A 243,793-nucleotide genomic window follows, 5' to 3' on the forward strand; every position below is an offset into this window, starting at 1 on the left:
GACCAGGTGGTCTGGGAGGTCAAAACTGTTTTCATAAGATAGATTTTTTTGTCTTTTTCACTGTGTTGACTTTGCAGTGATGCTACAAAAGTAATGGTGGGTGAAACTGCTAATGCCTAAGCATAAATTTCAGGTAATGGCACAAAACTGAACTATTATATTCTTCATTGCCATGCATTCATAGTTTTTTTAAAAATCCAGTTTCATTTAAGAATGTCCTTGATGAAGCAGTAAAAGCATTGATTTCATTTTAAAAATAATAAGCCTTATCAGAGGTCCATAGAAGGAAGGGTACTGGTGGCCGTATGTGGGTCTCATGTCAGACTGTAGCCGTTTTCAGACAAGGATATGAGGACCTGGGGGAGGGGGCATAGGGAAGGGGGAGGGTGGAGAACACACAAATCTTCCCAAAGAGTGTGAGGACACAGCCAGTTCTGAAAGAATCAATTCCCAGATCCTTCTTTCTTTTTTTTTTTTAAGTTGTTTCAAACTAGTTTATTTAGGGGTTCCATTTTCACTCCTCAATAGATTTCATGTATTTCTCATATGCTTCTTCACTCATTAGGTCATCTAGTTCTGAAGGGTTACTGAATGTCATCTTGATCAGCCAACCATCTTCATAACAAGATTTGTTGACAAGTCCTGGATTTTCTGCTAGAGCTTCATTCATTTCTGTTACATCTCCTGATAGAGGAGAGTGGAGTTCACTAGCAGCTTTCACACTTTCCAAAGCACCAAATTCCTCGTTTGTTCAATTTTGTCCCAACTTCAGGCAGACTACAGTAAACAACATCTCCCAAAGCTTCCTGTGCAAAATTCCTGATTCCCTCGGTTCCCACATCGTTTTCTGTTGTTACCCATTCATGTTTGTGAATTTACGACCCGACAGCAGAGCCAGGCCAGTGTGCCACGGCGACAGAGACGGTGCACAGGCTGCAGACCTCGGCCCTGCACAGTTCCCACAGCTTTCAGTGCCATGTTTGCCCCAGATCCTCATTTTCTATCTGTTCACGTTTACAACTGCTCTCCTGGAAAGCATCCCAGTGGCCAGAGCACCCTCTTTCTCGGTCACCTTCCCCACCTGGCAGAAGATAGGCTTCTCGCCCCCAAATCTTGCAATGGTGCATTGCCCTCAGGGTGTCAAAACTTCTGGGGTACCAAACAAAAGGATTCTTTGGGAATCTTGCGGCCAATATAGATATATTTTATTATTGGAATAAAATTGCTTTACAATGTTGAGTTAGTTTCTGCTGTACAATGAAGTGAATCAGCTATATGTATACCTACATCCCCTCCCTCCTACCCCCCCACCCATCCCACCCATCTAGGTGGTCACAGAGCACCAAGCTGAGCCCCCTGTGCTATACGGCAGTTTCCCACTAGCTATTTTACACATGGTAGTGTATATATGTCAATCCTAATCTCCCAATTTATCCCACCCTCTCCTTCCCCCACTGTGTCCACACACCCATTCTCTACGTCTGCGTCTGTATTCCTGCCCTACACATAGGTTCACCTGTACCATTTTTCTAGATTCCATATATATGCGTTAATATGTGATACTTGTTTTTCTTTTTCTGGCTTACTTCACTCTGTATGACAGACTCTAAGTCCATCCACATCTCTACAAATGACCCAATTTCGTTCCTTTTTATGGCTGAGTAATATTCCATTGTATATATGTACCACATCTTCTTTATCCATCCATTTGTACTTGGACATTTAGGTTGCTTCCATGTCCTGGCTATTGTAAATAGTGCTGCAATGAACATTGGGGTACATGTGTGCTTTTGAATTATGGTTTTCTCAGGGTATATGCCCAGTAGGGGGATTGCTGGTTCATACGGTAGTTCTATTTTTAGTTTTTTAAGGAACCTCCATACTGTTCTCCATAGTGGCTGTATCAATTTACATTCCCACCAACAGTGCGAAAGGGTTCCCTTTTCTCCACACCCTCTCCAGCATATATTGTTTGTAGATTTTTGATGATGGCCATTCTGACCGGTGTGAGGTGATACCTCGCTGTAGTTTTGATTTGCATTTCTCTAATAACTAGTGATGTTGAGCATCTTTTCATATGCCTCTTGGCCATCTGTATGTCTTCCTTGGTGAAATGTCTATTTAGGTCTTCCACCCATTTTTTAATTGGACTGTTTGTTTTTTTGATATTGAGTTCCATGAGCTGTCTGTATATTTTGGAGATTAATCCTTTGTCCTTTGCTTCATTGGCAAATATTTTCTCCCATTCTGAGGGTTGTCTTTTCATCTTGTTTATGGTTTCCTTTGCTGTGCAAAAGCTTTTAAGTTTCATTAGGTCCCATTTGTTTGTTTTTATTTTCATTACTCTAGGAGGTGGGTCAAAAAAGATCTTGCTGTGGTTTATGTCAAAGAGCATTTTTCCTATTTTCCTCTAAGAGTTTTATAGTGTCTGGCCTTACATTTAGGTCTTTAATTCATTTGGAATTTATTTTTTGTGTATGGTGTTAGGTAGTGTTCTAATTTCATTCTTTTACATATAGCTGTCCAGTTTTCCCAGCACCACTTATTGAAGAGGCTATCTTTTCTCCATTGTATGTTCTTGCCTTTGTCATAAATTAGGTGACCATATGTGTGTGGGTTTACCTCTGGGCTTTCTATCTTGTACCATTGGTCTATATTTCTGTTTTTGTGCCAGTACCATACTGTCTTGATTACTGTAGCTTTGTAGTATAGTTTGAAGTCGGGGAGCCTGAGTCCCCCAGCTCTGTTTTTCTTTCTCAGGATTGCTTTGGCTATTTGGGGTCTTTTGTGTTTCTATACAAATTGTTAAATATTTTGTTCTAATTCTGTGAAGAATGCCATTGGTAGTTTGATAGGGATTGCGTTGAATCTGTAGATTGCTTTGGGTAGTATAGTCATTTTCACAATATTGATTCTTCCAATCCAAGAACATGGTGTATTTCTCCATCCGTTTATGTCATCTTTGATTTCTTTCATCAATGTTTTATAGTTTTCTGAATACAAGTCTTTTGCCTCCTTAGGTAGGTTTATTCTTAGGTATTTTATTCTTTTTCTTGGTACCCCAAAACTTCTGGGGTACCAAACAAAAGGATTCATTGGGAACCTTGCTGCCAATATCAAGTAGGTGAATAAGTCTTTTGTGATTCAAGTGATTTCCTATTATTTCCCTCCAAAAAAAATGAGAGGAGGCCAAGGCCATCGCTGGTGATAGATCACAATATGATTTTGGCAGATAAAATTGACATTGTTATAACTATATTCCTTTCACCACTCATCTCACTTAAGTAGGGAATTCCCTGGCGGTCCAGTGGTTAGGACTCGGCGGTTTCACTGCTGGGGCCCAGGTTCCATCCCTGGTCGGGGAACTAAGATCCCACAAGCTGTGCGGGGCACGGCCTAAATTAATTAATTAATTAAAAACCAAAAGTAGCAGGGCGATCAGCTCCGTACTTTGCGATGACCTAGAGGGTGGGATAGGGAGGATGGGAGGGAGGCTCAAGAGGGAGGGGATATGGGGACATATGTATGCATATGGCTGATTCACTTTGGTGTAGAACAAAAACTAACACAGTATTGTGAAGCAGTTATAACCAAATAAAGATCTATTTAAAAAAAAAAAACCCCAAAGTAGTAATAGACATAATATTTCATTCCAGTAATAAGTAATGCCCATCTATTGAGAAAAACAAGACAGTTCCCTCCATCTCACTGAGATAAATTCTAATAAAAATAACTTTTTGTTACTCATAGATCAGATTTGTTATACATTTCTTTTTTTTTTTAATATTTAAGTTTTGGCTGCATCGGGTCTTAGTTGCGGCATACAGGATCTTTTGTTGCGGTGCACGGGCTTCTCTCTAGTTGTGACACACAGGGTCATTAGTTGCAGCAGGTGCGTAGGCTCCAGAGCAAGGGGGCTCAGTAGTTGTGGCACTCGGGCTGTAGGGCGCAAGGGCTTAGTTGCTCTGTGGCATGTGGGATCTTAGTTCCCCAACCAGGGATAGAACCCAAGTCGTCTGCATTGCAAGGTGGATTCTTAACTACTGGACCGCCAGGGAAGTCCCTATTGTACATTTCTATTTTGATCAATTGTAAAGTCCTACTTATCATGATAACCCAATCCAGGAGAAATTTTTTAAAATACTTAAAGCCTTATATTCACGGAAAACTTTAATTAAATTTCAGTTTATATACAATTTTTTTGCAGAGAATTATGGTAAGTCGATCAGTTATCAGTACGTACCAATCTTGTTTCATCTGCAGTCCCACTCGTCCTCCTCCTGATTATTTTGAAGCAAATCCCAGATATAACACCATTTTTTGTGTAAATATTATTTTTCACACTTAAAAAAAATTGAAGTAGAGTTACAATATTATATGAGTTTCAGGTGTACATTATAGTAATTCAGTATTTTTATGTAAATATTTATTTTACAGAATAATTACAGTATAATTGCCCATATGATAAGGACTCATGAAACATAGAACTATGAAACCAAACCTCTGAAGGACAGAATCGCCCCCAGCTGAGAACCACTGGGTTAGGGTGAAAAGGTCTCTCCCTGAGATTAGTTAGGATGGCTGCCTTCCTTCAGAGAACTGGTGAGGCTGGGGAAGGGCACCTTGGCTCTGGAAGTAGCAGCTGGAGCCGAGTACCAGATTCCATGACCACACTCCAAACGTGGCTTTGGGAATAGCGTTGTTTCTCATGTAGTTTGTCTCCTTTGAGAGAGATTCAACCAAGTTCCTCAGCTGACTGAGCTCAAGCTGCAGTCCCATCCCTGAGGGACAATTGACAAGGAAGCTGCCCCATCTTTTCTGCTCCAGGGCAACCTGGCTCCCAGGATGTAGAAAAAAGGTTTTAGCCTATTTGTCTGCGAGCTGCCTTCATCCAGTGACACACTGTGGAAAGAGCTGGCCTGCAAAAGCTGCTGCCCTCAGGGTAAGACCCTGTGCCAGGCCCCAAGGCCAGCCTGGGAGCAAGGACTTCCACTCCACCCTTGTGCTCAGGAACCACCATCACCAGGCCAGTTTCTCCCCATCACCTGGCCCCTCCTGTCCAACATCTCAATATAGGACCCAAGAGGACTCAAGACAGGTGTCTAGGGAATTACCTGGTGGTCCAGTGGTTAGGACTCCACACTTCCATTGCAGGGGGCACAGGTTCGATCCCTCAGGGAACTAAGATCCTGCATGCCCCGGTGGCTTGGCCAAAAAGAAAAAAAAATTAAATTAAAATAAAAATAAATAAATAAAAATAAAATGCTGCTTCTTTAAAAAAAAAAAAATACAGGGTCTAAGTACTCGGGCATCCGGGACAGTGGAAGGGAGCAGGCTTGAAGCTCTGGAGAGGGACAGACAGGACATCTGGATGTCCTTCTATTCCAGCTCTGTGCGTGTGAGCATTCTTAGGGGATCCACCTGGACCCCAAACTGAATTAGAGGGGCATTCTAGTTAGTTTTTAGTGGTTATTGGAAACAGATGCATGATTCTATAGTTCTCTTTCACCTTTACATCCAGTGTCCTAAGATTCTGTACGGGGATGGCATTTTTTCTTCACATCCCTGGACTAAGAGAGCCCCCTTAATCCTGTCTTTTGGAAAGAACTGCTGTGCTAATCCCGTTGGATCACCACTTTACACCGCACAGCCCAGGGCAACAGCGGCTCTGGGGCATCCAGCTGTAAGCGTTTCCTGCTCAGTAACTGGAAGTTCCTGACCTCAGGGAGGTGTTAGCGCTGCAATCCGGTGCTTCATCGCGCGTGTAATTTAGCCTCTCCAGGGTAACTCGTGCAAAGAAGGGGAAGGAGGGTGATGAAGGGCCCCGGACAGCACGCAGAATCCGAAGGCAGGATCCTTTTCAGAGTTGGGAACTCAAGGAACTTTAAGGGAAGCAGGCGCTCCCTAAGCGATCTGACCCAGCTTCCTCCTCTGTGGGTCGATTCCATTCTCCTCTCTACGAGCCCACTCCGCTTACTCATGCGCATGCGCACAGGACCCCAGGATTAGTTAGGCGTCTCAGCCACCGTTTCTTGTCCGTACTGAAGGCTTCTCTGAGGCCAGAGGAAGGGAGATAATGTGCTTTTACATCCAGGAGTGAGTCCCATTGGTGGCCACAGGACAGGAAGGCCTCTGTTGGGAGGTCAGCTCACTTGTCAGTTATTTTCAGCGGTGGCAAAAATTCATATGGGTTTTTTGCAAATGAAGTTTTCAATTTTGGATAAGTAGCCAGGTTCCCTGGATGGCACATGCTATGAACGGCTATGGCTGGGCTGGAGCCCAGAGTCTGTCTGCTTCCCGAGGGTGGAGGGCGGGTGTCCTGCACCCGCGCCCGGCAGGTCATCTCCCAGGGGCCGCCGCACTTGACTGCGGCCCTTCCGTTTATCTCCACGGCCGCTGCTTGTTCCAGTAAGGCCTGCCTGTAGCCCTCGAGTCGTGACTGGCTCCCGCAAGATGTTCCGATGAAACTCCAGGTAAGATTCATCCTCTGAAACTACAGGTGAGGAGATGGAGAGAGATGTATATACCCGCTAGGATTGTTAGAGATCAGGAAGTCGACGTAAGTTGTACCAAAGAACCTGTATTTCCTGGTAAGCAGGAGGCAGGGTGAGAGTGGAGGGGTCAGGGTTGAGGAAAAAGGGGCTTCCGACCAGGTGCCCAGCCTGGGTGCCTGGGACGAGTTACAGGTGATCAGAGACTCCTCGGCACTTGGATGGCCAGCAGGCTGCGTGGTTTTAGGGTGGCGTCGTCGGAAACGGGGAGTAGGAGGTTGGTATATGGGAGATTTCACAGAGGTAAAACCAAGAGCGCTTGGCAAAGGATTAAAACGCCCAGAACGAGGGACCCAGAGGACTAGAAGAGATGATAATTTTTTGACCTTCACTGCGTTGGGATCCACTCAGAGTCTTCTAGTTCCCTGCAACATTTGAATACTAGTCACTCTCTTTTTCTGGATTGTAACTCCCAGGGGAGAGACATGTGGGCAAATTTATCTTAGCTACCCCCGCAGAGCCTTAATCAATTAGAAAATTAATGCTGCTTTATTTCTAGATTAAACTCTTCTGGCCACCTCCAGGCCTGCATGAAGGGTGAATGTGTATCCTCTCTTGGCTTATCTTCCTGGATAAAGAGCTCAGTGGTGTGTGTGTGTGTGTGTGTGTGTGTGTGTGTGTGTGTGTGTGTGGCGTTCCGGGGGGTGGGGGGTAGGAAGTGCCCAGGAGATGTGGCCTGCCCACAGCTGACTAGCCTGTTGTGTGTTCCAGGAGCGTACTCGAGGCCGGAACCATAGGATTCTATGAACTGAAACTGGCCAGCTCGTCCTCTCTTCCCGCCACATGGGGGGCTGCCACAAGTGACCCAGGGGGCCTGTGCAGCCCCAGCCCAATAACAAGGCCACTTGTTTTCATCAATGTGGGTTTGGAGGGGGCAGTCATGGTGGCCTTGTGGGTCATCACCCCTCTGTGCAAGGCAAGGGTGTCCGGACAGGTCACCTTTCAGGCCACTGGCTTATGCCATTGCTGCCTAAGCCAGTGGCCTGAGTATCTGCTGGGCTGGGCTCACAACCCAGCCGCAGTACCTGGCTCCTGGTAGTCAGGTCAGGGTGCTCGGCACAGGGGTGGGCAAGGTCCTAAGGACTGCAGGGTGAAATGCAACAACATGCATGGGTGCAGAAAGAAAGGGGCCACCTGGGCTGGGGCATTTACAGGAGGCCGGGAGGTACCAACCCTCCATGCAAGGGAAGGGACAGCAGTGAATCGTGGGTGCTGACCCTGGAGTGCGAGGCCCAAGAAGGAGAAGCCTGACGGTTCAGTTTCCCCTCTGCCGCCTCCACCATGCCCTGCAGGTTAGCTTTCCCCGCTGCCCTGCAGCTCAGCTGGAGGATTAGTGGGGTCTCCTGCTGGTGGTTATTGTTGCCCCTGGCAAATGTGTTAGATTTCTTGGTCCTTGTTCCTGTAGGGGAAGAGGTGTCTGAATTCAACTGATGCTTCTGCACCTGTATACGTAGCAGGAATTGATGGCTTCTATGCCTGCACTTTTCCAGTCCCTTAAGTGTTAGAGGGGATTTTCCCATTCAGGGACTGCTGTATGTAGAGGGTGACAGTGGAACACGGAGATCACGCCTCAACCCTCCTTCCTTCCACCTCCGATGGTCCAACAGAAACAATAAAGACTGTGAAGCAAGAAAGGGAAATCACAGCTTTTCTTAAAAACGGGATTGCTGCCTGTGCTCTCAGAGAGGCCCCTCTCGCTGCAACAGCGCCACCTGCTGACACAGCCACAAGGTACCTCTGCCACTGAAGAACTCCAGACCCAGGAGGCTTTGTAGCTCTCCAGCTTGATACCCCATTTTCGGATGAGTCAAGTCGAACCTGACAGTTAACAAGATGGGAAGAGCCTAAGAGGCCTCGCTAAGTCAAATAGAAATGGTATATTTAAAAGCGCAATCAGCCTGGCCCTTGAGGGATTTTACATGAAAAAGTGGCAGCTACTTACCTTGGGAGAAACCACCTGAAACAAGGTCCTGATTCTAGGGCGCTCAAGTGTCACAGTTTCCCCTAAATGCCCGGCCTTGGTTCACTGATGACTTAGCCAAGGTGAAACCTGATGGGTGCGTTGGGTGGCCACTGCCATCCAGCCTCCTGGCCAGCTACGTAAAACCGAAAGTGGATGTCACGATGGGCAGAAGTCAAGGCCATTCTCATCCTGAGTCTGGCCAGCACTCCCCTTGATGAACCTTGTTATATTTTACTGACTTGGGCTACTAGCCAATGGCCTGGCTGCTTGGTTCACTTGGAAGAGGACAGATATGGAGAATTAAAGACATACCTTTGGGGCGGTAAACTATGGAATCACACCTTGGTCCTATCTGACAGATGGGTCATTCATGTGGATGCCCAGAGTGGGGACCTGGTCTCTAAGACTCCCTGGCTGTTGATCAAGCCTGCACCGCCCAGAAGCTCCCTCCTGTTCCTGGTAAACTGACTCCATCGAACCTTTAACACCTGCTATGGGCTCTCTTGATGCTGGTGTCCCTGTTCCAGGCCAGTCGGCTGACTCAGGCCACGTCATTATAGCCCTTGAAACTGTGTTATGTTTTAGGCTTTGCAGATCCTCTACAGTCTGATATTGATGCACCTTCTGTTACAAAAGCCACTCACCGGGGGCCAATAGTCAAGGTGTTGGATGGACATTCCACACTCCCTACCACCCACAGCATCTGGGTACCACGCACTGGAATGACCTCTTTCAAGTCAGCTCTACTACCCTCACTTCCTTCTGGTCCACACACTGTAGTAAGGCAGCCTGGTCACTGAATGTGGCTGTCCCTTCTTGGTTGGCCATCTCTTGGGTAATGATCAGGATGAAAGGGATGGGGGGCTTTCTAGACTTATTTTGAAAATCCAAGAGTCTGCCCTGACCACTTGTTGGTATGGCATTTCTTTTCTTTCCCCTAATAGCTACCCTAGGCCAGCCTGGCTGGTAGACTCTCTTGAGTACAGCCCAGCCAAAAGGGAGCCTAGAGAATTCCAGCTTAATTCTGGCCCAGCCATCAGGATTCTCTTGTTGGATTGATGTGGTTCTAGATCATGTGACTGAGGACACTGCTCTCTCCAGCTCCCCTATAGTGGCTCACACTTGCTGTGGCAGGCTAGACAGTGGCCCCAAGATTTCTGGGTCCTAATCCTTGGAACCTGTGAAGGGGATTTTGCAGATATGATTAAGTTAAGAATCTTCAGATAGGGAGATTATCCTGGATTATCCCAGTGGGCACTAAATGTAATCCCAAGTGTCCTTATAAGAGGGAGGTAGAGACAGATTTTACAACAGAGGGCAATACGATAATGGGAATAGAAGGACAAAGAGAGAGATTTGAAGACGCTGCTAAAATACTGGATTTGAAGACGAGGAAGAAGCCATGAACTAAGAAATGTAAGGAATGCAGTTCTAGAAACTGGAAAAGACATCAAAAGGGATTCTCCCCTAGAAGGAATGTGGCCCTGCAGACACTTTGGTTTCAGATCAGTGGAAACTATTTCAGACCTCTGACCCCCAGAACTGTAAGACAATAAATGTGTGATGTTTTAAGCCACGAAGTCTGTGGTAATTTATTTCAGCAACGATGGGAAACAAATACATGTGCCACGGTGGCCAGAGTAATGGGTCTTTGTAAATTTTGTAAAAATGCCTCGTCACTCACACCTGACCCTTCTGAACAAAAGGTCTGGAAATAGGGGATAATTGGAGAAAAGGAGAAGCCATAGTTACTGGGATGTGACATCCACCACCATCCATAGTTACTTTTTCTTGTGATGAGAACTTTTAAGATGTACTCTCGGGAATTCCCTGGTGGTCGAGTGGTTAGGACTCTGCGCGTTCACTGCCGGGGGCCCGGGTTCAATCCCCAGTCAGGGAACTAAGATCCCACAAGCTGCTTAGTGTGGCAAAAAAAAAAAAAAAAAAAAAAAAAAAATTAAAAAATAAAGGTGTACTCTCTTAGCAGCTTTCACATATGTGCCTTCTTTGCAGGCTCTCTGAGCAGACCCTCTGCTCTATTCCCCACCAGCCCAGTCACCTCCACTCTGTCTGTGGAAGGAAAAGTTAACAAAACAACAAAGTGATACAGTATGTTTAGTTTTGTTGGAAGGGAAAAAAAGAACAGTGGGATAGCTGCTTTAACACCATCATTTCAACCTGAGGTTTTGATGGTAGTTTTTTGTGTTTTTTTTTTAATTTATAGTTTTGGCTGTGTTGGGTCTTCGTTGCTGCGCGCGGGCTTTCTCTAGTTGGGGCTACTCTTCGTCGTGGTGCGCGGGCTTCTCATGGCGGTGGCTTCGCTTGTTGCAGAGCACGGGCTCTCGAGGCGCACCAGCTCAGTAGTTGTGGTGCAGGGGCTTAGTTGCTCCGCGGCATGTGGGATCTTCCTGGATCAGGGATCAAATCCGTGTCCCCTGCATTCGCAGGTGGATTCTTAACCACTGCGCCACCAGGGAAGTCCCTGATGGTAGTTTTTTAAAATACAATGCACTTTAAGGAAATGCTCAGTTGAGCTTACTTCCAAAGCATGTATAAACAACTGATTCAATTTCCAAGTCATCTTTAAATTTCACAATAACAACTGTTTTATGTGTTGTATAGTTATCTGAACAATGTTTCAAAAGCATTTGAAACAACAAAAAGACAAAGGAATTCTCTAATGATTGAAACAGCAATGCAAACTAGCAATTTCAACACCAGAATAATTTTTTTTTTTGAGTCTTCAATCTAGCTGAGAAGCATTACAGTCCTCAGAAGCTGCCTATTATTTAAGAGATACATGTTTCTGACCTCACTTTTCCTAAGAGAAGTGAGGCATATATAGAGAAGTGAGGTTTTCCCATAACCCTCTCAGTTGACGGGGAGGTTTTTCACTCGTTGGGGATTAAAACGAGAGAAACTCTTAACTTCCCTTTGGCCAGAAGACGTCTCTCCCTGCAGGATTTCTCAGGCCCCTTCCTTTGAGGGCTGCTTGCCCTTTAACTTCCCTTCACTCAGGCTCCATTTAGGAAAGATTGCTTAATTCACAGAAGGCACCATTATCACCAGAAAACATCTCCTGGGACCTGCTGGTTCTGGGCATGAGTAGCCTCCATAGAGTCAAGATACAGGTCTCTACCTGCTCTCTAAGTGCTAACACTTTGGGTTCAGTGTAGACACACACTAAAAGAGCCAGCGAAATTGTAGGGGCAACAAGATGGAGTAAACGCAGTGTACACAACTTGCTTGGGTGCAGGGTTGGGGAGAGGGCTGGAGTAGGCCCGGTTTGCCAGAGGTGAGTTTGGAAAGAATGATGGAGATGGAGGGTAGAGGGAGGTTGGAAGAGGTTAGAAAACACTAGGGGGTGTTCCTAGTGCCCTAGGTAATACAGAAGGAGGAAAGATAGGACGTGTGGATGGAGCCTCTCAAGACCAGGCTCCACCGCCAAAGCATTCACTCAAAAATCATTTAGGTGCCCATGTTTCAGGTACAGTTTTGGTCACAGGGGTTACAGTGATGAAGGCGACAGAAGGCCCTTAGGTGGGGGTGAGTGAGGGGTGTGAAAGGAACAGACGTGAGGACCAGTGTGGCTGAAGCACGGGGACCGAGAAGCAGAAAAGCAGAGGCCAGGGCCACCGGCAGGCAGTGGCCGGATCTTGCAGGGCATGGCAGGCCATGGTTAGAGGTTTGGGTTTTATTCTGAAGGCAGCAACGGGACGTTTCATTCATTCTGCAACAGCCTTAGGAACTAGGTAGTCTGATCCCACTTTTACTGACGAGGACGAGCAGGGTGGGGTTAGGTAATTTGTTCAAGGTCAGCTGAAGGCTAGAGGGGCTACGAAAACCTGCCGGCTCTCCCCACCCCAGGGCCGCCTGTGCCACCCCACCGAGACTAGGTAAATACAGCCGGTGCACCCCAGGTTTCGGGGCGTGCGCGCGCCACGGCGACACTGCGCATGCGCCTCTGCCTACGGAAGCCGGGAGGTAGGGGAGGAGGGGAGGGAAGGGGAGGAGAGAGGGAGGGAGGGGGCGGGGCCGACGCTGGCGGGCGCGGGGGAAATGGCGGCGGCGGCGGCGGCGGCGGCGGCCCCTACGGCGAACGGGACCGGAGGGAGCAGCGGGATGGAGGTGGATGCAGCAGGTAATGGGCCGCGCGGGAGCGGCTTCTGGAGACTTCCTTGGGGGCGCGTCAAGGCCGCCCTGGACTCCCGGGAGAAGTCGGGAGGGCGGGTCAAAAGCGAGCTCCCTGGGTTAACTTGCGGGAGGGATGTATGGCCCGACTCTGCCGTCTCTCACTCCCGTCTCCCGGGAGGACTCTCACCCCCTCTTCCTCCTCCCTTAGTCGTGCCCAGCGTGATGGCCTCCGGAGTGACTGGCAGCGTTTCAGTCGCTCTTCATCCCCTCGTCATTCTCAACATCTCAGATCATTGGATTCGCATGCGCTCGCAGGAGGGGCGGCCTATGCAGGGTGAGTGTTCGGCGTAATTCTCCAGCCTCCTCTCCTTGGTCACCTCCCCCAAATGGTGGTCTTTCCCCTTCCTTTACTGAAGCCAGTTCCTCCTCCGCAGATCACCGTTTCCCTAATATTTGGTTCACACTGACCTCAGACCCTCAAGCTATAATGATTAGGGAAGTTTGGGGTTTCCTTACCCTCACCTCTTATGTGTCCTTCTCTCATCCAGTGATTGGGGCTCTGATCGGGAAGCAGGAGGGCCGAAATATCGAGGTGATGAACTCCTTTGAGCTGCTGTCCCACACCGTGGAAGAGAAGATTATCATTGACAAGGAATATTATTACACCAAGGAGGAGCAGTGTGAGAGGGGAATAGACGTGGGGGAGAGGAGTGGGAGTGGGGAAAAAAAGCAGAGTGGGGAAGATGGAGAGGGTCGGGAAAAAAAGTAAACAGGATAGGACGAGAACGGAGGAAAAGTGAAGCTAGAGTAGCTGAAGAGACCTTAGAAAAAGGACACATTCAGTTATTCCCTGCAAAGAAAGTGAGAAGACTGAGGAGATTAATTATTCTAAATAGAACCAACATGGGAAGGGGAGAAGCTGGTAAAAATACACCAGGAATTTCAAATTAAGGAAGGATGGTTTCAAGAAATATTCTGGCCCCTTCCTCTCCAGTTAAACAGGTATTCAAGGAGCTGGAGTTCCTCGGTTGGTATACCACAGGGGGGCCGCCTGACCCCTCCGACATCCACGTCCATAAGCAGGTATACACACTCACACTTGTGCATACTGGGGCAGAGACTAGAGGATGAGGGGAAGATGGGCCCTGACACTTGTGTGTATTCTCCCCCTCTTCCAGGTGTGCGAGATAATTGAGAGTCCTCTGTTTCTTAAGTTGAACCCTATGACCAAGCACACAGATGTGAGTAAAACTGACCCCGTGCCCACTTTGTCCTGCTTGTCCATCTCTATGGCCATCTTTCATTCTCATCCTGCTATCTTTAACTGTATGACATTTTTATTGAACTGAATCTCTTTTGCAGTTTACCAGCTGTGAGACTTTGGGTTAGTCACTTAACCTCTAAAGTGCATTTTCCCCGTGTGTAAAATGGGGTAATTCCTACTTCACTAGGTCCTTTGGAAGATTAGATGAGAAAATGTAATGTGAAAGGGCCAAGCCCAAGTTTTTGGCACTTAACATATAGGTTCAGGTGTGTTTGATGTCAGTAAGAGCTATTCTCCCATCTCTTCTTTACAGCTTCCCGTCAGCGTTTTTGAGTCTGTCATAGATATAATCAATGGAGAGGTAGGTAATGCCCTGCCCTTCAACCCTCAGATTCTGCTCCTGGCATTTCCTCCTTTTGACTGTGTGTGCCCTGTAGGCCACAATGCTGTTTGCTGAGCTGACCTACACTCTGGCCACAGAGGAAGCTGAACGCATTGGTGTGGACCACGTGGCACGAATGACAGCAACAGGCAGTGGAGAGAACTCCACTGGTAGGGGAGGCTGGAGGGGCTTCCTAAGTGGGGGTGGAAGGTGTGGCCCCACTCCTTCTCCACCTTGGCCTGTCCCTGTCCCCCTGCAGTGGCTGAACACCTGATCGCACAGCACAGTGCCATCAAGATGCTGCACAGCCGCGTCAAGCTCATCTTGGAGTACGTCAAGGCCTCCGAAGCAGGTAGGACAGGTGTCTCCCCGGCACTTGAACCCCTTTTCCTCTCCCTCCTGGGGAAGCGACAGCATCCACGTTAACGCAGCCTCTGTTGTGCCTTTAGGCGAGGTCCCCTTTAACCATGAGATCCTGCGTGAGGCCTATGCTCTGTGTCACTGCCTCCCAGTGCTCAGCACAGACAAGTTCAAGACAGACTTCTACGATGTGAGTGTAAAGCCCAGGACAGGGAGGTGGGGCTCGCACCGTCATTTCTGCACGCAGGACCTGGGACCTGGCTGTTCCCTGGGCATGCAGCGGGGGACCCAGAGCTCCTGGGGAACTGGCTCTTTCTGTTCCCTCGCAGCAATGCAATGACGTGGGGCTCATGGCCTACCTTGGCACCATCACCAAGACGTGCAACACCATGAACCAGTTTGTGAACAAGTTCAATGTCCTCTATGACCGACAAGGCATTGGCAGGCGGATGCGGGGGCTCTTCTTCTGATGAGAGGATACTTGAAAGGATGCAGCACAGGGGTCGGACAGCTGTCGAGAGGAGGGTGCTACACTCCATTTAGAGAAACCTGTTGCTAATAAAAGGGGAGCAGCCCCTCCGCACCCCTTCTAGTGGCTCTGTCCTCTCTGTTAGGTGCCACGCTCTTTTGGATCTTAAAGCCTTGATCCTACAGGCTCAGTGGATGGCCAAGAAGTGTTTCTCAGTTACTGCAGCACTGAGTGTTTACCACAGGGAGGTATGTGCCTGAACCCCAGGAGGCAGAGGTACTCGTGTCCATACTTTGAGACTATGAACTGGAGCGGGGGAGGGAGTGGAGACCCCGTGCAGTCTCTTATCAGTGCCTGGCAGGCAGAGCAAGAACTCCCCTGAGTAGACTATGAGTGGCTGGAATAAGACAAGCATAAAGGGAAAAGACAGGAATCTAGAAAACTCAAAATACCCTGTTTTAACAGAAGGCAGCAAATCTACACACACTTTATTAGCAAAATGAGTAAGTAAAACAAGTGCAGCTTGGGAAAAAGAAGGGATCCTCCTTTCCCCTCAAGGGCATCTCTAGGTCTTTAAAGTAAGGGGGATTAGGACCATATGCAGAGTAGATACCAGTGTCTCAAGCGACTCGAATCACACAAAAGTGACCCGTGTCCGGGCGGCATTGACCTGCCAGACGTTCAGCTCCTCGTACTCGTCTAGGGCCGCCTGGAACTGAGCAGGTGTGAAGCCGCGAGACACGCAGCGCTGCTCTGCCTCGGAATACCGGACACTGCGGCCCTCCGAGGCCAACTCACGGACAGTGGCAAATATCACATCCGCTGGTCTCTGGGTCCTGGAGGAAACAAGCATGGGTGTGCAAGGTCAGGGACAACAAGAACACCCAGTACCAACAGAACAGCAGTGGTCAGGGTTAGAATTCTGAGGCCAACATCACAGACACAGGGATGCAGAAGCCACAGGATAAATTTTCTGCTCAAGAAGGTCAAGGTAACTCCTGACATCCTTCACTAAGCCGCTCACCTGGCTGCTTGCCCCTTGTCACCCAGAAGGGAGTCCTTGGACATCTCCATTAGCCGTATGGCTTCATTCACATCCTCCTTCTCCACTGTGTCCACCATTCGCAGACGTGCCTAAGGGGAAGGTAGGGAGAGATGGGAACGGGAGGAGGGGGGGTGGAACAAAGTCAGGGACCCCCCCCACAGCTCCAGCTTTAAGGTTGGGCAACCCACGTGTTCCTACTCACAAAGGAGTAGAGGCCCCTCCCCTCCCGCCAAGCATCCGCAGTGTGGGGCCGGCACTGTCAGACCGAGACAAGTGCAATGCCCAGGGCAGCGTCCAGCAATTGCCCAAGTCTCCGCCTCTCAACACTGGCCAGTCCCGGTGTTCAGCTGTCCTGTGAGGGAGACCAGACCCTTCTGAACTCCACTGGGCTCCCCACCACGACAGATGGAGCTTGGGGAGCTCAGCCAAGAAAGCAACTGGCAGAGAGGTAGTGTCTCTGGGGCTCGGGAAGTGCTAGCTCAGCAGTAGGTCAGGTAATCACACTACCTGCACGAACAGCACTTTGGAGCCCCCAGGACTAAGGTCCAAGATGTGAGGACAGAAATGAACGTTCCTAGCACAGGATCTGGGACACAGGGAGTGAAGTTAACTCATCCACCCCCTCGGTGAGGTCGGAGAAGCAGGGAGAAGGCCTTTCCCTCCACGGACGCTGGCCGTGCCCTGCTGGAGCAGCAAGTACCCACAGTGCGGTAGCACGGAGAGGACCGCTATCTGCACTGTCAGCACTTTAGCCCCGGCAGGGCCTGCGCGGAGGGAGGCCGCGAGAGGGGCCACGTTAAGGCAGGCTGCCCAGTACAGCCCAAATGGACCATCCTCCAGCAGGACAGACTGGCACTCACCAGAGCAGTGGACAGTCGCAGGATAGCCAGTAGAGTCCGGGCGGAAGTGTAGGTGGCATCCTTACTGGCCCAGGCCTCGCGCCTCATCTCCACATACGCTGCTGTGATGTAGTCGGCCAGAGACTCTGGCACCGTGGGCTGCTTCTCCTGGCACATAGCTATGTAACGTCTGTGGGAAAGCAGGAGAGAGGGGTGCAAAGAGTATGTTTTTTCTGCATTAAGAGTTTTACTTTGGGGGGGGGTATTTTTAAGTAGAAAAAAAATCAGCAGATGAGTATTTGCTTGCTTAAGTATCACTGATGGATTTCTCCAAATGCTGCATTTCAAATTATTCCCCAATTTTTAGGAAAATGGCCTTTACATGAATATGACAAATCCACCTGTCTTAAGAGGCGGTTTTGTTAACTTCAAGTGAATAGGTAAAAAGAAGAAAAACTTGAGGAATCCCTGGGAGTCCCTGGACAGACTCCATGGAGAGAATAGTGCTATCAAGTATCTGTACAGCAGGATGCAGCTTTGCCAAAAATCTGAACCTGTCTCAACCCTGAGATGGGCAGGTGGTGGAGGTAGCATGAAAGGCAGGTTCTGTGTCATGGTCTCCCGTGGCCAGGCTGGGGGGACCTAGACTCACTGTTCTTAGACTCAGGACATGTGGTGGAGGAGGAGTGAAAGCTTTTCAAGAGACGCACACACAGGCCAAGACACTGCCACCCATGGCACTTGGGCAAGTACACCAGTCCTCGCCCAGCTCTCCTACCTCATAAGCTTCATGTCCAAAGGTTCAAACTGGGCGGGGGGCTGCCGGCTGTGCTGGTGCACATAGGTGATGTGCTGGGCCAACCTGGGAAGAGGGGAGACAAGTAGGAACCCTGTCTCTTTGGTGCTACACGTCACACCCAAACTCTACATCTTGGCCCCTCACCTCTCCACCTCACAGCCTGGCAGGGACAAACTTTCAACCCTGACCCACTCTAACAACTGCCGACCAGCCCCTGCTGTATGAGGGAAAGGTTGTGGAGTTTCCATGAGCAGACAATGCGTTTTCCAATTTCTCCTCCAACTCCAGAGACTGTTACTAAGGGGTGTCTCCTTGAGTGCTGAGCTGCATTCACCTCAGGTCGTTGTCTCGGTCAGGCCGGTCCTGGATCAGCCAGAGAAGGTCAAACCGGGAGAGCAGCGCAGCAGGAAGCTGTATGTTCTGCTCCAGGCTGCGGCGAGGGTTGTAGCGCCCATAGGCAGGGTTGGCGGCAGCCAGGATGGAGCAGCGGGCATTGAGCGTTGTGAGGATGCCCGCCTTGGCAATGGAGATGGTTTGCTGCTCCATGACCTCGTGGATGGCCGTGCGGTCAGCCTCCGCCATCTTGTCAAATTCATCAATGCAGCACACACCCTGGTCAGCCAGCACGAGGGCGCCACCCTCCAAGGTCAGCTCTCCACTCATGGAGTCTCTCAGCACAGCTGCTGTGAGCCCCACTCCGGAGGAGCCACGGCCTGTTGTGTACTGGCCTGAACAAAAGGGCCAGGGAGAAAGAAAATAGACATGTTTAGGAAAAGCAGAGAACAAGGGAGCAACAACGGGGCAAAGGACAGAAGAAACAGGGCTAGTGAGGCAAGGCCTGTACTGAACTGCTCTGACCCAGCCAGGCCTTCCCAAGGCAGCTGCAGGTCTGTGGGTGGTGGCACTGAATCTCCATTCCCCAACGCTCCCAGAAGAGAACAAACACGGACGCGTGGTGGTCCTACTCCTGCCCTCAGTTTGCCTTTCCCAGGATCTGACTACTCACTGCGGGGGGCCAGGCGGTCAATGTAAGACAGGAGCTGAGACTTGGCCACACCAGGATCCCCCATCAGGCAGATGTTGATGTTGCCTGGAGGAAGGGAAGGAAGCCCCTGAATGACTATTCCTTCAATGCAAGTCGTCCAAACACAGAGAAAAGTGCTTTCGAGATCTGCCCCCATCATGCCCAGCACCATTTCTTTTAATCCCACCCCGTGCCCTGGAAGCCAAGACGCCTGCTCTTTTATTGTGGCCTATGGGACACGGGCCCTGGTCACCCATCCTTTCTTCCTGAACGCTGCACTCACCCCTGATCTTCATGCCTCGAGGAGACTGGTCCACCCCTCCCACCAGCAGGAGCAGCAGTGCCTTCTTCACATCCTCGTGCCCATAGATCTCTGGGGCGATGGAGGCTGCCAACTTTTCATAGAAATCCTCCTCTGTGGGAAAGGGAAAAGTAAAAGCGTTTTCTGGGGGATAAAAAGTGCTCGGATGAAACTCACATTCCCAGTCTTTCCCCCGACCCCTCACCTGCAATTTGCCTCAGTTCCTCCCTGCTCAGTTCTCCTGCCCCAGACTCATCATCCTCACTCTTACTCATCTTCACAATCCGATGGGCTTCCAGGTAAGTTTCCGAGAGTAAACCCTTGGGCAGGAAGATGCCAGGGTATGGATGAAGTTCTTTAACTTGCCCATCCACGTGATTCCCTCAGGAGTTCCTAACAAAACCTTTCGTTCTGCTTTGGTGTCCTGCTATTGACACTTTTCTCTGTGGGGCTGGATAAGAATAAGGGGATAAGAAGAAAAAGGAAAAACCACCTCCTCATTTTAAACTCCCTTTCTCACCTGGACCATCTGTCGGAACCCAGCGCGCAGGACTGGCAAGAAGATACCGGTGACGCTGACATGGTCCCCGGGCTGGGCAATCCTTGTGTTCTCTCCTTCTACCAGCACCGTGATGCTGCGAGGGATATTTCCCACGGGCACTTGGTCGCTCTGGGGGAGAAGGGTACGTGAGGCCTCCGAAGACTAACCTCCCCTCCCCAGGCACACTGCTCTTCCGCTTCCTGGCCTGCTCGGCCTCACAGAAGCCCACAGGAGGGAAGCTGAGCTCTCCTTTACCTCTTACCAACTTAATCAGAAAGTTCCAGTTAAACTTCCCTGCTGCTCTTGATGACTTCTCTGCCTCAGCTCCTCTCTCGCTTGTTCTAATTTCTTCCTCCTACTCCAGTGGACTCCCAAGCTCCACCTTCCCTGGGTCCTGGACCACACACCCCAAACTCACATGTTCTTGCATCTTCATATCCTGGAATTTGATGAACTTGGAGCCACGTGTCTGTAGGTACAGCCGCCCTCCTGAGCGGTTGGTCTGGCACTCCTGGCTCGGGCACATGATCAGAGGCATGAAAGTGGGAGACTGGATCTAAGATACAAAAAAGGAAACACCAAAGGAAATCATAAGAAAAGGAGCCCTTTAGAGTCAGTTACTTGAATCACATTCCTCTTTGTCACAAAAGCCAGGGAACTTTCGAATGTCTTACGTTATCCCTAGTAGATGTCAACAAACACAAAAAACATAGAATGTACAAAAAGACCACTCCACGCTAAAAAGAAAATGAAAGGTGAACACACCAGCATGCTTTACAATAATCAGAGAATATAACAAGTGAACGTCAGCAGACAAAACTAGTTCTTACAAAATGCACTGTTCGTTGCTCCATACATACCGGCTGATAGGTCTCTGCCCCACACTGGTCACACGTGTAAGTGGCCACCACCATCCTGGGTTTGACTTCAGAGACACGAGTGACAATTCCACGCACTGTTACCAATTTCCCCACAGAGTCAGCCCGTACTTCCCGGATCACGCGAGGCTTGTTACTACTGGGACCTTGAAAATACAGCTCACTAAGGGAAAAAACTGTCGTTAGCAAGGCTCTGGGGATCAAACCCCACACCCTTCCCAACCGAGACCACTCACAATCTGCGCATAAGTTCAGGAGGATACTGGTTCTGGGGGCTCCGGGCTGCCCCAGGGTCCCGGGTCCGCTGCTCCATCATCAACCGGTGCTCAATGTAAACGTCCAGAACATCTTTATTTACCACCTAAAGGAAAAGGCAAAAACCAGGATGGTGAAAGGACAGCACGTAAAGGGGACCAGCAGAAATCACTGCCCCCTTTCTGCCAGCTTGGAAAGCCAGCTTTCTGCCCCCCCAAGAACCTTCTCGAAAAATACCTAAGTTCCATGCCCTGCATTTTTCTCACCTCCCTCTCCTTGTACTGAGGCAGCAGCTCTTGTATAGCATCAGCGAAGAGCTTAGCATAGCGCTTGGTGTTCTCACAAATTGAATCCACCAGCTCAGGGTCATCCTCAGCTACATCATCTAGGTCTATGTACACTGCCACTTGCTCCCGATGAGCCAATCGAACCTGGGGTGGAGAGGAGATAGCCACGGGGCCAAATTTACCTTACCAGTGTTGACAAGCAAAAATCTGTCACCACAAGCTCAGCACACAGGTCCCAGGCCCCACATGGGAGAAACAGCAGTGTGAGACAGAACAAGACTCACTTCTCAGCCCCCCAACCCCTGAAAATACCTTAATTATTGTGAATCTAGTGATACACTGGTATCAGGTATAGTGTTAAGCTTGTAACTTACACAAAAATGCATTTGCTAATAGCTCTTATAGCTTAAGTCACTGCCCCATTCCCTCTACCCAACCTTAGACTTACCAACTGGTTGCCATACTTGAACTGCTTCTTGCCAAATTCATCATCCTGGTAAAACTCTTGTAGAAACTTCTTCACCTTTTCTATAAGAAAAGCGTAAAACCGTAAAAGTCAACCTTTCTTCAGATACCTTACTGCAAAACCCGTCTGAGAGAAATCTAAGAAACTCACCTCCATTTAAAATCAGATCGATGAACTCATCAATCGAAACAACATTCAAATAAGCCTACCTAATTCTCCCCAAACAGGGCAGAACTCTTTTTCACAAGCCTGTTTTGGCCTAGGGAAGAAAAAGCGGCCCCGGGCAGTTTAGAGTATTAACCGATACCCTCCCCGCAGGGGAATTCCACTCTCTGCCTTAGTTAGAAATCTCAGTACCGTTTCCTAAGGGCCTCCCACAGCCGGCAACACACTCAGGTCTCAAGGTTCTCAGCGTTTCTTCTACGCGTTTTATTCTCCTTTTCTTTCGGTCCCCTAAACCGCTGCCCTCACTGGGATCTCCGCCACCAGGCCCGTCCTCCGCCCCACCCCCTCTCCCGCCACGGCTTCCGCTCTTAGTAAACAAAGAAGCACATGGGCCCAGATGCCGCCGCCTCACAGCCCGGGATTCCTCCGCCCAAGGCGGGAGCCCGTCCGGCGATTGGCCGGCTCGTCAAGGGCCACATCGTCCCATCCCACCACTTCCTCCCTCTGCCTCTGATAAGCACCCCAATTCCAGGCAGGCCCCCACCCTCAGCAGCTCTCTCCGAGGCCACCGCGCGGAAGGACACTGTTTACACACGACACTCCTTCCAGCGGCGTCGCGCAACTTCCGCCCGCCTCCACTTCCGCTTGGAGGTGGGCCTAACGCGGCCAATCCCGGAGCGCAGCGGCCGGCCTGCCCGCCCCCCGAGCTTCGGCGCGTCTCTGGCGCTCGGAGCACCTAAGAGCGCGGAGGGAAGTGGGACTACGGGTGGCCGACCCTGAACCTTTTGACAGGGTTCCCTGAGATCCTGGTCTCCCCTTGGCGCGACCCTTCCTTCTGGAACTTACAGCCAGGGTGTCCGCCCACCCACCACGACCCCTACTTCTTTTCCCGTACGCGGTTACCAGCTTTCCCCCGACCTCGGCGCCCCGTGCGCATCCCGGGCACCGCGTGCCTCCAACCCGCCACCTCCCGACCCTGCCTCGGGCCTCGCGCGCCGAACCCGGCCCCCCGGGACCCCCGCTCACCCAAACAGGTGTTGACCAGGAAACTTCCCGCGCAGGACGCCCCTCCCACACTTGCAGACCCTCACCTTTCTCGAGCGCGTAGTCCTTAAGTGCCATTGCTGCTGAGGGCTGTGCGGCAGCAGTTCGCGGGCTCTGAGCTCTCACTCCCCGGACAGCTAAAAACGTCCGCGCGGCGGACTGCGGGCGACCAACCGAAATTGGCGCGAAACGTCGCTCCCCACGTGACCAGCGCCGCTGAGTGCGGGCCAATCGGAGAAGATGCCCTCCGCCCCTCCCGCTCGCCACGGGCCCCTGCCACGACCAATCAGCGGGCGAATCTGGGCTGAGTGACGGGGGAGCGGCGCGGGTGTCAGAAGGGAAAGGCTGGGCGAGGCTTGGGCGGGCGCCGGGTTTCCCGCGGTCGAAGGAGAATCGCTCTTAAAGGGCCAGCCCACTCGCGTCCTTTTGTTCCGGGGCCGCAGGGCGGGGCAGGCCCAACTTTCGCTGTATCCTGGTCTACTCTCCAGAACGGCCATGATTTCCCAGTTCTTCATTCTGTCCTCCAAGGGGGACCCGCTCATCTACAAGGACTGTATCCTTGGCCAGCGGGGCCGGGGGGAGGGGCTGGGTGGGACTAGTGCCCCCGAGCCAGCCCGTGTCGCCAGCTCCTTAGCTGTCCTTCCACCCGGTCAGTCCGCGGAGACAGCGGAGGCCGGGATGTGGCCGAGCTCTTCTACCGGAAGCTGACGGGACTGCCTGGAGACGAGTCTCCGGTTGTCATGGTAACCACTGGCGGGGGTGGGGTGGAGGGGATGCGCTTGGTGGGTCTGGGTGGGGGGCGCCTCCTCCCAGGGCTGTTTCCTTGAGAGCTTCCAGTTGGGGGGTACATTCCTCTAAATAATATTAATAGAAGTTTATTGAGCGCTCACAATGCACCAGGCACAGCTCCCCGCACGTCTCAATCCTCAGCCACTCTGGAATAGGTACTATTATTAACTCCATTTACACATTAGGAAGCTGGGCCCTGGGGAGGTTTCGTATGTGGCACAAGCACGTTGCTAGTAAGTAGGGGAATCAGGATACCAGCCCAGGTCTCATGGGCCAGGAATCACTACAACTCTTTCTTGCTAATGCTTTTTCCCCCTGCCTCTGCCTCAGCACCACGATGACCGTCATTTTATTCACATCAGACACAGCGGCCTCTATTTGGTGGCCACGACTTCAGAAAACATTTCTCCCTTCAGCCTCCTAGAGCTGCTCTCCCGGTGAGGAGGGCGGGGCTGGGCACACGGGCGTGGGGGTCAGAGAGGAGGAGGGTATGCACACTCCGTCCTGTTCTGCAGGCTAGCCACGCTCCTGGGTGATTACTGTGGCTCCCTGGGTGAGGGGACCATCTCCCGCAACGTGGCTCTGGTCTACGAACTTCTGGATGAAGTGCTGGTGAGGTCCAAGGATGTCCCTCCCTGTCCCCCGTTCCCTGAAGATGCATCCCATGGTTGGGAGGCTGAGTCCATTCATTTTCACCCCTTCCCCCCCGACCACCCAAAGACTGCCCTTCGTTTACCTATAGGACTATGGCTATGTACAGACCACATCCACGGAGATGCTGAGGAACTTCATCCAGACGGAGGCTGTGGTCAGCAAACCCTTCAGCCTCTTTGACCTCAGCAGCGTTGGCTTGGTCAGTCCAGGGACAGATGAGGCCAGGATTGAGGAGGGTTAGTGGGAAGTGTCATACGTGAGGATTGATTGCTTTGGATGATTTCCAGTTTGGGGCTGAGACACAACAGAGCAAGGTGGCCCCCAGCAGTGCAGCCAGCCGCCCGGTGCTGTCCAGCCGCTCTGACCAGGTGAGGGAGGGATTGATGGGTTCAGATCCTCTGGTTTTTCTCTCAGCCCCCAGAGTCCAAGATCCCAGCATATCTTTCCACTTTCTCTAGACGTGGATGATCCCTTTCCTTACCCGCATCCCCAACCCAGGGCTCCAGCCTCCACTGTCCTGTCCTTTCTGCCTGTCCGCGTTAGAACACAGGCTGATCAACCCCCAAATCCCTCTTTCCTTAGAGCCAAAAGAATGAAGTGTTTCTGGATGTGGTCGAGAGATTGTCCGTCCTGATAGCCTCTAACGTAAGTTTGGGCCCCCAGCCCTGCGGCTGAGGACAGGCGACCTTTGGGAAGTGTGTCGGGGAGGTCACGTCTGGGCATTGACCTCCTGTCACTCTCAGGGCTCGCTGCTGAAGGTGGACGTGCAGGGAGAGATACGACTCAAGAGCTTTCTGCCCAGCGGCTCTGGTGAGCAGCCTGCAGGCTGGACCAGGGTGGGGTTTGGGACAGGCTCCTTGGTGGCATGTATGGGGTATTTGGCTGCTTCTTCTGTTCTTTCCTCTGACAGAGATGCGCATCGGCTTGACGGAAGAGTTTTGTGTGGGGAAGTCAGAACTGAGAGGTGAGAGAGTGGGTCTTTCTCTCCTAGGTCGAGGTCACCGTCAAAGTTTTCATGGAGGGAAGTTAGAGACAGCTCCCCACCCCCTCCCAAAATATGGGTTAGGAGAGGGGTCTTTCTCTCTTTCCAGGTTATGGGCCAGGAATTCGGGTGGATGAGGTCTCATTTCACAGCTCGGTGCAGCTGGATGAGTTTGAATCTCATCGAATCCTCCGCCTGCAGCCACCTCAGGGTGAGGTCAGGATCGGGCTGGCCTAGCATATTCCACCTACCGAGGGGAAGGGAGGCAGTTCAGGTGCGAGGAGACCAAACTCACCTCCATTCCTCTCTGGTCTCAGCTGACGGTGATGAGGTATCAACTCTCAGATGACCTCCCCTCCCCGCTCCCCTTCCGGCTCTTTCCTTCCGTGCATTGGGACCGAGGCTCAGGCAGGTGAGACCGTTTCCCCGTTCTAGAAGTTCTCTGGAGCCCAAGCCAACATGTGTACGCATGTACGTGTGTGTGTGCACATGTATACACGTATCTGTTTACCCCTCGGACTGGCTGTGAAGGAGTGGTGGTGGTGGTGATATTGGCTCCGAGTTAGTAAAAGCACCCTCCCCCACAAGTGGACCCAGCTCCGTGAACGTAATGGCTCGTGGAGTTGGGTGGATTTCAGCCCTTCTCTGTCTGTCTTGGGGCAAAATCCACGCAGCCACACGTGGGGGCCCTGTGTGAGGGATGGTGAGATGCCGGTAGGATAGGGCCTGAGTAATGGTGTTGTGCCCTCCCACCCAGGCTCCAGGTTTATCTGAAGTTACGATGTGACCTGCCCCCAAAGAGGTAAGTGGGGGTAGCCAAGCTTAGTCCAGCTACGTAGGGTAGGAGACAAGGCCAAGATACCTGCTGTTTCCACCTTCAGGTGCGGCCAACCAGCCTCAGAATCCAGCTTAGAGGCACTAGAGTTTGGGAAGGGGGTGGGGCGGCACTTGTGCAGAACTCCAGTCATGACAGTAATGAAGATGGGACACGTCACGACCTTCCTGGGGCTGACTCTGGTCCTTTTTTCCTTGCAGCCAGGCTCTCAACGTCAGGCTGCACCTTCCCCTGCCACGGGGGGTGGTCAGGTGAGCGTGTGTGCACCGTGGGCCCACGGGTGGGTTTACCAGCTTCTCCGGACAACAGGACAGCACTGGGGGAGGAAAGTGGGAGCTGTGGGATGGCAGGGGCTAACCCAGCACCTTTCCTCTCCCAACTCCAGCCTGTCTCAGGAGCTGAGCAGCCCAGAGCAGAAGGCAGAGCTGGGGGAGGGAGCCCTTCGCTGGGACCTTCCTCGGGTGCAGGGAGGCTCTCAGCTCTCAGGCCTTTTCCAGGTATCAGCCGCTGAGTCTCAAAGGCCCTCTCCTCCCACCTCCACTTTCAGCCCTGACCCATAGCCTCCTAATGCGGTCGGTCTGCGTGGTCAGCTTCCTGGCCCCTCGGCTCCCCTGCCCTCCTTCCTGTTGATGCCTTCAGCACCCTCCTCCTGCCTCTGCCCCTCACAGATGGACGTCCCGGGCCTCCCTGGGCCTCCCGGCCAAGGCCCCTCCACCTCGGCTCCTCCTCTGGGGCTGGGCCCCGCCAGTCTCTCGTTTGAACTTCCCCGGCACACATGCTCTGGCCTCCAGGTTCGCTTCCTCAGGCTGGCGTTCAGACCATGCGGCAACGCCAATCCCCACAAGTGGGTGCGACACCTAAGCCACAGCGACGCCTATGTCATTCGGATCTGAGCCTCCCAAACGAGGACACGGGTGGCAAAGGAGGTGATCTGTGCATCAGGACAAGGACAACGTTTCCTCTCCCAGCATCCTGGCCTGTGGCTGTGGCTCTGGCTGGAAGGGTCCTGAGTCCTAGAGAGCAGGGGGGCTCCACGGGTTCAACCGCCCGTCCGTGGGATCTGACCCAGGAAGGACTGAGGTGGATCACAATTTAAAAATCAAACTTTTATTCTGAGGAACTGACTGTACAATACTGAAAGAGAAAGTCACGTGGGGGAAGCTGACTACTATTTCCTTTCACCCAGCGCGCGCGCACGTGTGTGTGTGTGTGTGTGTGTGTGTGTGTGTGTGTGTGTGTGTGTGAGAGAGAGAGAGAGAGAGAGAGAGAGAGAGAGAGAGAGGGAGAGAGGGAGAGAGGGAGAGAGAGAGAGGGAGAGTGAGTACAGGGGAGAGAAGAAGGTCAGCAGACGTGTGACAGCATCAAGGCGCAGGCGGAGGGGAGCCACATCCGGGGGGCTGAGAGCCATTAGCCTTCGGAGTCCCTGGAGCGGGAGGGGGGCTCTCCCCAGCTTCCGGTTTCCCCCCACATAGGGCGCTGACCCCAAGCGGGGAGGGGGCTGAGGTCGGGGGAGGGGCTGGAGAAGGATGGGAGGTGGGGCCTCCTTTGCCCTCCCCTGTGGGGGGAAGAGAGACCACGATGTACTTCTGGACACTCCCGGGACCAGAGGGGGCAGTGCTGGGGGGCGCGCTTGTGGCGGTGGAGACCAGCTTGACGATGGGCTGCACGCTGGGGACGGTGGTGGTGACAGGAGAGGTAGTGGTGGAGCCTGAGCCAGGGGCCGAGGTGCTGAGGGACAGGACCTGGGCGGGGAGAAAGGCAGTGCCGCTTGCCTTGCACTCTTCCCACACCCGAGGCCGGGGGATACTTCCCTTGCTCCAACCAAATAATCGGTGACATGGTGACACAGTCCCCACCACCCCTGGTCCCACACGGCTCCACATACCTGTTGGGTGGATGAGGCGCTGGAGGATGATGACATGACAATGAACTTGGTTGGGGGAGGGGAAGGCTGAGGCGGGGCAGCAGCTCGAGCAGACACCAGTGTCTGGACAGGCAGCGCAATGGAGCCAGGGACCTTCAGCAAGCCAGGGGTCCGAGGGCCAGGCTGGGGGGCCTGTGAGAGGGTCAGCGTGGGCCGGGGCTGTAGGAAGAAGCAGCAGGAAGAAAACGTCACCATCTATGAAAGATACCAGCTATGAAAAGAAGGGCTCCTCTTGCTCCTCGTGGGTCTCACTGGGTTTGGGACATCATCACAATGGGGGCCTGGACACCCCCAAAGACGGCTGACTCAGGGGGCCTGTGTTTTACAAAAGTCAGTGTGTGTGCCCGAGTTCGTGGTGTGAGTCCCGCCTGGATGGGAACCACTGCCGTGTTTTTCTTCATTTTCACCTTACCACTTGCTCACCTGTCCTCCCCGGACCCTGTACTGACCTGAGTGATGGTCAGAGTGGTCCTGTTGACCTGCTGAGCCTGCAGAGCAGCCTGGGCCCGGGCCTTGACAACGTGGGAGCAGAGGAGGGGCCCGAGGGACCCAAATTCTGCCCGATAGGCATCCTGATTGTCAGGCGGTGGGCGCAGCTTTGCCAGAACAGGGGCACAGTGTTTCTGCAGAGAGAAGGCAAAGAGCAGCCAGGTAGAGGGAGGGCAGTGACTCTGAGAATCATGATGGGGGAAGGGGTGAGAAAGGAGGTCACCCACTATTTCAGTGTTCCTGCTGGAAGCCAGGCTGTGCTGGGTTATCAGTGTGTAAGGAATGCTGTGGTTTTTCTTCATAGAGAACTTGGGCACTAGCTGGTGGGAGTGGAGAACTTGCTGAGTAATTACGCTGGTGATATCTAAGGTCCACAGGGCATGTGCCTTGCACAGAATGGGCCAGAGTGGTGCAGAAGCATCAGGGGCAGTGCAGGCTTGAAGGCACAGGCTGAGAGTTAAGACTCTTATTTCTTACTTAACCCCTTAGTGCCTCAGTTTTTCCAGCTGCGAAACAATATGGGACTCTGAGGTGTGCCCTGAACGTAAGAGGCGAAGATGGGATAGATGAATGAAAGATGCTGTATGTTTGCTAAACATTATCCTTGCGTGTGTGTGGTGGGGGGTGGAGAGGGGGATCAGCGGGAAGAAATGGGGGAGGGTGGGGGTGGGGCTTTGTCACCAGGAGGAGGCTCTGCACGTGGTCAGCCCCTATGCGGTCGATGTTGCTCAGCACAGGGCCATCCAGGACCCCGCGGATCCGCTCCCCCTCCTGCTGTAGCCGCGGCAGAATCAGAGTCTTAATCACCTGTTGGAAGAGAAGTGGAGAAGCCGGGGCCCTGGGGTCACCACAGTGTCTCCCAGGTCAGGGGGCTGTTGCCCACTCTGACCTCACGATCCCTCCCCTCCCCCAGGGCTCCCCCCCCCGCTGGGGCCTAACATCATGTCCCAGCTCTGCCAGGCCTGCGATGGAGCCGTAGCGCGTTGTCCACGGGGTCTTCTCATCCACCCAGCTCTGTAAGGGGATGGAAAATAAACCCAAATAAAGGGGTGTGAAAAGCTAACTACTAAGGACCAAAGTCTCTCATACACAAATTTTCCTAGTAAACCATTAAGACATGACAGCTCCTTCCCAGCCACCCTCTCCTCCCCAAAGTAGCCGCTATTCTGACCTCTACCACCAGAGATTAGTTTTTCTGGTTTTTGAACTTTAAGTTAATGGAATCACACAATTAGGAAAAAAAAAAAAAAAAAAGACACCAGAGATGCAGCTCAAGTCCCAGTCCCTGTCCCCCTGCCCCCTTGCCCCTGGGTTTCAGCATCATTTCCTGCAGCCACAATGGTTTGAGTGAAGCTCTCATTGTTCTGGTGACAACCCCAGGTAGTGATGGGAAACGGCTCACCTTGGTGAAGGTCTTGGTGATCCGGGACTGGATGTTGTTAGTGGTTGTGCTGAAATGCTTGCAGATCTGGGCCACCAGGCGGGCGGCGAAGTCCCGGAGCGCCCAGTGATTGTCCACATCTGGCCGCAGGCACAGCTGTCTGCTCACGATGCAGGTCATCACAGCCGGGATCAACTCATGCACCTAAGGGAGAAGCCTCGAGTCAGCTGATTCTGACAAATGGTCTCCTGTGGGTGGTGGCAGGGTCCCCAGAGCCTGGGATGAGAGGTGGGCGGGCAGGTCCACTCACGTATTTCTCTAGATACAGAGTAGGGTTGTCCATCAGCGCCTTCACCATGCGCATCAGGTAGATGAGCAGGGCCAGGTTGTTCTGCACCACGTTCACGCGCACCTGGTTGCGGGGAGAGAAGCGATGGGGCAGCGGGACCCTTCCGGTGAGCTTCCTCTCCCTCCTCCTCACCCCGGAACCTTGTCCTAAGTCCCCCCCTCCCGCGTCCTCTCACCCCCTCTGAGATGAAGGTGCTGAAGCGCGGCAGCATCTGGTAGAGCCCCGGATCCGTGGCGATGCTCTGCAGAGCCTCCTGTGGGGGGAGGGGAGCGAGTGAAGAGGGGCCGACACTGCGGGGGGCGCGGGTGGCCTCGAAGGGGTAAAGCCAGGGCCGGGTGGCGGGGCCTCACCGCTCTCTTGGCCTCACATGAGCCCACACAGGCTTCTGTGATCTCCTTGTAGTACAGCTGCTGCTCCACAGACAACTCGTGGATGCTTCGGGGCTTCAGTCGCAGAGGCGCCCCCTCCAGCAGGGGTGGCGCCTTCTTCTCTTTCCCTGTGTGAAGTGGGAAGACAGGTTTAGAAAAGAAAGCTCCAGAGGAGGCCTCAGCGCCAGACACACCTCAACCCTCACCTCCCCCACCCAGGGAGACCCGGCTTCCCTTGGGCTTCTTGATCCTCTCTGGGGCTCCTGGCCTGAGGTCTTGCCCTCTGCCCTGACCTCACCCACTTCACAAATGACCATCTGGCTTTGGGGCAAGAGGCCTGGCCCAGCAGTACTGACCTTTGCCGTCAGCTGGAGTGGCCCCCTGACCTTTGCCTTTCAAGGGGCCGTCTTCCTCCTGGCCCGGCTTGGCTGACTTCAGGGGTTCTGTGGCCTCAGCCTTCTGCTGCTCTTTGGGAGCTGGTGGGAAAGCAGTCAAGGCAGGAGATGTAAAGGGAGGAGGAGGGAGAGGGGTGGGTGCTGGGCGCTGGGCACGGAGGTTACCTGGGGGTGGGTTCTCTGGAATGGCTGGCTGGCAGCCTTCAATGCTCAGCCAGTGAGCTGCGAGGAAGGAAGGTGTCAAGGTGAACCGCTGAGCGCAGACATCAGGAAGTCACTCCACACCAAGGGATGCGTGCTTTCCTTCCTGTTCCTCACCAGGGATCTCACACTGAGGGCTCCTTCACCGCGTGCTTCCTCACACCCATACACATTGCTCCTTCCCCTCCCTGCTCCCCATCCCCTGCTCTCCCTTCCCCTCCCCCAACCTTTGAGGCAGACATCCAGGGGCACTCGGGGCAGAGGGGTATTGATGATGTCGCTCAGATCAACCTCCTTCTCCTCGTAGAAGTAAAGCTCCCGGCCGCCACCAGAGGCGAAACGGAAAGGAATGAACTCCTGAGCGTGGAAGCCATACAGTGGCTACAACAGGACGGAGAGACACTGGGATGAGAAGGGAGCCCAAGCAGGCAGGTCTGGCTGAGGCAAATGTACCGTATGGGAGGTCTCAGTACCCTGCCCCCTCAGTCCTGTGCATTCCCATCACCTCGACGTTCTTTAGCTTCAGTGCGTAGTCAATGTCACTGGTGGTGAGCTTCTGCCGCTTCCCCATGTGCATAAACTTCAAGGCATCCTAGGGATGGGAGGACAGATGTCAGCCCGAGACCCTGGGGAAGAAGGCGGCCTGGGCAGCACCCTCCATACAGTGCAGTGAGGCCAGGGTACCTGTGCAATCTCCTTGATGCGGTAGCTGACCTCATCTGTCAGCAGCTGGCAGGTCTCCTCCTGAATCTGAGCGATGCCCATGGACTCGGCCACCACCTTCATGGACTCCGAGGGCAGCACGGTGTTGCTCAGCTTCAGCTTCTTCTCCTCAGCCATTCTGGAGCCCCTCCTCCCCTCCCCTGAAGGAAGATGCCCCAGGGCGGAGAGATGGAGACCCTGGCAGGGGGGTGAGAGGAAACGTGAGAGGGACATCCCAAGAAGAGGGGCTGTCCGTTCAGGAGGGGCCGCAACAAAGGGAAAACAGTGGAGATGTGAGGGGGGAAGGGGCTCGGGGGGTGCCCGTTGTCCATCCCCATGTGAACAGCACAGGCTGAACAGGAGGAGGTAGCACTTGGACCCAGTTCGACACAATTTATGGAGCTGATTCTACGCCAGGCACAGTACAAGTGAGGTATAGTGGAATGATCTCAGCTCTCAGTTTAAATCCCACCCCCGGCACTACCTAGCTATGTTACCTGGGCAAGTTACTTAAATTCTCCCAGCTTTGGGTTTCTTCTCTGTAAAATGTGGAAAGCATCTTTTTTCCCTAAGGTTGTTAATGTGCCTGCTTTCATGTGTCTTGCTCCGTCATGCATCATTATTCACACTTGACAAAAATACAACATTGGTTAAAAACAACTCTCCCTGTCTGAGCCTATGTGCCCTTACAATTGAATGTGATGAGAAAATGCACAACCATCCTGACCAATGTGCACTTTTTTCATGGCCACGAACTTCAAACGGGCCCTTAATGCTGCCTGATGGTCCTACATTTCAGTGCACCCAGGTTCCTTCTGTCTCATCTGACACCTCTTCTCCTCCCTGATTTTTGGCCATCAGAAGAGACCTCCCCAGGCTCCCACGACCACGTGCACCCGCTGAGCAGCAAGGGCGCCCTCATGCTCTGCCTTCCCTTTCACTGTAGAGATTCTGGTCATGCCCCTCCCAACTCAAGCATCCCTCCAGCATCCCCCCCCCATCCCTGCATCATCGTCAATTCCTCGACCTACCAGATCACTCCCATTAGCCCTACAAAATGCAGTTATTTCTCCCATCTTCAAAAAACAAAACAGTGGTCCACCCATACCATGGAATATTCTTCAGCCTTAAAAAGGAAGGAAATTCTAACACACGCCACAACACAAATAAACCTTGAGAACGTTGTGCTAAGTGAAATAAGTCAGTTACAAAAGGATAAATACTGTATGATTCCAATTATATGAGGTTCTTCGAGTAGTCAAATTCATAGAGACAGAAAGCAGAGTGGTGGGTGCCAGAAGCTGGGAAGGGGAGAAGGGGGAGTTATTGTTTAATAGGTACAGTTTCTGTTTTACAACATGAAAAGCGTTCTGGAGGTGGATGGTGGTGATGGGTGTGAATGTACTTAATGCCCCTAACGTGTACACTTAAAAATGGTTAAGATGGTACGTTTTATGTTATGTGTATTTCACAGTTAAAATTTTTTTAAAAATCTTGGACTTCCCTGGTGGCGCAGTGGTTAAGAATCTGCCTGCCAATGCAGGGGACACAGGTTTGAGCCCTGGTCTGGGAAGATCCCACAGGCCGCAGAGCAACTAAGCCCGTGCACCACAACTACTGAGCCTGTGCTCTAGGGCCCGCGAGCCACAACTACTGAGCGTGCGTGCCACAACTACTGAGCGCACGTGCCACAACTACTGAAGCCCGCGTGCCTAGAGCCAGTGCTCCGCAACAATAGAAGCCACCGCAATGAGAAGCCCGCGCACCGCAATGGAGACCCAACACAGCCAAAAATAAATAAATAATTTTAAAAAGAGAAAAACATCTTTTCTTCATCCCACTTTCTCTACTAGCGATACTCTGGGGGTTTTTGGCTCCTCTTTGCAACAAAACTCCCTGAAAGAGCTGTCTTATCTCTAATTCCTCTTGAACCTACTCTAGTCAGGCTTTTGACTCCATTAGGTGCCTGAAACCACTCATCAAGTTGTGACTCTACATTGTCAAATCCAAAGTCCCATCTCCTTCCCCATCTTCCTCGACCTCTCAGCAGCACAGGGCATAGTTGCCTACTACCTTCTGGAGACACTGTCTTGACACCACTGCTACTCCACCTTCTCTTGGTTTTCCTCCTCCTTCACTGGCCACTTTCTCTACGTTTCCTCTGCTGCTGCTTCCTCTTCTCCTCGTCTGCTTGATGTTGCAGTGCCCTGGGCTTGGTCCTTGTACAGCTATGAGCTATACTTATTCCCTTGGTGACCTCAACCATTCTCACAGCTTTCAGTATCGCTTATAGGCTGATGATGGCAAATTTATATCCCCAGCCCAGAGCTTTCTTCCTAGCTCCAGACCTGTATATCAAACAGGCTACTTAGAATCCCTTCTAAACTGAACTCCTGATGACCCCACTCCACCAGCTCCAGCCTCGGCTTTTCTCATCTTCATAGCAACACCATTCATCCAGGCGGGCATTCATTATGTGAGCCCTCAAAGCTAATCCACCAGGTGATCCAATCTGATCCTCCACTCCCACTGTGTGACCAGCTCCCAGCATCTATCCCCTGGGGAACTTCAACAGCCTCCTGATAAGGTCTTCCTGCTTCCATCCTTGCTCCCTACATCTATTCCCAACATAGCAACCAGAGTGATTCTGTCAAAAAATAAACCACATTTCTCTGCTCAAAACCCTGTACTGGCTCCCAATGTGCCACAGTGTAAATTTGAAATCCTTATTATGGTCTACAAGCTCCTTCGTGATTTACTCTCTCCCCATCACATCTCTGACCTCCTTTCCTTCCTTCTTCCACGTTGATCCAGCCTCACTGTCCTCCTTGCTGTTCAAACCTTTGCTCTATTCCCTCTGCCTGGAATGCTCTTCCCCAGATGTTCCCTGGCTGCCTATTCCCATCACCCTCTTTAATACTGCACCCCACCCCCACTCTGCTTTTTTAAAAAAATTCCCATGGAATTTAACATCTGCTGATACATATTGTATTATTTCTTATTGTTTATCACCACCACATCTCCGCTTCCCGCACTGTGTGGACAGGGATCTTTGTTACGTTCACTGATGTATTCTGAGACCCCGGACTGCTGCCTGAGACACACTAGATACTCAATAAATACCTGCTGAATAAAGGAATGAACTGTAAGGCTTAGGAATTAGGTGCTCACTAAACCCTCAAGTACCACTGTTATCAAGTGAACAAGATATAAGCCCAAGCTTGGAATCTACTTTGTGTCCAAAAGGAAAGTGGCTCGCTTCAAGCTGGCATTAGGAAGACTAATGTCAAAGGTGTTTTGGACTGACTGCGAGGTGTACGTGGAGGGCGGGTGTGGGCCTGTTGGAGGGGCGGGAAGATGGGAGCGAAATACAAGTTAGTTCTTCTCAAACCATCCCAGGTCTCCTCCCCCGCTTTTATAAGTCTTATCTGCAGGGAACACATTTATTCAACATACTCTGTGCCTGGAGCCGGGTATACAGGAGGCGGTCATGTCCCAGTTCCCTGGCGAACTCCTACTACTCCTTCAATACCCCGCGGTACCCTCTGCCAGTACAGGCTCAAATAACACGCCACGGCCTCAGGAAATCTCAGGTCAGTGGAGTCGGCAGGAAGGCTTCCCAGAAGAATAACTTGACCTAGATCCGTGTAGCAGTTTCCCCAGCAGGGAAGCAGGTCTAAGGTCCCCAGGCAATGGGTACAGCGAGAAAGAAGGCGTAGAGAGCCCACCTCATCCCCCCAACATCCCTCCAATGCAAACACACAGAGTCCCCACGCGCACGGACACACAACCAACCGTCCTCCTCCGGGTCCCCACACGGGCCCTTCAAAGGGTCTAGTCCCGGGTACCACTCAGACCCGCCCCCGCCAGTCGAGCGCCCAGCGCAGGAAGAGCCTCTCACCACCGCCAAAGCGCCGCTCACCCGGCGCTCGGCGCCATGTTGGCCCCGCCCCCTCCAGGAGCAGCTCCTGGCAGAGACCGAGAGCAGGTCACTGCCCCTTCCACGAGACGGAATAAGCGCCCTAGGCTCACGGCCTGAAATTATATAAAAATGCTGTCTCTGTGCCTACGTGTAAGGAGCACACCCTCTTGCTGTAATTACTTCAGTTTATTCCTTTACTATCCGGCAGCCAGGACCTTTGGGAGGCGCCACAAAACCAGGCGGGGAAGCCCGCAGCGCCGCGAAGCCCCGCCCCCTTCGAGCCGGCACTGCGCTTGCGCTTCCCATGCCAGGCTGGGTTAAAGTTGCAGCCGACAGCCTTGGGATTTAAAGGGCCCGCTGCCTGACCGAAGTTGGTTTGAAGGCAGGAGGTGGTTGGCTGTGGACGGCACTTGGTCATGGGACCTGTGCGGTTGGGAATGTTGCTTTTCATTTTGACTGTGTCTGGGACGCCGAAGGAGGAGGACGATGACACAGAACGCTTGCCCAGCAAATGCGAAGGTATCTAAAGGGAGTAGCCCCTATTCGCATCCCTCTGCCCCACCTCCGTCTGGGCCAGACCAAATGGACCGTGATGGGTGGGTCATCTGACCTCCTTCAGGACCTGAGGGAGGTTCTGATGGAGCCTGGTGGAATTCGAATGGGGTCAACGGAGGGAACGCATAGCGCTACCCCAAAACTATGGCACTACAATTCCCATGAGACATCCAGAGGGAGCCCGCTTTTTCTTGCTGGTTTGGGCCCCCCAATGGTTTGTGGGAATTGTAGTGCAGAGACTATCGGCTCAGGACCGACCACTTTACTGAGCATCGTGTGTGTGTGTGTGTGTGTGTGTGTGTGTGTGTGTGTGTGTCTGTGTGTGTGTGTGTGTGTGTGTGTGTGTGTGTGTGTGTGTCCTCCATGCCACCAGACCTAAATCTGAAGAGACTGCAGGAGTGAGGTGTCAGGCTCATTACCTGTGGACATCCTCTGCTCCACCCCAGCGGAGACGCTCCCAAATTATAGGCCCCACGCCCTCCTGAGGGGTTTGGGAGTGAGTACGTCAGCCTTTGAAGCTCATAAAAGAAAGAGGAGGCCACACAACTGGGAGAGGTTCCCCATAATTGTGAGGTTTTGCAGAGGGTGTGCACTGTATGGATTTTACCGTGAGCAGCATCTTCTGTGACTCTATCACCTATGGGGCCCATCTGGGAGGGGGCACTTCAGAGTGCCCTGGTCCCCTGGTTTGTTGCCTCCCTGGCTTTAATTTCTTCCTGGATTCTTTTCCCCTTCGGCTCACTCCACGCTGCATTTCAGTAGCAATGTTCCTCCTGACTTGGTCCTCATCTCTCCTCTCCTTTCATTTGTGTCCCTACTCTTAATCCCCTACACCTGTCAGTTCTTCTAAACACAGACTCAATTGTGTACGTCCTCGCTTTAACACCTCTTCAGGCCTCCTGCTGTGATTAGACTACAGCCAACGTTTTTGGCAGAGCATCCAAGTGTTTGTGGTCTGGCCTCCATCTTTCTTACATTTCCATACCCCACCTCCCATCCCCGAAGTGCCCATGCTTCAGCCATATTGAACCTCTCAGTGGTCACTGAGCCTGCCTCATCCTCTCACACCTCTCTGCCTCTGCACATTGTTTTTTTTCTTTGCCTGGAATGATCCTTGCCCTTCTGTATTTGGTTCTTCAAGACCCAGTTTAAATGTCACCTCCTTTGGAAGCCTCCTTCCTTATCTGTCACCTCCCACTGCATTGGAGGGAAGGAGAGTACCTGTGTCTCCCTGTGTATCCTTAGCACAGTGCCATAGGCACATTTGGGACACTTTTGCTCCTTGCCCCTGTGTTTAGTTTGCTTGGCACTTCTGTATAGGCCTGTCCTTTTCTTGGGACCCACTGGCGCTGGGAAGACAGTGGTGGAAGAGACACAATGCTCATCCTTGAGGAAATCGTAGGCTAGTAGGAAGTCCGTGAACGACCATTGAATGAATTTTGTATTTCCTAGTGAGATTAAGTCTCTTGATAGAGTCCATTACACAATATTGTCACCACCTTTTTATCTATCCCCAGAGACATTGGCAATGTCCTGTGGATAGATCATGGGTCTTATTACTCTCTGTATTGCTATTGTGCATCCAGAAGGGGCTCAACAAATAACTGCAGAAAACAGCAAACACTTAGGCAGTGCTCACCACGTGCCAGGCACTATTCTCGGGGCTTTACATAGATTGATTGATTTAATCCTCACCACACCCCTGTGAGGGAGGTACTATTATTATCTTCATTTTAGAGGTGAAGAAACCAAGGCACAGCAGGATTGTCACCCAGCTACTAAGTGGCTGAGTCAGGATTCCAGCCTTGCCAGGCTGGCTCCAGAGCCTGCACCCATAACCATTGTGCTCTGCTGCCTTTGCTTATCTGCCGAATGAGTTGCTGCTTTGTCTGTTTATCTTTCACGTCCCCTTGGATATCTAGTATGTAAACTGCTGAGCCTGGAGCTACAGGACGAGCTGAGTCGCACTGGCCGATCTCGAGAGGTGTTGGAGCTGGGGCAGGTGCTGGACACAGGCAAGAGGAAGAGACACATCCCTTACAGTGTTTCGTGAGTTCTTCTTGGTGTTCTTCCACCTTCCAATCCCCGAAGGAGCCCTGGGAGCGCCCACAGCATCCAGGGAGTCTTTGTTTCCCCTCTTCCCACAGAGAGACAAGGCTGGAAGAGGCCTTGGAGAATTTATGTGAGCGGATCCTGGACTACAGTGTTCATGCCGAGCGCAAGGGCTCACTGAGATATGCCAAGGTCAGACTCTTCTCCAGGGCAGGATCCCATCTCTCAGAAACTACAACCTGTACCCCCTGAGGTCCTCACGATGTCTGCCCAGCTCCCCACAGCTCTGGAGTGTCCCCTCCCCATCGTAGACTCCCTCGTCTCATCTCTATGGAACTCACCGGGGTCTCCAGTAGTTGACAAAGCTGATATGGCAAAAAGGGGAGGAGGCAGGGCAGTGGCCTGGGCTGATCTCAAATTCCCATCTCTCAGGGGCAGAGTCAGACCATGGCAACGCTGAAAGGCCTGGTGCAGAAGGGGGTGAAGGTGGATCTGGGGATCCCTTTGGAGCTGTGGGATGAGCCCAGCGTGGAAGTCACGTTCCTCAAGAAGCAGGTAGGATAGGATACTGCACTGCCCAGGAAGGTGAGAAGGGAACCTGAGACGGGAGCTAGATCCTAAGGAGGTCCATCTTTGAGCAGAGCAGGGACTCTGCCATTGACTGAAGTGGGCCCAGGAGCATATCAAGAAGTAATAATGGAGGCTAATGATATATACTGCCACTTACTGAGCACCTACTGTGTGCCTGCTTTGGGGCCACAAACTTTCCAGCTGCTGCCTCATTTAACCCTCACAACAACCTGATGTGGTAGGTACTATTACCACTTCCCATTTTACAGGCAAGGAACTGAGACTCAGAGTATAATACTTACTTGGCAGCGTAGGTGCTGGTAAATGTCTGTTGAATGAATGAGGATCACACATCTAATAGGCCAAGTTTAACCTCCTGGTTCCCTGCCTTTCCGAAGTGGGGTGGGGAGACAGGGAGTGAAGAGCAGAGAGGAGGGTCTGCAGAGGCCAGCAGAGCAGATACCCTTCTGACCTTTCCACCTGATCAGTGTGAGACGATGCTGGAGGAGTTTGAAGACGTCGTGGGAGACTGGTATTTCCACCATCAGGAGCAGCCCCTACAGCATTTTCTCTGTGAAGGTCATGTGCTCCGAGCTACTGAAACTGGTAAGCCTGGCGGCTGGCCCCTTTCTTGCCAGGTCACAACCTTCCCTCTCCCCAGGACCAATATCTAAATTGTTTTCTATCACCCAACCTAGCATGTCTACAGGAAACTTGGACTGGAAAGGAGAAGATCACAGATGGGCAAGAGAAGACAGAAGAGGAGGAGGAGGAGGTGACTAACACACCAGGCCACCCCAAGCATGACCCAGAGGAACTCTGAACTTTGCCTTTGAGCCCCCAGGAGGGACAGGGGTCTTGGAGAAGAACCCTCTGAAGTCTGAGCGCTCCCTGCCCCACAGCTTTCAGAGTGTGTGTATGTGCGAGTGACTCCACCCTAGAGCTTGTAGCTCTTCTCTCCCGTGTAGTCTCAGGCAGGATCCTGGTGGTGCAGCATGGCATGGCTATGGGGAGAAAGGTGGGAGCAGTAGGTGGAAGCCCGGCACCGACAGATGAGTCCTCCACCTGCCATTTATCCCCTTGTCAGGTGTGTGTGGTGACAGTATTGAGATGTTTAAATATGTCTGCTACTCCCCACCGGACCCAGAGGTCAACATGGCTTAGAAGCGGTGGACCTTGGCAAAGTCACTTTGCCCCTCGAGGGTCTGTTTTTAGACTCATAACAAAGAAGCTGAATGGACAGTCTACGACCTATACACGCTGCCGGCGTCTAGGAGGCTACATGCCAACAGTCTGTGAACGGGAAGGGGACACTGGATGGGGACGGGGTAATATTGATAAGTTAGGTGGGGTAGACACTTGGTCTACATATTAATTTCACTGCAGGGCCACTACGTAATATCAAAGGTGCCAAATTTTCTATAACGCTAGTAAACTTTTTTTAAAATATCAGCTGGGCCCCAAATTTCAAACAACTGCCGTGCACACATCTTAGCTGGCCGGTACGGCAGCGCCCAGTGAATAGGGCCGTTGGTCGCCGTCCTGTTAAAAGCTAACGGTGCTTTGTAGTTTTGCAGCCCAAGGAGGGTGGCATGGATCAGGGCGTTGAGCCAGGTTTCGGGCTTGGGACTGCGCAGCCGCGATCCGCGCATGCCTGAAAACGCGACGGAATTAAGTTACGTGCGCGGCGACGCCTGGGCCGCCATACTTGGGTGACGGGAGCTCGCAGAGGACAAACTCCCACGCGCTTTTCCCGTGTCTCTTCTTTCCTCAGAGTGAGGCAAGACTTAAGAGGAGCTAAAACTAGGTCCAAGGTAGAGAGCGGCTCCGGTTAGAATGAAGAAAATAACAAGGTTATCTCCGGAGGGTGGCGGTTGAGGACCTCACACGCGAGCTGGGTGGTGGCCGAAGACGCTGAGGGACGAGTGCATTCTCGCCGAAGTTCAGTTGGGCGATGCCAACTTAAGGGTCTGAGAGGGGTGGCAAGGAACTGAGATTCACTCCGCGGAGGCTGGGCGAGTGTGGAAACCCGAAGGGAGCGGACAGTCACCGAAGGCCCCACTTCCTTTCCCCAGCCCGTCCCTCTCCGGCCATGAGCGGTGTAGTGCGCACCGAGCCGCTGCGCGGGGAGCCTCCTCTGCGGGTGCCCGGCGACGCCTTTTCTGTGGTGGTTCTGCTGCAGGGCTACGCGGAGCCCGAGGGGGTCGGCGACGCCGTGCGCGCCGACGGCTCCGTGACCCTTGTTCTGCCCCAGGCCTGGGGCCCGGCCTCCGGCCACCGAGAGCCCCCGCCCGAGGGCTACGAGGCGAAGACCGCCCTGGAGGAGGCGGCCCGCGGCCCCATCCTCGTGGACACCGCGGGGCCCTGGGCTCGAGAGGCACTCTTGGGGGCCCTGGCGGGGCAGGGCGTGGCCCCAGGAGATGTGACTCTGGTGGTGGGGACCCACGGACACTCGGACCACATCGGGAACCTGGGGCTGTTTCCCGCGGCGGCCCTGCTGGTCTCGCACGACTTTTGCCTCCCCGGGGGCCGCTACCTCCCCCACGGGCTGGCTGAGGAGCAGCCTCTGCGGTTGGGGCCGGGACTCGAGGTGTGGGCCACGCCCGGCCATGGTGGCCAGCGGGACGTGAGCGTGGTGGTGGCTGGCACGGCCCTGGGTACCGTCATGGTAGTGGGCGATGTGTTTGAACGTGATGGGGACGAGGACTCGTGGCAGGCGCTGAGTGAAGACCCGGTGTCCCAGGAGCACAGCCGGAAGAGGGTCCTAGCCACTGCCGACGTGGTCGTGCCTGGTCACGGAGCCCCCTTTAGGGTGATCAGGGAAGCCTCGGCTCCAGAGACAGAGGGTCTGGGGAACAGCCGGCCAGATCTCGTGATCGGAGACAAGGAGCCCACGGTGCACCGATAAACCCCAGTCTTGACTGAATGCCTTTCAGGGACCCCAGCCCCCCACCCCCAGACAAGAAACTGACGTCCAGGACACGAGAGGATGTGTCAGAGAGGAGTCATGGGTTGTCACTTCCAGCCCTCGCAGGAGGCCAGTTTTCCAGCGAGGACAGAGTACTTTTGCCACAGCTGTCACCAGTATCACTAGGACCATGGACTGGCACAGCTGTGTGCTACCTCTCGGGCTTCATTAGTAAAATGGCAGAATAAAAGTAGAACCTGCATTGAAAATCATACTGCCCTTCAACTATTCTCCAATAAAAAATAAAAAAAGGTCATACTGCCCTAAATGTAAATGTGAAGCGTTCATAGTGATAATCATGCAGATATAATCCAGCAAGTGCCACAAGGAGACACTCTGGCGATACATCGCCTGCTTCTCAGAGGAAGCAGCTTGCGGAGAGAAGGTGCAGGGCAGACAGGTATTCTAGTCATCTGACTTTAAGTTATTAATTCGTTCAATGAATGCTGCTTAACACACCTGCAATGTCTCAAGCACGGCTCGAGGTCACGGGGATACAGCAGTGAGCAAGCCAGACAAACTCAAGGAGACAGGTAAATAATAATAGTAGTAAACCAAATAATTACGGGTTCTGGTTACTGATATGCAGAAAAAGCAGGGTGAGAAGGGTATAGAGTGCTGGGGTGGGAGAGTGGTCAGGAAAAGCCTCCGAGGTGATGTTTGATGAGAGAACTGAACGAGAAAAAGCTGGCCACATGGAGGTCTGGGAGAGGGGCATTCCAGGCACTGGAACAGCAGGTATAAAGGCCCCGAGGCAGGCTTGACCTACTTGAGCAGCAAGAGGACCTTGGGGTTGGGTTGCAGGGCGCTGGGGAAGAGTGGCAATAAATGAGCCTACAGAGTTGGGCAGCGACATCTTGCAAGGCCTTGGTAACCATGGTTAGGGGTTTGGATTTGTCCTGCGATAGAAGGCTTTGGCTTTATACTGATACAAAAGGCCAGGCCGTTGACCTGGTTTCATTTATGTTTTAAAATAACCACTCTTGTTCTGAGTGGAGAAGGGGTTGGAGTGGGGCAACAATAGAATGGGCTGGACTAGATCAAAAGCCATTACGGTGTTCCAGGTGAGAGAGCTTGATGGCACCTGCCCTTATCCCAGAAGTCCTGTTGTGGCTGTGGTCCTCTTCACAGCTGGGTTCCTGAGCTTGGGCCTTCCGTTCACACAGCCTCAGGGTGGACAGAAGCACTCAGGTTGGGAAGAGGAAAGAAAGGAGGAAGTCCACCTTGTTGTGGACGATGAGCCTCTCCGGGTGGACGATGTCACGCAAGGGCAGGCTGGAGGTCATTTCCCAGGCGTCCACAAAGGCCACATGGTCAGCAAAGGCAGCTCAGAGGAGCGCGTTCACCTGGAGGGTGAACCAGTTGCTACTGTACATAGACTTGTAGCCGGTGTTGGCCAGTTCGATGATCACCAGGGTTCAGGGCTCCCAGGCCAGCAGTGCAGCCACGGCTGCCCAGATCTCTGCCAGTCGTTGCATAAAGATGGACAGAAGAAAGGTGGTGAAGTGGGTGCCCAGGCACCACCATGGTGTGGGGGCCCCCAGCCAGGCCCCCCCCACTTCATGGGCCACCAATTGTAATGAGGCCACTGGTGTGTGGAGGGAGCGCAGGGGCCAGCTGTGCGTTCCAGTGCCGCACTATGCCCCGAGCAGTGTCCACGGCCATCAGAGAACCCAACTGATACGTGGTGTGTAGATCCACTGGCTTCAGGGCTGCACGGAGGACGAGAGAGGAGGGGATGGGTTATTTAGAGCTGTACACTCTCAAGTTATACAGATAAAAGTTCCAGTCTTGACTTATTCTAGAACATGGATATCCTGCCCTTGACTCAGGGCTGGTCACCCAGAGCAACACATCCCTTTGGCCACACTGATTGTCTCCAGGATGGATGGGTCACCTACGCTAGTCCATTCTTAGTAATCTTAGGGGTTTTGCTGGAGCTAAGGGAAAAAGTCTCGTTCTTTCCTGCAAGACTGACATGGGAGGATGGGTCATCTTGCCCCCTTGTTGGAAGAGCCCGCTGGTGCTGGGGCCACCAAAGAGGGACTGAGAATGAGAGAATGAAGCTGAACGGTAGGGGGCAGAAGTGGGCAGTGAAGAGAAACAGACCAGATGACAGGTGTGAGCACGGGAAGCCAGATCTGTGCTAACTCATCAGTTACCTGGGCTAATCAACTCCTTTCGTGCCTAAGCTGTTCTGACTGTGTTTTCAGCTGTTTTCAAGATGAGTTGTGAATGGATACAAACACTGATGGAAATGATCCCTTAGAGGCAGGGAGTGAGGACAACAGCATGAGGAGAGGGCTGACAACAGAGGGAAAAAGTGCTTAAGATATTAGGAGGTTGGGCCCAGAGTGATTGTTTCTTTCAAACTTCTTTTTTGTGAAAACTCTTAGGAAAACTGGACCTATATGATCAGCTTCCTCTACTCACAAGTCATTGGCAGACATTGGCTGCAGAATAACCCAGGCTTTCCTGCCCAGTGCTCTCCAAGAACAGCTCTCTGCTCCAGTTTGGGTGACTGCCCAGTGCCTTTCAGACACCCACACCCTCCTCTCCTGCGGGCCTTTGAGCCCGCTCCCCCTCCACTCCCCATCATCTCGCTTTTCTCCACCATCTCAAACACCCAGGCTCAGCTCTCTCACCTCCTACAGAAAACCTCCCCTGAATTTGCCAACCTTATTTTAAACTCTAGCTATGCCTTCTCTATATTGTTCACTTAGCATTAGGTGATACCTGGTGTTGGTCATTATTTCTGGAAATGTCCTCTCCCCACTGTGCCGCTTGAGAGCAGAAGCTGCAAGGCCACTTGAGGTCTAGGCTCAGAAATTGCAGAATATCACTTACATCACATTCTGTTGACCAAAGCAGGCCAGCCCAGATTCAGGGATGAGGAAATAACATCTCCATCTTGATAGAAGGAGCTGCAAAGAATTTGTGGCCATTTTTTTCTGTTGCAACGTACCACAATGGGTTAGTGCACAACTTGGTGATGCTAAAAGTTCCCCTTTTTTGGGAGGTGGGGTGGTTATCCTAGGTTCTATTTTTATTTTTTGATTTTTTAAATTGAAGTATAGTTGATTTATAATATTATATTAGTTTCAGGTATACAACATAGTGATTCAATATTTTTATAGATTGTACTCCATTTAAAGTTATTACAAGTGGCTGTATTTCTCTGTGCTGTACAATACATCCTTGTTGCTTATTTATTTTATACATAGCAGTTTGGATCTCTTAATCCCATACCCCTATTTTGCCCCTTCCCCCTTCCCTTCCCTCACTGATAACCACTACTTTGTTCTCTATATCTGTGAGTCTGTTTCTGTTTTGTTATATACATTCCTTTTCTTTTCCCCCCTTTGGCTGCGCTATGTGTCTTGTGGGATCTTAGTTCCCAGACCAGGGATCAAACCCAGGCCCCGACAGTGAAATTGCCAAGTCCTAACCACTGATCTGCCAGGGAATTCCCGTGTTTTGTTATATACATTCTTAAATGCAATTTTTATGCCTTCTCCCATTGCCCAAAGCACCTGTCAATCACATCACATCATTCCCTCTTCACTTCCGGAAGGGGGCAGCACTTACTTCACAGAGAAAGCAAAGACCATTGTCCCAGCTATCTCTGCTTCAAGCCACCTTACCAGAAAACTCTGCATCTGCACCCAGGCTCACCTCCAGAAGAGGGGTGATTTACCCATTTATTGTGGGTAGCTGTAATTCATTCATTTTCACATACGTAGTAGTCAATTTTGTGAATTACCATGTAGTGTTGGGAAAACTAGTTATCCACATGCGAAAGAATGAAATTAGACCCTTATGCCATACACAAAAATTAACTTAGAACAGATTGAAGACTTAAATGTAAGACCTGAAGCAATAGACTCCTAGAGGAAAACATAGGGGAAAAGCTCTTTGACATTGGTCTTGGTTGTGATTTTTTTGGATATGACACCAAAAGCAAAGGCAGCAAATGCAAAAACAAGTGGGACTACCTCAAACTAAAAAGCTTCTTCATAGCAAAGGAAACAAAATGAAAAGGTAACCTACAGAATGGGAGAAAATATTTGCAAACTGTATACTTGGTTAATCTCTAAAATATATAAGGAATTCATACAACTCAATTGCAAAGAAGCAACCCAATTTAAATATTGTCAAAGGACATGAATAGACATTTTTCCAAAGAAGACATACAAATGGCCAACAGGTATATAAAAATGTGCTCAGCATCACTAATCATCAGGGAAATGCAAATTCGAACCACAATGAGATACCACTTCACACCTGTTTAGGATGGCTATTATCAAAAAGATAAGAGATAACAGGTAAGGGGATTGAGGAGAAAAGGGAACCTGTGTGTACTGACTGTTAGTGGGAATGTAAATTGGTATAACCATTATAGAAAACAGTATGGAGTTTCCTCAAAAAATTAAAAATAGAATTACCATGGTAATTACCATTACCATATGATCCCAATCCCACTTCTGGGTATCCAAATGAAATGAACTCAGTATGTTAAAGAGATATCTGTACTCCCATGTTCACTGTAGCGTTATCCACAATAGCCAAGATATGGAAACACCATAAGTGTTCATTAATGGATGAATGGATAAAGAAGATGTGAGATACACATATGTATACACACACACAGGGGAATATTATTCAGCCTTAAAAAAGAAAATCCTGCCATTTTTTGGCAGCATGGGTGAACCTGGAGGACATTTTGTAAGGGAAATAAGTCAGACACAGAAAGGCAAATGCTGTATGATCTCACTTGTATGTGGAATCTAAAAAGTTGAACTCATAGAACCAGAGGATAAAATGGTTGCCAAGGGCTGGGGAGTGGGGGAAATGAGATATTGATCAAAGGGTACAAACTTTCAGTTATAAGTTCTGGGGATCTAATGTACAGCATGGTGATTATACTCAGCACTGTATTGTATACCTGAAATTTGCTAAGTGAGTAGATCGTAGGTGTTCTTGCCACATACACAAGAAAAGGTAACTATGTGAGGTGATGAATGTGTTAATTAGCTTGATCATGGTAATCATTTCACGATGTATACATATATTAAACCATCATGCTGTACACCTTAAAAAAATCACGCTATACAACCTAAATATATACAATTTTTGTTAGTTTTACCTCACTAAAGCTGGGGGAAAATAATTTTAAAAGCAGTTAATTTAATATTAGATATTGGAATGACAAATTCAAGTCAAAGCTGCTAACAAGAGCAAAAAACTAAAAGAAGAAATTGGAAAGATGGCCAAAAAGTAACAAATGGGAAAGCTGGTTTGAAGGCCACAGAGACTGTAAGGAACAGTAAATGGATCTAAATCATAAGCATGTTTGGCTCTGGGTTAGTTACCCCTATTAACAGCAACGCCTTATGGTTAATTTAAATGTGACCCAAATAAGATCCCTTGCTCATTAATCTGGTATTGAATTTTCTATTAATTTGGTACTGAATTCAGAGGTTACCAAATAGGCATAGAAGAATGCCATCTGATAGTGGGCTTCTCCAAAGAAAATTTTTGCTTCTGCCAAAAATTTAGGCTAATAACTTCCTAGAGTGTGTTAAATTAACACAGGTTGAGATTTTTCAGATCAACGGTTCTGTGAATTTGGACTGCACATCTACCTAAGGGCTGGCTTGTGGGTATAAATTCTCCAGAAAGAGTTTTCTCTGTCTGTTCTGGACCAAGGTCCAAGACAGTCAAATTCTTCAAAATCCTCTGCTTGAGTGTGGCGTGGTGGTCTCCAGGTCACACAATATGAGGGTGTAGAACTTTGAGACCCTGACTTTATGCCAAGCGGGCAATTTCCTATTAGACTCACCACATTGTCAAAGACTTTGGGGTCTGTATCCTGCTCTTGGCTTCCTGAACACCAAATCGCAAGTTTCTTGAGCTTGGCAAATGCCCTCAAGGGGAAAGCAGTCTTTAGTGTATTACTCTCTGAGTTCCCAGTTTCATTTAGATTTTGCCCTCTGATAATTCCTTTAAAATTTGACAGATTATCAATGCATTTATTTATTTAAAGTAGATAGAATGTGTTTTTTTTTTAAATTTATTTATTTTTGGCTGCATTGGGTCTTTATTGCTGCACGCGGGCTTTCTCTAGTTGTGGCGAGCGGGGGCTACTCTTTGTTGTGGTGCGCCGGCTTCTCATTATGGTGGCTTCTGTTGTTGCAGAGCACGGGCTCTAGGCGTGCGGGCTTCAGTAGTTGTGGCACGTGGGCTCAGTAGTTGTGGCGCACGGGCTTAGTTGCTCCACAGCATGTGGGATCTTCCTGGACCAGGGCTCGTACCTGTGTCCCCTGCATTGGCAGGCGGATTCTTTTTTTTTTTCTTCATTTTAATGTATTTTATTTAACCCATGTATCCAAAATAATGTGTCCATGTGTAATCAATATTTTTAAATTGAGAATTTTAAGATTCTTTTTATTGTACTAAGTCTTCAAGATCCTGTGTATTTTACACTTAACAGGGCATCTCAATTCATATCCTACATTTTCTTTTTTTTTTTTTTTTTTTTTTGCGGTACGCGGGCCTCTCACTGTTGTGGCCTCTCCCGTTGCGGAGCACAGGCTCTGGACGCGCAGGCTCAGTGGCCATGGCTCACGGGCCCAGCTGCTCCGCGGCATGTGGGATCTTCCCGGACCGCGGCACGAACCCGCGTCCCCTGCATCGGCAGGCGGACTCTCAACCACTGCGCCACCAGGGAAGCCCCATATTGCTACATTTTCATCAGAAATACTTGATTTGTATTTAGATTTCATAAAACTTACAGTTGCAATTAGATTCCCATACTCAAGTTGTTCCAAACATACTTAGAAGTTGTCCGATAACTGAATTGAACGTCAGGTTTTTCTAAATTGATTTTTAAATTTTCTTTAATTTTAATTAATTTAAAGTATGGCATTTTAATTAAGGTGTGATTGGGGAACTGAATTTTAAGTTTCTTTTAATTGGATTCAGTTCCTCAGTTGCACTGAGTTCAATTCAGGTGGTCTACAGCCACATGTGGCTAATGGCTGCCATACTGGACAGCACAGGTCTCTTGGCATTAAGAAATGAGACAGCTTCATCCTCTCCCAGCTCTCACTTCGTGAGGGTTACTTCCCGTTTCTGTCAGTGAGATTCCTTTTGTGCTGCCATGAACCCAAGGTGATCCTCAGAGCCTCAGATTTGACCAGATCTCGAGACCTGCCATGAAGTTTGTCAGGTAGAAAGGGGTGCAAAACTAGCCCAACTTTCCCTTAAAGTCTTAAGAATGAGACTAACTGACCTTAGAAACAACTGATTCTTACGTTCTGCCTCTCAGTAGCCACTTGTCTGCTAGAAACATTTTAGGCAAAGATCTTTCCCTTCCACCCTGCTCCCCCAACCTACATGCATCCTCTCTGTAGGTTCACCCAGAATCTGTCAGCATTCCGTCGAGAAGTCAACGACTCGATGAAGAATTCCACTTACGGCGTGAATAGCAATGATATGAGCTGACACCTCCTTGGACTCTACCTGTACAAAGCAGCGTCCCTTTGGTCTGGCCCAGAGTGGCGAACAATTACAATGGAGAGGGCCTGGCTGATCCTGGCCCCGTCCTCCAGGGGTGTGGGGAAAATGGCAAAGGTCAACTAGCTTCTTCCCCAGGGAATAGGGGTGTGAGTGCACTCACTAGGGGGGCAGGGCGCTGCTGGTTCCTGGGGGATTGGGTGGGAAGGGTGGTGGGAAGAGACAGAGACACAAATGTGTGAGACTCCAGCCCTCTCCTCCTGGGGCCGCCCACGGGGAAAGAACCCCAGTGTCCTGTCACAACCTGCCTTGTATAAATATGTACATTTTTTCATAACATTTTGAACAAGGTTTATATTGACTCAAGTTTAAAAACAAAGTGTGACTGAAAATTTTTACAGAGTCTAGTGCACCAATGCTGATGTGAGGGGTTATGTATGCGAGTGAGGAAAACATGTGTATTCTGGTGGCCTGAAGCTTTACTGGACGAGGATGTGTGAACGTGCAGAGATATATTTAGTGACACAGTGTAGAGAGGCAAAAAAAAAAAAGAAAAAAGTAAAAAATCCAAATGTATATTTTTTCTTATACCCTTTCCTTGCCCCCCAAATTATCACTTCCTGTTACTGTATCACCCTTGTTATTAGGAACTCTAAGCCATGCGGAGCACCATCCCTCCCCCTTCAACCCAGATGCTGCCCTAGGTCCCTTGGCCTCTTGTGGTGACAAACAACTCCAGCTAAAAGTGTTTGGTGTTCTTAGCTTCATCCTCTTTCCCACTTTGCTTATCCCCATCCTCAGACCCATGGCCTTGCCCTCCTCCCGGGATGAGAAGACAAGCAGAGCCTTCAAGGCCAGAGGGGAGGCCTGTGGAGGGGCCGCCTGCGGGGAGTCTCAGCACCAGGAGAGCGAGGACCAGGCTCCTTCCGAGGACTGAGGAGGGTAGGGGCCTTCCCCAAACCCGCCCACCCCTGCCATGACTGACACTTCCTTTATCAATCTGGCTTCTTTTCCTATATTGCAAAAGGGCCTCTCTGTGGTCAGTGCAAAGGGAACCATGACCTAGGGCTCCCTGCCCTGCTCTGCACACTGAGGGGCTGGTCCTGACCTGGGCCAGCTGGGGCCTCTCCTCTCTCCCTCAGCTCCCTGCCTCTGCCACCCGCTTGGCATCTCCTTAGGAGTCAGTCTCTGTGTCTCTGTGTGTCTCTCTCTCCTTTTCTCTGCTTCTCTGAGTGTCTCTCTCCTCCCAGGGAAAGGGGTGACAGCAGGACCAGTTCAGGCTCCTTCAGGGAGAGGTCCACGGCCCTGAGTCCCTGCCCAGCTAACAGCCCCTTAGAGAGGAGGAGGAGGGAGCTGCTGGTGGTCAAGCCTCAGCCCCCAGCCCAGGCACCAGGGGCACCCAGCATGCTGGTGGTCTCTCTCTCTGCAGGTAGGGGACACTGCAGTGTCCCCCTTCATCCCCAGGCAGAACCAAGGCCCACCAGGCCCCTCCCGCCCTGCTCTGCTCCCTGTGTGCAGTCTCACACCCTCCCTGAGGTGAGGTGAGGGTGGGCGCAGATTCCCACCTACCCAGAGGGTGGGCCTTCTGGAGGCCACGCCTCCACCCAGAGATGCAGGACTGGATCTGCAGGACCCTCTGTCCTCACACTCTACAAGGAGGACACCGGGGCTCAGACACGCCCTGCCCCACGTCCAGGACTCTGAGGTGGCGGGTCTAGGACTTGAACTCCAGTCTTGCTGAGCCCACAGAGCCTTCTGCTCCTTCTTGGATGCTTCCTCCTGGCTGCACCACAGAATCTCTGGGCCTCACCCTGTGACTGCAGAGCTCTGGGGGGTGAGCCCAGAGGCTGTATTTAATAACGCTTCTCAGGGGGTTCCATCTGCAGCTGTGCGACCCTGGCTCATCCAGAGCCTTCCCTGGACAGAGGGGATGAAGGTCAGAGCAGTCATGAGCCATCCAGCTGACAGTCCCTGGGACCCCCTCTGATGGACGCCCTGCCCACCTGTGACTGGTGGTGGGCGGGGTGAGAGATTGGGGGCTGGGAACTTTGGTGGCCCCCCAGGGCTGGCTGGGATGGAGGCTCTGCTCACCCGCTCTCCAGGATGACGTTGGCATTGGTTCACAGAATGGACCATGGGGGTGGGAGGACATGATTTGAACTTCCTTTTTCCTTTTCTCAGTTTCTTTCCCAATCCTAATAGATGTTTCCCACAGTTCTCTCGTGGCCAGCCAGGTAGTCCTGGCTTTCTCTATGTGCCTGCACTTACAGGCCTCAGAGGACAGATTCTGCACTTTCATGGAACCCTCTTATCTGAGTCAAGCCCTAAACCTGCGTTTTCTCATTTTCAGCTTTACAACATTCTGTGGTGATGTATCCTTATGTTCATTTTACCCAGGGAGAAACTGAGGCCCAGAGCCTTAATGGCATGGAGAGTCTCAAACTCTCCCATTCCTGTTGGGGGAAGGGAGGATGATCTCCTGTCACCAATTCAGCCCAAGCATCTTTCAAAGTCCACAGGGAGGTGACCTCACTTACTCTGGTTCCCTCCAGGTCTGGATTTGGACCGCACTCAGGTCTGTCTGCCTCGTGAGCTTGGTGCTTACCCAAGATTGCCCCTCCCCCACCAGCCACCCCGTTAACCTCCCTCACTTCCCCTTCCTTCCACAGCCCATCCTGGGGGGTCATTCATTGTGCTTCATTCAGCCGGCCCCTTCTCAGGGTCTGGGGAAACAAAGGCAGGAGGGATGTGAGTGTGGCCCCTGAGGTGAGGCAGGACACATGAGGCAAAGAAAGAGCACAGGGAAGGGGGAGGTACGAAGGGCAAGGTCTTGGTCTCTGCTCTTTCCCGTGGGCTGTCCACGGGCCTCTGCTGACATCAGCACTCTGTGTACTTCCTCTTGTTTTGCAGGCAGGGAGGGGCCCAGAGAAGGCTTCTCCTGCCCTGGTTGGGTGCAGGCATGCAGTGAGCCCTCCAGGAACTAGAGTCCAGCTGGGAAGGGAAGATTCTCAGCTTGCTTCACTATGTGAGGCAAGTAGAGGGAGACCCAGGCCCCACAAAGTTGCAACAGGCAGGGATGACATCTCCCACTTCCTGTGTGTCGGGTGCTTTGCACTCGTGTTGGCCATGTTTTCTTATTTGCTGTATTCTTGATGCTCTGACATCTGGGGCCTCACTGACCAGGGAGAGACTGTCCCTCCCAGGGCTGCCAGTTCTTAGAAGAGCAATGGACGTGCCCAGGAGCTCACCTGTCATATGCAAACCAACCAGTCCAGAGCCCACACTCCCCACCACCTCCTCCATCTGGCTCTTATGCTCCAGGAGGCCCATGTTCTTCTGCCGTATTCATCCCAGGGCCAGGTGCCAGGCAACTAGGGACAGCCCGTAATCCCCAGAGCCCACAGACATTATTCATACCAGCTGATCCTAAACCTGCCTGCTCTCCCTTGCCTTGTCTTTCTCACAGAACCTACAACAAAGGCTCCTGCCCATGTTTCCCCCTCCCTCCCTCCGCCTCCTGACTGACCCTAGTGCCTCCCTGCATGGCCCTGCGTGGAGTGCTGGGCATCTTGTTTTTATGGTTTTGTGAATATAAACTGCTTCCTTCATAACAGTCATTTGCATGTGTGTCTTACCATACCTGATTAAAACACATCCAGGTTATGTTTTAAAATAGCTCTTAACTCTCCCAGCAGCCCCAGGAGGTAAGCAGGGTCTATTTTGATCCTCATTTTTTTTTTTTTTTTTTTGTGGTATGCGGTCCTCTCACTGCTGCGGCCTTTCCCGTTGCAGAGCGCAGGCTCAGCGGCCATGGCTCACGGGCCTAGCCGCTCCGCAGCATGTGGGATCTTCCCGGACCGGGGCACGAACCATCGGCAGGCGGACTCTCAACCACTGCGCCAGCAGGGAAGCCCTGTAGATGATCTTTTTTATTCGAGGATGTGAATACTAGATTTCTATGACGCTCAGATCTCTTATATAAAATGGCATAGGTATTTGCATATAACCTACACAATCCTCCTGTACTTATTTATTTTTATAGAAATATAGATGATATACAATATTACATTGGTTTCAGATGTACCACATAGTGTTTTGACATTTGCATACATTATGAAATGATCACCATGATAAGTCTAGTAACCATCTGTCTTCATACAAAATTCTTACATTACTGAACATATTCCTTATGCTGTGTATTACATCCCCATGACTTATTTTATAAATGTAGATTTGTACTTCTTAATCCCCTGTACCTCTTTTGCCCTCATCCCCAAACTTCTCCCCTCTGATAACCACCCATTTCTTCTCTGTTTCTGTGAGTCTGTTTTCATTTGTTTTGTTTGTTTTATTTTTTATATTCCACATATAAGTGAGTTCATATGGTGTTAGTTTCTCTCTGGCTTATTTCACTTAGCATAATATGCTCTACATGCACCCACGTTGCCACAAATGGCAAGATTTCATTTTTTTTTATGCCTGAGTAATATTCCATTGTTTATATATACCACATCTTCTTTATTCATCTACTGATGGGCACTTAGGTTGCTTCCATATCTCGGGTAAATAATGCTGCAGGAACATAGGGGTGCATATACCTTTTCATATTAGTGTTTTTGTTTTCTTCAGATAAATACCCAGGAGTTAAGTTGCTGTATCATATGGCAGTTCTATTTTTAATTTTTTGAGTACTCTCCATACTGTTTTCCATAGTGGCTGCACCAATTTACATTCCCAACAGCAGTGCACTGTGGGTTTCCTTTTCTCTACATCCTCCAACACTTGTTATTGGCGGTAGTTCATTATGGTTTCAATTTGCATTTCCCTGATGGTTAGCGATGTTGAGCGTCTTTTCATGTGTCTGTTGGCCTTCTCTATGTCTTCTTTGGAAAAATGTCTATTCAGGTCTTCTGCCTGTTTTTTAATTGGGTTATTTGTCTTATGGATGTTGAGTTGTATGAGTTTTTTGTATATTTTGGATATTAACTATTTATCAGATATATTATTTGCAAATATGAGCAATTTCATTTGGGCAGGGCGGCCGCGGTGCCCAGGGCCCAGCGCTTCATCTGTTCCCTGGGTTCTTCCCACCCGGTCCCCGGAGGAGCCTGCAGGCCCCTGAAGGGAGCTGCCTGGAGCCTCCACCCGGGGTCTGGGGGTCACTACAGGGCGGTTGTGTTAAAATGTCGGAAGCCGAGAGAGGCCGGATGGGCGGTGGGCTACCCGGAGGGTTGGGAGTGGGCGCTGGGCTGTGGCGGGCGGGGAGCTTCAGGCCACGGGGACAGGCGGCGGGACCTCCGGGTGGGGAAGAGGGCTCCGGCGGGCTGGGGACAAGGGACTGTGTCAGGGTCGGGCCAGGGGGCGAGCCCGAGGGTGGGTGGGGCTGGACTGGGGAAGGAGGGCTCTGGGGTCGCCGAGGGGCAGAAGGACGGAGTGAGCGCCTTCTCGTGACCCGCTGCTGGATTGCAGTGGCGTGGGGAGGGATAGTCACGGGGGAGGGAGGGTCCTAAGGACGGTCGGGGGAGGGTTGAGCTCGGGTCCCGGCTGCTGTCCGGGCTGCTGGGCCAGCTGCAGTGGGCGGGGTCGGGGCTTAGGGACCCAGCACGAAGGGGTTGGGGGTCTTGGACGTGGGTTGGGTCACAACTCTGTCCTCCTCCCGCGACCCCGACAGCGTCTCCCAGGACGCTCTTCTCTCCGGCGGGGCTGGCGTCCTCTGCAGAGGGACCCCTTGGGGGCCGCCCGCCATTGGGCCCCTTCGCGGCGGGTGTCAGTGGCGCCACCTAGTGGCGAGCCCACGGCCGGCTCCTGGCTCCGGGCGCCCGGTTCAAGATTCTTTTCTACAACACTTTACTTCATTGTCACTGTTGTAATAACAATCTGAATCTTGTTCCTTTGTACACGACTTGCTCTTACTTGGAAAGTTCTTAGAATTTTCTTTGTATTTGATGTTCTTATCTTTCATTATAATGCATCTACATGTTTCTCTTATTTCTTTGGTACACAATGGGCCCATGCAGTCAGGCCATTTCTTTTTAAATTAAATAATTGAGTAACTTTAGTAAATTCTGGGAGATTAGTTTCTATTTGTATCAGTCAGGGCAGGAGACAGATGACATTCTCAAATTGAGGGAATGGAGGAGAGTTTAATAAAGGAACCATTTCTAAAGGAATGGGGAGGATTATGGGACACCGACAAGGGAGGTGGAGCATCTTGGGCTAGCAAGAGTGGAGTCCTTGTTGCCAATATGCTTGAAGGAGCAAAGAGAGGGAACAATTGCCAGAAACTGGAATAAGTAGCCCTAGTTGTAGGGGGAAGGTCTTTGGTGGAGGAAAACAGCAGCCCAAGGTGATTCAGCAAGGAGGGGATCCCCTCCCCTTGATCAGCGGGTGTCTCCCATTGGCAGGTCCCAATAGGAAACCAGAGGGCAAAGGCACCTGGGTGACGTGGTCCAAAGGAATCAGCCTCCTGGGGCTGAGTAATATTCCATTGTATATACACACCACGTCTTCTTTATCCATTCATCTGTCAATGGACATTTATTTTATTTATTTATTTATTATTTTAAAAGGTGAAGAGGACACTTTTTTTAAAAAAAGTTATTTACTTTCTTGACTTTTTTTTTTTTTTTGGCTGCGTCAGGTCTTCATTGTGGCTTGCGGGCTTCTGTCTAGTTGTGGCATGCGGGTGTTCTTTCTCTAGTTGTGGCTCGCGGGCTCCAGAGAGCATGGACTCTGTAGTTTGCAGCACGTGGGCTCTCTTGTTGAGGCGCGCGAGCTCGATAGTTGTGGTGCCCTGGCTTAGTTGCCCCACGGCATGTGGGATCTTAGTTTCTCCACCAGGGATCAAACCCTTGTTCCCTGCATTGGAAGGTGGATTCTTTACCACTGGACCACCAGGGAAGTCCCCTGTTGATGGACATTTACATTGCTTCCATGTCTTGACTATTGTAAATAGTGCTGCTATGAACATTGGGGTGCATGTATCTTTTTGAATTATAGTTTTCTCCGGATATATGCCCAGGAGTGGGATTGCTGATCATATGGTAACTCTATTTTTTGTTCTTTGAGGAACCTCCATACTGTTTTCCACAGTGGCTGCACCAATTTACATTCCCACCAACAGTGTAGGAGGGTTTCCTTTTTTCCACACCCTCTTCAGCATTTATTATTGTAGACTTTGTGATGATGGTCATTCTGATAGGTGTGAGGTGATACCTCATTGTAGTTTTGATTTGCATTTCTCTAATAGTTAGTGATGTTGAGCATTTTTTCATGTGCTTCTTGGCCATCTGTATGTCTTCTTTGGAGAAATGTCTGTTTAGGTCTTCTGCCCATTTTTTGATTGAGTTGTTTGTTTTTTTTGTTATTGAGTTATATGAGCTGTTTGTATATTTTGGAAATTAAGCCCTTGTCAGTTGCATTGTTTACAAATATTTTCAACCGTTCTGTAAGTTGTCTTTTCATTCTGTTTATGGTTTCCTTTGCTGTGCAAAAAACCAAAAGCGTCTAAGTTTGATGAGGTCTCATTTGTTTATTTTTGCTTTTATTTCTATTGCCTTGGGAGACTGACCTAAGAAAACATTGCTACGATTTATATCAGAGAATGTTTTGCCTATGTTCTCTTCTAGGAGTTTTATGGTATCATGTAAGTTTATGTGGTATCATTTAAGTCTTTAAGCCATTTTGAGTTTATTTTTGTGTATGGTGTGAGGGTGTGTTCTAACTTCATTGATTTCCATGTGGCTGTCCAGCTTCCCCAACACACACCACTTGCTGAAGAGACTGTCTTTTCTCCATTATGTATTCTTGGCTCCTTTGTTGAAGATTAATTGACTGCAGGTGTGTGGGTTTATTTCCGTGCTCTCTAGTCTGTTCCATTGATCCATATGTCTGTTTTGAATATGTAGCTTTGCACTGTTGTCTGAAGTCTGGGAGGGTATGTTTATTTGATTGAATCCTCTCTCCCGACTATACATGAGAGCAGAGGCTGTGCTTGCTCTTGCTCTCTGTGGCATCCCCTGCACATTGCGCAGAGCCTGGCACATAGTAGGTTCTCAGTCAGTATTTTTGAATAAATGAATAGAAACCAGAGAAAGCCAGAAGAATGGAAGTCCATTCCACAGGACTCTGTGTCTGAGCAGTTGAGTATTGGGAGCTTTGCTTTACAAGTTTCAAAAAAATATATGCATTTTTGCCTTTTGAGTTGAAAGGCAAAAACTGTGAATAAATTTTTTAAAGTGTCTTTTGTTCTTATCAAAGAAATCTGGAAGAACCTGAAGCTGACAGAGGCATCATTTAAGACCCAAGATGTGAAGGTGTGGGTGTGACTGTGCCAGGTTGTACCTTATTAAGGGAAAAGAACTCTCTCGCATAAGGATGGAGAGTGGGGTTCCGCATATATGTGAGACCATACGATACTTGTCTTCCTCTGTCTGACTTATTTCACTTAGCATAATGCTGTCAAAGTCTATCCAGGTTGTTGCAAATAGCAAGATTTCCTTCTGTTATATGGATTAATATTCCATTGTGTATATACACCACATTTTCTTTATTCACCCATTGATGGACACTTAGGTTGTTTCCATATCTTGGCTATTGTAAATAGTACTGTATGGGGCTTCCCTGGTGGTGCAGTGGTTGAGAGTCTGCCTGCCGATGCAGGGGACACGGGTTCGTGCCCCGGTCTGGGAAGATCCCACATGCCGCGGAGCGGCTGGGCCCGTGAGCCATGGCCGCTGAGCCTGCGCGTCCGGAGCCTGTGCTCCGCAACGGAAGAGGCCACAACAGTGAGAGGCCCGCGTACCGAAAAAGAAAAAAAATAGTACTGTATGAACATGGAGGGGAGATCTTTTTGAGTTAGTGTTTTCCTTTCCTTCAGATAAATACCCAGGAGTAGAATTGCTGAATCTTATCAGTAATCTCTTATCTGACTGAAGTTTGACTTTTGTTGTTCTTTTAGAAAGTCAGCTGTATTTCCTGGATTATCACATATTTGAAATGTTGGTCTGTTGCCTTCACAGTTGTGTAATACTTTAGCTGAGTGTAAAATTCTTTTTTTTTTCAGGACACCTTTCTCTTTAATGAAATTGTTCAGATGTGCAAGGGATTACAGGCATTTGTGATCACAGTAAGTGTCCTGAGGTTGGAACCACACAACAGACCAGAAAAAAAAGATGCTATAGTCTGTGCCCATTCATGCTCTTCGTCCTCCTTCAATATTAATAAAATGTAATGGAGAGTCCCTACCTTTTGTTGAACTCATAATTGAGTTTTAGCATTTTAATGATTATTCTTTATGATTTGTAGGGGCCACATGGCCCATAATGCACAATTAGAGGTAAGATGCCCTTTCCAAGGTCATTGGCTCTATACAACTTTTGTAAATATGACTGGTACATTACTTTTATTCAGTTAGCTTTGGCAATCAGGAACTTAAGACATAATTGGATCACGTCAAGTACAGTTACATTGCACATGAATCCAAGAAAAGAATGTGATGAGTACACCACAAGTTTAATTCAGGGTTATCTAATTGTTTAATCCTAAAATACAGTTCCTCTCATCTCACTGGAACCCACACACTAAATTAAGGACTTCTGGCTGCCAGAATTCATTTGTGTTCTTGGATTTTCACTTTGAAAACTTCCAAAGGAGCCAAGGAATCCTGCTGATAGCAGAGTAAGCCTCAGCTATGGAAGTCAAACTGGTGATAAATATGAAGAAAACCGTAATCAGTTTTAATGAATACAAATAGCATAATGCCTGGACCAGGGGAGTCCAGGGAAATGTTCAACGTAGTTCATGGGTGGAATTCAACAATTTTTTTTTCATACACACACACTGTATTTTATTTTTACAAGAGATAAATAGACTGACACCGAGCATTGTAAATGGATGACCACAACAGAAGCAACAATGACTGCAGTTACCAAACACGAAACACACTCACACTATGTCGTAATATTGACATTCAGTCCAGGAATCCTCCACTGTAACAGCTCCTTTACTTTGCAGTGAAAATTGATTTGTACATTTTTTGCCTCTGAGTCCTTGTGGGATTTTTTTTTAAATTCAAACAGAAAGTCACAAAACTTATAATCATCCTCATCAGTTCACTCAGTCCCGTGTAATTAATTTTTTTTTCATCTTGATCTTTTGTTAGCACTTTTATGAGTTCATCAGTTTTCCATTAGAGTTCTGAAAATGCTTATTCATTCAGTTCAGCAGTATAGTCAGTTACCAGAAACCTGTACTTGTCAGAGTCTTTTCCATGAATTCCTTGAAGATGTGAGTGTAAAATTCTTGGGTGTTTTTGTTTTGTTTTCTTATAGTTTGTGGTCTTTGCAAGCATTGTTCCACTGTCTTCTAGTGTTCAATGTTGTTGTTTATTAATGTAAGTCAATCTTAAATTTTCTCTTATAGGTGACTTAAACCTATTTTGCTTAAATGCCCAAAGGATTCTTTCTTTAATTTTTAATGTCAGTGATTTTACAAGTGATGCCCTGATGTTGGCTCTTTTGTGTCAGTTTTTTTTTGGTATGCATGTAATAATACAGATTTCAATCATGTGAAAGAAAAATGGTTTGAATTAGAATAAGCTGAAAAATCCACAATTGTGTGAAATATGGCATGGATTCAGCTCTGAAGTACAGAAACAAATAAACAAAACCCAGGAGCTTAAACAAATTAGAGAAAAATTGTGTGTCTCACATAAGGAGAAATCTGGAAGAAGGCAGCCTGGGTGCGGGGGCACAGCAGACCTGTGATCCCAGTAGGAACCCTGGCTCCCTGTAACTTTCCTTTCAACCAAACTTAGCATTTGCTTGTTTCCTATGGTCACAAGATGTCTGCTCCCTCCCAGCACCAGAGCTGCATCTTAGGAGGTCAGGAAAAGAAAGAGAAAAGGGCAAAAGACATTCACCAGCCAAGTCTCTCTGCCCGTTAAAGAACCTTCCTGAAGCCAAACTCAGAAATGTCATTGGCTTGAAGTATGTCACATGGCAATCCCTAGTTGCAAGAAAGTCTGAGAAATGTGGCTTTTTCACCAGCCACTTTTGGTGGGGGCGGTTCACATGCAAACTCTATTTATTTTATTTATTTATGTTTTTAACATCTTTATTGGAGTATAATTGCTTTACAATGGTGTGTTAGTTTCTGCTTTATAACAAAGTGAATCAGCTCTACGTATACATATATCCCCATATCTCTTCCCTCTTGCATCTCCCTCCCTCCCACCCTCCCTATCCCACCCCTCTAGGTGGTCACAAAGCACTGAGCTGATCTCCCTGTGCTATGCGGCTGCTTCCCACTAGCTATCGGTTTTATATTTGGTAGTGTATATATGTCCATGCCACTCTCTCACTTTGTCCCAGGTTACCCTTCCCCCTCCCCGTATCCTCAAGTCCATTCTCTAGTAGGTCTGCATTTTTATTCCTGTCCTGCCCCTAGGTTCTTCATGACCCCTTTTTTTTTTTTTTTAGATTCCATATATATGTGTTAGCATACGGTATTTGTTTTTCTCTTTCTGACTTACTTCACTCTGTATGACAGACTCTAGGTCCATCCACCTCACTAAAAATATCTCAATTTCATTTCTTTTTATGGCTGAGTAATATTCCATTGTATATATGTGCCACATCTTCTTTATCCATTCACTTGTTGATGGACACTTAGGTTGCTTCCATGTCCTGGCTATTGTAAATAGAGCTGCAATGAACATTGTGGTACATGACTCTTTTTGAATTATGGTTTTCTCAGGGTATATGCCCAGTAGTGGGATTGCTGGGTCGTATGGTAGTTCTATTTTTAGTTTTTTAAGGAACCTCCATACTGTTCTCCATAGTGGCTGTATCAATTTACATTCCCACCAACAGTGCAAGAGGGTTCCCTTTTCTCCACACCCTCTCCAGCATTTATTGTTTGTAGATCGAATATCCAAAGTAATCTTGAGAAAGAAAAACGGAGCTGGAGGAATCAGGCTCCCTGACTTCAGACTATACTACAGTAATCAAGGCAGTATGGTACTGGCACAAAAACAGAAATATAGATCAATGGAACAGGATAGAAACCCCAGAGATATACCCACGCACAAATGGTCACCTTATTTTTGATAAAGGAGGCAAGAATATACAATGGAGAAAAGACAGTCTCTTCAATAAGTGGTGCTGGGAAAACTGGGCAGCTACATGTAAAAGAATGAAAGTAGAACACTCCCTAACACCGGACACAAAAATAAACTCAAAATGGATTAAAGACCTAAGTGTAAGGCCAGACACTATAAAACTCTTAGAGTAAACATAGGCAGAACACTCTATGACATAAACACAGCAAGATCCTTTTTGACCCACCTCCTAGAGAAATGGAAATAAAAACAAAAATAAACAAATGGGACCTAATGAAACTTAAATGCTTTTGCACAGCAAAGGAAACCATAAACAAGACAAAAAGACAACCCTCAGAATGGGAGAAAATATTTGCAAATGAAGCAACTGACAAAGGATTAATTTCCAAAATTTACAAGCAGCTCATGCAGCTCAATATCAAAAAAACAAACAACCCAATCCAAAAATGGGCAGAAGACCTCAACAGACATTTCTCCAAAGAAGATATACAGACTGCCAACAAACACATGAAAGAATGCTCAACATGATTAATCATTAGAGAAATGCAAATCAAAACTACAATGAGATGTCATCTCACACCAGTCAGAATGGCCATCATCAAAAAATCTACAAGCAAACTCTATTTAGTATCTAACCTCCATAACACACTAAGTTCATCTTACAGAAAATAAAAATATATGTATTTAAAAATTGATCTGAAAGAAGAACATAATAACTGGAACAGAAATAAACAAGTCCCAAAAGAAACAACCATAACAATACTTAATTTTGGAAATGTAATTTTCCCTAATATAATTAATTTATGTTTATGATTCATGAACTGTTCCTTAATTTTCTGCTATAATTCTGTACCATTTGTGTAACAAGCAGAAAAGTTCCAGTTTATGGGAATTACAAGAAATAGAGGACAAACTAAATGCCACCATAAGGAAGCAATCAGAAATATCCAAAGGTGGAACATTTGACAGGACAAATGGCCCTGGCTTTTCCATACAGCAGGGCCAAGAAAAGAAAGGACTGGCCTGTATTTCAAAAAAAATCAAGGGGCAGAACACCAGATCCTGGAATGGATGTGGATTTGCAAAAACAATTGTATAAACTCTTGAAGGACAATTGAGCAAATTTGATTATGAACTGAGTATTAGATGCAAAGAATCTACTTTTGGTTATGTTTAAAGATATTCTGGTTTTTTTTAAAGGTATATACTGAAATATTTGGGGGTGGAACATCATGATGTCTGTAATTCATTTGAAAATACTTAAGCATGTGAAAATAAAGTAAAAAGTAACATGTCTATATGCTAATGGGAATGTGATGGAAATAAGGCTATTGAGAAGGAAGATGATTTAGGAGGGAGAGGGGAAAATTGGTCGAGTGATGTTCTTTTTTTTTTTTCTTTTTTTTTTTGAGTGATGTTCTTGAATAGGCAAGAGGGAATGAGGTTTAGAGCTGAAGTGGAAAGACCAATTGTATTTGGGAGCACGGAAAGTTTTTTCTTCATTTTGCCCAAGAAAATAGGTTAAGTCATCAGCTGAGTGTGAAGATGAGGAAGATTTCAGGAGAGAGAAGTACGGTGGGATGAGTGCAGTGGCTCTAAAACTTCAGTGTGCATGAGTCGTCTGGAGAGCTTGTTGAAACACAGACTGAGCTCCTCCCCAGGATTTCTGATTCAGTAGGTCTGGGGTGGGGCCTGAGAAGTTGTATGTCTAACAAGCTCCCAGGTGATACTGATGCTGCCGGTCTGGGGATCACATTTTGAGAACCACCATGATTATTGTGCAGCATTAGGCCTCCTTGAGGTTTTAAAGTGAGAACATTCAGTGTGGTTGAACTTTTTCTTCATGCATGTTCAGCTGCAGAGCTGTAGTTGAAAAAGAGGCAGAGGGTTGCATGAGACAGAGATGATCACCAAGATCGTCACAGAGCTGGCTCCTTATTGCTCTGGACTCAGCCCAAATGAAACGGCCTCAGAAGCATCTTCCTCCCTCCTCATCATCTTGAACTTTCACATTACTTTTTCTCACAAATTTTTTCATTCTTCGGAGTCGTATGTATATTTATTTTGTTACTTGTTTCTGAGTCTTTTCACCAGAGTTTATGCACCACAAAACAGGAATCTTTTTTTCTTGTTGGTCACTGCTGTTTTCCTAGAACCTAGAACACTGCCTGGACATCACAGGTGCCTAATAAGTATTTATTGATGAAAAGTAGAAAGAAAGAAAAGAAAAAGAGAGAGAGAGAGAGAAAGAAAGAGAAAGAAAGAAAAGGAAGAAAGAAAAAGAAAGGAAGGAAGGAAGGAAAGAGAGAGGAAGGAAGAAAGAGAGAGACAAGGAAATATGAATCACTATACAAGAAACTAAATCACAGTATTAGTTTTGACTATGAAGAGAAAAATATACAATTATAAAAATATATAATTATAAAATATATTAGACACAGATTACTATGTCTAAAATTAATGTAAATACATTAGAAAGATGGGAAGCAGGGGCTAGCTAGTTGCATTTTCTTTTCCTGAAGACAGTGTTTCCCAAATTCCCTGTTTGGACCGTGAATAGGTTGTGGTCATTGGAACTTGGGCAGTGAAGATGCATACCATTTCCATGCCTGGACATCAAACATCTCATGCAATCCTTTGTTCTCTGTCTCTCTGTCTCTGTCTCTCTGTCTCTGTCTCTCTTTCTCAGCTCATCAGTGGGCTGGGTGCAGAGGACAAGTAGTGACCTCTGGGGAGGCCCTAGGGGACAGTAGAGACATAGAATGAAAGGGACCTGGGTTCTCGAGTAGCAGCTTGGAGGACAGCAGTGTGGAAGGCTGCTCCCAGACACTGGCTGGACTTCAGATGAGTTCAAAATAAACTTTTGTGTCAAACAGCCACTGAAATTCCAGGGCTCTTTTTATTACTGCAAAAAAGAGAAATGTCAAAAAAGGGATTCAGGGCTTCCCTGGTGGCACAGTGGTTAAGAATCCACCTGCCAATGCAGGAGACATGGGTTCGAGCCCTGGTCTGGGAAGATCCCACATGCCACGGAGCAACTAAGCCCGTGCGCCACAACTACTGAGCCTGCGCTCCAGAGCCCTTGAGCCACAACTACTGAGCCCACGTGCCACAACAACTGAAGCCTGCGCGCCTAGAGCCTGTGCTCCATAACGAGAGAAGCCACTGCAATGAGAAGCCCGCGCACCGCAACGAGGAGTAGCCCACGCTAGCTGCAACTAGAGAAAGCCCGCACACAGCAACGAAGACCCAATGCAGCCAAAAATAAATTAAATAAATAAATAATAATAATTTTTTTAAAAAAGGGATTCATTAGGAACTACTAGTGTATCAGTCTGTGTCCAGTCAGGATAAAGAAATCTCACATTAATTGGAACAGGGAAAGTTAACATAAAGAATTATTAACTGTAGAAGAGTAAAGAGAATTCTAAAGAATACTGTAGCGATGAGGAAGAGAACCTGAATTCTGAAATAAATCTTTAGCTGATTTGCTCTAAAGTGGTATTCATTCCACTCTTTATTCCATCTGCTGAATATTCTTAAAGAATATTTCCATTTGCAAGATATCTACTGGGTTCTTTGTAGGGTATAAAGAATTCAAAGTAAGATATACACTAATCAAAATAAAATTGACTCCAGGAGGGATCTGAGCTTCTGTTCCCACCTGGCAGTGAAACAGCAGGAAAAAATGGAGTGAAGCAATGCTGGTTGGCACTGCACTCCCCCACCCTGATGTCAGTAGTGCGAAGTGTGGACCTGAACTTCCCCCTTCATCTGGAGGCAACAAGGCCATGGGAATTGGTGCTCCACTTACACCAGGGTGGCATCAGCAGGGCCCAAAGGGAGCTGAACATCCCTCCCCAACCTGGACCTACATGCTACACCTAAACAGGGTGACTGCCTGCTAAATAGACCTGGGGTCTCACAATATACTACCTAAAATGTCCAGTATACAAGAGAAAATCACTCATCATACCAAGACCCAGGACAATCACAACTTGAATGAGAAAAGACAATCACCCGGTGCCAACACCAAGATTACTCAGATGTTGGAATTATCTGATGAGGATTTTTAAAGCAGCCATCATGAGTGTCCATCCACAGACGAATGGATAAAGAAGGTGTGGTATATATATGTAATGGAGTATTACTCAGCCATAAAAAAGAATGATATGATGCCATTTGCAGTAACATGGGTGGACCCAGAGATTATCATACTAAGTGAAGTGTCAGACAGAGAAAGACAAATGCTGTATGATATCACTTATATGTGGAATCAAAAAAATACAAATGCACTTATTTACAAAACAGAAATAGACTCACAGGCATAGAAAACAAACTTATGGTTACTAAAGGGGAAAGGGGGAGAGGGATAAATTAGCTGAACTTTTCTCAAAAGCATGGTAAGCAAGTGCTACAATTAGTCTGATGCCAACTTTACAGTTGAGTTCACAGAGATCATGGTCACTGAACAACTGGCTATAGCTTTTCTATTTTACCTTCCTACTCTTCAGGTACCTTCAAGACTTGTACTTATTCTGGCTGCTTGGGATATACTTTTGTTTAAAGTAATCGCTATAGATATTGTGTCTGTTTTTCTTTTCTAAATGGGAGATAAGTCACAAGTCCTGTGATAGTTTTCTCTTTTCCGTTAGTCTTTTTTTTTTTTTGGCTGTGCTGTGTCTTTGTTGCTGCTCATGGGCTTTCTCTAGTTGCGGCGAGCCGGGGCTACTCTTTGTTGCGGTGCGCAGGCTTCTCATTGTGGTGGCTTCTCATTGCGGTGGCTTCTCTTGTTGCGGAGCATGGGCTCTAGGCGCGCAGGCTTCAGTAGTTGTGGCATGCGGGCTCAGTCGTTGTGGCTCGCAGGCTCTAGAGCGCAGGCTCAGTAATTGTGGTGCACGGGCTTAGTTACTCCGCGGCATGAGGGATGTTCCCGGACCAGGGCTCGAACCAGTGTCCCCTGCATTGGCAGGCGGATTCTTAACCACTACACCACCAGGGAAGCCCTGATTGTGGGTAACTTTTATTTTCACCTTTTTGCTTATGCATGTTTCCTAATGTTGCTACAATTCTTCTGTATTGTTTGGTTTTTAAAATAGGTTTTAAAATGTTAACTGCCTTCATCAACAAACCTCTCCATCTCTTTGCCCTAGGGATGCAGTTTCATTTAGGGACCCTACACAAAACCCATCATGCTTTCTTTTCCTTCCCATTTTTGCACGTTTTGGGCTCCAGTCTCCACTGTCCTAAGCTGCATCTAGTCCTAATGACAAAAGAATTAGATGTCACTATTTTCCTTAACCCCAAGACTCAACTTGTTTCCTTTCCCCCTTACCTCCTCTGCCTTCATTTCTCCAAGACAAATAACCTCAAATCCATCCTCTAGAGTTGTATGGTTGAGGAGCTAAATGTGACTATTGACTTAAGAGAAAAACAGAAATGAAACCCACCCCATCCCTTCCTAATTCCTGAATATTTTACTTCTTCCTTTTTTGGGGAGAGGTGGATGGGTGGGGGTGGTCTTCTCCTTTCACAATCTTTTTTTTTCCTTTTCTCTGCAAAGAAATACATAACACACCTCCACCACTCCCCTCAAAAATCCTGGATTCAGGTCATACCCACTGTTAATATCTAGCTACTTACTGCATATCTTGCATAACTTGCTTAACTTGTTTATTCTGTAATGAAATTAATCATACCTACCTTATTTACATTACAAAGTGGTTGAGTTGGTAAATATAACCTGAAAAAGCTCTGAAGACATAAAATGCACATTACAAATTCTGAACGAGGCATGATTGTTTGTTCTTTTTCTCCTCCTCTTATTCTTCTACTTCCGGCCTCCTTTGATTACTAGTTAGGTTTTCTTCCTTTTCTGCTCTTTCTCCTTTCCTCTTTCTCCCTCCTCATCAATCTCTTTTCTTATTTATTTATTTATAAAACTTGAAGTATAGTTGATTTACAATATTGTGTTAGTTTCCAGTGTAGAGCAAAGTGATTCAGTTACACATATATATGTATATATCTATATTCTTTTTTTTCAATTCTTTTCCATTATAGTTTACTACAAGATATTGAATATAGTTCCCTGTGCTATACAGTAAATCCTTGTTGTTTATTTTATATATGGTAGTGTTTCTCTGTTAATCCCATACTCCCAATTTATCCCTCCCCGCCCCCTTCCCCTTTGGTAACCATAGTTTGTTTTCTATGTCTGTGAGTCTGTTTCTGTTTTGTAAATAAGTTAATTTGTACTATTTTTTTGATTCCACATATGAGTGGTGTCATATAATATTTGTCTTTCTCTGACTTACTTCACTTAGTACAATAATCTCTAGGTCCATCCGTGTTGCTGCAAATGGCATTATTTCATTTTTTTTATGGCTGAGTAGTATTGCATGTATGTATGTATATATACATATGTAAATTATATATATCTTCTTTATCCGTTCATCTGTTGATGGACAGCTAGGTTGCTTCCACGTCTTGGCTATTGTGAATAGTGCTGCTATGAACGTTGGGGTGTATGTATCTTTCTTTTTTTTTTCCATGTTTAAAAATACATTTTAATATGAGAAATAAACGACATCAAAATAACAATAGTGGGGCTTCCCTGGTGGCGCAGTGGTTAAGAATCCACCTGCCAATGCAGGGGACACTGGTTCGAGCCCTGGTCCGGGAAGATCCCACATGCTGCGGAGCAACTAAGCCCATGTGCCACAACTACTGAGCCTGTGTACCACAACTATTGAAGCCCGCACACCTAGAGCCCGTGCTCCACCACAAGAGAAGGCACCACAATGAGAAGCCTGCGCACCACAACATAGAGTAGCCCCCGCTCGCTGCAATTAGAGAAAGCCCATACACAGCAACAAAGACCCAACACGGCCAAAAATAAATAAATAAAAAATAAATTAATTAACAAAAATAATAATAGTGATTGTAGTTGAGGTCTTGGGACTGTTGGTGCCTTTTCTCCTAATTTCTAAGTCTTTTATAATATGAACAGATTTATTTTTTTCACATGTATAAGAATTTTATTGTTGCATTGTTTTTTTAAATTTTTATTGGAGTATAGTTTCTATTGGAGTATAGATTTACAATGTTGTGTTAGTTTCTGCTGTACAGCAAAATGAATCAGTTATACATATACATATATCCACTCTTTTTTAGATTCTTTTTCCATATAGGTCATTACAGAGTATTGAGGAGAGTTCCCTGTGTTATAAAGTAGGTCCTTATCAGTTATCTATTTTATATATGGTAGTGTGTATATGTCAATCCCAATCTCCCAATTTATCCCTCCCCCGCTTTCCCTCCTGGTAACCATAAGTTTTTTTTCTACATCTGTGACTATTTCTGTAGATAAGTTCATTTGTATCATTTTTTTAGAATCCACATATAAGCAATAGTGCATGGTATTTGTCTTTGTCTGACTTATTTCACTTAGTATGATAATCTCTAGGTCCATCCATATTGCTGCAAATGGCATTATTTCATACTTTTTATGGCTGAGTAATATTCCATTGTATATATCTATCACATCTTCTTTATCCATTCATCTGTCGATGGACATTTAGGTTACTTCCATGTCTTGGCTACTGTAAATAGTGCAGCTATGAACATTAGGGTGTGTGTATATTTTCAAACTATGGTTTTCTCCAGATATATGCCCGGGAGTGGGATTGCTGGATCATACAGTAGTTCTATTTTTATTTTTTTAAGGAACCTCCATACTGTTCTTCCAGTGGCTGCACCAATTTACATTGCCACCAACAGTTTACTGAGGGTTCCCTTTTCTCTACATCCTCGTCAGTATTTGTTATTTGTGTTCCCATTCTGACAGGTGTGAGTTGGTATCTCACTGTGGTTTTGATTTGCATTTCCCTGATGATTAGTAATGTTTAGCATTTTTTCATGTGCCTGTTGGCCATCTGTATTTCCTCTCTGAAAATGTCTATTCTGTTCTGCCCATTATTTAATCAGGTTGTTTGGGTTTTTTTTTTGGATATTGAGCCCTATGTGCTGTTTGAAAATTAAGCCCTCGTCAGTCACGTTGTTTGCAAATATTTTCTCGCATTCTATAGGTTGTCTTTTCATTTTGCTTATGGTTTCCTTTGCTGTGCAAAAGCATTTAAGTTTCATTAGGTCCCATTTGTTTATTTTTGCTTTTATTTCCATTACTCTAGGCAACGGAGCCAAAACGTACTGCTGCTATTTATGTCCGAGAATGTTTTGCGAACATTCTCTTCTACGAGTTTTATGGTGTCCTGTCTTATATTTAAGTCTTTAAGCCATTTTGAGTTTATTTTTGTGTATGATGTGAGGGAGTGTTCTAACTACCCACCTCTTTTCATTTACTCCTTCTGCAAACATAGATCAACGGCTGGGTCAGGCACGCTGCTAGAATGCTTTGAAGAACTCAACGCTAAAGCGGGAACCCAGCTTACAGACTAGTAGCTGCAGTATGATGCTGTAATTTCTAGAATAGCACAGAGGACCCTGCGATTAATTCTGGGCACAGGAGAGTCTTCCCAGAGGAAGTGGTGGTTTGAAGAGGGCTTTAAAGAATGAAATAGTTCACAGATAGGCAGAGGAGGGAGGGAAGAGCATCCCAGACAGAAGAGCCACCTGCAGAGAGAGAAAAACGGATAATCCCAGGAAGACAGAGGCAGAAGATGCAGCCAGAATGGAAGATTACAGCCAGATCATGATGTATTTTTTTAAACCTGACTAGAGAGTTCAGACTTATAACCGAATTCAGAGTTTGCTAGCTTTGTTTTCGTTGTGGTCTTGGGAGAGAGCTTACAGGATCACTGAGAGGTCTCCCTATCAGGCGAGAGGGGGTTGAAGGGCACCAGCTGTGTGGGAATAATTAGCATCTTCTCATCCCAAACACTTCCCAACCCTGACCTACTCACCCTTTACTTCTCTCTTGCTTTGTTTTTCTCCCTCCTCTCTACCCTACTCCCTCTCCTTTCCCTACTGCCCTTCACCAATCTGGGCTCTCAGTGCATTTGGGGCAGGAAAGCATGATCAATAGCATTAGGAATTCTGTGCAAGTGCACTGGTGCCCACGTGGTGGGTGTGAAGGGGAGGAGGTAAAACGGGTCCCCCACCGAGGATCACAATTACTCACTTGGTCATGGGGGGAAGTGAAATAAAGCACAAGGAAACAAAAAATGAGAGCAACGGGCATGGGATTTGTGGGAGGGGTTTTCCTACCAAAGAGGCAAGAGGTAAATTCATGTCCACGTTCGAATTTTTTTTAATGTATGAAAAAAAAGTGGGTCTGAATTATGGGTTTTGAGAAAGTAAAGTTTCCTTTGCTCCTGCCAGGGTCCTGAGCAGCTTCTCAGAGTGATTCAGGGCCATCACCCACCACCCCAGGATGTCCCCCAATTGTGACAGGCAGGACCAACTATAAAATTTCACTCAGAACATGTATTCTCAACAGGAGCAGTATCATCTCCAAGGAGATAAAAGTGGTTTGGGGCGGGGGGCAGGGAGTGAAAAGAACCTTGGATATTATTGTACATCAGTTAGTGGCCCTCCAAAGGGCCACTGTACATAAACAAATATATGTTATATCTGTGGTATTAAGATTTTATGAAAGGATAGCCATTAGGAAAATAAAATTGTCTAGAAAGTTTCCTAAGGGGCATGATAATTTTTAAAAAGTTGACAACCACTAATTCAGAGGAAAACATCAAATTCCTACATATGCCCCTATGAGATCGGGCCCATTACCTCCCTGAACACAGAAAGTTCCACACTGGCCTCTCTGCCGATTCTCCAGTACATCAGGCACACACATCCGTGCGCACACTGAGCCTTGGCATTATGTTACCTCTGCCGCGGATACTCTGTCCCGGGTTTCCTCCAGGCGAACTTCACCTCCTTCCAATCTTCGCTCGACTCTTCTCAATGTCTCCTCAGAGAGACCCACCATGACCACCCTATTTAATACTGCAGCACACTCTGGATCCCATTTGCCCTGATCTACTTTTGCTTTTTTTTCCCCATAGCACTTGTCATCTTCTTTTCATACATTTAATTCATATATGCCATGTCCACGTATAAATTAGTAAGATTTTACTAGACATTGCATGTTAACTTTTTTGCATCATTACTGCCTATATATTTTAACTTTACCAACAACAACAGACAACAGCAACAAAACCTTCTCTAAAGACTACGGACAGTGATAAGACAGAGCAGTCGTCACTTTGCTATGCTCAAGTATATGGAAGTCTTCTGTTGGTGATGAAATACACAACCCTCTCCCCTCACTGAAGAGTATAGCCTGAAACAGAAATGGAGCAAGTTAAAAGATAATGCAAAATGACATGCAGTTTTAAGACAACTAAAACTAGATGTAGGTCCAAAGTCGTTAAACTTTCCACCAACTGGTGATGACTGGCTGTGTCAGAATCATCTCGGGGAACTTTTGAAAAGAGTGTCCTGAAACACATTTCCCAGTTTTCAATTTTAGTATTGTTCAGGGTGGGAGCAGAGCTAGTCTCAGGTATTTCTAGCACACAACAGATTCAAGAACTACAAACTCCATTTTATTAAAGCATTTCTTAAAATATTTATTTATTTGTTGTGCCGGGTCTTAGTTGTGGCAGGCGGGCTTCTTAGTTGTGGCATGCATGTGGGATCTAGTTCCCTGGCCAGGGATTGAACCCGGGCCCCCTGAATTGAGAGCACAGAGCCTTAAACACTGCACCACCAGGGACATCCTACAAGCTCCATTTTAGAATTAATCAGAAGCACCACAGCACAAGCCAATTTAAAAATTTACATGAGATAAGGACCCAGTTTAGTAGCTTTTCACCGAGTCACTGAAGCAGACATAAACATTTTCTTTACACAGGACTACATAGATAGGTGGAACAAGATGAAAAGGAGGCCACTTGCTACAGCAACTGATGGCAGTGTTCTACCGTCTCATTTCCCTGGTCCACCAAGTAGGTTCTAAAGCGATGCATTATCGACTTTTCAAACAATTAGACTGAGTGGAACCATAGCAGCGAGGATGCATGCTGCTTCTACCAAATCCACAGGGCCCCGAACACTGGTGACACCAGTGCACCTATATATTACTGAAACAAAAGTACCAAGAAATAATTACATAAGACGCACCGATAGCTTCTGTGTGGGGCAGGGCTGGGGCCATGGGGGGAGGTGTCAGTGATTAATGTTGATCCTGAACCACTGAAGGGCTGCAATCCAGAAAAACAGACCCATTTCAATACTTCACTTCATAGGTAGGAAAACACGAGTCTGTAGATACGCCATTTCACTATCTCAGTTAAATCTTCCGTGTGACCTTTCGTTTACCAAACTCCCACCATGAAATCTCTCTACAACATAACCTCAAATGATGTCCATCTCCAAGCTCTGCATTCTCTTCCTGCAGAGGCTGGCTTCCACCAAAGGACCTAGAACAAGGCCACCAAACCTCTCACCTTACAAGCCCTGTTGCCAAAGAAAGTGACCCATACTTTCTCCTCGAGGGCAAAAATTCTAAGACAACATAAGCTAGGTAGATCATCCATTACATATGCAATCAACTGGAGCAGTTGCACAGGAATGTCCATTCTAGCCATAAGTAACCAGGAGGAAAAATAGAGCATGGGGCAGACAATGGATAGATGTACACTAAAAATGATAAAACTGTTTTTAGAGACATTTCTCTTGGCTATAACAAATAATTTAAAGTAGGCTGCTTACAGGTAAAAATCACAATGAACAGCATTATCAATTAAACAATTCCCAAAGCTAGTGATTTTAGCTAAATAATTATACATTGGAACCTTCTAAGAAGGCTGCTAATAAACTAAACTATGTCAAAATTTGCAGTTTTACAGTCAGACTTGAAAGCCAAGGTAAGCAACTACTTTGTATAGCTATTACCTCTGATCAAGGCATAAGAATTCACTCAGATAACATTCATAACCTACCTAAAAATAGGATAGCTCATAATTTTTCTGAACTGTTCTTCCCTGCTGTGGACAGCCCTTGATCTCTGACTATAAAGCTTGGCAAACTTTGTCAAACGCTGTTAGTTTTATAAGTTACTAAAAACCTCTATAAATAAAGCCTCATTTCTCAAATCTGGACAGTTCTCTCATTCTGAATGTCTAAACATTTAGGTCACAAATTGAAATACCAGTAGAAAAATATTCATCTTTAGGCAGGTTGTATAGTTACCACATGGCAAGAAACTGACAAGAAAATGTAAACATTCAGAGCATAAAAATACTTCAAAGCATTATGAACTTTGAACTTAGTACACTTTCCTAAATTTTAGTATTTCCAAATACAGGAAAAGCAGACTGCTGTAGGATCTTAGATGATTTAAGCTAACTTAATAAATGAATGAATCTTTTCCAGTCCTGGGAAGCGTATAGTCCTAGAAGGAACTGTAAATTCAGTTGAGTGTGGAAAAAAAGTATGTGGCCAGGGCTGAGGATGTGACTCATGACCACATTACTAATTCTGTCTGGGACCCCTTCCTTAGGGTCATAAGAATAACTAGAAATTGAGGCATGTTAAAGCTGTATCTGGAGCCTAGCCAAAGCGAGAGGGATTCTTTTCTTGGGCCTCATTCATGAAGAGCCTCAAATGTAGGTTTTGAACAGTCCCCGAAAGGGGGTTGGTCATATCTTCAGCCAGAGACATGCCCACTATAAAGGAAGGAGACTTTCAGCCTACAGTTTAACCGGTGTCTCATTACAGCATCCTGCCTCAAGGATTAACTTTGTAAACCCTGCAATTATTGCATGACTGTCAAAATTATAAAGGTTTGTAATGTCTCCCTGTTAAAAGCATTCATTTGTTAAATGTATCTAGTTCAATCGTGCCACAATTTTGGAACCCTGCTTTTGCTTCTCTTTGGTTTTCACATACTACTAAATTTGAGAAATGGAGGTGGCTTGAGCTTTAAGAGAGCCTGCATAGGTCACATAGTCTTGGCCCCTCTTGGCCACAGAGAACCAAGGAAGTGGACTCTGCAACATTACATGGCGCTTGCAGGCTGCCAGGTCCTAGTCCCCACATGCCTCCTACCCTTCTGGTTCCCCAAGCTTCCTCCAAGATATGTTCTTACAAAGCACATTCCTTCCCTTTTGCTCAGTTATCCCATAATACTCCTGAGTAGGGGCAGGGGTAAAAAAGGGAAAGTGGGAAGGATCACTCAGGAGTGCTACCTGTGATACTGTGATTTATGATAAAAAATATATATTTGGTCTTTGTCCCATTTCTGGCACAGAGCTCCTAAAACCCTTAGAGTTTCCTTAAGTGAGGAGAGCAACAAAGGTGTCTTTCGTTATGTTGATGAGGTGACTCTGAGGTTCTGGACTGGTTGTCATTGGAGCCAACCAAGGGATTAGGGGGTTGGAACTTTCAGTCTCACCATCCCCACCTCCTACACCAATGGTCAATGATTCAATCAATCATGACTATAAGGAAGTCTCCATAAAAACTCAAAAGGACGGGATTTGGAGAACTTCTGGGTTGGAGATTCAGGAAGAATTGTTCACTCGGAGAGAGGATGGAAGCTCCGCTGCCCTTTCCCCATACCTTGCCCTGTGCCTCTCTTCCATCTGGCTCTTCCTGAGTTCCATCCTTCTATGATAAACCAGTGATCTAGCAAGCAAAATCTTTCTCAGAGTTTTGTGAGCCACTCCAGCAAATTAATCAAACCCGAGGAGGGGGTTGTTGGAACCTCCAATCTAGAGCCAGTTGATCAAAAACACAGGTGTTAACCTGGGCTTTGACTGGTCTCTGAAGTGGGGGATGGGGCAGTCTTGTAGACAGAGCCCTTAAACTGTGTAATTTGATGCTATCTCTAGGTAGATAGTGTTAGAATTGAGTGGAATTTTGTTGAATTCTCAGACTCCCAGCTGGTGCCCCAAGAATTCTTTGTTAGTGTGGGGACCACCCTGCAACACACACACATAGCAGTGAAGTCCAAGAACGCTTTTACAGGCCCAGGTATGAATGCTGCCATGAAAACCATCACAGCAAATGGGCACCTGCCCTCTTGGGGTTTTGTGGCTGTGATGGTTCATTTTATATGCCAGTTTGGCTAGGTTGTGTGCCCAGTTGTCTGGTCAAACACCAGTCTAGATGTTGCTGTTGAAGGAAACCAGAATACGTTGCTCCAAAATCTGCCTCTTTGACATAAAAATTACTTTGCGCTAAAGGTATTTTTACCAGTAGGTGCAAGAAGGATGCTCTGACTCTCCCCTTTTTCTTCCTGAAAGCAGGAGATAAGACCTTCATATGGAAGATGTGTCCATCTCCTACCAGAAGGAAAGTAACATTCTTATCATCAAGGATGGGAAGTTAAGACTTGGAAAATTCTGTAAAACAGACCTTATTAAAATAATTCCTGTCTTTCCACAGTTTAGTTGCTTTTCCACAATCACCTCTTTGCTCAACCTGGTATAAAAGCATGTAGGTTTTACCACTTCTTTGGCAGAAACATGAAAAACAAAGCTATGTATTATTTAGAAATCTATCTCAAAATGATAAAGAAGATCAAGGAAGTGACAAAAAAAATTTGAAATTATGGTTACTTCTGGGGTAGAGAGGGGGATGGGATAGAGAGACACACAAAGGATTTCAAAGAGTTGATAGTTGCTATAGACTGAATGTTTGTGTCTCTCTGCATCCCCAACCTGCCAGATTCATATTAATCCTTAATTTGATGGTATTTGGAGATGGGGACTTTGGGAAGTGCTTAGGTCATGAGGGTGGAGCCCTCATGAATGGCTTGAACACCCTTGAAAATAGACCCGAGCGAAAGACTTGTACTCAGAAAACTATAAAACACTGATGAAAGAAATCAAAGATGACATAAACAGATGGAGAAATATACCATGTTCTTGGATTGCAAGAATCAATATTGTGAAAATGACTATACTACCCAAAGAAATCTAATGATTCAATGCAATTCCTATCAAACTACCAATGGCATTCTTCACAGAATTAGAATAAAAAATTTTACAATTCATATGGAAAAACAAAAGACCCCAAATAGCCAAAGCAATCTTGAGAAAGAAAAATGGAGCTGGAGGAATCCGGCTCCCCGACTTAAGCTATACTACAAAGCTACAGTAATCAAGACAGTATGGAACTGGCACAAAAACAGAAATATAGATCAGTGGTACAGGATAGAAAGCCCAGAGGTAAACCCATGCACATATGGTCACCTAATTTATGACAAAGGAGGCAAGAACACACAATGGAGAAAAGACAGCCTCTTCAATAAGTGGTGCTGGGAAAACAGGACAGCTACATGTAAAAGAATGAAATTAGAACACTCCCTAACACTATACACAAAAATAAACTCAAAATGGATTAAAGACCTAAATGTAAGACCAGACACTATAAAACTCTTAGAGGAAAAAATAGGAAAAACACTCTTTGACATAAACCACAGCAAGATCTTTTTTGACCCACCTCCTAGAGTAATGAAAATAAAAACAAAAATAAACAAATGGGACCTAATGAAACTTAAAAGCTTTTGCACAGCAAAGGAAACCATAAACAAAATAAAAAGACAACCCTCAGAATGGGAGAAAATATTTGCAAATGAAACAATGGACAAAGGATTAATCTCCAAAACATACAAACAGCTCATGGAGCTCAAAATCAAAAAAACAAACAGTCCAATCAAAAAATGGGTAGAAGACCTAAATAGACATTTCTCCAAAGAAGATATACAGATTACCAACAGACACATGAAAGAATGCTCAACATCACTAATCATTAGAGAAATGCAAATCAAAACTACAATGAGGTATCACCTCACACCAGTTAGAATGGGCATCATCAGAAAATCTACAAACAGCAAATGCTGGAGAGGGTGTGGAGAGAAGGGAACCCGCTTGCACTGTTGGTGGGAATGTAATTTGATACAGCCACTATGGAGAACAGTATGGAGGTTCCTTAAAGAACTAAAAATAGAACTACCATATGACCCAGCAATCCCACTACTGGGCATATACCTTGAGAAAACCATAATTCAAAAAGAGACATGTACCACAGTGTTCATTGCAGCACTATTTACAATAGCCAGGACATGGAAGGAACCTAAGTATCCATCGACAGATGAATGGATAAAGAAGATGTGGCACATATATACAATGGAATATGACTCAGCCATAAAAAGAAACGAAATTGAGTTATTTGTAGTGAGGTGGATGGACCTGGAGTCATACAGAGTGAAGTAAGTCAGAAAGAGAAAAACCAATACCGTATGCTAATGCATGTATACAGAATTAAAAAAAAAAAATAAGGTACTGATGAACCTAGTGGCAGGGCAGGAATAAAGACGTACACAGAGAATGGTCTTGAGGACACGGCGGGGAGGGGGAAGCTGGGGCAAAGTGAGAGTAGCATGGACATATATAAACTACCAAATGTAAAATAGTCAGCTAGTGGGAAGCAGCAGCATAGCACAGGGAGATCAGCTCGGTGCTTTGCAACAACCTACAGGGGTGGAATAGGGTGGGTGGGAGGGAGGCTCAAGAGGGAGGGGATATGGGGATATATGTATGCATATGGCTGATCCACTTTGTTGTACAACAGAAACTAACACAGTATTGTGAAGCAATTATACACCAATAAAGATCTATTAAAAAAGAAAATAGACCCCAGAGACCTCTCACACCTTCCACCATGTGAGGACACAGCACAGATGTCATCTGTGAAACGGGAAGTGGGCATTCGCCAGACACCAAATCTGCTAGCGCCTTGATCTTGGACTTCCCAGCCTCCAGAACTGTGAGAAATAAATGTTTGTTGTTTATAAACCACCCAGTCTATTCTTTTATAGCCGCCTGAATGGTCTATGGCAGTAATATTCTATTTCTTAAGATCTAAGTGTCTCTCTCTCTCTCTCTCTCTCTGTCTCATTCTCTGTGTGTGTGCATACATACACACTGTTATTGATACATAAAAGATTCAATAATTTAAAAAATCTTAAAAAAATAAAGTAGGTCTTGTGACCCAGCAATTTCACCCCAAGGTATTTACCCAACGGAAATGTATACGTATGTTCACCAAAAGACATGAACTGGATCATTCATGGAAGCTTTAGTCCTAATAACTCACAATTGGAAACTACCCAAGTGCCCATCAATGGTTGGATGGATAAATAAATTGTGTCACATGCACACAATGAAACACTATAGAGCAATGAGAATGAACGAACGAAACCCCCACATGGCAACATGAATGAATCACACAACCTTGATGGTAAATGAGAGGAGTCAATCACACAGGAGTACATTCTGTGTGATTCCATTTACGTCAAGTACAGAAACAGGCAAAACTACTCAATGCTGTTAGAAGTCCCTTTCTCCATGGGAGAAAGGTTGAGACTGGACAAGAAGGGCGCTTCGGGAGCTGTAATGCTGTTTTTTCATCTGGATGCTGGTGCATGTGCGTTCAGTTTGTGAAGAGGTACTGTGCTGTACATTATGATGTGTGAACTTTTCCTGTATGTATATTATGCTTGAATAAAGGTTTTTTTAACATCTTTATTGGAGTATAATTGCTTTACCATGGTGTGTTAGTTTCTGCTTTTGAATAAAGTTTAATAACAAAGTCGGGTGAGAGGATGTAGAAGGTCAGGGTGGTGGTGGGTGTGCTGTTTTCTATCAAGGGGACAGGATCAGGTTCTCGGATAAGGTGAAAACTGGACGGAAACCCTGAGGGAGTTCGCTGTGCAAGTATCTGTAAACCTTGAGGAAGAATATTAAGAATATTGTGATGAAGATAATGGGCATGATTAGATCAGTTGTGATACCTGAATCCTGGAATGCTAAGTAGCCTTAGAGACTGGGAGATGTGACACTGACATGGGAGAAAACTGATGACTATGAACAGTGCAAACGGGATGACACATAGCATTTGTAATAGCCACAATTTAATTTTTCGATTATGTAAATACACATAAAATGAAAAGAAAGAAAGAAAGAAAAAGAATACGCTGGTGAGTGCTCACTGAGCTTATTTTAGACAATGAGTTCTTGAAGATGAGGACCTGGTCCACCTTGAAATTCCAGTGTCTACCTCAGTACCTAGCACGTTGCTAACCTACAAATTGAATAATTTTTTTCTATATTATTCCAGCTGCTCCCAGGATTTCCTTCTGGTTTTTAGAGACTTTTTGTTTCGGCCTCGTGGTCTCTAACTTTGCTCTTTGCCCTTCCTTCTTTTGAAAAGGAGGGAACAAATCGTGAGGCGTGAAATAACATGTTTTCGTCCATCCCAGTGGCAGAGCTGGCCTCCTCCTTTCTGTCTAAGCCGTTTCCAAATGATCCCAACACCCCGTCTCTCAGCCTAGCAGAGCCTCCTGACTGGAAACCACACATTTTAAAATTTACCCCCAACTCGACCCCTCCCAATGCACACACCTTGTCCCATGGGTCCTAAGGGGCTCATTTCTAGTGTAGCACTTACTACACGTCACTGTGACACTTTGTTTGCCTGCCTCGCTCACTTACAAGCTGAGCAGTTATGGGGTCAAAGTACATGACTCTGACTCTTACCCTATAGTCTTTTTAAAAATTAATTTTTAAAAATTTAATTGCACTGTAGTCTTTGAAAAGTGTTGGTTGAAGGGGTGGGTCAAGGTTAAGAGAATCAAGAAAGGCAGACTTGGGGTTGGGAAGTTTGTTGATGGCTGTTTGATAGGGTAAGAATTGGTACTAGGAAAATAAGAGGCAAGGACGTCTAGTTTCAAAGCAAACAACAACCACCCCAAAAAAATCAGAATCGAAAAGAAAAAGAATGCTAACCGAGGCAGCAAAGATGCCAAGCCCACAGAAACCAGCCATAAGTTAACCACTGTATTAGTCAGGGTTCTCCAGAGAATAAGGCGAAGGGGGGTGGAGGGAGAGAGAGAGTATTTATTTTAAGGAATTAGCTCACAAAGTGTGGGGACTGGCAAGTCTCGAATCTGTAGGGTAGGTCAGCAGCCTGGAAATTCAGGCAAGAGCTGATATTGCAGTTTTGAGTGTGAAATCCACAGGGCAACAGGCCAGACTCGGGAGGGTTTCTATGTTATTCAAGTCTTGATGAGAATTCCTTCTTTTCCGGAGACCTCAGTCTTTTTCCTTAAGATCTTCAACCAGTTGGATGAAGCCCATCCACATCATGGAGGCTAATGTGCTTTGTTCAAAATTAAATACTCACCCTACCTTAGAAGTACCTTCAAAGTGTAGGGCAGGCAAATTTTTTTACCTCTACCCCCTTAGGGTTTTCAGCTGGGCCTGCGAATTGACATAAAACAGAGTAGCAGGAGAAAAGCATACAGGCTTACTTAGTACAAGTTTTATGTGACCTGGGAGCCCTCACAAGAAAATGAAGACCCAAAGAAATGGCCAGATCTATGTGCTTTTATACCAGATAGAACAAAAAGAGGTGATTGTAGAAAAGTAACTGAACTGTGGGGAGGCTAAGGAAAGAAAGGAATTATTTTAATAAGGTCTGTTTTACAGAATTCACTAGGTCTGGGTCTTGTGAGTGGAAACTTTGCTTCATTTTTCTTCATAGCACTTTTCACCACTTAATATATTTATCTATTATCTGACTCACCCTCTTCCTCACAACTTGAAACCAATAAAAAATGTGTCTTATTTCTATTCACTGCTGTATCTCCAATTCCAAGAAGAGCGTCTGGTACATAGAAGGTGCTCAATAACACCAGTTGAATGAAAGGATGAAAACCTTTGCTCCCTACATGAGTAGTATGATTCAAGCTGTTTGTGAAAATGAAACAATTCTAACGATGGCTGATGAGCAATGTCCTGTAAAAGTTTCCTCTGTGTTAAGTAAAATGAGAACAGGGAATTTCTGAGGTAAAATTAAATGTAGCTTAAAAAAAAAAAAAGTAGTTGGCCAATGGAGCAATGGAAAAAGCATCAGCCTCAGCGCCAGCCGACTTAGACTGGAATCTGGCTCTGCCAGTCGCCAGCTGTGTGCCGTGAGCAAGGCTCAATCTCTCTTGTTTCCACTTCCTCATCTGTATAGTATCTGGGATGAGTGGGTTAGGCTGGTATACAGATGAAAACGCTCAGAACCAGTATGTGCAAAAAAAAAAAAAATTGGTACCACAAACTGTCATCAATATCTAAGGCCAAGGAAGGCTTTGCAGATCAAGCATCCCCACAGAACTTTCTCTACATCCTCCTCCAATTTAAATTTTATATTATAATCATACCTCATCTTTAAAAAAGGCATCCATCTTCTCTAATTAGTTTTCTCCTCAAGCAACAACACTTTGTTTTATGTTGTTGAAATATGATTCACATACTGTAAAATTCACCCTTTTAAGCTTCACCATGCAGTGGTTTTCATTACATTCACAAGGTTGTGCAACCATCATCACTCTATAATTCCAGAACGTTTTCATCACCCAAAAAGAATCTTCACACCCATTAGTCACTCCCCATTTCTCCCTCCACTCAGCTCCTGGCAACCACTAATCTGCTTTCTGTCTCTTTGGATTTGCCCAGTGTAGACATCTCACATAAATACAACCAGACAATATGTGGCCTTGTGTGTCTGATTTCTTTCACTTAGCATAATGTTTTCAAGGTTTATCCATGTTGTAGCACAGATCCGTACTTGATTCCTTTTTATAGCTGGATAATATTCCACTGTATGGACATGCCACATTTCATTTATCCAGTCTTCAGTTTATGGGTATTTAGGTTGCTTCCATTTCGGGGCTATTGTCAATAATGCTGTTATAAACATTTGTGTACAAGTTTTGTGTGAATGTATGTTTTCAATCCTCTTAGGTATGTATTTAGGAGTGGAATTTTTAGGTCATATTTAACTTTTCTACATCTAATTCTCATTTATAAATATAGTAACTCTATATTTAACTTTTAGAGGAAACTTGTCAATCTGTTTCCCACAGCAACTGCACTATTTTACGTTCTTGCCAGCAATGTATGAGGGCTCCAATTTCTCCACATCCTCATCAAGTATTTACTGTTTTATTACTACTTATCATTTTCCCTCACCCACATTAACATTGCAGCAGCCCTAAAAACTATTTAAATTAAAACAAAAAATTTCTATGACACTCATATATTTAAAAATGACTCCAAGGTCATTTTCTAATTATTCCTGGCAGAGAATATTCAGTATTGCAGCTGCCTTGGCTAGCGAGGGATCAATGCACCATCACACCGTTTCTTACAGAATCCCGGGACAAAAACCCACTTTGGGAACAAATTTCTGTCTTAGAGAGCTGCCCGGAGTAGGCCCAAGAGTAGCACTTGAATAGCTCTTCATCTGCATTTCACGTTTTTTTACTCTATTCTCTTACTGTCCCACTGCGGGTGGTCTAGCCCTAGGTGGAACCCGGGCCGCCTCTGTTGCGCAGGCACAAACCCTTAGCCCAACCTCCTCCCTCCGGCTCCGCCCCCCCAGGCCCGCCCCTCCGCCGACATGCCCCCCTATCTCGGCGCTTTGGGGCTGAGGGAAGAGGAGATGAATGTTAAAGAGGGTCTGCGGCCAATCCGCGTGCGCCTCCGGGAAGCGGCGCTCCACACTGGCAGAGTAAGTCTGATGACGTAGCCACTCTCCAATCCGCATTCTGGGGGCGGGACTCAAGTCGGGCGGTGCAAGGCAGGAGGAGGAGACCGCCGGGTGGAATCACGTCACCTGGGACTGGAGCCGGAAGCTACGTCTGGCAGTGAGCGCCCCCCAGCACCTAAGGCTGCGATGGTGAGTGAGGACGCATGCGCGGGACTACGCGCCGGGGGTTCGGTGTCCCTGCCCCCCCATCTCCTTGGTCGCCCAGTCCTGAGCCTGCACTCCGCCCTCACCTCCTGTCCGCCCCGGGACCGAGAGGGAATGGAGATGGAGGGGTGGCGACGTAGAGGGCTGAGCAGGGGACGGTGGGAGGGTGTACAGAGGCTGGGGAGTAATCTGAGGGGGAGCGGCGGGCCACAGGTGGAATTGGAGACCGGACTGAGGGGAGTTGTCTGTGGGGTAGCAAAGGTGGGGTGTGGAAGGCCGGTGGAGCCCAGGGGCAGAGAGTGAGGACTGACGGAGGCTCAGGAAGATAAGTGTTGAAGGCCATGTAGAGGGAAGAGGGTCTGGAAGGGCCCTGGCTGGGGAAAGAGGCCTGGGGGGCCATTGTCAAGAGAGAGTCTTGGGTTTGCCAAGGGCTGTTCTCTTAGCCTGCTGCTCACTGATTGCATCTTTACCCACTAGACTTCTGCACTGACCCAGGGGCTGGAGCGAATCCCAGACCAGCTCGGCTACCTGGTGCTGAGTGAAGGCGCAGTGCTGGCGGTGCGTTTTGGAAAAGGGAGGGGGGGCTCCTCCAATACACATCGCCCGATGATGCCTTCTAACGTTGCCCAGTTTAACCTGATTTGTCTCTGTTCTTGATTTTTACCTGGTATCATGCCTGGCATATAGGAATTAAATTCAGGAATTAAATCAATTAATCTATCTCTGGAATCTTAGTCCTGTAACTGTTTTGAGGTAAAAGAGGTTTACTGACTTTACCAAAGCCAAAGTAGTTACAGGTTTGTTGATAACTGACATTACCTGAGTTATTCTTGAGTATGTCTTTATTTGGTATTTATTGAAGAGGCTTGGTATTTTGTTCTGCAGTACAATATAGTGTCAGTGCTCTAGAAGTTTTCAATCTAGCTGGAGAGACAAGGCTTAAGGTTAAAAGTTCAGCTAAAGTATTGCACGTGGTAAAGATAACTGAAGGAGTCCAGAGAGTGAAGGATTCAGCCCTTTGTGTTATAACTTGTGTTTTGGCAAGGAAACTTTCTTGGAAGAGACAAGAATTCAGCTGGCCTTAAAAGATGGATGGTTGTGAACAGGCAGAAAAGAAAGAGCATATTCAGGGCTGGGAGGTGGACATATTTGCAGGAGTGTGACATCAGCCTGTCTGAATTGCTGGTGGGTTTATGTTGAAAAGATTTGGAAACGTTTGGGGGAAGAAGAGGATATGTTAAGGAAAGATCTGATTGGGGAGGACTTTCAAGGCTGGGTTAACACCTGTGGATTAATCTTGGGGGGTAATAGGAGCTTTGAAGGGTTTTTGAACAGAAACAGCTGATGAAGTGATTGAGCGGAATTGTTCTATTAGGTGTAAAGATGAGCCGGAAGGAGAGGGATTCAGAAGCAGGGATGCTGTTGCCAAAATCTAGGTATGAAACAGCTGGTGGCAGTGAGAAGGAGCAAGGAGAGAAGAGATTTTTTAAAGGAAGAATCGATATGTCTTCGTAATGACTAGAGATAGGTAATAGAGGAGATAACTTTTCCATGCTGTAAGACTTTGAACTCAAGCCTAGAATTATGGTGCCTTAACAAACAGGGACTTAAGAAAGGAAGTTGATTGGGGAGGGGGAGAGGTAAGGGGAGTTTTGGTGGCTCAACTTTAAACACTGAGTTTGATATAGAATAATAGCAATTAAATATATAATGCTAGGAGTTATTCTAAGCATCTTACTAATATGCTCTTGTAACCCTCACAACAAGCCCATAAGATAGGTATTGTTGTCCCCAATTTACAGATGAGGTAACTGAGGTACAGAATGTCCAAGAGAGCAAAGCGTGCTGAATTTGACTCACTGGGAGGCCCATATTGAGGAGGTAGGAAGAGGAAGTTGAGATCATCACGAGAAAAGAGGAAGCCCAGGCCACTGTGACATCATTACCCAAGGGCTAGGTAGTAGGAAGGGGTTCAGGGACAAAGGGGATGTTATGTTTCAGATTCTGCAGACAGGGCAACAAACAGGAAGACTGAGGAAAAGACGGCGCCTGGGACAAGTCTGTGGTGGGTGGGCACTGATGTTTGAGAATGTGATTTTATCAAGTAAGTGGGAACAGGGAGAGAAATCAAGATTCAGGGATTAGGAAAACAGCGTCAGTAAAGAAATGGATGAGAGTCACTGCTTCCCAGGAGGAAGCCCGGTATTTTAAGGTTGACAAACAGGATGGCATCAAGAGGGGCAACAACGTCACAGGGCAGTTTTCAGGTGGGTCTTTCCAAAACCGGGGGTGACCTTGGGGTATTGGAAAGTGGAGGCAGGTTACAAGTGCTAGAGCCAAAGTGTCCTCGGAATTTTCTCCCAATTCTGTTCCCTAATTCCTGCCATCTTCCCTCCTCTGTCTGCATGCAGTCATCTGGGGATCTAGAGAATGACGAGCAGGCAGCCAGCGCCATCTCTGAGCTGGTCAGCACGGCCTGCGGTTTCCGGCTGCACCACAGCATGAACGTACCCTTCAAGCGCCTGTCGGGTGAGCCCCTGGCCCTGGTGACGGTGTTGGGGGGTGCTGCTCCCCGAGGCTTCTCTTCTCAGGGAAAAGCACCTGTCTCCTACCAGCCGCCCACCACCTCCCTGGAGTCCCTGGTTCTGGCCACTCTGTTCCCCTTGGTATTCACCCCTGCATCAGAATTATGAGAAAGCAAGAGAAGGGGATTTAATGGAGACCTCCCATCTTCAAATCTCTGAGCTTGCAACTGTCAAATTTCTTTGGCTTTGGAGCCCAGCCAGTTTATGGTGACCCCCAGGGAGGCCTTCGCACCCCACTAACTCTCTGCTCCCTTCCCTCTCCCGGGGCGGGGGAAGGTGTGTCTCCCCTCCAGTGGTCTTTGGAGAACACACGCTGCTGGTGACCGTGTCGGGACAGAGGGTGTTTGTGGTGAAGAGGCAGAACCGAGGCCGGGAGCCCCTTGACGTGTGAGCCTGCCAGAGGGCGAGGGGCAGAGGTGGACGGGGCCGTGAGCCTCTGTGATGAGGAAGACGCAAACCTCCCCCCGCCTCTCTTGATTGCCATTAGAACTAAGGCTGTCTGCTCACCCACTTCCCCACCCCTACTGGGAAGGGCAGAGGCTTGGGGACTCTGTACTATGTTAAGGAGAGTGAGGGCGAGGGGACCTCCCTCTCCTCACCTTCCCTCCTAATAAACGTGAGTCTGATGTTCCCAGGCCCAGGGATGTGTCGTGTGTATTGGGGGAGGAGGGTCACACCCCATGTGTCTTCCAGCTTCTAGGGCCTCAGCCCAGAGGAGTGGAGCAAGGCCACCTCTAGACATCTAAAACTGGGACTCAGAAGAAAAAGAAAATGGGTGGGAAGGGAACTGAGGGGAGCTATTTGGTGTACATGCTAAAGGAAATCTTTCTGAGCCCCTGGCTCTCTGCTCCTGCCACCAACACACAAGGAACAGTCATTCTTCTCCCTCCTGAACAGGTATTTAATAGTCTTATTTCAGTTGGAAGCAGTAGTTGGAGAATAAGTTACAGGAACAGACAAACCAAAAAAAAAAAACCCAAAAAACCAAAAAACCCCACATAAAGTGCTTCAGACTGCAAACGTAAACATGAGGACGAGGGGAGGCCACCAAGCGCTCTCCCCTGACCTGAGACAGGAGGGTCATGTCATTGTCGGGTCCCTTTACCATCACCACCCTCTGATCTCAGCCCTGCGGGTGGGAGGGAGGGAGGGAATGTCAGAGGCAGGGAAGACAACTTAAAGGAACGAGGGAAACACTTTGTAAACTTAGAACCAGGGTGCAAGGCAGGGGGCAAGGGAGCTCCTGGAGCCCTTGCCTTGGCCGAGGGGTGGGGCCAGCCCCCCCAGGAGGTCCGGGAAATACTGCTGGCTTCACGCCGCAGCCATCCCTGTCCATTTCACAGCTTCTTCCCTCGTCCCTCATCAGCAGACACAGACAGGCGGCCCTGAGGGCCTCCTCACCCTCGGTGGGAGGCATCCCAGGGGAGGCACAGCCTGGAGGGAGCACCGCTCCGGGGCTGTTGATTTCCAGGAGTGTGAGAGGGAGGAGAGCTGGATGGCGCTACTTGACGGGCTCCACCACCAGGACCTTGCACTCGCGCTTGGCGATCTTGTCCAGAGAGAGCACAGCCTTGTCCGGGGGCAGGTAGAGGGGGCGGCTGACAGGCGAGGCCACGGGGGGCGTGATGGCCCTGCGCTCCATCACGCTGCCCGACCTGGGGGAAGGCAGAGGCTATGAGCTCTGGTTGGACCCAGGGCCCCTCCCTGCTCCCTCTCCAACTCCAGCCTCTACCAAGTCCACTGGCACCCCTCCCGCGGTTCCGTACCTCATGAGGTGGCTGCGGGAGGGCTGTTGGTGGGAGAAGGACTGAGAGCGGCCCAGGCTCGCCTGGTGCCTCTCGACCAAGTCCCGGACGGCAGGGCTGCTGGGGCTGCTCTTGCGAGAGAGAGGCCGGGCCTCTGGCGGAGGGTGGGACACGCTGGCGGTGAACTGCAGCTTCAGTTTCATGTGCTGGCTCAGCTGGGGTAGGGAGACATGCATCAGCCACCCAGCTCGGCTTCCAGGCCCCGGACCTCCTTTCAGGTCATCTTCCCCACTTGACAGGCCGAAGTCGGATCTAAATTCCACCTTCCCTCCGCGCGGCTTTGTAGCACCACCCATTATGCTTCAGCCACAGAAACCAGCGGCCCTGACTCCTTCCACCTGACGCTCTGCCTCACCCAGCACACAGCCTGGCCCCCACCAGCCCACCTCGAAGAGTCCCGTCCTCAGAGCCTGGAAGGCCACACTGAAGGTGAGCGCGCTGCCCTTCCGGGAAAAGCCGAGGTTGTTGAGGGGTGTATGGCAGACGATGGAGTCCAGGGCTGCCTGCATGGCCCGGCGCTCCTCCTCACACAGCTGCTTTCCTGCGGGGGACAGAAACGGGGGCTGGGAAACACATCTGTATGGTGTTCCTCAGTTTGCAGAGGGCGTTCACGAGCACAGTCTTGTTTTGATCCTCAGAGCCACTCTGTGGAGTAAACTGAGTATATGCTATTGTTTGCTGAATTTTATAAATAACAGTAGCTAATACTTACTGTGTATTGAGATCTATTCTAACCACTTCACATAATATTAACTCACTAAGTCGCTGTAACAGCCCCACGAGGTATTATTTTCTCTGTTTGAGAGATGAGAAATCTGAGGCTCAGAGAGATTAAGTAACCTACCAAAGGTCACACAGCTAAGAAGTGGAAGAGGTACAAGTCAAACATACCAGGGAGCCCAGCTCCAGTGTCAAGGCCCTTAAAATCACTCTGCCCCGCGGCCTCTCTAAACTCTCCATTGTGACACCATGGAGACCACCCTGGTTCAGAGCCGAAGCAGCCGGCCACAGTCACCCATCTCTGTGACTGCTTCCCTTCCCCTCCCCTCCTTCGGGACAAGGTTAGGCCTGGCAGCCACCTACCAGCCTGGGCGTGCTCCGGGGTCCACACGAGCCTCACAGCAAGGAAGTCTTGGAGATTGTTGAGCAGCGTATAGGTGACAGTGAAACGCTCGTAGGTCCGAACAGGGGACTCACAAGAAGCAGTCATCACAAAGCACGGGCGGTCCAGGCGGATGCTGGGCAGGCTAGAAGCAATGAGAGAGGGAAGCAGGATGTGTGTGTTTTGAAACAAAGATGAACAGGATGGTACCCAGGCGGGGCCAGGGTGGGGTGTCCCACAAACTCACCGGTAGTGGGTATAGATGCTCTGGGTAAAGGGCAGCTTCGGCGTGGACCACTGAACCACAGCGATCAGGGGAACTTCTAGGCCCTGCCAGAGGGACAAAGGGAAACATCACATGTATCAGAGGTTCCCTCTCCCCTTAGTCAACCCCCTGGCCTCTTCCTCCCACTGCATTTTCTCACCCTTTCTCCTGAACACACCAGTCTCTTATACTCACCTCCTTGGCCCCTGGAGGGGGCTGCTCACCCCCTCTGAGCTGGAACAGGAAGTTGTGTTCCTCCAGAGCACTAAGCAAGCAGGGGAAGCAGCCAGAGGTACCAGGGAGCCGGCAGAAGGAGCCCATAGAGACTTCCCCAGATTGGTGACTAGTTCAGAAGAAAGGGACCAGAGCTGGATCTTTCCACACCAGAGCTCTCGGCCCTGCCCCCATCCCCACCACTATGCGGCCCTGCCCCTCCCCAGGACCTCACCAGACATTGTCCACCAGCAGCACAGAGCCATCGGGCATGACAGGCAGATAACTGGCATTGAAGTTTGGGAGAATGCGGATATCCCAGATGGAAATTTCCTCCTGGGAGGAGCTGTTCAGCACTGTCGGAGGTAACCAGCTCAGCTCAGAGTATCTGGACCCCTTGGACCCCACCTTTTCCCCCCTAAAATGGATCTATCCCCACCAGAGTAACTGACACCCAGTCAGTGCCCTTGCTGCTGCCCAAGAACTGAGCCGCCAATCTGCTCACCCTTGAGCACGGTCAAGTGTTTTCCAGCCACAGTGAACTGGCGACATTTCAGAACTGGAGGAGGCAGCAGAGTCAGCAGGGTGCTCACTGCAGGAGAGGGCGGAGGCAAGAGATGATGGGCTGGGTGAGCCTCATTCCAACCCACAGTTCTAATCTTGCTCTTCTCTCCAGCTTGGGCACTTGCCAGTATCACCCCTCCACTGTCCCCCAAATTCCAGACTCCAGCATTTCCTCTCTGCATTCTCCTCCCCACCTTGGGCCTTGAAAGCGCTCTGCTCGCCCCGGAAGGTCTCCCCAGGAGATCGGGTTTGCAGCAAGCGCAGGTAGCCTTGATCTCTGACCTCTGGTGCCTCAACCTCCCGCTTCCACACGGTCACTACAATCTGAACACAGGGGACACAGGACCACAGTCGAGAGAAAAGACACACAGCCAGCCTCAGAAAGGGCGTCTGAATTAGGACAACAGCTCCACCCCGTGCCAGCCTTACCTTGGCCTTAGGTGTCCCTGGGGGCAGTCTATCCAGTGAAACGGTGAGTGGGAAGATGACCTCATCTGTGGACACAATTGGTTCCTCCACAGGCAGCTGGGTTGTGAAAAGGGTGAAGAGGTCAGAAGAGTCAAGGCCGCCCGCAGCGCCAGCGTTCCCTTTAAGATCCGCGGTACGTGGTTCTCGCCCTCCCCTCTCCTCACCCGTCATCGGCCTCCCGCTTCCCTCCAGCGTCCCTCTCCCCTCCGGTCTTTGGAGCCCAGCAGACCGCCCCTCCGCCCTGTGCCGTGTCGCCCCGAGCTCCTCACCGTGGTCGCTCCCCCTGAGGTAGCAGGGCCCGGGCCGTGGGTGAGGAGGGGGCTGCAGCCTCGAAACAACCCCCCACCACCAGGGTCCCCGCCCCCCGGGGGTTCGGAATCCTGGTCGCCGGAGCCACCGCCCACGGGCGCCCCTCCGGCGCTGACCGAGGCCAGGGCGGCCAGGGCGGTCGCCAGTTCTGCCCAGGCCCCTCGGGAGCCCAAGCCCGGGCCGCCTCCGGCGCCGGACCCCACGCCGCCCCGGCAGCGCAGCACCAGCAGGAAGCGGACAGTCTCCCCCAGGTAGAGGTGGTTGCGCCGGGGCAGCGCCCGGTACCGGCCTGGGTCCCCAGCCAGCTCCGCGCGTGGTGGCAGCGGCACGGCGGGGAAGTACATCGAGTAGTCGCACTGGGACTCCATGGGCGGTGAAGGCGGCGCGGGCCGGGGAGCGAGGTGGGCCGTGGCCGGCGGAGGGCGAGGGGGCCGCTGGGGTGGGCCCGGGGAGCCCCGAGCCCCGACCGGTGCTGCGCGCGGCCGGACCGGCCCGACAGACCAGCCGGGGCCGGGAACCGGGGCAACGAGCCCGGAACCGAGACCCCGTGGGGCCGGAACCCGGGTGCTGGGCCGAATGACTGGAGAGACACCGGAACCGGAAGGGAAGGGGCGTGGCCTCGGAGGCGCCGGAATTTGTGGGCGACCGGATTTTGGACAAGAAGAGCGGCGTGTTCCTGTGGTTAGCCCGCTGCGTGAAGGGTTTAGGTGAGACTGCAGACAGACCCCTTCTTAGAGAAGAACTATGAAGAGAACCCCCTCCAACCCCGTTTCTCCCAGGAAGATGCTCCATCCCCTTCCCTTCCGCCCTATATAGAGCAGGTCAAAGTTTCAAATTATTTATTCATTCAACAAACATTTCATAGTGAAATGAGTATAGCCCAGTAACAAATATTTCATAGAGAGATGGACGCGTTATTCCTATCCCTTGTGTCCCAAACAATTTCTGCCGTACTCCATGGTTTGCTCCTCCAGGGGGGCTTTGAGAGTGCTGTTTGGACCTGGGGGGGGGCACGAGGTGCTGGGAAGGGAAAGGGGCAAGATGGGGGGAGGATGCTTCTAGGACTAGGATTCCTCGGCACAGGCTGGGGCCTGTGGGGCCCACATCCGTGCTAAGTTCCACTGGTCCTTTGGGGAGCAGACATGGTCTCTGGGGGAAGCAGAAAGGGCATGTGGCTGCCTCACGTTCATCACTGTGCCCCTGTGGCTCAGCTGCTTTTCAGCCTAAGACTTAGTGGCCTGCTGCCTAGGGGGAGGGTAGCCTTGAAGTCTTGAGGGGCACAGAGACTGTTGGGGGGAACTGCTTGGCATCTAGTTTGTCCTTGTACTGTAGCTCAGGGGTAGCCAGGCGCTCACACTCCTCCTGGTCTTGGAGGCTCAGGCCACTCTGAAGCACGTAACCCAAAACCTTACCTGATCCAAACTGGAAAGGGCGGAACCGCCGGTCAGTGATGTACTTGGGGTCTAAAGCCTCACCCCCCACCAGACAGTGTTTAGCCAGGGCCTCTCGGCGAGCCCGGAGCTCCGCCACAGCACTGTCCAGCCGGCTCTGGCCGTATTGCTTTATCCGGGCCCACAGGCTGCGGTTGAAGTGAACATAGAGAGCCCAGTCCAGGTTGTTCCAGGCTCGGGCCCTTGCAGACAGCTGCCTGTCCTCAGCAGTCAGTCCACCATCGCCGACAGCACTTCCGCCCTGCCCACCTCCAGCCTGAGCGTTGTGCATGAAGCCCACCACATCATCTAGACTCCAGCACAGGGCATCTGCCAGCAGGACCAATGACTCGTCAAAGTACTCGGCCACCAAGACCAGGTCAAAGACAGAGTCCAGCCAGGCCAGATTCCACTGGATGAAGGATGAAGACCTCAAATCTAAAGAGGCAGAGCTGGACGTCTGGCTGTGACCATCAGCAACAGTGGGAACGGGATGGAAGAGAGCATTGGGATCCAAGGTGTGGGCTCGCAGGCCAACACCAGAAGGCAGCTGTGGCGGGTTGGGATCTCTGGGGGGATGAGGATTCCCTCTCTTGGTCCTCATCTCTGGGGGAAAGGGGAGGCCAAAGTCAAACCATAACAAGTTGCGTGCATAGTGGTCCCCACGGGCCCCGGGCTGGTAGAAGGCTCGGGGATTGTCCAGGAAGGCAGCCAAGGACGGTGATTTGCGGAAAGCCGATGATGTGGATTTATAGTAGGAGAAGGCAGAGCGGGCCAGAGCCGCTGGGTCTCGGACAATGGAAAAGAAGAAGCTGTCAGAAGGCATGACCTGAAGTACCTGCAGAGAAGAGGAAACAGACATAAGGAGAGAGAACTAAGCCAGGAAGAAACTAAGAGCAAACCCAGTGCCCACGGATCCCCCAGCCTCCTCCAACCTCCTTCTGACAGCTCTGCTGGGAACCCCCAGCTTCCTTCACCAGCTACATAGATCTTGGGTAAGGCACTTAACATCTCTGAGACTCAATTTGCTTATCTGCAAAACGGGGATCCATCATACCTTCCTTCCCAAGTGATGATGGAGGTTACATGAGATAAGGATAGGAAGGAACCTGGAACATGGGAAGCTCCTGGAGAACATTAACTTCCTTGGGCCTTTCTGTCTGCCTTGGTCAGTAACACTTCTAGGAAGCAAGCTTTGTGTTCACTTCTCCAACAAAAACCTAAGTGCCTACTCTGGGACTCTGTCACAACTCCAAGAAAGGAGCTGGCCTCAGGCCTTCTCAGGAGGATCACTGGCAGCAAATAGGGAGGAGACAGAGCAGTCGCAACGCTGTCTCAGGTATAGGCGTCAGGGGCAGGCCAAGCCCAGGATGGCCGAAGGACAGGGCACTCCTGGGCCTCCTTGGCATCTTGCAGAGCAAGAGACACCCCTGGAATGGGCACTGGGGAGCCATGGCCACTCGGTAGGGTGCTGCTCTGAGGCCTAGGATGTGTGGTCCCACTTCTGGGCAAGAAGGAAGGTGGGGATTGGGCTGAGCCACACCCTAGCGTGGTCCTTCAGGCAGATCCATGCCAGAACTCAGCTCTGGGGCTCCTTGAAGGGTTTCTGCCTCTGAACGCGACCTCTGTCATTGAACCTGACTCCCTGACAAGTCTTCCAGTCTGCTCTGCCGATGTGGGCATGCCTGCAGGGCGAGCCTGTGAGCTGTATGTCTCTTTGAAGGCATAGGGAAACAGTGCAGAGAACGGTCTGTGGCATCAGATGGACCTGGAATAAAATCCCAATTCAGCCATTTACCAACCCTGTAACTTTGGGCAGGTTATCGAACTTCTCAGAGCCTTCTCAGAGCCTCCATCAGTAAATCTGGGTTAACACTTACCTTGAAGGATGTGGAAGTGTGGGGAACATGGGGGGTAGTGAGGGGTGGTGACAATCATCCTAAACTCCAGAGGAACCTGCCTCAGTGACCGCTGTCCTCGCCTCACTCCCAGCAGTGCCCCCTCGCTTCCCATTAGATCACATTCATGCTGCTCAGCTGCTTTCTCCTGCTCCAGCTCCAAGAGGACTGCCTTTGCAGCCACCACTGAAGTTCTACCACCTACACACGCACACACACCACTGCCACCATGTCTTTAAGATGTTTTGCTCTAAGAACACTTGATATTTTCCTTACTACAAAGTCATGTCCACCCTTTCCTATAAAACCCACCTCTCCAGAAAGCCCCACCTCTTTTGATGACTATTCTCCCCACAGTTCCGAATACAAACACACACACACACGCACACAGCCCACAGAAGGCACTTTGACTTTGGAGCAGCTGGGCCTGGGTTCAAATGCTAGCTCTGTGGCTTTCCGTTAACAGAGGCCTGTCACTTAGCCTCTCTGAGATTCAACCTCCTCATCTGTGTAGTGGAGACACTTATAATGCCTTCCTGGCAGGATGACGGTAAGATGACTATCCAGCACCCAAGAAGTATTCAGTGAAAGTTCGCTCTTTCCCTGTATGTGTTCATTTGCCCATTGATTTTCTTCCTCCAAGAGGTTCGCGCGCGCGCGTGTGTGTACGGATGACCTGTGAGTGCGTGCACTCATCTCCCCCTTTAGAACTGAGGCTCCAGGGGTTGGGGGTGGGGCTGGGACTGGGGCTTGGCATGTAGCTGATCTTCAAAATCTGGCAGACGTGGTGAGGGGAGTGAGATGCAGCCGGGTCAGAAGGCAGTGACTGCACAGGGCCCTGGTAGTGCCAGCGGAAGGGGCCAGGAAGGGCCAGGTACCTGGAGGGAGGGTTGGCGGGGTGGGGTCAGAGTTGGCGGGACACTGATGCCAGCAGGATAAATTGGTCAAGGAGAGAGACTGCAGTAAACTCTAGATGGAGAGGGCAGAACTTCGGCTGCCAGAAAATTCTGAGGAAGGGACAGCTGAGGAGGGGGCAGCAGGACTCACCTTTGTGGCCCCCATGCCCAACTCTTGGGTGAGGGGATGCCTGGGGAGCCTCCAGGCCTGGGGTCTCCTCCCCTGGTGGTCTTGGCTACAGGCATGAGCCCATCTCTCGCCAGTCCTGTCCACCCCCTCGACACTCCTCACCTCTTTCAGGTTGAACCTCATGTGATGACAGAGGATGTGGAAGGGGGACTGGGTGCCTCCACCCTGAGGGCGGTAGCCTTTGACCCGAGAGGCCTGGAAAAGCTTTGGGTAGCCGAACTGATAGCGGGCGGGGAGGGCGAAGCGCAGCCCGTGTCGGTCCCCGTAGCGGTGAAGTAGACTGAGCACAGAGCTGCTCCCGGATTTATGCGTCTTCAGGAACACGAGTCGCTGCCGTGGCAGGCAGGATGGAACAGCTGGTCCCGGGGTTGAGGCCCAGGACTGTCGGAGCTGCAGCCCAGGTAGCCTGGGGAGAGACGGGAGGGGAAGTGTCGTGTCCCTCACCAGCAGGTGGATGAGTGTCTTGAGGAGAAAGGACGAGGGCGTGGAGCGTCCTCTGAGTCCCCAAGAGTCACAGCCCCAGGTGGGACGGGGAGGAGCAAGTGGGGGGGCATCTGTGGGGCGTTGGGACAAGATGGGAACTCACCTCCTCTGGAAGGGACCCCCCCAGAGCTGGAGGGCAAATCCGATGGTCATGAAGACTCCCAGAGCCACCCCCAGGCTCCGAGGCCCCCAGAGGCGCATGGTCCTGGTAGGAGACAGAGGGCCCATGTGGCACAGGGAAGGGGGTTGCTAGAGCGGGGCAGGGCAAGGGCCAGGCACAGAGGCAGAGACAGCTTGAGACAGCCGTGCAGCCGCGGAAGGCGCCGGTTCGAGTTTGGGGGTTCATTCCCCAGGTCTGCTCGCAGCCCCGGTTGAGTCTGCCCCCTGAGTTAGCAGATTTTTGCCTCTGTCAGCGTCTAGAAGGGAAATGAGGGGGAAGGAGGAGAGTCTAAGGAGGGGGTAGAGCCTTCTCTCCTGCTGCTGCTGCAGCTGAGACCTCATTCCGGGCAGGGGGGCAGCGGAGGGGGGAGCCCTCTCTACACCCAGATCTTCTAGGTGCCCCACGACTGCTTCTCTGCTGTCAACCTGCAGCTCCTTCCAACCTCCACTGACAGCTCCTCACTGAGCCCCAGGGATTTGGAAGGCAAGGGGAGAAAGATCAGACCGGTCCGCTCATACCAGTGAAACAGACATCACGGGGCCCCTGACCACCTCCTCTGCCCCTCTGTCTGTGACATGTCGGGCTGAAGAGCCCCATTCTGAGGCTGAGAGGAGAAGCCATAAGGAGCGAATGAGGGCCAGACAGGGCACCAGCTTAGGAACCCAGGGAGGTGAAACCACAGGAGCAACTTTGTAAAGAATAAGAGCCGCCCAGCTCATCTAAGCTCAGGTATGCTTTCCCTCTTGGCGCCAGGCAGAGCCCAGTGTGTGAGAGGGCCTGGGGGGGTATAGGGTTGTTTAGGAAGCCCAGATCCCACACACCCCCATTCCCACTTTCCAACCCCAGCAGTGCACCCAGAGGGGATTGAGAGGGTGGGGCTGGAGAGAGACTGCGACACAAAGAGACAAAACCCGAACGCCGAGCTTCAGAATTCCTTCCCAGGCCCCAGCTTCCCAATCTACTGAGAGTCCAGACCTGCCCCTTCAATTCCAACCCGCAGCCCCTCCACCAAGCCCCGACGGCCCCCTTCCAGGACGAGCCCGGAGCGACCCCAGGCAGAGAACCCACACTGGCCACCTAGAGACCCGCCCCCTCTGGCATCATCCCCCAATTTCCTCCCCCAACCCAGCCTCCAGGATCCAGCCCCGCACTGGACTCCTTCCTGTGTCCAGATTTCTTCTATTCCTTCCATCCATCCCTGTCTCCTCCCATTACCCCGGATTCCAGCCTGCAGTTCCCTCCAGCTTTGGTGACTGCTCAGTCTGTTGCCAGCCCTGAGTCGGCTCCCTCTGGGGTTCTCTCTATGAAACCCCCCCAAGTCTCCTCCCATAAACTCTAGAGTCCCTCCACTGGCCGAGGCCTCGGCTTCACATGCCCACTCACCAGGCCACCTGAGGAGCAGCAGGGAAATCGGGGTCTGGCCCTCCCGCCTGCTCCAGCCACCGCCCGGTTTCTCGCTCGGCTCAACTTTCCCCCTAAACTTTCTCAGCGCCCAGGCTCCTCCCCCTCCCTCCCTTTGTCCCGCCAGTCTCTGCAGCTGATTCGGCTTTGATCGCGTCTCTGGGTCTCTCCCTCCCTGCACCTTTCCCTCTCCTTCAGGGCACCCAGCCTGCCATTGGAAGACACCAGTCCTACCCTCCTTTGGCACTTAAGAATCAATTATACTTTTTCTTTCAGCTTTCTGCAGAACAAAAGCCTCATTCAGGCGACCAAAGGAAAGAAGGAAAGAAGAAAGGAGAATGACAGACAAGAGTTGAAAGCAGACATTGTCAAGGACATGACAAGGTAGCCAGAGGCTGACACAGAGAACTGGGGCCCCGACTCTGACGGCAGGGTCAGTGGTGTGGTAATATTAACGGTGGCTTGGGTCCAAAAGAGTTTTGCAGTCCCCTCCCCGCAACTCTCCCCATTTTGCAGATGAAGGTGCTCAGACCCAGAGGGTGGACAGCTTGCCCAAACTCAATCCCAGGGGACAGGTTCCAAGATAAGCAGGCAGAAATGAACTGCTGGTCACAGAGGCTCTGGGCTAAAGGTACAGAAAGTCACACATAGGGTCCAATAAATTAGCTATTTATTTATAAATAAAATCGAGCCGAACACTGAAACATGAAACGGGGAAGCTTGTGAAGGATGTGGCGGATGGCAGAGGCCATGAGATATGCTTTTATTTCTTCTTTCTTTTTTCTAGTTTAAGAAAGTGATACTGAAAAAACTGGATAGAACCCGACCCATAGATCCTGACATCCTAGTCCCCTGCCCTGCACCCCGCAAACACCAGCTTTGTCTGTTTCTGAGACCGGGTGCCCCCACCCATTCCCCACCTTCAACTTCCTTCAAACCCCTCCCCCCGCAACTCTAAAACTCCTCCCTTTTTCTCTGTTGGGGCTCACCACCAGCCCAACCATAGAGGCTGGGTTAGAGAGACCACACCTCCTTCCTAAATAAATACCCCCAGCCCCTCCTCCCCAGATACCAAATGAAAAAATAAATATAGTGAACACCCATCCCCAACCCAACCCACCAATGGAAATCTGGATTTGGGGCCCCAGCCATTCACCCAAAAAGTCCCTTCTCTACCCTCTCTGCAGCCCCCTCCGACTCCTCCCCAGACCCAGCAGACGGGGGAGGAGGGGATGGGCCACGAACCCTTCTGATGCCAGGGCACCCCTCCCCAGTTATCGAGGTCCGAGCAGGGCCAGGGCTGAGAGGAAGAGAATGAGGAGGGGTTGGGTGTGAAAACTGACAGACGTCCCTCCAGTCCTGCTCCTGTCTTGGCTGTGGCGGATAATGACACCTCCTCCTTTGCCCCCAGCACCATCCCTTCGAGGAGGGCGAGGAGGCCGGGCCGGGGGGGCCACAGCTGCTGCCCCAGCCATCCAGTCATCTGCATAGTGCTGTCCCTCTCCAGAGCCGCTAGCGTCCTCTGCAGGGAGGAGGAGGATCGGAAACAGACAGGGATGGAAAAGAGAGGTAGCGGGAGACAGAGAGAGAGAAGGAGCCACAGGCAGCGAGGGAGAGAACTCGAGATAAAAACAGTGATAGGTGGAGGGGTGGAGGAGCAGGCAGGGTGAGAAGAGGGAGAAAGCGAATGACAGGAAGGTGAGCAGAGAGATCAGACACATGAGAATGAGGGAAGGCAACGAGAGACAGGAAGAGACAACGAGGCAGACAAAAAGGAGAGACAGATAGAGAGGATAAACAGGAAAAGAGAGAAAACAGACGTACACAGAAGCAGCGAGCAGACGGGAAGGGGGGGAGAGACAGAGACAGACAGTGGGAGAGAGGAAAAAAATAGAGGTCAGTGCCTTGTTTCCCTGGCAAATTCTACTTTGGGGAGCCAGCCCCATGGCGCCCGCACCCCACTTCCCCACCTCCCGGGATTGCCCACTCTTAGGAGCTTCCCACCGTTCTGTAAGAGTGTTTTGGTGTCTCCCCCAGGGAACTATGAACTCAAGGATAGAGACCCTGTCATTGGTACTCTACCCCCTACCTTTGAGTAAAGCGCTCAATACGTGCGTGTAAAATGTGTGAGTCAATGAATGGATGGTAACGGAGAGACGCCAGGGGAGGGACTACAGAAAGCAGGGGGCGGGGCTGCGGGTTGGCCCGGGTCCAATCGCGGAAAGCCGGGCGGAGCGAGGCCCTCGCGGCGGCCCGGGGCCTCACCCCAGTCCTCCAGCTCCAGGTCGCGTCCCAGGGCGGCCGCCTTCATCCTGGTCGTGGCCGCCCGGAGCTGCAGCCGCCGCCTCCGCGTCTGGAGGTCGGGGCTCGAGGCTTCCGCATCCAGCTCTGGGTTGTCGATCTGCCCGGCCTGGGGACCCCCGACCACGGGCGACAGGTACCTGCGAGCAGAGCAGCCCCGGAGGCTCCCGCCCCGCCCCCGGAGTCCGCCTCGCCCTCCCGCCCGCCGCCGCCGCCGCCGCCGCCGCCGCCGCCCGGCTCTCACCGGCCCCGCCCAGCTCCGGTCCAGCAGGGCGCCGCTTCCTGGGAGACGTCCGCAGCCACGCGGGGGTCCCCGCACACTGTCAGGGGCAGCCCGGCCCAGAAGCCCCTCACCCGGCCCAGCCGCTCGCGGAGCTCCCACACCTGGACGCAAAGAGAGCCCGGGAGGAGCTGGTGCGCGCGCCCCCCGCCCACCGCCGCGCCTGCGCCCCCGCCTGCCGCCCGCCACTCACCAGCCGGGGCAGGCTGGCGCCCGCAGCCGTCGTGGGCCGCTCCTCCTCCGCCGCCGCCGCCGACCAGAGCCGGCCCACCTCCTCCCGGGGGGCTGGGGCACGGCGGGCGCGGGCCGGCGCCGGTTGGGGGCTCCCGCATTCCTGGAACACCTGCGGCACCGGAAAGAGACCCCACAGACAGTCGTCCCGCGGTAAAAACTACACTCCAATACTCCAATCGCCCCCGACACCCCAGTTTATCCAGAGGCCCTACAGTGTCTCACTGACACCCTGCACTGTACCCCCAGCCTGGGGCCTCCCCCTCCACCCTTCTCTCTCCGGTCCTCCCGCCAACTCCCACTCTTCTCGTGGCCCCTGTACCTGGGCTGACAGCCCCACGCTGTTTTCCTGCAGATGCATCAAACCCTCCGCGATCTTCACCCCGATGGACTGTGCTGCTAGCTCAAAGGAAAAGGGGCCCTGGATCTTCTCGGCCAGGAACAGGAGACCATCTTGAAGGAGGGAAAGAAAGAGAAAGGGTGAAATGAGGGGACATCCAGGGAGATACTCACTGAAGTAGGATGTTCACGCAAATCCTGACCCTGGCCTTGGAGGGAAGCAGCAGGTCTTAGATGGGGGAAACTGATATGAGAAGAGCCGCTCCTCATCCTCTCCCCTCAGTACCGCTTAACACTCCCTCCCTGGTCCACCCTGCCCACCCCCACACAGACAGCCCTCCCGGGCTTTCCTGAATCCCCTCACCCAGATAGGCCCCCCAGTCAGGATCCAGTCCCTGGCTGCTGATACAGCCGTGGGCCACGTTGAGGCAGAAGCCCCGGCAGGGTGGCAGCGAGGGGACCCCCCGACAAAGGGGGCAGCCTGTCAGACGCATCACAGCCCGCTTGCAGCCTTCGGACAGCGGCATCTGGGAGCAGAGAGCAGGCCTGTGTCATCCACGGTTGGCTGCCCTCAGCCAAGCCTGGTGCTGGGCACAGAGAGAAGTCAAATGCCCCACCCCACCTTTCCCAGGCTCTCAGTGTAGAGCTGGATGTGAACATCTAGGACTGATGACCCCGTGTGGTAGCAGGAGTGACCCCAGGACTGCCACAGATCAGAGGAGGGAGGCTCCTAGGGGCCAGGCTGCAGATGCTGCTTCTTGGGAGAGATGGGGCGGTGAGGGATCTGAGAAAAGGTTCAAAGACAAGACTGAGCCCATCATGGTTGGGGAGAGAGGAGGATGAGGATGCAGGAAGTAAGGCTGGGAGGTCAGGGAGAGAATGAGCAGTAGAGAGAGGGCCTTGAAGGCCAGGCCAGGAACCTGGCCTCCAGTAGCAGGGAAGAGGGAGCCACTGAGTGGTCCTGGAGAAAACCAGGAGGGCCAGTACTCCAATCTCAGAGATGCTATGGAGATGAGCAGGCCCGTAGAGGCTGGCAGGGGGTAAGAGTCATCAGAGGGTCAGAGGTGGGAGGAGATCATGGGTCATGACACAAGGGAGACTCCAGCCTTTCTGATTTACCCTGGGATGCCAGGGCTTCAAGGCTGATATGGGAAGGCCCCAGGCCTCTCCTGCCAGCTGGCACCGGACTCTTCTTCATGGGACCTTTCCTGCTTCTTGTCTCCCTCCCTGGGCCCTGCCCATACTCAGGCTCCCTCTAACCTTAAGCGTTTCGCTGACCACATCTCTTCCGGTCTCCAGGCCCTGGATAAAGGCCCGGGCAGCCACCAGGGCCCGGGTTATCTGGGGGAGGGGAAAGAAGGTGAGAAAAACCACAGGACTGTTGAGGGTCAGTCAACACTGGGACCAAGAGACTGCACCAAGGGGATGAGCAGGGGGGTGAGGTTTGTAGGGTTATCTTGGGGTGGTTAGGAGTGTCAGGTGGTCCCGGGAGGCAGGTTCAAGAGGATCAAAGGAATCACAGTCTAGAAGGACCCAGGGGAACTGGGCTTGGGAAGAGGTCGAGGGATTACATTTTACAGGGCTTGGAGATAGAGGGGCTTGTATCAGAACAAACACTGAACCCGAAGCCAGGAGACCTGGGTGTGAAACATAGCTCTACCACGTATTGGCTGTGAGACCTTAACCTCTGGGAAGTTCAGTTTCCTCATCTGTAAAATAGGAATGCTAATATCTACCTCCTAGAGTTATGATGATAATTAAATGAGAGACTATAAATGAAAATTCTTCTTAAATATTAAGTGTCTAATTCACAGTTAGTTGAACCAGAGGAAGCCAAGGTATTGGGATTAGGGAGGAGTTGGCAGAAAGGTGGGGTGAGGGGAGGCAAGAGCAGGTGAGTGGGTCAGCAACTTGTGTAAACTAGGACACAGAAAGGGGGCCATCCAATTAAAGGAGACCAAGGAGCACTGGGTCAGGCAGAGGTGACTGAGGCTCAAGATAGGGGTCACCAGGTCAGACATGGCTGCCATGCAGGATAGAGGGATCACCAGGTCAGGGGTGACTGGGGCATGGAAAGGGGGTCATTGGGCTGGAGGTGAGTAGTACATACTTCAGAGGTCACTAGGTCAAAGGTGGCTGAAACTCAGGCCTTGGGGCCCCTCACCTGCAGGCGGAGGCGGCGGGGTGAGTCCCCAAAAGGCTTCAGAGAGTCATCAGCAGAAGAGGCCAGGCGCGTGAGGCAGAACAGGTAGTCAGGGGAGAAGATGTACTGTGGGTGCAGCAGGGGGAACATTTTCTCCAGGAGCTGAGCCCAGAAATCCACCAAGGCATCATCTAACCCCTCACCGGACCTCTCATAGTAGTCCCGTAGCCGAGAGAACAGGCCACTGAACAAGGGGGTGTGCTGGGCATACAGGCGGCCGAAGGAGCGCTGGAAGAGCAGGGACAGGGAGTGCTCGGCTGATGAGAGCATCTCCCGAAAAACCTCTGTGGCAAGTGTAGAGAAAGGGGTGTGAGGTGGGGTAAGGCCAGAGAAGGATGGACAAGTGAAAGGGCAGAGGCAGGAAGAGATGGGCATGGGGAGAGAAAAGAAAAGTGAGTCAGAAATTAAGCAACTCTTAGAGGTCTGGGCAAATTGGGGCTGGGGGTGGAGGGCAGGACCTTGAGAGAGCCTAGGGTGGGGATGCGGGGGCTAAGCCAGGGCCGGAGTGCCTTAGGGATAGAGTCAGGAGCAGGGACGGGATGCTTGCTCGGGTCATGAGCACAGAGAGGAGGTGCGAGGCCAGGTTTGGGGACGCCAGGTCCTCACCATCAAATCTTCTGTGCCGGGCAGCCAGTGTGTGAACCAAGAAGGAGCCGCTCTCTTCCACCAGGCCTCGGAAGGTGGCCTCAGTCTCCCAGGTCAGCTTCTGCTCTATCTCACTGGAACAGCAAGTGTACTCCTGGGGACAGATCCGGAGGTGCTCACCTGGACAGAGAAGACACGAAGGAATGGTGGGAAGTCGTGTCGTGAAACTGCTTCCTTCTCCTGCTGATCTCTGGGGGCCATCCTTTCTCTTTGAACTGTCTGGTTTCTTTTCTATTGTCTGCCACCACATTCCCACCTGGCTCTACCCCCTTCTTATTGTCCCCTCACCCATCCCAGGTCCACTGGCACTAGCGATAGGATCAAATAAAGATGGGCCCATTTAGTGATCAGAGGGTCCTAGGTAGCCTGCCTAACATCGCACACCCCAGGCCTCTAAGGACTTACAGGATGGCTTCAATGGGAAGAATGGGGTTTGGAGGGGTGGGATTACCTGGTAAGAAAGAAAGTATTGTCATAGAAGGGGCTCATGGAAATAGCGAGGGGAACAAATTGGGCTGTGAATAAAGAAACACAGAGGCGGGTGCTAATTACTAGAAAGGGATTCCTGGGGTGGGGGTGGAGTAGAGAGCTATTATCTGAACAGGAGTGTTATTGTGATCCTGGTAAAGAAGTTCCGGAGGAGAAGAGACATTATTACTATGAGACGAAAAGATTATTATAACGGCCACTCTGAAAGGGAAGAGAGTTATTGTGAGATGGGGGGACCGGCCCCCGCCCCCTCCCTCGCCCCCAATTCTCTAGTCTTCCTTTTTCTCCTCACCTGAGATCAGGGCGGGAGGGAGTAGGCTTAAGCTATATCCCCGGGCCCCCAGGATCTGCCGGGTCTCAGTGCAACTCCGGGTGACCTTTGCCTCGATACCGGGTCCAGGACCAGGACCGGGACACAGAGGCAACAGCAGAAGCAGAAGAGATCGCAGCGCGTACATAGCTGCTGCCACCTTGGGACGGCAAAGTGGGTCCTAAGAAGGAAAGAAGAGCCGCCCGAACTCAGGAAGCCGGTTCTCTGCCGCGGGATCGCCCCGCCGGCCAGAGAAAGAGCGCGACCTCCGAAAACTGAACACGGAGCACGATCGCTGGACTAGGCGGCATCTGCCGAGACAATGGGAGCGGGAGCCGGACAGGAGGCGGGGCCCGGGGCGGGGCCCGGCCAATGATGGTAAGGAGCCGGACTCAGGGGCGGGGTCAAGGGAGAAATTAAGCCAATGTACTGGGGAAGCTCGGCAGTGGGGCGGGACTCGGCAGGACTAAGGAGGCTGGGGGAAGGGCGTGGCCTTCCTCGGGGGCGTGGCTACTTGGTTCGCAAGGCGGGGCCCGGGTGGAACCCAGCGTGTGGTAGTTGATGAAGCCAGATTAAAGGAGCTCTTACTAGTGCAGTGTGAAACCCGGCCAATGGGGGGGGAACTTGGGGGCAGAGGAGCGGGGCTGGGGCGGGGCCGGGAGGAGCCGAGTTAAAGCAGGTGGCCAGCGCGCGGGAGCCCACGTGACACGGCGGCACGCTGAAGAGCTCGTGGCCGCACGAGGCTGCCGGAGCGCCGTGACTGGAACGTGGTGAGCACGAGCTCGCACGCGCCCAAGCCTCGCGACAGTTTGCCCGCCCTGAGACGAGCCGTTGGGCTCGCGCCTGCGCACCGCACACCCCGCGCCTTCCCGCGTTTTTCTGGAGTCTTCTGCCACCCAGAAGGGAAGCGGCGGGCGCCCGTGCCGGACTGTGGGGCTGGTGGGGAAGGGTGACCACAGAGACCCAAGGGACCCGCGGTGGTGACTTTTCCTCAACGCAGCTCGGCCAGAAGTCGCTGTTCCGGGTTCAGACAGTGAGGCTCCCCTTTGACCCAGGCGGTCGCCCTCCCCCACACTCTGGCCCTGAGAGAGGACTTTCCCTTTTCCATACCCTCCTCCACAGTGGCCAGGAATCCCAGACCCAAAGGCTGATAGTCGCTCTCCTGAGCGGTTAGACGGCTCCTCCGCCCAAATAGCGTAGCCCCGCGTTGAGTAGAGATCCCCTCTTCTGGAAAAATGGAGAATGCGAGCTTTCCGTGACTCCTTCAGCGTTTCCGGCCTGGTTCTGATGGCGCCTCTAGCCCCAAATCGTTAAGTGCGTCGCAGCCGGGTCCTTGAGGAGTCCCGTTCTAGCCTTTTAGAAATGGAAGTCTAGGTGCTTCTGTGGGGGTGGGGGGGGTTGGGGGGGCGGTTCTTGTTTCTCGTTTGCACCCTGTGAGCTGGTTTTCTTTCACTGGCAGTTAACTCCGAATCCTGGGGAGAGGGGTGTGTTTTAAGCTGCCGTGGTGTGTGCCTTCCTCGGTGCTTGGGGAGTGACCCCAAACCGGAGGTCGGCGTTGGGGCCGTGGTGTCTTTAACGCCCTGATGCCTCAGGTCGGGACTGTCTCCGTCTTTTTTTTTTTTTTAATTTATTTAGCGGTACGCGGGCCTCTCACTGTTGTGGCCTCTCCCGTTGCGGAGCACAGGCTCCGGACGCGCAGGCTCAGCGGCCATGGCTCACGGGCCCAGCCGCTCCGCGGCATGTGGGATCCTCCCAGACCGGGGCACGAACCCGCGTCCCCTGCATCGGCAGGCAGACTCTCAACCACTGCACCACCAGGGAAGCCCACCGTCTCTTTTTTTTTTTTTCTCAGTTGAAGTAATAGAAGATTTACAGTGTTGTGCTAGTCTCTGCTGTACAGCAGAGTGACTCAGTTATATACACACATACGTTTTTTAAAATATTCTTTTCTATTATGGTTTATCCCAGGAGAAACCATAGAAGCTGTGCTGTTCTTTTTTAATTTGACCTGTAGTTGATCTACAGTGTGTGCTCCGTCTTATTTTTTTGTGGGTCCCCCACTCCCCGAGTTCCAAAGCAGTTCCCTTGGAAACAAGGGGGGTCGTCAGGGCTGCGGATGGAGACGTGGTGGGACAGGAAGCCTTACCCCTTCTCTCTCTCTCCCGCAGTTGGACCACCATGGCCACCCTGCGGTCGTCGTCCTCCCAGTCCCATAGCTCCTCCTCCCCGAGCAGTGGGTCCTCCCCGCTGCGCAGAGCTGTGGGGACTGGGCCGAGGAGCATGTCTGCGTCTTCTAGTTCGTCTGTCGCTGTGCCCTGTGATGACAGGGATTCGGACCAGACATCGGAGGGGTGAGTGGGGTTGGTTGCGTTGTCCGCAGCTTTTCTCATTTTCATGTAACAGACGGGTAAAGTGGCAACACGTGTGTGACTATGAAAAGCCAGGAGATGCTATACTGGTTCAGAACAGGCTGGGTTTCAGCTGCCCTACGTGTTGGAGGCGTCAGGAATAATCCATCCTGTTCTGAATCCATCATCCAACTTGTCTGAACCTTTCTTGAACACTTTTGTGTGTTCACGGACAGCCTCCGGTGGGGGCCCACAGATGGGGGAAAGGGAAAAGAGTTCTTTATTTGGTACCTGAAAACTAGTGTATACTTTTTAGTTGGTGTCCTGTAGTTCTTTTGTTTGGGGTTTTATAAAGAGGTCCGTAGCTGTTGGCATTTATGAGCTTATTCTGGAAGATTGTATGAGTATGTCTTGGGTTTTAAAAAAATCTTTCCAGGAAAAAATTAATCAAGGTCTGATTTATCCCCTGGTAATTTTTTTTTGCGGTATAGTTGATATACAATATTGTATAAGTTTCAGGTGTACCACATAATGATTCACAATTTTTAAAGGTTATACTTCAGTTATAAGAGTATCCCATGGTAATTTTAATTGGTCTCTTCTGAATCATTTCTATTTGTCAGTGCAGCTGTTTGGCACCAGGTTATATCTATTTTGTAAATTTAACCCTAATCAACAAGACGTGAATTTGTTTTCAAGAGGTAAAATTTAACACCAGGCACGTATTAATCTCTGGTTTGTGTATTAGTAATACATGACTTACTGAGCCATTTTTCTCTACTCAGCAGTGATCCCCTCACTGCTTATGTGAATATCTTTTTTTAAATGTGAATATCTTTTGATTTTCTTATTCAGAGAGGATATTAAGAAAGGGTTGTCCTTTACCTACCTCAGTTCTTCATCTCCAATGCTTTATTCAAGTGAAAGTTTTCCCTTAAGACGTTGTCCCTACTTCCTGGCAACAGTAAGCTCATCTCTTCTTAAAATCTGAATATATTTTTCTCATGGAGAGGGATGTAAAGTTAGAGACAAAAAGAAACTATAATTCATTTACCCTTTTATATATAGGGACTAGGGTGTTGTATCTAAGCAGAGCCACACTCCCTCACAGGGATAGTGAATCTTTGTCAGCTGGTGAAGGCAGTGACTTCGAAGACAACTTGAGACGAAATGTAAAGAAGAGAGCAGCAAAACGACCACTCAAAACAACCCCAGTGAGTCAGTTTTGTTCTGTTTTTGAACCTGGTCTGGGAAGCAGCAAAAGAAAACCTAGAAGAGGTCAGCTGATATGCTTGATGAAAAGACAAGGCTTAAAAAGTGTTAAGGGACAGAAGTAGGAAGAAGGCAGATTTTGAAGAGCAAAGAATAAGAGAAGAGGGTATTAGGGTATAGAGGAACAGGAATGGGGCTTAGGGACTTTTAAAAGGACAAGAGGCTAGAAATAATAACGTTTACAATATAAAAATCAGTTATTTCTAATCTGAGTCAGTAACTCAAACTCTGCTGTGGAATTGGCAGCTTAAGCCTACCTGTGTGATGAGACCGAGCGTTAATGTCACTTTCACTTTTTAAAGATATTCGTGATCTCTTTATGCTTACTAGGTGGCAAAACGTCCAAAGAAGGGGTCCCAAATGGTACGTGCTCATGGTCAGAAAGAGTCAGAGCCACCAGCCAGTGATCTCTTTGAGGCTGTGAAAGCTGCCAAAAGTGACATGCAGGTAAAACAGAGTGTCTCATCTCTGTTTCTTGATACCATCTTACCCCTCGCTGGGTGGAAAGATAAGTACAAGTGCTTACAAACTTGATTTAATGTAGACATTTTAGTGAACATAACCTGTATCAGGAAAGGCAGATAAGACCACAGAGTGAATCCTTGGAGGGATTGATGTAAGGGGAATCTTACATGAGAGGGAATGTTCCTTTCCTAATAGTATCACAGAACAGAATAGATTTTGCCTTGATTGATTGATGGAGGAGACAAGGAAAGGCATTGGATAATGTAGAGAAGAAGCTTGGATTTGGGTGGCAACTTGTTCACCCTTGTCACTTTTTAGCTCCATTTCGACAGTTATACCTAATTTTTTTCCCTCCCCACATACCTTTTTTCTCTTCTTACATTTCTTTTTCAATAATTTTATTGTAATTACCATCTAAAAACATGAAAGGCATATATGTGCTTAAAAATTTTTTTTCAGTGATCACCCAGGCCTCTAGCCCCAGCTCAAGAAATGAAACCTTAATGGTGCTGTAGAGACCCTTGTGTATCCTCCCTCCACCTTACTCCCCCAGTTCCCTCACCACCCAGAGATAACTACTAGAATGAATTTTCTGTTAACCATTCCCTTGTCTCTCATTATAATTTTCTCACCAATGAATGTGTTTTCCTTAATTTAAGTGAATGAGTCGTTCATTAGTTTTCTATGACTTAAATTATTTCAGTTGTTTGAGATTGACCCTTATTGATGTATAGTGTGGATTTTTCTAGTTTTTAGAAAAACTAAAAATTTTCAAACATACGGAGTTTTTCTGTTTTTGTTACTGGTTTCTGTGTGTTGGAATTCTTTGGGGCCTGGGTTGAAGATGGGTTGTTAAGAGAGGAAACCTACGTTTGCTTTTGGTGGTTGAGTGAGGATGCTCCAGAGTCACTTTTTTTTTTTTTTTTTGCGATACGCGGGCCTCTCACTGCTGTGGCCTCTCCCGTTGTGGAGCACAGGCTCCGGACGTGCAGGCTCAGCAGCCATGGCTCACGGGCCCAGCCTCTCCGCAGCACGTGAGATCTTCCCGGGCTGGGGCACGAACCCGTGTCCCCTGCATTGGCAGGCGGATTCTCAACCACTGCGCCACCGGGGAAGCCCCCAGAGTCACTTTTAATTAAATTGTCTGATTGAGGTTATTTTGACTGTAGAGGTAATGTGGATCTTGACTGCAAATCCAGATATGGGAACTGGCTTATGGTTTTGAATTCTCAAGGGACAATTTGTTTTTCCCTCTACCCCACACTAAGGTCATAACAAGCTAGTTTTCTTGCTGTCCCCATCTTACCTATAGGTTTATTTCTCATTCTTGCTTTCATGAGGGTGTGACTCTTTGCAGGAGCCTCCTTTTGGACTACTGTTTTTGGAAGCCCCTTAGGCTCTATCTCCTATGCTCTACATTCCATGCAGCCATCTGGACAGAAAGTTAGTTTCCTAACTGTCTGTAGTTAAGAGACCCCTCAGAGCAAAAGTCAGCTTGCTTATCTCTCAGAACCGCTACCTTCACTTCATTTTTGGCTTTTATGGAATTTTACCTTTTATTCTGGTTTAGCAATACATTTTAAAAGATGTTTTAATATTTTAATCAGAAGTTTAGATGCTTCAGTTAGAAAGCTTATACAGAATTTCTAGTCTGTCATGTTGCCAGAAATAGAAATCATCCACATTGTTTTCCTAGTCTTTGGTAGATGAGTGGCTGGATAGCTACAAGCAAGACCAGGATGCAGGATTCCTGGAGCTCATTAACTTTTTCATCCGATCATGTGGATGTAAAGGTGAGGAAACTCCTACCCTTTTCTAATCCCCAGCCTTTGCTCCTATATTGTAAAACTTTTCCTCCTTTTAGATGTGTAGGATTAGGCATTTCCTAAATAAATGGAGAGGGAAAAGCGTAAGAAAAATTTCACTTATTTAACTAGTGCCGACTACATTGTTGATTGGTAAGTAGGGAAGAGATCCAGTAAGGAAATGTGTTGGTTTGGAGACAAGACACTTTGGAGAAAAATAAATAATCATGCTATTGTGATGGTATGATGTTTACAAATTTGGAAATGGACCATCAGACTTTTACTCTTCCTTTCTCTAAATGAAATAATCTTTTATTTTCTTATTCCTTATTTCTCAGCCACTTCATCGCATATTTCTCCACTGAAGCTGTGGGGCCCCAGGTCCCCAGAGGCCATGACCTAACTTTAGTCTTATACGTCTGCAGATTGTATTATAAGAATCTGGCATAGTTTTCTTTGTTTTTTGATTGTTTGGAATATTTTTTTAACCATAGTTTTCCACTGTTTGATTCCCTTGGGTTTTCTAGAGAGGTTGCCTTATAGCAGGTACTCAGTTAGATGGCAGCAGATTTATGACTAGGATTCAGGTCTTCTGATTCCCCACCTAAGCTCTTTTCAGTATATTTCCTAGCTCATCTTCAAATGTGTATGTTAAATGGTCATGGTGTCCTGTTATTTGCCTTCTAAGTACCTCATCTCCTCCATTTCTCAGGCACTGTGACCCCTGAGATGTTCAAGAAGATGTCCAACTCGGAGATCATCCAGCAGCTAACAGAACAGTTTAATGAGGTGGAGGAAGACAGTCCAGGATCCTCTTGCCACTCTTTTTGCAAAATACAAGGCCCATTGTCCTCCTCTTTCTGATTCTGGGAAATAGGATAGCTTTTAGAAAGAGGAGTTTAATCTCTTGGGAGCAAAAGGGACCTATACACGTTATCTGAATAGGCCTGTAGAGTTGAAAATGAGGTATAAGAGATACATTTTTACTATACTATTGGGTTTTGACATCCAGTCCCTGTGACTTCATAGACCTGGTAATAACTTTTCCATCCTTTTCATAACCTCTTTTATAGGACTCAGGAGACTATCCTCTGATAGCTCCAGGCCCATCCTGGAAGAAGTTCCAGGGCAGCTTCTGTGAATTTGTGAGGACGTTGGTCTATCGGTGCCAGTATAGCCTCCTCTATGATGGCTTCCCTATGGACAACCTCATCTCTCTGCTCACTGGCCTCTCAGACTCCCAAGTCCGTGCCTTCCGTCACACTAGCACCCTGGCTGGTAAGCAGTCACTTTTATTCTGTCAGTGTTCTCTTGGGGGTTGGTAGAACTTTCCTCTGTTCTCCAGTCCTGGATCTTCTTTCCTACCTGCATTCTAGCTCTTTACTTCAGGGTCATGCTTCTTTTATCCCAAACCTCCATCCAGTTTCTCATTAGTGGAATTGTAAAAAGGAGTGGATTACAGTGATAGTTTCCAGCCTTAACGTGTTTCTTATAGCTCACCACTGGGAATATGCTAAGCATTAAAGGAAGCCCAAAAGAGTTAGGGAGAGAAAAAATCCACTCCAGAACAGTGAGTCTTAGGATTTTAGGGTCACCCTGTTCTAGCTTTTCTTTTTCACTGCCCTTTTTTTCCTTCTTTTTTGAACCTACCCTCCCTCTCTCTGACTTAATTAATGATCTCGTTATCTTATTTTTACTGACTCAAAGCCATGAAGCTGATGACCTCCTTGGTAAGAGTTGCCTTCCAACTGAGTCTGCACAAGGACAACAATCAACGTCAGTACGAGACTGAACGAAACAAGGGGCCAGGACAGAGAGCACCTGAGCGACTGGAGAGCCTGTTGGAGAAACGCAAAGAGGTGAGAAGTGTTCCCTGCCTCTTCCCTCCTCTGCTGCTTCCATCACAGCTGCTGCAGCCCACCTTATCAGTCCCCAAGCTTCTCTCTGCTAAGGCACAGTCCCCCAGGCAAGCTTTGAGATCATGAATGATGGAGTCTGGCAATAGTTTAATAGACTACTCCGGTCAGAGGTTATTGCATGCTCACTTTGTTTCTGGGATGTGGGCTCAGTAGAGCATTTCTAGTTTAGAGTAAATTTTAGAGTTCTCTATGATTCCACTTTTGCTCAGTTTCCATTGTCTGCATTCATTATCACAGGTGTTTAAATGTTGTGCCTGCATCTTGTGCAGGGGGTTAAGCATTGACTTTCTTGTCAAGTGTGCAGTATGCAGGTTACCACAGGAGTACTGAAGGCCAACCACTGATGCGGGAGGCCAAGTGTTCAAGAAATGGATAGGACACAGGCCTTTCAATCTCTCCTGCGTTTAAATTCTGTTCCAGTTAGCTACTAGCTCCATGGCCTTATGTAATCTCTAAGCTTCAGTTTCCTTTCCTTTAAAAAGGGAATAATTCTTTTTGTGAAGATTAAATGAGATGAATAAATTGCCTAGCTGGGCACATAGTAGGTACTTGCTTTGTTGCCTGTTAAAACTTGAAGAAGACCACTGGAGGACATAAACCCCAACAAAATCTTTTACACTGATTAAACCTTCAAACAGCTGTGTCTATCGTGAGACTAACACTGACTTTCCCCTCATTCCCCCTAAGTATCTGAGACCTCCCCCACCATGAGGTTGGCAGGACTTATCATGTGTAACTATGCCAGTTGACTGTTTTCCAGCCCTCACCAAACATATCTTCCATGCTAAATCATTAGAGAAAAATCTATACTTTCCTGATTCTCTTTTGCTATTTTCACTGTCAGTATGTCTTAAATCTTATGTGTACTGGGTCTGTGTCAAATCTTAAATTATATACACTAGGGTGACTCCTATTATTTGGACTTCTCTGGCCTCTTGCTTCATCAGTTATCGTTTTGCTTTCTGTCTTTAATCTCTCCCTCACCACTGTTTTCCTCTCTCCACTTATAAATGTATATAAGCCCTTGAATCTTCTTTCATTCTCCTCTATGAGCTACTCCATTTCTATCCTTCCTTTTAGAATTTCCTTACTTCCTTAATATCCAACTGAATCCTTTCACTACCTAGCTTCTATCCCCATTTTTTTTCTTTCAAGTTATTTTCAACAAACCAGTGACTTTTTTTTTTTTGCGGTATGGGGGCCTCTCACTGTTGTGGCCTCTCCCGTTGCGGAGCACAGGCTCTGGACACGCAGGCTCAACGGCCATGGCTTACGGGCCCAGCCACTCCGTGGCATTTGGGATCTTCCCAGACCGAGGCACGAACCTGTGTCCCCTGCATCGGCAGGCGGACTCTCAACCAGTGCGCCACCAGGGAAGCCCAAACCAGTGACTTCTTAATCCCTATAGCCAATGACCTTTTTTCAGTATCCCTTTTCGATTTACATAGAATTTGGTACTGATGACACACTTTTCCTCCTTCCCTCCCTCTCTCCTTTTCCTTTAAGTATGAAAATTTTCAAACGTTCAGAAAAATAGATAACACTGGTAGAATGAACACCACATACAAATCTAGATTTAACTAGATTATTTAAATCTAGATTTAACTAGATTTAAATTTAGTTTTAACTAATATTTCACTATATTTGCTTCATCTATTTTTTTTTTACTATTTTGTATTAAATTATGGGCATATTGGTATTTCAACCTAAAGACTTAAGTATGTCATCTCAAAAACATGTTACTACATAATCCTAATACCATTTTCATATCCAAAAATATTAACAGTGATTCCCTAATATTTTTAATCCCAATTCATATTTAAAATACTCCACTTGTCCCCAAAATACCTTTTATATCTGGTTAATTCCAACCAGGATTTAATTAAGAACTATGCATTACATTGGGTTGTTGTGTTTCTTAAGTCTCTTTTATACAGAACCTCTGCTCCCCCCCCCCGCATTTTCCCCCAATATATTGATTTATTGAAGAGTTGGGGCAGTTGTCTTAAAGAATGTTCCCTTGTAATTCTGCTTCTTTGTTATCTGTTATTCATCTAATCTAGGGTTTCTCAACAATGACATTTAGGGAGCTGTCCTGGCATTACAGGATGTTTAGCAGCATCTCTGTCCTCTATCCACTAGATGGCAGTAGTACCTTCCCAGGTTATGACAACCAAAAATGTCTACAGACATTGCTGAATGTCCCCTGGGAGCCACCAGTTGAGAACCACTGATACAATCTCTTCCTTCTCTTTTTTTGTTGCGCTTCTTTTGTCAAACTGCATTTATTAAAATTTTTTTCCCCATTGTTGTTAGTCAAAAACATGTATAACTACCAGCTAGGGCCTCTGAATAGCCAAAGATAGTCAAAATAATGAGACACAGAAGGGATATTATTTTTTCCAAACACAAATCTCTGAGGCATTAGTTGACTATACGGCTTCCTCCAGAATTAGAAGGTTTAACCTTTTTCTATTCTGATAACTTATTGGCTACATTTTCTTTTTCGCTGCTTTTGACTGATTAGTTTAATTACTTTTGTTTGCAAACTCCACCCTTCTCATCAACTTTGTATTTTAGATGTATCTACTGACTGCCTGATTTCACCGGCCTGTCCACTGTCACAAGTGGATGAGTAGGTGATACTCTTTTCCAAGTTATCTAATCCATAGAAAGAGAGAGAAAGTTAGAGGCCTGTAACTTTCATACCTTACTATAGATGTATATTTCTCATGTGGGGGAAAAATGATTTGGGGAGATAGAAGTATTATGAACGTGTGGGAAGTAAAGCCAAATGTCCTGAAAATTTAAAAAAAAAATTAGAAGGTTTAAAAGGGAACAAAGGATACCAGAGGTTCAGACTGTGTCCTCCTATTAATAGGAAGTAGGTGGATGTCATGCTTTTCTTATATTTTTGTGGCCTTATATTATTGGGGGACATGAGAGATTGACCTGTTACTCCCTGTCCTCTAGCTCAGAGAGCATCAGGAGGAGATTGAGGGAATGATGAATGCCCTCTTCAGGGGTGTCTTTGTACATCGGTACAGGTGAGTTACTGGGCTCCTCTCATTGAAGTGGCTGGTCCTCAGTTATGGAGTCTGTAGAAGTGACAAGGTCTCCTCCTAACCCTGAGTTATCTGGTTAGTCCCACAGCTAGCGCAGCTGGGGCAACAAATGTTCCAAATTAGGTTTAGTTTATCCCCACCTACAAAGGATCGTGTAAATTCTTCTGGGAGAGACGATAAGAGGGTAAGGCATTGCTGAGTATTCTTCTGCTCCAGCTTTGCCTGAGACCTCCCCTGCCCCATCTTTCTGGGGCTTGAGCCTTGAGAGAACAAGAGCAGAGAGCCAAAAGGCAGGACCTTTCTGAGGGTGTACAGCTCGGCAAGCCTTTTCCTAGCCCACTTCACTGTGCCTTACACTGTGCTAAAGGCAGGGGAGTTTTTTTTTTCTGTTTTTTTGGTTTTTTTGGTACGCGGGCCTCTCACTGTTGTGGCCTTTCCCTTTGCGGAGCACAGGCTCCGTTCGCGCAGGCTCAGCAGCCATGGTTCACGGGCCCAGCCGCTCCGCGGCATGTGGGATCTTCCTGGGCCGGGGCATGAACCCATGTCCCCTGCATTGGCAGGCAGACTCTCAACCACTGCGCCACCAGGGAAGCCCGGCAGGGGAGTTTTATACTGGGTAAAGAACTTCTTCCTCAGTATTTGTGTCTCACTCTTACCTAGATTTCAACCTCTGCCTTTCCAGAACCCTTTAGCTGATGTAATCTTTTCTTGAAGTGGAAGCAAAACAGACAGGTGGATATATTGTACAACACAGGGAATATAGCTTATATTTTATAGTAACTATGAATATAACCTTTAAAAATTGTGAATCACTATGTTGTACCTGAAACTTATATTGTATATCAACTGTACCTCAATTAGACACACACACACACGCAGTTTGGGCAACAGCTAAATTAAATTCCAAAATCGGTTTTTAAAAGGGGCATGGAGGATAAGTTCAACTATTTTATAGGTTGGTTACAGAAAGAAAGTGTTCACTTTTTAAAATATTCACATTGGGAGGAGGAAATGAAAGGCCTAGTACCTGGTGTTTAGGCAAGAAAATAGATTCTCCTGTGACAGAGATATCTGCTGGGATGGAAAGTGAGTTTGGAGAGAAGGTAATAAGGGTCAGTTTCTCTCTGTGCCTAGGGATGTCCTTCCTGAGATCCGTGCTATCTGCATTGAGGAGATTGGGTCTTGGATACAAAGCTACAGTACCTCTTTCCTCACTGACAGCTATTTAAAATATATTGGCTGGACCCTGCATGATAAGGTGAGAGTTGAGTCAGTCCTCTTCCCTGCCCTAGGATGCTTCAGCTTTTCCTGGTACTGCCACTTAGGTGTTTCACTAGTGGTCAGTGATCAACTCATCAAGACACTGAACCTCGAAATTCCCCCAGTATTTGGGAGAGTAGGATAAGTTAGGAGAGAGAAAGATATATCTAGGAGATTAAATGCCTCAAAACCACAGTCGAGTGGAGAAAGACTTTCCCTATGGAAAGGCGAGAAAGTTGACAGGGTGGTAATGCAAGTGCTAGGGTGGTAGCCAAAAGATCCTTTTAATCATGATTGCTAAATTCTGCTGTGATCCTGTTGGATTTTAAGTGAGAAGACAGCTGTTCATTGTCTCTGAGACATCTCAGAGTCCTCGATACAGAGGACACCCAGGCCCAGAATGAGTAATCTGAGAGGGAGGTATGGAGGCCCAGTGAGGGTGAGTAGAGGAGGAGTCAGCCACATTTCCCTTCTCCTCAGTAGCATCGAGAAGTCCGTCTGAAGTGCTTGAAGGCTCTAAAAGGGCTGTATGGCAACCGAGACTGGACTGCACGCCTGGAGCTCTTTACCAGCCGCTTTAAGGTAAAATCGGGACAGTGCTCCTGTGCTTGGCTCTGTCTGTGGTTCCCATTTCCCCACCTCATTTATCCATGTCTATTACTTTTATATATCCATAGATATCCCAGTGTCTGCTTCTACACCCTGTCTTTAGGAATCCCTCAGATTCTAAGAAAGCGGTGTTTTGGGATGGATATAATGAGCTATTGAGCAATGTTCTCCTTTTTACAGGACCGGTTGGTTTCCATGGTCATGGACCGAGAGTATGACGTGGCAGTGGAGGCCGTCAGGTTACTAACACTTATTCTTAAGTGAGTCCTGGGAAGTGGAGAGGCAAGCATCTCAGACTTACCTTTCAGCATCAGACAGGCCCTTCCAGAGTCCTATCCCTCCGCGGATCATAGGTTGACTCTTGTTTATATACAGGTTGAAAGACAGAGGTCACTCCCGAGTTGCAGGATCTTCAGGGGGCAAATTTTCTATCTTCTCTAACTCTTCATATCCCTCTGTTTTCCACTCTTCCATTTGGAAGTTCTTTGTGAGTTAATCCTTGTTGGTTTTCCCTTTTTGTTTCTAGCCTTAGTTAGAGGCTAGAGGACGACATTCATATCCACCTGCTTGTTCTGCGTTTCTCCTGGCAGGAACATGGAAGGGATGCTGACAGAGGCAGACTGTGAGAGCATCTACCCTGTCGTGTATGCCTCTAACAGAGCCCTGGCCTCTGCTGTGGGGGAGTTTCTGTACTGGAAGTGAGTGGGCCTCTTTTCGTTTGTTCCTTTAACACCATCATCTGTTGTTTTCTCTCCATCATCAGCTGGTGCTCTTTCTAAGGGCTCCCCATACCTATAAAGTCTCCCTTGGTGTCTCCTTCCCTTCTCAACACCTTGGGGCTTTCCTTAGCTCTGTGCCTCTTTTTTCTTTAATCCTCTCCTTGAACTGTTTCTTCCTTCCATGGTAACTGTTGCACTGCTTACTTCCTTCCGTGCTATGCCCTTTCCCTGTGTCCCCTCTACCAGGCTTTTCTGCCCTGAGTGTGAGACAAGAACGGTGGGTGAGAGAGAGCGACGCCGAAGTCCACGCTCCCAGAGGACTTTCTTCCACCTTCTGCTGTCCTTTTTTGTGGAGAGTGAGGTGACGTATGAAAAGGAGCTGTTGGGCTCTCAGGCGTAAGACCTTCAGGTAGAGAAGGATGGGAGCTGGCACTGCAGGAAGGAGAGAAATGGTTCATTAGTAGCCAATTTCTAGAGTTTTAACATGTGGCGTCAGTAACTTAACATCTGTCTTCTTCCACAGCTCCATTACCACGCTGCATACTTAGTAGACAGCCTGTGGGACTGTGCGGGGCCTCAGCTGAAGGACTGGGAGAGTCTGACAAGCCTGCTGCTGGAGAAGGACCAGAGTGTGTGCCACCTGGTAGCCAGGGGAGGGGACCTCTCATCTCCTAGTAGGAAACCAGGAGAGATTTCTCTCCTGACTTGTGAAAAACATAGGTGTCATGGGCGGTGGGGCGGTGGGGTCCTTGGAGATGGAGGGTGGCCACCCTGTGATTCTGTTTTCCATCCTCCTGCCACCTCAGACCTGGGCGACGTACAGGAGAGCACACTGACAGAAATCCTTGTGTCCAGTGTCCGGCAAGCTTCCGAGGGTCACCCGCCTGTGGGGCGGGTCACGGGGAGGAAGGTATGGCAAGAGGGGCAGGGTAGGTTGCTTAGCAATATTAAATCCAGGCAGGTATTGTCTGTCCTAATTCTCAAGTCTTAGGTTCAGGTGCTCCTTCCTCTGCCCCTCAAAGAATTCCATTTCCAGAGAAAGAAATTGAAGGGAGCTGCTGAGTTTTCCTTCCTGGGAAGATAAAATTGTTGGGCAGAGGAATACATGTACACACACTTTTACCCCACCCCCAAATGATTGTAATTCCAGGGCTTAACACCCAAAGAACGTAAGATCCAAGCCGACGACAAGGTGAAGCTGACTGAGCACCTCATCCCCCTGCTTCCCCAGCTCCTGGCCAAGGTAGAGGGTCCCCACTGCTCAGCCTCTGGGAATGAGTGGGTGGAAGGAACTGGCCTCCAGATTAGCAGTATAGCAGGTAATAAGTAGGCTTCCCTCTCAATCACCACAGTTCTCAGCTGATGCAGAGAAGGTTGCTCCCCTGCTGCAGCTTCTCAACTACTTTGACCTCAACATCTACTGCACCAGGCGCTTGGAGAAAGTGAGGAGAGAGGAGGACACATTCCCTATACTTTGCTACTTTCATCCTAGGGCCAAAGGTTCTACTGCCAGTATCCAGTTTTTCTCAAGAACCTGGATTCTAGAAAAACCAATAAGCCCTCCCTTTCTGAGGCATCTTATGCTTGAAGTTTAAAGCTTTCGACCCTGTTTCTTTCCTCCCCACCTCTAGACCCTCCCGGAGGAGTTGTCCTCCCTGCCCCCCCCACAGCACGGTCTTCTCCCACCGTTTTCTCTCTCAGCACCTGGAGCTGCTCCTGCAGCAGCTCCAGGAGGTGGTGGTGAAGCACGCAGAACCAGCGGTGCTTGAGGCTGGTGCTCATGCCCTCTATCTGCTCTGTAATCCGGAGTTCACGTTCTTCAGCCGGGTGGACTTTGCCCGCAGCCAACTTGTGGATCTGCTGACTGACCGCTTCCAGCAGGAGCTTGAAGAGCTGCTGCAGGTTGGAAGTGGGGCTGCGTGATGGGACACCCCAGACTTGTGTGGGAGAGGCCCCAAGATGGGGGTGTGGATCTGTGAGTTCTTGGGGAAATCCCACTGTGGACCTTCTTTCTTCCTCAGTCTTCCTTCCTAGATGAGGATGAGGTGTACAGTCTGGCAGCCACCCTGAAGCGCCTCTCTGCCTTCTACAAGTGAGCAGCTCCCCTCCTGCTCCTTCTTCTGTTTCTACCACTGTCTGTGGGGTTGATTCCTCTCATTCTCTTCCAGTGTAACGTTTTTCTCTCCCCGCCCCCCAAAGTGCCCATGACCTAACTCGCTGGGAGCTCTATGAGCCCTGCTACCGACTCCTCCGGAAGGCTGTGGACACAGGAGAGGTTCCTCACCAGGCAAGTAGACAAGTTGGAGGCAGGAGAGGAGTTTCAAGGGCTGTGTCCTAGGTGGCCACCACATATGCAGTTCGAGTCCCGGGGCTGTGGAGCAGATGAGAGAGAGAGAGATCTTGATCATGTGTGTCGTTCCTTCCATCCCAATCTTGGAAGGTGACTGTACTTTCCAGCACCTGAAAACAGCTATTCTCTCTGGTTTCTGGGGAGTCAAGGATAATATTGAGGGGGTCTAGGAGACTTTAAATAAATTAGGGAGAGGTGGCATTCCTACTCAGGATAGAATCCTCTGAAGACTTCCAGAATCAGTTTTTTTCTACCGGAAAAGGAATTGGGTCTCTCCTAATCTCATTTTCTCTCTTCTGTCTGCTTTTTTCTTTTTTCCCTCCTTTGTGTGTATCTGCCTGTCTGTCTCTCTCTCCCCACCTGCCCCTTACTCCTGACCCTCATTTTGTCACATTTGCTTGTTACAGGTGATCTTACCAGCCTTGACTCTTGTCTATTTTTCCATTCTCTGGACACTAACCCACGTATCTGGATCAGATGCTTCCCAGGTGAATATGGGTCTGAGTAGGGGGAACGGGAATGGAGGAGTCCGTGTCTTCCTTCATTTCTCCCTGCTGAAGCCATTGTCTCCACAGAAGCAGCTGTTGAATTTGAAGGGCAGGATGGTGGCCTTCTGTGAACTCTGCCAGAACTGCCTCTCAGATGTGGATCCTGAGATTCAGGAGCAGGTGAGCGTTTTCTCAAGTGAGCGTATGTCAGGATGTGAGTCATCCCCCCGACCCCGACCCTGTGGTCTGAGGAAACCCCGTTCTGAGGGGAAATTGGCAATGTAATTTCTGTCTTGGTCAATATTCTGTCCTTTTTAAGCATTCTTTTTTTCCCTGACAGGCTTTTGTATTGTTAAGTGATCTGCTGCTCATCTTCGGCCCTCAGATGATTGTCGGGGGACGAGAGTTCCTTAGGCCCCTTGTCTTTATTCCTGAAGCCACTCTCCAGTCTGAGCTGGCCAGCTTCCTCATGGACCACGTCTTCATCCAGCCTGGAGGACTGGGCAGTGGTACAGGGGCTGTATACCTGGGGCTCAGGCATATAGGGCAGGAGGTCTGAATCTGTGATTCTGATGTTTCCCATTCTGCACTTGGTGTGAACCAGGTCATTCCCAGGAGGATCATTTACAGATAGAGCAGCTGCACCAGCGGCGCCGCCTCCTGGCTGGGTTCTGCAAGCTGTTGCTTTATGGGGTGCTGGAGATGGACGCAGCCTCGGATGTTTTCAAACACTACAACAAGGTACAGCAGGGTGCCAAGCTGAGCATGGCCATGGCTGCAGACTCTGTAGCACTACAGAAAGGAGGGTTGGAGAGATGATGGTATCAGGCTTAAAAGGAGAAGCAGGGGGGAAGGCCAATAGTTTAGAATAAAAGGACAAAGAAAAGAGACTTTAGTAGTAAATAGTTAGTGGAGAAAAAACTGTTAGGAGGAAGAAATTCATTGGAGGGAAAGTATCTTCTTCTTGTCCAGATTTTTTTGTGTGTGTGAATCTAGTCTATGGAATGGGGTAATGTAAGAAAGGGAAATAAGAATGGAAGAGGGATCAGTCCTCACAAGATACCTAGATATATACCTCATTTCCTCAATCCAGCATTGTGTTGATTTCTCTTTATTGAGTACGTACTATCCCAGGCACTAAGGACACCTCAGTGAACAAAATAGTCAACGGTTCCTTCTTCCTGGAGCTTCTGTTCTAGTGGGGAGAGACAAATAGCAAAGGCTTCGGTGCTGGATGACACTGGGCTCTGGCAGGCTTAATATCCTTCTTCTCCAAGAAATGGGCTCAGGGCAGAGTTTCTTCCCTTACTTGCCTAAACTGATTTCTTTGGGGCTTTGTACCTGTTGGTTAGAAGTATGGTCTAGTATGAGTTGTTTTATGCTTAGGTTCTCATTTCCCTACCTAAGGCTGTTTCGGAAAGAGATACGGTTAGGGCTGTGAAGAAACAAAACAAAACAAGTAGTTTTTTCCTGTGGTCAAACAGTATCTTCTCCACTTCTTTTCCCTCAGTTCTACAATGACTATGGTGACATTATCAAGGAAACGTTAACTAGAGCAAGGCAGATTGACCGAAGTCACTGTTCCCGAATACTGCTGCTGAGCCTCAAGCAGGTATGCCCTTCTGCCTACAGTGCCTCAGACCTGACGTGCCCTCCTTGCAGCCCACCCACAGCTGTCTAGAACATGAGATCCTTCAGAGCAGGAAGTTTCTGATTTACTTTGGCTTTTATTCCACATGACAGTCACCTTCACAGTTAACGGAGCCATAAAAAGTATTTTTTTTAACTGTGGGCTGTTTCCACCCCAACCCCATAGAAACTCCACGTCAGTTAGGACATGGGAGCACCAACAATAAAGTGATAGGGAATTCCTAATTCTTTTTCTAGTCTGTTCTCTCTCAACCCCTTCAGTTACTACAGACATTTTTATTGTTACAGAGCAGGGTGAAGCCTCTCTCTGTTGCAAGGGGGTCAGGAATAGGGTCAGTGTCCTAGGAGGAAAGAAAGAGTAAAAATAGCAGATGGTGTCCCAAGCCCTTTCGGATTTCTGGGCAGAGAAGGGAATGCTATACTTCCTCGTTTCTATCTTGTTCCTCCCTTTCCCAAATGTGCCATGTCTCCTGGACACAGTTATACACAGAACTGCTGCAGGAACAGGGGCCCCAGGGCCTGAATGAGCTTCCAGCCTTCATCGAGATGAGGGACCTGGCCAGGAGGTTTGCCTTGAGCTTTGGACCCCAGCAGCTACAGAACCGTGACCTTGTGGTCATGCTACACAAGTAAGGAAGTATTGGTTGGAAAGCAAGGTACTTGAATCTTCCTAAGAGGGCTGAGCCAGAGGCTGGGTACAGGGAGGGCTGGGAGTGAGGTCTCAGAGGGGGAGGGTAAGCATGTCGAGGAGTCGCAGTAGAGTTGGTGAGCGGGTATCCTTTGGAGACAGGCTGGGTCCAGGGGAAGAAGCACTTGGACAGGATGCCTCAGCCCTGGGAGGGAAGTGGGAAGGGACTCTCTTCCTAAAATGATTTTGCTCAACCAAGGGAAGGCATCAGGTTCTCCTTGTCTGAGCTTCCTCCAGCTGGCTCCTCCAGTCAGCCCCCAAATCTGGCATTCCTGGAGCTCCTTTCAGAGTTCTCCCCCCGACTCTTCCATCAGGACAAGCAGCTGCTGTAAGTTAGGGCGTGGGTGGATAAAGATGGGAGTTAGAGAAGAAGGGTGTGGCGAGGGCCTGTGACCACTTCAGCCTCTCCATCCCACCCCTTTCTTAGACTGTCCTACCTGGAAAAGTGTCTGCAACGTGTCTCCCAGGCACCTGGCCGTCCCTGGGGTCCAGTCACCACCTACTGCCAGTCCCTCAGCCCTGTAGAGAGTACAGCAGAGGCCAATCCTCAGGGCTACCCCCGCTCCAAGAAGAGGCGCATTGAAGGTAAAGTGCTGTGAATGCAGGTATCAGGGTGCTCAGTGCTACTTCCTTGATCGCCACTACCTAGATACGCAGCATATTGGCTTTTGCGTCCTTCAAACTCTTGTGTCTGGTCAAATAATTATTTCATTAATCACCTACTATCATTAAGGGTACTCATTTTCTTCAAGGTTTATCTAGCCAACTAAAAACAGCGAACTTCTGTGAAAAATTAAATAGAAACTAATCATAAAACCAGAGATTGAACTCAGAAATCTGTACATTTAGGATGCCTCTCTGTGACATCTTGTTATTTTCCAATTTTTAAAGATTTTTATATAACCTTTGTGATTTTTTAATCTTCAGATCACTACCTGTCTTATAATTTACCTGTTGTTTTCTTTAAACTGATTTTCTTTTTTTTAAAAAATATAGTCTCATCTTAAGTGGTAATATCCTAGAAATCACAAGTTTGAGGTGTATGTTTGTGCTTTTTAGGGTACATTTTATTTTTATTAAAAAAATTTTTTTTTGTGGTATGCAGGCCTCTCACTGTTGTGGCCTTTCCCATTGCGGAGCACAGGCTCCGGATGTGCAGGCTCGGCCCAGCCGCTCTGCGGCATGTGGGATCTTCCTGGACCGGGCCACGAACCCATGTCCCCTGCATCAGCAGGCGGACTCTAAACCACTGCGCCACCAGGGAAGCCCTAGGGTACACTTTAAAATGTTAGTAGTCATTCGCCATTCTCCCCATTCCCCCAGCCTAGGCAGCATAACTAATCTACTTCCTGTCTCTGGGTTTGCCTATTCTTAGACATTTTGTATAAATGGAATCATATGGTATGTGGCCTTGTGTGTCTTTTACTAAGCATCATGTTTTCAAGGTTCATCCATGCTTAGCATTTATCAGTACCTCATAACTTTTCATGACCAAAAAGCATTCCATTGAGTGGATATGCCATATTTTATTTATCCATTCATCAGTTAATTGACATTTAGGTTGTTTCCACTTTCTGTTAGGCATAATGGTGCCGTGAACATTCATGTGTAGGTTTTTGTGTGGATGTAGGTTTTCACTTCTCTTGAGATATACCTAAGAACTGAAATTGCTGGATCATATGGTAACTCTATGTGTAACTTTATGAGGAACTACCAAATTGTTTTCCAAAGTGCCTACATCATTTTACAATCCCAACAGCAATGTACAAGGGCCCCAGTTTCTCTACATTCATGCAAACACTTGTTATTGTCTTTTTTATTTTATCCATCTCCTAGTGGCTGTGGATTGGTATCTCATTCATTGTAGTTTAAATTTGCATTTCTCTAAGGACTAATGCTGTTGAGCATCTTTTCACATGCTTATTGGCTATTTGTATATCTTCTTCAGAGAAATGTCTGTTCAAATCCTTTGCTCATTTAAAAATTGGGTTGTCCTTTTCTTGTTGAGTTCTTTACATATTCTAGACAAAAGTCTCTTACCGGATGTATGGTACAGAAAAATTTTCTTCCATTCTGTGGGTTGTCTTAATTTTCTTGATGGTGTCCTTTGAAAATACAGAAGTTCTTAATTTTGGTGAAATTCAACTTATCTATTTTTTTTGTTGCATGTGCTTTTGATGTCTTAAGAAGCTATTGCCTAAAGTCACAAAGATTTATTCCTGTGTTTTCTTCTAAGAGTTTTCTAGTTACAGCTAATACATTTAGGTCTGTGACCCATTTTTTTTTTTTTTTTTTTTTTTTTCGGTACGCGGGCCTTTCACTGTTGTGGCCTCTCCCGTTGTGGAGCACAGGCTCCGGACGCGCAGCCTCAGCGGCCATGGCTCATGGGCCTAGCCGCTCTGCGGCATGTGGGATCTTCCCGGACCAGGGCACAAACCCGTGTCCCCTGCATCGGCAGGCGGACTCTCAACCACTGCGCCACCAGGGAAGCCCTGTGATCCATTTTGAGTTAATTTTTGTGTGTGTTGTGAGGTAGGGTATGAATTCCTTTTAATGTCTTTTGTATACCATCTAAGGACATACTATATGCGAGATAGTGTGTTAGGTGTTTTAGAGGCCATGAAGGATTCTCAAGCAGCTTACCATCTAATAGAAAAGAAAGCAAATACATTTATAGAAAATCTGAGTTATGAAGTCACCACTAAGTAATAAATTCCCAGGGATTTGACAGAGGAATGCTATAGAATTCAGGGAAGGAAGGTATCATTTTAAGTTTAGTTGATCTGTGAAGGCTTTATCAAGAAGATGGGATTTAAGCCGGATCTTGAAAAATGGGTAAGATTTATATAAGTTGAACAGAGGAGTGAGTATCATGGGCTAGCAGAAGAGCACAAGCAGAACATAGAAAGGTAAGATTTTGCCAAAGCACATAGATGTATAGATTGGTTTGCCTAAAACAGAGTTTGTAAAGGTAGGAGAAAACTGAAAAGATCGGTTCCATTGTTCATTCAGCAGACACTTACTGAGCACCTTGTGCTCAGTTGTGCTGAGAATACTGCAGTGAACTGGGGATGGGGAAATACTGATGAGGTGGGGATTGCAGTCTTACAAAGAGTGATTGGGGAAGGCCTTGGAGAGAACATGAATGCAGGGGAGAAAACTGAAGGAAGTGAAAGAGGGGGTGCCTTGTGTATATCAGAATAGCAGACTAGAGGGTGCAGCCGGTCCAGAGGCCATGGTGGGAATGTCTCTGACACATTCAAGGAACAGCAGAGAAGGCCGGTATTGCTGAATGGAGACTGTGTAGGATATGAGACCAAAGAGGTCGTAGGAGTCCAGAGCATACGAGCCAGAATAAAGACTCCAGCTTTTACTGACAGTGAGATGGGTAAACATTGGAGGATTTGAGCACAGGATTGACAGGATTTGCCTTAAATTTTAAGGGGTTCCTTCTGGCTGCTGTGTTGAGAACCGACCGAAGGAGAGGCAGGGGTTGAAGCCAAGGAGCTGGTGAGGAGGCTGCTGTGGGGGCCCAGACAGGAGATGAGAGTGTGTGAGCCAGGGGAGCAGCGGATATGGTGAGAAGTGGCCAGATTCTGGACATACTTCCAAGATATCACTAATAGGACCTCATAATAAGAAAGAATGTAAGATGTAAGAAAGAAAGGAGTTGAGGATGACTCCAAGGATTTTGGCCTAATAACTGGAAGGATGGAGTTGATAGCACCTGAGATGGGGAAGGCTGTGAGTGAGAAATGAAACCAGGGCTTTAGTATGAGCCATGTTACTACAGGTGGAGATGCTGGACAGACAGGAATTTGGAGGAGGGGGGCAGGCAGACTTGAGATAGATGTGGGAGTTGGTACTTAAAGTCATGAACCTGAATGGCTAAGGAAGCCAGTGAAGATGGAGATAGGGAGAGGTCCCAGGGCTAAATCTGTGGACATTACACCAGTGATAATAGGTTGGAGAGATTAGGAGTCACGTGGGGGCCCAAGGTTTATTCTCTGGGAACACAGCTCACGGACGTGGCTCTTCCCTGTTTCGATAGCCCTCTGCTTAAACCAGAAGCAGCTCACTCTCCGGTTGCCGGTTTCAGTGTACAAACAAGGCTGTGGGGAGGGAGGATAATGGGGGTATGAACGTTTACAGTTGACAAATTCTAATATGGATTTGACTTATGTTTTAAAAATAGCATTACCTAGGTTTTCTAAGACATTTTGGGTTTTTTTCTCCTCCTCTGCCTTCCTAGAGCTCTGCAGGAGAGAGTCCTTAATATTTTGAGCCCCAGGTCTTCCATTTACCCTTCATATTAGAACTGTGCTGACATTGCCGTTATCTCATTTTTTCTGGCTTCTAAAAATCCAGTCTCCCGTTTTTCTGTTTCTCCTTAACCCTCATGTTTCCTCCCTCATTTCAGGCCATTCTAAGCTTTTTCTCACTACAGAAATCTTGAATGAATAGGATTTCAGATGTCTTCATTGATTAACTGAGACCCCTCAATCTTAGGGACTCCAACCCTCTCTCACATTCGTGTTTGTATGTTACTGTTTATCTGTGGAATGTATGTCTCTTTCCTTCTCGTTTTCTAAGCTGTGTAATGAGCTTTTCTTGGACAAGTCCTTGGTACAATTCTGTAAACCCTACTTTTTATAGTACATAGGGCTGTACTCGTTTTTAGTCGTGTCATAATGAGACCATCTAGATTTTCCATTCCCTTCTTTTATAACTTTTCCTTACCAAATTCTGAGCAGGTCTTGAAAAACTAAAAGTGTCTGTGGTGGTACCTGGTTTACAGTTAACATGTGCCTCTGCTGCTTTGCAGGCCCCTCCAGGCGGCACAGAGAGGACATCTCTGCATCACAGGAGGAAAGCCTACAGCTGAACAGTATCCCACCCACACCCACCCTCACCTCAACGGCTGTGAAAAGTAGGCAGCCCTTGGGGGGATTGGAAGAGATGGAAGAAGGCGGCGGCTCAGAATTGGCATTTACCCAAGGGTGCGGCCCCAGGAGAGCCCGGCTATGATGTCCCAGTTTGGTGTCTCGTCATTTCTGTTGCGTTGTTCCCTCCCACAGCACCCCCTCATTCTCGGGTTCTTCTCTGGTCCTTTTCCCTTTCTTTAGCTTTACATTTTCTCTTTTTCCCTCCACTCTGAGCTTTTCACTGGCTTTCATGCTGGCCACTTTACCTCCTCTTTTTACCTTTGTTTTTAACCCTTGTCACTGATCCACCTTCATTCCCAACAGCCAGCCCCTTTTAGGTGCCCAGAGGTTAAGGTCCTCGAGTCCACAGCATTTCCAGACTCCACTCAACTCTTTGGGTCCTGGTCTGGGCAGCCGGCTGACCCGGTGAGCTTTTCTCATCATCTTCTGTCTTCACTTCAGATGTCACCCATTGTGAGGGGATTCTTTCCTTCTCATTGCTTCTATGCTGGTGCTTTGTGGACTTGTTTTAACCACAGAACACTTCCTTCCAGTGTAACATGGAACCCTAGTATGTAAAACAGATATAAGTAGAGCTGCTTTGATTGAAGCTGGAGTGGGACTCTGGAGCCCTGGTCTGCTTACTGCCCACCCTGTTCCCCTGGGATGCCTCTGAGAAACTCTCCGGGGTCCTTGAAAACCTCTACTCTTTGCCACTGTTTCCAGGCTCAGCCTGATGGAAGAGGATGAAGAAGAATTAGAAATTCAGAATGACTCAAGTGAAGAGTGGCAAGGTACAGGCAAGGTGAGTGGATCCAACAGTCCCTTCTCCCTCTAGAACTGGAAGCAGATGTGAGGGAGAGAAACTATTGTGATTCTCCTCTGTCCTGATGATGCCTTGTCCTTGGAAGCTGCCCAAGATGTTTTGAAAGAATCATAGAGTAAAGGAGGAAGGGTTTGTAAGTTGCTGTTGACTTTGCTTGGACTTTAAGGAAATAGGGGGGGAAAATTTTAAATACCATTGGACTGGAATAGCACTCCCACACTCTCAATCCCCTTATAGGTATTTTGCCTCTTAATCTACTAAGAATTAAAGGGAGTCCTAGAGCTAGACAGAGATGGAAGGTCACCCAGTCTCCAACCTTGCAGCCCATTCAGCAAGTCTCTTCATAACACATGCACACAGGCACAGCCGACCTTCCTTCCTCTCTCCTTAGAGGGCTGCCCCAGTCCCTCTTCCTCCAGTCACTCCATTTTCTACCCTTGCCTGCCTGCTTCCTCAGGAGGATATGCTGCCAGTTCAGTAGGAGAAGCATGCAATTCGAGTGAGGAGACCTAAAAGTCTTCCCGTTTTACCACTTTATCAAGTTAGCTCCTTAACCCCTCTCAATCCCCTCATCTTTAAAATGGACCTTTTACACAAAATACGAAGTGAAGGCGCCTTATAAACAGAAAAGGATTGTGTGTCTGCTGCTGTTCTGCTCCCTTCTCTTCTCTTTGAAGGTGGAGAAAGGACACAGTAGAAGAGGGGAGTGGAGGTCTTGTGCTCAAAGGGAAAACCAGATAACATGTTCAACCCAGAGACTAGACAGCAAGGCCTCTATTAGTCTTTCCTAAAGTCCCCTCAGGAAAAACCCCATTCTCTCGTTCCAAAGCTGAACAAATTTAAGGGTCTCAGTTGGCAGGCCAGGAGAGGAAGCACTTCTCTGATGACTCTGACGCTGCTGCCCACTCTGACTTTGCTCCTCTTCCCTCCCTGGCTGCTTCAGGGACCTACCCCAGCCTTCAAGCTTGTCACGAGAGACTGGAAAGGGACCTTTTGTTGTTGTTTGCAGGTGATGGGAGTGGGGAGGGACCTTTCTGATTTTTGATCCCATTCTCTCTAGCAGTCTTCCCCCAGTGAGCACGGGCTGGACGTCTTAGATTTTACAGAGCTGAACACTGAGGTGAGCGTCCCCAAAACAGACTGTGGAAGGCAGGTTAAGAGGAGTTGTGCATCCTTGGGAGACGCTGGCAGGTAGCACATGTGCCTGTCAAGTAGGTGGAAAGAAAGGCCACAGCCCCTGGCCTGCTGTCTCAGCTGCCTTGGGGCTTTAGGGGTATGCTGGGGGAGGGGTGGTACAGGAAGAGAATGAGAGTTGTCCTCTGGAGGACCTTGCAGTCATCTCTTTGCCCTTTGGTCTGTTGTTAGGTCTCTGTATCTTACTTTCATCTTTCTCATTGTAGGATTTCTGACATGACCCTATGTCCCTCCCCATCTCCACTCCCCATCTCCACTCCGCACCTCTACGACATGACCACTTGGAAAAGGCCAATGGGAAACGGAGCAAAAGGAATCATCACTTCCCCTTCCCCTTCCCCAGGGGAAGGAGAGGTGGGCTGTGCCTTTCTAACCTGACCTTTCTCTGACTGACCTTTCTCTGATGCTGCTAGGATAGAGCAGTCATAAGCCCCCTGTCCTTCCTGGTGCACCATGGCTCTGTCCCTCTGTTTGAGCAGAGTGCCTATTTTCTGCTGTTTGGAGGGGTGGGAGCTTCGCCTCAGTATTGGAGAGGGGTACTGCCTGTGTTGAATGGAAGGAGCCCATTAGTTTTTCTGTATTTTGGGAATGTCTTTCCTAGCCTCTTTTGTGCCTTGCTGATTTAGCTCAATAAACATGTTTGAGTCAATTCCAGGTTGTGGCTTGAGCGATTGTTAAACTGATGGAGGTCAGGTTCTTTCCTGGAGTCTTACGCAGCTCTGCCTAGCCCTGTGGTCCCATGTACCAGGTGCATTGCACACACACACACACACACACACACACAGACGCACACACACACACACACAGGCGCGCGCGCACACACACACACACAGACACACACACACACACACACACACACACAGACACACACACACACACACACACAGACACACACACACACACACACACACACACACACACACACACACCACCCCCCCACCCCCACCCCCCCGGTACGCTGGCTTTTAGGGATGGATTGCTTAGTAAGTGGGAGACTGGCTGCCTTTGAGTAGTTTATCTAGTGGAGACAGTTTAGGCTGAAGAGGGAAGGTAAGAATAGCATCCTGATTGGCTGAAGGGTGCACCTACCCGTCTCACCTCCACTGAGGCCAGGCCAGTCCACATATCTTGGCAGCCTTCACTCAAAGGTTCTTTCCAGGGATAATTTCATGCCCTCATCCCAGAGACACCTGTCATAGTTTGAACTTTTATAGAATCTCAGTATCTGAGAGTTGGGAAGAAACTTAGAAGGTATTCTGAATGACCAGCCCCAAATCCTCAACACCATTGTCTCCTTCATCCTTTCCTTCCCTAGCTAGCTCCTCACCAAGTCCTGGCAGGTTATTCTCCAAAATGTCTCAGATCTCTCTCTTCTCTCGGTGATTGCTATCATCTCTCACCCAGACTGCCACAAAATAGCCTCCGGATGCTGGACTCCTTAAAACTCTGACTTGTTCTTGTTCTGCTTCCTGGAACAGCAGAGCGCCTCTGTTCTCTCCTTTCCCTCTGACAAGCAATCAAATACATGAAAACACTGTCGTCTCTTTCTGCTTTCACTGTTTCCTTCTGTGGTTTAAGGAACTCTTCAGCCTCTCCTTTTAAATAGGACTTCGAGTTCTTCCCTGTCCTGGGCATCTGCTGTAATTTCAAGTTCTCACTGTGTGGTGTCCCAGGCTGGACACAGTCATCCAGCTAGTCTAGGGGTTTCTGCAGGAGGATCCATGATTTCCTGTGATTAGGTCACTCAGCCAAACAAGCTCATTTCTTCTTCTTTCCCCCTCCCTCCCTGCCAAATAAAAGCTAGAAGTTGGGTTTGTGAGTCTCATTTTAGAAAGGCAGCCTACCAGTGCCCTGGGGATCTTTAGCCTGTATTCAGTGGAACAGTTCCAGAGAGCGGAGCTTTTCTGTGGGATCTGGGAGCAGAGTGGGAAAACTAAGGTAGAGATACAGAGGTAGAGGTCACTAGGGATCCAGGAGGGGGAAGAGGAGTCCCAAGTTATTAAATGCCTGCCAAGCTGGTACTTCACAAGATCAAAAGAGAAAGTTGGAAGCTCTGTAAATGTGGAGATGTTTATGCAGCTGACAGACCAGTGTGGTAGATAGAGCCCCAACCTTAGAATCTGTGCAAGTTTTATAACGTGTTCCCCAAATTCTTTGCCACTCTTAATATATTGAGAGTTTGGGACTAAGTCCTTTCCCCTTGAATATGGGCTCTGTGAGTGCTAGATTAACAGAATATGGTGGAGTGTAGCTGGGCCAGTTTCCAAGCCCAGACCTTGAAGAAACTGGTAGCTTCCACGTCCTGTTTCTTGAGATGTTTACTCTTGGCACCCAAGCACCATGCTGTGAGAAAGCCCAAGCGGCCACATGGAAAGGCCACATGTAGGTGTCCCTCCAGCAGACCTAGCTGAGGTCCCAGCCTGTGTTGAGCATCTGCCACAAGACGTGGTTCAGATGTGAATCAGATGATCCCAACACCCAGCTTTTGAGTCTTCCAGCTGAGGTCCCAGGCATCAGAGAGCAGAGACAAGCCATCTTTCTTGTACCTTTTCCAGATTCCTGACCCATAGAATCCATGAGCATGATAAAACAATGGTGTTTACACCACTAGTTTTGCTACGTAGCACTAGTAACTGAAACAGAACCTTAGAGTCATAAGATGCCAGAAGTTTGGACATATTTATCAGTTTAAAAATTATATATTAAAATTTACCACTTATTTATTATACACATTAAGATGTAATGGATGAATTTATGGTGAAATAAATGTTTTTAAGTATTTTATTGGTTAACAGTACAAAAAACACTTTTTTGCTCTAAAAGAAACATTGTACTGAGCAAAGTGAGAAATATTTTTATCGCGATTGCACCCCTCCTACCGTCTTGTTGTGGCTTCTTCTTTGTCTTTGGATCTAGGATATCTTTTTTGGTAGGTTCCAGCATTTTTTTGTCAGTGGTTGTTTTGCAGTTGTGATTTTGGTGTTTTCGTAAGAAGAGGTGAGCTCACGTCTTTCTACTCCGCCTGTTTTGAGAAACAATTTTAAAATCATGGCTTAACATTTTCTGAAGTTCTAGTTGAAATTTCATTAAAAACTCTCAAAATAAACTGACCTTCATAACTGAAAAGAGTATGTCTCAAACATTTGTAAATCCAAGTAGAATAGGTGCTTCTTTGGCTGCATTTATTACTTTTTAAATAAATGAGTCAAAACCCACTGAGATTCTTCATTTGGAAGACTTGTCAACAGGTCAGAAAATGATTTCCAAGTTCAAATAACAGCATTCTTAAAGGGGGTATATACTGTTTGGGACCACAAAACCATTACATCCTGTAACACATAAGTTGCAGTTGGTCATAATCTTGAATTTGCCTCTCTGACCTTAGGATACTGATCTTGTTAGAGGTGAACCATGGCATGAGGATCCCAGTGAGGGTACCAGTGTCACTTAAAAATACAATGAAGTTAACTTTTTATTACTGTTATCTTTAAAAATTAGAAATACTAATTTTCCCTGCATGACGCCAGTGGATATTTTGTACCATGTGCAGTGCAAATGCCCCACCTTGACAACTACAGCTCTGAAGCGTTTTGTGCCAGTAAGCCCTGTGCTGGCAGAGGCAGGGCTGTGGCTTCATGAGCAGCAACACCAGCTGGTCAGGCCCAGGCCAGGATGGAACCATAGCTGAGGCCAGTTCCGGCAGGAGAGGTGGAGGCCTCTGCACAGGCTGAACCTTCCCCATGTTGATAAGTGACAGCAAGGAATGCTGTTCAGGGAACTAGCATTGCTGTGCATGGCCTGTTAATCTTACTGTTGAATCATTGCTTTTAAATCATTTAAAATATTTTTCAGTAAGACTTTTTCTTCCCTTGTGACCGTGAGCTCTGCCAGAAGGTGAGTTGTTGTTCTCTCCTAAATTATAAAGTGAACAGGGTTTTTCCAGATTGCTGAGAAAAGTCTTCAGCTAAGTGACACTTAAAGTCTTCACTTTGTCCTTTGAACTCCAGTCAACGCTGACCCTGGGGGTTACAGGATGAAAGAAGAATTTGTGCTTGGTTGACATGAGAGGTTGCGGGGGTGAGGTATTTTCGCATGAAAACATTTTGAAGTCTTACTTGAGCTCTATAGTTCCTTCCCAGGGGATAGGGTGGAACATTGCGATCCTGGAAAGGGTCCACAGAACAAGTCACTCTTTAGCACAGATTCACTGAAAACCCTGTGTGTTTAGTTGGGATGGCTGAGAAATAGGCACTGAAGAGTGTGGTCAGGAAGAAGCAGAGAAACAGTGAGAAAACCAGCAAACTCACCAAAGATGAACCTGTGAACCTCAGGAAACTAGAGAACAGGAGCCCAGAATCCTGGGGAAACCTGAAGGAAAATATATTTAATTCAGCAGATTAGACCCAGTGATGGGGCTGAGTGTGCAGTAGAAGCTGAAAAGTAAAGCATCTTGTGTTGGTGCTGTAGCCGCTCACATCAGGAGGGGGAGGCATCCCGATCTGGGAACTCAGCACAGGTTCTCCGCTGACGTGGCAGGGGCTGCTGGCTTTTGTGACAAAAACCTTGTAATTCAATTTAAATTTTCCACTGGGAGAAGCAGCTCAGCATGGTTGTTAATAGTGTGGGTTCTGGAGCTACATTTTTGTTCACTGTGTACTACTAGCCTTGTGATGCTGAACAGTGTTTCCTCTTAAGGTGATTGTTGTGAGTGATTCACATATATTAGCTTCATAGTTACAAATTTAGCATGTAGTGTATACTCAGATATTATCTTCTATTTATATTGTTTTGATGCAGGAACTTAAGTGGCTTATTACACACATTTAAAATAGATGTAAAAATAAATGAGTCTCATGCTACAAACTCAAATGAGGAATGTCTCATATAAAAGAATGGTCACCAGGATTCACTGAGAGAGGGCTTGAGCCAGTCATGAGCAGAGTGCTGCACCTATGCTAAAATCCTCTCAGTTACACTCAAGTAGAGTGTGGTCCCCCTGGTGGGCTATTCCTGCTTTACCTAATATTGAAGAGCTGTGAAATTCTGGCACCAGTTCAAAGCCTCAAGGGCCTAATTCTAGAGACTGACCACAAGGGCCGTTTTCTCTGCAGCAGGACTTGGGCTGTGGCTGCAGGGATTTCACCAAGAAATGTTAGAGCAGGAGGTGGCCATTAACCAGACCTGTGTTGTCTAACCTGTACCTCAAGGCAAAAGAGGAAAGAGGCCAACAATGATGAATACAGGGCTCATGTAGTTAGATTTAATGACCTTTTGTGTCTCCAGAGCTCAAAATTCTGGATACTGTTCAGGAATAGCCAAGAAACTGAGAAAGGATGAGTACCTTCAATATCAAAATGTAAAAGCATTCTATTAGGACCATTTGATAGTGACACAGGAATAATCAAAACAATGGATAGATTAGGAAGGAGAATCCAGAAGTAGACCCATTTGTGAGAATTTATGATTAAGACACCAAGAGACTGAGGGAATTTGACCAAGATGGAGTAGGAAGATGCTGAATTCACCTCCTCTCATGGGTACACCAAAATTATAACTATTTAGAGAACACCTGTTGGTGAAAAAGACTGGAATCTACCAGAAAAGATCTTCTACAACTAAAGATATTAAAAAGGAACCACAAGATGGGTAAGAGAGGCAGAGTTGGAGTATAGTCAAGACCTATACCGCCGGAGCAGGCAACCCTCAAACACAAAAGTAATTACAGTTGCAGAGGTTGTCCCCAAGGAGCAAGGGCTCAGAGGCCCACATCAGGCTCCCCAGCCATTGGGAAAATGAATCCCCCAGAACGGCTTGGAAGGCTGGCGGGGCTTACTTTGGGGAGAGCCAGAGGGCTGTGGGAAAGAGAGACTCCACTCTTAAGGGGTACACCCAAAATCCACATGCTCAGGGACTCAGGGCAGAAGCAGTAATTTGAAAGGAGCCTGAGTCAGAGCCACGTGCGATCTTGGAGAGTCTCCCGGAGAGGCAGGAGGCAACGCAACGAGTTCACCCTGGGGACCTAGATGCTGGCAGCAGCCATTCTGGGGAGCTGCTTCTGCCACAAGGACCCTGGTGCTGGTAAGTACCATTTTGGAATTCTCCCTCCAGTTCGTTAGCCTTGGGACCTAGCCCCACCACTGCTCCTCACACCCAACAGCCTGTAGGCACCAGTTCGGGGATATCTCAGGCCAAGCAACTAGCCATGGCTCAGGGGGTTCTGGGGCTGGTACCCGTCTGCTGCTGGTATGTTGGCTGGGTCCTGACATAGCAAACTGCAGGGCTGGGGTGGTCCTGGGGTTGGTGTCCGCCCACTGGTGGGCCAGATTGGGGTCCAGGGCAGCCCCACCCACCAGCAGGAAGGTTTCCTTAAGACCCTCTGAGCTCACAGCCAGTGTCCACTGGGGGGCACAGGACCTGACTTCACCTCACACTAAACCCAGGACCCAGCTCCACCCACCAGTTGGCAAGCACCAGTCCCAAGACACCCTGGGCCCTGAGTCCACGTACTAGTGAGCTGGCACTAGGCTGAGGACCAACCTCACACCAGTGAGCATTCACTAGCCCCACCCACTAGCAGGTAGATATTAGCCGCAGACCACAGCATGCCATGGCAGGACCTAGGCCACCCATCAGCAGGCAGGTAGGCACCAGCCCTAGCATCCCCTAGGCCCTGGCCCTGCCCACAAGCAGGTCAGCTTCAGCTCTGGGACACCTTGCGCCTCTTAGCCAGAGAACCCAGGATCTAGCACCACCCAGCTAGCCAGCTGACACCAACATCAAGATTCCTGGGGCCCCCTGGGGTTCTGCAACCAGCTGCCTTGTGACCCGGCCCCAACTAGTTGATGGGCTCTGCGCAAGGCAGGGTCTAGAAGCCACCTGGACTGGGGGCCGGCTCTGCCTACCAGACTGCCCATGGTAATTAGCCACAACAGCCCACATAGGGGGCACCCCTAGAGCATGTAGACCTGGTGACCAGAGGGGAGTGCACTGCTGGGATGTATCAGACGTCTCCTACAAAACTCCACTTTTCCAAGGTCAGGGAATGTAACCAATCTAGCAGTTACATAGAAATAAAAACAGCAGATCAGGCAGAATGAGGTGACAGAGGAACATGTTTTAAGTGAAGGAAAAAGATAAAGCCCCAGAAGAAGAACTAAGTGAAGTGGAGGTGGTAGGCAATTTATTCAATAAAAAGTTGAAAGTAACAATTGTAAAGATGATCAGAGAAATTCAGAGAAGAATGGATGAACAGAGTGAGGAGTTAGAAGTTTTTAAGAAAGAATATACAAAAAGGAATGAAATAGAGATGAAGAATTTAATAACTGAAATGAAAGATACACCAGAAAGAACAGTAGATTAAAGTGATAACAGAGGAATGGATCCGTGAGCTGGAAGACAGTAGTGGCAATTGCTGCAGAAGAATAAAAAGAAGTGAGGACAGTACAACTGGACCACACTAACACACACTGTATAGCGGTCCCAGAACAGAAGGAGAAGAGAGAGAGAAAGGGGCAGGAAGCATATTTGAAGAGATAATGGTGGAAAACTTGCATAATCTGGGAAAGAAAACAGACATTCAGGTCCAGGAAGCACAGAGTCCCAAACAGGATCAACCCAAAGAGGATTACACCAAGACACATTGTAATTAAAATGGCAAAAATTAGACAATGTTAAAAGCACTAAGGGAAAAGGAACAAGGTACATACAAGGGAATTCCCATAAGGCTGTCAGCTGACTTTTCAGCAGAAACTGCAGGCCAGAAGGGAGTGGCATGATATGGTGATGAAAGGGAAAAACCTACAACTAAGAATACTCTACCCGGCAAGGTTTTCATTCAGATTTGATGGAGAGATCGAAAGTTTTATAGACAAGCAAAAGCTGAAAGAGTTCAGCACCACCAAACCAGCATTACAAGAAATGTTAAAGGGACTTGCCTAAGCAAAAAAAAAAAAAAAACCCACTACTAGAGACATGAAAATTACAAAAAGAAAAAGCTCGTTGGTAAAGGCAAATACACAGGAAAGGTAGTAAGTTAACCACATACAAGCTATTAGGAAGGTTAAAAGGCAAAAGTAGTACAATCATGTATGCTCACGATAAGTAGTTAAAGGGTACACAACAAAAAGATATTAAAATGCATTTGAAATCAAGAGATCAGCAACTTAATCACACATATATAGATTGCTATATGTAAACCTCATGGTAATAACAAACCAAAAATCTGTAATAGATACACAAAAAATAGAAAGGAATTCAAACATAACATTAAAGATAGTCATCAATTCACAAAGGAATAGGACAAAAGAAGAAGGAACAAAAGAACTACAAAAACAACCAGAAAACGATTAAGAAAGTGGCAATAAGTGCATACCTATCAGTAATTACTTTAAATGTAAGTGGACTAAATGCTCTAATCAAATGACATACAGTGGCTGAATGGATACAAAAATAATACCCGTATATATGCTGCCTATAAGAGACTCACTTCAGATCTAAAGACACACAAAGTGAGGGAATGGAAAGTATTCCATGCAAATGAAAATCAGAAGAAAGCTGGGGTAGCAATACTTGTATCAGACAAAACAGGCTTTACAATAAAGGCTGAGCAAGAGACAAGAACATTACATAATGATCAAGGGATCAATCCAATAACAATGAATAAAAATATATATGCACACAACATAGAACACCTAAATACATAAAGCAAATATTAACAGACATAAAGGGGGAAATTGACAGTAACAGTAATAGTATGGGACTTTAACACTCCACTTATATCAATGGACAGATCATCTAGAGAGAAAATCAGGGAATCACTGGACCAAATGGACTTTATATATATATTACATTCCATCCAAAAGCAGGAGAATACACATTCTTTTCAAGTGCACATGGAACATTCACCTGGTTAGATCACATGCTAGGCCACAAGACAAGTCTCAGCAAATTTTTGAAAATTGAAGTCATATCAAGTATTTTTTCCAACCACAATACTATGAGACTAGAAATCAACTACTGCAAAAAGCACAAACACATGGTGGCTAAACAAATGCTACTAAATAACCAATAGGTCAATGAAAACAAATCAAAGAGAAAATTAAAAAGTACCTGGAGACAAATGGAAATGAAAACACAACAATCCAAAATCTATGGGACATGGCAAAAGCAGTTCTTAGCGGGAAGTTTATAGTGATGTAAGCCTACCTCAGGAAACAAATATCAAACAACCTGACCTAACACCTAAAACTACAAAAAGAAGAATAAAACTCAAAGTTGGTATAGGGAAAGAAATCATAGCAGAAATAAATGAAATAGAGATTTAAAAAGCAATAGAAAAGATCATTGAAGTTAAAACCTGGTTCTTTGAAAAGATAAAATTGATAAACCTTTAGCCTGACTCATCAAGGAAAAAAGAGTGCCCAAATCAATAAAATCAGAAACAAAAATGGAAAAGTTACAACCAACACCACAGAGGTACAAAGGATTATAAAAAGTTACTAGACAGCTATATGCCAATAAAATGGACAACCTAAAAGAAATGGACAAGTTCCTAGAAATGTACAATCTCTCAAGACTCAACCAGGAAGAAACAGAAAATATGAACAGACCAATGATCACTAATGAAATTGAATCAGTAATTTAAAAAACTCCCAACAAACAAAAGACCAAGACCAGGTGACTTCACAGGTGACTTCTACCAAACATTTAGAGAAGAGTTAACACCTAACCTTCTCAAACTATTCCAAAAAATTTGCAGAGAAAGCAATGCTTCTGAACTCATTCTATGAAGCCAGCATCACCCGATACCAAAAGCAAAGATATCACAAAAAAAAGAAAGAAAAGTATAGGCCAATATCACTGATGAACATAGATCCAAAGATCCTCAACCAAATACTAGCAAATCAAATCCAACAATACATTAAAAGGATTATACACCATGATCAAATGGGGTTTATCCCAGGGATGCAAGGATGGGTCAGTATCTACAAATCGATGTGTTACATCACATTAACAAATTAAAGCATAAAAATCATATAATCATCTTAACAGATGCAGAAAAAGCTTTTGACAAAATTCAACATCCATTTATGATAAAAACTCTCCACTGGGCTTCCCTGGTGGCGCAGTGGTTGAGAGTTCGCCTGCCGATGCAGGGTACATGCGTTCATGCCCTGGTCCGGGAAGATCCCACATGCTGCGGAGCGGCTGGGCCCGTGAGCCATGGCCGCTGGGCCTGCGCGTCTGGAGCCTGTGCTCTGCAACGGGAGAGGCCACAACAGTGAGAGGCCCGCGTACTGCCAAAAAAAAAAAAAAAAAAAAAAAAAAATCTCCACAATGGGTATAAGAATATACTTTGATATAATGCCATATATGATAAGCCCACAAATAACATCATAGTCAACAGTGAAAAGCTGAAAGCACTTCCTCTAAGATCAGAAACAAGACAAGGATGCCCACTGTCACCACTTTTATTCAACAATAGTATTGGAAGTTCTTGCCACAATAATCAGAAAAGAAAAATAAATAAAAACATCAAAATTGGAAAGGAAGAAGTAAAATTGTCACCGTTTGCAGACGGCATGATTAATGATTTCCTATATGTAGAAAATCATACAGGTGCCACCAAAAATCTAGAACTCGTCAAATTCAGTAAAGATGCAGGATACAAAATTAAAATACAGAAATCTGCTGCATTTCTCTACACTAACAACAAACTATCAGAAAGAGAAATTAAGGAAATAATCCCATTTGTAGTCATATCAAAAGAATAAAATTCCTAGGAATAAATCTACCTCAGGAGATAAAAAACCTGTACTTGGAAAACTAAGACACTGCTGAAAGAAATTGATTGAAGACAACACAAACAGATGGAAAGACATACCGTGTTCATGGGTTGGAAGAATACTATTAAAATGATCATACTACCCAAGGCAATCTATAAGGTCAGTGCAATCCCAATCAAAATATTAATGACTTTTTGTTTCACAGAACTAGAACAAATAGTTCTAAAATCTGTATGGAAACACAAAGACCCCAAATAGCCAAAACAATCTTGAGAAAGAAGAACAAAGCTGGATGTATCAAGCTCTGTGACTTCAGACTATACTACAAAACTACAGTAATCAAAATGGTATGGTACTGGCACAAAAACATTCACATTGATCAACAGAAAAGAAGAGAGAGCTCAGAAATAGACCCATACATTTACAGTCAATTAATCTATGACAAAGGAGGCAAGAATATACAGTGGGGAAAAAACAGTCTCTTCAATAAGTGGTTCTGGGAAAACTGGACAGCTATATGTAAAAGAATGAGATTAGACCACTTTCTCACACCATACAAAAATAAACTCAAAATGGATTAAAGATCTAAACGTAAGATTGGAAACCATAAAGCTAGAAGGAAACACAGAACACTCTTTGATATAAATCATAGCAATGTATTTTTTAAATCTTTTGCCAAGGGCCAAGGAAATAAAAGTAAAAATAAACAAGTGGGACTTATTTAAATTTAAAAGCTTTTGCACAGCAAAAAATACCACTGACAAAACAGAAAAACAACTTACTGAATGGGAGAAAATATTTGCAAATTATATGATTGATAAGGGATTAATACCCAAAATTTATAAACAGCTCGTATAACTCAATACTTTAAAAAAATATTTATTTATTTGGCTGCGCCAGGTCTCAGTTGCAGCACGCGGGATCTTCATTGCCACGTGGAAGATCTTCGTTGTGGCATACGGGATCTTTCAGTTGTGGCATCCGGGATCTAGTTCCCTAGCCAGGGATCAAACCCAGGCCCCCTGCATTGGGAGCACGGAGTCTTAACCACTGGACCACTAGGGAAGTCCCATAACTCAATATTTTTAAAAAAAAAACAATTAAAAAATGAGCAGAAGACCTGAATAGACATTTTTCCAAAGAAGACAAATATTGGCCAACAGGCACATGAAGAGATGCTCAACATCACTAATCATCAGAGAAATTCAAATAAAAACCACGATGAGTTATCACCTCACACTTTTCAGAATGGCTAGCATCAAGAAGACCACAAATAACAAATGCTGGTGAGGAGATGGAGAAAAGGGAACCATTGTACGCTGTTGTTGGGAAAGTAAATTAGTGCAGCCAATTGGTGGAAACAGTGTGGAGGTTCCTCAAAAAACTGAAAATAAACCACCATATGATCCAGCGATTCCACTCCTGGGCATATATCCAAAGAAAATGAAACACTAATTTGAGAAGATGCAAGCGCCCCAATGTTCATAGCAGCATTATTTACAATAGCCAAGATATGGAAGCAACCTAAGTGTCTATCAACAGATGAATGGATAAATAAGTGTGGTGTACATATATACAATGGAAAACTACTCAGCCATAAAAAAGAATGAAATTTTGCCATTTGCAACAGTGTGGATGGACCTGGAGGGTATTATGTTTAGTGAAATAAGTCAGACGGACTTCCCTGCTGGCACAGTGGTTAAGAATCCGCCTGCCAGTGCAGGGGACATGGGTTTGAGCCCTGGTCCGGGAAGATCCCAGATGCTGTGGAGCAAATAAACCCATGCGCCACAACTACTGAGCCTGCGCTTTGGACCCCGCGAGCCACAACTACTGAGCCCATACGCCACAACTACTGAAGCCCACGCGCCTAGAGCCCGTGCTCCCAACAAGAGAAGCCACCGCAATGAGAAACCTGCAAACCCCAATGAAGAGTAGCTCCCGCTCGCTGCAACTAGAGAAAGCCCGTGCGCAGCAACAAAGACCCAACACAGCCAAAAATAAACAAAGAGAAAGACAAATACTCTATGTTATTACTTATATGTGGAGTCTAAAAAATACAACTAGTGAATATAGTAGAAAAGCAGCACTCACAGATATAGAGAACAAACTAGTGGTTCCAAGTGGGAGAGGGAAGTGTGGAGGGGCAAGATAGGGGTGGGGGATTAAGAGGTACAAACTACTATGTATAAAATAAATAAACTACAACAATCTAGTGTGTAACACAGGGAATATAGCCAATATTTTATAATAGTTATAAATGGAATATAACCTGTAAAATTGTGAATCACTGTGTTGTACATCTGAAACTTGTATAATTTTGTACCTTAATTGTACCTCAGTTTAAAAAAAGAATAAGCCTTCAAGGATTGTACAGCACAGGGAATATAGCCAATATTTTATAATTTTAAGTGGAGTATAATTACTTAAAAATTTGAATCACTGTGTTGTACACCTGAAACTAGTAACTCAACTATACATCAATAATAATAATAAATTTAAAAGATGGCAAGTGACTATTCAACAAGTAGTTTGAAGGCATCTGGCTGTCCACCTAAATTGTAAAATAACACCACCTCCAAATTAAAATTATTCATGGGCTAAAAATAAACCCTCATAAGAGTTAAGCATAAAAAGAAACCTATAAAGTTATTTTTATAATTTGGCCCTCCTAAGCAATACACAAAATCCAGAAACAATAAAAGATTGATAATTTTAGCCTTATTGAAAATTAAAATGGGGAGGGAAAAGGGAATGGGCAGGCTGGTGAAAAACAGTAATGTTTTCTACTCTGTTTTTTGAATCTTATACAATGAGAACTTACTGGGGACAACGTGGCTTACAAGGCTAAAAAAAATGGAAAATTTTGTGAGTAGTTAACTTCGTGCCGTGGCTTTTCATTCATCCATTGATCACCCAGTATTGAGCTCCTCTATGTGTACTTGGACTGTGTGGAGGTTAATAAAAGAGCCACCACCTAGGGCCCGCTATCTGTGCAATGGTTGTCCAAGAAGGAAAAGCTCACTCAGTTCAGCTTCCTGGAGTGGGTGGGATTTGATCTGACCCTTGCAAACTGGGGAGAAGATAAGGGTCTTCCAGGCTAGGGAGACTGAGGTTGGCAGCCCCACGTGCCCAGCTGCTTGGCACCCACGCTGGGCTGGGCCTCCTTGAAGTGGGTGGGTTTTGCACAGGCCTCCCCTGTGTCGGGAACAGTAGTGGAGGAAGTGGTGAGAGTGGGTCAGAGTCAGGTTTGGAGATTGGCACACCGAGCCTGAGAGAAGTTCAAAGGGTTGAGAGAATGAATGCTACCTGGGCTGGGAGCAGTGAAGTGACTGGAGGCCCTGCTTATCCAGCCTCTCAGGTGTGGATGGGGTGGTAGAGTTTACTTAAGAGGCCGACTGGCTAACACCACAGGATTAGAAGAGATGCTGAGTCAGGGGCATGTGTGCAGGGCAGGCCTCAGGGGACCACAGCCCTGAGGTGGGGCCACCTCTCAGTTCTCACCACACCCTGGACAGGAGTCCTCAACACAGACCCGTGGCTCTAAGCTTGAGCTCACCAAGCTACTCTCACTCCAGATGCAAGCTCAGCACAGGATGAGACAGGACACAAAGCCTTCTGATCACTTGTCACTGCTTACAGCAGCATGCTGGTCAATTTTCATTCTGTAAACGAACATACACAGGAGAGCAATTTACAGCAACACTTTGCGGGGAAAGATGGCTTGTGTCCGAGAGGTGGGAGTGGTAAGAAGAGGTCAGGTGGTCAGGATGGGAAGCCTTCAGAATTTCCTGATGGGCTGGAGATGCGTGAAGAGTCACAGGTGGCTATGCGCCTTTGGCCTGCGCAGCTAGAAACCAGTTGCCCTCAGCTGTGGGAAGGAAGGCTGCAGATGGGGCAGAGTTCCGTAGGCAAGCCACTGGTCAAGCTGTGCCCGCCCCTTAGGCAGCTCCCCTGCTGGTTCTCCTGCTTACAGGTCTTCCTCTTCCCAAGTTCCACCACTTCCCTACCCCTTAGCTGGGGGTGAGGGGGGTGTCAGAGCCTTCTTCCTAAGGAGAAACCAGGGGGGCCCTCCCTCCCACGGGAAGGACATCTCAGGTCCCCCTGTGGCGTCTGTTCCCTTCCCCCTCCCGCCCTTCCCCAGAGCCTGCCCAGGGTTGGTACCCTAAGGCAGGGCTGGGAAGGGAGCCTGAGCCACCAGCCTGCTCACACTACAGCACAGCCTGGGGACAGGGAAAACCTTGTCACTGTCACTTTAAGTCTCCTGAGGGAGGGGGTCCTCGACCCTGGATTCACCACCCTGAGGAAGACAGAGAAGGAAGTGGGGCAGGTTTGCGGACAGCACCAAGCAGCGCTCCTAGGGCCCGCTCACACGTAAAAACTTCCTGCGATGAGACCGGAAACACAGGTGCTGTCCCCACCACGGCAGCCCCCAGAGCCTGGGCCAGAGGGGAGCCATGGACAGGCCCCGGGCCCTGGGCCTGCTCTTGGCGCTGCTGACTCTCTGCATCACTGCTGGTGAGTGGGGGCCAGAGAGAGGCAGAGGCCATGGGGATGGGGCAGAGACCCAGGCCTGGGTCCTAGCTCCTGTGCCCATATCCCACAGGGACTCCTGAGGTGTGGGTGCAGGTTCAGATGGAGGCCACCGAGTCCCCGTCCTTCACTGTCCGCTGTGGATTCCTGGGATCTGGCTCTGTCTCCCTGGTGACTGTAAGCTACGGGGGCCCCGATGGTGCCGGAGGGACCACGCTGGCTGTGTTGCACCCAAAGTTCGGCACCCAGCACTGGAACCCTGCCTGCCGGGCCCACTGGGAAACCAGAACCAGCATCTCCCTCACCTTGGAAGAGTCCGAGGGGAGAAGCTCCAGTCCCAACACCACCTTCTGCTGCAAGTTTACTTCCTTCCCCGAGGGCTCCCAGGAGGCCTGTGGGAACATCTCCCTCAGCCCAGACCAAGGTGGGGCTGATGAGGAGAGGGGGCCCTGGGAGGACAGGGAGGGACTTGGGGGTGCCAGGCACCTAACCAGTATGTCTCTCCCTGTGCACAGGGCTCCCTGCTCCTACTCCAGCCACCATGCTGCGAGCTGACCTGGCTGGGATCTTGGGGGTTTCGGGGGTCCTTCTCTTTGGCTGTGTCTACCTCCTCTACCTCCTGCGTCGGCAAAGGCACTGGTGAGACCCAGCCCCTGCTGATCCAAATCCCCACGGCACTGGGCCAGCCACATGCTTTGCCTCTGACCCTCCTAACTCTCTCCCAGGTCTGTCATGAAGCTTCAGCCACCCAGCCACAGCAGCCCCCAGACACAGAGGAGAGCAAGTGTGAGGATCGGGGGATGGCTTTGGAGAGGGGAATGGAGGGGGCTGGAGGTGGGGAGCCACGAGGTGGAGCCTCACTTGAGCCTCCTTCCCCGTCTCCCCTGCAGGCAGCCGGCCAAGCCTCCCTGACCTCTCTCCACATCCCCTATGCCACCATCAACACCAGCTACTTCAGCCCGGCAACTCTGCACCGGGTCCTCCCACCCCAGCCCCTACCCAGGTGGGCGCCGCTCCCCAGCCAGAGCCCCGTCCCCTGGGCACCCCTGCCGGCCTCCACTCGCAGCAGCTTCATCTCTGTTGAGAACCGACTCTACGCTCAAGCAGAAAAGGGGCCTCTCCACGCCGGCACCGACCTCATCCCGCTCCCGGACTGTCTGGGGCGCAGAGCCATGGAGGGGCGTTAGGAGTTCGATGAGAGGGACCCCAAGTCCACTCTGCCTTTCTCCTCTCCTGGGCCCCTAGAACCCCCTTCTGTTGGGTGTGTGTCCTGGTGGTCCAATGTCTTTGCACAGCTTGTTTTATTCTCAGGCTTCCAGTAAGTGTCTCCACACATACCCCTCCAGGGCCCACTTGCTGTGGATGTGGTCAGCACGAGTGCATGCGTGGGCGCACGTGTATGTATGTGAAGTGACAAAACCCCATCCCGGGTCGTTTCCTGTTTTCAAGTCCCCAGCCCTCCCAGATGAGGTTGATAACTAAACCAACAAGAATGGTTTTTCTGACCTGGGCTTTGGCTGGGCCTTTTTTTCTTTGGGGTGGGGGGGTGGCGGTTAAGATGTTAGAGTGGTTTCAACCCCCTGGGATGCAGGGGCCAGGTTAGACCCGGAGGGGGAGGGTGACTCAGCGTGGGGATCTCTCCTCTGCCTGACAAGGGACAGGGGTGTTCCTGGCCCTGAAGACCTTGCTGAGGGATGCCAAGTGGGAAGACAGGATTGGGGGTCTGGTGGCCCCCAGACAGGATGGCCCATATTCAAATCCCACTGTGTCCTAGGACAGCAGCAAGGGCTTCTGGAGCTTCAACCCAGAAAAGTCCCTGGGACAGGGGCTCCCTGAGATGGCCTGGGGGTGGGGCCCTGATGCCCTCCCTCCACAGAGTGGACATTCAGAGGCAGGGGACCCACCTCAGATCTGCCCACAGTGGCTTCCTCCGGCTCCTCTCCTGTTACTAGGGCACCAGGACTACTCCCCACTGGCCAGTCAGGGGGAGGCAGAGGCCCGCTCAGACACAGGGACTGAGCCCATGCTCCCCCGCCCACTCATCTTCCCATCCGGGAGCAGCCCTCCTGTAAACAGGCCCAGCAGCCTGGGCCTCATCGCACTTTTGCCACATGAGACAACATGGTGAGAGAGCTCTGTAAGCTGCAAGGCTCCACAGAACGTGATGGATTCCGGTGACAGGTGGAGGCCTGGGCCTGGAACCAGGCTAAGGCAGCACCCAACCAGGGTGAATACTGGGGGGTGGGGGGTGTTGGGGGAGACAGCTGGCGCTCAGCCCCTTCCTTGGTCCTGCATGTGGAAAGTCCCAGGCAGTGCCACCTGCTATCCCAGGAACCATTCCTTCTGCCTGGCTCAGGGAGGGCCTGCCCAGAGGCTATGTTCAACCACAGAATCTTCCAGAAACCCAGCTTATTATTGCAGGCATTGTTCAGACATGGTGCTCTCAGAACCCATCCCCATCAAGCCACCAGCTCTATACCACGCAGGAGAGAGGGTGAACCAGACAGGGTGAGGGGGTGGCTAAGGGTCATCAGGCCTGCCTTCCTCAGCCCGTGGGCATCGTCATCTTCTGAGGCGCCCTCAGCACTGGCCTGGGCAGCTCAGTAGTCCCTACAGGGCTGGGGGTTCAAGGGAGAGAGGTGGGGCTGCAGAAGTCCCCGAGGAAGGTAAAGAGATGTAAGGGAGGGGGTAGCTCAGGGTCAGGCAGCCTTGGGACCACGTCAAGACCAAGCACAGGGGTGTGTGGGCAACGGGGCTCAGGGGAGGCCTTGTAGGAAGCCTCACTTCCCTAGGAAGAGACTATTTATGGGGTGCGGGGGCAGCTCTAGGGCTCCCAGGCCCTCAGCCTGGCCACTTGCCCATCAGAGCGTCAGGGGAGAGGCCCCATTCCATCCCCCGCGCCCCCCCCCCCCAACCCCGGGCCTGAGCCCACTTTCCACAAGCTCAGGAGGCCACAGCCCAGCCTGGTCCTGCACTACATGAAACCAAAATCCTCGGGACCCAGGAAGTCTCCGCAGCTGGCCTGACCCCCACTGCCCAGTCCCAAGTGCCAGAACCAGCAGCAGTGAAGGGACCAGCTGAGAGAGCCAAGTTGTGGCCCTGCACCTGGAGGTGTGGCTGCACACGGCCCCCCATAGCAGCATCCAGGCCCCCCCGCAGAACCCAGTCGTGGAGACCATGCTCTGCTATTCCTTCATTCAACACATGGGGAAACTGAAGCCCAAGAGGGAGAGAACTGGCCCAAGGGGACAGGACTGAACCAGCCCCAGCACCTCCACGAGGCATCCAGGACACGCCCTCAGCCAGAATCCCTCAAAAGCCTTGTGCTCTGAGCTGACCTGGCTTGGAATCCCAGGGGCCACTCCCCTGCTGTGGGACCCCCAAGTGGTTTACTTAGTCTCTAAGAGACTCACTTTGCTCCTCACATAAGGGGAGGTAAGGCCTGAGGGGAGTGTGGAGATTGTAAACCAGGACCAAGTACTAAGCAGCTTGGCACGAAGTTATCTTATTTACTACTTTGAAAACACCTACCACTTCGGCATGTTATAAGCCCATTTAACAGAGCCCAAGGTCACGCAGCTGGGAGGCAGAGATGTTTTTAGTGGGGAGGAGGGGAGGCGTGGCGCCACCAACCCGCTCTAAAGGGTCCCACTGCAGCTGGCCCAGGAGCCCACCCCGGAGCCCGGGACCGAGCTCAACACTCCCCAGACCAGCCTCATGACCCTCCCTCCCCGTGACTCCCCCCAGCCCCAGTCAGCTGCTTCTCCCTCCCCACCCCACAGCGGGTCCAGCAGGGGGTCCCTGCGAACGCACCCACCCCAGTCTTCTGCCCCTCTGCGGCCCCGGAGCCCTCCTTCTGCCGTCCAGCCCGCACCCACCCTCGGGCTCGCCCCCTGGCCCGACCCTGACACACTCCCAGCCCGCCGGAGCCCTCTGCCCCACCCGGGTCCCGCCGCCTGTCCCCGTGACGTGAAGCTCCCCATCTGCGCCCCCGCCCGGCCTCCGCAGACCAGCGCCTGCTCCCACGGTAGCCCGCGACGGTCGGCTTTTCTAGGCTTAGGACTCTCGGCTGCCACTGCCCAGTCGTGATGCGCGCCCACACGGAGTGCGGGGCCCTAGGCATCACGACGACCACCCGCCGGGTGTGTGACCTCGGGTCGCCTGTGCGTCTGGGGAGCCTCACACCCTTGCTGGGTTGGCTGCAGAGGTGGGGCAACGTCACGGCCTCGCCCCCAGTCGGGGCGCCCACCAGCTGGGGCTGACCTTAATGGTGAACGGAGGCACCTGGGGCCTAGGGAGAAGAAATCGGTCCCAGGGGTGTCTGAGGGCTCCGCCAGCAGGACGCAGAAGGAAGGGCTGGGCAGGATGTGCTGGGGGCTGGAAGGGGCCAGAGTTGAGGGGCCAGGAGAGCCTCTTGCCTCCCTCGCCAGCACGGGGACACAAAAAGCACAGGACGCTAGGTCTGTTGGCCCAGCCATGGGCGGGAGCTCTCACCCTCAGGTTCCACTCAAACCCTGGTGGGGGTGGGGGAGCAGTGACACCTGGAATTTCCATAACTGGGCCCTCAAACAGCTTCATTTCAGCATCCATGAAGTGGGTCAGAAAGCTATTTGGATAAAAATAAATAAACAGACATTACAGACTTTAAAAGAAAAAGATCAGGGTGCTCTGAGGAGTAGGCCTCTCTGAGATGACCTTTTTCTCCCCAATTTTTTATTGCGGCAAAATACACATAAAAATGGTTAAGGTGGTAAATTTTAAGGGACAAAAATTGAAATACAGTTGAGGAACAATATTATGGTAATTCCAGGTGTACTGCATAGTGATTAGACATTTGCATACATTATGAAATGATCACCATGATTAAGTCTGGTAACCATCTGTCTCCAAAGTTATTACAATATTATTGAACCTATTCCTTATGCCGTGTATTACATCCCATGACTTATTTTATAACTGTAGGTTTGTACCTCTTAATCCCCTTCACCTCTTTTGCCCCCACCATCCCCTTCTGGTAATCACCCATTTGTTCTCTATCTATGAATCTGTTTTCTTTTTTTTTTTAAGATTCCCCATATAAAGGGGATCATACAGTATTTGACTTTTTCTGACTTATTTCACTTAGCATAATACCATCTAGATCCACCCATTTTGTCACAAATAGAAAATTTTCATTTTTTTTGAAATGGCTGAGTAATATTCCATTGTGTGTATATATATATATATATCTCATATCTTCCTTATCCATTCATCTATTTTTTTTTTTTTTTTTTTTTGCGGTATGCGGGCCTCTCACTGTTGTGGCCTCTCCCGTTGCGGAGCACAGGCTCCGGACGCGCAGGCTCAGCGGCTATGGCTCACGGGCCCAGCCGCTCTGCGGCATGTGGGATCTTCCCGGACCAGGGCACAAACCCGTGTCCCCTGCATCGGCAGGTGGACTCTCAACCACTGCGCCACCAGGGAAGCCCTCCATTCATCTATTGATGAGCATTTAGGTTGCTTCCGGATCTTGGCTACTGTAAATAATGCTGCAGTGAACATTGGGGTGGGTATATTTTTTCAAATTAATGTTTTTATTTTCTTTGGGTAAATACCGAGAAGTAAAAAATTCCTATATCATATGGCAGGTTTTTAATTTTGGGGGGAACCTCCATAATGTTTCCACAGTGGCTGCACCGATTTACATTTCTACCAACAGTGCACAAGTGTTCCCTTTTCCCCACATCTTTAACACTTGTTATTTGTTGTCTTTTTGGTGACAGTCATTTGGACAGGCGTAAGGTGGTATCTCATCGTGGTTTTGATTTGCAAGATGGCATTTAAAATAAAACCTGAACATGAGTGGGAGTTCTCTAGGCAAAGATTGTGGGGAGACCACTCCAGGCAGGAAAAGATATGTACAAAGCCCCCAACGTTAAAAAGAGCTTGGTGTTGGCAAGGCCCAAGGAAGGTCACGAAACAAGTTGAGTGAGAGCAGTAGGCAAAGCCCATAAAAAGGGATTTGGGTTTTATTGTAAGGGTAGTAGTCACCCTTGTTGGGTTTTAAGCAAAGTAAGATGATCAGATTTACATTATAAAAACATCAGTCTGGTTCTGGGTAGAGAACACTTGCATGAGAGGGAGGGAGCAAGAGTAGAAGTAAGAAAAATGAGGGAGCTACTGCATAATCCAGGCGGGAGATGGGGTGTCTGAGTCAAGGATGGTAAAATGTAGATGGAAAGAAGCGGATGGATTCAAAATGTGTTTTGGAGGCAGAGTTGTTTCTGGCTGTGGGGAGATGGGATCAGGATGGTCTCAGTGGTGAAGCCCAGTTATCCAGCTTGAACAACTAAGTAGGGGGAGATGCCATTCACTGAGATGGAAGACTGACAGCAGCGTGTTCCAAGGAAGGGGTGACAAGGGGCCAATAAAAGCTTAAGTTGAGATGCCTGAGAACAAACGAGGTGCAGGCGTGCCAGTGCCTCCTTAGAGCCCAGGCAGCACCTTAGAAAGGGACAGGAACAACATGCACAACATCGAAAAGAGAAATCAAAGTTCTAAGTAAATGGAGAGAGATACCATGTTTATAGATCAGAAGGCTCATTGTTGCGAGATTAATTCTACCAAATGGATCAAAAGCATCAAAGCATTCTTAATTGATATGCCAGCAGGCTGCATTGTAGAAACTGCCCAGCTGATTTTAAAACTTATATGGAAAAACAAAAGTACTTGGAAAAGCCAAAACGATTTTGAGAAAGAACAAAGTTGGAAACTCATACTATTGAATTCAGAACTTATATAAAGCTGAAGTAATCAAGCCAGTGAGGTATAGGGGTGAAGAATAGATGTGGATCAATGGAAAAGAATAGAGTCTGGAAATAGAGGCCCACACGTGTGTGTATATACACACACACGCATACACACTCACATATACAGTCGACCCTCTGCATCTGCAGATTCAACTAACCGTGGATCAAAGATACTTGGAAAAAATTTTTCAGAAAATTTCAAAAAGCAAAAGTTGAATTAGCAACATGCTGGCAACTATTTATACAGCATTTACATTGTATGAGGTTCTATAAGTAATCTAGAGATGATTTAAAGTATACAGGAGGGTTTCTTATTGTAGGTCTTTTCCTTCTCTTGTGTTTCCTGCCTAGAGAAGGTCCTTTAGCATTTGTTGTAAAGCTGGTTTGGTGGTGCTGAATTTTCTTAGCTTTTGCTTGTCCGTAAAGGTTTTAATTTCTTCGTCGAATCTGAATGAGATCCTTTCTGGGTAGAGTAATCTTGGTTGTAGGTTTTTCCCTTTCATCACTTTAAATATGTCCTGCCACTCCCTTCTGGCTTGCAGAGTTTCTGCTGAAAGATCAGCTGTTAACCTTATGGGGATTCCCTTGTATGTTATTTGTTATTTTTCCCTTGCTGCTTTTAATATTTTTTCTTTGTAGTTAATTTTTGATAGCTTGATTAATATGTGTCTTGGTGTGTTTCTCCTTGGATTTATCCTGTATGAGACTCTCTGTGCTTCCTGGGCTTGATTGACAATTTCCTTTCCCATATTAGGGAAGTTTTTGACTATAATCTCTTCAAATATTTTCTCAGTCCCTTTCTTTTTCTCTTCTTCTTCTGGGACCCCTATAATTAGCATGTTGGTGCATTTAATGTTGTTCCTTAAAAAACTAAAAATAGAACTAGCATACGACCCAACAATCCCACTACTGGGCACATACCCTGAGAAAACCATAATTCAAAAAGAGTCATGTACCACAATGTTCATTGCAGCTCTATTTACAATAGCCAGGACATGGAAGCAACCTAAGTGTCCATCAACAGATGAATGGATAAAGAAGATGTGGCACATATATACAATGGAATGTTACTCAGCCATAAAAAGAAATGAAATTGAGTTATTTGTAGTGAGGTGGATGGACCTAGAGTCTGTCATACAGAGTGAAGTAAGTCAGAAAGAGAAAAACAAATACCGTATGCTAACACATATATATGGAATCTGAAAAAAAAAAAAAAGGTCATGAAGAACCTAGGGGCAGGATGGGAATAAAGACACAGACCTACTAGAGAATGGACTTGAGGACACGGGGAGGGGGAAGGGTAAGCTGGGACAAAGTGAGAGAGTGGCATGGACATATATACACTACCAAATGTAAAACCGATAGCTAGTGGGAAGCAGCCACATAGCACAGGGAGATCAGCTCGGTGCTCTGTGACCACCTAGAGGGGTGGGATAGGGAGGATGGGAGGGAGGGAGATACAAGAGGGAAGAGATATGGGAACATATGTATATGTATAGCTGATTCACTTTGTTATACAGCAGAAACTAACACACCATTGTAAAGCAATTATATTCCAATAAAGATGTTTTAAAAAAAAGTATATGGGGGGAGGTGGCCAAGACAGTGGAGAAGGAAGACCCTGAACTCACCTCTTCCCACAAATACACCAACACTAAAAGTACTTACTGAGACACTATCTATGAGAATGACCTGAAGATTAGCAGAAAAGATTTCCCACAACTAGACAAGGAAGGAACCACAATGAGATGGATGGGAGGGGCAGAAACGCAGTATAGTCAGGACCCACTCCCCCGGGTCGGCAACCCACAAACGGCAGGAATATCGCAATCCTAGAGATTCTCTCCAAGGAGTAAGAGGTCCAAGCCCCACATCAAGCTTCCCAATCCCAGAGGTCCTGCACTGGGAAGACCAGACCCCAGAACATCTGGCTTTGAAAACCAGTGGGCCTTATGTTCAGGAGAGCAAGAGGGCTATTAGAGGGCAAATGGAAAACCTCACACACTCTGAGTCCCAGCACAGAGGCAGTAGCTTGAGAGGAACCTGGGTCGGTCTCACTTGCTGATATTGGAGAGCAGCCTAGAGAGGCAGAAGGCAACTGGGCTCCCCCTGGGGACAGAGATGCTGGCAACAGCCATTTTTGGAGCTCATTCTACCATGATAACACCTGCACTGGTAAGCACCATTTTGGAATCCTCCCTCTAGCCTAGTAGCGCTGGGGACAAGGCCCTGCCCACCAATGGGAATAGGCCAGCAGCAGCCTCATGCCCCACCCCAGGCTGCACAGCCAACCAGAGTGGAAGTCTACCCCACCCTCCAGTGGGCCCACAGTCACCACACAGGGCATGGCCTTGTAGCCAACTGGGCCAGGGGCCAACCCCACCTACCGGCACACCCATAGTAGTCAGTCCTGCTGTAGTGGGAGTGCCCATGCCGCACACATAGGAGGCACCCCTAGAGCATACAGCTCTGGTGACCAGAGGGGAGCATGCTACTGGGCCCCATAGAACATCTCCTACATAGGGCCACTTCTCCAAGATTGGGAATGGTAACTGACTTACCTAATACACAGAAATAAACACAGAGAATTGGGCAAAATGAGGAGATAAAGTGTTACAAATGAAGGAACAAGACTTAACCTCTGAAAAAGAACTAAATGAAGGGGAGATAAGCAATCTACCTGAAAGCATTCATGGTAATGATCATAAAGATGTTCACTGAACTTGGGAGAAGAATGGATGAACACCACGAGAATTTCAACAAGAGTTAGAAAATATAAAGAACCAAACAGGGCTTCCCTGGTGGCACAGTGGTTAAGAATCCGCCTTGCAATGTGGGGGACATGGGTTCGATCCCTGGTCTGGGAAGATCCCACATGCTGCGGAGCAACTAAGCCCGTGCACCACAACTAGTGAGCCTGAGCTCTAGAGCTCGCGAGCCACAACTACTGAAGCCCGAGCACCTAGAGCCCATGCTCCACAACAAGAGAAGCCACCACAATGAAAACCCCACACATCACAAGGAAGAGTAGCCCCTACTCGCTGCAACTAGAGAAAGCCCACATGCAAAAATGAAGACCCAATGCAGCCAAAAATAAAATAAATTAAAAAAAAGAACTAAACAGAGCTGAAGAATACAATAACTGAAATAAAGAATACACTAGAAGGAATCAATAGATTTGATGATACAGAGGAATGAGTCAGCAATCTAGAAGACAGAGTAGTGGAAATCACCCAAGATGAACAAAAAAGAAAAGGAAGGAAAAAACCTTTCTTTTCCTCTCTTCCTTTGTCTCTCTCTCTCTCTCTCTCTCTCTCTCTCTCTCTCTCTCTCTCTCTCTCTCTCGGCGTCTGTGTCCCCGTCCCCATTCCCGCCTGCCCTCAGGACTACGTGCAGGCCCTCACAGGCTTCTGCTACGATGGCGTTGAGGGCCTCATCTACCTGGCCCTCTTCTCCTTTGTCACAGCCCTCATGTTCAGCTCCATCGTCTGCTAGTAAAGGCAAATATATAGTAAAGGCTGAGGATCAATCACTTACATAAGCTAGTACAAAGATTAAAGGAAAAAACATCGTAAAATCAACTATAATTACAATAAACAGTAAAGAGTTAAACATGAAGATATAAAATATGACACCAAAACCAAAATGTGGGTGGGGGGATTTTTAAAATGTAGATCTTTTATAATTCATTTGAACTTAAATGACTACCAGTTTAAAACAAGTAAATATAGTTATAGGTCAACATATATGAACCCTGCAGTAATCACAAGTCAAAAATCTACAATAGATATATAAAACTAGAGAGAAAGTAACACAACCACACCACTAAAGAAAACCAAACCAAAGGGGGAAGAAACGAAAAGAAGAACAGAGAAGAACTACAAAAACAACCAGAAAACAAGTAACAAATGGCGATAAGTACATACATATCAAAAATCACTTTAAATATCAATGGACTAAATGCTCCAATAAAAAGACAGAGTGGCTGATTAGATTTAAAAAGACTCATCTATATGCTCTTTACAAGAGACACACTTCAGAGCTGAAAACACACAGACTGAGAGTGAGGGAATGGAAAAAGTGTATTTCAAGCAAATGGAAATGACATGAAGGTAGGGTAGCAATACTCAGACAAAATAAATTTTAAAACAAAGTCTATAACAAAAGACAAAGAAGGGCATTATATAGTGATAAAGGGATCAATACAAGAGAATATAACACTCATTAACATATATCCACATAATACAAGAGCACCTAATTATATAATGCAAATACTAACAAACATAAGGGGAGATATTGAAAATACAATAATAGTAGGAGACTTTAGCACCTCACATCAATGGACATTCTGTCCAAACAGAAAAATCAATAAGGAAACAATGGTCTTAAATGACACCTTACACCAGTTAGACTTCATAAATATCTATAGGACATTCCATCCCCAAACAGCAGAATGCACATTCTTTTCAAGTGCACATGAAACATTGTCCAGGGTAGATCACACTCTAGGCCACAAAAAAGTGTCAACAAATTTAAGAGGATAAAAATTACATCCAGCATTTTTTCCAACCACAAAGGTATGAAACTAGAAAACAACTACAGGAAGAAAAATGGGAAAAGCACAAACACATGGAGACTAACCAACATGCCACAAAAAAAAACAAAACAAAACAATGGGTTGATGAAGAAATCAAAGGGGAAACCAGAAAATACCTCCAGACAAAAGAAAAGGGAAATACAACTTTCCATAATCTATGGGTTGCAGCAAAAGCAGTTCTAAAAAGAAAGTTTATAGCTTTGTAGGCCTACCTCAAGAAACAAGCAGGGGTTTCCCTGGTGGCGCAGTGGTTGAGAGTCCGCCTGCCGATGCAGGGGACACAGGTTCGTGCCCTGGTCCGGGAAGATCCCATATGCCGCAGAGCGGCTGGGCCTGTGAGCCATGGCCGCTGAGCCTGTGCATCCGGAGCCTGTGCTCTGCAATGGGAGAGGCCACAACAGTGAGAGGCCCGCGTACTGCAAAAAAAAAAAAGAAACAAGCAAACTCTCAAACAACCTAACTTACCATCCAAAGGAATTATAATAAGAACAAACATAGCCCAAAGTCAGCAGAAAGAAGGAAATAAATACCAGAGAGGAAATAGAGACCAAAAAAAAAAAAAAACGAAAAGATGAAACCAAGAGCTGATATTTTTTTTTGAAAGACAAACAAAATTGATAAGCCTTTACCCAGGCTCATCAAGAAAAAGAGAGGATCTAATAAACAAAATAAGAACTGAAAGAGGAGAAATAACAACCAATATCACAGAGATACCAAAAAAAACCGTAAGTGAATACTATGAACAGTTATATGCCCACAAATTGGACAACCTAGAAGAAATGGACAAATTTCTAGAAACATACAACCTCCCCAGACTGAATCAGGAAGAAATAGACAATCTGAACAGAACAATCACTAGTAATGAAACTGAGTTTGTAGTGAAATTGAGTTTGTAATTTAAAAAAAAATCCCATCAAACAAAAGTCCAGGACCAGACGGCTTCACAGGGAAATTCTACCAGACATAAAAAGAAGAGCTAATTCTTATCCTTCTCAAACTATTCCCAAAAATTGAAGAGGAGGGAACACTCCCAAATTCATTCTATGAGGCCACTATTTCCCTGATACCAAAATCAGAAAAAGACACTACAAAAGAAAATTACAGGACAATATCTCTGATTGATATAGGTGCAAAAATCCTCAACAAAATATTAGCAAGCCGAATTCAACAATATATAAAAAGGATACACCATGATCAAGTGAGATTTATGCCAGGGATGCAAGGGTGGCTCAATACCTACAAAAAATCAATGTGATACATTACACTATTTAAAAAAAAAAAAGGGAAGGATAAAAATTACATGATGATCTCAATAGATGAAGAAAATAATTTGACAAAATTCAACATCCATTCATATAAAATCTCTCAAAGTTGGTATAGAGGGAACATATCTCAACATAATAAAAGCCATTTATGAGAAAACTACAGCTAACATCCTACTCAGTGGTAAAAAGCTGAAAGCTTTTCTTTTAAAATTAAGAAAAGAGGAGGATGCCCACACTTGCCACTTATATTTAACATAATGTTGGAAATCCTAGCCATAGTAATCAGATAAGAAAAAGAAAAGACATCCACAACTAGAGAATATCATACTAAGTGAAGTAAGTCAGAAAGAGAAAGACAAATACCATATGATATCACTTATATGTGGAATCTAAAATATGACACAAATGAACCTATTTATGAAACAGAAATAGAATCAGGGACATAGAGAATAGACTGGTGGTTGCCAAGGGGTAGGAAAGGGTTGGACTGGCAGTTTGGAATTAGCAGATGCAAACTGGTATATACAGAATGGGTAAAAAAGGTCCTACCGTATAGCACAGGGAACTATATTCACTATCCTCTGATAAACCATAATGGAAAAAACATGAAAAATAATGTATATATATGTATAACTGAGTCACTTTGCTATACAGCAGTAATTAACACAACACTGCAATTCAACTATACTTCAATAAAAAAAAATTTTTTTAAGGCATCCAAATTGCAAGGGAAGAAATAAAACTGTCACTTATTTGCATATGACATGATACTATATACAGAAAACCCTAAAGTCTCCAAAAAACTATTAGAACTAATAAATAAATTCAATAAGGTTGTGGAACACAAGATTAATATTCAGAAATCTGTTGCTTTCCTATACACTGATAATGAACTATCAGAAAGAGAAAGCAAGAAAACAAGTCTGTTTAAAATCACATCAAAAAGAATAGGTGGAATAAAATTAACCAAGGAGGTGGAAGACCTATACTCTTAAAACTATAAAACACAGATAAAGGATATAGAAGGTGATACAAAGAAATGGGAAGATATCCCATGTTCATATACTGGAAGAATATTGTTAATATGTCCATACTAGCAAGGCAATCTACAGATTTAATGCAATCCCTCTCAAAATATCCATGACATTTTCCACAGAACCAGAAAAAAGAATCCTAAAATTTATATGGAACCACAAAAGACCCCAAATTGCTAAAGCAATCTTGAGGAAAAAGTAGAAAGCTGGATGTATTACACCCTCTGACTTCAGACTATACTTCAAAGCTAAAGTAGTCAAAATAGCATGGTACTGGCCCAAAAACATACACATTGATCAATGGAACAGAATAGAGAGCTCATAAGTAAACCCACGCAATTATGGTCAACTAATCTATGACAAAGGAGGCAAGAATATACAATGGAGAGAAGACAGTCTGTTCAATAAGTTTTACTGGGAAAACTGGACAGCTGCACGCAAAAGAATAAAACTAGAACAAATTATCATACCATTTACAAAAATAAACTCAAAATGGACTAAAGACCTATATGTAAGACCTGAAACTATAAAGCTCCCAGAAGAAAACATAGGTAGGACACTTTTTTTTTTTTTTTTTTTTGCAGTACGCAGGCCTCTCACTGCTGCGGCCTCTCCCGTTGCGGAGCACAGGCTCCGGACGCGCAGGCTTAGCAGCCATGGCTCATGGGCCCAGCCGCTCCGCGGCATGTGGGATCTTCCCGGACCGGGGCACGAACCCGTGTCCCCTGCATCGGCAGGCAGACTCTCAACCACTGCGCCACCAGGGAAGCCCTGGTAGGACACTTTTTGACATAAATTGTAGCAATATTTTTTGGATCAGTCTCCTGAGGCAAAGGAAACAAAAATAAACAAATGGGACTAATTAAATTTAAAAGCTTTTGCACACTAAAGTAAACCACCATCAACAAAAAAAGACAGCTTACTCAATGGGGGAAAATATTTGCAAATGGCATGACTGATAAGGGGTTAATATCTAAAATATATCAACAGCTCATACAACTCAGTATCAAAAAAACAAGCAACCTGGCCAGAAGGTTGTTTGTTAAATAATGGGCAGAAGACCTGAACAGACATATTTCCAAAGAAGACATACACTGGCCAATAGGAACATGAAAAGATGCTCAACGTAGCTAATCAGAGAAATGCAATAAAAACCACAATGAGATATCACCTCACACCTCACAAAAGAATAAATTTAAGAAGGTTGAAATCATATCAAGCATCTTTTCTGAACACAAGGGTATGAAACTAGAAATCAACTATAAGAAAAAAACTACAAAAAACAAACACGTGGAGGGTAAACAATAAGTTACAAAACAGTAGGTCACTGATGATATCAAAGAGTAATCACAAAATACCTGGAGACAAATAAAAATGGAAACACAGCAATCCAAAATACACAGGACACAGCAAAAGCACTTCTAAGAGGGAAGTTTATAGCAATACAAGCCTACCTCAGAAAACAAGAAAAAGCTCAAATAAACAATTTAACCTTACACCTAAAGGAACTAAAAAAAGAAGAACATCGAAACTCAAAGTAGTAGAATAAAAGAAATAAAGATCAGAGCAGAAGTAAATGAAATTGAGACTTTAAAAAAATAAAAAAGAACCAAAAAGAGCTAGTGTTTTGAAAAGACAAAAAATTGATAAGACATTAGCCAGTCTCCTTAAGGAAAAAAGAGGGCCCAAATAAATAAAATCATAAATAAAAGAGAAGTTACGACTGACACCATAAAAGAGATTACTATGAACAACTTATGTCAATAAAATGGACTACCTAGAGGAAATGGATAAATTCCTATAAAGTAAATCAGGAAGAAATAGAAAACATGAATAGATTACCAGTAATGAAATTGAATAAGTAATAAAAGCAAAAACACTCTCCCAACAAACACAAGTTCAGGACTAGATGGCTTCATAAGTGGATTCTGACAAACATTTAGGAAGAGCTAAACCTATCTTTCTCAAATTATTCCCAAAAATTGAAGAGGAAGAAATGCTTCTGAACTCATTCTAGAAGCCCAGCATCACCCTGATACCAAAACCAGACAAATGAACCACAAAAAAGAAAATTCCAGAGCAATATCCCTGATGAACATAGATGCAAAGTCATCAAAATATTAGCAAACCAAACACAATGATACATTAAAAGGATCATACACAAAAATCAAGTGGGATTTATTCCAGGGATGTAAGGATGATTCAATATCAACAAATCAATGTGTAATACCACATTAACAAATTGAAGAATAAAAATCATATGCTCACCTCAATAGATGCAGGAAAATCTTTTGACAATATTCAACATTCATGTATGATAAAAAGTCTCCAGAGTGAGTTACAGAGGGAATATACCTCAATATAATAAAGGACATATATGACAAACCCACAGCCAATTTTTTCACTCAGTGGTGAAAAGCTAAATGCATTTCCTCTAAGATCAGAAACGACAAGTATGCCCCCTCTTACCAATTTTTTTCAACATAGTATTGGGTTGGCCAAAAAGTTCGTTCAGATTTTTCCATTAGATGTTAAAAAAACCCAAGCGGACTTTTTGGCCAACCCAATATATTGGAAATCCTGGTCACAGGAGCCAGTAGAGAAAAACAAAAAATCCAAATTGGAAAGAAAATAGTAAAACTGTCACTGTTTTCAGATGATATGATACTACATATAGAAAATCCCAAAGATGATAGCAAAAAAACCTACTAGAATAAATGAATTCAGTGAAGTGCAGTATACCAAATTAATATAAAGAAATATAGCATTTCTATATACTAAAAATGAACTAACAGAAAAATATATTAAAACAATCCCATTTACAATTGCATTAAAAAGAATAATGTACCTAGGAATAAATTTAACTAAAGAGGTAAAAGACTTGTACTCTTAAAACTCTAAGAGAAATTTAAGATGACACAAACAAATATAAAGATATACTGTGCTCACGGAATGGAAGAATATATTGTTAAAATGACCATACTACCCAAGGCAATCTACAGATTCAGTGCAATCCCTATCAAAATACCCAGGACACTTTTCACAAAACTAGAACAAATAACTTTAAAATTTGTATGGAAACACAACACCCCTTGAATAGCCAAAGCAATCTTGAGTAAGAACAAAGCTGGAGGTATCACACTTCCTGATTTCAAACTGTAATATAAAGCTACAGTATCCAAAACAGTATGGTACTGGCACAAAAACAGATACCTAGATCAATGGAAGAGAATAGAGATCAAAATGAACCCACACTTATATGGGCAATAAATCTATAACAAAGGAGGTAAGACTATATAATGGGGGAAAGACAGCCTTTGCAATAAATGGTAATGGGAAAACTGGTCAGCAACATGCTAAAGAACAAAACTGGACTACTTTCTCACACCATATACAAAGATAAACACAAAGTGGATTACAGACTTAAATGAAAGACTTGAAACCATAAAACTTCTAGAAGAAAACACAGACATTAGACTCTTTGACATCAGTCTTAGCAATATTCTTTTTTTTTGGATCTGTCTCCTCAGGCAAAGGAAACAAAAAAGCAAAAATAAACAAATGGGACTACATTGAACCAAAAAGCTTTTCAACAGTGAAGGAAACCGTCAATAAAACAAAAAGATCTCCTACTGAATGGGGAGAAGATAATTGCAAATGATACATCTGATAAGGGGTTAATATCCAAATACACAAAGAACTCACGCAACTCAACATCAAAAAATCAAACAACCCAATTAAAAAAAATTTTTTTATGGTCAGGAGACCTGAATAAACATTTTTCCAAAAAAGACCTACAGATGGCCTCCAGACACATGAAAAAATGCTTACCATCACTAATAATCAGGGAAATGCAAATCAAAACCACAATGAAATAACACGTCATATCTGCCAGAATGGCTGTCATCAAGAAGACAAAAAAAAAGTGTTGGGGAGGACATGGAGAAAAGGGAACTCTTGTGCACTGTTGGTGAGAATGTAAATTGGTGCAGCCACTGTGAGAAACAGTGTGGAGGTTCCTCAAAATATTAAAAATAGAACTGGATATGATACAGCAATTTCACTTCTGGGTATTTATCTGAGGAAAACAAAAACACTAATTGGAAACGATATCTGCACCCCCATATTCTCTGCAGCATTACTTACAGTAGCCAAGAGATGGAAGCAACCTAAGTGCCCATCAATAGATGAATGAATAAAGAAGATGTGGTATATTTAAACAATGGAATGTTACTCTGCCATAACAAAGTAAAATCTTGCCATTTTTGGCAATATGGATGTATGAAGAGGGTATCATGCTAAATGAAATAGGTCAGACAGAGAAAGACTAATACCATATGAACTCACCTATATGTGGAATCTAAAAAACAACAAAATGAAAGACTCATCGATACAAAAAACAAATTGGTGGTTACCAGAGAAGAGAAGGTTGGGAGTGGGGGCAAAATAGGTGAAGGGGATTAAGAGGTACAAACCTCCACTTACAAAATAAATAAGTCATGGGCACGTAATACACAGCATAAGGAATACGTCAATAATATTGTAATAATTCTGCATGGAGATAAATGGTTACTAGACGTATGGTGATCATTTCATAATGTATGCAAATGTCAAACCATTATGCAGGACACCTGAAACTAATACTGTATGTCAGTTATGTTTCAATAAAAGATAATTAAAAATTAAATTGTATGAGAAGGTTGTGTAGCTTATATGCAAATACTATGCCATTTTATATAAGGGACTTGAGCATCCTGGGAGTTTTGTATTCACAGAGGATCCTGGAACCAATCCCCTTCACAGACACCAAGGGACTGTATATTCAGTTGATCTTCCACAAAGGAGCCAAGGTAATTAAATAAGTTAAGAATAATCTTTTTAACAAGTGATGCTAAAACAATTGGGTATCCACGTGCAAAAAAATAAACCTTGACCCATAGTTTCCATTATATATTTTAAAAACTTAAGATAGATTATAGACAATGTAAAAACTTAGACTATTAAACTTTTAGAGGGAAAAATAGAAAATCTTTGTGACCTTGAGTTAGGCAAAGATTTCTTAGATTCAACACCAAAACCATGATCCGTAAAAGAAAAACATTGACAAACTGGACTTTATCAAAATTAACTTCTGCTTTTCAAAAGATATTATTAAGAAAATAAAAAGATCACCTACAGACTGGAGAAAACACTTGTAAAACACACATCTGATAAAGAACTTGCAACGCAACATGTAAAGGTTTCTCAATAACAAAAATCCCAAGTTTTAAAAATTGGAAAAAGATTTGAACAGATATTTCATCAAAGGACAGACACAGATGACAATCACATGAAACGAAGTTCAAAATTATTATTTATTAGGAAAATGCAGAAGAAAACCACAGTGAGGTACCACTACAATACCAAGAATTGGTGAGGATGCAGAGGAAGTAAAACTCTCACACTTCACTGATGGGGATGAAGAATGGCATAACCAGTTTGAAAGACATTTTGACAATTTCTTATAAATGTAAATACATATTACCATATGACCCAACAATCCCACTGCTAGGTATTTACCCCAGGAAATGAAAACATGTTCTCATGCAAATCTGTACAGCAGCGTTCATAGCAACTTTATTCATAACCATCCAAAACGGAGGGAAGAAATTGTCCATCAACTGATCAACTGGTGAGTGGGTCAACAAGTCATGGTACATTCCATACAATGAATACGACTCAGCAGTAAAAAGGAATCAACTACCAATACACATAATGATGTGGACAAACCTCGAAAATATTTTGCTAAGTGAAAGAAGCCAAACTAAGGCTACATACTGTATGATTCCATTTATATGACGTTCTGGAAAAAGCAAAAGTATAGGGACAGAATTCAGAGCAGTGATTGCCAAAGGCTAGAAATGGGAGGAAAGGATTGACTATAAAGGGACATGAAGGAACTTGGGGTAGTGGAATACTGTGTCTTGATTGTGATGGTGGCTTCAGAACCTTATACCTTTTAAAAGCCCGTTGAGCTGTAATACCTAAAAAAAGATAAATTCTGCTGTATGTAAATCATACCGCAATCGACCTGAATTAATTAAAGTACAATTATCTAACAAAACAAGCAACATGCTAATAGGGAATAAATGAATAAATCTAACAAAAGATATGTAAGACCTTCTTGAAAAATTTGTATAACTATTGAAATTTATTTAATTTTACACCATGGTCATGGATGGAGACTTAATATCATAAATATGTCAATTCTCCTCAAAGTAGTCCATGAATGCATACCATTCCAATAAAAATCCCAAAAGCTTTTGTCATGGAAATCAGCAAACAGATTCTAAAATGCAAATGGAGGAGAAAAACACCTAGACTAAATGAGATTTTGAAGAACCAAAATTAGATGAGGGTTTCACATACCAGGTCTCACATACTGATACTAATTAAAAAGTTATTGAAATTAAGAAAATGTGGCTTTGGCACAAATAGAGCAATGAGAAGAGAGCCTAGGAATGGAAACTTTATATATTAGAGAGATGGCATTATAATTCAGTGGGGAAGGATGGCAAGGACAAGTGGCTATCCATCTGGAAATACTTAAATTCCAACTTTACACCTTACACAAAAAACAGTTCTAACTGGATGAAAAACTTAAATATGAAAAGCAAACTTGTAGTTTTTAACATAAAATACAGGAGGCTGTCTTTATGACCTTAAGAGTAGGACAGGGGCTTCCCTGGTGGCGCAGTGGTTAAGAATCCACCTGCCAATTCAGGGGACACGGGTTCAAGCCCTGGTCCGGGAAGATCCCACATGCCGCGGAGCAACTAAGCCCGTGCGCCGCAACTACTGAAGCCTGCGTGCCTAGAGCCCATGCTCCGCAACAAGAGAAGCCACCGCAATGAGAAGCCCTCGCAACAAAGAGTAGCAACAAAGAGTAGCCCCCGCTCGCCGCAACTAGAGAAAGCCCGCGGGCAGCAACGAAGACCCAACGCAGCCAAAAATAATAAATAAATTAAATAAATGAATTTTTAAAAAAAGAGTAGGACAGGATTTCTTAAAAAGACACAAAGGGTTTGATGAATCTGAGATCAGATTTAAATTTCTACAGTTCAAAAGTAAAGGGAAATAACAAGCCACTGACAGAAAAAGGACGTTTGTAACATATATGATTGACAAAGAATTCAAATTTCAAGTATCTAATGAATGGCAAACCAATTTAGAAATAGGAAACTATGTTACCAAACCTGGCTCATTCGCTGGACAGGCAGCAGGCCAAACACTGAGACGCCGAAGTTTGCAGCAGAGAAAAACTGTATTTACGAGGCGGCCAAGCTAGGAGAGGAGAGAATGGATCTCAAATCTGTCTCCCGGAAGGGGAGGGGCACAGGACATTGATGGGATAAAGCTGAGGCATGGAGGGCACAGGGAAAGGTAATAAGGTGATCAGAGAAAAGAAAAAGTGAGGCAATTGTCCTTCTTCACAGGTGCAACTAAGCTGTGGCTTCTTCATGGGACACATGTTCAGAAAATGACGGTGTTACCATGCTCTGATGGTGGAGTTTTGGGCCCTCTGGCATCTAAAGGTCCCTGAGTGGATACTCACGCATGCCCAGTGGAGGGTCAGTAGTCTTAGTCTCATCTGGCTCAAGCTCGAACTGGACACAGCTGACTCCAAGTTACTAAAAAAACAACTTGGGCAAATATCTTTATTATTTAGGCTGCATGAAGCTTGGAAGACACGCAAACAGCAGCAGCTGTTAAAGTGAGCTTGCGCAGTGAGCGCAGGTTACAGGTGTAATGGATCTAACTAATGATTACTCCTGGTCTCCAATATTCACAAGATCAATACAAAGAGGCAGTTCACAGAAGAGAAAACCAAAATGGGCGAAACATGAGACGTGCTCTTCTCTCTAGCAATCAAGGACATGCCAATGAAAATCGTCATTTTCACCCACATCAGATTGGTAAAAATTTAAATGTTGGAGGCAAAGTGAACAGTGGTGGGAGCGTGTCTTGGTACTGCTTGGAGAACAATTAAATATAATCTCCAAAATTTCAAAGTGCACATACTCTGTGACCCAGGAATTCCACTGTTAGGTATATACACTAGAGAAACTCTTGCACACGTACCCAAAGAAACATGGAAAGAAGTGTTTATTACAGCATTATTTACAATAGTCAAAGACTGAGGATAACGTAAATGTCCATCAATAGGAGAATGAATAAGTGGATCATGGTAAATATTCACACTGAAATATTTAACAGCATTTAAAGTGAATGAACTCCAGTTCATCTATCAACACTGGATAAACCTCTCAAAATCATGGTGTAAAGTTAAAAATGGTTCTGACGCCAATTCCAATGAGTGTGCTGTGAGGGTTTTCCCCACACACCAGGCAATGTTCAGACACCAGCTGAGAATAACTCAATTCTGACACTATCTACTTCGAGACAGAGTCAGATTCCACAGGGTAAGCACTCAGTCCTGCAAGACTACTCCTCCCACCATACCACCACTTCAGATGCCAATCACAAGTTCAGGTTGTCACCTGGGCTCCTGACCCATCAGCTATAGATCAGAGGCGCCAACATCCTCAGGTTTGATTAATTTGCTAGATCGGCTCACAGAACTCAGAGAAACATTTTGCTTCCTGGATCACCAGTTTATTACAAAAAGATATATAACTCAGGAATGGCCAGATGGAGAAGATGCTAGGGCAAGGTAGGGGAAAGGGCAGGTATCTCCCATGCTCTCTTGGAGCACTCTCCCATCTACCTCCACATGTTCACCAACCCAGAAGCCCTACAAGCCCCAGCCTTTTGGGGTTTTATGGAGCATTCATTACATAGGTATGGTTACATTTTGGTTGTTGGTGATTAATTCAACCTCCAACCCCTCTGCTCGCCACAGAAATCAGGGGGTAAGGTCATGGTTCGTTCCTCTGGCAACCAGCCCCCATCCTGTGGTGCTTTCTAAAAGTCACCTCATTAATATAAACCCAGCTGTGGTGAAAAGGGGCTTGTTATGAATAACAAGATGCCCATTTCACCTTTATGGCTCTGAAACAATTTCAAGAACTGAGGATAAGAGACCAAATATTATAACAAAAGATGCTCCTACTGCTCTCATGGCTCAGGAATTTCCAAGGGTTTTGGGAGCTGTGAGTCAGGAACTGTGGAGGAAAACCACATATATATGAGAAATATGTTTTGGTCATCCAAATGACCAAATATATATACTTCTTATCAATCACAATATTGCAAGAATAAGAGGCAAGTTGCAGATGAATGTATCCTGGAAGATACCTTGCATCAATCATCCAGTCCCCAGGGGCCCAAAGCTAACGCCTGGGCTTTACCCAGCCTCCAAATGTCTGGTGACAAGAGGCAAAGCCTGGGCCAGAGCAGGATGGAGATCAGACGAGACGTCTGCATAAAGCCAGGACCCCTAAATCACTGACCCTCTGACAGTGAGCCAGAAGAGAAAGAACTGCCACGAAGGGGGAGGTAGTAGAGATTGATTCTTCCGCCATAGCCTTAGAGAAAAGCATGAAAGATATCTTCCCTCAGAGCATCCCTAACCCTCACCCACACTCTCAAGGGTTTAGGCCCGCATTCACAATGCCTGTGAGCCTTAAAAAATACAAAGCTGAAATTTTCATTTAAAGTGACCCTCGCCAGGTAGTATACCTGCACCCAGTGATGTAAACACAGACCCCCTCTGGAGGAAGGCACTCACATCTAGGTCTCAAAGAATTCCCACAGATTAAGTTGCAAGTAAGATGAAATATCAATTTAAAAACACAACAAAACAAGTGATCATGAGCAAAAGAACTAGAGAAACAACTGCAAAGTTAGGTCTTCAAAGACTGCTGCTATTAGTATTAGATGGTATTGTTCATAAATCAATAGGTTTAAAGAAATAAAAGAAGATACTGGAAGGATGATGGAACAAGAGAATGTAAAACTGACCAGGCAGATTTGGGGGAAGAAAACACAAATAGAAACTCTACAAATGTAAAATATAAAAATTGAAATAAAAGAGTCAATGGGTACATGAAACGGCAAATGAAATACAGCTGGAGATAAAATTTGTGGGTTGGCTTAAGATAGGTCCACAGACATTGTCAGAATGCAGCATGGATGCACAGGGAGGGAAAATATGAAGGAAAAAAAAGTCAAACATAAAAGAGTAAACAAGTCTGATGTGTCTAACTACTGTATAGCACAGGGAACACTACTCAATACTCTGTAATGGCCTATATGGGAAAAGAATCTAAAGAAGAGTGGATATATGTATAACTGACTCACTTTCCTGTACACCTGAAACTAACACAACATTGTAAATCAACTATACTCCAATAAAAATTTTTTTAAATCCTGCTGTGTCTAATAATACAACTTCAGAAAGAGAGATTAGAGAAAATAGAAAATAAGCACTATTTGACAAGACAATGAACTTTCAGGAAGCCCAATAAATTCACCAAGCGAGCATAAGAAATAAAAAGAAGTCCACAATTATAAACATTCTAGTCTAACTGTAAAATACCAAAGACAAAGAGGAGATGTTAATAGCAGGCAAAATGAAAAATCAGTATCTGCAGAATGAGCCAGCTACCTCCTCACTGGAACCCAAAAGAAAGTGCAGTGTTATCTCTAAACTGTTAAGAAAAAAAGTCAACCTAGAATTATTTACACAGATAAATTATTTTCAAGAACACTAGCAAAATAAACACATTTCCAGACATAATAAAAGTAACAGAAGGAAGTAAGGTCTGAGGTGCAAAAGGGAATGGTGAGAAAAAAGAAGCAAGGATGTAGGTAAATCAGAAGTAATACAGAGCTTTGGAGAAATGTCTATTTAGGTCTTCTGCCCATTTTTTGATTGGGTTGTTTGTTTTTTTAATATTGAGCTGCATGAGCTGTTTATATATTTTGGAGATTAATCCTTTTTCTGTTGATTCATTTGCAAATATTTTCTCCCATTCTGAGGGTTGTCTTTTCATCCTGTTTATAGTTTCCTTTGCTGTGCAAAAACTTTTAAGTTTCATTAGGTCCCATTTGTTTATTTTTATTTCCATTACTCTAGGAGGTAGGTCAAAAAAGATCTTGCTGTGATTTATGTCAAAGAGTGTTCTTCCTATGTTTTCCTCTAAGAGTTTTATAGTGTCTGGTCTTACACTTACGTCTTTAATCCATTTTGAGTTTATTTTTGTGTATGGTATTAGGGAGTGTTCTAATTTCATTCTTTTACATGCAGCTGTCCAGTTTTCCCAGCACCACTTATTGAAGAGACTGTCTTTTCTCCCTTGTATATCCTTGCCAACTTTGTCATAGATTAGTTGACCATAGGTGCGTGGGTTTATCTCTGGGCTTTCTATCCTGTTCCATTGATGGCCAAGAGGCACATGAAGAGCTGCTCAACATCACTAATCATTAGAGAAATGCAAATCAAAACTACAATGAGGTATCACCTCATACCAGTTAGAATGGGCATCATCAGAAAATCTACAAACAACAAATGCTGGAGAGGGTGTGGAGAGAAGGGAACCTGCTTGCACTGTTGGTGGGAATGTAATTTGATACAGCCACTATGGAGAACAGTATGGAGGTTCCTTAAAGAACTAAAAATAGAACTACCATATGACCCAGCAATCCCACTACTGGGCATATACCCAGAGAAAAACATAATTCAAAAAGACACATGCACCCCAATGTTCATTGCAGCACTATTTACAATAGCCAGGACATGGAAGCAACCTAAATGCCCATCAACAGAAGAATGGATAAAGAAGATGTGGTACACATATACAATGGAATATTAGTCAGCCATAAAAAGGAACGAAATTGGGTCATTTGTAGAGACGTGGATGGACCTAGAGACTGTCATACAGAGTGAAGTAAGTCAGAAAGGGAAAAACAAATATCGTATATTAATGCATATATGTGGAATCTAGAAAAATGGTACAGATGAACCAGTTTGCAAGGCAGAAATAGATACACAGATGTAGAGAACAAATGTATGGATACCAAGGGGGGAAAATGGGGGGGGAGTGGTGGTGGTATAAAAAAAAATACCTGTATTTAAAAAATTAAATTTAATTAAAAAAATAAAATAAAATACAAAAAAAAGTAATACTGAGCTTATAAAACAGTACCAATGATGTCTAATTTGTGGGACTGAAAATATCAAGGTAGTAAAGCAATTATACTCCAATAAAGATGTTAAAAAAAAAAAAGAAAATATCAAGGTAGGAGTCCCAGGTCTGGTTAAGATGAGTAAATACACTCCATCCTATATCTCCCCCACTGATTACAACTAAAACCCTGGACGAATACATGAAGCAACAATTGGAAGACCCTGAAAAGTAAGGAATAGCGGACAGATTGGAGAGAGAAATCAAAACTCATGGAAGGTATGGCAGTGAGTTTATGGTTTGGTTTGGTTTAGTTTCCTCCCATATCTCTCAGCTCAGACTCAGAGCATCCTGAATCCCAGAACTGCAGAGCAGGTACAGGAAGAAAAAGCTCCAACAAAAACCCTCCTTCTCCGATCAGAGGACGACTACAGAGAGAGTAGAAGGAGAACCCTGGTTTTATTTTGTAATCCTACCCAGCTCTGCCCTGAGGTAAGACCCAAAGATGCACTCTCATGTCAGTAGTGGCAACCCAGCTCTAGCGGCAATCATGCTCACCCGGACAGAAACTAGGAGAGAGAAAAAAATCCTTCTCCCTGACCACAGAAACTAGGAAAGAGAGCCCTTGTTGTTGAAAGAGCCTGGGAGGCACCCCTCTTGCTTTTTTCTCTCCCCTCCCTCTCACTGCTTCCCCTAAAGGCAGATGCAGTTACCAAAATGGTGTGCAAGAAGTGATGAGGAAGCTAAAACCTCGGCTTTCTATCTTTAAGAGGAGGAAGCTTGAAAGAGGAATTCCATCAGCTGCATATGAAGCCCATGTCCAAGATACACACACATGGAACTGATCCTAAAAACATACTAAAGGCTTCGAGAACTAAACTGTGCTGTAGATCCCCACTCGGTTCCAGGGTGGCCCATGGGCAGTGGAGGGGCAGGGGGAGAAGGAGAGGAAGCGGGTGGGATGCACACACAGGACAGATCCAAACTCCACAGCCAAATTTTTGAAAATGGAAATGGCTTTGGAATCACAGCCCACAGAAGGCATGTTGGGACTTTGGGCTGAAGTTAGTCAGCCCAACTTGCTGCCAAAACAGAGAAATCAACACCCTCCGAAGATTGTAATAGGACCCAGCATCTCACAGAGCAACAGTTAAAATGTCCAGGATGTAATCCAAAATTACTTGAGATAGAAGGAGACAGAAAAATCTCAACAACCCGCAAGGCAAAAGACGCACACCTCGAGATGACACAAATGTAGGAATTGTTAGACAAAGACTTTGACACGGCGATGACAACCTTGCTCCACGAAATAAAGGTGAACAGTCTTGAAGTGGATGGAAAGACAAACATCTTAGCAGGAAATATAACCCATAAGAAAGGGCCAAATGAAAACTTCAAAGCTGACAGACATGATCTTGCTGAAACAAAAAGCTAATTGGAAGAGTTCAGAATTGAGATGACAGAGGAAAGAGTCAGTAAACATAAAAACAGATCAAAAGAAACTATCCAACTTGAACAGCCAGGAAAAATCAGATTTATGAAAATGAACAGAGCCTTAGAGACCCAGGGGACAAAATAAAAAGGTCTAACGTATGTGTCGTCGGAATTCCGGAAGAAGAGGAGATAGAGATCAATGCAGAAAACAATATTTGAACAAACAATGGCTGCAAACTTCTCAAATACTTGAAAGAGATCAATTTAAAGATTTAAGAAGCTCAGTGAACTCCAGACAGGATAAACTCAAAACCATCTCCAGAGGCAGCATAATCAAACCACTGAAAGCTAAAGATAAAGAGAGAAATCTTGAGAGCTGCCGGAGAATCACAAAGCATTATACACAGGGGACAATAATTCAAACAAATGCAGATTTCTCATCAGAAAGCCTGGAGGACAAGAAGACAGCAGAACTACATGTTTAAAGTGCTGAACGAAAAGCGCTGTCAACCCAGATTCTACATCCAGCAAAAACATCCTTCAGTTATGAAGACGAAATAGATATTCTCAAATGAAGGAAAACTGAAGGGACTCACGGCCAGCAAACCTGCTCTAAAAGAGATTCTAAAGGAAGTTCTTCACAGGGAAGAGAAATGACACCACAGGGAAACTTGGAACTCCAGGGATGCAGGATGAGCAACAGAAGTGGTAATTATCTAGGTGAATAGAAGAGGTTATTTTCTCCTCTTAAATTCTTTAAAATATATATGACTATCAAAAGCAAAAATTATAACATTACTGGTGAGATTTTCCATGATTATAAGTTTAATACATATGATAATTACCACATAAAGTGAAGAGTAAAGAGAGCTCTATGGTTGTAAGTTTTCTTCATGTCACTTGAAGTGGTAAAATATTAATTTTAACTGAACTGAAAAATTAAGCACATATATTATAATCCCTAGAGCAACCACTAAAAAACGACACAAGTTTCCTTCAGTAAATGGTGCTGGGAGAATTGGATATCTACATGCAAAAGAAAGAAGTTTTTGTCTGGGGTAATGGAAAAGTTTTGCAGATAGACAGTGGTGATGGTTGTGCAACATTGTGAGTGTAAGTAATACCACTAAAAAAAGGCTAAAATAGAAAATGTTCTGTATATTTTACCACAAGTTTTAAAAATTAATAATGTATACCAAAACCATAGAATTATACACTTGAAGTGAGTGAACTGACACTACTATATATAAAATAGCTAACTAATAAAGACCTACTACACAGGGAACTCTACTCAAAACTCTGTAATGACCTACAGGGGAATAGATTCTAAAAAAGAGTGGATATATGTATATGTATAACTGATTCACTTTGCTGTACACCTGAAACTAACACAACATTGTAAATCAACTACACTCCAATAAAAATTAATTAAGAAAAATAAAGACAGCAGGCACACTCGTTGAATGACAAAAAATTTGTTGAAATAAATAAAAAACAAATGAGTGAACCGTATGGTATGTAACTCATAGCTCAATAAGGCTGATTTCTTTTAATGGGACCCAAAAAGCTTAACTACATATACTGGGAAATGAAAAGATGCACTCTTAAATAACTCTTGGATCAAAAAGAAATTAAAAGAGAAATAACAAACCCCTTAGGAAGCGATAAGAAGGAAAACACATCACCAAAACCTTGGACACAATGAGCATGTATGCAGAGGAAAGTGTCCTGCTTAAAGGCATTCATTATTAAAGAACAAAGATGAAGAATAAAATACGTAAAGGATGAGAATAAAGTGTGGGGATTTGGCAGAGACTCTTTTGTGTTCCTCAAGATCTAGATACCTTTCCTACCAGACACACAGAAGTGTGGGCCCCTAGGTACACGCTTTCATGTATTTTTAATGGATAATTTTTAACAGAATACTAAAGAGTTGGAAAAAATATTGAAAAATTGAAAAGGAGGTCTATTAAAACTCACAACACTATTTTAAGTTTAAAGACTTTATTTACACCCAAACCAGAATTTATTATAATTTTACCTTCCTGGCTTTAATGGACGCAAACATCAACAAGACACTCAAAACCTACTGAGTTTTTTGGCATCCCCTGAAACCTTCAGTCTGAGATGAGCGCCTCGCTTGCCTCACCCTAATCCTGTTCCCACATCTAAACACATATCCTAGCCTCTCATACAGATGGGGGTGGGTCAGACAATTGATTTCTGGCCGATGGAGTGTAAAAGGAAGTGAAGTATGTAACTTCCACAAGAAGTGCTGTAAAACCCTCTTGTGCAATCCTCCAAGCTCTGTCTCCCATCTGCCAGGTGAATGGAGAGGACCCTAAGGAACCAGAGGAGGTGAAGCTGGGAGACAGAAGGAGCCTGGGTCCCAGAATCACTGATGGACGAGAGATGCCCAGGAAGCCTTTGACCAGGAACATCCACACTGGAATGTTATAGGATCCAGGACGGAACTTTCATTGTGCTCAACCACTGGCATTTTGGGCTGTTTGTTACACAGTCGTTAAGGATTTACTTTACCCGGTACACTTCAGATCCAAGAATGAAGAAATACAGTTGCAGGCTTTCCTGGTGGCGCAGTGGTTGAAAGGCCGCCTGCCGATGCAGGGCACACGGGTTCGCGCCCCGTTCCGGGAAGATCCCACATGCCGCGGAGCGGCTGGGCCCGTGAGCCATGGCCGCTGAGCCTGCGCGTTCGGAGCCTGTGCTCCGCAACGGGAGAGGCCACGACAGTGAGAGGCCCGCGTACCGCAAAAAGAAAAAAAAAAGAAATACAGGGCTTACCTGGTGGCGCAGTGGTTGGGAGTCCGCCTGCCGATGCAGAGGACAGGGGTTCGTGCCCCGGTCCGGGAAGATCCCACAATGCCGCGGAGCGGCTGGGCCCGTGAGCCATGGCTGCTGAGCCTGCGCGTCCGGAGCCTGTGCTCCGCGGCGGGAGGGGCCGCAGCAGTGAGAGGCCAGCGTACCGCAAAAAAAAAAAAAAAAAAAAGAAATACAGTTGCCATTTCTTTGGTTGGCTGTAGACCCCTTTCCTTCCTGTCTACATTTTCCAGTCTACATTGCGGCTCTGCTATCGTGCAGCGGGCGTTTTTCAGCAAAAATTAGGACAAAAATCTGCTGATCAGGGCCTCCCTGGTGGTGCAGTGGTTAAGAATCCGCCTGCCAATGCAGAAGACAAAGGTTCGAGCCCTGGTCCGGGAAGATCCCACATGCCGTGGAGCAACGAAGCCCGTGGGCCACAACTACTGAGCCTGCGCTCTAGAGCCCACGAGCCACAACTGCTGAAGCCCACGCACCTAGAGCCCATGCTCTGCAACAGGAGAAGCCACCACAATGAGAAGCCCACGCACCACAATGAAGAGTAGCCCCTGCTCGCTGCAACTGGAGAAGGCCCATGTGCAGCAACGAAGACCCAACACAGCCAAAAATAAAAATAAATAAATAAATATATATTTTTAAAAAATCTGCTGATCATGTCTCCCTATCTACCACACATTTGCCAACAGTGAATTCAGACTCGGATATGAAGCGGGTGGGTCTTGGCTGGAAACAGGTGGCTCTCTCAGATGAAGGCAGTTGGAAGAGAGCTGAAGAAAGGGATGCTTAGATAGGAAGGGGTGGGCAGGGTATAGAAGCACGCTAAGAGACAGGGTGGTGGCCTCAGGCCAGTCCAGCAAGTCTGCTTTTATACCTGCAGTCCTGGGGAGGGGGAGGGGGAGGGGGAGAGTGTGTGCTGTAGGGAGAAGGCTGCTTCATTCAGGCAAGAGGGATCCTACCCTGGCCCCAGGCTCTGGAAAGCCTTGAGCATAAACACACAAGTGAGGGACTTCCCTGGTGGTCCAGTAGTTAAGACTCCAAGCTCCCAGTGCAGGGGACCAGGGTTCGATCCCTGGTCAGGGAACTAGATCCCGCATGCCACAACTAAGACCTGGTGCCGCCAAATAAATAAATAAATATTTTAATTAATTAATTTATTTTTTGGCTATGTTGGGTCTTCGTTGCTGTGCACAGGCTTTCTCTAGTTGCGGCAAGCAGGGGCTACTCTTAGTTGCATTGTGCGGGCTTCTCATTGTTGCGGAACACGGGCTCTAGGCATGTGGGCTTCAGTAGTTGTGGCACATGGGCTCAGTAGTTGTGGCTCGCGGGCTCTAGAGCACAGGCTCAGTAGTTGTGGTGCACGGGCTTAGTTGTTCCGTGGCATGCGGGATCTTCCTGGACCAGAGCTCGAACCCATGTCCCCTGCATGGGCAGGCGGATTCTTAACCACTGCGCCACCAGGGAAGTCCCAATAAATATTTTTTAATAAATAAATAAACAAACAAACACACAAGTGAATTCATAGAAGACACATGAACACCTGGGTCACTGGAATCCAGCCCCCACTGCTGGCCCAGGGCAACCTGGGAGCTGTGAAGAGGGAACTCATGACTAACACCCTTCTGGGCCCAGAGAAGTACTTCTCCCCACAGCTCACCCCATGTCCCGACGCAAATGGGACAGGACCCAAATGCCGTAAGGATCTGGGGGTCATGCCCTTGTTGACATTGAGGACTGTCAGTGCATGGGCCTGTGTGAAGGAAACAGCAGAGGAGTACAAACTGACAGAAAAGACAAATTAACTTGTGAAGTCTTTCCCTCAGATAACTTGAAGGCAATCGATTTTTGCAAAACAAGTAACTGCCTCTCAACTGTGCCAAACACCCACTACCTACCTTCTTCTTTCCATGTTCCAATTCCTGGTTCCAGAGATGCTCACGAATTAACATGCTGTGCATAACAGTTGTGCATGGCACGGAAGAACTTAAAACAAGTCCTATTATATATCTATATACATGCCTGGGTGTGAATATATATATACAGTATATATATGCATATATAAAATATATAATATATATGGGTTTGACATATGCATAAAGCAAGCTACCAATGTTGCTTTTAAAAGTGATTAAAATCATGGCATAACTGATAATTTAGATCATGAAATAAAAACATTTTGTAATATTTTCTGCAATAATAACTTCTGATATGTGAGCACACCGCACCATGTGAACATGTCGCATAAAATGTGTGACATTTCCCAATCTAAGTGTTCCTTTAAGAAAAGTATTGATGATCCTAGTTGGGGCTGCCACAACAGAGAGAAGTTTCTCCAAACGGAAATGAATAAAACAAAACCACCTCCGAACTACAATGATTCAAGAAATGTTGTCTAATTTGGCATTACTGTCAATGGAAAACAAATTATGTGAAGTATTGATTGTAACAACATACTTAGTGATTTTACTGGGAGAAGGAAAAAAATAAATTTCACAAAATAAAAATGTGATAATTTAAGAATTCCGTATGTCTTTAATTTAAAAGTCTTGCAAATATCACCAACGCATTAACAGAAACTGCAGGCTCATGCAATAATAATTAAATACAGTTGTTTCTGTTTTGCTAACTTTCACTGGTACAAAGACATATTTCTCAGTTTTGTATTAAGATGGTCTACTTCGAAAGGCAGAGATACAGCACATCTCTCACTAAGCAGATTATGAGCAGACTCAAATATTTTGATCTAAAGCATGTGGGCCTCTGGTTGTGCTTGGGCCAGGGACCCATGACTGGTAGGGGACAAACCTATGGTCCACAAGGAAGGTGACCAGCCCGCAGTGAACCTGACCACACCCTGGGGGCCACACCCAGGAGGGGCCAGGAGACACCCCCTCGATCAGGACCCTTCTGCTGCTCCCATTGTCTGAGCAGAACGGGGCAATAGTCCATCAACCCCCGGGTAAGGGCAGGGGTGACAAGCACACAGGGTAGGCGCAGGAGGGAAAAGGAGAGACGTCCGGCACATTGTGGCAGCCCTATCATCAGAGGCCCAACAGGAGGACTTTATCCTGTTAGGCTACAGGAAGCACAGCTGAGTAATGCCTCGAGGTTTGGTACCTTCTCCACCTTTTTTTTTTTGGCCGCATTGGGTCTTCCGTTGCTGCGCGCAAGCTTTTCTCTAGTTGCAGCGAGCGGGGGCTACTCTTCCTTGAAGTGCACAGGTTTCTCATTGCGGTGGCTTCTCTTGTTGCGGAGCACCGGCTCTAGGTGTGTGGGCTTCAGTAGTTGCGGCATGTGGGCTCAGTAGTTGTGGCACATGGGCTTAGTTGCTCCGTGACATGTGGGATCTTCCCGGACCAGGGATCAAACCCGTGTCCCCTGCATTGGCAGGCGGATTCTTAACCACTGTGCCACCAGGGAAGTCCCACCTTCTTCACTTTTAGAAACAAAATTCACCAATTTGTACTGAGGAACATTGCTTTTTGTTTGTACCTAATTAATTTTCTACAGAGATCACAGTTTAATAAAGTCCCATGACAGATTGTGTCCCGGGGGCAAGCACTGGGGGTGTGGGCCACTCCCAGTTTTCAGATATCATCCCCGGATTTTGGAGATGCCTTTCTCTCCTTCGGTCCTTGGTGTCGCCACCCTCACTCACTCATCTCTGCAGATACAAACTCCCTCCCTGCTCCCCTGGGGTCTCATTTGCCCTCATATGCTTGTGTTCATTTCAGCGTTAACTCTTTTCATCACAATTTTGCTTTGTCCTTCAGTGGATCACTCTAGAGCCATTGGTCCAGTTTTGTGAATCAGGAATGTAATGAAGCCCAATAGTAACACTAAAAAATAGACAGGGGAGGTAGAGATTGAAGCAATGTGTCTACAAGCCAAGGGATGCTGAGGATTGCCAGGAGCACCGCAGCTGGAAGAGGCAGGGCAGCGTCCTCTCTGAGAGGCGTCAGAGGGCATATGACCCTGATGACATTGTGATGGTGGATTCTGGCCTCCAGAATTGTGACAATAAATTTCTGTTGTCTTAAACCAAAACCAGATAAATACCAGGGACCAGTGACATGCAATGACGTGAAGTTTTGTGGGCTGTGATGAACTGCATCCAGTGTTCAGGACCTTAACTGAGATCTATTTGCCAATTCAGGACTTGCAAGCACATTATCAGCCTTTCAGAGTGAGAGATTACTAAAAAGATATTACAGAGAGAGAGAGAGAGAGAGGGAGGGAGGGAGGGAGGAAGGGGAGGGAGTGAGGGGAAAGAAAGAAAAAGGAGGATTTATATATCAATCATAATTCATCATAAATTTGAATTCTGTGAAATACACATAAATAAGATAATTTTGTGGCTTTTTATCCTAAATTTGCCAAGTAACCTGAGGATCGCTGGGGAGACCCCACAGACAGGGATGTGCTGGAGCTGACTGTTAAATTTGGGGGCATGTTGCAAGCCAGTTGTTAAACACAGCCATTATTAAAAATTAAATAATATGTGTACAACAGTGTGAGTGTACTTAATGCCAGTGAACTGTACACTTAAATGGTTAAAATGGTAAATTTTATGTTATGTGTATTTTACACAACAAAAAAATATTAATCAAGAAAAAATAAAATAATATAAACTTACAATTAAATTATATTAAAAATGAGGGAAGCTCATCATTTCCTACTTCTTTAACCATAGTTCACTACTACGTATGCTCTCGAGGTTACTGTGCTATTGTATCCTCACGGTGGGAAGGCTGTACAATGACACATGCTATACATTTCCTCCTGACTCACATTCAGTGATTTCACATTGGTAGTCGTATTATCTGCTCAGGCTGTCAGACCAAAATAGCACAGACAGGGTGGCTAAAAAACAGAAATGTATTTCTCAGTTCTGGAGGGTGGGAAGCCCAAGATCCAGGTGCTGACAAGGTAGGTTTTACTCTAAGGCCTCTTTCCCTTGGCTTGTAGGTGGCCGCCTTCCTGCCCTGTGTTCACAATGGCCTCTGAGTGTAGACTCGTGGAGGAGGCAGAGGGGGCACTCTGGGGTCACTTCTCATGAGGACATTACTCCTATTGGGCCAGGGCCCCCTCCTCATGACCTCATTCAACCTTAAGCATTTCCTTAGGGACGCATCTCCAAATACAGCCACACTGGGGGTTAGGGCTTCAACATATGGATTTGGAGTGAGGGGGGCACACAAACAGTCAGTCCGTGCAATAGTTAACTTGACACATGGAAATTGGAAAAGCCTACAAATCAGGACTCCTTTTCTAGAGATTGTTTGGTGAACACTTACCAGCACACTACTCTGAGGGGAAGTGCAGACAATGATCTCTTGGTCCCATTCTTCTGAGTATCCTGCACTTCTCCCAGCCTGGGAGCTCAGCAAGGTCGGGGGTCAGCCTTTGATCCCCAGTTCTCAGCCCTCTGCTCTCATCTCCTAGAAGCCCAATCAGCATTTGTCAGATTGACCAGGAGCTGAAATGCATCCTTGTGGCATGAAAAGGAGGCTGACAAGAGAGGAAGTCTCGGTCCCACAGAGATGAAACTTGTGAATATGACAGAAGCAGGAACTACAGACGCAGCCTCTGGAGTTGACTGTGGGACGGATGACTTCCCTTCCCTGAGCCTCGGGTTTCTCATCTGTAAAGTGGGGGTAGTAACAGTACCTCCCTTGGAGGGTCCCAGTGAGGACAGGATGAGGTAACACAGAGGACCCTGCACATGGCCTGGAAAGCTACATGGATCATCACACAGATACCTATCCTTTAAAGATCTCTCCTTCTTCCATAAACATTCAGTCAGCACTGACTGCCCCACTCACTGTGCCACGTGACAAGGACCCCCTGAGCCAGTGTCCCAATCAGTCCTCAAGCTTCTCCCTGTGCAGAAGGAAGACAACATAGAAAAGGGAAGCGTTGGCTGTTAACGGGGCCAGAGGGCTGTTGACCTTCATCACTGCGTGGAGAAGTGGTAGGGAGCACGGGCTCTGGGCTCAGACCCAACGCCACAGTGGACATTTACATGTGATGTGACCTCAGTTAAATCTCATCATCTCACTCGGGACCTGAGTTTCTTCCTGCATAAAAATGAGGATCAAAATACACCCTGCTTACCTCCTGGGGCTGCTGGGAGAGTTAAGAGCTATTTTAAAACATAACCTGGATGTGTTTTAATCAGGTATGGTAAGACACACATGCAAATGACTGTTATGAAGGAAGCAGTTTATATTCACAAAACCATAAAAACAAGATGCCCAGCACTCCACGCAGGGCCATGCAGGGAGGCACTAGGGTCAGTCAGGAGGCGGAGGGAGGGAGGGGGAAACATGGGCAGGAGCCTTTGTTGTAGGTTCTGTGAGAAAGACAAGGCAAGGGAGAGCAGGCAGGTTTAGGATCAGCTGGTATGAATAATGTCTGCGGGCTCTGGGGATTAGGGGCTGTCCCTAGTTGCCTGGTACCTGGCCCTGGGATGAATACGGCAGAAGAACATGGGCCTCCTGGAGCATAAGAGCCAGATGGAGGAAGTGGTGGGGAGTGTGGGCTCTGGACTGGTTGGTTTGCATATGACAGGTGAGCTCCTGGGCACGTCCATTGCCCTTCTAAGAACTGGCAGCCCTGGGAGGGACAGTCTCTCCCTGGTCAGTGAGGCCCCAGATGTCAGAGCATCAAGAATACAGCAAATAAGAAAACATGGCCAACACGAGTGCAAAGCACCCGACACACAGGAAGTGGGAGATGTCATCCCTGCCTGTTGCAACTTTGTGGGGCCTGGGTCTCCCTCTACTTGCCTCACATAGTGAAGCAAGCTGAGAGTCTTCCCTTCCCAGCTGGACTCTAGTTCCTGGAGGGCTCACTGCACGCCTGCACCCAACCAGGGCAGGAGAAGCCTTCTCTGGGCCCCTCCCTGCCTGCAAAACAAGAGGAAGTACACAGAGTGCTGATGTCAGCAGAGGCCCGTGGACAGCCCACGGGAAAGAGCAGAGACCAAGACCTTGCCCTTCGTACCTCCCCCTTCCCTGTGCTCTTTCTTTGCCTCATGTGTCCTGCCTCACCTCAGGGGCCACACTCACATCCCTCCTGCCTTTGTTTCCCCAGACCCTGAGAAGGGGCCGGCTGAATGAAGCACAATGAATGACCCCCCAGGATGGGCTGTGGAAGGAAGGGGAAGTGAGGGAGGTTAACGGGGTGGCTGGTGGGGGAGGGGCAATCTTGGGTAAGCACCAAGCTCACGAGGCAGACAGACCTGAGTGCGGTCCAAATCCAGACCTGGAGGGAACCAGAGTAAGTGAGGTCACCTCCCTGTGGACTTTGAAAGATGCTTGGGCTGAATTGGTGACAGGAGATCATCCTCCCTTCCCCCAACAGGAATGGGAGAGTTTGGGACTCTCCATGCCATTAAGGCTCTGGGCCTCAGTTTCTCCCTGGGTAAAATGAACATAAGGATACATCACCACAGAATGTTGTAAAGCTGAAAATGAGAAAACGCAGGTTTAGGGCTTGACTCAGATAAGAGGGTTCCATGAAAGTGCAGAATCTGTCCTCTGAGGCCTGTAAGTGCAGGCACGTAGAGAAAGCCAGGACTACCTGGCTGGCCACGAGAGAACTGTGGGAAACATCTATTAGGATTGGGAAAGAAACTGAGAAAAGGAAAAAGGAAGTTCAAATCATGTCCTCCCACCCCCATGGTCCATTCTGTGAACCAATGCCAACGTCATCCTGGAGAGCGGGTGAGCAGAGCCTCCATCCCAGCCAGCCCCGGGGGGCCACCAAAGTTCCCAGCCCCCAATCTCTCACCCCGCCCACCACCAGTCACAGGCGGGCAGGGCGTCCATCAGAGGGGGTCCCAGGGACTGTCAGCTGGATGGCTCATGACTGCTCTGACCTTCATCCCCTCTGTCCAGGGAAGGCTCTGGATGAGCCAGGGTCGCACAGCTGCAGATGGAACCCCCTGAGAAGCGTTAGTAAATACAGCCTCCGGGCTCACCCCCCAGAGCTCTGCAGTCACAGGGTGAGGCCCAGAGATTCTGTGGTGCAGCCAGGAGGAAGCATCCAGAAGGAGCAGAAGGCTCTGTGGGCTCAGCAAGACTGGAGTTCAAGTCCTGGACCCGCCACCTCAGAGTCCTGGACGTGGGGCAGGGCGTGTCTGAGCCCCGGTGTCCTCCTTGTAGAGTGTGAGGACAGAGGGCCCTGCAGATCCAGTCCTGCATCTCTGGGTGGAGGCGTGGCCTCCAGAAGGCCCACCTTCTGGGTAGGTGGGAACCTGCGCCCACCCTCACCTCACCTCAGGGAGGGTGTGAGACTGCACACAGGGAGCAGAGCAGGGCGGGAGGGGCCTGGTGGGCCTTGGTTCTGCCTGGGGATGAAGGGGGGCACTGCAGTGTCCCCTACCTGCAGAGAGAGAGACCACCAGCATGCTGGGTACCCCTGGTGCCTGGGCTGGGGGCTGAGGCTTGACCACCAGCAGCTCCCTCCTCCTCCTCTCTAAGGGGCTGTAGCTGGGCAGGGACTCAGGGCCATGGACCTCTCCCTGAAGGAGCCTGAACTGGTCCTGCTGTCACCCCTTTCCCTGGGAGGAGAGAGACACTCAGAGAAGCAGAGAAAAGGAGAGAGAGACACACAGAGACACAGAGGCTGACTCCTAAGGAGATGCCAAGGGGGTGGCAGAGGCAGGGAGCTGAGGGAGAGAGGAGAGGCCCCAGCTGGCCCAGGTCAGGACCAGCCCCTCAGTGTGCAGAGCGGGGCAGGGAGCCCTAGATCACGGTTCCCTTTGCACTGACCACAGAGAGGCCCTTTTGCAATATAGGAAAAGAAGCCAGATTGATAAAGGAAGTGTCAGTCATGGCAGGGGTGGGCGGGTTTGGGGAAGGCCCCTACCCTCCTCAGTCCTCGGAAGGAGCCTGGTCCTCGCTCTCCTGGTGCTGAGACTCCCCGCAGGCGGCCCCTCCACAGGCCTCCCCTCTGGCCTTGAAGGCTCTGCTTGTCTTCTCATCCCGGGAGGAGGGCAAGGCCATGGGTCTGCCCCTGCTGCTGACCCTGCTGCTGCCCCTGGCATCTCTGCAGGCAGGTGAGAGGCCGGGACTGTCCTGCTCTGCCTAGGGCCACAGGGACCACCCCCCCGGGGAGGGGCTATGGCTGGGTGTCTGTAGAAGTGTCCCCTGGGGTAGCCGGCCAGGCCTCCCACCCCCAACAAACAAAGAGCTGGTCCCACAGTGCCGGGTCCCCCCAACCCCGCACCCTCCTCCCCGCCCCAAGCCTGGAGAGGGGCTCACCCAGGCCAGAGGGCCAGTCCTACCACCTGTCACACATCCCACTGTAGGTGAGGGTGGCTGACGGTCTGGGTCACCTTCAATGTCTCTCCCTTTCCCTCCCTCCTCTAGGTCACTGGGCAGAACCCAATCCAAACACTGCCTTTGGGATGAACCAACCAAAGGAAATCTCAGCCCCCGAGGGTGGCTCCATCGACATCCCCTTCTTCTTCTATCACTCCTGGAAATTATACAGCGTTCCCAACGTGAATATATTCTGGAGATGGAAACACTTCCATGGGGAGTTCATCTACAACACGACCCCGAAGTTCATCCATAATGATTTCAAGGACCGGCTCCTCCTGAATTGGACAAAGGGTGGGAAGAACGGCTCCCTCCAGATCTCGAAACTGCGGAGGGAGGATGCGGCTAGCTACTTCTGCCGGGTGGAGATGGACACACGGGGAAACGGCAAGCAGATGTGGCAGTCCATCGACGGAACCACACTCACCATCACCCCCCGTGAGTCCAGCTGTCCTGCCTGAGGCTCTTGGAGGCCACTGGGGTCTTGTCTCCCAGGCCTGGCCCAGGCCCCCTCTTCCTCTCTTCTCTCAAACTCCTCTCCCTGCCCCCTATACTCCTCCCCAGGCCTCTATCAACCCCTTTTCACCTTAGTCTTCCCCAGCCCTGCGCTACCTCCCTTGCCCATCCTCCTCTCTGCCCCCTCCCTCATCCTCAGGCCTCCGCCCTCTGGGCTCCCGGCTATTCTCCTCTCTTGCTCCAAGCTGGGGCTACCCCTCCCCTGCCCTCACCCCATGTCCTCCAGGTGACTTGACATCTTTGGGATGTGGCTGCCTCCCCTTTGTCATGTGTCCATGTGTGGGGACTCAGCTACCCCATGTCTGTCTCCCCACGGCCATGAGCTCAGCCCACACACACAGTAGGTGTGTGGTGGCCACCAATGGTGGCCCGAGGCATCCCGTGTCCCCATCACCTGTTTCCCATCTCCCCCTTCCTTCTGCTGCTCTGCTCCCCAGAACATGGCCCTCAACGCTCCCACCCCCATCCCACCTCTTTCCCATCTCCTCTTCCCCCGCTTCCACCCTCTTTACCTCCTTGCCTCCCCCGCACCTCTCCCTGTGTGGTTCTAGTCACACTGTCCCCGTTGTCCACCCTGATTTTGCTCCTCTGTCCTGGTCATGACGAGGCAGCAGCAGCGGTAAAGGCAGCTCCCGCTGACTGTGCCCTGCCTCCCGGCTGGACACCTTGGCAGCATCATCCCAGCTAAACCCCAGCTAACCTTCCCCACGACCCCGGTAACAGTCGGCCCTTCTGCCATCCTCCTGTTACAGGAAGGGAGACCGAGGCTCACACAGCAAACACCTGCCCGAAGTCACTCCTGGTGCAGGTGGGGTTTGACCCCAGTTTAACCCCAGAGCCTCTTCTCTTAACCATGAGCCGCTTGGCCTCGGGTACTGACCTGATCATCTTGTTTTGACTATTTTTCACCTAATAATGGCCGTGTAGCATCAACGGATCTCCCTCTGTCATTCAGTGGGGCGTTGAACTTGAACCTCAGTGTATCTGACTCCAGGGCAGAGGTGAGGGGTTCTCTCCCAGGTACAGGCAATAAAGGAGTGTGTTGTCTGTAGATTATTTTTTTGAAAATCGTCTACGTTTGTTTGCTTTTTATAATCACTTGTGCTGGCAATTCTAAGCAGTATCAGTGATGAATTTCTGCTCCCGGCTGGGATGGACACTCCCCGTGTCTCCCCCTCGGAAAACCATTGCCCCTTCTTGACCACTATGCTGGTTTTAAAGCAAATAGATAGTGACTCACAACCTGAATTAAGCAAGACAGCCTTGGATTAGTATTTCCTGCACCTCCTCCATATTTCCTTAAATGGCCTTTTTTGAGGGACTTCGTCTCTCCTTAAATCCCTCTTCTTCCTTTCCTAATTCTTCCTTCTTTTTCTCATTTCTGTGTTTCAGTCACACTTACTGTGAGTTTTTTCATCAATAAGTTAATTTTTTTCAATTAATTCAATTAATTGGATGGTCATGCTCATTACTTTTTAAAAGATACAAGAAAGTAATAAAAAGAAATGTTTTTAATCCCAGTGAAGTACCACCATGCAAAAACATCACACCAAAGGAATATCTGTAGCAAACATATCTCATAAGTTTGAGATTGGCTTATTAATTTTTTTTTACAAACGGTTTACTTTTGTAGCCAAATCTAATTATATTCTCATTTGTAGTTTTTCTCTTTTATTTCTAAGCTGAAAACCCCACATCCCACTAGGGGTGAAAATATTTTTTCCTAATTTTTGTAAGATTTGATTACTTTTCATAATAAAATTCTTCAACATAGTGAGAATTTATTTTGGTATATAGTGTGAGATAAAGAACTAAGTTGATCTTTATACCAAGAAACAAATCAGTTGTCCTTACTTCATTTATTGAATATTTTTTCTTTTTTCCATTGATTCATAGGCCTAGCTTTTAAGTTCTTTTGTAGAATAGCATCCATTTCTGGTCTGTCTATTCTGTTTCACTAGTCTGTGTTTTCTTATATTAGTACGACACTGTTTTAGTTATTAAAACTTTATCATGTTTCAGTGACTGTTAAGACTTTTGCCATCACAACCACATATTCCTTCCTCAAAAACTTTATTTGTTGCCTGCCTATTCTTCCACATAAATGTTAGAATAAGTTTGCCAAGTACCTAGAAAAATGCTTATGTTGATTTTTTAAATAAGAATTGCATTAAACCTATAAAGCAATTGACAGAAACTGAAATCAGTATGATGTGCAATCTTCTCACTGAGGAAAGGGTCCTATTTTGTATCCCTCGGTAAACCCTTGTAATGTTCTTCCAAAGATCATGCAAATGTCTCACAAGACTTCTTCCTATTCTCTACTTTTATTATTAATGTGCAACATTTAAAAATGTATACTTGTTATAATTTTCATTTTAAAAGTAATGCATAAATTCTGGCCAAGATGCTGGGTTATATGCACATGTTTACCTCCACTCCCTCCCAAAATCTACTAAAATGACAGCAAAGGGAATTTTTTAAGACAAAACCCCACAAGGACAAAGTATTTGCAATCCAGGTGAACAGAAACAAAATTGGGGATGCTGGAAACAGATAGACTAATGTAACTGGCTCAGGAGACCAGAGGAGTTAAACCCTAAGCCACCAGCAGGGATACCCAGAAGGAAGGCGATTTACACTGCAAAACCCTTTAAAGGGTCAGGAATGGCAGCTCCTAGTACTCGTGAAACTGGGGGTGGAAGGAGGCCTGAAAACTAGAGGACTAGTTGAAATGTATTTAAGAAGCAGAGACACCTCCATACCCCCACCCACAACCCCGGCCAAAGAGTGGATATTTGCTTTCTAGAAACGATAACCCACAAGGAGCCTGGGGGGAGTACCCTGGGGCCTAACTGGCGACAAGGATTTAGTTCTTAAATCTGGAGATTTGGTGAACTGATGAGACCTTAAACAACTTGACCCCTGTGGGAGCCTCCCAGGATGCAGGTAGCCAGGCTGGTACCCACAACCCACCCACCAAGGGCAGAATATTAGGAGACTCTTCTCTGGGATATCTATCTGATGGGCCTGAAAAGATCTAGAAATATAACAGATCACTCTACAGCCCACTAACTGACATGCCTTTTCTGCTATAACACACACAGCTTCCTGTATGCTGGGAGCCAAGGGGGTAAGGTGATCGGGGTCTCGGCCTTGCACCAAATCCCCTGCACTAAGGATTGTACCCTCACCTCAGCTGTGCCCAGGTTGCTTGAGGCTACAGAAGCTGTTTTAAAAATGACTGAACTAAACATTTAAAGAATGCTTTTCCCATGAAATGCAGAGAACAGAACAATCTGGGGGAAAAGGGCATCTGGAAGAATCCAAAATTATGAAAGGAGATTAAAATTTTCTAATAACTATCATCCTCAGAGAGTTAAGGAATTTCATGTATATAACACAAAAGGGTGCTTTACAAAGGAGCTTCTGAAACAAAAAAAGGTCTTGGAAATTATAGGTATACTAGCAAAGATGGAAAACTCAATAAATGATTGAAAGATGAAGTTTGTGGAAATATCTCAGAAGGTAGAAAAAAATTCAAAGATTTGGATATTGTAGTGGGTGAACAGCAGCCCCCCAAAGGTCATGTCTACACCCTAATCCCCAGAACTTTATACTGAATAATGTGAATACTGCCTTATACTGTTGGAGATGTGATTCAGTTGAGGAATTTGAGATGAGATTATCTGGGATTATCTGAGCGGGCTCTAAATAGTAATAAAAGTGTCCTTATAAGAGAGGGGCAGTGGGAGATTTGACACAGATGGAAGAGAAGGCAGTGTGACCACAGAGGCAGAGACTGTAATGAAGCAGCCACCAGAAGCTGGAAGAAGCAAGGAACAGATTCCGCTTCAGAGCCTCCTGAGTGAGCGCAGCGTGGCTGACACCTCGATTTCTGACTTCTGGCCTCCAGATCTGTGAGTAAACTTCTGTTGTTTAGACTCACCCAGCTTGTGGCAATTTGTCATAGCAGCCATAGAAATGTAATATAGGAATTATAAGGAAAGATAAGAAAAATTGAGAATTGGTCCAAGAGTTCCAACCCCTGAATAATAGTTTTAAAAACAGAAAAAAGAAGCCCATGGGGGAAGAAATTATCAACAAAATTACTCTAGAAATTTTCCAGAATGAAAGAACCCAGCAAAATGGATAAAAATAAAGAGACCAACCCTGGGGCACTGCAACATGAAATTTCAAAACACCAGGGATAAAGGAAGATCCAACACATTTCCAAGGAGGAAATCAACTGGCCACATAAAGAGATTCAGGAATCAGAGTGGCTTGACTCTCTCAATAGCAATAGAGGAAGCTGGAAGACAGTGGTTGAATGTTGTGAAATTCCAAGGGAAAATTATTTCATTTATTCATTTAACAAATGAAATAACAAGCACTGACTGAGTGACTATTATATGCCAGGTCCTAATCTGGGCACTGGGATAAAGGAGTTAAGACAAAAAAAAAAAATTATTATTTGTCTCAGAAAATCATCAATTTCACAGAAATTTTTTAGAATTATCAACCTATGATTGAGCACACACTCACTCATGATTTCAACAGACTCTTTGTGGTTGTTAAATCTGCAGGAGTCTTATCTGTCTTCTTGTTTGTTTTTTCTCTAACCACTTCCTGTATTTGTTATTCCTTCTGCTGTTCTGTTTCATAAAAACATTTATTCCAACATAGGTTTTCATTACTTTCAAACTATGAGTTTCCTTAGAGCTGGCTCCTCTCTGTTTGGTAATTTTTTTCTTTGGAAATTTTCATTCACTTTAAAAATTTCTTCCCATTTTAAATAATTACAGCATTTAATACTATGAATTTAGCTTAGAGTGTGGTTTAGTCATATTCCAGGAGTTTTTAAAAAATACATCTTGCTCGTTTTTATTTTCTAAATAGCATGTCATTATATATATTTATTTGACTAAGAACTTAAAATTTTTTATCTCAACTGAGTGATGGGATTCACACTTTTATTATTAATTTCTACAAGTGGACAGAAAATTCAGTCCACACTAACCTGAAGATTTTATTGGAGTTGGATTTTCTGTATGTGGCTTAGTATTATGTCAATTTTTTTTTTTTTTTTTGCGGTATGCGGCCCCTCACTGTTGTGGCCTCTCCCGTTGCGGAGCACAGTCTCTGGACGTGCAAGCTCAGCGGCCGTGGCTCACGGGCCCAGCTGCTCCGCGGCCTGCGGGATCCTCCGGGACTGGGGCACGAACCCGTGTCCCCTGCATCGGCAGGCGGACTCTCAACCACTGTGCCACCAGGGAAGCCCTATGTCAATTTTTTAATGGTGCCTTAAACATCTACAACGATACAATCTGTGTGTAGGAACTAAAGTTCAATACATATTAATTTAACCATAATAATATATTTCCAATATACACTAGGTGCTTTACAGATGTTTTCTCACTTATTAAGACAATCATGTAAAATGACAAATACTGTTTGAATCCACTTCTATGAGGTACCTAGAGTAGTCAAATGCTTAGGGTCAGAAAGTAGAATGGTGAGTGCCAGGGGCTGGGGAAAGGGGGAATGGGGAGTTGGTGTTTAATAGGGACAGAGTTTCAGTTTGGAAAGATGAAAAATTTCAGAAGATAGATGGTGGTGATGGTTGCACGATAATGTGAATACACTTGATGTCACTGAACTATACACTTAAATATGGTTAAAATGGTAAATCTGTGTTACGTATATTTTACCACATTAATTTTTTTGATCCTGTGACTTAGTTGTCCCTATTTGTAGGTGATGAAATGAGGTTCTGAGATCACAGCACTGATCAGTGGTAGGGTCAGGATTTAAACAGAGTGATGAGGATTCAGGGCTTCCAGTATCTGCCCTTGTTACTCCCCTCCCTGTGGGAGAGCTTCAGAGACTTGCTCCCCACACCCCCACATTCCCCAAACTAGGGAACAAGATGTGACAGCTTCACCCAGATACCTCCAGCCCTTTAGTGAAGAATTTGCATATTTCTCATGTCTTCCCAGCCACCAAGACAACCACTCAAGGTCCCACCACCACCATCACCACCACAGCTGGCCTCAGGGTCCCAGAGGGCAAAAGGAGTTCATGGTCTTGGCCCTTGAGTACTGAAGCTACAGTCGGGTTGGCACTGGCCAGCGCTGTGCTCATAACTGCAATTGTGGGACTGACTGTGTACCTCAGGTGGAAGAGAAGCAAAGGTAAGTGGTCTGGGACCCCCAATCTCTCCCCAAGATTCCCAGCTGGGTGTTTCTCAGAACACTCCTGCATCTGAATGACCATAGATGCCCATTAAAAATGCAGATCCCTGCTGGGCTTGAGATCTGAGCTTGGGAATCTGCATTTTTAATGGTCTCCTCAGGTGGTATTTGTGTATCAAGTTTGGGAACCACTGCTCAAGACCAATCCCTCTCCACAAATCTGATCGTTTCCAGTTCTTTTCATTTGACTTAATCATTTCTCATTTGTCCTCACCTTTTAGTGCAAGGGTAGGGAGGGTCTGCCCTGGGAAATGTAAGGAGAGAACAGAAGGGACAGGAAGGTAGCTCCACTCAGCAAGCACTGGTTGGACACCCATTTTTCAGGGTCTGGGTTATAACTGGAGATGCAAAAGTAAATAAAGCACAGGCCCTGCTTTCAAGGAACTGGGGGAGAGGAGGATATGGGGAAGACAGTTGCCTCAAGGGCTAATGGCCTCATTTGCAAATAGCTATGGTAGGTTGGGAGGAAGGAGGAGTAATCAAGGAGGACTTCCCAGAGGAAGTGACACCTGTAAAAAGTCTCAAAGAATGAAAAAGAATTAGCCAGGTGGTGAGGGTGCTGTAGAGGTCACTGTCCTTCCAGGGGAAGGAAACCATGCTGGGAACTCTAAGTAGCTCACAGCTGTGGAGGAGGCAGGAGATGAGAGAAGAAGACCTTGGAAATCACACCCCAGAGCCTCTAATCCCAGCAGCAATGTGATAAAGCAAAGTGGCAACCTCAGCGTGGCCTTGCAGATACAGTGTCTGCAGTGGAAGGGCCAGAGGTGGGCCAGGCTGGGGTCAGTCTAAAATTGTTATTTTAGCTCTGCAGAGCAAAAACCACAGTGGTTGTGTCCTGAGAGTGAGGATGAACGTTCAAGATGTAGAGAAAATGTGACATAGTCACTGAGGAAATGCAAGATGGTATTTGAGGATCAACTCAGATGAGAAGCCATAAAGCATCATTGCACATGACTGTTTTTTTTCAGCAGTATTCAACCATGCAGGTTTAGAAACCTTTAGGAATTGCTGATTAAAAGTTGTGTTCAGGGAATTCCCTGGCGGTCCAGTGGTTGGACCCTGTACTTTCACTGCCGAGGGCCTGGGTTCGATCCCTGGTTGGGGAACTAAGATCCCGCAAGCCGTGCCACAGCCAAAGAAAAAAAGTTGTGTTCAGCTGCTAGCATCAGAGAACAGAAGTAACAGTGGGTTAAGTAACACAGAGGGTTTCTTTTTTCCTCATCTAAAAGGATCTGAAGCCAGAAAGCAGACGACACCGTCCTTAAGCACTCAGGCTCCTAACTTCCTGCTCACTGTCCTGGATACTGACTTCGATCCTGAAGGGTGCTTTATGGTGCAAGATGGCTGCTAGGACTCCAGGCATGATTTGTGAATCTAAACAGGAAACAGGATGTAGGAGGAAAGGACAAAAAGACTATGACCCAGCTTTCTGTCCTCCTTTTAAAGAGCTTTCCTGAAAGTCCTACCTACAACTTCCCCTTAGTCATAGGTCCCACATCTATCTGTAGGGGGGCACACTGCCACTCCAAATAAAATCAAGGTTCTGTAACTGAATAAGAAGAATCAAATGGATATTGGGATAAGCAAATAGCATTCCCTGCTTTAGGACACATCCAGGATTGAAGATGTGTCAGCAAGTGTGGCAGAAGGACAGGGGAACACGGGAGGTCAAGGAGCGAGTAAGAGGGCACAGATGGAGAGTAGAGGACTCAGCAGGGAGCCTGGATAACCTGAAAGAAAGTGGATCATCAAGAGACAAGAGTTAGTGAGGTTAAGCACAGGTACAGAGGGATGATGACAAAAGAGAGCTGGAAGGAAAGACAGTAGTAGCATAACTATGATACTGGGTCTCAGCTCGAGTGATTTAAAAAAAAAAAGGCCCAGGGTGTGGCTGAGTGGAGCAGAGGTCACTGGAGTTGGGGGAAGTGGGCAAGTCCAATGTGTTCAGAAGGTGAAGGGGCGCAGGGTGCAGGGAAGAGCTGCTCTCCTGATGGGTGTTGAGGACAAGGCAGGATCGGTGTGGGCAGCCTCAGGGTGCCTGCTGGGTGCAGGCTCAGAGTCCCAGGCCCTCCCAGGCGGGTTTCAGCCGAGCCGCTTCGCTGCTCTGGTCTCTCCAAGGATTAGCTCAGAGTGGGGCGGGGCAGAGAAGGCAGGCAGGAGACAGGCCTCCATGAATGACACATTGACACACTGTTGGTCCCCCTACAGGTCTGCAGACTAAAGCCAGAACCCCAGCCAGGTGAGCGCTTCTCCTCCAAGGCGGGAGGGGGTGCTGTTTTGTGAAGCAGGAAGTTTCTTTCTGAGAACAGCACTAGGGAGCCTTTCACAGCCCCTCCCCTCCTGGACTCTCCATCCACACCCTCCCAAGTCCCCTAACAGGCCAGGCTCTTCACTTCCGGAGGCTCCAGCTCTTTAAAAAATCGAGAACAGTGGACCAGCACTTTCTCTGATTCTTTCCCAGAACATCTCCCTTTGTCTTTCTCTGGCTGCCCCTTTCCTCCTTCATCCCCAGTTCTCAGCCTTTTCCTCTGTTCATCCTGGTTTCTCTCCACCTCATCCTTCCTGAACACACCTACCACCTCCACGTTCTGTCCTCTTTCTTGCCCCTCATCCGATCTGTCCTTTTCCCCTGTGACGCGGGACCTCCAGCTGCTCTGCCCTCTGTCTTTACTCAGATCAACTTCCCTCCTGGCTTCCAGCCTGGCTCCCTCTCCTCGGGCCCCAGCTCCTCTTCCTTTCCTGAGCTCTTACCCTCCTCATGGCCCACCTCTTTCCTTTCTCCATCTTTCCTTCCACTTCCAGGCTTTTCCTTCTCTCAGCCCCTCCCTCTTTTCTCTCCCTCCTGACTCTTGACAGCTGCCCTCCTCGGACCCCTCCCCATGGCGATGACCAGGGAACCTGAGATTAGCTTCCTGGTTTTAACTGAGGCTCCAGTTTTAACTGAGGCGCTGCGGCAGAGAGAACAGAAGCTCCCCCTCCTGCTTCTCCTCCCTGTGCCCCTGCAGTAAAGCCGCTTCTCCAGAACAATCCACCTCAGTCAGCACTCAGGGACAGGGCTACACCGCAAATGACCCCTCAACCCCGTCCAGGCGGCCTCCTTTTGAGAGCCTCAGACCTCTGCCTTCATCTTCCGAGTGTGTCCAGGCAGGTCACAGAGAGGTCACCAAGAGAACCAGCCCGATGCAGGTGGTAACTCTTTTCTGCCCAGCCTCTGACACATCGCCCCCTTCCTGTTCCCACACAGGGGATCCTTCCAAAACCCAGAGGAGAAATACGAGAACATTGGGAATAAAGGTAGGTCCTGCCGCCATCATCCCCGCTCTCCACCTGGGCCGTCCTTCCCCCCACACACCCGCTCCCTACACACGTGCCCTCAGCATCCTCCTCTCTCCCCCGCCTCACCCACCCTCCCCCAGACCCTGTTCCTGACCTAAAGATGACCTCACCACTGGAGCCCCCTTGCTGCCAGGCCACCTAACCCTGGCACATCTTGATTTTTTCTAGGACAACATACAGGCCCCAAGCTGGACACCAAGGTAAGCAGCTCAGATTAGGGCCTGAAAGAATTAAAGGAACATTTGGAGAAGGTGGGGTGGAAGAACAGAGGGACTGTGGTTTTGGCAGGGCATCAGCTGTGGGATTGCGGCTCTAAGATGGGACAGCTCCCCCTCTGCTGCCTAACCCCTTCCCCTTTCCATTCTCCCCCAGGATGACGGCATCTGGTATGCCTCCCTCACCCTCTCCAGCTTGACCTCACCAGCAGCGCCTCCCCACCCGCCTCCCCAAGAGGGCCCCCAGGAAGAGACCCTATACTCTGTCATAAAGGCCTAAGGAGTGAGACTGAGTGAGGACCTGCTCAGAGTCAGCTGCACACAGGGATCTCAGTTTCTCATAATCACCCTGGACAGACACAGACAACTCAGAAGCCAGCAGGTGTTGAAGGCCACCAAGGACCTGAGAGACACACAGCCACCTGCTCCAGTTCTCTCTTCAACTTCCTAGCCCTTGACCACAAAAATAAAAGTCCCTGTACAATCTGCCTGAATGCATCTAAGGAGAAAGCTGACATCACCTTCAACTTCTGTCCTTCTTGCCATAAAGGAACCATAATAGATAGCTCACACCCAAGATCCCTCCCCTAGTACTTTTGTTCAGTGACTGCCTCAGGCCAGGGACCAGTAAATCCCCAAACACTGGTAGTCAGTCTGGAACCCAAGGTCTGTCTCCTAATTTAACCATTCTACTTCCCTCATGATAATAATTAGCATGCATTGTGTTAGTGGTTTACTTCATTTCAGCATCATCAACAACCCTATATGGCACTGGATGTACCATCTGAGGCAGGATAACAAGACCCAGAATGGTACAGTGTTTTTCCTAAGGCCATGTAGCTAGTAAGTGGCTGAGGCAGGATTTGAACCCAGACCTGCCCTTCTCAGTGTCCTTCTCCTAGGACTCGGGTGTCATCGCCTTCCCAGATCCCTATACTGACAGGCCTCCCACCAGAAAGCATGACGTGCCACAGTGACACGGAGGAGGAGGGAGAGAAGCCAAAAGAAAGCAAGTGGTTGAGACGAACCAAACCAACTAAACCAGTAACCTGGTTTATTAACATAAACTGCACAACTCTGACCTTAGCCAACCAACCTCACAGCCAATGAACAACCCCAACATTTATCAGCTTCTCAGGGATCCTCTGAGAGGCTCTGCCTCCTGCTCCCACAGAAGGGATGAGAGAGCAGGCAGGAGGTGCGAGCCCACAGCTATTCCTCACAGAAGGTCACGGCGAGCTCCCCTGCGTCGTCTCTGTGCTGTGGCTCCTCCCTCTGCTCCAGCTCTTCTCCAACATCCTCCATGAGTTGGTCCAGGTCCAGGTCACTGGAGGCTCCATCATCAGAGAGGACACTTCCAGCTTCCTGAGGCCATGGCTCCTGGGGTGCAGGCCCTTTTTTCCCCAGCACGGGACAGGCCCCGGGAGGAGCTGGTGGGGTCAGGACCTCTGGCACTATTCTAGCTTCTTTTTCCTCAGATGAGCTGCTTACTGGGGCCTTGCTTTGGGGAGCTTTAAATTTTTTCTTAGGGCCTAAATGAAAAAGTGATAAAACTGAGAGACTTATTGGGTCATCTGTCCTCACCTTATACAAGTCAAACTCCTAAATTTCTATTACCAAAACAATCTCTGGAAAAGATGACCTTTCTTAAAAGAAAGAAAATGGGGTTTGGAGTCAGAAAGACTTGGATCCACAGGCTAGACATGGGTCTTGAGCAAACTTTAAACCCTTTAAACCTCAGTTTCCTTATCTGTAAAATGGCAAATATCCAGCCATAGAGATACTGAAAGAATTAAAGCGAACAAGTATAGAAGTATCTATCTAGCCGGCCCATGGAAATATCCATAAATGTTAATTCCCACCTCCTTACCATTCTCCTATCCCTGAATGTCCCTGAATCAAATCGAATAATAACCACTAAATGTTTCTACAGTGTGTGCTGTGTTCTACAATTTGGATGACACCCTTTTGGCCAAACTTTTTTTTTTTTAAGTAATGAAAAGCTGTGAAATTATTAAAAAATGATCAAAGGAGGGAAAATGCAGACATGAACCTCATTTCCCCACAGTTCTCCCCAAGTCTTGAGCCTTACCTGGCTGCTCAGGTTCTGAATTCCCATGCCCTTTTTTCTTTCCCATGATGGGTAAAGATGGAGCTGCAGATTCATTTCCCAGAGATCTCTTCATTGTCTTCCTTTGCGGGGTTCCATCTCGTCCATGTGCTCCACCTGCATCACCCCCAACCCCCAACCGTGAAGGACATTGGTTTATTTCTCACTGAGTGACAGCATGCCTAGGGTCCATAGACTCCCCACATTTGTCCTCCGCCTTGCATCTTCTGCTCATTTTCAATCTAGTGAGTCCTCTTGGTTCCTTTCTTTTCCCCAAATATTTCCTTTTTTTTCCCCCCCGGTCTTCTCTTTATAGTTCACCTCAGAACCCGCCTCCTCCAAGAAGTCATCCTTCTTGGCTAAGAATTTAAAACATTCATTCCACCTTTAACCTAAGATTTTGTAATTCAACTCACAGAAGTGAGAAGGCTACAGCTTCCCTGACAACATTAGCATGAGTCTTGTTTTTCTTTTTTTTTTTTTTCTCGGTACGCGGGCCTCTCACTGTTGTGACCTCTCCCGTTGTGGAGCACAGGCTCCAGACACGCAGGCTCAGCGGCCATGGCTCACAGGCCCAGCCGCTCCACAGCATGTGGGATCTTCCCGGACCGGGGCACAAACCCGTGTCCCCTGCATCGGCAGGTGGACTCTCAACCACTGCGCCACCAGGGAAGCCCCTAGCATGAGTCTTGCTCATTTTCTCAGGTTCTGGAGCTGAGACATCAGTAAGGCCCAGCCACATGCAGACCCTCCCACTCTCTGCTTCTGCCTTGCCTTAACTGTAGCACATGTCTGATTTCCAGCTGACTTGCTTACCTCTTGCCTTGGGTTTTTTTGTCTGAATTTTGGCTGGCTTGGGACCAGGCAAAGTTGGATCCTGAGAAAAATAAGGAGAGAAAAATAAGAAAATATAAATGAAGTCACATAATTGTGATTTAATAGAGTGGGACGCTACAGAAATGATGAGTGCACTTAAGGGAGCTCAAATTAGGTTCTGTGAGTCTGATACAATTTAAATCAATGACAGCACTTCCCTGGTGGTGCAGTGGTTAAGAATCCACCTGCCAATACAGGGGTCACAGGTTCAAGCCCTGGTCCAAGAAGATCCCACATGCTGCGGAGCAGCTAAGCCCGTGTGCCACAACTACTGAGACTGTGCTCTAAAACCCACATGCCACAACTACTGAAGCCCATGCGCCTAGAGCCTGTGCTCCGAAACAAGAGAAGCCACTGCAATGAGAAGCCCATGCACCGCAATGAAGAGTAGCCCCCCTCACTGCAACTAGAGAAGCCCCCACACAGCAACAAAGACCCAACGCAGCCAAAAATATATAAATAATTTTTTTAATGTTTAAAAATAAATAAGTAAATGACAACAAAGATAAAAATGTTCATCCTTCCCATTCTATTTGTTATTAGTCAATGCAAGGCTTTATGAACAACAGAAGGAAATAAAGTTAGGCCACAAACATGATAAAAACTGGTAAATTAAAAATTAAAAGAGAAAGTGAAAAATATACACTTCAGAGCTTCTAGTTTCCAGATCTACACACAAGGAGCTTGGAAGCTGTAACGGTGTTCTAACAACAACTAAAAAGCTGAACAGACTGAAATACCAATAACTCTTCTTAGATCCATAAGAACAGTGAGGACACAGGGAAAACCTCTGCCCTCAAAACTGAAGATACACAGGCAAATACAGGGAGTCATGCGTATCAGAACATACACTCACAAGCAGAAACCACCAAGAGAACTAGTGTCAGGATAGGAAAACCTCAACAGTAATAAAGGAATTGCTCAGTGTGGACAAGTCTGAGAGTTAAAAACTCCAGGGATACCCAGTCATGGGGAACTTCCAGACTTTTTGTGAGTTTTCCTTCCAGGAGCTCAACCAGATTCTCACAGAAAATATCAGAGAAAAACTCCTTCATGCTTCCAGCAGGGAGAGGGGGAAAGAACCATTTTGAAATATACCAGAGCATTCTGTTCTTCTTAACAAAACCTACCCTCAGGAGAAACCAGTTAACCAGAGCCTAACCTACTAGGGTGTTAACAGAGCCTAACTGTCCTGGGGATAGGGAAACACCCAACTTCAGCCCACTCTAATCACCCTGCCCCACCTAAGGGGGTGGGAAAAAACTAAGAAACACTGTGAAGTTTACAGTCCAGAGGCATAAGTTCATTAATAGACTTAGACCCAATCACAGGATATAGAACACTTCCCCTCCCCTGACACCTGACCACCACATTACTAAAGATATACTTACAGCACATCATGTTTGGCAATCAAGAAAAAAACTACAAGGCATATCAAATGGCAAAAACACAACCGGAAGAGACAGAGCAAGTATCAAAACCAGGGACTTCCTTGGTGGCACAGTGGTTAAGAATCCGCCTGTCAATGCAGGGGACACGGGTTCGAGCCCTGGTCCGGGAAGATCCCACATGCTACGGAGCAACTAAGCCCGTGAGCCACAACTACTGAGCCTCCGCTCTACAGCCCATAAGCCACAACTACTGAGCCCACGTGCCACAACTACTGAAGCCCATGCTCCACAACAAGAGAAGCCACTGCAATGAGAAGCCTGCGCACTGCAACAAAGAGTAGCCCCCGCTCCCTGCAACTAGAGAAAGCCCGCGTGCAGCAATGAAGACTCAACGCAGCCAAAAATAAATAAATTAATTTAAAAAAAGTATCAAAACCAAACATGCTAGAGAATTATCATTTTGGAAATTTAAAGCAAATATGATTAATATGCACAGGGCTCTGAAGGCTAAAGTAGACAGCATTCAAGAACAGATGAGCAATGTCAGCAAAGAAATGGAAATCCTAAGAAAGAATCAAAAAGAAATGCTGAGGATCAAAAACACTGTAACTAAAATGAAGAATGCTTTTGATGAGCTTATTGGTAGACTGGTCACAGCTGAGGAAAGAATCTCTGAACTTGAGGATATCTCAAAAGAAACCTTCAAAACTGAAAATCAAAGAGAACAAAGACTGGAAAAAAGAATGCAATATCCAAAGATTGTAGGATGACTACAGAATGTATAGATATGTGTAATGGGAATACCAGAAGAATAAGAAAAAGAGAAATATTGAAAACAATAATGACTGAGAATTTCCCAAATTAATGTCAGACACCAAACCACAGATCCAGGAAGCTCTGAGAACACCGAGAAGGATAAATGCCAAACAGTCACACCAAGGCATATTATTTTCAAACTACAGAAAATTAAAGTCCTGAAAGAAGCCAAAGGAAAAAAAAAATCTTACCTGATATGCTAAGGAAGGGGAGAAAATGGAAGCATATAAAAGCTCAATCAAAACCACAAAAGGCAGAAAAAGAATGGAAGACAAAAGTAGGAAGAAAGAACAAGGGCAACAAATAGAAAACAGTAACAAATATTGTAGATAATAATACAACTGTATTAATAATTACTTTGAACATCAACAGTCTAAATGACTGTCTAAAATGACCAATTAAAAGACACAGATTGTCTGAATGGATCAAAAAACAAGACCCAACTATATATTGCCTACAAGAACCCCACTTTAAATATAAAGACACATATAGATTGTAAAAGTAAATGGATGCAGAAAAATATACCACGCTAACACTAATCAAAAGAAAGCAGGAGTGGACTTCCCTGGTGGCCCAGTGGTTGAGAGTCCGCCTGCCGATGCAGGGGACATGGGTTCATGCCCCGGTCTGGGAAGATCCCACATGCCGCGAAGTGGCTAGGCCCGTGAGCCATGACCACTGAGCCTGCGCGTCCGGAGCCTGTGCTCCGCAACGGGAGAGGCCACAACAGTGAGAGGCCCATGTACCACAAAAAAAAAAAAAAAAAAAAAGATAAGTTCCTATAGATATGAGATATTAGAGAGAATAACTGAGGAAAGAGGAGACTCTCCTTCCCTGAAGACCCCCTAAGAGATAAAACCAGTCAGCCAGTCAGGGCTACTCTGATGCAGGGACAGGACGGTTCCTTAGAAAATATAAATCCATGCTAACCAGATGGCCTACAGCAATCTCCTAAAAGGAATCCCCAAGATCAATCTTACTTTTTTTTGTTGCTCTTCCTCCTCTTCCTCCAACTCTGACTCTTCCTCTTCTTTCTCCAAGCAGGAATCTAAGCTGTTAGCCCCAGAGAGCATTACATCTAGAACAGGAATAGGAAGGAAAGGCTAAATAATTTATCCGATAAAATAGGTGATGAGTTAGTGGAGCTGATCCCAGAGAATCAGTCTTCTAATTCTGCCTTTCAGGTCCAAGTCACATTTTCTCCACGAAATCTGATCCTAGATTATCATGGTTCCACCCTTTTCAAAGTCCTGTCACTATTCAACATGCACCCTCCCTCCCTACTCCCTTTTTTTCTCCATTCCTCTCTCTACCCCTCTGTGCATCCATCCATCCTGGACACTTGGTCAATGGCATTCATGAAGAGCCTCCTATTGTAGAATCCAGAACTAGGTTGATGATATTGGATATAAAATAAAAGCTTCAGTTGCTGCCCTCATGAAGGAATCCCTTCCCTCTCTCTCTAGTCTTTAACCTCCTACTTATCCTACCTTTTCCTTCCCCACTGTAGTCAGATCCACTGTATCGGCTCCAGAAACCAAACAGGTTAACCCGCTCCTGAGGGAACCAAGAAACAAAAGCATCATCTACTACTCTCCCAGAGGCTATTTTTGTCCTGTCTTCAAGGTTTTTAGTTATAGAATTTGTATTAATATTCCATACCATTTTCACCTGAAATTTCATACTTTCTATCTAGATTTTGTAGAGCTTAACTATTATAATGTTATAATATTATAATATACAATATTATTATAACTTCTTTTTCCAGTTTGTTTATAATTCAGTTAATAACTGGGAAGGGGAAATTCACTGTCATTCTCTACCACCCCCAAAAGCAGAATCTGAGGGTAAAAACTGACTCCACATAAGAGAGAAGATAAGGTACATACACCTGAGACTCGAAGTTAAATAGGTTGGTGGGATTCCCCCTACTAACAGTCCCTGTTTGGACTGAGAAAAGATCCCATTTGTCCAAGGGTAGGGAAAAGAATGGATGATTTAAGGCATCAAGGGAAGCTGGCCTGGGAAGAAAAGACTAGTTCTAGGACTAAGACTGTGTAATGGGGAAGGACAGCCGGTTTTCCACAGTAGGAAATGCATAACTTGCTTTGTGTCCCAAGTCCCAAAGAGAAGCAGGTATGTGATCTAAACTTTCCCACCTGAATACTGATCTGCTCTGCCTCTTGAGCCATCATCAGGGCTGCCCCCAGTTTCTGGCTGAAGTCCTTATTCTTGCACTTTTTCTGAAATGAAAGATTTCAGAAAAGTAACTCCAACAAACTGCTACTCACCAGACATTACCTTTACATTTATTTCCAGTTTCTGGTATTGATATGATACTCCTATTCTTAATCTTTTGAGCTCAGAGACACAATCCCGTCTTATACCCAAACAAACCTTTCATCAATTCCTAGCAAAATTTTCAACCAACATTTTGGTGTCCTCTCCAAAGTAAAGCCCATGGAAATTTGTAAAGGCAAAATTAAAGGAATTCGGATGACTGTACTTCTAAGCTTCTCACAAGTTTCTTTAGATCCAGCTGCTTGATTTAGTACTCACTGCCTGATTTTCTAAGGTCCCTGAGCTCCTAAACCTCTGCTCATTTGCAAGGCTCATCAAGCCCAAACTGATTATAGGGAAGAAATATTACTTAGTTAATTCAGTGGTTCTCAACCAGGGGAGATTCCCCCCCCCCATAATAGATTTGGCAATGTCTAGAGACAATTTTTTGGTTGTCACAGCTAGGGTTAGGGGTCCTACTGGCTAGATGCCAGTAGGATGCTGCTAAACCTCCTACAATGCCTAGGAATCCCCTCACAACAAAAAATTATCTGGCCCAAAATGTCAAGTGTCAAGACTGAGAAACCCCAAGTTAATCATTTCTATCACACCTGCTTTGGCTAAACTGTAGAAAACCATGGTCTTTAGGAAGGCCCTCTATCTGCAGACAGGGAAAGAGACTAAGAAAAATCATTATCCTGCTGCAATCCTGGTAGAAAGAAGTGTACCTCATGAATAACCTCACCCTTGCATACTTGGTCAGATATGTACTTTCTCCTCACACAGCTTCCCCTGGGAGAAATCAGGTTTAATAAAGAGAAGATTTAGTTTTTCAAGTTCCCTATATCACAACTGACCCCTGAGGGTTGCTCACCACTGCAGCTAACTCCAGGGATAGCTCCTGGAAGTTCTTTAGCATGTTGACTGGGATCCAAGCACGAGAGACTGTTTCTCCAAAAAATGTCACATGGTACTTGGACTGTAATAAAAGATGGTTCTGTTATAGACTCTTGTCCTTCTTCTTGCTTTGGCCCTCTAGCCAGAAAAGGCAGGAGAAGAACTGAGGATTTACAAGGAAGCAGGGGCTGGGCCTTCTCTGTTCCTTTAAACCTGACCCACATATCCCACCTCATTCCATTGTTCTTCCATCCTGACCTCAGGAGTCCTAACCAAAGCATATTTATCAAAACATGAATGTCCTAGTAATGAATAAATTTTAATTAGATACAAATTTGTTTCTATATCTTTTTGTCACTCTAGCTAAAAATCTGTTTCTGCTTGTGTCTGCTGGCTATGTCTATATTTCTAACTATGTACATCTGTTAGGATGGATTTGTTCATTACTTTGGCCTGAGCACCTACCCACCCTGAATCAGGAGAACTCACCGGCAGGGAATCAAGATGAGATGCAAAAAGAAAATATTCCCCCAGGTCAGGATCAGATTCTACCATGCCTGGCCACCTGGAGAAGACAGATGGGTGTAGGGGATGGAAGAGAAGGGGTCAGGTGAACAGAACACAAACTCATCAATATACATGTACATAAAAGGGCAATATGTTTCGCAAATAAAGGACCCCCAAAATAGACCCCTCTGTCAACCCTCCACAGTGGTCACTACCAAATGATTGAAGTGACTTTCATCAATGTACAAAGAAGCTCAGAATCTTTCTAGTAAAAATACCTTATCCTTCTAGGCCTTCTGGCAACCCTGAGAAAAAAATCTTTTGACTAGGGACATCTCCAAAAAAGAAGCTATTCCACCCTTCCTTGTTCTCTTTACTTTGTATATCTCTCATTTTCCAATGTCTAAAAAAATATCTTAGAGCCACTCTTCTCTTTCTACCCATCCAGGGTAGAACTGTCCAACACTTTTTTCCAGGGGGATACCACCTCCATCGTGAAACCTCTAGAAAACAGGTTCTTTCAAAGCCTCCAAGCTTAGCACTTTATATTCTCCCTCACCCATGCTCTTTCTAAGGCAGGTACCATTTCCATTATAAATCCCTTCCATTTCCTCCCTCCCTGCTTGAATCTACCACTCCCAAGTTCATGAAGGATGCTCTGACTCTGCCATAGCGCCCTACCAGGGGTAACCGTATTGCTTGGCCCAGATGATGGATCCTGGGATGTAGGAGGCATAGGCCACTTCATTCTCATGCCCTGTCCAGGTCTCCTCAGGGATATCACAGTGATTATACTCCAAATCTGCCAAAAGAGAGGAGGAATGAAGGGACGGAAAGAGCCTCATAAGGTGAAAATCTGGATGAGGGCAGAGGAGAGGACAAGAAGAAATTGGTATATGCAGCAGGTAGGACCAACAGGACACCTGGGAGACCCATGAAGGAAATGCAGCCAGAGCCTGGAGAAGTAGGAGAGTTGCCTCGTTATGCTCTGTAGAAAGAGACTCCAAACTTCTACCTACATCCCACGAGTCTGACCCTGCTTCCATCAGTGTAACATCATGAAGGTAATTTCTCTGATATTCTGTTTTCTCATCTGTAAAATAGTTGGGCTAGACTAGAGCTTCCTAATCTCTTTCAAGTAGTTTCAAACATTCTAGAATTCTAAGACACTGAATCTCTCTCACTGGCTTTTCCCCATACATCCCATATCCCTTCCTATCTGCCAACCCAATACCAACAATCTAATCAGATTGACAGGCTCAAACCAATGCTGAAGAAGATGGAATTCACTCAGAACATATGTTTAGATTCCAGGACTCTCCTCACAACATAGCTCTTCAGGGTGTCTTCCTCTAGCCCTTTATGCCAGATTCATCTTGTCATGACAGCAAGATCCCTCCCTCTCCCCAAACACTAACTACAAGGACCCCTGGAGTCCTAAATATACTTTTGTCATATTTAATCTAAAGGATGGAAGCAGGGAAAGAAAGGGACGAACAATAAAAACTGAAAAAAAAATTTCCACTCCATTCTACCTGTATTCTGGTCACAGGACCAATTATCTGGGAGGACTGAGGGGTCAATGTTCCCACGTAGCCGCCTCCATTTCTCACAGTTTGGAGAGGAACACTGGACCCAGACTAGACATTGACCTGTCACAGGAAAAAGCCTGATATAAGAGACTCAAAAATATGTTCTTCCTTCCTCAATTTAATTAAAATCAATATACTCCCTGCCACCACCACCTCTGCCAGAATCACAAAGCCTTAGAGATCAACTCATCCAATCCCTAATTTATAAATGGTAAAACCAAAAGCTCAGAGGAGATAACTGACTGCTAAAGATCAGTCTAAAGTGGTGGCAAAGCTGAACTTAGAGCCCAGGTCTCACATCTCAATCTTTCTCCTATACCATGCTATCACCTCTCCTCCCCCAAGGCAGAAAGGAGTGTTTCCCGTATTGACAGTTCTTAAAAAGGTTGTCTGGCATATTTCTGGCTAGTGCCTCATTTCTCTGAGGGCATGTCACTACTAAAAAGTTCTTCTGAAGGACTAACCAGCACTTCTTTTGTGCACAGCATCTGGAGTTCCTGTTTCAACCTCAACAAATTAACCTGACACCAAATCACCAAGTTGCAGTCTTTGGGACCAACAGTCCTGAGTTCACCCCTCTCCAAAAGACAGGTTTAAGCCTATCGTTTCTCAAACTGTTTACTTCAGGCTGTGCTCAATGGCCAAACACTCCTTTTATCCATTACCTTCCAAACTCTCATCCCCACCTTTCTCTACCCCCACATCTTCTAAGTTGACCCAACGTCCCACACAGCCTCTCCTCTCTCCCTCCCAAACTCTTCCACTATAGTCTTTGGGATTCCAAACAAAAGCAACAAAAGTCCACATGTCTTCAATCTCTTCTCTGAAATTCTGCCTCCCTTCTGAAATCTGGTGATGCGCTAATGACACTGCCCCAACCCGACCCCACCCCACCGCTGAAGCCCTTTAAGAAGAGCCTGTCCTTCTCACACACCCCACGCCAGAAAGTGGGGTCAGCATCATCCTTACTCCCCATTGACACTTGCAGACCATTACTATCCTCCCTCCTATAAAATCCTTCCTCCCTCGAGGTCTATGCCATGGGACTACACTGCCCTCTCATCACCCTTGTCAAGATGCTGGCATCTGGTTCAGTCTTCTCTCCACCTCCTGCCCTCGTAGATGACCACTACAGCCACAGGAGTAAACTCACAAGGCACCCCGTATGTTCTCCTCCATGCCACCTCGGTCACCCCCTCACCTCAGGAACCCACTCCCACCCTGCATGCCACACCCAGTCATCTGCAGGGACCGCACACTCCCCTGAACCACTTATCTAAACCCCTCTCTGATAAAAATGCCCCATTCTTCCACCTTACTTGCTCCAAGACCCCTGTGGCAACTTTCAGTTTATCTAGATCTCCAATCCACTGGTCCCTACCTTTCTCTCAATCTAGTAGCAATTAAGATTAACTGTTTTTCTTCACTCTGTACTTATGCAGGTTTGATTTCCTTAGATTCTCTTGCAGACATCAACAACTCCCTTTCCCTCTGTCCTTCCTCCCGCCCAGCTAGCAAACGCAATTCTGAATGAACCCACTCTCCTTTTTCTGTGCCTATACTCATTTGACTGAGCATTGCTAGAGAAAAATCACTGACCAGCCACCTAGGTATACTATATATTCACAGCTAACAATATCAACCAATATGTTTCTCTAGTTAGTTCACTCTCCCACTGTCAAATTTTACCTTGAATGCCGAAACATAAGGGTGCCCTCCATCCCACCAAAATCATCCCTCAGAAAAGCAGTTGGCTTACATTTGGGTCCCTTCACAATATCTCATATTATGGATCACCTTCTCAATTACTTTATTTTGAAGAATAAAGTACTGGTTGAGAATGATATATTAGTCTGAAGAGACAGTTTCCAATGATAGTTTTGGATGTTTACAGAGGTGACCTGGAAAGACTAGAAGAAAAGAGTGGGGGAAAGGGCCAGGGACCATAAAAGTGAACAGAGATCAATCAAATAAACGGTGGCTGTAAAAATAATGAATATTAAAGAGGAAATGAGTGGGGGAAAATCATCCTAATGCTATAAAACTAGATATTTATGGTTTAGGATGAACTTTCCAATGACAGTTTTTAAAGACATACAGTTCCTTAAAGTTTCCTCTTAAGCAACTTAGAAAGAAGAGGTGTTTGAAAACAGTGTTTGAGGCTCACGATGTGCCCCCGTGATAATGAAGGCTGATGTCATAGACACAGGTCAAGAGCATTTCAGTTGACTGCTCATTCTTGAAACACTAGCTTTCCTGGGTTCTGTGATCCCTCATTCTCCCATTTCCCCATCCCATCTTTCTGGTAACTCCCTCCTCAGTCTCTTTTACTGAATTCTCCTCGCTCTCTGTCCAATCTCTAAATCCCTGAGTTGGAGTTCCAAAGCCTAATCATGGGTCTTCACTCCCCATGCTGCACTTTCTCCTGAGGCCGGCTCATCCATTCCCTCAGCTTTGAAATCCACTTTCACACCTGACAACACACAGAAGTACGTTAACAGCCTCCGTTCTGAGCTCCCGGTTCCTATAGCCATCTTGCTCTTTGGTATCTCTATCTGGATGTCTCACAACGATCTCAAACCTAATGGGCCCAAACCCAAATGCTTGATCTTATCCTACAGAACTGTCTTTTCCCACCTCCTTTCACATAACTGCTCAAGCCAGAAGCCAATCATCTTTGACAAACCCTCTCCTCTCTCTCACCTCCCAATATCCAGCTCATTACCAAGTTCTGAAAATTTTACCTCTAAAATATATCTTAAAACCATTCACTTCTTGTCTCCTTCATCATCCTAATCCAAGCCACCAAAATATCTAATCCTAGCGCTAACTTCCTAGCTGGTCTACTCTTGTCTCCCCATACTCCATTCTCCAATTAATCACCAAAGGGGTACTTTTAAAACATCAATTTGATGATGTCACTTCCCTGGTTAAGACCCACCAGAGGCTTCCCACTACACTTAAGATAAAATTCGCACTTTGTAACATGGTCTTTGATCTAGCCACTGCCTACCTCCTTACATTTATCCAGAGTCACTTTCCAGCCTTGCTTCCCTTGCTCTCTGAATCCCAATTATACCAGCTTTCTTTTAGTATCTGGAGTAAGACAATCTCCACTTTACCTAAAACTGTCTCCTACGCTTCACTTTGCTAACTTCTAGTCTTGCTCCAGGTTTCAGCTTAAATGTTATTTCCTTACAAATGCTTTCTCTAGCTGACCCAATCTTAATTAGGTCTCCACCATTTCCTCTCATGACATTCTTTTCCTTCCCTTCACAGAACTTAATGCAAATTTTATTTACTGGATACTCCCTTTCTACTTCCTGCTCCAGGAGCACCCACCTCTCCTTGGCAACTGTGAAAAACAGGAAGAGTGGTTCATTAATAGGAAGAGGCTTACACAGTCACTACAACCACAATTCAACTCACGAGCACTGCCAAAGGAGTGAATTTCCATCTCCCAGTCTAAAATCTATCCCTCGTCTTAATACTGAGAGTTACAGATGGAACACTACTACCCAGACCACCCGACTACCCAAATTAGACTTATACCTCCAGCTCTTTATACTGATTGCCATGTCATTACAACACGAGGAGTGGTTTACTGCCCTAGACTACCTTGTTTCGTACCTGCATAGTCTTCCTAGAGTTTTCTTTCCAGTATGTACAAACCATATTATTCTTCTATAATCCAAATTTTATATATATATATATATATATATATATATATATATACGCATGCCTATTAGACACCAGCTGATTGTTTAGTCCACTGTTCCTTAATCTTAGGGTTCTGGTTTTTGGTTTTTTTCTTTTTTGGTGCAAGCCTGTTTTCCCCCAGATTAAGTCTACTTATTTTCAAAATTTTAAACATACTAATATATTGTATGATCTATTTTATTTATCATACTAAAATTTCCCAATATTACCAAGGTTATTTCACACAATGTATTTGTTTGTTATCTATCTAGCACACTAAAACTGTAAATTCTATGACAGCAAGGATTATCTATTTTGTTCACTAATATATTTCTAGTACCCAGTACAATGCCTGGCATATAATATAAGGCATTAAAAACTATTGTTAAAAGAATAAATAAATCTATATGCATCCTTATTTCCCTCCATCCAATCTGAAAGGCTGGGTCCTTTCTGACTCAAAATAAACCCTCTGATTCTCTTCTCATTCTCTTCTTTAATCTCTCCCTCTCTATAAACAATTTTCTCTCAGCATATAAATATGCTGACAATAAAGAGGTCAAGTGTCTTTCTTTTAAAAGAAATCTAAAAAAAAAAGAAAGAAAAATCTTCCATCTACTTTATACCCACTCCCCTTTATTTACTATTTTTTCCCTCCTAGTTTTCACATCTAAACTAATTGAAAAAAGTATCTATTCTTCAACCAACAATAACCTGCCATTCACCCTCACCAACCCCTATGGTTGCTCTGATCAACCCTAATGATTTCCTAATTGTGATATCTGTTGATTTTCAAATCTTCATTCTTTTTGTTATCTCTGTAGTAGCATTTAACATGGCTAAACACTCCCTCTTCCCTGACATTCTCTCCTCCCCTGGAATCTGTGATACCACACTCTCCTAGTTTTCCTCCTACCTTTCTGAGCTTTCTCTTAGTTCTTCTTAGCTTTCTCCCTGGGTACCTCTTCCTCTGCTCAACCCTAAACATTATGCTCCCCCAGGGTTTTTATCCAATATTCCCTTTTCACTCTACACCCTCTTCTTGGAAAATTTCATCTATTCCTATTGATGCAGATGACTCCCGAATCTGTATCTCCGAGAGCCCAGACCCCTTTCTTGAGCTCTAAATCTCATCACAGACCCCCTAACTCAGGCAAAGCTCAATCCATCATCTTCAACTTGCTCTTTCTTCTATATTTTCCACTTCAGATCATGATTCTTCATCCACTCAGTCACTCATGCCGGAAAACAGGACCATCCTAGAGGCCTCACTCTTCTTCAGCTCTCATACCCAGCAGCAATCGTATCATATTGATCTTGCGTCCTAAAGATCTCAATTTTATCTCTTCCTCTTCACTGCTATTGTCTGTCTTCCTTGCCTGGATAATTATTTCTATGGGTCTAGTCTTTCTCCTGCCAATCCATCTTCCATGCTAGTGTCAGAGCAAGCTTTCTAAAATGCAAATCTTATCAAGTTTTGCCTACTTAATGTCAATCGTTCCTCTTTACTTTTAAAATAAAATCCAACTTCCTTAGCCTGACTTGTAAGGTCCTTTAAGATCTGGGGCTTACTTGCCTCTAACCTTATCTCCCCCACCCCTACAACCTCCTACTCCCCAAAATACCCAAAAGCTACAAACATTAGCCCTCCTCCATTACTCTGCCAATAATTATCACTCTGACCCCCATTCCCACCTTAGTTCGTCTGACTAAATTATACTTCAAGATCTGGCTCAAGTGATATCTTTTTCTTGGAAACTTTCCCAGGACTACTCCCAATTTGTAGCTTTCTTGTTGGCCTTCCTCACAAGCTTCTCTCACGCGCGACAGGCTTTTATTTGTTTCCTCTGCATTTACTCAGTACCTCCTAAAATGCCTAGAATTTAGCAAGCACCAAACACCTGTGGATTATATGACTTAATAACTGAATGAATGAAATAGTTCTCTCTCTTCCTCAGCACCATATCCTCTAACAAGCAGCTGTGAGGGATAAATTATAGTCTTTGCAGAATTTCCTCTAACATCCTAACCCTTACCTCTCTTCTCCACCTCCAATTTTCAAGCCCAAGGTAGGTTTTTCAAACCATGGCTGAACTCACCAAAACCACTTCCCTCTCCTTTTTGTTGGTCCCTGATCTGAGAATGATCCTGAACTGTTTTCTTCAGTTGATCTTTCTGCCTGTGCTCATGTCCACTTTGGGCTTTCTCCATTTTCTCATTTTCTGGGAAGATACAAGAAAACACATGAGCCATGCCGCTAAGCCTGCGCGTCTGGAGCCTGTGCTCCGCAACAGGAGAGGCCACAACAGAGAGAGGCCCGCGTACCGCAAAAAAAAAAAAAAAGAAAAAAAATAAGAAAACATTGTAGGGTAGGGAGATGAAGAAGAGAATCTCTGTAGATAGTAGAGGCCAGTTAAAGAAGGAAGAAGAATCATAGCTCAATAGTTTCAAGTCTTGGGCTGAAAATTCTCAGTATGCCCACTGTCCAATTCCCTAATTTCATGGAGTAAGTACTTGAGCCAGGTGTCAAAATGTATCTGACTATACTTACGAGCGGCCTTCTTTCTTTTGCTTAAGGAGAGTTTATTGAATTTCTTCTCAGAGGGTGCAGGATCTGGCTGGCCTGGCTTAGATGTCTTTATCTCAGGGATTACTCCACCTTCCTGAGAGGCTGAAATCTCTAGAATATGCGGTACCACTACCCTCTCTCTGCAAATAAGATTTTTAATTAAAAGGTATAAAGGGGCAATTTGTAGTACCCCTCTTTTGAAAAAACCCAAGGATAAAAGTTAGGAGGACAGAAGAATTGTAAGCTCTCTATGGCCTCCTGAGGTCATTTTATCCATCTACTGGCCTATTTTTCCCAACTCAACTCAAGTATCTTTCCTGAGATGAGAGAAAGCTATAGAGATATGAAAAATGACTACATAGATAGATGGATAACCATTTATCAATATTAAGTCTACCCTGTGATCAACTCGCCTCACTGGGATAAACTTACCCATCAGCACTATTATTATCAGTAGTAGAAGAAGCAATTCCTGGTTCCTTGTCTAACTGGGTACATCTTGTAGGCTGGGCACAGGAAGTCTCTGCAAAATCGAGGCTAGATTCCATCCCTCCCAAAACAAAATACTATAAGCAGAGAAGCAATTAAAGAAAACAGCTACTCCATTATTTCCAAACTGTAAACTTTCATTAAAATATCTCCCATCAGTTGCCTGGAAGAGCTTACCTTTGGACTTTTGCCACACCATAGAACTTACAAGTTTTTTGTTTTTTTTTTAATATTTATTTATTTAGTTGTGCCAGGTCTTAGTTGCAGCAGGCGGGGTCCTCAGCTGTGGCTCACAGTCTACTTAGTTGCAGCTTACCGGCTCCTTAGTTGTGGCATGCAAACTCTTAGTTGCGGCATGCATGTGGGATTTAGTTCCCCAACCAGGGATTGAACCCGGGCCCCCTGCATTGGGAGCGTGGAGTCTCAACCACTGTGCTACCAGGGAAGTTCCAACTTTCAAGTTTTTTAATTCTCAGGAAAAACTACAAATCTATATCCTTCTGCAAGCCTTTCCAGATTGATTTGCCTATTCTAGGATAGCCAGGTAATGTTAACTTTATTTTGTGTACATAACAGAAATTTTATGTACCATGTTTTATATCATTTGCTCCTCAAACTTTCTCTAGGAATGGAAGTATACCTAAGAATAGCTGAAAATGTCAAACCACTGTCCTTAGCCTCATGACCTTATGGAGAAGGCCTCACGACCTATGCTATAGAGTTCCTTATTCTAAAATCAAATTCCTGAGCACATGTTAAAGCAGTATTAGAAACAGAAATATACAACGGTAGATGGAGATGGAGACTAAGTTCTTCAAATCTGGGAAAAATAAGTTATCTTTTCTATGAATATTGTAAACATATAGAAATAAATTTAAATTACATTTTAAAAATCTAGATGAGACTATTTTTATATTCTGAAGTCAATGTAATCTATTTTTCTAAAAGTCTGTACCCTCTGTCTAAGGTGGTTTAGCTATAGTCCTGTTGATAGAAGATGAAGTATTTAAAAATATTTCAAAGTCTCATCTAATATTTCTTTACTTAGAAAGATGGAGGGAAGGAGAGAAGCTATCGACTTATTCTACCCCTCAGATAACAATTTCTTTGCCAAACTGAAACTCTTTTACTCTCACTATAAGCCATACCCAAGCACTCCTGGAGGGACTTCTGTAGCACAATCTGGACAATCTCCTCAAATTCTGCATTTGTAAGAGTTGATTTTCCCTGCAGAGAGAAGGGTAGGGGAGAAAAACTGCTCATCTTTCCCCAGTCCTCCTCTGTGACTAGTCAAGGAAGCCTCCTTTAGATAAGGCAGTAAGTTCACAAGACTGAGAGCATAAAGTCAACCTAAGGATTCCATAAATTCTATCCCAGATCTCCTGGGAGTAAAGGAGTCAAAGAAAAGGAAAAAGTTTATAAAATTTCTGTCTACTTCTACTCTCACCTCCATCCCACCTCAGCCCCTCCCTGCCCAGTATGCCCTGCTAAACGCTTTCATCAAAACACTTTTTACCTCTTAGAGAAGAAAATAGAAGCCCCAAAAAGAAATCAAAAACGGAAACTACAGGATGAATTTTCCCTGTGGGATTTACTACATTCAAATTTATGTTATAAATATTTAAATGTCTTCTGAAATGAAAAGATCCTGTTTGCCCAGGCTGGGTGACTAGGAGAAACTGTCCCACTAGAGCCCATCATTGTGATTTTTACCTTTTCTTTCTTCTCTGCTTTCTTGCTGTCTTGAGCCTTTCCTTTTATCTCCTGGCCACTGCTTGTACCATTCTCTTTGGTTGTTTTCTCCTTCTTCTTCTCTAACCTGGCCTTTAGCAGGCTTGGCCTGGTCTCTGCCTCTGGGGAACTGATTCCCAGGATCTCCTCCTTCGATGAGTTAAGGTTATAGGGCATCAGGCTATGCAGTTTTTGTGCAGGTGGGGCAAAGGTTTTCTTTGGTCCCTTCCCGCATTCTGAAAGAAATTTGATCATCAAATGGAATTTATGAAATATAGAATCTAACACAGAAATTGCCAAACACTACCATTGATTGACCATATCAGAATTATCTGGATATGAAATATTAATAATATTATAATATGAAATATTAATATTATAATGAAATATTATAATATGAAAAAAATAAATTATTATTTAACAGATTCCTAGGCCTTCCTTCCCCAACCCTCCCAGCCCCCCACCCTCTCATCCCTGCCCTAAGATTCTGATGAAGTAGTTTGAAGTGAGGCCCAAGAATCTGTAATTTTCTGAGGCTATCTAGATGATTCTGATGCACTACCAGGTTTAAGAACCACTGTGTAAGTCAAAGGTGATAAATATAAGTATGCAGGAAGCTGAATTATTCAAATGTGAATTTTTTTTTTTAATTTGCTTGTTTTAACTTTTCACAAAATTTTAGGGGAAATTAGAGAAATTTTTAAAAACCTAGTCAAAATCTACAAACGATGCAATGAAAATTGTACTGATCCTCCCAGGTATAAGTAATGTATCTTTCTTCTGAGCTTCCATAATACTTTGTACCTGTCCTGTGGCATTTACCACATTCAAATTTATGTTTTAAATATCTAAATGTCTCTTCTCTCCCTACGAGTTCATACATTTCTTGAATAAGACTGTTTCTAAGTCAAATGTATTTCACTCAAAGTGTCTAGAAAAGTAGTAACTTTAACAAAGTGGACAGGAAATACATGTGAATTGAGCTTCCCTTTGGGGGGAAAGATGTCCAGATGACCAACGGCTGAGAAAGAAGAGGAAAGTGACTCTTGACTCACCTTTACTCTGCAAGGTTGTCATCATTCAGCTCAGAAGCTACACTTTTCTTTATGCCTCTGTTAGAAAAAAGAAATGAACTGCTATTACTCTGAACATGATTTTTCAAATTTTATTGAAGCCTAGTTGATTTACAATGTTGTTAATTTCTGCTGCACAGCAAAGTGATTCAGTTAAACTTATATATATTCTTTTTCATATTCTTCATCATTATGGTTTATCACAGGATACTGAATATAGTTCCCTGTGCTATACAGTGCTGATCGAACATGATTTTTTTTTTTTTTTTTTTGCGGTACGTGGGCCTCTCACCATTGTGGCCTCTCCCGTTGCGGAGCACAGGCTCCAGACGCGCAGGCTCAGCGGCCATGGCTCACAGGCCCAGCCGCTCTGCCGCATGTGGGATCCCCCCAGACCGGGGCACGAACCCATGTCCCCTGCATCGGCAGGCGGACTCTCAACCACTGCGCCACCAGGGAAGCCCTGATCGAACATGATTTTAAACTTTCTCCTCTACCTGTCTTCTTGGGTTCAGGGTCTCTTTGCCTGGGACACTTGAACTACATTTTCTACCTTCTTGGATTACAATTCTACTCCTCAGCAGTGCCAGTTACATGCTGGAGGATAATAAAAGTTGCTGTTTTAAAGATCAGCAACAATCCTTAGTGTTTTAAGTGCCTAGAACCATGTGCAACATGAGGCAGGCACTTGTAAGTAGGTAGAAATGATAGTGGCAGTGATGTGTTAAAAAACAAAATTCAGGGGCTTCCCTGGTGGTACAGTGGTTAAGAACCTGCCTGCTAATGCAGGGGAAACGGGTTCAAGCCCTGGTGAGGGAAGATCCCACATGCTGCGGAGCAACTAAGCCCGTGAACCACAACTACTGAGCCTGTGCTCTAGAGCCTGCATGCCACAACTACTGAGTCCGCCCACCTAGAGCCCGTGCTTGGCAACAAGAGAAGCCACTGCAGTGAGAAGCCCGCACACCGCAACAAAGAGTAGCCCCCGCTCACCACAACTAGAGAAAGCCCGCGTGCAGTGATAAAGACCCAACGCAACCAAAAAAAAAATAAATTAAAAAAAATTCAACTGAGTAAATTTTGAGGATCTTATTGGCTTTATTCAACAATTCACGAATTGGGCAGCATCCAATCTACCAGATAGACAGGAGCTCCAAGGAGCTATGCAAAATTAAAGACTTTTACAGGCAGAAGGGAGCAGGAAGAAGGAAGTAATACTAGGCAAAAAAAAAAAAAAAAAAAAAAAAAAAAAAAAAGCAGGTTGGTCATACAAGGTTACTTTCCTTTAAGGGACTACTGGAGTCTATCAGGCAGATTACCCAACTAGTGATGATCAGGCAATTCCTGACTGACTGGTTTAAGATTCCATTTCTGGGAGACCTAACATTGTAATTAAGTTGTCTTGGTTTAGTGACTTGGGGCTTAGCATAAGCAACCCCATTTGGTGCCTCTTATTAAAGCAAGACACGTTTTTAACAGCCAGAAGTATAAATAGTAGCAGAGTAGTGGTAGTAGGGTGTGGACAGTCCTGGGAGTTAAACAGTGAGAGTTTTCTTCAGAGGGATAACCTCATTTCACAAGGTTCTCCTGAATACTTAAAAGACAAATAACCTATAAATTCTCCTACCTAATTCAGACATCCCTATGCATAGAGAACCCCCTTTATTAACATCACTATAATGTATATCTTCCCTTTACCTAAATCTTCTAGTCTAATAAATTTCCGAATGTGCTGGATTCTCGCAATTTCTATTCATGGCTCAGAAATATTTAGTAATCAGCAGAGGTCCCCAGAGAAGCTAGTAAAAAGAATCTAGCATATTCACTCTATATCCATAGTTTATCTGTAGCTATCTACTCACAGATGTTCTACAGATGTAGAACACAGATGTTCTATATCAGCATGCTTCATTATTTCTACCAAAGTTGTGACTAATAATAATGAGTAACACTTATTGAGCACTCACTATAATCTTTGAATATGTCATCTCATTTAATTCTCCCAATAAATCTGTGAGATTGATACCATTTTACATTTGGGGAAATTGAGGCTTAGAGGGATTTAGAGACATTAAGTAATCGATAAAGTGGTAAAAATCAGGATTAGAATCTGTCTGATTTATAAGTTTGCGTTATGAATTGTGCTACACTACATCCCAATCGTCTAGTTCAGTAGTTCAGTGCTTCACAATAACCTTAATATCACAGCACACATGTAAAGCATACATTAAAAGTACACATTGAAACACAGAAAATATTTCTAGGTACTCTAGGGTAAAAGGACCAGGCTGCCCACATCCATATACAACTGAGGGATGGGAGTGGGGGGCCTCCAGCCACACTAAAGGCTGAAGAGGTTAACATCTCTACACAGCTATAAGTCATTTGTGACCCAGCACAGTGCCAAGACTCATCTTGTGATGTTCCAAGAACTTGTACATTTTTCCAGTTTTCACTTTCCACCATTAATATTATTTCTACCCAGCTGTGGTTTGCCCAAAACCTCAGTGTTAATACATGGTAGAGTCAAGATGAACCCAGGTTTTGGCTTCCGAATTCTAATAACATGTCTGTTCTTCTCAGTGATCTTATTTCTGGCTGTTGGTTTTGAGTGCTTTGAAGGCCCTGGACCTGAAACTCAATCTTCCTACTCTGCCATCTCCCACTATAAAGAGATCCAAAAGCAGCATAAAATGGATCTTTGGGTTCATACAGTCTTCCCTCTAAAGGGGCTGAAAATTTTACAACCCTCAAATGTCCAAGCTAAACACTCAGTTGTTCAGGGTGTAGAATTCCTCCCTCCAGATCCCAAGATGAATTCAAAAGGTACTGGAGACTTGACTTAGTGTGGCCACAGCATGGCTGAATATAAAGTATTTTTAATTTTTTTTTGGTATTTTTCTGTTCCTTTTCTTCATTCCATAAATGCGAATAATTGATATGTGCTATTCTGCAGTAACTACTTTTCCTATATATTAAGGAGCACATTTTATCATTGTTTCCATCTTAACTTTTCACCACCAACTCCCAAACTTATTTGACACTGGAAAAAAAGCAAGTGGGACATTGGGGGAGAATCACTGCAGCAAACTGGTCCCTTCTTTACGATAATCCTAAATAGAAGCTAGAAACTGGATAAAATTAGGCTGCAAAAGGAATAATAATAATAAATGACAAACATATCTTCTCCCAGACTCTAGAATTCCAAAAATGATCCTGAGAAGTCCCTATGAAGACAATCAGAATTATAAAACTATACTAAATGAGAAAAACAAAATGAAAATTAGTGTACCTGAGATGACAAAATTTGATTTTTTTAAATGTTCCTCTATATAAGATCCTTGTGTATCCGTAAACTATCTCTGGAAGAATACACAAGAAACTGACAAAAGTGTCTCAGCAGACTGGAAACGGGTGGCTGGGGGTGGAAATGAGTTCTCTACTGTACCCTCTTGTGTAACTCTAGCATTTTATACATATACCACCATTTCAAAGTGATTTTTTAAAATAAAAAGAGTATTTTAATCAACCTAAAAAGGCAAAATTTTTCCAATATTTAGGTTCAAATCATTATCTAAACCTATACTGACCTCTCTAGGCAAAAGTGTGTTACTGGAGCCCCAAGCAACTAGATAAAATTGTGGATCATCGTTGAGTTAATAAGATGTAGTAAATATACAAGCAGCAATGAATACTGGTTTTCCTTAACCTACAGTGAGGGTGTGATGAAGAACATTACTTTTAAATAAAATCTCTAACCTGATCAATAGAGAAGGGAAAATCTGGAAGTCACCGTCTGACAAGTCAAGTCTCTGCTCCTCTGTTTCAGGCGAAGTATTTTCTTCCACAATAACAAATGTTGAAATCTACTTCAGAGAGAGAAAAACAATTTTAAGGAAGTTAATAAATATACAAAATACCACCAACTTTCACCTGGCCAGCTAGGAAATGACTGGGGGCTCTAGACCCAGGAATAACATTTGAGGTTTTAATTTCTTTTTTCTGACCTTAGATGAAAAAAGAGAGACAAAAAAATCCAATAAAGCTTTAAGTGTGAAAGTTCCATAACCAGATCCTAACTATTGAACTGACATAAGAAAGAGGGTGAATAAGGAGGGGAAAATAACTTAGAAATAATAAAGGGAACCAAGGGAAGGTGAATGAGCTATTCCAAAAAATAGTTTTCTTTCATTTAGAACACTAAAAATCATGACACTGATTATAGAATGAAATCACCTAGCTCAGCAGATCTCAAAGTGCGATCTAAAGACCCCTGAGGGCCCCCTCCCTTTTTCAACTACTTATCTGTGTTAGGCTGGGTTTTCTCATACTCTTCAACCAAAACAAGATATCATAACAGATTGAATTCAGAAACAGATGAAAATCCAGCCAGACATGAAAGAGATTTGCAGAAATGTAAAACACCATTCTTCATACTAAATTTTCTTTCATTTAGGAAAATATATTTTCATTAAAATATTATCTACGTTAACATTATGTAATGGGTTTATTATTGTTATTTTAAAATTAATAAATAAATGTTTAATTTTTTTCTCAGTTTAATTTCTAATATACTAGTATCAATAGATCCATAAATAGATATAAACCAATGTTTGGAATCCTTCATAATTTTTAAGAGTATAAAAGGATTCTGAGACCAAAATGTTTGAGAATTGATCTAGCTAAATAAATTCAGTCTTGTCAATATTTTTCAAAAAGCATTAATCCTCCTCTCCCTTTCCCCCATTTAGAATATGTTCACAAATTTCTCCCCTCTTAAGTATCCAATTATTCCCTCTTTATATTGTCCCTGGAATCCTTGGTCTAAAAGAACAAAAGAAACCCTTTAGAATTGTCCTCTAACACAGACTCCGTGAGCCTCAAAAAACTGTATTTAAAGACTATATTTTGAAAAAAAAAAGACTATATTTTGAGCAGAGAACAAGAAAGATCGAGTTTCTGTTCTCACTGAGCTGACATTCTAGTGGGAGTAGATAGACACATACAAAAATAAGTAAATATATATTGTAAACTAAATAAATAAAGACTATATTTTGGGAGCAGTTTTCTCAGGGTTACTTGAGATGCTGCCTCCCAGGCTTGAAGTCCTCCATATGGCCACCAGATAAAACATAACTCTTAAATAAATAAATAAAGACTATATTTTAAATATCCTTTAAGCTGGAGTTTGATTTTTGTCTTAATGTCTAACGGTATGTAGATCCCTGCTCATTATCATTCCTCCGTCAGTAAGAGTTCTTTTTCTCTTTCTCTCTTCCTTCCTTCCTGTCTCTTTCTTCTTTCTCTCATGTGCACTCAGCAAGCATGATTTAAAACTTTTAACAAGACAGAAGGAAAAAATGATCCCCGCTACGCTTACTGCCCATAACAGACTACCTAACAAGACATTTACTGTCATAACTACCTGAACTAAACCTTTTACATAATCTTATAAATAAATTAATGGTGACTAAAGCTTCTCGGTTCAGAGAGTGCAAGGAAGCACAGAGATACGGGGACTTATCACCCAAGCAGACTCTTTCTTTAGGACCCTGATCCTGGTTCAGACCCTTGCTATCTAACTCCCGGAAAGCTTGCATACTTGCCCCAAACTATTGCCGACCTCAAACTAGCCTTTTTGTGTTGTTTTCGCTTAAAGGGGTCATGCCCATGGACTCCCAGACTCCGGCAGCATTTTGACTCACAGAGCACCAAGGTGACGTTTGGAACAATAAAAGGCCTGATTCCACCTTATAAACCAGAGGGAAGAACTCTGACGGACCCACATTTTTCCCTCTCTCTTCCCTCACCAATTCCGTCTTAAGCACAACATTTAAGACCGGAGGTACCACAGAGCCAAAAGTCCTTGACTCCCCTCAAAGGGTAAAAGAGTGGCTTTCTAGCATCTCTTCCCCATCAACAACTCCCCCGCCATGAGAGAATTTCCCCTCAGCTCCCACCCGCAACCCGCGGAAGCACCAGGATCCGCATTCTCCCTCAGGTCCGTCGTCGCCCGCCGTGATATTGAGTTACTTTTGTTTGTTGGGAGTAAGTTTGCGGTTAGAGATTCTGAGGACAGGGGTTAAGAGTTGGACGGCACCCTGAAGAGAAAACTTCTCAGGCGACAGGTGTCAGGATTGGCCACGCCTAGCACCTTCAGCTGCAAGCGGAACTACCTTCTGGAGAGATGAGAACCTAAGGGCGAGGAGCAGAGTTGGGTAATGCAGAGATTCTCCAAGCCCCTCAAACCTCGAGCCAGTTTTCCCGCCACCAGGGAAAGGCGCGAGGCCGCGCACAAGCTCCACCTCCACCCCCACCGGAGGCCTGCTCGCAGAGGTAAGGCGCATGCGCAACTGGAATCGGCTTCTGCGTCTGCGCAGCTGAGTTATTGCCGCCATCTTCCAACAAAACGCCCTGTAAAACTACAAATCCCATAATCCTCGGTGGCCTCACTTTTTTTAGGTGGCAGCAATAGCGCCTGATCGTTCAAGATGCACATATTCCTTTTACTAACTTTACTCTGTGCCCGAGACTGCCTTTTCCTTCCTCTGGGAATCGTGCCCTGATTCCCATTCTTCCTCTTAGTCTCCTTCATGCCCTTATTTTGATATTTTATTTTGAGACTATCCTTAACCCCATTCTCGCCTCTTCCTCCCTCTTCTCAGCCACAGGACCCGCACCCCAAGCGCTGTTGGCAAGGAGAACGAGCCACAAAGCACCCTCTGGAAAGGCCGTCGAGTAGCTTCTTCCCCATTGACTGAGGCAGGGGGTCCCCAAAGCAGGCCAAAGCCTCTTCTCCGCCCACATTCGTTTTTATATAAGGCGGCGCGAAGCCACAACGTGTGCTTGGGAAGGCCTGCGTACGAGGGGGCGGTGGTGGTGGGTGTACTGCTATTGGTGGCTGTGGTGGGCGTCGGGGTCGCTCTCCGCGGGCTGGGGGGCTCGTGCGCAGACGTCGGGTGGTGGGCGGAGGCGTTGGTGTCCGGGCGGTGGATGGGGAGGCGGAGAGGAGGGCGTAGTGTCCCCAGGTGATTGCGATTGGGGGAAGGCGGAGGAGCGAGAGAACTACTCGGCCATTTCGAGGGAAGAGGAAGTTGGACAACATTGCCTGTTTTAGTTTTTTTTTTTCCTGCTCAGCAGAGAATATTTTCAAGGGGGTGAGTTAAAATGACCTGTCGTATTATACTGAGAACAGTTAGTAGGAAGACGGGCAGTACGCTCCGCTCCTTCCCCTCCCCTACTTCTAGGTTCACCCCCTCCACTCCCTCGGAAGCCCTTCTAAATAGGTGGACACAGGGGGCAACCAGGTCATGAATAATTCATGAGGGCCGCCCCGTTCCTTAGCCACACCCCTCCGAGTCGTGCTGACGCATGATGCGTGTACCAAACCTGAGGAAGCAACGTAACAGTTCCCGCCCCTAGGACGGAGGGCGGGGCGTCATCTCCAGCACGTGCTGCATCTACCCGCGCAAGCCCAAAAGGGTGTGCGCAGGCGCTGCCCACTAGGGGGAGGAAGGAGGCGGGGTAGGGAGGTTGCTGGGTTTAGAGCCGGGCGGAGACCGCTGAGACTCATTCCTCAGGAACAAGGGTCGGGTGTCAAGGAGACCTTTTCACACCAGCTCCCCGTCCCCCGCCTACGGTGGGTGGGATCGCGCGGCAGAGACAAAGGATATCAGTAGGGACGGACATAGCTGCGAAGGGAAGTAGGGTGTCAGTTTGGGGTGGTGGGCTTTTGGGGGGGCTGAGGGGGCTATATTTAAACTCCCGGAGCCGTTAAGTTGGTTCGTACTCCGATGCGCGCGCAACCAGGGTGGTGTCGGAGTGCGCATGCGTGATTCCAGGGAGAGAGGAACGCGCCCCAGCAGTGCGCGCTCGCGGCGAAGCGGTAGTGGTAGTGGAGAAAGGGGTCGGCGCACGCGCGGTTGATTCCTCGAGTTGTTCGGGTCTCGCGGGCATCTTGTTTTGGTCTCGCGGGCGAGTAGGGCGCGCTTCGGGGGAGGCGCTTGGGCGCGAGACTAGGGGAGAAGAGCAGAACTGCGCGCGCACTCGCGAAAGGGGGGGAAGCGAGCGGGGTTTAGGAAGGGGGGTTAAGCCCCCTGTCCCCCCGGTTGCCCTCGACTGGGACGGAATAAGGGGAGGAAATGATCGAGATGGCGGCGGAGAAGGAGCCGTTTCTGGTGCCGGCCCCGCCGCCGCCGCTTAAAGATGAGTCGGGCGGAGGGGGCGGCCCCACTGTGCAACCGCACCGAGAGGCAGCCTCCGGGGAGCTCCGCGGCGGAACACAGCGTGGGCCGGGCCCGCGCGCACACTCGGCGGGATCCCCGGCTTCTGAGGCCGGCAAGGAGAGCCCCGGGGCTGCACCCACCCCTCGGGGCGGTCAGTCGCAGCAGCAACGAGGGGGCGGCCCCCAGGCGCAGTCGCACGGGGAGGCCTGCTTGTCGGATCCCCCCGGGAGAGCCGCTCCCCCGGACGTGGGGGAGGAGCGACGGGGAGGGGGCGGAACAGAACTGGGCCCCCCTGCTCCTCCTCGACCCCGTAATGGCTATCAGCCCCACCGGCCCCCTGGGGGAGGTGGGGGCAAGAGGAGAAATAGCTGTAATGTAGGGGGAGGTGGTGGAGGCTTCAAACATCCGGCCTTCAAGAGGCGCAGGCGGGTCAATTCGGACTGTGACTCTGTCTTACCCTCCAACTTCCTCCTGGGGGGCAATATCTTTGATCCATTGAACCTGAATAGTCTCCTGGATGAGGAAGTGAGCCGCGCACTCAATGCGGAGACCCCTAAGTCATCCCCACTTCCGGCCAAGGGGCGAGATCCAGTGGAGATCCTCATCCCCAAAGATATTACAGACCCTCTCAGTCTCAATACTTGCACTGATGAGGCCCAAGTAGTCCTTGCTTCGCCACTCAAGACTGGTCGGAAGCGGCATAGACACCGGGGACAGCACCACCAGCAGCAGCAGCAGCAGCAGGCAGCTGGAGGGAATGATAGCCACTCCGTGCTGCCCACAGCCCCCCTCACTTCCTCACTCCATGGGGAGGGCACCCCGCAGCAGCAGCAGCAGCAGCAGCATAGAGGCCAGAACCGGGACGCCCCCGAACCCTATGAACTCAACACAGCCATCAACTGCAGGGATGAGGTCGTGTCTCCCCTTCCATCTGCCCTACAGGGTCCCTCAGGCTCCCTTTCAGCCCCTCCAGCTGCCTCAGTTACCTCTGCATCCTCGTCTTCCTCCTCACGACATCGCAAACGTCGCAGGACTTCCAGCAAGTCAGAGGCAGGGGCTAGGGGTGGAGGCCAGGGTCCCAAGGAAAAGGGCCGAGGGAGTGGGGGAGGCCGCCACCACCTCCACCCACTACCTGCTGCGGGCTTCAAAAAGCAACAGTGCAAGTTCCAGTATGGGAATTTTTGCAAGTACTATGGGTACCGCAATCCTTCCTGTGAGGACGGGCGCCTTCGGGTGTTGAAGCCTGAGTGGTTTCGGGGTCGGGACGTCCTAGATCTGGGCTGCAATGTGGGCCATTTGACCCTGAGCATTGCCTGTAAGTGGGGCCCGTCCCGCATGGTGGGCCTGGATATTGATGCCCAGCTCATCCATTCGGCCCGCCAAAACATCCGACACTACCTGTCCGAAGAGCTGCGTCTGCCACCCCAGACTTCTGACGGGGCCCCAGGAGCAGAGAGTGAGGAAGGGACCACAACCGTCCGAAAGAGAAGCTACTTCCCGGCCTCACTGACGGCCAGCCGGGGTCCCATTGCTGCACCCCAAGTGCCCTTGGATGGAGCAGACACATCCGTCTTCCCCAACAATGTTGTCTTCGTCACGGTAAGAGGGTTCACAGGCTCTTGGGATAGGGACCAGGAGTGAAGATGAGGTTAAATGGGAACATGGCAGGGAAAGGTTATAACCCAGAGGGTATCTGTGCATGCACCCCTCCCTAGGAAAACCAAATCCTCCAGAGAAGGGTCTGAATCTGCGATTGATTCCACTGGGTGTGTCTCCCCCCCTATAACCTGGGTCGGGGGGGGCGGTGGCGGTGGCTCTACTTGGAGTCCTTTCTCATGACTGCAAGCCCCAGAATTGGGGCAGACTCCTCTTGCCCTGCTCTTGGCCAGTACTGTAATCCAGACTTGTCTACCTTCCCCGTTAGAGGATGTGGTCCAGATGAAAACTTGTCCTCCAACCTACTGAAGGTGCATGAAGGGGTGGGTTTCAGACATGCAATGTCTTGGGATGGGGGAGAGGATTAGGGTAGTGGCTGACTAATTACAGTTTCTGTCCTTTGATGGGGACCTTGTTTGCATTAGATGCAGAATTGATTGTCAGTGGCCAGGAACCTAAGCGGCTTGGCCTAAGGTCATCTCCACACTGACCCAAGATGGTGGGATGGGGAAGTGTCAGAAAGAGTACCTTGGGGAAGCAGGAGAGAGTACCATGTCTTCAGTGTCTGTCCCCTGACTGCAGGTGGATTCCCGTAAAATGCTCCAGTTAGGCCAGCTACAGGAATAGTTGGCAGTGTGTTGGGTTACAACCTAGAAGAATGGACTTTGCAGAGGGTGGTAATGAGCTTATCATCTAGAAAAGGTTTCCTGTGGGATGGGGTTCTTCATTTCTCTGGGAGAAAAAGAATAGGCCTGAAACTTTGCCACTCCCAACTACAGGGAAGGAACCCACAGGTCTCCCTTTCAAACCTGGGTTGGGGCCCTTTGCATAACGTTGAATCTCTCAGCTTAATGACTGTGGGGTGGGAATAAGTAGTGGACAGGGTCTTGGGAGAACCCCACCATTCTTTCTCTGCAATTTGACCCCAGCTTTGGTGATCTCGTGGATAATTTGCTCAATTTAAAGTTACCAGGCTTCCCTGGTGGCGCAGTGGTTGAGAGTCCGCCTGCCGATGCAGGGGACACGGGTTTGTGCCCCAGTCCAGGAAGATCCCACATGCCGCGGAGCGGCTGGGCCCGTGAGCCATGGCCGCTGAGCCTGCGCGTCCGGAGCCTGTGCTCCGCAACGGGAGAGGCCACAACAGTGAGAGGCCCGTGCACCGCAAAAAAATAAAGTTACCCAAGCTCCCTTCTTATGTTTGATTGGCTTACCACCAATAGAAAGCAAGAAAATGAGACTCAAACAGGGTACCATTTGGGAGTTATTTTGAGAAGTGTCAAAGCAGATTGTGGCCAAGGACTAAAGTGAGGCTGCAGAGTGGGTTGTGAGGGGGCAGTGGTTCTTTTATGTCTCTGTTGACCTCACCCCCAATTCTTGCTCTCAGGGTAACTATGTGCTGGATCGAGATGAGCTGGTGGAGGCCCAAAAACCTGAGTATGATGTGGTGCTCTGCCTCAGCCTCACCAAGTGGGTGCATCTCAACTGGGGAGACGAGGGGCTGAAGCGCATGTTTCGTCGAATCTACCGGCACCTACATCCTGGGGGCATCCTGGTCCTGGAGCCCCAGCCTTGGTCATCCTACGGCAGGAGAAAGACTCTCACGGTGAGTTGGGGTTTCTGGAAGTTGGGCCTATCCTTCCTTTAGTTGAGGCAAGGAAGGCCTCAAAGAAGCAGAAAGAGGACTTTCTGAACAAGGTGAAAAGGCCCCCTGGGTGGGCATCATCCTCCACCAGCAGAGAAGGCAACGAGCTAAAGTGATCCCTTGTCGTCCTCCCTAGGAAGCAATCTACAAGAACTACTATCGAATTCAGCTGAAGCCAGAGCAGTTCAGTTCCTACCTGACATCCCCAGAGGTGGGCTTCTCCAGCTATGAGCTTGTGGCCACACCCCACAACACCTCCAGAGGTAAGGCTGGCTTATTTTGTTGGGGGAGGAAGGGAGGCCAGTCCTGGTGCAGGGTGCAGACCCTGTGGAGTCTTAAGGTCCTGCCAAAACCCCTCCTGATTGCACACTCTTCCCTCAGGCTTCCAGCGTCCTGTGTACCTGTTCCACAAGGCCCATTCCCCCAGCCACTAAGTGGCCCCCTGAACAGAAAGTGTGAAGCTGCCCGCTGCTCCAGAGGACCTGGGGGGGGAGAGGAAAGTATCCCAAGGTCTTTTCTTTCTGCCTCCAAAAATAGTTTCCTCTCCTGGATCTGCAGAGAAAGCTTTTCCTGTGTTGCTGCCCCAGCCTCTTCCCTACACCTCTGGCACCTAAGCAGCAAGCCCAGCTGTGCTGGAGTCACCATCATCTTCCTCTCCCCTAGCCCACTGGGCTGGATGGCATGGACTGTTTGCTGCCCTCTGTTCTCCGAGGGCATGGGAGCTGGGGGGTATCAAGTTCTCTAGCCTCTTCCTCCTGTTCTCCCAAGGAGAGGTTCCCATTTCTCCTCGGCCCTTGTCCCTAGCTGCGTTTCAGTGGACCACGGATAGATGGACTGAGGGTTAAAAGGGGGACGTTGCTGGGGAGGCATGCAGGTACTGTGAAAATCCTTCCCTCTGCTGTCCCTCACTGGGAGAGGGGGTTGGGTTTGGAATGTGAGAACAGCACAATAAACTTGATGTTTAGGGCAGTGGCCCACACACCTGCCTAGCACATTCTAGTTGGGGGCGGGGGGTGGGGGGGGGACACGGTGCCTCCTGGTAGAACCTGTGCTTCCTCTCTGCCCAAACTATAGTCTTAAGGAAGAGGGCAGGTTTTTCAATGGTTGGGAAGGCTGTTGAATGCTAACGAGACCCACACCCAAGTGTACAGAACCCTAGGCCAGGAAAAAGGGGTATGTGAACTTTGATGTGAAACCTGAAGAATCTATCCTCCCCCAAAGAAACACTGACAAAACTTTTTTACGTAAGCTTTGGGCACAAAGCTAACTTTGGAAGTTAACCGTGAAGTCGAAGTGGAACTAGAAAAAGGCACTTTCAGGACCAGACCACCTGCCTGCTCTATTTCTTATCACTACCAAGTTCCTTTAAAGGAGGGCCAAAACCTTGACTTTCTGGCAGCTTCCAACCTGAGGCTTGACCCCATCTCAAGGCTCCCAAGAAGAGTCCCATTTGTTAGCAAAACCACTTTATTCTCATAGTTTAAAAACAAAAAGATATGAACTAGCAATCCAGGGAGCCTCCCAAGTCTACGCTTCCCATCGCCTCAGTGTCCGATGCATAAGGAAGGTATCCTCTGAAGGGCGGGGCCGGAGTTGAAGCCGGAGAGGGGGCAGACCTTCCAGGGTCAGGTGTGGAGATTCATAAAATAATGTTTCTGGATCACACAAAATGGTCATGTCTGGCCCTGGCCCAGATGGCTCCTGTTGGAGTTGGAGCAAAAAGCAAGGTTACCCTCGGGGAGGGGACAGAACCCCTGGCAGTTGGGGAGGAGGGGGGACGGGGTAGGGGAGACTCAAGCCCAGGTCCCTCACCTTTGGAGGCGGGGCTCGGGCCTGCGGCGGCAGGAGCGCCAGTTTCTCCCTCAGCGCGGCGTTCAGAACCTGTTCCTCGGGCACCTGCAGGCTCACCAGGTCTCGGAAGAGCCGCTTGGAGCGCGGCACGTTCAGCCCTGAGACCGCAGGAGCGGAAGTGAGCGGCGCCTCGCACCCCCGCTCCCGCGCCCGGCCGGCCGCCTGCCCCCCTCACCCTCGGCCACGCTCTCTTCCAGGCTGCAGCGGGTCTGGAACGACTTTCTCAGCTGTTCTTCCACGGCCTTCGCGGCATCGAACTGGCCCCCGGCTGCGGCCCGCGCGGCCTGCAGCTCGAAGCTCAGGGCCAGGCTGCTCTGCTGCGCGGGCGTCCCCAGGTCCTGCGGCGCCGCGAGCTTCTCGCTCGGTGCGGTGGCGGCCGGCGGCGGCTCGGACCGTACCGGGGAGGGCGGCGCCAGGCGGAAGCGGACCTGGAAGCAGAGAGCGGGGCGGTGAAAAAGTAGGCGCTGGGTCGTCGGCGGGCTGGCGGCCAGGCCTTCCCCCAGCTCACCTGCCGCCCCTTGCGGGCCCCGCCCCGCCGGTCCGCCCGCCCCTTCCGCCGTCCCGGGCTGCAGTTGGACCGCCCGCGCCCGGGGCTCTCGGACAGAGGGCTCAGGCTTAGGCTCAGGTCCAGGCCGGGCTCCGGCACGGGGGCTCCGGGCACGGGGGCTCGGGGTTCTGGGAGTGGCCCTGGGTCAGCCACGGCCTCTCCCCCTTCCACCGACTCCAGCTCTGGCTCCTCACAGCCCATCATCTTGGGGTGTCTGCAGGGGTGCGGGGTCGCTGGGGCCCAAGGGTCAGGGAACACAGACTCGCCACCTCCTCTCCCCCGCCCTTCTAAGACAGCGCTACCGAAAACCGTTAGCGCCCGCCCCGCCCTATTGGTGCGCCTAAGCGTCATTTCCGTTGCCCCGCTCCCCGCCTCCCGGAAAGCTTCCGCCCACAAAGCCTTGCCCCGCCCCCAGGCCGGGGTTTTAGAGCTGAAGCCCTTGGAAGCTCTACGGGTCCTCATTAGGACCATTTTCATCTAGAAACTTGCGCTACAGCGTCGTTGCCCTATCCAATCGCCACCACCTGGCCTCCGCTGGAATCCAGAGTGTGTCAGTCCTCCCTATTAACGGTCCAGCGTCCCCATACTGGATCTCCCTACTCCGTGCCTCCACAGCATCTCCGGGTGTTCCGTCGCCCCCAAACTCGGACCGGAGCTCCCCAGTTTGAATGAGGGCGTGGCTCGCTGACTCCAGCCCCGGGCTCCCTCCTAGGTGACCGTGGTTGCCTGGGCGACAGCAGCCTCATTCAGTTTGCGGCCTTTTGTGACTTTTTCCCCTTCGAAGATCCACTAAAATATTCATCTATATAAAAAATAAATATCTGCATATAAGTACAGTTTTTTAAAAAAAGGCTCCGTGGATTTATCCCGGACTGCAGGGCAGGAAACGGGAGCTCTCGCCTCATTCCCTAATGTTCCTTGGGGTAGGCCCTCTCAGTTCTGTAAGCCTCTGTTTCTTCTTCTGTAAAATGTACTAAGTTGGGTTCAAGACTTTTGAGGCTCTCCCAAAATGCGTTAACAGTCAACAGGCATGTTTTTGTGTCACTTTTTCAGTTTGTTTTCACATACTTTATCTTCCAAGAAATGCTGTGGAAGATCAGATAGAATGGATGGCGTTACCCATATTTTACAAAAAAAGTTTTCGAGAATCTCAATGGTGAAACTAGAGGCTTTCCTGCTAAAGTCAGGAATAAGTATGCCCATTTCCTCTACTGCAGATCTTCCTCCACTTATGATGGGGTTATGTTGAGAGAAATATATCGTTAAGTCGAAAATGCATTTAATACACCTAACCTACTGACCATCATAGCTTAGCCTAGCCTACCTTAAATGTGCTCAGAACACTTAATTTAGCATATAGTTGGACAGAATCATGTAACACAAAGCCTATTTTATAATAAAGTGTTGAATATCTCATGTAATGTATTGAATACTGTGCTGAAAGTGGGTACAGAATGGTTTTAAGTGTATCACGTTGCTTACCCTCATGACCACGAGGTTGACTGGAAGCTGCAACTCACTGCCTCTGCCCAGCATCACAAGACAGTATGGTACCATATATTGCAAGCCCGGGAAAAAGATCAAAATTCAAAATTTGAAGTACGGTTTCTACTGAATGCTTATTGCTTTCACACCATCATAAAGTTGAAAAATCGTAAATCAAACCGTCACAGGTCAGGGACCATCTGTATACTTTGTTTTGTATATTTGACTTTGGAAACTTATATGTTTTACCTGATTATATGATACAAATTAATTTTTAAAAATCAGTCCCTAAAAGTTGAAAGCAAGATGAAACAAATGAACCTAAATGTATATTTACTACACAGATGGGAACTAACTAACTACACAGATGGGAACTCTTCTGAATGACTTGAAAAACACAGTAATTTAGCTATACATCCAAAAAATCTACCCTAAAGACAAAATTAACTGCTGTTTAAAAAAATTTTTAACTGCCATAAAATCTTAAATTATATTCAGTAGTCATATTGTTGGGAATAAGTGAAAATGGGTAGGATAGAACATAATTATGTTGATGTTATCAGAACTGGAATTTTGGCATAGGAGAAAAGACATACAAATATAAAATCAATGATGTTATGCAAATTCCCTATACTCTTGAATTTAGGAAGTATCTTATGAACCCATGGAATATTTTAGTTTAAATTTAAAAGCATATACTAATTCTGTCTACTGAAAAGCCCTTAGAAGCAATGATGGACCCAGGAAGCACCCCTGGCCTCCAGAATGTGGTAGCTAATTTCATATCCCTGGGCATTTCAAAACCTACACGCCAAATGTTCATAGCAGCTTTATTCATAATAGACAAAAACTGAAAACAACTCAGTGTCCTCCAGCAGGTAAGGACTTAAACTATGGTTCACTTAGTGCCATAGAGTACTAATCAGCAATCAAAAGGTGCACACTATTGATAACATGCAACAACTTGGATAAATTGCCAGGTTATTATGCTGAGCAAAAAAAGTCAACTCAAAAAAATTAGATGCTATATGGTTCCATTTACATGACATTTTGGAAATGACAAAAATTTAGGAATGGAAGACAGATTTCGTGGTTGCCAAGTGTTTGGGATGAAGTGGAAGAGATGCAGGTGGTGGGAAGGAGGTGGGTGTGGTCATAAAAGGTGTAACCCCAGAGTTTTTCTTTGGTGTTGGAACTGTTCATTTCCTTTACTGTGGTGGATACAGGGACCTACACAGGTGATAAAACTACACAGAACTTCAACGAAAGATCTGAAACAGAAATTAAGGAAACAAGCCCATTTACCATCACATCAAAAAGAACAACATACCTAGGAATACACCTACCTGAGGAGGCAAAAGACCTGTACTCTGAAAACTATAAGATGCTGATGAAAGAAATCAAAGATGACACAAACAGATGGAAAGATATACCATGTTCTTGGATTGCAAGAATCAATATTGTCAAAATGACTATACTACCCAAGGCAACCACAGATTCAATACAATCCCTATCAAATTACCAATGGCATTTTTCACAGAACTGGAACAAAAAAAAATTTAATTTGTATAGAAACAAAAAAGACCCTGAATAGCCAAAGCAATCCTGAGAAAGAAAAATGGAGCTGGAGGAATCAGGCTCCCTGACTTCAAAATATACTATAAACTATACTACAGTAATCAAAACAGTATGGTACTGGCACAAGAACAGAAATATAGATCAATGGAACAGGATAGAATTAATCTACGACAAAGGAGGCAAGAATATACAATGGAGAAAAGACAGTTTCTTCAATAAGGGGTGCTGGGAAAACTGTGCAGCTACATGTAAAAGAATGAAATTAGAACATTCCCTAACACCATACAAAAAAATAAACTCAAAATGGATTAAAGACCTAAATGTAAGACCAGATACTATAAAACGCTTAGAGGAAAACATAGGCAGAACACTCTTTGACATAAATCACAGCAATATCTTTTTGGATCCACCTCCTAGAGTAATGAAAATAAAAACAAAAATAAACAAATGGGACCTAATTAAACTTAAAAGCTTTTGCACAGCAAAGGAAACCATAAACAAAATGAAAAGACAATGCACAGAATGGGAGAAAATATTTGCAAACGATGCTACCGACAAGGGATTAATCTCCAAAATATACAAACAGCTTGTGCAGCTCAATATCAAAAAAAACAACCCAATCAAAAAAAGGCAGAAGATCTAAATAGACATTTCTCCAAAGAAGATATACAGTGCTCCAAAAAGCACATGAAAAGATGCTCAACATCGCTAATTATTAGAGAAATTCAAACCAAAACTACAATGAGGTATCACCTCACACTACTCAGAATGGCCATCATCAAAAAGTTTACAAACAATAAATGCTGGAGAGGGTATGGAGAAAAGAGAACCCTCCTACACTCTTGATGGGAATGAAAATTGGTCCAACCACTATGGAGAATAGTATGGAGGTTCCTTAAAAAAATAAAAATAGAACTACCATATAATCCAGCAATCCCACCCCTGGGCATATATCTGGAGAAAACCATAGTTTGAAAATATACATGCACCCCAATGTTCATAGCAGCACTATTTACAATAGCCAAGACATGGAAGCAACCTAAATATCCATCGACAGAGGAATGGATAAAGAAGAGGTGGCACATATATCCAATGGGATACTACTCAGCCATAAAAAAAAGAATGAAATAATGCCATCGGCAGCAACATGGATGGACCTAGAGATTATCACATTAAGTGAAGTCAGTCAAACAGAGAAAGACAAATAGCATATGATGTCACTTATAATGTGGAATCTAAAAAGATAATACAAATGAACTTATTTACAAAACAGGAACAGACTCACAGACTTCAAAAACAAACGTATGGTTATCAAAGGGGAAAGGTGGAGGGGGCATAAATTAGGAGCTTGGGATTAACATATACACACTACTATATATAAGGTAGATAACCAACAAGGACCTACTGTATAGCACAGGGAACTCTACTCAATATTCTGTAATAACCTATATGGGAAAAGAATCTGAAAAAGAATGTGTATATGTATATGTATAACTGAACCACTTTGCTGTACACCTGAAACTAAGACAACATTGTAAATCAACTATACCCCAATATAAAAAAAATTAAATTTAAAAAATTTTTTAAAAGCTATTTAGAACTTAATACATACACACACACACACACATACACACGAGTACAAAACTGGGAAATGTTAATGAGATTGGTGTATTATGTGAATGGCAACATCCTGGTTGTCACAGAATAGTATAGTTTTGCAAAATGTTACTGCTTTAGTCGGTTCATGCTGCTATTAACAGAATACCACAGACTGGGTGGCTATAAACAACAGAACTTGATTTCTCACAGTTCTGGAGGCTGGGAAGTCCAAGATCAAGGTCCTGGCAGATTCCATGTCTGGTGAGGAACCACTTCTTGGTTCACAGGTGGCTATCTTCTCATTGTGCCCTCACATGGCGAGAGGGGTAAGGGAGCTCTCTGGGGTCTCTTTTGTAAGGGCACTAATCACCTAATCACCTCCCAAAGACCCTACATCCAAATACCAACACTTTGGGGATTAGGTTTCATTATAGAAACTTTCAGGGGACACAACTATTCAGTCTATAGCAGTTACTATGGGGGAAAACTGTGGAAAGTGTACGAGGGATGTTTCTGTATTATTTCTTACAACTGCATGTGAATCTACAGTGATCTCAATAAAAATTTTAATTAAAAGTAATGCTGGGGCTGGGAAGAAGGGCAGTGTGTGAGGGTGGGTGTATAGAGGAAACAAGATTAGCCAAATGTGGGTGATTGTTGAAGCTGGGTGATGGGTACATGGGGGTTTATCATAATATTTTTCTTTACTTTTGTATATATTAGAACATTTCTATGATTTAGAAAAAAAAAAAAACTTTGGGTTTATTTTTTTTAAAGGAGGCTGAGATAGCTTTGGCACCCAGGAAGTGTTGGAGCTGAAACTTGAAACTGCACCCTATCCCCCAACCCTCAGGCCTGGGCTGTGACGATGGATATAAATGCCCTACAGGAACCCTAGCCATGAATTCAGTAAACTCAATTCCTCAGTCTTAAAATCCAGCCACTTCACCTCACATCAATCAGAATGGCCATCATCAAAAAGTCTACAAAAAAAAAAAAAAAAAAGGTCTACAAATAGGGCTTCCCTGGTGGCGCAGTGGTTGAGAGTCCACCTGCCAATGCAGGGGACACGGGTTCGTGCCCCGTTCCGGGAAGATCCCACATGCCGCGGAGCGGCTGGGCCCATGAGCCATGGCCGCTGAGCCTGCGCGCCCAGAGCCTGTGCTCCGCAACAAGAGAGGCCACAACAGTGAGAGGCCCGCGTACCACAAAAAAAAAAAAAAAAAAAAAAAAAAAAGTCTACAAACAGTAAATGCTGGAGAGGGTGTGGAGAAAAAGGAACCCTCCTACACTGTTGGTGGGAATGTAAATAGATACAGCCACTGTGGAGAACAGTATGGAGGTTCCTTAGAAAAATAAAAATAGAGCTACCATATAATCCAGCAATCCCACTCCTGGGCATGTACCTGGAGAAAACCATAATTCGAAAAGATTCATGCACCCCAATGTTCATAGCAGTAATATTTACAACAGCCAAGACATGGAAACAACCTAAGTGTCCATCAACAGATGAATGGATAAAGAAGATGTGGTATGTATATACACACACACACACACACACACACACACACACACACACACACAATGGAATATTACTCAGCCATAAAAAGGAATGAAATAATGCCATCTGCAGCAACATGGATGGACCTAGAGATTATCATACTAAGTGAAATAAGCTAGACAGAGAAAGACAAATATCATATGATATCCCTTACATGTGAAATCTATAAAAATGATACAAATAAACTTATTTACAAAACAGAAATAGACTCACAGACACAGGAAACAAACTATGGTTACCAAAGCTGAAAGGGAGGTGGATAAATTAAGAGTTTGCGATTAAAATATACACACTACTCTGTATAAAATAGGTAACCAATAAGGACCTACTGTACAGCCTATATAGCACAGGGAACTATACTCAGTATCTTATAATAACCTATAATTGAAGAGGATGTAAAGAGAATGAATGTACGTATAAGTGAATCACTTTTCTGTATACCTGAAACTAACACAACATTGTAAATCAACTGTATTTCGTTAAAAATAATTAATTAAATAATTGATTTTTAAGCAAAAAGAATAACTATAAAACATTTTTTAGAAATCTGGCCGCTACCTCTTCTTAGGCCTGGATACAGAGATTAAAACAAGCCATTCCCGGGAATTCCCTGACGGTCCAGTGGTTAGGACTTGGCGCTTTCATTGCCGGGGTCCTGGGTTTGATCCCTAGTTGGGGAACTAAAATCCCGCAAGCTATGCAGCACGGGCCAAAAAAACCCCAAGCCATTCTTTTCGCTAGCTTATGTTATGGGCCTCCAAGAAGTGTAAAGTTCACCGAACAACTTTAAAGAAACAATATGAATATGAGGATGGATAAGTGGAGGTGAGGGAATGAGGGGTCTCAGTCCAACCTCCACTCTGCCTAGGATTTTTTTGGCTGGAATTGCTTGTGCTCTTTTTTTTTTTTAATTATCATGTACATATTTATGTTAATACAATTTGATGTTGCTCTTCCTCTCTAAAAAAAAAAAAGTCCCCCCTTTAAGACGGAACTGATAAGCAAGGAAGATTCCTTCTCTATCCTGAACTTCAGAGTCCCCTCGTGGCGGCATGTTCTAGAGCTGTACCCTCTTCTGCAAAGATGGATTCCAGTTACACACCACAGAAAAACCAAGCCCTGACTAGGGGCAGCAGAAGTGTGAAGGGGGAACCCAGGAGGAGGGAGTGAGGAGAGAGATTGTAAATGTGGTCCAGGAACTGACACACACACCCCACCTACTCAAAGCAAAGGGGAGGAGGAACAGAGAAGCTTCCCCGAACCCCGTTAACTGAGATTGCCAAGTGAGGGGGCCCTGCCCGAGCCCTCATCAACTAGCCCCTCCCTCCACTCTCCAGGCTGGGGAGGTCCCACCTCTGCATCACTTCCCATCCTGGGGAGGGTGGGAGAGGAGAGAAGAAACAGTGCTGAAGGAAGAGGGAAAGGAGCACAAGAAGACCCCCAGGAAGAGGTCATGCTTCGGGTTCTTGGGTTTTGTCTTGATCGGTTACACTCACCAGGTAGTGGTGCTCCCTTTAGTCATCTAGGACAGGCAATCCCAGACACGGATCCTGGCTTGGGACAGACAAGGCTAGGTGCTGGAAGGGGTCATTCAGGGTCATTCCTGAGGTTCTGCTGGGCCAGACACTATAGGTGGGCTAAGGTGGGACAGCAGACAGGACAGGGCCAGAGGTCCTTCAAGGGACCATGCTGTTGAGTAGTACCAGCATGCATCCAGCACAGTGGTGTGACTGGGACCATGGCAGCAGGCAGCTAGGAAGACCCGCCCCAGCTGAGAAGGCAGGGGAAGAGCCATGGTTCCATCCAGGAAAGCGCCCTCCAATAGGGCCCAGACACGTCAAAGAGATGAGGCAGCAGCCCTCCACCACCACCCTCTGCAAACCCCACGTGCAGGGACCCCTCACTTCCCGTCTCCCACTCCCAAACTGGCTGCTGCCGAGGGGTCAACCCAGAGACACCTCCTCACTGTGTCCCTGTCACACAGGGGATGCTGGAGGGTGGGAGTGGCTGACCTTGCACTTCAACAGCTGTAACCCACCCCTCAGCCACACACACGTCCAGGCTCCCAGCCCCAGTGTACTTTCCCATCCTACCTAATCTCAGGGGTTGGCAGGGTAAACCACCCCCCAGCAGAGGGCCTGAGCCCTCCACTCCTTTCTCCCAACCCAGAAGGAACAGACCGACACCTGGAGGCGAGGGCACAGGTCCGGCTGCCCGCCAACGCACTGACTCTGAGCCCCTCGGCCTGGCCCCTCCAGAAGCAGGGAAAGGAACAGGAGGGCCAGGATGACACCCCTTATGTCTGAGTCTCCAGGGATATGGGATGAGACCAGCTTCTGGGATGGAGATTTGAGGGTAGGGAATAAGGTCTCATTCGGAAGAAGCTGTCCACAGTCTGGGTGGGGTAGAGAATGAAGAAGGGGAAATTGGATGACACTAGGAAAACAGAGAGAAACAGATTTTCAGGGTTGGAGGTATGGAGAATTCAGTGGAGTTGGGCTTGGCAAAGGGGAAAGTATTAGATTGCGAGCCTGGGCTTGCTGGGGAGGGGATGTCCTTGATGTCAACATAGGGAACAGAAGTTGATGCCCGTTGGTTAGGGCCTAAAAGAGCCTGGGGAGAGGCTGGTCAAAAACCACTGGAGCTACAAGAAAGGGGATAGAGGCCATGAGCAAGGTGGGTGGGGTTAGAGCCACAAAACATATGGCCATAAACCAGGAAGATGGGGCCATGGGTAGGGGAAATTTAACTATGCAGAGGGACACATGGTAAACTGCTGGCCTTAACCTAGGATACAGGTCCTAACAGATCTCTGCCTGGCTGAGAGTCGGCACCTCAAAAAAATGGGATGGGGGCAGTCTGCTACTCAATGAGGGAGGGCACACAGGATATGCTGGGGGATCCCTAGGGTGAAGGGTGATTCCGCGGGAACCTCTAGGTCAAACAGGCAGATGCTGGTGTGAGGTCTTTGCACAGCCCAAGGCTGGCTGGTGGAAGAGAAGGATCAGAGTCCCTCTGACTCCACTCTCTGCCGTGGTCCCAGGACCATCTGCCAAATGTCAACCCAACAGGAAAAGACAGGGTGGGGGGCGGGGGAAGGAGAGGAGGGGGCATGCTGGGAGGGATGGGAAACATAAAGTTTCCAGGTAGGGGTGAGAGGTGCTCTAGGCGAAGAGGAGAGACGGGGGGTCAAGGGGGGCAGAGACAAGGTATTGGGGGCTGGGACATCATTAAGTGACTAAGAGGCAGGGGCCACGTTCCCCAGCAATAACCTCAGCTTGGGCAGCTGTGCAGAAACTTGAGGAGGGACCAGGGCCGGGGGTAAAAGGGAGAAGGCCTGAGAGGGAACTGAAGCTCTGAGGTCCTGCCTTGGTCCTGAGGCTGCAGGAGGTTCCAAGATGGTGGAGAAGGAACCCTGGCCCAGAGCCCACTGGTGTCCACCGCTGCTGAGGCTATGGGAAGCTTGGGTGGGGCAATAGGACTCTCCTCCCCAAAAACTACTGGGACCGGGGGTCCCAGCCTCCGCAGACCACCACCCTCCCTTGTCAAAGTCTGACCCAGCTCCCCAAACTCTTCCCCTTTATCTCAACCTGTGTCTCTGCCTCCACACTCTCCCCATCTCCCCTAAGCTGCCCCCAAGAGGTGCCCAGGCCCAGACTGAGCCCTCTCCCAGGACCTGCAATGCAGAGGGGATTTTAGAGTCTATGAGAAAACTGACCCAGGGCCAGCAGCTGGTAGGTGCAGAGCCAGGGCCTGAGCCCAAGGCACCCTCCTCTGTGTGGTGCCCAGCCTTCCTCTCCCCACCCGCCATTTATGCTCAGGCAAGAGGGTGGCCATGTTCCCCAGAGCCCAGCACAGGCCCACCACAGAGAGAGAAGATAAATATTTGCCAAATGAGAAAAAAGTATTCTTTTCAGGTTTTAAACACTATCCCTGATTCTGACAATTTAGGATTTGACTAATATGATGACTTTTTTTTTAATTGGCCCAAAATTCTTTGACATTCCTTCCATTGAGAGGCGCAGTGTACATTCCCTCCCCTTGAATCTGACTCATATGCGCCTTCACTGAAACAACTCTGCTCCCCACAAGCCAACCACCACACTAGCTGGGAACTGGAGCAGGAGGGAGGGCAGGTGAGACAGCCAGCCTGGGGGTAGTAGCCCTGCTGAGGGTCCCCCAAGGAGCCAGGTGGTCTCCTTTTGTTATGTAAATTAAGCAGCTCTCCAGGTAGCCATCACTTTTCCTCCTTTTCTGTGGCTGCCAGGGAGCTCAATGCTGAAGTTGGGCCAAATTGCAGTAACTGACATTGGCCTAGGTTTCTAGCACATTTAGCTGCTTTGAGACTTTAAAAAGTAAATGGAACACCTGCATCACAGGATTGCTGGGAGGATTACAAGAAGACATTTAACATCTTTCAGAACCCACTACATGCTAGGGGTTATGCCAACTGCTTGAAACAAAACCCTGTGTGGTATCGTCATCCCCATTTTGCAGATGGGGAAATACATCCGCATACAAAGAGGCCAAGTGATTTGCTCAAAGTCACACAGCAAGTAGGTACAGGAAATGGGACTACACTCTAAGGCTCTTCTCGTACATCTAAAAAGATAATGCATGTGTGAAAGCACCTATGTCAACAATGGTTTCCTTGCTTCCATCTTTGAGCTCCCTCGGCACATCTGACCATCCCTCAGCTGGGGCGTTTCTCACCCCGCATTGAGACTATCAATTTACCTTCTCTCAGCTGTGTACTGGGCTGGAGTGAATCACCTTCAAAACTGCCCCAGGGAGGACCTAGCACTCAGTAAACGTTTGCTGAGTGAATGAAAACCACACCACTTGTATTCCATTACTCACTGTAAAGCTCTTTCATTCATCCCACAAATATGTACTGAGCACCTACTCTGAAAATCTAGGGCTGCAGTTAAGTCCTCTGTGGACACAGCTTTGTTTAATCCTACCAATCACTGTGTGTTTGCTGTGGTTGCTATCATGCACATTTTTGAGGAGTCTAAGACAGTGGCTCTCAAACTCCAGCACGCATCAGAATCTCCTGGAGATCTTGTTGAACACAGTGCTGGGCTCCACCATAGAGTTTCTAATTCAGTACGTCTGGAGTGGGGCCCTAGAAATTGTGTTTCTAATAAACTCCCAGGAGATGCTGATGCTGCTGGCCCCTGGTCCACACTTTAAGAACCACAGCTGGTAATGGGTGAGGTGTTGGTCTACACCCAGGTCGGTGTGACTGCCCAGGCTCTTACCCACAATCCCTAGTGCTTCCTAACCTGAGAGCAGGGCAGGTGGCATGAAGGAGGCCTTTAGGCAAGTTCTGTTTGCACAACTTGGGGAGAAATGCAATCGCCCTTCTGGTCTTTCACGCCCCTCATCCCCACCCCCAGGTGAGCCTACCTGGAAGCTACTGAGAGTCTGGCCTAGAGCTGGTCCTGGGACCTCTCCTCCTTACTTCTCAACTCCTTTCCTGGCTGTTTCCCACAACTTGTAGACTAAGCCAGGGCTCCCTAACCCCTGGGCCGCAGACCGGTAATGGAACAGGGCCGCCCAGCAGGAACTGTGCAGCAGGCGAGCGAGTGAAGCTTCATCTGCGGCCCCCATCGCTCCCCATTGCTCAGATTACCTCCTGAACCGTCCCACCCCCCGCTGGTGGAAAAATCGTCTTCCACGAAACCGGTCTCTGGTGCCAAAAAGGTTGGGGACCGCTGGACTAAGCGATCAACACTTACGTGTGTATTTGGCGGAAGGCTGGTGTAATAACTGACCTCTCAAAGATGTCAGGTTCAATCCCAATTACCCTTAAAAGAGGGAGGCACCAGGACACTTGATACAGAAGAAAAAGAGACAATGTGACAAAGGCAGAGATTGGAGTGACAGCACCCACCAGAGGCTGGATGAAACAAGGAATGGATTCTCCTTTAGAACCTCTGGAGGGAGCACAGCTCTGCTCACAGCTTGGTTTCAACTCAGTGAAACTGATTTTCAACCTCTGGCCCCCAGAACCCTGAAAGAATGAATTTCTGTCGTTTTAGGCCACCAAGTTGGTGGCAATGTGTTACTGCAGCCTCAGAAAACTAATGTAGCTGAAGGAAAGGTCTGGGCTGCCCCTCAGGCTCAGGCCACCATGTCCCCCAGGATCTCACCCACACCTTCGCCTTGGCAGCATCCCCATCCTTGGAGGGCTGGGATTGGAGGCCCTGTGGTGGGAAGGATTTGGCCATCAAGGACCATCTTTCCTTTGAGGGCTTCTCCAGGCTCCAGAGAGTTGCCAAGGGAAACCACGGCAAAGGCAGGAGGAGAAAGGGTGGGTGGTGGAAGACAGGTGGAGTGTTGGGGGCACTGGAGAGGGGAGCCTGGTGTTGGGATTACAGAGGAATGACTGGCCCCCCGTGAGTCCCTCTGTGTGGGGAGAAGGAAGCGGGAGCCTTGACAGCACAGGGGGGAGGGGTGGCCATGGGGCGGTCTGTTGTGCGGAGAAGTTGATGGGGGTAGGTCTACATCCAGCCATGCCCACCCAGGGGCCCCCAAGATCTTAAACTTCTGGGGGTGGCCACCCAGCTGGTCACCAATCATACTTAGCAAGTGTCAGGCTGCCGAGGCAACCAGGAAGGGTACTAAAGAAACTGAAGCCTTAGACACTAAGTTTTAGGAAACGTAGGCTGCTAGCAGAGACCTAGGAATCAGGAACCAGCCCCCTTTCTGCAAGTTACTCCCCACACACATGGTGTCAGTCCTTCAACCTGAGAGAGCCCCCAAATGCCCAGTACATTTCCTGCTGGCATCCCAGGCCGCAGAAAGGCTGCTACTTGGGCAAAAAAGGGTTGAGGCTGGGTTGATTCTGGGCTGGAGGGACAGAGGAGGCTGCAGGCGGGGACTGGGTAGTCTAGCAGGAAGTGAAATCGGTAGAGAAAGAGGCCTTTTGACACCAATCAGCAGTGTGCTGTGACCACAGCACTGAGACCACATCTACAGTCCCAGGTCCAAAGTCTGCCCCTGGGGGACAGGGAGAGGAGTAGGAGGGATTCACATTAGACAGAGCACTGGGCCTGGGACCAGAAATCAGAGGATCCCCAGACCCCCAGCAACACCATCTTTTTCCTCGTTGGGCCTCAGTCTCCTCATCTGTAAAATGGGGGGAGGGGAGCTATACTAGTTGATCTCTGAGCACCTTCTGTTTCAGACAATACATCCCTTTCAAAAAAAAAAAAAATACATCCCTTTCCCCAACAGCGCACACACACACACACACACACACACACACACTTATTTCAGTCATTTGCCACTACCAGGGGCTAGTCCCCTCTCCTTGGCATCTCCTGCAGCCAGCCCCTTCCTCTCTCCTATCCAGGACTTCCACTTCTCCCCAGGACTCCAGCATCCCCCACTCCCCATCAGCCGAAGCAGCCTCCCCATCCAGCCTCCACCAGCCTCACTCCCAGCAGCAGCAGCAGCTCAGGATGACTGCGTAGAGAGAGCATGCCCACAACAGCCAGGCCTACCAGACAGAGCAGGAAGCAGCAGGTCTCCTGAAACAGCTCAGAAGTGGCAGGTTTGGGGGATGCTGGATGCTGAAGATCAGCTGCTCCTTGGCAGGAGAGAAAACCCTAGAAGCATGAAGTGGGTGCAATGAGAGCTAAAGGGGTGGATGAGGTCAGATCCCCCACCAGGAACAAGTTCTGTGCCAGGGAGAGGAAAAAGAAACGTGAGGAGCTGGCTGCAGGGACAGCAGGGCAGCCTAGAAGGAGACTGTGCAAATGAGAAAAGTGTGCCCCTTCCTCAAAGCTCTTTACTGCCATCTGATGGAAAATTGCCCTAATGGTTCTATACATCTGTCGACTGTGGAGTTGTGCAGTGTACAACCTGCACAATGGCAAGCAGACGGATGGAGGAGGGGGCCTCCGGGAGAGAGAAGGAGGGACCCCTGGGTCCAATCAGAGAGGTGGGGAAAGCAGTGGTCCGTGACAAGGGCACCGGCCTGGCAGACATTTTTTCACTCTCATAGCACTAACTGGAAACTTACCGAAGTTACTGAACCCCTCTAAACCACAATTTACTGATTTGGAAAATGGGGGTGATGCCTTTAGGGCCTAAGGGACGGCCTGCCCTTAGGATTAAATGAGAAGCTGATGCAAATCTCGCTCGACATGAAGTAAGTGCCCCGATGGTGGTGGACTTGGCAACAAGAGCAGGACACAGAGAGAGGGAAAGAGGGAGAGAGAGGCCGGCTGTTCCAGGCCAAAGGACATGGTTTCACTAGCTTGTTGAGGAGTTGTTTTAACTAGAGATTAGCTGTCCCGTGAAACCAGTGTCTCCAATGGCCCGTGTCACCACGGGTGACCCTGAGTGTTTAAGGATACGGGGTAGGAGCTCCTCCATAATCCTCCATCGGCTAACGCCGTTGGGGCTGCGGGGGGAGCCGGCCCCTCGATCGGGGCTCAAGGGCTCACGATGGTACTTCTCCCTGTTCGCGGACACCAACACGAGGCCACCCGCAGCTCCGCCGCCGTCCCCGCAAGGCTGCTGCGAGCTCCCAAACCCGAGGCCCAGTGAGGCTCGGCGAGACGGCCATGGAGACGACGCGGGAGTAACGGCGTCCGCGCACCGCGGCGCTCCCGAGGCTCAGGACCGCGAGGCAACCGGTCTTCCACGTGCCCCAGCTCGGCGGCCGCCCCGCTGACCCCTCCGCCCCCACAGGTCCCACCCTGCGCTCGGTGCCCTCGGGCCAGGCCTCTCCCCACCCGCACCCACCTGTCGTGAAGGGAGGTCCGACTAGACCGAGGGCGGAGGCGGGAGGCCCCCCCCGCTTCCCAGAGGCCGACTAGACCGAGGGCGGAGGCAGGAGAGACCCCCCCCCTTCCCAGAGGCCACGCCCCTTCGGAGTGCCCCTCCGGCTCGTGGGGTGACGTCACGGGGTTGGGCAGGTGTCCACGGAGGGCACGCCCTTCCCTCATTGGGCACTACTCCTCCCCGTTCCACGGGAACTTTAGGGTAAAGTCCAAATTCCTCCATTCTCCAGCTTGAAATCCCCTTCTCCACCCACGGGAAGCCCTCAGCTCCCCAGGCTGGAGCCTTCTA

The 243,793-nt window shown here is 47.2% G+C and overlaps 16 protein-coding genes and 1 long non-coding RNA gene across 63 annotated transcripts; 9 read left to right on the plus strand and 8 right to left on the minus strand.

The window, feature by feature from the left end:
• Window positions 1-12,537: 12,537 nt before the first annotated feature.
• On the plus strand, window positions 12,538-15,239 carry COPS6 (COP9 signalosome subunit 6). 2 transcript variants are annotated; one of them, XM_019930608.3, is made up of 10 exons: window positions 12,538-12,655; window positions 12,857-12,982; window positions 13,197-13,328; window positions 13,643-13,731; window positions 13,827-13,889; window positions 14,226-14,273; window positions 14,350-14,464; window positions 14,554-14,646; window positions 14,726-14,844; window positions 14,984-15,239. In XM_019930608.3, exons 1-10 carry the CDS (start codon window positions 12,574-12,576, stop codon window positions 15,122-15,124), a joined length of 1,008 nt encoding a protein of 335 aa, XP_019786167.1. In that variant the 5' UTR covers window positions 12,538-12,573; the 3' UTR covers window positions 15,125-15,239. The 2 variants fall into 2 exon arrangements, with proteins under 2 accessions (XP_019786167.1, XP_019786168.1); XM_019930609.2 differs by having other exon boundaries at window positions 14,744-14,844.
• A 340-nt stretch (window positions 15,240-15,579) lies between these two features.
• On the minus strand, window positions 15,580-22,979 carry MCM7 (minichromosome maintenance complex component 7). 3 transcript variants are annotated; one of them, XM_004318860.4, is made up of 15 exons: window positions 22,815-22,979; window positions 21,541-21,620; window positions 21,072-21,236; window positions 20,787-20,911; window positions 20,533-20,713; window positions 20,091-20,228; window positions 19,652-19,801; window positions 19,337-19,451; window positions 19,114-19,245; window positions 18,813-18,896; window positions 18,141-18,534; window positions 17,786-17,869; window positions 17,029-17,197; window positions 16,148-16,257; window positions 15,580-15,959 (listed from the first exon to the last, which is right to left on the minus strand). In XM_004318860.4, the coding sequence occupies exons 1-15, from the start codon at window positions 22,843-22,845 to the stop codon at window positions 15,758-15,760; spliced, it is 2,160 nt and encodes a 719-aa protein (XP_004318908.1). In that variant the 5' UTR covers window positions 22,846-22,979; the 3' UTR covers window positions 15,580-15,757. The 3 variants fall into 3 exon arrangements, with proteins under 3 accessions (XP_004318908.1, XP_019786164.1, XP_019786166.1); XM_019930605.3 differs by lacking the exon at window positions 22,815-22,979 and adding an exon at window positions 21,916-22,178; XM_019930607.3 differs by lacking the exon at window positions 22,815-22,979 and adding an exon at window positions 21,709-21,762.
• A 136-nt stretch (window positions 22,980-23,115) lies between these two features.
• AP4M1 (adaptor related protein complex 4 subunit mu 1) lies at window positions 23,116-27,187 on the plus strand. Its single transcript, XM_033840719.2, has 15 exons — window positions 23,116-23,320; window positions 23,422-23,510; window positions 23,887-23,993; window positions 24,072-24,168; window positions 24,299-24,409; window positions 24,498-24,578; window positions 24,793-24,855; window positions 24,954-25,020; window positions 25,121-25,174; window positions 25,302-25,408; window positions 25,510-25,604; window positions 25,950-25,994; window positions 26,228-26,278; window positions 26,413-26,524; window positions 26,696-27,187. The coding sequence occupies exons 1-15, from the start codon at window positions 23,263-23,265 to the stop codon at window positions 26,918-26,920; spliced, it is 1,362 nt and encodes a 453-aa protein (XP_033696610.1). The 5' UTR covers window positions 23,116-23,262; the 3' UTR covers window positions 26,921-27,187.
• TAF6 (TATA-box binding protein associated factor 6) lies at window positions 23,674-35,927 on the minus strand. 9 transcript variants are annotated; one of them, XR_012325977.1, is made up of 15 exons: window positions 31,819-35,731; window positions 31,640-31,726; window positions 31,362-31,515; window positions 31,099-31,155; window positions 30,895-31,014; window positions 30,521-30,666; window positions 30,346-30,423; window positions 30,132-30,233; window positions 29,843-30,025; window positions 29,380-29,454; window positions 29,122-29,247; window positions 28,401-28,574; window positions 27,913-28,110; window positions 26,055-26,343; window positions 23,674-25,439 (listed from the first exon to the last, which is right to left on the minus strand). XR_012325977.1 is itself a non-coding variant. In XM_033840713.2 (15 exons), the coding sequence occupies exons 2-15, from the start codon at window positions 31,972-31,974 to the stop codon at window positions 27,389-27,391; spliced, it is 2,037 nt and encodes a 678-aa protein (XP_033696604.1). In that variant the 5' UTR covers window positions 31,975-32,034; window positions 35,738-35,927; the 3' UTR covers window positions 27,113-27,388. The 9 variants fall into 9 exon arrangements, 8 of the variants coding, with proteins under 8 accessions (XP_033696604.1, XP_073648031.1, XP_073648033.1 ...); XM_033840713.2 differs by lacking the exons at window positions 23,674-25,439; window positions 26,055-26,343 and adding exons at window positions 27,113-27,769; window positions 35,738-35,927 and having other exon boundaries at window positions 31,819-32,034; XM_073791930.1 differs by lacking the exons at window positions 23,674-25,439; window positions 26,055-26,343 and adding exons at window positions 27,113-27,769; window positions 35,738-35,926 and having other exon boundaries at window positions 31,819-35,473.
• Window positions 35,928-36,074: 147 nt separating this feature from the next.
• CNPY4 (canopy FGF signaling regulator 4) lies at window positions 36,075-40,384 on the plus strand. Of its 2 annotated transcripts, XM_033840723.2 has the most exons (6): window positions 36,079-36,277; window positions 38,236-38,362; window positions 38,461-38,557; window positions 38,798-38,920; window positions 39,424-39,541; window positions 39,634-40,384. In XM_033840723.2, exons 1-6 carry the CDS (start codon window positions 36,175-36,177, stop codon window positions 39,756-39,758), a joined length of 693 nt encoding a protein of 230 aa, XP_033696614.1. In that variant the 5' UTR covers window positions 36,079-36,174; the 3' UTR covers window positions 39,759-40,384. The 2 variants fall into 2 exon arrangements, with proteins under 2 accessions (XP_073648041.1, XP_033696614.1); XM_073791940.1 differs by lacking the exon at window positions 38,798-38,920 and having other exon boundaries at window positions 36,075-36,277.
• A 149-nt stretch (window positions 40,385-40,533) lies between these two features.
• Window positions 40,534-79,103, plus strand: MBLAC1 (metallo-beta-lactamase domain containing 1). 3 transcript variants are annotated; one of them, XM_073791937.1, is made up of 2 exons: window positions 40,534-42,436; window positions 58,486-79,103. In XM_073791937.1, the coding sequence occupies exon 1, from the start codon at window positions 41,028-41,030 to the stop codon at window positions 41,841-41,843; it is 816 nt and encodes a 271-aa protein (XP_073648038.1). In that variant the 5' UTR covers window positions 40,534-41,027; the 3' UTR covers window positions 41,844-42,436; window positions 58,486-79,103. The 3 variants fall into 3 exon arrangements, with proteins under 3 accessions (XP_073648038.1, XP_073648040.1, XP_073648039.1); XM_073791939.1 differs by lacking the exon at window positions 58,486-79,103 and adding an exon at window positions 49,319-51,382; XM_073791938.1 differs by lacking the exon at window positions 58,486-79,103 and adding an exon at window positions 44,300-45,120.
• Window positions 42,302-86,546, plus strand: LAMTOR4 (late endosomal/lysosomal adaptor, MAPK and MTOR activator 4). Of its 3 annotated transcripts, XM_073791941.1 has the most exons (6): window positions 42,302-42,436; window positions 58,486-58,548; window positions 83,014-83,142; window positions 83,803-83,883; window positions 85,737-85,854; window positions 86,187-86,546. In XM_073791941.1, the coding sequence occupies exons 2-6, from the start codon at window positions 58,516-58,518 to the stop codon at window positions 86,231-86,233; spliced, it is 408 nt and encodes a 135-aa protein (XP_073648042.1). In that variant the 5' UTR covers window positions 42,302-42,436; window positions 58,486-58,515; the 3' UTR covers window positions 86,234-86,546. The 3 variants fall into 3 exon arrangements, with proteins under 3 accessions (XP_073648042.1, XP_019786163.1, XP_073648043.1); XM_019930604.3 differs by lacking the exon at window positions 42,302-42,436 and having other exon boundaries at window positions 58,501-58,548; window positions 86,204-86,546; XM_073791942.1 differs by lacking the exons at window positions 42,302-42,436; window positions 58,486-58,548; window positions 83,014-83,142; window positions 83,803-83,883 and adding an exon at window positions 85,249-85,592 and having other exon boundaries at window positions 86,204-86,546.
• Window positions 86,547-86,787: 241 nt separating this feature from the next.
• TRAPPC14 (trafficking protein particle complex subunit 14) lies at window positions 86,788-91,316 on the minus strand. Of its 3 annotated transcripts, XM_019930603.3 has the most exons (12): window positions 90,926-91,316; window positions 90,597-90,610; window positions 90,289-90,384; window positions 90,054-90,183; window positions 89,801-89,887; window positions 89,531-89,651; window positions 89,278-89,425; window positions 89,065-89,147; window positions 88,799-88,962; window positions 88,102-88,256; window positions 87,677-87,870; window positions 86,788-87,565 (listed from the first exon to the last, which is right to left on the minus strand). In XM_019930603.3, exons 1-12 carry the CDS (start codon window positions 91,002-91,004, stop codon window positions 87,412-87,414), a joined length of 1,425 nt encoding a protein of 474 aa, XP_019786162.1. In that variant the 5' UTR covers window positions 91,005-91,316; the 3' UTR covers window positions 86,788-87,411. The 3 variants fall into 3 exon arrangements, with proteins under 3 accessions (XP_019786162.1, XP_019786161.1, XP_073648035.1); XM_019930602.3 differs by having other exon boundaries at window positions 90,597-91,316; XM_073791934.1 differs by lacking the exons at window positions 90,054-90,183; window positions 90,597-90,610; window positions 90,926-91,316 and having other exon boundaries at window positions 90,289-90,383.
• A 144-nt stretch (window positions 91,317-91,460) lies between these two features.
• GAL3ST4 (galactose-3-O-sulfotransferase 4) lies at window positions 91,461-95,766 on the minus strand. Of its 2 annotated transcripts, none has more exons than XM_033840718.2 (3): window positions 95,637-95,766; window positions 95,153-95,456; window positions 91,461-92,904 (listed from the first exon to the last, which is right to left on the minus strand). In XM_033840718.2, the coding sequence occupies exons 1-3, from the start codon at window positions 95,759-95,761 to the stop codon at window positions 91,882-91,884; spliced, it is 1,452 nt and encodes a 483-aa protein (XP_033696609.1). In that variant the 5' UTR covers window positions 95,762-95,766; the 3' UTR covers window positions 91,461-91,881. The 2 variants fall into 2 exon arrangements, with proteins under 2 accessions (XP_033696609.1, XP_033696608.1); XM_033840717.2 differs by having other exon boundaries at window positions 95,012-95,456.
• Window positions 95,767-97,747: 1,981 nt separating this feature from the next.
• GPC2 (glypican 2) lies at window positions 97,748-104,040 on the minus strand. Of its 2 annotated transcripts, XM_073791935.1 has the most exons (11): window positions 103,875-104,040; window positions 103,055-103,213; window positions 102,410-102,732; window positions 101,506-101,586; window positions 100,610-100,772; window positions 100,229-100,359; window positions 99,869-100,018; window positions 99,640-99,779; window positions 99,360-99,535; window positions 98,340-98,616; window positions 97,748-97,877 (listed from the first exon to the last, which is right to left on the minus strand). In XM_073791935.1, exons 1-10 carry the CDS (start codon window positions 104,038-104,040, stop codon window positions 98,369-98,371), a joined length of 1,737 nt encoding a protein of 578 aa, XP_073648036.1. In that variant the 3' UTR covers window positions 97,748-97,877; window positions 98,340-98,368. The 2 variants fall into 2 exon arrangements, with proteins under 2 accessions (XP_073648036.1, XP_033696607.1); XM_033840716.2 differs by having other exon boundaries at window positions 97,748-98,616.
• Window positions 104,041-104,133: 93 nt separating this feature from the next.
• STAG3 (STAG3 cohesin complex component) lies at window positions 104,134-130,124 on the plus strand. 11 transcript variants are annotated; one of them, XM_019930601.3, is made up of 34 exons: window positions 104,134-104,270; window positions 106,061-106,243; window positions 107,352-107,454; window positions 107,843-107,959; window positions 109,674-109,770; window positions 110,495-110,571; window positions 110,856-111,060; window positions 111,490-111,641; window positions 114,675-114,748; window positions 115,901-116,024; window positions 116,510-116,608; window positions 116,816-116,895; window positions 117,226-117,333; window positions 117,601-117,715; window positions 117,878-117,983; window positions 118,161-118,264; window positions 118,505-118,597; window positions 118,707-118,796; window positions 119,056-119,256; window positions 119,376-119,446; window positions 119,554-119,641; window positions 120,112-120,192; window positions 120,280-120,372; window positions 120,533-120,701; window positions 120,797-120,933; window positions 121,703-121,804; window positions 122,323-122,471; window positions 122,730-122,858; window positions 122,958-123,115; window positions 127,356-127,530; window positions 127,780-127,881; window positions 128,182-128,260; window positions 129,342-129,401; window positions 129,682-130,124. In XM_019930601.3, exons 2-34 carry the CDS (start codon window positions 106,071-106,073, stop codon window positions 129,688-129,690), a joined length of 3,720 nt encoding a protein of 1,239 aa, XP_019786160.2. In that variant the 5' UTR covers window positions 104,134-104,270; window positions 106,061-106,070; the 3' UTR covers window positions 129,691-130,124. The 11 variants fall into 11 exon arrangements, with proteins under 11 accessions (XP_019786160.2, XP_019786157.2, XP_019786158.2 ...); XM_019930598.3 differs by having other exon boundaries at window positions 117,878-118,264; XM_019930599.3 differs by having other exon boundaries at window positions 117,878-118,264; window positions 129,345-129,401.
• Window positions 130,125-132,104: 1,980 nt separating this feature from the next.
• Window positions 132,105-183,075, minus strand: LOC117308268 (uncharacterized). Of its 2 annotated transcripts, XR_012325980.1 has the most exons (7): window positions 182,331-183,075; window positions 180,702-181,787; window positions 180,174-180,317; window positions 174,844-179,073; window positions 156,390-156,593; window positions 133,783-133,843; window positions 132,105-132,497 (listed from the first exon to the last, which is right to left on the minus strand). It is a non-coding gene; the product is annotated as an uncharacterized lncRNA (long non-coding RNA). The 2 variants fall into 2 exon arrangements; XR_012325979.1 differs by lacking the exons at window positions 180,702-181,787; window positions 182,331-183,075 and having other exon boundaries at window positions 132,110-132,497; window positions 156,390-156,554; window positions 180,174-180,679.
• PVRIG (PVR related immunoglobulin domain containing) lies at window positions 142,462-146,302 on the plus strand. Its single transcript, XM_004315156.4, has 5 exons — window positions 142,462-144,777; window positions 144,866-145,216; window positions 145,308-145,431; window positions 145,518-145,578; window positions 145,683-146,302. The coding sequence occupies exons 1-5, from the start codon at window positions 144,717-144,719 to the stop codon at window positions 145,977-145,979; spliced, it is 894 nt and encodes a 297-aa protein (XP_004315204.1). The 5' UTR covers window positions 142,462-144,716; the 3' UTR covers window positions 145,980-146,302.
• A 690-nt stretch (window positions 183,076-183,765) lies between the features above and the next one.
• On the plus strand, window positions 183,766-195,017 carry PILRA (paired immunoglobin like type 2 receptor alpha). Of its 4 annotated transcripts, XM_033840721.2 has the most exons (7): window positions 183,779-183,943; window positions 184,257-184,646; window positions 190,724-190,918; window positions 193,187-193,217; window positions 194,223-194,272; window positions 194,483-194,514; window positions 194,687-195,017. In XM_033840721.2, the coding sequence occupies exons 1-7, from the start codon at window positions 183,889-183,891 to the stop codon at window positions 194,807-194,809; spliced, it is 876 nt and encodes a 291-aa protein (XP_033696612.1). In that variant the 5' UTR covers window positions 183,779-183,888; the 3' UTR covers window positions 194,810-195,017. The 4 variants fall into 4 exon arrangements, 2 of the variants coding, with proteins under 2 accessions (XP_033696613.1, XP_033696612.1); XR_012325981.1 differs by lacking the exons at window positions 194,483-194,514; window positions 194,687-195,017 and adding an exon at window positions 188,464-188,644 and having other exon boundaries at window positions 183,767-183,943; window positions 194,223-194,250; XM_033840722.2 differs by lacking the exon at window positions 193,187-193,217 and having other exon boundaries at window positions 183,775-183,943.
• Window positions 195,018-195,129: 112 nt separating this feature from the next.
• On the minus strand, window positions 195,130-220,951 carry ZCWPW1 (zinc finger CW-type and PWWP domain containing 1). 12 transcript variants are annotated; one of them, XM_019930589.3, is made up of 18 exons: window positions 220,736-220,949; window positions 218,319-218,425; window positions 214,542-214,598; window positions 213,469-213,722; window positions 212,904-212,982; window positions 211,699-211,816; window positions 211,249-211,406; window positions 210,797-210,919; window positions 204,942-205,058; window positions 204,088-204,208; window positions 203,389-203,464; window positions 202,877-202,981; window positions 201,882-201,965; window positions 201,213-201,279; window positions 200,703-200,800; window positions 197,456-197,516; window positions 196,622-196,756; window positions 195,130-196,061 (listed from the first exon to the last, which is right to left on the minus strand). In XM_019930589.3, the coding sequence occupies exons 3-18, from the start codon at window positions 214,564-214,566 to the stop codon at window positions 195,742-195,744; spliced, it is 1,941 nt and encodes a 646-aa protein (XP_019786148.2). In that variant the 5' UTR covers window positions 214,567-214,598; window positions 218,319-218,425; window positions 220,736-220,949; the 3' UTR covers window positions 195,130-195,741. The 12 variants fall into 12 exon arrangements, with proteins under 12 accessions (XP_019786148.2, XP_019786147.2, XP_019786151.2 ...); XM_019930588.3 differs by having other exon boundaries at window positions 218,319-218,428; XM_019930592.3 differs by having other exon boundaries at window positions 211,699-211,789; window positions 218,319-218,428; window positions 220,736-220,947.
• Window positions 220,790-227,063, plus strand: MEPCE (methylphosphate capping enzyme). 2 transcript variants are annotated; one of them, XM_033840714.2, is made up of 5 exons: window positions 220,790-220,895; window positions 221,225-224,383; window positions 225,825-226,043; window positions 226,219-226,345; window positions 226,620-227,063. In XM_033840714.2, exons 2-5 carry the CDS (start codon window positions 222,701-222,703, stop codon window positions 226,694-226,696), a joined length of 2,106 nt encoding a protein of 701 aa, XP_033696605.1. In that variant the 5' UTR covers window positions 220,790-220,895; window positions 221,225-222,700; the 3' UTR covers window positions 226,697-227,063. The 2 variants fall into 2 exon arrangements, with proteins under 2 accessions (XP_033696605.1, XP_033696606.1); XM_033840715.2 differs by lacking the exon at window positions 220,790-220,895 and having other exon boundaries at window positions 221,544-224,383; window positions 226,464-227,063.
• A 468-nt stretch (window positions 227,064-227,531) lies between these two features.
• Window positions 227,532-228,808, minus strand: PPP1R35 (protein phosphatase 1 regulatory subunit 35). Its single transcript, XM_019930587.3, has 4 exons — window positions 228,442-228,808; window positions 228,109-228,361; window positions 227,895-228,031; window positions 227,532-227,783 (listed from the first exon to the last, which is right to left on the minus strand). Exons 1-4 carry the CDS (start codon window positions 228,682-228,684, stop codon window positions 227,610-227,612), a joined length of 807 nt encoding a protein of 268 aa, XP_019786146.2. The 5' UTR covers window positions 228,685-228,808; the 3' UTR covers window positions 227,532-227,609.
• Between the last annotated feature and the right edge of the window lie 14,985 nt (window positions 228,809-243,793).

The sequence above is a fragment of the Tursiops truncatus genome, chromosome 15 (assembly GCF_011762595.2).
Source record: "Tursiops truncatus isolate mTurTru1 chromosome 15, mTurTru1.mat.Y, whole genome shotgun sequence".
NCBI classification, from domain to species: Eukaryota; Metazoa; Chordata; class Mammalia; order Artiodactyla; family Delphinidae; genus Tursiops; species Tursiops truncatus.

What these genes read in the sequence shown, in the direction of transcription:
- GPC2 (XM_073791935.1), bottom strand. Translation starts at nt 104,040, where the DNA reads ATGTACGCGCTGCGATCTCTTCTGCTTCTGCTGTTGCCTCTGTGTCCC. An exon ending in CCCTCCCGCCCTGATCTCAG is followed by an intron (nt 103,214 to 103,874) that starts GTGAGGAGAAAA and finishes TTCTCTGTCCAG; the next exon opens with GTGAGCACCTCCGGATCTGT. An exon ending in ACCGGAGCTGGGCGGGGCCG is followed by an intron (nt 99,536 to 99,639) that starts GTGAGAGCCGGG and finishes CTCTGCTCGCAG; the next exon opens with GTACCTGTCGCCCGTGGTCG.
- PVRIG (XM_004315156.4), top strand. Translation starts at nt 144,717, where the DNA reads ATGGACAGGCCCCGGGCCCTGGGCCTGCTCTTGGCGCTGCTGACTCTC. An exon ending in CTGCGTCGGCAAAGGCACTG is followed by an intron (nt 145,432 to 145,517) that starts GTGAGACCCAGC and finishes ACTCTCTCCCAG; the next exon opens with GTCTGTCATGAAGCTTCAGC. An exon ending in AGACACAGAGGAGAGCAAGT is followed by an intron (nt 145,579 to 145,682) that starts GTGAGGATCGGG and finishes TCTCCCCTGCAG; the next exon opens with GCAGCCGGCCAAGCCTCCCT.
- TRAPPC14 (XM_019930602.3), bottom strand. Translation starts at nt 91,004, where the DNA reads ATGGAGTCCCAGTGCGACTACTCGATGTACTTCCCCGCCGTGCCGCTG. An exon ending in GAGCGCTTTCAAGGCCCAAG is followed by an intron (nt 89,888 to 90,053) that starts GTGGGGAGGAGA and finishes CCTCTCCTGCAG; the next exon opens with TGAGCACCCTGCTGACTCTG. An exon ending in TCCCGCAGCCACCTCATGAG is followed by an intron (nt 87,566 to 87,676) that starts GTACGGAACCGC and finishes GCCTTCCCCCAG; the next exon opens with GTCGGGCAGCGTGATGGAGC.
- GAL3ST4 (XM_033840717.2), bottom strand. Translation starts at nt 95,761, where the DNA reads ATGGGCCCTCTGTCTCCTACCAGGACCATGCGCCTCTGGGGGCCTCGG. An exon ending in GGGGGTCCCTTCCAGAGGAG is followed by an intron (nt 95,457 to 95,636) that starts GTGAGTTCCCAT and finishes GTCTCTCCCCAG; the next exon opens with GCTACCTGGGCTGCAGCTCC. An exon ending in TGGGCATGGGGGCCACAAAG is followed by an intron (nt 92,905 to 95,011) that starts GTGAGTCCTGCT and finishes TCTTCTCTGCAG; the next exon opens with GTACTTCAGGTCATGCCTTC.
- CNPY4 (XM_033840723.2), top strand. Translation starts at nt 36,175, where the DNA reads ATGGGACCTGTGCGGTTGGGAATGTTGCTTTTCATTTTGACTGTGTCT. An exon ending in CTTGCCCAGCAAATGCGAAG is followed by an intron (nt 36,278 to 38,235) that starts GTATCTAAAGGG and finishes TTGGATATCTAG; the next exon opens with TATGTAAACTGCTGAGCCTG. An exon ending in GCTCACTGAGATATGCCAAG is followed by an intron (nt 38,558 to 38,797) that starts GTCAGACTCTTC and finishes CCCATCTCTCAG; the next exon opens with GGGCAGAGTCAGACCATGGC.
- LAMTOR4 (XM_019930604.3), top strand. Translation starts at nt 58,516, where the DNA reads ATGTGCAAGGGATTACAGGCATTTGTGATCACA. An exon ending in TACAGGCATTTGTGATCACA is followed by an intron (nt 58,549 to 83,013) that starts GTAAGTGTCCTG and finishes CCGCCCCCCCAG; the next exon opens with GCCCGCCCCTCCGCCGACAT. An exon ending in GTGAAGGCGCAGTGCTGGCG is followed by an intron (nt 83,884 to 85,736) that starts GTGCGTTTTGGA and finishes GTCTGCATGCAG; the next exon opens with TCATCTGGGGATCTAGAGAA.
- MBLAC1 (XM_073791937.1), top strand. Translation starts at nt 41,028, where the DNA reads ATGAGCGGTGTAGTGCGCACCGAGCCGCTGCGCGGGGAGCCTCCTCTG.
- TAF6 (XM_073791930.1), bottom strand. Translation starts at nt 32,070, where the DNA reads ATGTCCCTCTCACGTTTCCTCTCACCCCCCTGCCAGGGTCTCCATCTC. An exon ending in CCTGGATGTCTGCCTCAAAG is followed by an intron (nt 31,156 to 31,361) that starts GTTGGGGGAGGG and finishes CCTTCCTCGCAG; the next exon opens with CTCACTGGCTGAGCATTGAA. An exon ending in TGGCAGAGCTGGGACATGAT is followed by an intron (nt 29,248 to 29,379) that starts GTTAGGCCCCAG and finishes CTCTTCCAACAG; the next exon opens with GTGATTAAGACTCTGATTCT.
- STAG3 (XM_019930598.3), top strand. Translation starts at nt 106,071, where the DNA reads ATGGCCACCCTGCGGTCGTCGTCCTCCCAGTCCCATAGCTCCTCCTCC. An exon ending in CCGATCATGTGGATGTAAAG is followed by an intron (nt 109,771 to 110,494) that starts GTGAGGAAACTC and finishes TCCATTTCTCAG; the next exon opens with GCACTGTGACCCCTGAGATG. An exon ending in TGCTGCTGAGCCTCAAGCAG is followed by an intron (nt 121,805 to 122,322) that starts GTATGCCCTTCT and finishes TCCTGGACACAG; the next exon opens with TTATACACAGAACTGCTGCA.
- COPS6 (XM_019930608.3), top strand. Translation starts at nt 12,574, where the DNA reads ATGGCGGCGGCGGCGGCGGCGGCGGCGGCCCCTACGGCGAACGGGACC. An exon ending in GATGGAGGTGGATGCAGCAG is followed by an intron (nt 12,656 to 12,856) that starts GTAATGGGCCGC and finishes CTCCTCCCTTAG; the next exon opens with TCGTGCCCAGCGTGATGGCC. An exon ending in CGTCAAGGCCTCCGAAGCAG is followed by an intron (nt 14,647 to 14,725) that starts GTAGGACAGGTG and finishes ACGTTAACGCAG; the next exon opens with CCTCTGTTGTGCCTTTAGGC.
- PILRA (XM_033840721.2), top strand. Translation starts at nt 183,889, where the DNA reads ATGGGTCTGCCCCTGCTGCTGACCCTGCTGCTGCCCCTGGCATCTCTG. An exon ending in CCTGGCATCTCTGCAGGCAG is followed by an intron (nt 183,944 to 184,256) that starts GTGAGAGGCCGG and finishes TCCCTCCTCTAG; the next exon opens with GTCACTGGGCAGAACCCAAT. An exon ending in CGAGAACATTGGGAATAAAG is followed by an intron (nt 194,273 to 194,482) that starts GTAGGTCCTGCC and finishes GATTTTTTCTAG; the next exon opens with GACAACATACAGGCCCCAAG.
- PPP1R35 (XM_019930587.3), bottom strand. Translation starts at nt 228,684, where the DNA reads ATGATGGGCTGTGAGGAGCCAGAGCTGGAGTCGGTGGAAGGGGGAGAG. An exon ending in GGAAGAGAGCGTGGCCGAGG is followed by an intron (nt 228,032 to 228,108) that starts GTGAGGGGGGCA and finishes CTGCGGTCTCAG; the next exon opens with GGCTGAACGTGCCGCGCTCC. An exon ending in CCCGAGCCCCGCCTCCAAAG is followed by an intron (nt 227,784 to 227,894) that starts GTGAGGGACCTG and finishes CAACTCCAACAG; the next exon opens with GAGCCATCTGGGCCAGGGCC.
- AP4M1 (XM_033840719.2), top strand. Translation starts at nt 23,263, where the DNA reads ATGATTTCCCAGTTCTTCATTCTGTCCTCCAAGGGGGACCCGCTCATC. An exon ending in CCCGCTCATCTACAAGGACT is followed by an intron (nt 23,321 to 23,421) that starts GTATCCTTGGCC and finishes CCACCCGGTCAG; the next exon opens with TCCGCGGAGACAGCGGAGGC. An exon ending in GGGGAAGTCAGAACTGAGAG is followed by an intron (nt 25,175 to 25,301) that starts GTGAGAGAGTGG and finishes CTCTCTTTCCAG; the next exon opens with GTTATGGGCCAGGAATTCGG.
- MCM7 (XM_004318860.4), bottom strand. Translation starts at nt 22,845, where the DNA reads ATGGCACTTAAGGACTACGCGCTCGAGAAAG. An exon ending in GACCGAGACAACGACCTGAG is followed by an intron (nt 17,870 to 18,140) that starts GTGAATGCAGCT and finishes CCCTCTTCCCAG; the next exon opens with GTTGGCCCAGCACATCACCT. An exon ending in TGCGACTGTCCACTGCTCTG is followed by an intron (nt 16,258 to 17,028) that starts GTGAGTGCCAGT and finishes CCTTCCCCTTAG; the next exon opens with GCACGTCTGCGAATGGTGGA.
- ZCWPW1 (XM_019930589.3), bottom strand. Translation starts at nt 214,566, where the DNA reads ATGATGACAACCTTGCAGAGTAAAG. An exon ending in CCCTGGAGTTAGCTGCAGTG is followed by an intron (nt 201,966 to 202,876) that starts GTGAGCAACCCT and finishes CTTTCATTTCAG; the next exon opens with AAAAAGTGCAAGAATAAGGA. An exon ending in AGGAAGAGCAACAAAAAAAA is followed by an intron (nt 197,517 to 200,702) that starts GTAAGATTGATC and finishes TATTTTTCTCAG; the next exon opens with GATCCAACTTTGCCTGGTCC.
- MEPCE (XM_033840714.2), top strand. Translation starts at nt 222,701, where the DNA reads ATGATCGAGATGGCGGCGGAGAAGGAGCCGTTTCTGGTGCCGGCCCCG. An exon ending in ACAATGTTGTCTTCGTCACG is followed by an intron (nt 224,384 to 225,824) that starts GTAAGAGGGTTC and finishes TCTTGCTCTCAG; the next exon opens with GGTAACTATGTGCTGGATCG. An exon ending in GCAGGAGAAAGACTCTCACG is followed by an intron (nt 226,044 to 226,218) that starts GTGAGTTGGGGT and finishes CGTCCTCCCTAG; the next exon opens with GAAGCAATCTACAAGAACTA.